The 288,358-nt window shown below is 45.4% G+C and overlaps 2 protein-coding genes and 2 long non-coding RNA genes across 5 annotated transcripts in view; 1 reads left to right on the top strand and 3 right to left on the bottom strand.

The window, feature by feature from the left end:
• Positions 1 to 49,630: 49,630 nt before the first annotated feature.
• Positions 49,631 to 67,190, top strand: P3H2 (prolyl 3-hydroxylase 2). Its single transcript, XM_018074843.3, has 14 exons — positions 49,631 to 49,772; positions 50,720 to 50,909; positions 53,624 to 53,755; positions 54,927 to 55,069; positions 56,510 to 56,599; positions 57,089 to 57,129; positions 57,623 to 57,717; positions 60,535 to 60,662; positions 61,248 to 61,343; positions 61,436 to 61,586; positions 62,111 to 62,228; positions 62,705 to 62,780; positions 63,706 to 63,846; positions 64,891 to 67,190. The coding sequence occupies exons 1-14, from the start codon at positions 49,671 to 49,673 to the stop codon at positions 64,981 to 64,983; spliced, it is 1,596 nt and encodes a 531-aa protein (XP_017930332.1). The 5' UTR covers positions 49,631 to 49,670; the 3' UTR covers positions 64,984 to 67,190.
• A 14,512-nt stretch (positions 67,191 to 81,702) lies between these two features.
• On the bottom strand, positions 81,703 to 185,226 carry TP63 (tumor protein p63). Of its 2 annotated transcripts, XM_029960778.1 has the most exons (14): positions 185,077 to 185,226; positions 164,390 to 164,518; positions 163,551 to 163,683; positions 130,734 to 130,988; positions 103,134 to 103,320; positions 101,367 to 101,482; positions 100,937 to 101,046; positions 100,520 to 100,656; positions 99,445 to 99,527; positions 98,993 to 99,129; positions 87,949 to 88,106; positions 86,887 to 87,031; positions 85,953 to 86,046; positions 81,703 to 84,688 (listed from the first exon to the last, which is right to left on the bottom strand). In XM_029960778.1, the coding sequence occupies exons 1-14, from the start codon at positions 185,136 to 185,138 to the stop codon at positions 84,392 to 84,394; spliced, it is 2,043 nt and encodes a 680-aa protein (XP_029816638.1). In that variant the 5' UTR covers positions 185,139 to 185,226; the 3' UTR covers positions 81,703 to 84,391. The 2 variants fall into 2 exon arrangements, with proteins under 2 accessions (XP_029816638.1, XP_029816639.1); XM_029960779.1 differs by lacking the exons at positions 81,703 to 84,688; positions 85,953 to 86,046; positions 86,887 to 87,031; positions 87,949 to 88,106 and adding an exon at positions 93,912 to 94,812 and having other exon boundaries at positions 185,077 to 185,177.
• Positions 185,227 to 185,281: 55 nt separating this feature from the next.
• Positions 185,282 to 189,226, bottom strand: LOC108640105. The gene is made up of 3 exons (XR_001920932.1): positions 189,137 to 189,226; positions 187,336 to 187,556; positions 185,282 to 185,737 (listed from the first exon to the last, which is right to left on the bottom strand). It is a non-coding gene; the product is annotated as an uncharacterized LOC108640105 (long non-coding RNA).
• Positions 189,227 to 285,840: 96,614 nt separating this feature from the next.
• LOC108640101 overlaps positions 285,841 to 288,358 on the bottom strand; it is an 11,278-nt gene continuing 8,760 nt past the window's right edge. Inside the window, exon 3 of the long non-coding RNA XR_001920929.2 lies at positions 285,841 to 285,966. This is a non-coding gene — a long non-coding RNA (uncharacterized LOC108640101). The remainder of the gene's footprint in view (positions 285,967 to 288,358) is intronic.

Here is a 288,358-nt window from a genome sequence, read left to right as displayed (position 1 = left end):
CTCCCAAACGTCCCACGTGTGCCCCCTCTTGCATCTCTCTCAAGCCACCCAGGTATGGTCCCCCCCGCAGCGTTCTCACTGGTGTGCGCGGTCAGTGATCACGGCCAGTTCCCGAGACACAGCATCCTGGATGACAACGTGGACTCTGTCCAGCTTTGGCTTTCTTGTACTTTTCCTGTTTTGTGTTTGTTTGTTTGTTTTGGGCTGGTTTGTTTGTTTTTGGGAAGGATGTTTTTGTTTGTCTTTTAGTGTAACATAGTGTATTCTGAAAATGATCTGCCTTCAGTTTGCAGAGAAGAGCTCCCAGAAACCCCTTAGTAACCCTCCAATGCCCTCTGCCCCAGAGGTGCTTCCCTTTCAGGCATATTGAACTGGTGCTGTGTTTGAGGAGCTGGGACTGTACCTGAGGCTGGGAGGTGTATAACCTCCTGGAATCTGATGTTCATTATCCTCGATGTGATGTGAAATACTTTGTGTAACACTATGCAGTCAGTAGTTAGTAGCCACTGACATCCTGAGTATCATCCTCTTATCCCAGTAACTTCTGCCTTATAGCTGCTACTTTCCCTGAGAAAGATGATGTTATTCTTTAACCTTCTTTGCCAAAAAGAAGGAAAAAAATAAATAATTAAAAAAAAAAAGCAAACCCCCACCAACCCACACTAGGATAGTTAATGGTATTTTTATTATTCATTCAAGATTTGTGCTTTGTCAAGCCAGCTACCTATACTAAGTCTTCCTGTTCATGACTAGCAAGGACAGAAATTGTGGGAATTTTGTTTCATGCCAAGCTGAATGTTTAAAGCATTTCTGGAACATCTCCCTCTGAATTTCTGCTTTATTTGAGTACATCCATAACCTTTTAGTTGCTATAGGCAATCTAATACATGAAGACCTGCACAGTGGAGCACAGGAGGGGTGATTCTGCTGAAATCCATTTCCATTTGGAGAGGCAAACATCTGTCCTAGTCAGTGCAAGTGCTTGTGGTGCAGTGCCTACACAGCAACACATCAAGGAGGCAAATCATCAGCTATTGCATTTTGAAACCTTTTGGAAATTCATAGCTACATTGCTTTTTCTGTACTTCCTTTTCTGACATTGTCTTAATGTCAATTTTACAACTCAAAGACTAGAACTGCATTAAACTCTAGTGTCCACGTGCTGCATAGAGTTCCTGAAAGAAATCCTAGGAGTGAACTGGAACTGTATCTTGGCTTGTGTGCAATGCCAGTGAAGCTGACAGAATTCTCCTGCAGTCCTTATCATGAAAGATGCTCTATGTAATGTCAGCATCTGTGGGAAGTGACACTGAATTTGTCATGCTAAAAAATTAAGTGATTTCTGATCTTGATTTCAAAACCTTTTCCAGACTCACTGATGTCAAACTCATTGAAAAACTTTCCCCTGAATTAGGGAATAGGGTTTTTGTCTCCCACTTCAGTGAGATTGATTTACCAAACCCCAGTGGATTTTGGGGTGTGAGGTGTTCTTGCATTAGAGTTTATGCATTTATGCTCTTATGCTGAGAGTATTTTCCTCAATAACTGAGGTTATTTTCCTCGTTTAAGATTGCATTCTAGGCTTATCAAAGCAATGTGTTGAAAGCAGCCCTTTAAAAATTTATTTTATGTGTGACTCATCTTAATTTGCTTTTGCAACATCTGGAGACTTCATGTGTATGCTAACACTGATTTTGCTGCTCTCTGATGGAGTAGTGGATGTTCCTGTTCTCTTCATGGCTGTCCAGGTGTCAAGCACTGTAGCCAAGGGAAGGTAATTTTTGACTAGACCTTTTCACGTTTTTAGTACCTTTTTCTTTAACCCTTTCTGATGCTCTTGGGTTTTCTAAGCAGCACTCCAATCAGCTTTGTCCACATCCTCACCTTGCTGCTGCCTGTACCTGAGCTTTGCTCCCAGGATTGCGCTTTTGCTCTGGCTCAGCAAGTCTGTGCACAGAAGAAAATGCCCCACATGGGATTTGCCTGCACTTGCACAAAACACGAGGTCTAACGTCTAGCCCTTACATACACTCGGATGTGAACCATACCCTCATGCCAAGGCTGAGTGCCAAGGCTTTGGCATGTTCCCTGAGGGTTGGGATGCACCGGCTCCACACCCTCTGGGTAGACCTTGGCTGCAGCATCTGCTTGGCATTTTGTCTGAGAAGGGGAGCCACAAAGCGAGGCTTGTGCACAATCCCCCTGCCTTGCTGTGGGTGTGTTGGCAGGCTGCACAGCTCCACGGGTGGCCATTTGACCCTCGTGTTTTGCTCCTTAAAACCAAAAAGAAAATGGGATGAGGTTAAACACTCTGCTGCATGTCCTGTCCGACTCCTCCCCGGGCTTCATGGGGAGGCCGGGATGCCAGGCACTTGCGCAAGGTGCTGGACGGATGGCAGGGTTTGGTGCCATTTGTGGTTTGAGAGAAGAGGAGCAGCCTGGAATGTGCTTCCCACCTCCCACTCCCGCAGACCTCATGCTTGTTTGTTTCTCAGGAGGGGAGAAACACATCCCTTCAGGAGGGAGTGACAGAGCAAGGAAAAGATGAAAAAAATTGAAGGGTTTGGCTCTTTTGCAGTGCTTTGAAAAACTGTGCTGAATATACATGAACTAATCCTTGCAACACTCCTGTGGGGTAGGAAAAGCAAAGGCTTTGAGTCCTGCTGGACAGATGCACAGGCCAAACAATAGCCATCACTGCGTGTGCCTCAGCTGTTTTGGGAGCAGGCTTGGGGCTCCCACTGCCTCTGGTCTCTCACTGCAGAGCAAGCACCAGTACAGTCTTGCCCAATTGTGATGATGTGAATGAGACTCTGCAGTGAATTGGTGGAAAACTGGTGCTAAAATTGGAAGGTTTTGACTCTTTTTGCCACTTTTTGGGGATTTTTTTTACTGGACTGTGGCAGCTGTGCTGGGCTGCACTGCTTCTGCTGCTGAGAAGATGCTCAAGATACTCCTGCACAGAGCACTGTAAAGGGGCAGGGAGGTGATGATGTCTTTAGGTGAAATACCTGTGGTATCCCTCTGTAAGAACATGTTCCATCAACGTCTAAATCCATGTCATCCTATCAGTTCCCTAAATTTATCTTTTTCTCTGTACTTTTCTGAAATAGAAACAGTGGTCTTCTGAAGACGACTTTTCTGTTTCACAGATGTGATCTGTGTGTTTTTGGTGACTCTAGCATGATGTGAGGGGAGACTGTGGTGGACTGCAGGAATGGGACAGTTTGAGGATTCAGCTGGAGGTTTCTGTAAGCTTCAGGCTCAGGCCTCTGAGGTTGACTGCAGACTCTACAGAGACTGTGGACAAATTGCATTGAACAAGCAGCCCAAGTCCAAATATGCTTGCAGATCTTCTTTGCAGCTTCTGAATGTGCATTGTAAGTAGGAAGACTCCTCCTTTTCCTTGGATGGCTGATGCTTTCAGGTAATTGAGAAATTTACTGGGTACAGTTAACTGAGGCAGTTAGGGTGGAATGGGTTTGAGAAGGTGTGGAAACAGAGAAGGAAGTGAGAACATGGGATTTAACTCTTGTAAAGTGTGTAGTGGGCTCTTGATCCCACAGAGGAAAGGTCCTTCAGTGGGTTTTTGCTGTCATGTCCGACAGGCAGGACAATTTGCCGTATGCTGGTGGCTCTGCTGTGTGCTGGCTGCTTGGTCTTTGTCAGTGAAATACCCTCTAGGCTTGGCAGGTGGGTGTGGGGGGATCTCTTTGCCCTCATAAACATTTTTATTAATCACATCCTTCTTGCTTTGCTGCTTTAGTCATCTTGTTTCTGTTAAAACCTAGCCTGAAGGCCATGATGTTCCTAACCTTCCTTTCTGGAGTTTTTCTAGCTCTGAGAGTGAGTGGAGGGTGGAAGAAATGTACGCAGTGTACACTATGACAGCATTTGCTGCTGTGAGCTTCTGACTCAGTAGCCGTGTTGGAGCTTGCTGTGGATGGTCTGCCATGAACCCTGTGACAGAGCATTACTTCCAGTCCCTGGTCTAACTCCTGCAAGTCAGCTTGGTCCAAAAATAACAAGCAACTTGGAAAAGTTGATCACTGTATCAACTGCAAACGCGTGTCTTGTGTCTCTTCTACCCTACTAGCCCTTTCCTCGAGGTCTCTTTCCTTTGTCTCATCCTATTCCCAGCCACAGAATTCCCTGACCTCTTTGCTGGGTTGATCGCTATAGTCCATTTTAATTTTCTTCTTTGTATATTGATGTGCTGTTACTGAGCACTTCCTCCCTTTTTGTAAATACTGACTTGCAATGGTCTTGTCTTCCCACTTGCCTGCATGCCCCGTTGCACATCAGTGAAGCATGGCAGGAATTGTATGTATGTAGGCTGTAACCACCAGCCTTGGATCTAGATGAGAAAAAGCCTTTTAGTCTGTGCTTGGGTTTAAAACAATAAATAAAACAAGTCCCCAGCATGTCAGACATTGCTCCTCTCTTAGTAATGTCAGATTGTAGGTGGAGCAAAAGGGGCAAGAGTGTGACTATATCTGGCTTATTCAGTCTTTGGCTTGAATTCCCCCCCTTGTTGTATCTGAGATGTTCTTCAGTTCTGTTATCATCATGATTTCATGCGTTACAAGAATAAAACAATGATGTTTAGGTTTTCCATGTTGTACAAGAGGCGGTTTATTTGTTCTTTAAAGCTGCTTCTTTTCTAAAAAAAGGTCTTGTTTGGGGAGAACTTCCACTTTTATCTTCTCTGCGGGGTCTTTCACACTGCAGCTGATGGGGCACTGCTGGGAGCATGTCCTTGGGTCACACTGTGCTGTCCTGCCACCCACACCGCCAAGATTTCTGAAATGCAACACAGACACAATAACGGCTTGATAAAAGACCATAGGAGAGAAATGAAAGAAATGGAGTGGGAGCCCAAACTTCAGAAACCCCTGTGGTATAGATCATTGCCTGACTCCAGTTCTGTCTTTGAAAACTCCCTATTTATGAGAATCCAAGCCCAAGGGAGGAGACTTCTGTATGTAAACCTGGGCCTTTAACCATTCCAGACTGATCCTTCTGTCCTCTGCCAGTGCTCACAGAAGTCTCACCACCATCCACGCTTCGGTGTCTGAGCAGCTGTAGCAACCCTTGGGACGGTTGTTAAGACACCTCCACCAAATTCTTTCCACCTCAAGTAACTACTCACTGCTGCCCATCTCTGTGCTGTTTCACAGGGCCAGAGTCCTTTATCTCCATGACACATGTCTGAATAGCCTGCCTAATGATTGTGGAGGAACTCTGGATTCACACCAATGTAGTTGCTTAGGGAATTTGGTTTGTTTCACTCAAGGACTGATATTTTCCATTAATGTTTTGTTCAGTTTTCCTTCATGCCATAATAATACATGGACTTAAGCAGATAATAGGATTCTGTCCTGGGGTGAGCCACAGCCTTTGGGGGAAATGTGGTGGTTTCACTTGCAGCATCTCATCGGTAGTGACACAGGATAATGTGTAAAACCTCTTATTTTTTAAAGTCTTTCTTAAAGTCTCTAAAAGAGGAGCAGCCTACTGGGGCTGTTTCTCACCAAAGCCACATCACACCACCTGTCCTGCAAGGTCTGCCCAGGAGTTGGTCTTGTTTTCATAGGCCTTATAGGACACATCCCAGACAAAGACCTATAGTAAAACAGTCAGACAATCATTATTATTTGTATTATTATCATTAGCGGTGTTTATTTATCTTCAATCTTGAGAAGTTGTATTACTCAGATACTGGATAAATACATAGATCCCAGAATTAATCTCTTGGAACGTCTCTTTATTTAGGTATTCTGAGAGAGCATTCTTAGTCCTCAGCAGAGGGTAAATGTTAGTGCTCAGAAAGTTAAAATTATGTAGACAAAAATAAACTCAGTTTATGGGAGGAAAACTGAGTCTTGATGGTTGGGTCAGTGTCCTGGTTTTAGAACAGGATAATTAGTCTTGCCCTAAACCCAGGATAGTGACCCTGTTCCTGTTGTTGCTGACCACTTCAAATGAAATGTTTCTAAAATGTTTTGGGTTGAAAGTATTATCAGAGAAGGAAAGAGGTGACCCAGTGGTTCAGTACTGCCATTAGCAAATTCAGACTAGCCACATGTTTTTGTGGTGAGGGGTGTCACTGTCTTCATGGGAGACTTAGACTTGACTTTTTGGACTTGACTCTGGGCTGGTGCTGTACTAAAAGTTAGATGGCTGTAGTGACTTTCTGATGGTTTTTTGTTTTGTTTTTCTGGTGGATTTTTCCTTCCTTTTTTTTTTTTTTTTTGATAGAGCAAATCCAAAGCAAAACTAAGGTGTTTGCAGTTTGCCACATCATTTCAACTGATAGCAAATTAACACAGCTCTGCTCAATAAATCAGGACACAGTCAGTTAGTACAAACTTGTCCTAGGCCCACTAAGCTCATTTCATACAGCCTAGTAATCAGACATTTGATAGCCAGGGCTACTTCCCGTGTCTTGCTGAATTCCTCTTTCTCACCTCATAGCTATGCAGTCATGCCAGGGCTTCCAAACACACTTGCAGCAGGTCCCAGACTGCAATAATTCTCAGTCTTTTGGAGAAAATAAGGTAGGCCTGGATTCCTCCTTATTTCTTGGCAATCCCTGATGACGTGGCTTGGATGATGGACGAGACAGGTGTGACTCACATGGTTTCAGTGGATCTTTTGAGACCTTAATCTAAAGGCCTCCCAGTGCATGAGCTAAGTTATATCTCAACTGGAACAAAACTGGGCAGCAATAGTGCAGGAGAGCCCAGACTCCTGCTGCTGGGCTGTAACCTGGGAACCTGCCCCTTCCCTGTTCTTTTATCTCCTTAGTTTCTTGTGGTTTTTGCACCATCTTCTGCTGGCTGCTCCTTGATGTGCTGGGATGAGTTAAATGACTTTTTGTGCTGCCTGTTAAATCTCATCCATACGTCCTAGAGAGCTCTGCTCTGGCTTCTGTGGAGTCCTTTTGTTGTCCTTGGCCTCAGGAATAACTAACGGCAGCCGATAATGAACTGCATGTGAATGAGCAATGCGATTTAGGCCTGCTAAGCAAACTTATGCCCAGTACTCTCTAGTTGTGCCTGAGGTTTCAACAAGGATTATTCCAATTTCCCTGTACAACTGGTGATTTCATCGTGGATGGCGTGGGCAGTAATGAGACACCATCATGTCAGTAGCTGAGCCGACTCCTGCCAACCTCCTGAGCATTGCTGGAGCCTTGCTAGCAGGACTCTGGGCTCAAAGCAGTGCTGGATGTCTGGAGCAAGGAATTGAGGGGTTATTTATCTTATTTTTTTTTTTCCTTTGGAGGTGGTATGAATTAGTCATTGTGATTGGGTTCGTTCCCAAGGAGTAGGAACCCCTGTACTCTGCACATGGCATGTTTCCATGTGTGTAGTCTGGACTGAGGCCAGGCTGAGTTTGGATAAATCGATGTGAACCCGGAGTGACCCAGCTGAAGGCTGTGGAGTTTCTCTGCCTTAACACTGGGGAAACTGAGATCAGGACTTGGCCTATGCTTTTTAACAGTAATGGATGGCAGGAAGGAGGGTGCAAAGTTCCCTGGATGCTTTTGTTTCCAACCAATGTATCAGCAATAAGGTACTGACATTTTTATTTCTTGGCCATGAGCTGGTGATTACTAATGAAGGCAGGGGGTCTGCCTGTGGGTGGGTTCAGGCAGCAAAGAGCTGTTCCTCATCAGTCTGTACCTCCCAACCAGTCCTTCTTTCCATGACAACTGGTCAGTTAAACAGACCCTCCAGGGCTGACGTCAAGGGTCAGGGATTTGGCCACCAAATAATTATAGCAACAAAAATAGCATCTCTTCCCCACCCCTTCCTTCCCACATGCTCCTGCTGAATCCCGACTCATAAATGTCCTTTTTTTTTCGTTTTTGGATGGAAAGCAAAGCCCACATGTATTAGCTGGAACATATGGCAGGGTTTGGCTGCAGCCCATCAGTTGTGAAGGCCAAATACTCACTTGTAGCTTCTTGTTCACTAAAAAAAAAAAAAAAAAGGAGGAGAAAAACACGTTCTTTCAGGGTTGGATGAAAGGCTGGGTCTGTGCTAGTTCTGAGATGGGAAGCAGATAGGGTGTGGGACAGCGTGCTGAGGAACATGTCCCCTCGCAGTGCGGAGGTGACAGGCTGGCCACTGAGAGGTGGCCTGGTGGCAGTGGCCACCTCCCCCTGCTATAATGCTGGTTCTCAGGTCAGGCAGAGTTTGCAGACAGACTGCTCAGGAGACCATCAGCACCACGGGCACAGAGAAGCCAGGAGGTTTTAAATGTGGGTTATCCAAGGGCACGAAAAAATTCTGTCTTTGTAGCATTAAAGGTTTTATTAAGGGTTGGGGGAACATTTGGGAGGTGGCAGAAAACTTCTGAAGGAGAAGAAAATGAAGGAACTTTGTCAGAAGAGGACTGTCTGCCCTACCAGAATGTACCTCTGTCCCAGGAGGTTCACACCAAGGCACTGACATCAGATCTGTGCAGTGATGGTTTCCCTGAACAAGCTGAATGACAGGGACTCCTGTGGGAGATGTGTTCAGTGCCTGAAAATTGGGAATTAGGTCCAAAGCTAAGCTCATGCTTTTGCCTTTAAAAAAATCTTGTTTCCACTATATAAGGTATGGAGTGGTGGCCTTGATCTCACATCATGTCTCTGCAGAAGGATGAGCCTGAGACTATGCTGTGTCCAGTCAAAGTTAGAGGTAGGAGCACTTGAATCCAGAGAGCTTTCTGCCTGGAAAAAAAAAAAAAGGTAGGTAAATCCTGCCTCAGAGTACTGCAGGTAGGGCACTGCCTAACCCACAGCTCTTTGAGGTCAGGGCTGAACTCCCAAGGGTGTGATGGGGAGATGTGTTGAAGTTCATAGCCCAGGGCTTTGGGTGCAACTTCCTTTGAAGATGGAGCCAGCAATATCCCTTCCCAAGAAAGATCAGTGTGGTACAGAGAGAAAGAGCTTGGAAAATATCTTTCAAAATATTTGCCGAAGGTGTTGCTGTGACTGCCCAAGGACTGAAGCAGAGTCTGTTGGTTCTCTTGCTTAGAAAGCTGTTTTCAAAGTAGTTTTTGCCAAGGCACTGCCAGTTCTAAGGCATATATATATTCTGGGGCATCTGTGACCTGAGTTACTCTGTCTCTTTGGAAGCAGATGAGAAACTGCAAAGTTTCATTGAAATAGTCTGAAAGGAAGAGCACTGACTTGTGGTATGTTGCACTGTTCTGCTGCTGGAAAACTCTTCCCCATCCAGGGCTGCCAGCCTCATCCAAAGGATCTGTGATTGAGCAAAATATTTTAGTGACAGGGAGGAAAATGTGTTGTGTCTTATCCCTATTTTCCTTACTTATGGAGCTGTGTAATAGGTGGACTTTTTTATGGATTGGTATTCTGAGATGATTCACTGAACAAAAAATTTCATTTTGTTCTTGAGAGTCTTTCTAGAGATAATCTTGGAGACATAGATAAGTGATAAGGGATTGATCTTTTTAAAGGATTTTATTAAATCTCATTCTATTTTAAGGAAATTAGAATTAGTTAAAACTCACTATTTTCAGAGATTTCACTTCACCTATGTCCCTTTCAGGTGTGTAGCAAAGCATCCTGTCTGCTGGGACTGCTGATCTTTCTGTGTCACGGGGGCTGAGAACAGACAGGAGTTTTCTCACCTGTGGGCAGCACTGATCCTGGGGATGTGTTTGCAGGCTGTTAACCAAGAGTTGTGAGATGCACTGAGCTCCAGAGGTGGGTGAGGAAAGGCTGTTTGTTTAGAGGGACTCGTGCTGCTTTGGGAAAGACTTTTATTGCATGGTGGTACAGAGTCCTGATCTCTGCTGCTGAGAGAGGGATTTGGGACAGGGTTTGCTGTAGCCTGAGTGCTCTTAATTACCCCGATGCATTCAGCACACCGTGCCTAGGCACCTCAGGGCGCTGCACTGACTGCAGATTCCTACTGGGGACTGTTGGGGAAGCTGGTCACTACTATTCCCTTTACTTTAAGCATTAATGTCTTTTGGCAGGGGGTGGTTCCCTACATCCCTTGATTGGCAGTGTCGCTCCATTTTCTGTAATGTAAGTATTGCATCTTGGTGTCCAGATGCTGGTGGCTCTGCAGCTCCTCTGGAGTTGGCACTCCGGGGTCAGTCACAGACCTGCTGTCTCTGACTGCCCCTTTGGGTTTGCCTCTTCCTCCAGCCAGCTACCTTGGCTCACTAGGGTGCTGCTAATAAAACTTGGTTTCAGACTGAATCGTGCTACAAGGCAGGCAAATAGCAAACAAAACAGCAATGTGGCACTTTAGGAAGCAGCTTGTCCATTGCATGTACCTTCTCTACAGCCCAGGCTCTGCTGCAAGGGTCTGGTAGCTCACTGCGAACATGTTCTGTGTTCTGTGAGGATTGAAAGGACATCCTCAGGCTCCCACCCCTCTTTTTGTCACAGAGCTCCTTCCCCAGGTAATGCCCATGTCTGGGCTGTAATCTCCAGCTGAGTTACAGCTGAAGCCTGGCTCGGACAGGCTTCATGCAGCACTTTGGCCTGTGTGGGGGAGCTGAAGCTGTTGCACCCCTGTCTCCCATCAGCATGATCCTCACCCAGCCACCCTTCCTGCTGTTCGGGTTTGCTCTCCACCACCCAAACTGCCTGAATCTTTCTCACTGTAACCTGAGCATCCCTAGACCAGACTCACGACTGTATAAAGGGGCAGTTACTATACGCAGTGATGAATTAGAGTCTCATTTCTGTAGCCTCAGTGACTTGGGTGTAAGTAAAGCACAACATAAGACATGAGTGCCTGGTTGGTCCCCAGTGCCCGGGCAGGTAGTTCAAGCCTGGATGATGGGAAGGCTGCAGTAACAGTGTGACAGGAGGCAGGCCTGCAAGGCAGTGGTTTGTAGAGGACAAGGCTTGTAGCTCCCTGATTGCCTGGGATGTGCAGGGCAGTTTCAGTTTTGGCAGCTGGACTCTCCAGTGTGGCAGCTGAAGGACTGGGAGTTGAACTATTCTGTGATATTTGAATGTTCCCGAACTCGGATCTGAGCTTAACAAAAGGGATTTTCCCATCTTGGGAGACTGATTGCAGCCTGATTACTGTTTGGGTTGTTCAACAAAACAGTCCACGGAAAATGACTTTTGCACTGTAGCAGAAGGCTTCCCACAGTGGTGTTTTTAACTCCAAATCACTGTTATTTTAATCACTGTGCTTCTGTTTTCCAAATTTATTTTTGGATTCTTGCTGTGAAATCTGGCTAGATTATAGACTCCTATATAAACCATTTTTAGCCTCTAATGTTTTTTGAATCCAACCAGATAGAGAGACCTGAATAACCATTTGTCTGGACTTTTTCTTCGAAAGTTACAGCACTTAAAGCTGTCACTGAGTTGCCAGCAGTCAGTGTGCTCAGTTTTCTTGCAAAACACAGTGTAGAAACCATACTGTCCTTCATAATGCTTTTGAGAAGTATTGGATAGGCAAGGTTTGCATGGTTCAGGCTTATTGTTTGCATTCCTGTTCCTTTGCTGTTATTTTACATGGTGGATGTTACAGTTCAGCTCCTAAGTGGTGGAGCCGCGCTCAGGAAGGGTTCCAGGTCCCTGGGGATCTTCTGTGCTGGCTTTGGGGTGGCTTCGGTCCTGCAGCCAGCCTGTGCTGAATAACAAAGTCCTGTTAAGTAGGATTGACAGTTGAGCTTTTGCATGCTTTAGATGTGTGACACAGGCTCTTCTCAGGTGCAGATATGTATGGAGCTGGGGTGATGAATAAGAAAACCCTCCTGGTGTTTGCCTGTGCTGCACACCTGAGATGGGAGGGAGTGCTTAGGTGCCAGCAAAGCTTAGCCTCCTGAGTGAGGGATTATTTCACTGGGGTAAGAATGTACTTAAGGTAAGAAGGACTGTCTTTGGGAAGTGATCAGGATTACTGTGCCGAGTGAAGCAGAGTGCTTGTGTAGCTATCAGTGCTTTGAAGTGCTGGGTCAATAGCGCATTATATGAACTACTTTACTGTCCATCTTATTTAAGCTACTTAATGCCAACTTTGGATGTTATTTTCTGCTATGGAGGGAGAAGAGCTAAGCTCAGACAGCTGAGAGCTCAACCATGTTTAATTTTGCAAAACTGCAGTAGATTTAGGCTATACTCTCTCCTTTATGTGTCTGCAGGCTTTGCCCTCTGCTCTTATCTACAGTTAGTGATTTAGTAGTCCTGAGCACGGAGAACTAGATCTGCATTTGCTTAGCATTAGGAGTCATAGAGCAGCACTCAGCTATCTCTTGGTTCAGAGTCAGGATGCCGCTCATGCAAGCAGAGGCTTTGTCCCAGCAGGGGCTGGTGACAGCAGAAGGATGTCAGACAGGAATTTCAGATAGAGATAAGTACCAAAGGCTGTTGAAAATAGCAGGGTTCGAAGCCTCCTGAGTTGCTCACTTTGTTCTTGGTCCATGCCGAGGACAACTGCTCTGACTGCTGGACTGTAAGTTGGTGATGGATTTAACAGTGTCCTCACAGGTGTCTGGATTTGAGATCTGGTGATATTAGCAATAAAACTTGCAGTTTTATGCTGTGTAATGGCACAGCAGTATCTGTTCTTTAATCTGAAAGCACTGAGGTGGAGGTTATTGGATAAATGGAGGAGAGCATAACACAACTTATGCAGAAAGAAAAAGAGCTGAATTGGTACCTGTACTTCCAGTGGACTGACTTACATCTGTTCTAATGACTCAGCTTGATGCCTGATGACTTACTAAAGCACAATTGCATTGTGCATTGAACCATGTATGTTGAATCCAGCGTGCTGGGTTTGCCTTCTGCACAGTGCTCAGATGTGACCTGGCAGACCTCATGGTTATGCCCAGCAACTGCCTGATAGTCCCAACTGTGTTTTATTTGGGAGCGTGTGACCCAGACACCAGGAACACTCCATAAGGCAGGACTGGAATAGCTGGGTTTGCTCCAGCCCAGCAGTCCATTCCCTGATTTGCCCATCTGTGGAATGAGTTTGATGTGCAGTAATTACATACCAGGCACTCGGCGTTGTAAGACATAACCGACATCACATGTTTGGGGAATGTCAGATGCGCTGCATGATGTCTGTGCACTGTGAGTGAGCTCCAAGGGGAACAGCACACATAAACAGTAGCAGATTAATTAAAGATGTCCTGTGTTGCAAAAGGCCAATTATGGAGCAGTTTGCTCAGAGTCAGTAGTGCTGCCTGGCTTATTAGCAGAGCATGAGCTAGCTGTCCTCTCAGTGGAGATGGTCATCCAGCAGTGTGAACTCTCACAGCTGTCCTGTGTATGTATGAAAGAGAAGATGTGTCAGCCATGCAGGTCCAGGACAGGTCAGCTTCCGACATGACCCTCTGTTAAAGCTCCTTTGCAGGCAGCAGTGCAGTGTCTGTGTTCCAGCAGTGCAGGACTCCATACAGCAGATGTTTGCAGTCAGGTGTTCCTTACTACCTTTGTAGAGATTGTTTTGACTTTGGGACCTTCAGTATATTTTATTCCAGACGTTCTTCCCAGAGCTACTGCTACTGCTGTTTAAAGGGCCCTCAAAACCTGATGATATTCCTGGAATCTGGTGAAAATTGAACATTTCACATGAGTGGGAGTCCTAAGTCATTACCAGGCTGCAGTATAATGGTTTTCCTTGTTTTGGGCCTTAAAACCCTGATAGGATCACTGTAGGAAATGTGACTCAAGGATTTTCTTTGGAGTGCTTCCTGAGTTACAAACATTTTCTGGTTGGGACCTGGCCTGAATCTGGAAAGCCAGCTGCCTTGTCCAGAGGCAACAGCTTTCATTTCACAGAAGGATGAAGGGTCAAGTGGGGATCTTCAATGTCCTAAACACAATCCCATCCCTCTGTCACATCACCACCCCATGCCATAAATCCCATTCTATAGCACACCATAAATTTCCCTGGCAATCTGCTCTGCTCACCTCCTTATTTCTTTCTGCTGAACCTCATCAGCAAAACCCCTGCAATCAAAACAAGCTACTTACTGCAGGGAAAGTCAGACCCATCCTTACAGCCTAGCCAGCAACAGGGCTGGGCATTGCTGACAGCTCATCCTGTTTCAGCTGTGCTGCTTGAGGAGAGTCTCTGAGAGGGACTCTCCCTTTGCATCAAGATTTATCTATTTTTCATATTGCTTTGCTTTAAGAGAAAAAAATCAGTCCTGGGAAAATAATTATTTCATCATCCGCTGAGATTTTTTTTTTTTTTTGGAAGTTGATATTCTGCCTAATTCCAAATCCATGAGGTGAACTGAAATTTCAGCTCTGGAGCATGTTTCAGTTTGTCTTCCAGCCTTGGGAGAGTCAAAAGAGAAGTGTAAGTGAGAGAAGAGTGGGGCAGGGAACAGAAACAGCAGAGGGATCAGGGGAAGCGAGTCACAGCATCAAATGTATTTGTTAGACTCCTGTGCCAAACTGGAGGAGGTCATGGGGATGCTGTCATGCTGCAGGGCACTTGCCTGTAGCAAGTTTTGAGGAGGATGAGTAGTAAAGGATTTGGTTTGTTTTGAAAGGGGGAACTTGCCAAAAGGAAGGTTTTGAACTTCTTTCTGCAGAAAACTGAAGGAGGAGTTCGTGCTGGGACTGAAGCAGCCAGGCAGGCTCCACTGAGGCTGAGAAAGAGGGAGCTGATGGTAATATCTTGGAGGGTGTCGACCCTGCACACAGCAAACAGCTGTTTATGTTTATGTCTCTCAACTTGTCAGGTATCTTGTCTGTGTATAGCTTTGCTTCCACCCCTAAAGTCTGTGTTCCACTGTCTGGCAAAGCCAGCACTGTCACACAGGGGATTTGTTCTTTCCTTAGGAGGGACTCCTCCTCCAGGCCACATGATCAGAGAGCTCTCAGGTAGTGTGTGTCAGGTTTTCACGTCACTGAAACGTCCAAAATTTGCCTTTTTTTTTTTTCTAGATCCCACTAGAAGATTTCATATTTATAATATAATTGGTCTACAGCAGCAAGCATAGACACATTTCTGAACTACAGTGACATAGATTGTTACAGAAGAAAATTCCCAATGGAGCTGATTGGTCTTTTGATGGGCCCCAGGTTAGCAATTGGGAGTGTCTTAGCCTGTCCATAAACACCTTTTCTACTACAAAGTAAGGATTTCCAGGAGCTTTTGGCTTTTGCTTTAGCAAAAGGGATACACTTACCTGGCACAGGATGCAGTACCCCACACTGTACTTTATCTGAGACATACATCTTTGTATCCAATTACACAACTGTTAGTGCATTAAACTGCTGTGTGGTATCTTCCACAGAGCTGTGCAGGGAGGCTTGTAAATTTGGAAGATCTTGGAGCTTGCTTGTGCCTACACACCCGTGTGCACTCATGGGTGCAGAGCTTTAGGAATGAGTATAACAGTTGTATTCTTTGAATCCTTCATAGTTCCCAATATAAGTAAACTTGGCAAAAATATGGCACCCTGAATTTGTAACTGTTTGCCTCTTTGTTCACATTTGCTCATATTCCCAGAGGAATGAAGTCATTTATTTGATTTGCCTTGCTGCTTCACACTCCTGCTTATGAATGGCTGGGACAAGACTGGGAGTATGAATAGCCTGGCCACATGTGGTTTTGAAAGACGTGTTCACTTGCACATTAGTGTCCGAATAGAGTAGCTGGCTCTGAAATCCTATCAGTAAGGCTTTTGAGTAACTTAAAACCCTTCTCGCAGATGCTTAGAATTTCTTCCACTCTGACATTGTGCAAACCCCTGTGGAAGTTTCATTACCTCAGTAACCACAGAAAAGCAGCCAGCCTTTTCACTAAAACCTTCCCCACAAACGTCTGGATTCATTCCCCCACCCCCCTTTTTCCTTGAATGCAGAGCACAGCTTATTGTAGTTTAAATACAGGGTAGAAGGCCAAGAACACATATGGATCTGGGTGGCATCGTGCTAAAGATGGAGCAGGAATGTGTCCTGTCCCCTGGCTATCCCTGTGCCACTCTGCACTAAATATGGAAGGTGACCTGTATAATTTTCAACATAAGTAGGATATTCAGTGCTTTCTTTAGAGTAGCTTATAAAAAAACAGTCCCAAACAGCTGCTGTTTCATAGGCTGTTCTTGGTATTTTCTGTTCTTCAAATAACTCCAGAGCTGCTTCTTGTGCTCTGGAGAGACATTTTCCCACTTTCTCTCTAGAAGTTGTTACAGAGCCTTTTATATTGATTCAGTGATTGGGTTAGAGGGGCATCGTGGTGTGGGCAGTCACAAGATTTCTCTGTTGCTTCTTCTCTTGGGTGCAGTATTCCTGTCGGAGGAATTTCAGCCCTCCCCACATGTCCTCCTCAGCACAAGCATCCCCTGCCACATTCACTACCAAGATGTGTCAAGGTTGCTTCTGACCTTGACTTCTCCTGCTACTGGTAGCATAGATCAGAAGAGTTACCCAGGAACAAAATATGTATTTTTTTCCAATTTTTCGTCTCCTTTGGTTTCACCTCAGGAGACAATGACAGTGCGTGCCACTGCTATGTAGAGAGTCTGAAATCTCTTGTTAAAAATTTCAGGTAAACCTCTGCCAGCAGCCACTACATGAAGCTACTGAGGATGCTAGGATTTTTTTTTTTCGAGTGGCCTGACCCCAAACAACTGAAATCAATGGCAAACTGAACATCAAGTGAAAAGTTTTTTGATTTGAATCCCCCAAGCTCCAATCAAGTCAAGTTCTACTTGCTGACACTTGGAGAGGCAAAGGAAAGAACTTTTTAGACACTACGGAATGCATTATATGTGTCTCCCCAGACACTCTCATTTCCAGGTTTCTTTTATAATCAGACACCTATAAAATTAAGGGATTATTTTCTTTGGCACAAGATCGTGCCTATTTTCAGAAGCATCCAGAGCTGTTCCAAATGCTGCAGTTACTACTGCTGGGGGGATTGGTGCCAGGCAGCTGCTCTTCATTTTTAGGGAATTTAAGGAAAGTTCACAGTGCTTAGCTGATTTTTTAATGTTTAGTAAAGCCTCTGTTGTCTCCCTCAGAGGTTCATTAATCACATTATTTGTTGCTTAAGTAGCAAGGTAGCAATCAGGAAGAAATGATTGACGTTATTTGCTTATATCAAATACAAAATTGTTGGAGCATGAAAAAAAGATGAGAAGGTTTCTCGGTCCTGAGGAAGAAAAGCTGTTACTCCTGGCTGTGCTGTGGGCAGTCCAAGGCAAGCATCTTATCTTAGCTGAGCAAATAAGCACACAAAGCTCATCTAACAGCTTTCCTCTTTCATCATGGTTATGGCTCTTTCCCCCCCCCACATGATTTTTTCGTGTGTAATCTGCTCAGAGCCAGTGTGCAGTTCTGCTCTGTGCTAGTGGATGGGATGCTCAGAGCCAGTAACAGGTGTACAAACTTCTGGAGTTGATGGACTTTCATGTCAAAGAGCCTGCAGTGCTTGCACTGATGTGGTAAATGAATTACTGAGAGTAATAAGTACAAGCTCAGCAAGGTGAAAGGAGGAATGAGAGTTCTGTGCTCTTGGTTTGTGACTGTGGTCTGGATCTGTTGGGCATCAGACACTCACCACCCTGATAAGATGAAAAGATATGAAGGCACTAGAAGTTTGTTCGTGTGCTTTGCCACAGATCACACCATATCTTGTTAGACTGATTCAGTTCAGAAGGCTAAAAGACCCCAGTAAATTGCCTTCCATTAAAAAAACAAACCCAAAAGCAATGTATAGCAGAAGGGTGGCAGTGGAAAATGGACTGGCACAGCTTCTCTCTGCCCTGCTACAGACATCATGAGTCTCTACAATGACATGAAATCTATGCCTCTTTCTTAATTTTTAAATGAATTTCAATGGTGTAGGTACAACTGTTCAAACTCCTGTGCAGGTGGGTTTGCTCTGTGCATTTTCATTGCAGGTAACTGCAGCAGGAAGGAGGCTTTACCACACACAGGGAAGGGGCTGAGCTGTGGGTGTTGGCAGGAGGGCCAGAATTATCTCTTCATTAGTGAGCTATGATGTTTGATCTACACTTGTCAGGGGGCAGCAGGTGTGAATTGACACCTGCAATTCGTGTCCCTCCCACACCAGATCCTGTCAGGTTCACCGCCTGACAGTTTGCCACCCTGTGATTCTGCTTAGACCTAACCAAACCCCCAAGTGGGGTGTAAGGGGAAAACAACTCTTGATGCATAAGCACTCATGTATGAGACCAAGAGGCACACTCTTGGTCTGTCCTTAATGTTTCCAAGACAGAGGTTTGCCATGGATGCTGATGTTGCCACTGAGTTGTTTCAGGTGTGATGTGTGGTAAACCCAGCAATGAAGCTATTTTACCATAAAAGCTGTGGTGCTAGAGCTGCTCCCCTGAGACAGTTGAGATTTCACACTCACTCCTGAGAAGGCCTTGTTGTAATCTGCTAGATAAGGAAAGTATTTTTTTTTTTTGCACCTCCCTTTCACTTCTGAATTCACTGCTTGCTCAGAGTCTGGCTATGCCACAACTGCACATTTTTGCAAAGAGAGGAGGAGGCTCTTGGTTACCACAGATGCTGATCTTATCCCCTCACAGCTTGCTGAGTCAAGCAGATGCAGCCCAGACATGATGTAGGTCACATCTCAGACTTCCCAGGTTTTTCCACCCTTGCAGACCTTGCAGTTGGTTTCAGCAAAAAATAGAATTAAGGGACTTGATTATCCTTCAGGGAAGGAGCAGAGGAAGGACCTGGATTTTCATGTCTTTCAAGCAGGAAGCATGGAAAAGATATTCAGGAGCTCATCACCTGACGCCCTGGGATTTATGGAATCTGAAAATTGCTCCAAGCTCCTAGCCCCTCACTGGGATATGGAGATTGCTGTACTGGCCCTGTCAACAGAAATGACATGAAATAGATCAGAGAAGAAATACCAGCATGGCTTTATTTGCAAAGTCATGGAATGGAACAAGCTCTACCTGAGAGCCATTTGATCACAACATTTCAAAAACAGGAGATTGCAATTTGGCATCTTGTTCTATAGGAGAGCAACCAAATAAGTTTTCAGAAGCTCTGAGTACTGACAGCTGCCATGACTGAAGTTTCAAAGGCAAATGTTGGTATTGACACTTTCTGACTGTCATGTTTTGAGCTGTTGCTATACTTCTTTCACAACTTCAGTTATAAGAAACCAGCCTGGAGCAAAGCCTGGAAAATGTAGAGAGTCATGGGCTTTTTCATTCTTGGTTGTACACAGCCTCTTCATCTCAGCCTTTGAGAAGGAACAGAGCTCTGGTTTATTCTTTTCCAGCTCACAGCCAGGGCAGACTGGTGTCATGGAAACTGGACGCAAGGAAAATTTGGAGACTGTTGGTTTGTTTTCTTTGCCATTTATCTCACCGGAGAAGAGGAGGTGAAGGACTGGAAATGAGATAGGTATATCATCCCCTGATTAATGTGAATTGTCTAGTGTGTTTTGGGATGAATCCCAGTTTCCTTTGGTTATTTTTATCATAAAAGGTGTCAAGTGCTAATCTGAATTTCATCAAGTGACTTCTTGATGCTTTTCATGCAGCAGATGCTTCAGCTGAAATATCCCAGCATGAGGAAACAGAGTCTCTATGGGTGCTCAGGGTGGGGAGTGGTAAATTAGGCTGAAGGTGGAGGTACCAGCTGAGGACAAAATGGTGAAGGCAGTGGTGCGTGAGTGGCTGCCTGCCTGCACCTGGCACACTGATCTTGCCCTGCAGATTGATTTTCTACTCCTCTGTTTTCAAAGATACTCATGATATCAGTCAAGCAGCTTTTTTTCATCTTCCCTTTTCCCATGTCTATACCATTGAGTTCAACAAGGTGCCAAGGAGCAGCATGAAATCAGAGGTGATGCACTGCCTGGCCAACACAGGGCCCCTTTGACTTCTGGTTTCAGGAGGAGGCAGAGTTGGATGAGAACCAGTTTCCTACCTGGAATTTCCTGTTTGGGTGCTGGGAAGGTTGTTAGGGATTCCAGGCTTAATTAGGAATTTTCTGTTTCAATTAAGATCCCTTCCAGATAAACTCGAGCGCAATACCAGATGTGTCATAAACTATTCCCTGCAATTGTGCTCCTTTGAATCTCCTTGCAATAACAAAATATGGACATCCAGTGCAGAAACCACATTTGGATTTTCTGGTGGGAAAACCTGTTTGTCCCAGGCTTTTTGTTACTGCTGTTGTTACTCTTAGTAACATTTGTGTGTACTAGAAAACAGACGATTAATGGTATTGTGGGAGGGGGCTGTTTGTTTTTGGGCAACTGGCACAAGAGCAGCTGTATCCAGTTGGAATAAAGGTCCCCAAGAATGGCCATGACTGGGCACTCAAGGAAAGATGGAAGAACATGTTCAGAGCACAAATAGGATGCTTGTTTTCAGTATAAAAGGCAGTTAACAATTGCAGTGATTCATTAAGAACTCGGGCAAATACAGACTCCTGGGAAATTTTCTGAATTAAAAGTACTCAAGATCTTTCAGAAATTGTAATTAATTCTCAAAGGTCATAGATTCGTGCAAATGTGGTACTGGGAGGCACTTAAAAAACTTACCTAGTCCAACCACCTGCTACGAGATAGGTACATGCCAGATACTTATCATATGTGTTTTTAAAATCCTCCTGAGGAGAATCCTGAATTCCCAGAGGAAAATGTCCTTGAAGTTGGGAATTCTTTTTCCTGATACCTAGATAAACATTTTTACATGCTACAAACTAAGCCAGTGGCTGTACTCTGGCTCCTCATCACCTTTCCTTTTATATATCAGCCCGTTATGCATTTGAAGGCTGTTTTCAATTCTAGCTTGAGAAAGCCAACTGTTTTCAGTCCTCCCTCCTGGACCAGACCTTCCAGGGTCACTTTACCTCTTGCCTCCTGCCCCTACCCCATCTCTGCTGGATATGTGTTTAACTTGCTTCCACTTTCCCCAAAGCATAGACTTTGCATTTCTTGCTGCTGGTGTCCTGCAGTGGGAATGCTAAGACATATTATTGTGAGAGATGCTGTTTGCAAGAGCAACCCAGATTCTTCAAGTTGTTCTAGCCCTTATAGTTTTGCAGAAATCAGATCATTTTCTTTGCAGGTGTGTCCTTCGTGTTTGTAAGTTCAAGGCTGAGTTAACACTATGCAGGGTTAAAGAGGTAATTGTTCCTGGAGGAGAGTGCTTGTGAAAGGGCTCTTCCTACTGAGGGAGACCAAGGGGAAATGCTGCCTACCTGAGAACGCTGACAGCATGTGCAGATGTTTCAGAGACAATAGGATGGACAAAGGCAGCATTTCCTCTTAGAGGTGGTTAATTTGCTGAGGAAGTGGGTTTCAGGGCCAAAAGAGCAAGCGCAGAAGAGTCCCGTGGGTGGTTTCTTGTGGTATTTTTCCAGAGGAGAAGCTGATTTAATACTTCCTGTTGTTCAGTGGGATTCTCCAGTTCCAGAGGCAGGAGAGTTCATGGTGCTGAGCCCTTGCATAATGGTGTGCAGTGCAATGGCCACACGTGCTCGACACGACAGCAGACGTGGGAGATGCCGGATGCTGCTACCTGTCAGTCGGGTTGGAAAACACTGCCAAATTCATGAGGAGAGGTCTAGAGAGCAGGAACAGAGCTGCAGGGTATTGCTCTGGAAGGAGATGGCATTCAGGGAGTCTCTTGCCTTGCTGGGAGCTGATTAACGGGATCATAGCAGGGGGTCTGAGCCAGCTCCATAGCACCCTGAAGCTGCAGCTAGTGCCAAAGTCAATGAGTTTTACTGAGTTGCCTGTGATCACACTTATAAGCAAATTTCCCTGCACTGGATAATGAATTATCAGATCCAGACAAAGGAAGTCTCTCATAATTCTCTTCCTCTGAGGTAACTCAGATTCTTTGTGAATTAACTTGTTTTACAAACTAGAAGCACAGGATATAAAAACAGTGGTTAAGAATCTCCTCCAAGTAGTACTCCAGTGGATGGAAACTTAATATAGGTCAGATAGTTGTGCCAAATCCCAACTATTCAAACTGGGTAGCAGACTTTCTGTTCTTCTATATCTCTTCTCGGATGCAAACATCAATAAGCAGCTCAACACATGTGTGTCTATTGCAATCATGTCAATGAATACAGCCACACAGAATGTGTGTTCTTTAGAGGTAAAGCTCTCTTTAGAAAGTTTTTGACCTTTACCCCTCACTCTCCAGAGCTGATAATCTGTCTTCCCTCATCCTGGCTTCATATTTAATATAAACTGCTGATAGACAATAGCAAACCAGTCTGTAAGTGAGTTGTCACTCTGCAGCAGGGTCATCATTCCTCACCATTGCAAAAGTGGCAGGTGTCTGATACTGTTTGCTCTTAATACATCTACCACTTTACAATATTGATTTCAAACAGCTTTACATACACCCTTTTTACTCTGCTGCATTTGGTTTTACTGAAGAGTTCTAGTTGAAAGTAAAGAATTTTAACTTCCCTTTTCCATTATACTCTATTCCCTTTTTCCTATTTCCTTTTCCCTTTTCTGTCCTGTAGTAAAGTGAAAGTTCATTTGTTTATGGCTGATCACATTTTGTCAGCCTTCCCAGCAGCAAGTAGTGCTTGGCAGGGTAATGCTGAGGCTGAGTGGGCCAAAAATTATACATACCTTGAAATTTAGGTCGTATGCTCCCAATTTCAATTTTTATAGGGGAAAAAGTATTGCTTCATGTTACAGAAGGGAAGTGGAAGAAGTGGAGAAAATCAAATACTTCAAGCAAGGTTTTGTCCAAGAACAGAATCCAAACAAATGCTGTCAGCTTGTGGCCTCTACAGACAGAGGCAATTTGGGAAGAGGACGTGAGCTCTGCAGTGTAGTCCTGTGTCCGGGGACTTGGCTTTGCTGCTGGTGGAGGACGGGGAGAAGGGGCCAGTGATAACTTGAAGATGCTGTTTCCAAAATGAGAAAGCCTTCCTAAAATGAGGAATTAGATGACACGGGTCCTTCACACTGATTAGGTAAAGATTTGGGGAGGGTATGGATAGGAATGGGTGTCCTCCACAGGTGACCTCTGCAAGTGGTGATAAGTTATGGAGAGGAGTGTGCATGCAGCAATGCCAGTCTGGAAAGCGTTTTTTCTGTAAATTCTGGATTGCAGTGAAACCTAGGTGGGAGAGAGGCATGTGTGTGTGACATTTATCCTGCAGAGTTTTGTGACACTCCAAGGTTATTCTGGAGCGTTGTCTGCCTGGATTTATCCCTTCAGTGTAAACCACGAAAGTTCCCACCAAGTATGAGCCTGTGCTCCTCAGTGTCTCAGTGCCTCACCTGTGAAATGAGGCTTGTAGCCATGGATAAATTCGTTATAATTGGAAATTTTCATAATGCATACATATTAACAAAGGCCTACATAAAATTCTGGGTGAGAATTATTGGAAAGAAATTTTAGTAGGAGATGAGCAGTGATTTAGGGGAGAGGTGATAGTAGGAATTGTGTAAGAGTTGAACTGATACATTCCTAGTTTGTGAATTGAAAAAATATCCTGGGGAAAAAAACCCCACACTGTAAATTTCTATGAGGAACTGGACGCCAACGTTTAAATACCAGCTTTGGTTTTGCCTTGTGGTGTGAGAGAGTAACCCCATTCAACAATATATTCTGATTAATGTGTCAGTTCCCTCCTCTGGAACACAGAGATCAAAGGTTTTTAGAAAATGCTTCCTTCTCACACAGAGGGCTATTCCTAGTATTATTTTTGGAACTGGGGTTACCAGAAGTTTTCCACAAAGAAAATTGCAAATCTCAGTGCTCCATGGGCCATCTGCTTAATTTCTTTCTTTTTTTTTTCTTTCTTTTTTTTTTCTTATGCATGAGACATTTTGGAGCCTGTGCGTAATCAGACAGTCACGTTGACAGATTCTGGTGTGTTGCAGAATGAGCACCTTGTAGCCTGGACCAGATGTGGGGAGGCTAATGAGGTGTCTGTAACCAGAGTGTGAAAACCTACAGTGAAAGTTTGGAATTTGATACCTCTTGGGGTAATGGAAATTAGTGCTTTAGGCAGAAGAGAAAGTGCAGATTTGGGTGAAAGTGCTATTAAAGGCAATGAAACCGTACATGAATTAGAAATCAGGGATGTTACTTCAAGAGTTGAATATGGCTAAAAAGTGAGGTCCCTGGAAAAGCTTTCATGATACTTCTTTGAATTTGATTATTTTTAACTGCTGAGAAAACACAGCTTGCAAACATGGAATTTAAATCCATAGTCCACTTGCACCCGGAACATGTTTTCGTGTCTTTCATGGAAAACCTGAGCAGTACTTGTGGGGATTGTGACTTGAGTCTCTGCACAGGATCTGGGTTGTGGACCCGCACTCATGAGGGATGACACAGGCACTTCTCCCTGCTGGTCACATGTAGGTGGAAATGGGGGGCATTATAAAAAGAGACTTTTTTGGAGTCTACCATGGGATGATGGATTTTCTTCTGCCATGGCAGGAGCAAGAAAACTCATCTTTACATCTGTGTGTTGTCACTGTCACTCATTTTGACATGCTTGGACCTCCAGCCCCATAGCTCAGAACTGCTAGTGACTCTATTTTTCTCTTCTTTTGACATCTACCTTGGAGTGTGACAGCCTGTTGGGTAGCACAAGAAAGAGGGGCAGAACCAGATAGTCCTGTAGCTGGAGATTCAACTTTGCCATCACCTTGCTGGTTCCGGATCCTTGCAGTGCAGATTGTGGGGCACATCCCACACATCCTTGCATAGCTGGGAGTCTGCATGCTGTGTTTGCAGAGCTAAGGCAGGTCCCCTGTGTTCCCAGTGCCCATTGCCTCCTTGAGAACGGAACCCAAGAAATGGTATTGGATGGGGCAGCCCATGGAGTGCAGGACATGCAATGCACACTGGTGCCCATGTTGATGAAATCAGGGCTGTCCCAAGGTGAGCTTTAATCTGGAACTTGCTATTTAGTGTTTCCAGTGATTTCAGACTGTAAAGATCTCCCTGTTCTCTGGGGTGGGATTCCTGCATACTCGCAGCATAATACGGGTGTTGTGGGCTGGAGTGTGGAAAAGCCTCTTGGGGCTGTCCTGGGGCTGCCGAACTCCCCTCAGATCTCCAAAACTGCACTTAAATTTAAATGCAAAATGTTTGTGGTGGCATTGTCATAAATAGCAAGGAATGTTTTATCATCCCTTGGAAATACAGGGAAAACACACATAGCTTGGAGCGTTGGGCATTGCATATGTTACAACTATATAAACAGATAGGAATAACTATTGTAAATCATCCTTCTTAGTTTAGAGCTTTTGCTTTCCTTTGGGAGAGGGCTCTTCACTTATATTCCTTTGGGAAACTCCGCATGTTTGTTTTCCTCTTGTCTATTTGGCATGTTGAAGCTAAATGATGCGATTGACCTTTAGGGTTACAGATGAAGCCTGGTTTCCTATCCTTGTTAATTTAGGATAGCTGCAGGAAAATCTCAGAAGCACAGAGATAGATATTACAGATAAAAGCAAAAGCTGAACAGCTTGAAGAGGTTCAACTTTGGAAATTTGTAAATATTCAGCTGAGAGAAGTGGAGCAGGTGTGTGTGATTTATTGGCTGTCCTTGGCACCCTTTGTCCATTTACTGAAGCAGAGCAGGAATAGCCATTACTTTAAAAAAACCAAAATAAAACAGGAAATCTTTTAAAATTTTGCTTGAGGCTTCCCTGAACACATAGATTAGATGGCATCCCAGTGAAGGCCAAAGGAACGGAGAGGAGGCAGAGGAGGCATGGAGTGCAGCCCTGTGCCAGCACTGCTGTTGCATGCGGCTCACATGCTTCCCGGTGGATCACAGCCGGAGCCGTGGCGCCTCAGACACGCCAACCTCCAAGCATTGCTCACTTTGCAGCTGCTGAGTGCTGTCTGTGGGAGAGTCGCTCAGCATTTTTCTCAGGGATTTCGTAACATGTTTTCAGCACCACATGGATCACACGGAGTCCCTGGTTCTTACTGGAGCGAAGAGAAAAGCTGGGTCCGATTCCCTGCCCGTGTGATGGAAACCTCACATTCCCTGTGATCTGCTGGACCCCTCCCAAGGAGTTTCTGAGGAGGGAGCAGCAATCTCTGAATTCAGCTCCAAAGGACTAGGGAAAACCAGCCTTTCTCCTGTGCAATCTGCTGTAATAAGTGCCAGCCCAGAGCCTGTGGGACAGACAGGTAAATCCTGCAAGAGCATGCTGAGAGGGACCACTCCATGTCACTGACTTTGCATGGCTTTGTTAGTACAACACTGAATATTCAGTGAGGCTATTCCTGTTATGTCTCTCAGGCTCTGGTTTAACCATCAGACAAACAAACCCCTGCTTCATGCAGCATCCCTGCCTGCAGCTCTGCCCCTGAGGAAGTCGAAGCTCTAATGGAGCGAAGCCACAGCAATTCACTGGAAGGCATGGGGTAATTAGTGACAAGGCTGTTTACATATCAAGTTCCCCCTTTCTGATGCACTGATTTGGCACTTTGAACACAGCTGCTGGTTTAATGCTGAAGCCGGCCTTTTCCCAAGGAACAGCAAGCTTGGCTGTGAGAGAACCGCTTAAAAATGTGTTGTCTAATTGCTGTTGCTTAATTAATGGTGAGAGCATGCCAGCTCTGCATCCTGTCTGTGTTAGAGAAGGGAGGCAAGCAAAGCTGGGAGGGGGAAGCTCAGAGAAAGCTTGGAGCATAGTGTGTTTGTGCAGGTCTTAATAGTTTGCCAAATGCTGCTGAACTTTTTCACTGGGCTGCAAAATGCTGTTACAATTTTTTTTTTTTCCAGTCTCTCTTCCCCATGTTAGAGCCAACTCTGAGAAGCAGCATCTTGGTATGGTATAAATTGGAAAGGAAGGTGTTAGGCTTAACAAATCCCAGAATCACAGAATATTCTGAGTTGGAAGGGACCCCTAAGGATCATCGAATCCAACTCTTAAGTGAATGGCTCGTCCTGGAGGTTTGTTTCTGGCTATCCCCATATTTGCCTTGAGCATGTGGAGAGTATGTGTCCTTGGTAGCCAGCATCTAGGGCAGCAAGTCAGCATGGAGCAGTGTAGCACCAGCAGAGTTACCGGCGTGGGACTGGAAGCAAAATGGTTCTATTTGTTGAGAACCTCTCCAGGCACAACTTGTTTCATCACAGCATCCTGGAAATGGGCTTATTTGGTCCCAGCTGCATTGCCCAGATGTCTGGACTGAGCAACCCCACTGCTTCCATCTCTGGTTAGTGTGTGCTACATATGGTCAGGGGTCTCTGCACCCATGGGGTGGACGTGCCTGGTGCTTCACCATTCTGCCTCTTCGGCTCTAATTTCACAGGATTTGTTTGTGTGTGTTTGTGTGTGTGTAGTATTTTACTACCTTGCAGTACTGAACTTTGATGTCTCGAGGTAGGAAAGGCTTGTGTAGTCTTGGTCTCTTCACCGACTGTGAAGGGGTCCTCTCCTGGGAAGCTGGAGGCTGAGCAGCATTGGCCTGGCTACCCTGACTGGTGGGAAGTGCAAATGGGAAGGTGTTGATGTTCAAACTCAGTCACCAGCTCCCAGCCAGCTCATTTTTAACATTAACTGTCTGCTGCAATGGAAAGGCCACGTTCAAGCAGAATATCCATACGTGGGTCTTCAATGACAGGGGCCTGGGTGAAGGTATGAATGAGTGGGTGTTCTCTTTTGCTGCCTGGAGATGAATATGCAGCTCCTGCCCTTGGAGTTCAGAGAGTTCCATCTGCAGAAACGCGCTGAGCCTCTGCAGTGGATAAATGAATGTTCAGACTTGGAAGGAAAGACTGGAACATAAGATCAAAGGTAGATCGATGAGGCTGTGGGTCTCAGACATCTGCTAAGTGCATCACAACTGGCTGTGCTGCAACATTAAATTCCCAATGCCTCTTGCAGAGGAGAATTCCCATTGCCTGCATTACATCGCAGCCCAAATACGCAGGTTCTGCTGCGCTGCAGTAGGGTTTAATTTTTTTTCCAGACCAGCTTTTAATCCACTTATTTTTCAGTAGGCCTGTTTGAACATAAATGAATGCAATTAAATGTGTGTTTTCCAGTTGGACGAAGGCAAGGTAGAGGAAGGCAGCTGGCCTGGAAGAACACAAAGACTTCGAAACAAGCTGCTGTGAGGTGCTCTTATGTGCTTTTTGGAGTTAGTGAACATCCAGTGAAGAAGATGCCAGGGAAAACGTGCCTTATACCCAGGTGAATTGCCTTGGTCAGAATCCTCCTGTTTGTTGCAGAAGTGCGTGGGACTCAGTAGGGGAAGCAGTGAGGAAATTACTGTCTTTGGGATCTCGGTTATTGCTATTACATGTATGTAGGAGTGTGAACATGTTGTGCTATTGCTGTAGATCTGTTGCAGCTGTATCATCTGGTGAGGTGCTGAGCAAAGAGCTTTTAGGGTCAAGGAGTATTAGTGTTATTCAGTGTTTTGCAGGATTTGATGCAGATGAGTCAGCTAACAAGATACCTCGGAGTGTGTGTGTTATCACTCCAGGACACCGATTGCTTATGGAAGATGGTCATCAAATTCCTAAGGGACACTGCCAGGACACAAAGACACAATGAGATGAAAAAGACCAAGTCAGAAGTCTATATTTCTTCCCAATTATTTCTTCACCCCCTTCCTTTTTTTTTCAATTTCAGTTCAACACCACTTGAGCTTTCAAATTAAGAGGGTTATAGTAAAGTTGTGTTCCCTGGTGAATGCAAGAATGGATCTGCACCAGCATCTGAGCACAAGGAACAGGCATAGTTTCACCCTGTTCTTTTCCAAGAAACCAGCAATTAGCGGATTTACAGGACAGAGAAAAATCTGCCATGGCCAAAAATAATTCCTCCTCTGTGACCAGCCAGGATTAGGTGTTTGATTGGCTGCCATATCATCACTCACACCACTGTTTGGCTTGAGACCTGGAAAGTAGATGTGCTGTCATGAGTTTTAAGGATACCTTTTGAAACATGAGGGTACTTGCTGCATCCTACCGATGGGTTCAGCCTAAGCTGAACATCCCTTTACCTGTTGTCTCCTTTAGGATGTGCTGGGAAATATGTTTTTGATGATGCAGAAGTGGCATACAGTGCAAGGTCCTCCTTTGCACTTTCATGTCTCAGTCTGCAGAGGACCAGCTCTGTTTCAGCTGGAAGGTCCTAGAGTCTCTAGCGACTCCTATCAGTGGAACTGGGAGAAGGGGCAGGAGCAATGTTTCTGAGGTTTTGGTGATGTGGGGTGTAGCTGGCTTGGTCCTTCCCCCCAGTGGCAGCTGAGAGGGGACAGAAGCTGTGCTCGAAGCAGTTTGCTCACCCCTGTGGTGACAGCAGCAGCATCAGTGCTGCGTGTGGAGATGGAGCACAGCTGCTCAGAGCGGGTGAAAGATGAGAGAGCTCCTGCCACGGCCTCTTCAGGCCTCTCGGCACAAATCCCAGAGCTGCTGCCTCAAAGCAGCAAGGGGGGATGAGGTCAGGGGATGGGGGTGCAGGGAAGCCAAGAACCCACAAGCTGGGGTGGAGTGACCTCCTGTTCCTGTGATGGGGCAACAGGGCAGAGAGGGGAGTCAATATTTCCAGTCTTGGCTTTTACACTTTATTGCTGCTGCTTTCAGCAAACTGGTTTGGCCGGAGGAGCTATAGGGGGGCTGCAGACAATGACTGCTCACATTTTCCAGCTGTCAGATACTTAATGATATTAACTCCCCAGCCTCCTTTTTTTTTTTTTTCTCTCTGGCACAGCCAGCTGAAGTGCTGCCAGCAGCCAGCTAGATCCAAATCCTGGCCCCCACCATGGCTCTTCCGCTCCCAGGGGCCCTGCTCTGCCAGGCTGCCCTCCAACAACAAAGGGGTTTCTTGCTCATCAGAAGCAAAGTGCCTAGCAGCCGAGGTGCAATGGGTCCCTGGTCTTTCCCTCTCCTCGAGGAGTTGTAAATGTACATTAGCCTGGTGGATGTGTGGGAGGGAAGTGTCTCCTCCTCGAGAGCAAGGAAACAATTTGTTTTGTGTATGGAAAAGGCATCTGTTCTTTGCACAGACCATTGAAAGGAGCAAAAGCCACCCAGTCTTAGCATCCCAGAGGAGGGGAGGGTGCAGGGGTTTGCCAGCTATTGCCCTGCTCACCCACAGCCACCAGTGACCGTACCTTTAACCCTTTGTGGTCCCTTCCTGCAAAGGTTGGCAGGTTCACATCACTCTTTGTCACTTCCATGACCTGTCAGTCACTGGCCTGCAGGGTCAGTGGAGCCCTGGGCAGGGTGAGGTTTGGGACTCACACCCTAGGTGTTTCCAGTCACTTTCTTGAGCTCTTCTGGTGCTAATTTTAGGTTGAAGGACAGCTGAGCTGGGGAGTGTACTAAGTCCTGCTGCAGCCCAGTTTGTTCAGTTATTCTTGTGAATTGACAGACAATTTACATTCAGCCTTTCCTGGGGGTAAGGGTGATGGGGGAGGAGACATTCAACACAGAGAGGAAAAAGGATAAATACCATTGGACTCTATCCAACAATTTGAATTCCAGAGCTGAGGTGCATTGCACAACTTCTAAACTGATCCTTTCCACCCAGCTTTGACTCCAGACATACAGTTTGCCCTTGTTATAATGCATGCATTATATACAAGTGCATGTAGATCTGTAGAGAGTTTGCATGCTGCCACAGCATGCTGCTGCTGTGTATGGGCATGCTTGTGTGTTTAGATGATAAGAGCTATAATGCTTGAGGTAGCTTTGCCTGGGAACATCCTGAAGATTTATGGTGCCCTTATGCCCCACTGCAGGGTACCTGCTAGGTATGTGCTCTCATATGCATGCTGCTTCCCTCCCATCGTGCGCTCTGGATTTTGCACAGGATCTGCAGTAAAAAAAAACCACCAAAACTCATTAGCTCATTTAAGAACACTCTAGAGAATTTCAATAACTGGCTTCAATTATTCTTTGATATTCCTGCTTTTATTTTTTTCTTTTTTTTATGCCATGGCAGTAGGTAGTCACAAAAAGTCAGTGCTTTAGTTTGTTAATCAGTGTACAGGCATGTTAGCAAACCCTCCCTGCCCCAGAGAGCCCAGGCTCTGTCTGGCCTGTGGGGTGCTGGAGTGTGATAGACCCAGAGTGGGAGAGCCATGGCATCAAAGTCTGGCAAAGTCTAAGCTGTCATTCTGTGTATCAGCAGGGACGTGTCCTCTGTGGGTCCTAATTTAAGAGCTGAGAGCCTATGGGTGAGACTCTGGAGCCAAAATTCATTATTAGGGTTAAATGCCAGCAAAAGCATCTTTGCTGCCCTTTGCACTGAAGAAAGTGCACTTTAATGGTTCACAGAGGTAGCAAGGGAGGATGGTTTTCCCCCAGCCATTAGAGTGGGCAGTAGGACCATCCGGCTCCTGTTTCCCAGGGGCTTGCTTTAGCTTGTAGACACTTGTCAGTTTACCAGCAATGCAAAGACAGGAGCGTGGGAGGATTCCCATGGGGTGGTGAGTAGGAGTTGATAGCTTGTACCTCACAGACCTCCCGATGTGCAAGAGGAAAACTCGAGTATTAAGGCACTTGAGGGCTGTCGTTCCTGCAGACCCCACATTATTCCAGTCCACTTCACCTGAGGCTTCTCCTTTTTGCACCATTTCATTTTCTGGTTGACTGCCAATGAAAGCAATACGTTATTTTGATATTATTAGTGGTAGAAGGGCCTAATCAGCCCTTTTCTTTCTCTGACAGTATCTGCCTTGCCTGCTGGCGAGCTGATCCACCCTGCCTGGCCAGTCACACAACAGGATTTCCCAGGGTCTGTGGCATAGCATCCTCCTCCCTTTCCTTATGTTTGTCCCATTTACGAGGCTCAGAGGGCTGTGGGAAAAAGTCAGCCTGACTTTGTCATCCTCCTTGCTCTGAACTGACACATCCTGAAGTTATTAACTTGGCTATCAAATCTCAGCTGTGGGCTGAAACTCAGCAAAGAAGGTTTTGGGGCCAAGTGTGTGTGTGTGTGGGACAGAATATAATGGATTTTCCTGTAGGATGCATCCTGGATCAGGGACATAAGCACATCAAGAGAGTTCATCATCACCATGCCTCCAGATTTCTTCACAGTAATGTGATTTATGGGCAGCGCACTGGTCCTAGTTCAGATTTCTTTCACCAGTATTTGTGGGCTGTGGTTCACACTGATCTGCTGTGCCTCTGACCCCTTCTTGCCAGCTAAACACATGGTTGAGTCTTGTTAGGGTAATTCATTACAGTGGTCAAAGTACAGTAGGAGAAATATGGATTTCTCCCTGGGAAACTTCAAAAGTCCCCCTCTCCCCCTCTGCAGATTTGATATTACAATCCAAGTAAGCTGTGGAGTTAACCCTCAGGAGCAGCTTTGAAGAAGCAGGCAAACCTGGAGCAGCTGCTTTTTGGGCCAGCTTACCTGGGATTGTATTTTGAGCTCCTGTTAGCATTAGGAGATTTGCCATTGACTGTCATGGTTCTAAGTTTTGATGCTTTCCTGCACCTGTATGTGAGGCAAGAACCATCCAGCCTTATATGTAGTTGCTGGGGAAGTACTTGAGGCATGTGTTACTTCTCCTAATGTTCTACAGCAGAGGGGAGAGAGGGAAACCCACCCAGCACCAGTGTGGTTGGCAGCATCCTACTGAGCACGATGACTTGCCCATACAGTGCATTGGCTTGCATGCTGTGGTGCTGAATGGCAACCTGGACATGGTCATGGCTCCACTGGAGCAGGTGGTGAAAGGCTGGAAGGGCTGTTTCACTTGGGTAGAAGAAAAGGTCACTTGGCCAGAGCCCGTCTGTGTGTCGGTTCAGCACCATGTCATGCTCTGACACCCCTCATGCTTTGCATACTCTTTCTCCTGTTTCCGTGTTGTGTACAAGCCAGGAGAGCTGAGGAGGATTTTCTTTCATTTTGTTTTACCAGCTTTCTAATTTAAGTCTCCCTGTCACTTCCTTGCTTCAAAACTACTTCTTTGGCAGGGTCAGGAGGGTGAGTCACGGCCGTGGCCCAGGATCCTGCCTCCCGCTTTGGCCAGCGGTGCTGCAGCTGGATCAGAGCAGATCTGCTGGTGATGCTCGTGTTTGCCTGCTTGCTGCAGGGGATGGAGGCACTGACCTAGAGCAGGGGAGGCTTTGCTGGGGAGAGTCAATTAATAGGTTGATGAGCAAAACCACTTATTCTGATGTATAAGCCCAGACCATTTCCTGATGTGTTGTTTTCCAAGGAGAGAGTTGTGTGCAGTCACTTGGTAACTCCAGTAAACTTCTCCCAAAGGCAGCATCACTTTGAAAAGCAAAACTTTGTGGGAAATGCATCTATACAGAGACTGTCTCTAACATCATGGGCTAGAAAATGAAACCGGATTGTAAATGAAGATGTTCCATAGAGATTGAATGGATTTTGCAGAATTTAGGGGTAGCCTTTCCATCAAGCTCACAGGAAACATGAGTTTTGTTCTTTTTGCTGGTATCTGAGTATGTGTGTTGTGCTGAACTCGGTGCTGGAAGAAGAAACATAGTTCCAGTTGGCAGCACAGTGAAATACAAGATTTCCTGGAGATATCCCTCCTGGTTCCCATCGTGACAGGACCCTGTGGGCCAGTCCTCAAGGATTTGGCTCTTGCACCCCACTGCTGAGAAAAAACAGAGAAAGTAAATATGCAGACCCTTAGAAAAACAGCCTAGCAGTTTTGTCAGTTAAAATGCCAGTGTCTGCTTCCAATAAGAAAGAGAGGGAGAGAAACAGGGGGGAGGAATATTTTGTTTAAAGAAAACAAAAGGCCCCTCTTAGGGATAAAGGAGACTCTCAGAAGTGCTGTAGCCTGCTTGAGACATGCAGAACTTAGTCCACAACCTTGAGGATTTCCAGGCTAGCTTCAAGCATCGTGTGTGTTGGCCAGACAACAATGAACCCTTTGAACACATTTTGGGTCAGAGCACTGTTTTCTTTGAGGGGGAAAGGGAAGGGAGGCTGGTGCTTTGGTCTTGTATCAGCAGCTGCCTGTGGTGAACCCCAAATGCCTTTAGTGGATGGCAGGGCTGGCTGTGGCTTCTCTATGCAGGCTGGTTCCTGAGGCACTGAACCCACAGTAGCGGGTTTGCTGCAGAACCATTGCCCTGCAAGTCTTGAAGTGCCTCTGTTGTTTGCGGTTTCAGAGGGAGCTTTTAAAGTAACGTGGGAGTCCATGAAATTGTCCTGCTGCGATGTGTCAGCTGTTGACACAGCAACATGACAGTATGTCATCACTTATTTCCTGCTTGAGAGATCATAAAGCCTTTTTGCGTGATTGGGGCCCATCTGTTTTCCAAAAGCTAAGTGTTATTGTATCCCTCTCATCCTCACTGTCCTCCCTTTCCAGACTCGATCTTTGGTGCCTTTCTGGAACCTTGTTCATGAGCTCTCTGGAGTGAGGGCATCTCAAAGCCCCCAGTTGACTTGGGCATGGGAGGAGTTTCTCACATTCTCGTAGATGTTTGGGGCTGCACTGGCCAGCTGGCACAGAGGGCCCTGCTCTGAGCCATCTCTTTGGACCTCTGTCATCAGATATTGAAGTAACAACTGTTTGGTGGTAGGGATAGCAAAGAAAACTATTCTGTGCAGTTAATGGGCACCTAAGTCTGACTTCTTTGTCTGCACAACGTGGGACCAGAAGTACCAGCACTCCAGCTGACCTCTTGGGCATGAGACAAAAACGTGATACAGCACGTGAGATAGCATTGCCTTGCAGCCCTGGTTTGAGGCATCCAGGCATGGTGGGAAGCCCTCAGCCCAGACCTGAAGGGGAGTTTGAATCTGCTGTAGTGAGAAGCCCACCCTGTCCTGCCTGCATGCCTGGGCAAACTGAGGGGCACAGCTGTTGAGCAGCCCTGCTGGGACTCTGGCTTTCCCTTGTGCTTCATTCAAAGCCACTCTGTTTTTTCCAGAAGTCGAAATCCGCTACTGCTGTTGTTGCTTTGGTGTAAAATCCAGCCCAGGGTTGATGGAAAATTGAAGGCCGGTGCTGTCTCTCCTGCCCCATCACAAGACAGAGCTTTTGCTGCCACTAGTGTCCTGTAGTGCAGAGCTTTTTCACCTTGCCAGTGCAGGGACAGGTCTGTGTGCAGCCAGGAATCAGACATATGGTAAACCCTTTGGAGAGCTGCTGAGGGAGCTTGGCTCAGGTCTTGTGTCAAGTAGGATGAGGGAGGGAAACATCTCCAGTTTGTTTGTGGTCTGGCAGCCAGAGAATTTTCTGCTGCTGTCACTGGAAACCAGAGTTCTTTTTTACATTTACGTCATTCCTGGGATGTTTCTGCTGCATGTGCCTGTGCCACAGCCTGGCAGTGTGACTGCTCCAGAGCATCTTGCACCGGGGAATCGCTCCCGAAGAACAGGAGGGGAGGGATGCTGTCGTCATAGGAAGCATCTGTAAATAATCACCAGGAGAGCTGAATGCAGCACTGAAAGTTTGCCCAGGCCTCCATTTGCCAGCCAAGTCACCATTTAAGTCATGCAGATTTTATTCTGTGCCACAGATTTATTTTGCATGGAAAGCCACGTGTTTCCAGTGAAGTTACACCTGCAGTGATTTATGTTTTGAATTAGCCTCAACAATGACCAAAACACATTTGTCAAAAGTTCTTCATATTTATACTTTTTAAAGTTTGAGGTTTTTTAATGTTATAAGGATGCTCTGCTTTTTTAACAATGGTCTGATCTGAGAGCATATGAATACTTTTCCAACAGCTTCTTGAAATGAACAGCTGTTGTGCACTAAATCAAACAGAAGGACTTTGTGGAAACTAAGTCCAAAGTGATTCTTTTTAAAAACAAACCCAAAATTAGATGTGATATTATGGTTAGGTGCACATGCCAAAAGCTGAGTAAATGTGACAATAGCCTTGTGACTTAGTCTTCCCCCTCATATTTAATCCTCAGTAGCTGGCTGTAAATCTATTTTTAGAACAGAAATGTTGGAAAATGGTAGAGCTCCAGCAGTCTGCAGCCTGGGATGCTCTGAGCTGTTGTCAGTGGGTGGTGGTGTGCGGGGCCTGGGAAGCCCCCATTCACTGCTTGGTCTGTGGGTGCCACTGCCTGCTGCAATTAGAACATAGGTCTGTTTTTTTGGGGGGAAATACCTACTGGTTAGGCTCTACGTTTTGTGGATGACTCAGGCTGAGCAAGTGTGCTTTGGATCTTATGAGAGTTGAAGTTATAGATTATATTCTAGGTGATGTCTTTTAATGGTAATAGTGAAATAACCCTTGAGCTGTTTCTAAGGGGCTATCTTTGGATTGAAATGCAAAATGCAGATCCTTCTCACTGGTTGTGATGGGTCAGGGCAGCAAAGTCGTAGTTAGCCTGACCCTATTTGACTTCTTTCTAGATCTCAGTCTCTATAAACAGCCTTTTATGGTATTTGCCTTTCAAAGAGGAACCAGGGTGTGGATGGGAATGGGGACAAAGAGCCACTTATAAGGATTGAGTGAGCTCTTACAGGAGTCCAGTGCATAATTTTCAGATCAACAGAAAAATCTTGCAATGTCTTAATCCCTGAAATGTCATCTGAGGTATTTAAATGTTGTCATTCAGCCTTCCAGCAGTTAGGGCAAAAAGGTTTGTGCTGCTGTTTGACAGGGAAACTGAGTCGTGGGAGTGCTTAGCGACTAGTAGAAAAATTCCCAATAAGTCAGAACCAGAGCCAGGAATTAAAAGCAGAAATCCAGTGCTTGGAAAAACACTGGCTTCTGGCAGGAGCATGACTTCAACTGTGTCCTCAGCAAGGGCAGACAGATTCTCATTTTTTGCATACTAAGCACAGTTTTGCCCCAGACAGCGGGTACTGTCTCTCAGGGTGATGTCACTGGTGGGGCGGCAGCCGGCAGCTGGGACACAGAATGTGCCAATGCCATGGGTGATAACAGCTGTGCTCAGGGGGGGTCCCCACCAGCATCCCTGTGGGAGACAGCACCCCTGAGTGTGCTGCTGTGTGGTGTTCCTGTCCGGCTCCCCCTGGGCTCCGGGCTGCTGTTCATCCCACAGTGGCTGGCACGGCTCCCTCTCCCGAGGGCTGCTGTCCTTCGTTGGAGCCACACCAAGCATCTGCTTTCTCCATCGCAGGCAGACAGAGCAAAGCAAGCAGTGATGGAATAAACACCTGTGTTGTGCCTACAGGTGATACAGGCATCCTTTGGGATGTTACTTCCTGGTGCTGGCGAGAGCAGAGAAACTGAGGAGCCAGTGCTTGGGTAGGAGACCAGTGAAGGTCATTCACCATTGCAGATGCTTTTAAGCCCCTAATGTGAAGAAGGTTGTGGAGGAGTGTGTCTGTACAGGGTTTCCAGCAAGCAGGGCCACAAGGGATCAACAGAAAAATCTTGCAATGTCTTAATCCCTGAAATGTCATCTGAGGTATTTAAATGTTGTCATTCAGCCTTCCAGCAGTTAGGGCAAAAAGGTTTGTGCTGCTGTTTGACAGGGAAACTGAGTCGTGGGAGTGCTTAGCGACTAGTAGAAAAATTCCCAATAAGTCAGAACCAGAGCCAGGAATTAAAAGCAGAAACCCAGTGCTTGGAAAAACACTGGCTTCTGGCAGGAGCATGACTTCAACTGTGTCCTCAGCAAGGGCAGACAGATTCTCATTTTTTGCATACTAAGCACAGTTTTGCCCCAGACAGCGGGTACTGTCTCTCAGGGTGATGTCACTGGTGGGGCGGCAGCCGGCAGCTGGGACACAGAATGTGCCAATGCCACGAGTGATAACAGCTGTGCTCAGGGGGGGTCCCCACCAGCATCCCTGTGGGAGACAGCACCCCTGAGTGTGCTGCTGTGTGGTGTTCCTGTCCGGCTCCCCCTGGGCTCCGGGCTGCTGTTCATCCCACAGTGGCTGGCACGGCTCCCTCTCCCGAGGGCTGCTGTCCTTCGTTGGAGCCACACCAAGCATCTGCTTTCTCCATCGCAGGCAGACAGAGCAAAGCAAGCAGTGATGGAATAAACACCTGTGTTGTGCCTACAGGTGATACAGGCATCCTTTGGGATGTTACTTCCTGGTGCTGGCGAGAGCAGAGAAACTGAGGAGCCAGTGCTTGGGTAGGAGACCAGTGAAGGTCATTCACCATTGCAGATGCTTTTAAGCCCCTAATGTGAAGAAGGTTGTGGAGGAGTGTGTCTGTACAGGGTTTCCAGCAAGCAGGGCCACAAGGGTGACAGAAGTTGCAGCTGAACATTGTAAGTTTGTCTAGATTGTGGCTGGCATCCGGCCTGAATCTGCTCCAGTACAGGAATCTGTGCAGACCAAGAGTCCAGTCTTTGGACTGCTCTTGCACAGGGTAATGGTCTTATTTCCAGCTTCTGGCTGTAAGAAAAGGATGAAGGTACATATCTGTAGGAGAGCACTCAGAGTCAGAAATGTGGGATGTGCCACTGATCAGCCCTTTGCAGAGGGGGCAAAGGAGAGTGTCATTCTACTAACTGTTGTGAAGGGAAAACTGCACCACTGGGTGGACCCACAGCTCTGCTCTGCCTTTCTGTAGGTTCTTTCCTAAGCCAGGATAACAGGATTAGTGAGAATGCCTGGAAGCCTCAGTAAGAGGAAGCACAGCCTTAGCTCAAGTCTTCCTCGCCTCTCTTCTCCGAGCAGGTTTGCCACAGGTTGCTCCTGTTAGATGTGGCACCTGCAGTTTGGCTGCCTGCCGGGATGGGCAGCAGCTCCTGGGCAGCTCACAGGGTAGAGCTGACACCACTGCAGCAGCAGATTTTGTGATTTGGTTCTAATGGCTCTATAACTCCATTACTGTGCATTTGCAGGGTTTTTTGGATACACTAATTAACCAACAGTTTGATTTGGTGGTGATATCTGAGCTCTATTACAAGCAGGCAATTGTAGCTCAACATCCCAGTGGGCCCCATGACACAAAGGAGGGGTTTGAAAGCGCTGCTCTGTGTGCAGCACATTTGGCAAAGGCTCCTTCATCCCACTGCTGGATTGAATGTCCTGATAAAGAAACGGAGCTGCGGGGGCTTGTTTCACTCCGAGGAATGGCGTGAGGAGCCTGAGGTCTGGTTCTGATTTGCTGTGAGACATCGGACTCCTTACCTGCAAGCCAGGAAAAATGATACCTCTTTGCAGGGGCCTCACAGGGCTCAGCTAAGATTAATAAGGGAAGGAGGGGAGATGAAATAGCTGTGGCATTTTATTGTTGTTAATGATGTAGAGTAAGCCACGGCATCTCTGTGCATGATCACCGTGTTTGCCTTTTGAGATTTGGCTGGTTTTTCCCTTCTCCATCTTCTACTAATGAGAGCAAAGTTAGACCTACTCCTTGTAGAAGGCTCATAAACCAGCATTTCTCAGTGTCTGAAGAAAAAGTGGCGTGTTTCCTGGTATAATTAGGTCCAGGCTCTCAGGAAATGAAGGCTGTCTAGTTGATAAGTGTTTAGTAATGATTACCAAGCTAAGGCTGGGGAAAGCAAGCAAAGTGTTTTCATTTCAGAAGCAGCAAATCCAGCTGAGGCTTGTGGTGTGTGTCATGTATGGAGGCAATTGTCCAAGTGTTATGTGGCCTTGCTCGCTGAAGAACAAGCTAAATTCACTCTGTGTAACTCCAGAGGAGATGCTGGAGCTGCACCAAGAGCCTGAGCAGGAGCGTGCACTCCTCCATACTGTGCCCCTGGGCTGTTGGAGGTGTCATTCTGGAGACTGATGTTACTCTTCTCTCAAAGCCAGCAATTCCTCTCTCAAATTAGTAACAGTGCTCATCAAAGCTGGGAGAGCCGGAGTAGGGTAAGAGTCACATATGCAAGGGTAGAATTACATCCTCTCCAAATGAAATACATGTTTCTTCAGTAGTGCTGCGTAGACTGAATGTGGAAGTGCATAAAGGTGGGTTCTTCAGCGTGCTTTTCCACGTTTTCTCTTTCTTAAGAAAGAGAACCCCTCCTCCAGAATTGTCAGGATCAGATTTTGCTGAGAACACGTCTGGCAGTTGCTGTGCTGTGAAATCAACACAGTCCCTCCAATACCAGCAAACTCATCCTCTCCATCAAAAGAGCCCCCTTGAGACTTGATGTGCTCTCAGTGTTCTGGATGAGAGGGTGGGTTGTGGACTCCTTCTCCTGCCCTGTTTCATCTGTCTTCATTACAGAAGATGTATTTTGGTGGGAAATCCCGTCCCTATTTTACTCAGATGAGTTTGAGTTTTAGTGCAGTGAACACTGGAGGAACCTGAGCAGTTTTGCAGTGCTTCTGCGGTGCCTTTTGCCTTCCAGGCATGCAAATGTGTGTGCAGGCATATTTTACAGCAACTCCCATGTCTTCTGAAAGTCTCTAACAGTGGTAGGTCTTTCTCAGCCGCTCATGTACTCTGGTGAAAATAATGCAATGACGTCTTAAAATCTCCCAAATCCCTTATTTATTGCAGCTTGTATAAATGAGTTCCTGAAAGGATTACACAGCTTCCTGGAGGACAGGTCCATCAGTGGCTTTTAAGCACAGTGGTCCAGAGGCAAATCCTGAATCAGGAAGCCTGTAAGCAGCTGCTTTTGCTGACAGTACCCTATGTGTGAGGGTCACTGTGTACCTGCCATGTCCTTATGTTTTGCCCACACCTGTCCACCTCTGGCCACTGCTGGGGGGAGGTCCCTGAGATACATGAATCTTTGGACTGGACTTGGCAGCCCACACAGGTAGGGCCCCTGTCAAGACCTTTCCTTTGCTTTCCAGACTAAACGAGATTATGTTGCAGAACTGTGAATATGTTTTCACTTCCTTCCTTGTACTCTCTCCCTTTCTCTGCAAACTTTGATTCCAGTGCAGTGCCTTGATGCTGGTCCAGTAGAGATGAATCAGTACAGAAATTTCTTTCCAAAGATGACAGTTTTCTCCATAGTCACCTGAGGCATAAGCTCAGTTTGCTTCCCCGTGGTGTCAGTCAGCTCCTCTCATGGTGAGCAGAGCCCACTCTGATTTGTAGATCTTCTTTATTCTTTGCAAAATGCTTGTTGAACTGGGCTGGTGATCTGATCATTTATTTAATCAGGGCATCTTCAGTGCCGTAATGTCCATTACTATCATGATGATTTCCATGAATTCAGCAACTGTGAGTCATGGTCCTTTGGTTTGTGACTTGAGCCCTCGAAAAGGTACTCCAGAAACATTGTGTCTGGAAAAAACATGGTAATTAAAACAATTTCCTTGAAGACTGTAAAGGGTTTTGGGTGAGGGGTTGATGAACAGAAATGCTATGAGTCTGTTTTCTCCTTGAAATGTATGGTTTGTGTGCTTCTCCCTTTGCTGCCCCGTCATGGCTCAGGACAGGGGGAGACAACCTCTTCCTCAGACAACGCAGTCCTGTTTGCAGCCCACCTTCAGGGCTATGCACTCTGCTTTTCCAGCTGAACCTCTGGTGTTAATAAATTAAACTGACCATAGTCATTGTCTGAGTCAGTCAGTCAGTACTTTCTTCAACCTTCAAGAACCTTTCTGTTGCTCAAGGGACAGGCAGGGAGGCAGCCTTCTGTCTTGCACAGGGCTTAAGCAAAATTCTATTTACATCATAAAAGGGCTGCAAAAAAGGAGCATCATTTATCACCAGGTCACTGTGGCTTTCTGTCTCCGGGATGGTCATGGAAAACCATGTGTCTTCTCAGAAGGGCGTATTCTAGGGACACACGTAGCTGTTTGGATGTTGTTGAGTAGCAGCAGACAAGCATATGCATATTCACAGGAAACTTTGGCTCCCAAAGGGCATTCAGCAGCTCATCATGACTGACTCTTCCAAGAGGTGCTGAGCCATTGCTAAACCATAGAAAGTGAGGAAAGTTTCCGATTTTTTCTGCTTGTCTTGGATTTTTCTGTCGTGTTTTTGTTAAGTGTTTTAGTAATTATTTCTGTAGAGATACCAGTGTAGAGAGAGCTTGATTAGGAGTCTGACCCAGTTATCAATCAGTACAGTTCGACCAGCTGCAATGTCCAAGTAGGCAGGATGCTAGAGAAAATTCACATCTAAACTGCAAAGCTGCAGCTTTAAGGGTCTCAGGGAGGAAAGATACATAAAAGCAGGAAAAATGCAGAATGTGAAAACCAGAATGTGTAGCAGTTCTGCTCATTTTGGATCTAGTCTGACTTGCATTACTGCATTCTTGCAATCATTCTGGAGAAGTGGCATCGATCCTTTCCAGGGACATATACTGATATCCAGAAGTTTGCCATAATAAGCTGCTTTGACTTACTCTTGTAGGCACATGGATGAGATCAGCCTGTCATGCACAGCCCTCAGGCGATCCACCATTGCTTATGTAGCACTTGTTAATCTATTTCAGTCACAAGAGTGTAACTCTCACCCGATTACTGGGAGAGGAAGTTGTGTGTTGCGGTTTTAATGAAATTCTTTGCTGATAGTAAGTCTTTTGATAGACACATGCTGCAGCATGCTTTGGCCTTCATCCTCTTTAGAATAAACACTGTTAAGTTTGTTACTGTGCTGATGACTCGGTGTAGTGGATTGCGCTTGTGTTCGAATCTTAGATGCTGTAAGACTCTCTGCAAAAGCACCTGTGATCCTTTCCCCATTCCATCTTTGTGCCATCACTTTGCTTCAGTTCTGTCATCACAGGTGAGTTTGTTTTGTTTCTGGCCCAAATCAAATATCTTTGGATTCCTAAGGTTGGGAGATTTGTGGAGATGTAGAATATTGTTATGTTCCTGTGGCTTGTCTGCTGCTGGTCAGTGCCCTGTCTGCTTCCTCCTGTGAGACACACTTAAGTGATGCACCCCCCAGCCCTTTTAACTGCCTGCCAAGTTTGTTTTGTTCTGGTTTTCCCCTCAAAGCATTCAATCAGTTTTAGCCTTGATCAGATTGAAGCATTCTAGCCTTGATCTTCCTTCTTCATGGGCAAGGGGCTCCCTCACGCCTTGCCAGTGAGTTCAGAAAGAGTCACCTTTCTACTCCCAGGTATTTCCACAATTCTATGCAGAGACCACCTGACTCTCTGTCTATTATCAGTCAGTATATCAGATGAAAGCTCATTATTTACCTAACAGGGAGTGCCCATGGGACTCTTACTAGTGGTCCCTGAGGAGGGGATAGCCACATCCTGCTTGTTCTCAGCTGCTCGATTTCATTAGCTTAAAATACCTGGGCTAATCTTTGATACTTTCCCAGGTGAGCGATGACTTGGGCTGCCACAGGGATGCTGTAACAACAGGAGGAAGGACAAGCATGAGAAAACTTCCTCTCTGGAAAGCCTGGCTGGTTTTATACCCTCCACCTTTTAGTATCAAGACTGCATGTTGCCATTAGCCTGTAAGTGTATTGCTTCTCCCATTCTACTCATCTCCAAGGGCCAACAGTTAATTACCTGACCAAGGAAAACTCTTGGTGTAGGAGCCTCATGGGTAACCATCTGCACAGATTCCTGAGGGCTGAATACATCCTACCTTTTCAAGTGAAAATTATAAGGGAAGCTCTTACTTAGCTTTAAAATTATGCTGGCATCCTTAAAAATAGAGAGGAGGAGCTGCTCAGAGCCCATAATCCGAGGTGTTTTGCAACACTGACTGTGGCGTGGCCATCGTGTGTTGGCAGCATGGTGGTGTGTTTGAAGCTGGAGGGAAGGGGGCAACTGTCGCTGCGAGCTGATAGGAGTGACTTTTTTTTGTACAGGGTGGTGTGCTGCAATATGTGTATTGCCAACTCCTGTCTGTGATCTCAGCTGTTATCTACAGGAATGAAGGGAAGAATCTCATCTACGAGGGGTTTCTTGTCTAAGCTTTAAAACCCCTGTTGTAGGGGTTTTTGTTTTTGCCAGGAGAGCCCACACTGCATATTATAGGGATTTTTTTCCTTGTTGAAAATACTGTTTCACATACAACTTAGCTACTGAGTATGTTAGAACTGAGTGTAGACACAGGACAAAATCTGACTCACAGTGTTTTTCACAGTCAGATCGAAGGTTCAGTAAACACAAACATGTTTCCCACTGCTTGTTCTTCAGATAAATTCTGCAATTCTTCAGTGTATTTGAGATTTATATGGGAAGGTCCCTCCCACTGTGAAGTGATTTTGCTGTGAGTAATGGCCTGCTCCTTGTGCAGGATTTGTTACACAAGTGTACACTGAAGCATATAATTCACAGCCAGAAACGTGTGGAACTCTTCATTCTTATGTGCCTGGGAACAGTTTAAGAGGAGCATGTCAGAAGGAAGGAAGGGAGGATGTAAGGGTCAGTCTAATTTGCTTTCTCGATGCAAAATGTCTCTTTCAGACGGGATTATCCAGTCAGTCTGCTCTGCACGGACACATGTACACTTATGTAAAATACTGCCAGCATGGCTCAAGTGAGAGATTTGTTAGGAAATACAATTTCTGTCTTGATTAATTGAAATAATTTTTTCTATGAAGAATGTTGAAGTGGTTTGTTCAGTTTGGTCTTAAATGTCTAAGTATCTCCTACTTTCTGGAGGCTAATTCAATATCTAGTCAGCTCTTTTGACCATGTACTTACCAATCCACACATGATTTTGGACTCAAAATTGCATGTTGGAATACCAAAAAGCCCCAAACCCATCCTAAATTTCCTTTCTCATGAGAAATATTCCCTGTGCCAATTCTCCAAATTTGTTCTGTTTTGGATTTGGGTCTACCGGAATGATTGGTAGGCAGTGGCACACAGTGAGCTGGGGTGGTCCAAAGGAACTGTCCAAAGCACACTGTAGGTTGTATTCATTTTGAAAATGAAAAAGACCTCTGCAAAGGTGCATATGGAGCCTCTAGGAATGCATCATTACTGCCCCTCATCACAGCAGTGTCAGGGATAAGAGTCAACCCAGTTTATCTGGAGTTGGAAGGAAAGAAACTAGAAAAGATTTTGGACAGCAGGGGATGGTGTGTTACTGAACTGCTTCACATCTTTGTCTCTTGGCACCTATTCCCTACACTTGACTAAGGTGCTTTCCTGTCACGTGTTTGCCTTGCTCTCTGATTTTAGTGCTTCTGTGTGGTCAGTGGTTGCTGTGGTGGGCTGCAGGCAGCTCAAGTGTCATTCTGTGAAGATGTGAGCCCATCAGCAGAGGGAAAATTTCTTGATTAACTTCTCTGGAGAATTTTTCCTTCTTATTTGCAATAATAGAACAGTTGAGACAAGGTCACATGCTATTTATAGCCATCTCACTGCTGCTTGCTTCTACTCACCCAGGCAGTAAGCTCTGCACAGACACAATGAGATTAATCCTTCACGGCACTGAACCTTTTATTTCCCTTGTTGTTTGTGATTGCAGACTCCAGAGCCTCCCTCCTCTGCAGAGCCCAGGGCACTAAGCCTTCAGTACAACACAGCAGCAGTGGAGCTATGGAAAAGTTTAGAAAAACATTATCTGTTCAGCAAACCAGGAGTTGTCTGGGAGGGTTGAGACTTTTTTTTCTAGGTCAACTGAATGGTTTGAAATTTTTCCTCACAAGCTCCATGCCAAGCTCATGCACTTAGCAATTAACTGAGGTTATGTGCAGGTAGGTCCAGTCCTGGTATGGCAAGAAATGCTGGGTATTTGAGGGATCTGACATATTTCACAGTGTACAAAACTTACTTCTCTTCCCCTCTAAAAAAAATAAATTAATTCAAGCCATGTTTTATGTGCTAAAGATACCTTAATATAGAAGCAGGTTGGATTATGACAGTCTGATACAGAATACATGACATCTGCAAATATCTGATATTATGTTCAATGCAATGGGAACTCATTATGAAAAATAGTCTGAGGTCTTGGTTATATCATACCTGTGACCCCTTGTCTCAGGCAGTCAGAATCGATATTGCTTTGGCTACATTCTCTCTTAAATCTTCTGACTTTTGTATCTCTTTTGTCCTTGGTTTTGCCATGAAAACCTCGGGGTGAGCTGGGAGCAGCTGAATACTTGTACTTGTTCTGGCTACAGCTGCTTCCCTCCATAAGTTGCAGCATGTCAGTGTTCAGTGTAAGCAAAGTGGTTGTAGTAGGGCAACCCGTGCCCTGGCTGTACAAGCAGACTGTAAAGCTGTGTGATGCTCATCTCACAGACCTGGCATGCTGCCTGTTCCACTTTGTTATTCCCAATGCCAAGCACCAGAGAGCAAACTTTAAGGACTGCAAGTTTCGGGTCACTGTAGCTAAAGCCACGGTGCTGTTGTGTGTCCTGTCTCCTGGGGAAGGGGCCAGGGTTTTATGGAAGCTTGCTGAGCATCTGGCATGAGAGGGGCTTTGGTCAGGATTCATCATCTGCAAATAGTGAGGGCAGGTGTGAATTCAGAGCAGGTCCCTCCACGTTTAGCTGAGCCAGTCTGAGTTGTTTCAGGTGGGCTTTAGGGATGAGGTGAATTCTCTGTGTTTCTTTTTGAGGGACACAGCAGACAAAGTGATGGTAAAATCAAAAGCAAGTTATACGTGTTCCAATGAGACAGTTTATTTTTTAAGCATGGCAGGTTGGTGACAGTGGCATTACAGGTACAAATTAGACTGCTCAGGGTGGAGTTTACTGGCTTAAACATAACTTGACAGGTACTAGAACTGTTAAGGGTCTGTTAACATTGTGTTATGTGTTTCATCATGCAGCCCAAGAAGGCTCCATAAGGGATTTTCTCAATGGTTATCAGTGAGAATTGGGATCAATTGTCTAATAATGCTCAAGATGTTCACTCAATGTCCTTTCTCCAGCCTGTGTTTGTTCCTGTATAATGCTCTGGTTAAAGCAGCCTTCCTAATCCAAGCCACCTCTGCAGGCTGGAAGTCACAGTCCCACTGAAGTCCAGGCCAGCACTGTCCCAGATGGGAATGAAACTGAGCATTTGCAATTTGCTAAAATTCTTTCATTCAAAACTCTGCTGCTTAAAATATTTTTCCTATTTTCCTGTGAAATGAGCCACTCCTAGCATCTCAGTGAGGAAAATAAATGTTTTCCAGCATCAGAACCCAGAAGCACTTACATGTGTTTTCCCCTTCTCAGTTCTAGCTGTTGGCATGTTAAGATCAAAATGGACAGGGCAGGGTGGTCCTGGGGCTCTCTCAGTGCTGATGTTCTGATTTCATGTGTCTTCTCTGGCTGAAATACACAGGGTTTGGTGCAAAGCTGCAGTGATAGTCCAGTAATCTCATTCCAGTGGGGTGAGCAAGCAGACCTTAGAACACATACTGAGGCTGTGAGTCTACAGTGTCATTTTTAACTTGTGATTTTCATTGAGCAATGGTTTGTACAAAGATCAAAATCGCCTTGCATTACGTGCTTGCACAAGATTATGGCCCCCAAGTTACTTGCCATCCAAATAAACAAAATCAGTACTCTGTGGGGGAAATGCTATTGTTTTTATTGTTACTCATTTAAATGGAAAATCAGGCACAAAAAAACCAAAAATGTTTTTTTCCAATGGCTGCACAGTGAGATTGTGACAGGGCCAGGAACTGAGTCCAGGTGTCCTGAGTCCCAGCCCAGACCTTTAAACACCAAAATATCCTGCTCCTTTTGAATTCAGAGTGCTTTGGCAAAAGTTTCCCCAGAGTGTTTCATTACTAATGTCAGTGCTAGCCTCTGAATGTGTCTTACCAGTTAGGAATTTGCCTTTATATACAGTCAACCACTTAAAAACTCCCCCAAACTTAGCAGCTGTTGGCTTCTTTGTGTTACTTGAGTGTTTCTAAGGCAAATATGGGACATGATAAATTGAAAAGCGTTGAGTTGAAATGTTCTACTTTGAGTCCACTTAGCAAATGCCAAAGGTCATCTCTGCTGTGCAGAGCCAGCAGGACTAGACACAGTGTGAGCCTTGTTTGAAAGGGATTTTCTGTTGTCTAGAAATCAGGCTCTTCCTCTCTCACAGGGGTAGATGTTATCCAGAACAACTAAGCTCATCTTGGAATCTGTGGCAGTTTTTGACAGCTTCCTGAAAAGGAGATGGAAGGAAAGGGAAAAAGAACATCCCACAACAGACTATTGCAGGTTGTCTCTCAAGGGACCACTTCCCTTGCTGAGGTGCATTTGGTCCCTTTAAAGTCTGCACAGACAGGGTGTTGTTTGTGAATAGAAATTTGTGGTGTGTTGTGGAGGAATGCAGTTCTACTGAGCAGCTCAAACAGTGGCTTCTTTAGAGGCCTCTGGAACAGGTCAGCAGCTCACATGTCTCCAACCAACTTCTTGCTCCATCTCAACTCTCTTTAGTTACCAGCTGCAGAGGCAGTCTCACATACACTCAACAGGACCTGAAAATTCCCATTGTGAGATGCTCTGGTCAGTCCTTTATCCTACATCCAATGATGTCCAGCTTCAGTGAACTTTTCCAGAGTGGAGTTGTGTTGAGATGAACTTTTTCGGGATGGGGTGCATGTTTCTGAGTGGCAATGCCTCTTTTTAAAAAAAAAAAATAATTCTATACTTGAAGAGGTTTTGATTTTTTTTGTGCTGTCTTGAATAAAAATTTCTTACAGTCATTTTTTTCGCCTGCTGGAAAGCCAAGGGGTTATTATGGAGAGTGATGTCCTTTGGAAAAGTCCAACTGGGAGTGGAATAGATGTTGTTTTTGCAGTAAAAGCTGGCTTCCCTGCATATGCTGTCAGCACAGAGATAATCCTTAAAAACTTCTGAAGTTTACACAAGGCAAATATTTTGCATTTCTGTGGGCACTGCAGCACAGCTGTGCTTTGGTGTGCAGAGGGCAGGTCTGGAGAGCGGGCTGGGGTGCCATCTGACCAGGGCTTTCATCTTCCTTTTGGAGATACTCGTGTGCTTCTTTGGCCAGCTCTGCCCTGGAGCTTCTCTGCCCTGCTCCAGGCCCAGGATAACAGGGTGTGAAGCTCAAGATCTTCACTGAAGGTCTCTGTTCAAGAAGAACACTTGGACACAGCCTAGCTAGGGCCAGCATTAGCCTGGTCCTGGCTGACAAGCTTGGATGAGCCTGGTCAGACTGCAGACATATCCAGGGGACCTGACTGCAGGTTGCTGGCTCTCAGGGGTGTTGGCTTTCTTTCAGGAACAAGTGCATTAGTGACTATTTTCTTGCTAGGTCGTACAGATGTTTCACCTGAACATCTATTCTGCTCCCCATGCTCCCAGCAGCTGCTGCGGATGTGAGTAGCACTAGCATTTCTATTTGTTTATGAGGCTTTCTCCAGGGTGAAACTAGTGTCTGGTCTCAGTTCTGAATGTCTAAATCCGAAGTAACTTGATTTACCAAAATAAGCTCCTCTTTATACCCCTGCCTCTATCAGCAGAGTCTGGCCTTTTGCAGCTATAGACAGTTGAGCTTAATAAATGGTCCCAAGTCCCCGTTTCCAAGCAGAAGCCTTTAGCCTTAGGACATAGCTCAGTCTCCAAGGCTTGTAGAGAGAATCGTCTCAGCATCTGCTTTCCCCTCCTCTGTTTCATATGTCATGAGAGCATCTTTCTATCTGGGGCTGTGGAGGGGGTTGGAGTAGCTGAGTTAAGAGGATGTGCTGCTGGAATATGGGTTGGATCCCAACACCAGCAGACCATGTTGCAGTGACCTGTATGGCTCTCAAGAGCTCCAGCTCTTCCCATTTCACTTGCACTGGGCTTTCCTCTCACTTCAGCTGTTTTCTTTAGCCTCTGTGTTCGTGTTTTCCTTGGTTACCTCATCATTGCCCAATCCAGTGGTGACAAAAGGGTGTCAGAGATACAAGTGTCAGAGGATGCAGCATAAACTGCTGTGTTCACTTTCCTACATCATCAACCTCACTTGGTCTTTCTTACCTTGTTACAGCTGAACAAGCTGGAGGAGGCAGCAAATGCAGCTCACACCTTCTTCATGGCAAACCCCGAGCACATGGAGATACAACAGGACATCGAGAACTACAAGACCACAGCAGGGAAGGTCAGCTTGGTTGACCGGGAGGCCAGGCAGCACATGGTGAGTCTGAGCTAAAGAGGTGCACAAGTTAAGTATCAGGCAGTCTGGAGAGCAGAGATTTAGGAGGCCAAGAGAGGATCATCTAGATTTTTGCTGAGGTCTGCATTAATGGACAAACAATACAGCAAAACAAACTCTCCCTTACAGCGTTTTCCTAAGCAGACAAACCAGCTCCTGCCTTTTCAAGGCACTCTTCTCTTTGTTTGATCATCCCCAGCCTGGTCCCTCTCTTCAGTCAACTCTGGGGTCGCTCATGGCTGTGAACATGCACCAGCAGACAGCTCTGATGGATGCCTCCATGGGCATGGATAGACAGATCTTGGATCCTGTGTGTTTGTTTTGACCTGGGTTCTGCCACCTGGGCAGGGTACATGCACGTGAGTGGTTGTGCTGGTGAGGGTATAGGGTGACAGGCAGGAGAGTGCCAGCTTTTTCCATCTCTCCAAAGCAAAAGCCCAAGACAAATGCCAGTGCCACCCCCAACTTCCTGATTTCACAAGACTCAAGGAAGCAGGAGTAGCTGGCTGGTGTAATTAATAGAGGTGCTCATTAGGAGCCATTCTAAGAAAGATCTTCCTAGGTCAGGACCCATCTTTTCCCTTGGCATTCAGTGTTGTTGTTTGGTAGGAGGGTAAAAACAAAGAAAATTAATGTTTTTTTCATATAATGTACAATCTAGCAGTGACATTGATGATTCCCTAAGTGTGGAGGAGTTCGGAAGACCATTTAGGCAGGTTTTTGAGGTTCCAGTGGTCCAAGAGTCCACTGATGGCTTAGAAATGGTTTGGTACATCCAGTTGCATCTGGTAAATCTCTGGGGAGATTGTTCTGTCCCTGCCCACTTGTACCTTCTTTTGAGAAGCATCTGCAGTTGGCAAGGGCAGGGTGCTGTGGCCCAGGCAGCATAGCCAGCTCATGGTCTTGTGTTCTGCCTCCCTACTCTGCAGGAGGACTACAGTGCTGGAGTGAGGCACTACGACAGGGAGGAGTACGAGCTGGCCATTGAGTTTCTGGAGCGCGCGTTGAAAGGGTACTACACCGAGGATGAAGATTGCCAGATCATGTGCGAGGGGCCACAGAGATTTGAGGAGCATGAGTACCTGGATTATAAGGGTGGTCTCTATGAAGCTATTGCAGGTGAGATCTTTTTGCATTTTTAGCGTTCTCGCCCTTGGCCCTGAAATGTTTTTAATTACCGAGTTTGGACCTTTGGCTGGATTCGGTGAAGCGTCTTCCCTTTCATCACTGCTGCGTGTGAGTAACACTGCAGGAGGCACTTAGAAGTCCAGAAAGTGCAAACTCAGAGAGCAGGGAACTAGGACATCTAGTTTCGGTCCTGAATAGAAGCTCAGTTAGAACAATTGCATTTCCAGATGTGTGGAGCATTTGCAGCTTTCTGTAAGAGCTGGAAATGTAGGTGCTTTATCCTAAACTGCTTCCATTTCCCCCTGTACACTGGCTCACACACCTCCCTGGAATCTAGACATTGCTGGCCTCTGTTTATGTTTTCTGTTTTTGAGAGAGCGTATGAAGAGAGTAGCAGAGTTCTCTTGGCCATGCTCCAGATGGCCAGGAAAGTTGCCAAAAAGGCTCGTAACATAGATTTTCTCCCCATCCAAAAGGATGGATTTGTCATTAGTGGAGGCCCACCTAATTATGATCTTGACTGAAATCTCCGGAAAGAATTGAATGTTGCTATGTAATCTTCATATTTGCATGTGTGGCTCTGAGCCAGAGGGAATTAAAACAGTTCATTCTCAGTAGAAATGAGATTACATTTAATTAGTCATAAGGGAAGGAAGAGCAATAAATTAAGGTTTGTTTGGTGACAGAAATCGTATTTATCTGCTTATGGTCTTGGAGTTGCATCAAGCTCTGGAGTCTCACTTCTTGTATGGAAAGTACTTCACTCAGATGCAGGCTGTTTTTTGGGTTTACATAATTCTGTTTGTGTCGAGACAGGAAATTTAATTGAAACAACCAAGATGAGAAACCACTAGCATACCGGATGGGGAGCTGCCTTTGTTGGGTTTGTTTATCCAAGGAAAAAATAGAAGAAGTGTTGTAAGGGCTGACTTGGTACTAACGTAACTGTCAGCTGATCATGCCAGCTTTTAGAGCATGACCAGGGCAACAGAGGCCACATCAAGAAAGCAACCTTCACTGGCAAAGAAAACCCACCTTCCTTCTCACTGAAAGTTGCTGCTCTTCAGACAAGTTTTGGTCTCTGATAAATTGTTCCTGTGCAAGTTGAGTGCAACCCCAGTGAGCAGAGATGTTTCTGTGCTGCCCCCCCTGAAGCACAGACATGGTCATGATGTGGTGGTCCTTAACCCAGAACATCACTGGGGAGAGAGAAGAAACCAGATGATCCTTGCAAGTACTGTATCTTTAGCAGATATGCCTGGGTAAACAAACTCCAGGACCATTCAGGTACCCAAAGAAACAGGGAATTCAGGGCACACAGAGGGAAATAAGATTTGTAATGTGACTGCTTTTCTGTAAGGAACTAAGTGGTTCCTTACAGGATAGCATAATGCAGAGTTCACTTCTGGGTGCCAGGCACTCAGGCCCAGATGTTTCCACTGGGAGTGGGAACACTATGCACCAAAAAAAGAGTTGAGGTTTCTTCAAAAGTCGTTTCTCTTTTCAATCCCAAACTGATTTGCTGTGCTGCTGCTTGAGGTTGAAACACTCTCACTTCTCCCCCCACCCAGGGGCAGATACATTTCAGAGAATTGATTCCAGTCTATATAGCCTGCACTTTGACAGTACCAAGAAAAAGCAGTGCTTCTCAGTGATAGTTTGATTATTTCAGGTTTAAATTACAACAGTATTATTTATGTCCTTTCCCTTCTTGCTTTTCTTAATGTAATACTCTGAATGTGTATGCTAAGTCAGATACTACTCAGACTACCTGTCCAGAGCAAATGGGGACTGTTTCCACTTGATTTCATTGCAAATTCCTCAGGCTGTTTTTTTGGCAGCCCTGAGAAATGCTTTGGTAGCTGAGCACATGGTTGTTTTCAAGCCTGTGTTTGTTCCTTAAGGTTTTTAATGGTGCGTGGAGACAGAGCAAGCAAAGTAGATTTGTAAGTACATTGCAGCAAAGACTCCAAACTGGAATCAGATGTCAGTGTTTGCTTTGAAATTGTACAGCTGGTACAATGCCTATATTGTGAATTCCCACCAATTAAGAAACTTTGCTAATGGCAGATATTTACCATGTGCTTGTGATTCCCTGGGAGATAGCTCATCTTTGAGAAGCAGCAAACATGGGGATTTCTGCTGCTCGTACTTGCACCTCAGACCATTCAGACTGGAGGTGCAGGTGCCTTGAGAATCTGCAGCAACCCCTCCTAGCTAAACCTCCCCATGCCCTCAGGAGCTTTCTTGCTGCTGAAAGGAGAGGATTAAAGATGAGCTGAAGGAAAGGAGTCTGGAGATGGATTTCATTTGGCAGCACGTATGGCCACCTTGTCTTCACACTTCCACTTGCTTTATGGGTGTCCTCACCTTTTGTTTGGCTCTTGGGGTTGAAGAGGTACTTGCCACCTGCACGTCTGCACCCTGCAGCAGCTCCCAGCACACAAAAGAGGTGCTCAGGCTCCCTCTAGAGTTGACAGAAGGAGGTAGGCGTTTCTAAAGAGTGGCAAAATTGTGACTGCAGCTCTCCACTGTCTTTGGGAAGAAGCCTAAGCTCTTTCTCTAGGTGCACAACCACCTGCTGGACCAGAGCAGCATGAGTTGCATGTCCTTCAGTGGGGGAGTTTTAACTTCTGTCTGTCCTTGTCTCAGCACCATCACCATCTCTCTCAGCTCAGACCATCTTCCCCCTCTTTTCTTGGCAGATCACTACATGCAAGTCCTGGCCTGCAAGCACGACTGTGTCCGAGAACTTGCCACGCGTTCGGGCCGGATCTCACCCATCGAAAATTTCCTTCCCCTCCATTACGACTACTTGCAGTTTGCCTATTATAGAGGTAAAGGCTGTTGTATTGTTCCTCATAGTACTCGTTTTGTTCATTTTGTACAAGTTTGAATTATTTCATATGTAAATAAGGCTATTTCCCCCAGATGTCTGTGCTACAGTGATGCAGTGGCATGGTCTGAAAGAGTTGGGAAGCAAAGGACATTGGACATTGTCTCTTCAAAAGTCAGGTTGACTGAAATGCAATCAATTTATAAAGGTGTTTTAGATCATCAGTCAAGTTTCAAAAGCTCAGACTTTAGATTCAACATTTCTAATTTTTAAATAAATCATGCTTTTTTAGGGTCCTTTCATTTGCCTTTTGACATTAAAGTTTTAGGGATTTATGTTTCACATTTTCTGAAATGAACTGATAGGGGTTTTTTTTTTCTAAGTTAATATGTAACAGATATATGAGTTACCCCAAGCTTATCCCAAGATGCCAATTTTTGCCAATTGCCAAATATTTTAAGATTCCTAGTAAAGTTGCAGGAGTTGGCAGCATGGCAAAACGTCGGGAGTTGGCAGTGCTATAAAATACTGCCAGCTGTGTGGTTCTGTGTGCTATTTTATTGTGTTCTGTTGCATAAAAGAAAATGTAGGCAGACTTCTGCTCTCTCAGGCTTGCGCTAAGAGCCTCTTTCCTGAAAAGGGAAGAATGTGTGAGGGTCAGAATTGCTACTCAAACATAAAAGGTTCTTCATTCATCAACACAGTGGGAAGAAAGCAGAAGTCAGCAGTGTTTCGTGTATGGTGTACAGGCTTTTTAATTCCTCTGCCCAGTTAGAGGTTTAATGTGGTGGATAAAACCCCCCATAGGAGGCAGTTTGATGCCAGACAGCATCCACATCCTGCCCATCCAGTTGGATCCAATTTGGATACCATCTGATCTGTGCATGAGGGCAGAGAAGTCTTGTTTTTGTGCCTCACTTTCCTGGCTGGTGAAATGGAGTGGTTAAGACAAGGTTGCATCAAAAGAGTCCTGTAGAGTGCTGGGCTGCCCCTTAAGAGTCCTGTAAAGTGCTGGGCTGCCCCTTCAGCTGGTGGGGAGCTCAGGCTGTGCCCTCCCTCCCTGCAGACTGCCCTCCTCGGCTCTGCCCCGCTGTGCTCTGTGAGCCCCTGGCAGTGCCAGTAGGGCTGTGCCCCTCTCTGCCCCCCCTGACTACTGTTGTATTGCCCCACAGTTGGTGACTATGTAAAAGCCCTGGAGTGTGCCAAATCCTACCTCCTCTTCCACCCTGATGATGAAGATGTCTTGGAGAACGCAGGTTATTATGAGGGTCTCTTGGAGGGTGCAGTGGATCCAGACACCATCAAACCCAGAAAGGTGAGAGTGAGTGACACCTAAGAGCTCTTCATGGGAGGCTTTAACAAAAGCATCAGTTGAAAATAAAAGCAGCTTGGCAGCTTAACCACAGTGGGACCACTTTGAAAACAGAAGTGGAAGTGCTGGGCTTGCTGCTTATGCTAATTGCCAGGGTGCAAGTCCAGAGTAACTGGTGCAGGAGAGGAGCTGGTGGGCAGGATCTTCTTTAAATGGGGACTTCAGCTTAGCAAAGGCCAAGCAAGAGCAGGGAGAGTGATGAGCCAGTACCTCAACAATGTAAATCTTCATCTTGTCCAGTGCTCCAGAGGAGACATGGAGGAGGAATGCAGGGAAGCACTAAGCAAAGGGCAACCTCTGTTAAGAGGGGACTGAGAAATATTTTCCCAGGGGGAGGCTGGGATGCCAGTGTTACTCTCAAGTCCTTCAGCTTGGAGTTCAGGGCTCAGCCTGTTCTGTGGGGAGTAGCTTTGCTGTCACAGGATTAGGCTGGGGTCAAAAAACCAAACAGTGTGTGTTGTTACCCAGCAGGACAGGCTTCCTCTCCGGTCCAGGCAGCCTTTATCTGTGGCCATGCGGCTGCCTTTCTCACGATGCAGAAGTTCTTCCCATACCATCACAGCCCTTCTGAGGCTCATTTCCCTTGCACCATAAGTAGAGGGTAGGCAGGAATTATTTTTTCCATTCTCTCGGGTATTCTTTGATTTCCAGGCAAATCAAGGTTAATTCGGTAAAATGCTAAAAAAGAAAAGGGAAATGACAAAAAGGAAAACAAGAATAATTATTGTTTTTCCTCACAAAATAAATCTAGAAAAAAAACATTGACAAAAACATTTAGTTATTTCCAGTAATTTGAATTTTTCTGTTAAAAAAAATGTGATTTTTGCTTTGCAAAGTCATTTTCTAGGAGAAACCCCAGTGTTTTATTTACAAATTTTTCATTCAAAATAAAGCCCTCTGATAGACAATTTCCAGCTGACTGTGCTTTGTGGTCCTCATCCAAGCGCCCTGAGTGTATTCCAGGCTGTGCTGCTGTAACCCACCCACAGCCAGGCCCTGAGCTCTGAATTGCACATGGGGACCCGAGGCACCGTCCAACCGTGGTCCCTGCCCCACCAGCCTGAACCTGACCCTCTTCTGCAGCTGGGGCTTCTCTGGCCAGCCTTTTGCCCAGATATTTGGATGTTCTCCAAGGTGCTCAGCACTCTCTGCCAGCTATGGGCATGTATTTTGGGGATTCAGACTTCTCAAATGAGTTGCTGAATATCCCTCTGTAATGTACTGAGCAGCTCAGCCCCATGCCCGGGGTTACTCCAAGCGTCCCTTACCCCACAGGAGTCTGCAGTGTGGCATGAAAACCAAACCCCTCTAAAGCAGAGGTGCATTGTCTGTGTCTTGTGAAAGCTGCATGTGCAACTACTCCCCTTTTCCTTTTCTTTTCAGGAAGCAAAAACACTCCTGCAGCGCCATAAGCTGGAGTCACACCTCTTGCAGGTGGCTGCGGCCGGCCTTGGATACGCCTACACAGAGCCGGTAATGCCTGGGTGTTCTGTGCCCAGGACCTTTAGGAGTTCATAGCTACAGGACCAGCTTCCCCTCTCCTCTCTCCTAGAAAGCCAGTCCTGTGTAGTGACTCAGAAGCTGGGTCTTGGCTTGGTTTGTTCCCTGTGGGAAAATGGTGATGGCAAAGCAAGGGTGGCAGCTGTTCTGGGGTGAAAGAGATGCAGATGCAGCTTAGTCCAGCTGTCCTGCCATGATGCCTGGCTGAGTTTGTCACTGCCATGGTGATGGGTTGAGACAGAGAAAGCTGGGCAAGTTGAACTCCCTGTGAACTCATCTTACTGTGTCAGTTTGGTTTGGGGTTACATTTTCAATCTGATTACCTCAATCAATTGCCCAAAGTTATGTGGGATGGATCCACAGAGGCTGGCTGATGTTCCTGGGTGCAGGGTAGAGCAGGTAGCTCCCTGGCTTTAGCTGGAGCATTAAATTAAGAAGCTCAACCTCTCTCTTTTCCCACAGAACTACTGGAACAGGTATGGAGCCCGCCAGGATGAGCACAGGTGAGCCACCAGCTGCCCCAGCTGAGCCCATGGCTTCACCATTCCACACAGTGGGGTGAAAGGGAAGTGCCTGTGGATGGGGTACTAGCCTGCCACTCGGGGGGTCCTGCCCATCCACCCCAGCACACCATCATGGTTGAATTAGGGCCTTTTGCCCCTTACCATGGCAAAGATTCCCACAAGGACCTTATTTTTAGCTGAGTGCCTCAAAACTAGCAATGGTCTAGAGGCAACTTGATTGTTGAGGCAAGTGGTGCTGTTCAGGTTTGTTGGTGTCTGTGCTTTGCTGGTGGAAACTGTTCCCATTACCAGAAAAGCAGTTTGCCACAGGACAGAGTGAGGGCTTCAACTTGTATAGTTGTGACATTTGTACAAAGCACTGATTTGCCTGTTTTTTTCATATGTTAGTTTGCAAAGGGTGCAGAAGCGTAAGTCCAAGAACTGGAAACCTGTGGCCAAAGTCATGATGTTCCTCTTTTCTCTTACTCCTCAGTGTCCCATCAAGTATCAGCAGTGAACCAGAGGATGGGCCTCGGCTGTCCCTGGCAAAGAAACCCATGCCAAAGCCAGATCGAGAGTTGAAGGAGGGTAAGTCTGATGAACAAAATCAGGAGATTTTTTCCTATTGCTGCAGACTGCAGACTGCAAAGGCTGGCTGCTGAGCAACGAGGGCCACTCCTCTTTAAGGGGATTGAAGTTTTCTTTGAGAGACAGAGAAGTCTTCAATGCTGCCACAGCATTTCTGGGTTTGTGGATCCCACTAGCACTGCTCTGCCCTTGGACTTGCTTTTCCCACCTGCTGAGCTGTTCAGTACAGAGCCCTGAGATGTGAAGGTGGGAGGCTGGGTCTTCCTCATCATGGGGAAAGTGGCAAGTAGTCTTGCCTCAAGATGCTTATAAGATAAACATCTTCCCTATTGTCAAGGTTGCAGAAGGATGGATTCTGGAAGTAACAGTCCTGATGCTGTGCAAAATGTGCTGGATCACACCATGTTAGCAACCATTTCTCTTTGCAGACTGGTTTATGATTTCATGTCTTAGCTTACATCAAGTCACTTGTTTTTAAGCCTGTTGGCAGACATTCAACTGATTTCAGCACATTTTCAGCAACCACAGAAAATACCATAACATCTTCTACTAAAGACAAGATTTTTCCTCATAACAATTTTGAATAACAATATTGTAGCCAAGCACCAAAGCAGGCTTCTTGCTGCAAAACAGTGGGGTCTCAAGCCAAGAAGTGTCTTGTGTCTCCAGTGAGCCAGCTACACAGCAGCAGGCAATTACACCTCCCTGTAATGCAATAGATGGTTTTGCTTTTTTGGGAATTTCACAGCTTTCCCCAGCCCAAGTTGTCTCCAGCTGCTCAGTGTTGTGTTCAGAGTATGGTTATCCCTTCTCTAGCCGTACATAAAGTAGGCGAATACCACAGGAAGATCCCAAACAGCTTACATAAGCCAAGAGCTGGTTGAATTATATTTGTTGGCCTGGTTGCCCTCTATAACCAAGTAATTTCAGAGTGCTTCTTTCTGTTTTTTCTTCTCTGTTTTTATTCTGGTTTACTTGCAGAATGTGTTTGTTTACAAAGAGAACTGAAACCGTTTTCAAAAAGAAAATGGGATTTTTGTCCATCCAGCTGCTGCCTTTCTCTGTTGTCTCTTTTTCTTTCTCTCTTTTCACTTGAAAAAAGAATAGGCCAAAAGAGAAAAGTCCATTTTAATTTTGTACTCTTCTGTACTTCTTCCCTTCCCCCCTTCTTCCTTTCTGCCAATTCCTTCACTCCCAAAAATCAAAAAAAATTCCCCAGTTTCTTTGGGGTGTTTTTCACAGAGCACAGGCACAGGAAAGAGGTCTCTGTTAGTCCTTAGAGGGCGTGGGGGCAGTGAAGGCAGGCAGGAGCGTGCTGCTGGTATGGGACAAGGTGCTCACGGCACAGGGCCACCTCTGCTAGTTTCCTGTGATAAACAGAAGACATGGTGGAAGTGGTCAGTGATGCCTTCCATCCCTCATGTGCCTATGGCTGGGGAAGAGCAACATCTGGGCTGGAAAACTCAGGCCTGAGTTGGAGTGTGTGTGCCAGGAGTTTGGATTTGAGAGTCCTGTTTCTGATCCAGCTGCATTTGCAATAAATGTTATTATCAAGCAACAAGATCATCACAGTGAACATCAGAAACGTCCCATCTTCTCCATTTCCAAGAAACCTAACTCTTCAGAAATAAACTGGGATAGTGGCAGGGTCTGTGGGGGTTATGTGTCCTCCATAGACTGAGGAGACCTTCCAAAAACACAGTGTGCCTCAATAGACAGGAAAAGTAGAGATTATAAAAGCAGTGTCAGAGAGAAGTTTCTTTGTCCAAGTGGTGAGAGAGGAGCTCCTTGGCTCTGTTTCCTCTATTTCATTGCCTCTCTGTGACTGCATAATTTTCCTCACAGCTTAGGTGCATTTCACCTTCTTCCTGGAGAAAAATCTGGTTTAGGCTTTTATTGTTACCATTTATTTCATTTTCTCTCTTCGAACAGATGCAGGGACGAAGCTTCAGAAAATTTAGAGGTGATTTAGAGGCTTTGCCCTGGTTTTTTGATCAGAAAAATTTGATGGGGATTGAGCAAAACCTCTGGTAAAAAGCTAATCTCTGTCTTCTCCTTGCCCGTTTGCTCAGCATGTGGCAAGGCTTAGTTGCCCTGTACCACGTGGGAGCTCAGCAGTGTGAAAGCCCAGCCACTGCTATATTCCCATTCCAGGGATGTTACCTGGACTCCCAAAAAGCAGCCAAGCCATTGGCTACTGGCAGGCAGAAGGAGGCACCTCGGAGGCAGGATGTGAGGGATGGCAGGGACAACCAGGGCAGCTCCTTTCCCTCAGTGGAGGATTGTCCTCAGACTCCTCTGGCTCACCCACTGCCAGCCCCCTTCTTGGAGGAGAGCAAGCTCAGCACTCATGAGGCTTTCTGTGTGTGAAAATGACAAAAAACCCACTGATGACAATTGCAGAGATTGGCTTTGCATGCCAAGCCAGCAAGATCCGCACAGCTCGAGTCCAATGGAAACTTATGGCCTCTGATGATGTTGGCAACTGGGCAGGAGGGCCAAGTTAGCCACTGTCCAGGTCTCTCCTTGTGTCCCATCAGGTTCTGGCGGTTTCAGGCTGTGGTCCCTGTGTTTGCAAGGCAGCTGATGAGGAGGTGGAAAATGCTGATGTTCTTGCAGCAAATTGATTTCATCTCTGAGTGTTCCCATTGCTTCTGTTTCTTTTGTTGCTGATGGGATGCCAGACTCTTGCTGTGAAGCTGTGAAGCTCTTTCCCTGGCTGCACACCTGGGTCATTTCAGCTGGCCCTCAGTCGCAGTACAAGATGTCAACAAGGCCAGGGCATGTTCAGCAGGGTTGTTTTGTGTCTCTCATCAGGGGGCCCACTTCTCTACAACGATGTGAAGTTTGTCTACAACTCACAGCAGCTGAATGGCACCCAGCGAGTGCTCCTGGACAATGTCATCTCGGAGGAGCAGTGCCGGGAGCTGCACAGGGTGGCCAGTGTGAGTTGGCAATGCCCCTGGGGGGACATGGCTGCCACCTGGGCTGAGTGCCTGATGCTCTCCCCAGCATCAGGTTTGTGATAGCTGAACGTGTGACCAGCCCTTGGAGAGGTTCTGGGTTCATACCTCGCTCTTGAGTGTTGCAACTGATGCCAGGATGCCTGTGAAGAGCAGGCAGATACTTATCCCCATAGCACACCCATAACTGCAGCACAGGAGCTGCTGCTCCATCTGAGGCTGTTCCTAGAAACATGCTGCAAGATGGAGCCTGTGTAGAAAGAGCTCATTGCCCCATGTTTCACACAATCCCAGAGGATGCTCATCCACAAGTCTGGTTGAGCCTTCTCATTCACAATTAACTGAGTCTGGGAAGGGACTGAGGGTACCTGAACATCTCCAGTCAGGAGTGGGTGGCTGATATCCATCATCCGTGTTCATAGAGAGCTGCAGCACCTTCCCACCAGACTCATCTGTCCCTGTGAATGCAGCCCTGGGGAATTTGGGGAAGAGGGTGCCAGGTGCTTCTACTGCAGCTCCCCCTCTCCTGATGAACCAGTTGACCAGTTGTGTATTCATGTCTTTCAGGGGATCATGTTGGCTGGAGATGGTTACAGGGGCAAAACCTCCCCCCACACCCCAAATGAGAGATTTGAAGGAGCCACTGTACTCAAAGCCCTCAAGGTAGAGCTCCCTCCTCCTCCTCTTCCTCTCCCGTGTCGTCCCTCCCGGTGGGCACATGACACTGACCTCTGTTGCCCCTTCTCCTTGCCCAGTATGGCTACGAGGGCCGCGTCCCGCTGAAGAGTGCCCGGCTTTTCTACGACATCAGCGAGAAGGCTCGCAGGATCGTCGAGTCCTACTTCATGCTGAACTCCACGCTCTACTTCTCCTACACACACCTGGTGTGCCGCACCGCCCTCTCCGGTGAGGGCTCGAGGGGCCAGAGGCAGGGCAGGGCTGGGGGAAGGGAGGGGTTTAGCCCTGGTTTATGAGTGGAAATGCCAGGCCTGAGATTAACTGTGCTTTGCATGATGCTTGAACTGGTGGCCAAGGGTTGGGCAAAGTCACCATCCCCACAGCAGCAAAGGGTGGGCACTGCTCTCCCAAAGACGCTAATTTCTGGGATGTCTCTTGGTTTTCATGTCTGCAGCTCTTCTTATTTTCTCCTCCCTCTTCTCTTGCCTCCTCTTGCTGTCCCTTCTCCTTTCCACCCCACGCACAGTTCTCCATTTTGCTTCCCTGCAGTAAGGAACAAGCAGAGCTGTGCAGATCTGAGTCCTCAGATGTTGCCTTTTCTCCCCAGCCTTTGCTTTTCTCCTCTCATCTGTGAACACCACCCGGAGTGGGGATGGGGCAGGCTCCCACCCCATGATGGACCTCACAGAGCATGGCATTTCCATCTCATCCACCCTTTCCCCTTCCCCCTTCCTCCACATGGTCCTGCCTAGGCCAGCAGGAGAGGAGGAATGACCTGAGCCACCCCATCCATGCTGACAACTGCCTTTTGGACCCTGAAGCCAATGAGTGCTGGAAGGAGCCTCCTGCCTACACCTTTCGGGATTACAGGTAAGAAGGAAGGAAGGGAGATCTGCACCCAGGAACCCTCCCCAAGTCATGGCATCTTACTTCACAAGATTAAAGCTGGTACATCCCAGCCATGGGAGAAGTGAGATCCAACAGGTAGTTTATGGTGCCAGAAAGCATTGTGGCTAAGCTTGATGCCATGGTTTACTTATAACAGCTCTGTGATATTTTAGGGTTGGGAGATCCCAGCTGTGGCCCACATGACTGTGTGTCTGTCAGATGTTTTTGGTGCAAAACAGGAGGGTGAGAGCTGGTGGGATCCAGGGGATGTTTTGAGAATTGCTCCCTACCCAAGGAGAGTTCTGCTGGTTCTCAGCTGTGTCCCTGAAATCAGAGCAGCTTGGGTGACCCCCCCACATGTCTTGATGGAGTAATGTGGGATCTGTCCTGGAGGTGGGGGTCAGCCTTGAGCCCTCCCCACTGCTCCTGTCACAGGGGTTTCCTGCTTCCTCCCCCAGTGCCCTCTTGTACATGAACGCAGACTTTGAAGGCGGCGAGTTCATTTTCACCGAGATGGATGCCAAAACCGTGACGGTAAGGGGGTGCTGTGGACCAAATGCTGCTCTGAGGCAGCCCGTGCTCAGGGGCTCTGGGCTTCCCCAGGCAGCCTGTGGCTCCTACCTTGCAAACAGCCCATAAAAAATCATGTTGGCAGGAGTGCACAGATCTTCTGTTCACTTTCTAGGGGTTTTCTGTGCCAAGCAGGAAACCTACAGATCAGGGGTTCTCAGCATCCCAGTGCAGGGCAGAGGGATGGCTGATAGTCATCCTTACCTGGAGGACTGCTGAGCTTCCACCCCATCTCATGGCCAAATATGAAGTGGTGCTTCCATATAGATGCAGTGCCTGGCTCGGGTCTCTTGTGCTAGAGTGGGTCACAATGGTGGACATAAAACCCTAAGAGAGATGTGGCTCAGGCACAAGCACTCACCTCTGTGTGGACTCATTGGGAAGCTGGGCACCCCCTCTGTGCTTGGACAGAGGTCTGGGCACCACGCTGGTGCTCTGGAGTCTGGTGGGTGCTAGAGAGTAGACTGTGTTTACCTGAGTGCCTGAGGGTTGATTTGATTGGCACTTCTGCCCCTGAGGTTCTGCAGGATACCTCCTGCAGAGAGAAGAAAGAGGCGTTGCACAGCTGTGCCAGGCTTAGCCTGAACCCCCCTGGAGTTATGCCATGGCCCCATTCTCCTCTAGGTGGTCACCTGTAGGCTTTGAAAGGACTCCATGTCCTTTCTGCTTGATGCCTGCACAGCGTGACCAAGCTTGACACCTCCCTATTTACCCCACGCATTTTTTTCAACCATGCCCAGAGCTCCACATGTCCTCCAGAGCAGCTCACCAGGTCCTGGGGCGACACAGAGAGATGCCCAGTAAGGTCCCAGGCCCTGGACCATGGTGAGCCCAGCCACAGCCAATGTGTGCTGCTCCTTGCTACCCTGGTTTTGCCTGTTTCCCACAGGCCTCCATCAAACCCAAGTGCGGGCGAATGATCAGCTTCTCGTCGGGCGGCGAGAACCCCCACGGGGTGAAGGCAGTCACCAAAGGCCAGAGATGCGCTGTGGCTCTCTGGTTCACCTTGGACCCTCTCTACAGAGAGCTGGTGAGTCCTTCCATCATGATTTGAGGGGAGTAGGGGGGTACCCACCATCCCACAGGAACCAGGGCCATCTTATTCTCCAGTCCCAGCACATCTGTTTTCCCCCCATTACACCCCCACAGCAGCATTCCCACCATATGAACTGCTATCCCCGGGACTGTTTTTTCCTGCCAGTCATGCTCCTGGGCACCCATTGCCCTGTGCAGTGCTGGCTGGGGTGCTGAGTGAGGTGTGGAAGGGCTCCGTGCAGGGCTGGGCTGACCATTTCTGACACCTAGTGGTTATAGCCTGATGGTTGGGGAACTCCTCCAGAGCCATCCACAGCTCAGTGGTGTTTTGCTGCTGCTAAGTCCGCAAAGACATTTTGTCAACCTGAAGTCTGTGGGTCTGAGTACCCAAGATGCCTTGGAAAATCTGGGCTGTGATGCCTTTCACCAGGCACCCTCCAGATTCTGTTTTAAAAGGCTGATGTACCAGCCCCTACCTCCCTTTGGTATCAATTCTGGTCTACAAGAATAAAAGACACAAGACCAAGCAAAACTAAATGCAGGGAGAGTGCAAACCCCTGGTGCCTTTGCCTTGTGATGCAGGTGGGCTGTGAGGTTTTGGGAAAAGCTTATTTTCAATCATGTACTTTAATGTCTCTCAACTTTTTTTGTGCTAGTGGTAAATCTGCTGTGCTTGTTGCCTGTATGGTAGGAGATCAGCCCTGCCCAGGGGGCTTGAAATCATGCTGAGGGGACAGGAGGGAGGGTATGCTGTGGCAGTGGCTGCCAGTGGAGTGTGATGGGAAACTGCAGTACATCAGCTCTGCCCCAGCTACTGCAGTCCTGAAGGGAGGAGGGAATTAGGTATGGAGGTGGAAAGGGATTTGATTAATTTTGCCCAGCAAATTCCCAGCTCAGGTTCCCCATCCTCTCAATATGCTGCTGGTTCTGGAGTGAAATCCTTGCTGTGTGTCCTCCCAGCAGGCTGAGCCACACTGAATTAGCTGAGAGCAGGCACTGAAGCTCTGCTGTTACCATTTCTCCCCTTCCACTCTTGCAGGAGCGAATCCAGGCAGACGAAGTGATCGCGATGTTGGACCAGGAACATCTAGGACCCAGTGAAATGAACATAAACCCAAAGGATGAGCTATGAACTAGGCCAAAGACTTTTTCTATTAAATATTTATTTAATATTGTTAATCTTATTAGAACCCTTCTATTTTTGTACAGAGACACTGTATAAATTAACAGGTTAATATGATTGTGGAGTTTCAAGAGTGCCTCTTCTGTGTTTAGCACAGCTTTTGCTGGGACCCTCATCCTTGTGCCAGCACGTCCTGGTGGGGCTGACTCTGCCTTCAACCTTTCCTGTTCTTCTCTAGCACTTCTCAGGACTCATTCAGGCCCAGTGTACCCCCTTGGAGGACCTTTTTTTTTTTCTCCTTCAACCAAAAATAGCTGCTTCTCTTTAGCATCTGCTAGAGAAATGTCTCAGGTGTGCTAATGGACCAGTCTTCCTGCTCCTGCTAAGTGCTGGCTGAAGACTTGGGCAGTGCTGCTTTGTGAAAACTGGAGCACAAATCAGTAAGGGCTGTTCTTCACCATTTGAAATATGCTTTTTAGGGGGGAAAAACAAAGGAAGGCCCAAGTCCTAACAAAATGCATATACCTTGGTAGCCATGCAAAGCTAGTGTTTGGGCATTAATTCTGAGCAGACCTTCCAGAAATCAGCTGCTGAGCAGGAGCATGAGCTGTGCACAGGCATGAAGGGATGTGATTTGCAGTTGATTCTGGTGAAACAGGGTCTGGCACTTGTGTTCAGTCCCTTCTCTTGGGAAGGCTAATGGCCTGGGAAGCATGAAGGAAGCTGCTTCACACTGCATCCTTTGAGCTGCCAGCCCAGTCTGCTGCTGGTAGACCCCTAAGTTCATAGTAAACCCCATAATTTCCAGGTCCATGTTGGAAAGAAGCTGAAAGGCTTAGGAAGTTACGGTGCCATGATGTTGTTTGATCACGATGCAGCTCTGTACTCTGGATGTCCTGCCTGCATCCTCCCATCCTGACGGTGCAGAAGCAGCAGATGTCCATGGTGTGGTAGCATCTATTTGCTCAGAGTAGTTCTGAGAGGGTGTTGCAATGAAAGCACTTGTCACCTATCACAGGAGATTTACTAGGCAAGTAACTGCTGCTAAGCCAGTAAATCATCCCTCTCCAACCATTACATTTACTCCTGTGTGTGGGATCAGAGCGGCCTCTATCTCAATCAGAACAAGCACTGAGTCACAGAATTGCCCATGTCCCAGACATAGGGACAGCTTTTATTTTGATCCAACAGCTGCTTCTGGTGCTTCTTCCTAAAAGGAAGGTTGCAGCAATCTTTACTGCTGAATTTACTGCAAGAATTCAATGTCTCCAGAAAACACTGCAGGGATCTTTGCTGGAGTTCTCATCCTTGAGCAGCTTTGCTCAGCTCCCTGCTGCATTGGCACTTTCTCAGTCCTTTTCTGCTTCCCTCTGCCAGCTTTGACATTCCAGGACTTAAAATCTGCAATAGAGAATTGTCTTTTCTCTTTGCTCCTGCAGCTTTTGCCTATCCAAACCTTCCAGGCTCAGAAGCACCCTCTTCCCATCCGTTCTCAGGCTGCAAGGCTGTAGACAAGATGGTCCTTCTGTAGAGACCTCCTTAAAAGCTGGTCCTGGGCAAGGCAGAGGGGAGCTCAGTGCATCTGGAAAAACAAATGCCCAGACTATGAAGAGGACACCATTACCACCTAGAAAATGCTGGAAGAGTCATTTGCTGCACCTCCTCCAATGCTGAATCTGCACAGGACAAAGCTCTGGGTGTTTCTGAGTCACCAGCATGGTTTGTTTCTTTGAGATTATCCCCCTTCATCATAGACTGTTGAAAAGATTGATCATGCTGGCTCCTCAAAGAACTGCCCACAGATCTCTGCCTTCAGAGACCCTTCCCTGCTAAAGATCCTCTTAACCCCTTTTCAAAATAGCCAGAGGAGAAGCTGGGGGGAGGAAGGAGAGGGCAGCTGTCAGTTTGGAGAGCTGACACCCGTTTTGTTGTCCCTCCATCTGCACTACGCTATTGCATCCAAGGCTTGACTCCTATGTGCTGCACCTTCTGTGTGGGTCTGTGCTGCCATCCCCCAACAACCACGTCTGCCCAAGTGCATCCTGCAGAGCTGCCCCCTCAGTGCAGCCCCACCCGTCCCAGGGCTTCAGGGATCACACCAGCTGGTCCTCCTGTGAGGAGGTGGTGGGGCTGGCACTGGTCGTGGTTGGTTTGCTGCTGTGGTGGTTAGCCAGAGCTGTGTCTAAGTCCAGAGGAAATAAACTAAACACATCTGGGCCTGTCTTTGTCTTTCTTTGGTCAATTATTAGGAGAGACTGGGGAATTTGGGGTCTGCCTCATGATGATACCTGTCCCTTTGGGGTTTCCTGCCCCAGACCTTAGGGCACCCCCCACCCCTCCCATGCTGGAGGAGTGTCAGAGACACCAGTGGGGACAGGATTAAATGTGTATGTGCTTTTGGCTACCTGTCCATCTCCATTGCTCTGTATCCAGCTGTGCAGTAACTTTCATACCACTGACATGCTTCAGGCCATTTGGTGAGCGGGAAGAGGGAGTTGCAGCCCCTGTGTTCTGCTGGGGTGTACAGGGCATGACAGACACTTTGGGTGAAACGCCCTTGGTGCAGAAGTGTGGAGCAGCCTCAGAAGGCTGCAACATTTTGGGACTCAATTGCAAACAATTTCCCAAGAAGGGAGAAGCTACCTGGGCCCTGCTGCTCACCACACTGCTCTGCTGATGGGACCTGCTGGTGGCCTGTGCCAAGCTGAAGCCAAAAAACAGGAATGTGGTGAGTCAAAGGCACTTTTACAGTTTGTTTTTTTTCAGCTCTCTGCTCTGGCAAAGTCTAGCTCAGAAGTGAATTTGTATTTCTGCTGCAACAGCAGAGGTGGGTGCCAGGTTTGTTGGCACACTGTTTATCGGCTCACAGGAGCAAGTCTCAGAACTCTTTGAGACACACACCAAAATACAATGTAGGTTTTGGGGTCTCTTTTGTATCCAAATGGGAGGTTGTCACCAAGGTGGCTTGGCCTCGGAGAAATGAATTTCAAATTTGAGATTTGATGTAGGGGCCTGGCATGTGCTAGAGCTGTCAAGGTCACATTCAGGGTGCCTTCAGGGCACCTGTATCCTTCGAAAAAGAAAGCTGACAACAATACTGAATGTATAACACTCCTCCTTGGTCAAATATGCCCCAGGGACAACCTGATGCACTTACATTTTTGCTTCCTGCTACATTGGTTCACATTGTTATTCCTCTCTTGCCCTGCCAGTCTGATAACTGCTGCTTCCCAAAGCACCAGCATTAAGCAGCTCCCCAGGGAGGCAGTGTCTGTAGTCACACCACTGAGCACAAAACTGATGTGCATTTCAGAGCACACTTCAGGGCTCCCAGGCCAGCTCTGAGCTCCTCTGGCCAAGGCCACCAGAGAGAGGCACAACCCACTTAGGTGTTGGCCATTTGTTATACATTTCCCAGTTCTATCACCAGCAATAGGAGCTGTTTGGAGAAGGAGATGGTTGAACCATGCCTTAGTTCCTTGTTCACTCTGCCATGCCCTTCCTAATAGTAATATCTGTAGAGTGGGATTAGCAGGGTTGATTTATGACAGTCAATGAGAAAAAAAAAAAAAGAAAACAACTCATGAAGGAAACATAATGGAATTTAAAAGTATTTAAAACAACAACTGACACAGTTTTGTGTGTTTGTGCGTGTTTGGGTGCGGACGTGATTTTGAGTGCAAAGCCCTGCATGGTGTTACTCAATGCCAGGGGATCTTTACTAGCAAGGAGCTTTGCTTTTGTTTTGATGTTCAAGTGGGCTCAAGCCAAGTTTAGTTGCCCCTCGCACAAGGCTGCTGCTGTGGATTGTGGGGGCACTGGAGGAGCCTGCTCTGTACCACAGGCATGTCTCAGCACAGGGAAGTCAGTAATATTTCAGGACAATAAAGATGAAATGATGCCTTCATTAAGGAGAAGATGAATCATTGCACTTTGCAGTCAGGGATGCAGCAACAGACTGTGAAGAGCCAGTGGCAGTGAAGGCACCAAGGTACGGGCAGCAATGTCTAGCAGGGGTCATGATAGCCCAGCAAGGCACCTGATGCCTCATGCAGAGGGTAGGTGCATGGAAAACACCTTGTACGAGAAAAAAAACCTCCAATAGAGGCCAACAGAAAGTATGAGGCTGGGCTGCTTTGGGCTTTAAATACCTTACTGCAAGTGGCTGCTGAAAGCTTCCCTCCAGCCAAAAGCTCACCCCTGAAACCTCACCTGAGAATAAAACTTGTGGGTATTTACAAATTCCTGAATCTATAATCAAGACTGAAATACCTAAAGCTTTTTATGTCCGGTGGTTACAATCTAATCAAACCTGGACATTCCATAGGCATTAGCCTAAGAGACTTTCTAAGGCATTAATTTTAAGCCACTGAACCTCACCAATATTGTGGAGGCTTTGGGCTATGTGGACAAGGCAGTCTCCAACAACTTCACTGGATGATGACTAATCTCTGTTATTTCCAAGGTGGAACATGATAAATTATAAAACATCGTGCAATTGGACCCCTTTGTGTGTCAACTTTATTTCCCAGCCTCTAGACTGACATAGCAAAATACAGCAGCTTTGATCACCCTTGGAGCCCCAACCACAAGCCCTGCAAGCAATCAGCCTGACTGAAAACCTCTTCTGCTGCCACTCCATCCCACCCGGCAGCTGCATCCCTCCTGCTGTGACCCCACCCTGCTGCTTGTTCTCTGACCTGGTGGTGGACTATTTGGGTGGCACCATCCCCACCGACTTCTCTATGTAAGGTTGGCCAGCCCCTGTGCAAGGATGTCCCCACCACGGAGGCACTGTGGTCATGGGTGGGAGCAAAGCCTGCACTGGTCTGTCAGCTTTGCATTACAGCTGCTGGCTGCCTACAAGCTGCAGCAACTCGGCCAGGGAGAAGATGTGGGCAAAGGAAGGAGATGGAGTTTGCACTGAGCACTGCTCATCTCTCTTGCTTAAACCTGGGCAGAGCCAAACTGAGCACTCACAGGCGGCGGAACATCTTCCCATTAAAAAACTGTCATTAAAAAAAAAAAAAAAAAGAGTTGTTTCCTCCTGTCCACACCCTTGCCCAGCCTGGGGGAAAAAAAGAACAAAACAGCTGGCAGTGAGATAAAAATGGGCTAGTCCTGCTTTGGGGAAGAACTATATTAAAAAAGGAAAGAAGTATGTATGTCTTTTGTTTCCACAACTGCTCCTCTGCCCACACCCCGCTATAAGAGCCACCTTTTCCTGTGGGAAATGTTCCTGCTTGTCTGTGCATTGGGGTATGGCTCTGGCCAGGTCCCACAACACTGTGCTCTTTGCCAGGTGTGGATGGGCACATATATGTGTGTGCTTCTCCTCCCATCACTCCATTTCCACAGCAGGCACCCAGGTCCTATGTATCAGATGCCTTGGTGCTGGGCGACAGCACCAGAACCAGTGGAGCGTAGCCATGCACAGGGCCAGATTCCATGTTGTTCACTCCAAGCACAGCCCTGTCTTCACTTTGAGCCTCAGGATCCACATGGACAGGTGCAATAGATGCCATTGAAAGCAACAGGGCCTCCCAATATCTTTCTGGAACACAGTGTAGTGTGCATGGGTCACCTGTCTGTTTTTCCCCAGTGGAAATTGCCGTCTCCACAGGTCTAGTGGATACCATGGCCCGCCCAGGATTACTTTTATCTTGTTTTAAACACATGGTGAAAGCTGGCACTGAGTTTGTTTCCTTCTCATTTAACAAAACTTTGTTATGCACACAAAAAAAAAAAAAAAAAAGTCATAAAGGTCAACATATTACAACCTCCTGGCCACCATCCAACCCCACCAAAAATAAGTCCAGCACGCTACAGGAACTTGACAAAGCAAAACAGGGTAACTCGGAGAGCTGCCTGGCCACCCTCACCTTGTTTCTGGGTGAGAGCACTGGTGAACTTCAGGGGAAGGGGTTCGGCAGTGGTCATGTGGGAGGGTGCAGGTGGCTGCAGTGCATGCCTTGGCACGAGCAGGCACCGTGGGGGCCCTGTGGGCAAGACGGAGCCAGGATGGCGAGGGGACGCGCTTGGCAAAGGAGCAAGGCAGCTAATGATCGTTTCCAGGGATGGTTTGGATAACGAGATTGGCAATTCTAGTAGGTATTTCCTGAAGCTGAGCAGGGCAGGGCACAGGGAATTAATATATGAGCTCAGTTTAGCTTTTACCCCTCCTTTATTTGTAATGAGATTAAGAGCAGAGATGGGCAGCGGCACCGTCAGTGCGCTGCCGTGATGGGCTGAGCCGATAAGCAGCTCCCGCACGGCCTCGCATGCGAGCCCAACAGCTGAGGCACACGGGGAAAAACACTGGGGAAAAAATACCCTTTTATCACACATGGCTTTTTTGCAATGGTCTTGGGGTGCTTTTGGCCCCAAGTTCAGGGGTAACACATTGCATCGGACCCACCCGTCTGCTCCCAGCAGCGCCGGGAGTGTGGCTGATATCTCAGTGCAGCCCTCACCATCCCCTCCTTACAGTGCTTCTGTGCCCCTTGTTGGCTGAAAGCACCAGGTTAAAGGCTGGTCCCTGGTTTTTTTTTAGTGAGATATGAGGCCATCACTTTCCATCAATGTGCCTTGGGCAGCCCCAGTGCAAGCAACGAAGTGGTTAATTTGACTGGATTGAGGCAGAAGCTGTGAAGAAGTTTGTGAATGCCCTGCAAAGCATCTCCCAATTGCTCACGGTGCTGTAACTGGACCACAGCAAAGGTGAAGAAGAAGCTGTGTTATGATCTAAGTAGGGGAGTTTTGACTGGAAAACCACTGAACAGTCCCTCCCCTCCCTTCAATCCCCCCCACCTTATATTCTAAAGACTCATTAGTCACAGTAATCAAACATGCCTGGGCCAAGAGTGCCTATCCAGGGCAGAGGCTCCAGCTGCAGTGGGGCACCTTGGCACCAGGCTTATCCTTGCAAGGCTCTCTGAAACTGCTGGGCATATCTGAGGTGATAGCTGAGCCTGATGTCCCCTTCAGCATGTTGTTAGTCACTGGCTGCATTTTCCCATGCCAGGATTCCCATAAAAATCATCTGTGGTGACATTCTTTTCTGCATGAAGACCTTCTCACGGAGCCAAATCAACATGTGCCCATGTCCCAGGGGTAGCCAAGTGCTATGGGGGCCACTTATCCGGTGATGGGGTGGTTGTGGGGGTCTGCTCCCACCACCACACAAGAAAAACAACCCATAAGCATCTTAAAACCAGTTTGCAGCCCCCAGGCACCTGGGGGTTGTTTGTTCACCTCCTTTTATTTCGACACCTCGTGAGAGGCTGGGAGCTGGCATTCACTGCTCCTGTGGTGCCAGCTCCGAGATTGTTTTATTTGATTTACTGGCCAAAATGGGTGGAAGGGTGGAGACTGTATTTTCCCCTTTATTTTTGTTTTCAAAAAACCCTTCTGGCTCTGGGTGAGGCAGAAGGAACTGGGTAGTTTCATGTCTATCTACTCTGTGACAGTTACCTGCCTACAGCATCAGGGCACAGCCCAACTCCACCAAGCAGAAGAGCTGGGTGTGGGGGGACAGACTCACTGTCTAAGCCACCTCACACAGCAGGCTTTTTCCCCCCTCAGTTACACTGGAAAAACTCTAGTGTGAGCCCCTCCTTCCTTGCTCTGCCCAACGGGTTAAAGGGAAAATGAAGTCTTTTATATGGGCAGCCCGTTTGGCACTGGGAAAGGATGAGGCGGGCTGTGAACTCCTCATCAGCAGTGTGGTGATCACTGGACTCATTTTGCACAGCTGCAGGGAAGGGGTTTGTCACCAAAGGTCCCTGGGAAAGCCCTGAGCCATGTGTGGTTGACACTTTGAGGTGGTCTGAGCAAATACTTTCAGAATAACCATCCCCACACCAAAATGTGGCCCCAACAGTAACTCTTAGGGGTGGGACAAAGTACACAGGGACTTTCTCTGAACCTGGCTGTGCCCTCTGCTTCTCCAGGTGACTCACACAGCCCTCTCAGCATCTCTGCAGGCAGAGCAGCCCAGGGGGGTTTTGCTCATCTCACTCATAGCTATGAAGAGAATGATGTTCACATGCATCTTCCAAAAGTTCAGCCGTGAGCAAATGATGTGCTGGTCTCCTGTGCCCAGCAAACTGCCAAGTTCACCCTGCCAGCCACAAGCCCACAGTGCTGCCACTAGGCTTCCCTGGCAGCCTGGGCTTGCCCACCCTTCTGGAGCCTCCTGAGAGGCTGCAGGGAAAGTAAACGTGCTTCCACCAAACCCAGGTGCTGCAGGGAGTGAGAAATCTTGGCCGATGAGCACACACCCTGCCCTGCTCAGCTGGCATCATGCACGTTCCTCCCTGTTTGCTTGAACATCTGCACCGGGAGCTGTGGTACTGCCCCTGCAGCTGTGACCTGCATTCTGCCAGGGCCCTGAACACAGCCTGGCTGCCTGGCTACCTGCCTACCCTCAGCTGGGAGGGCCAATGGCACCGGCTGGAGCTGCCAGCATTGCTGCTGTGGGGGAATCAGGGCAAATCTACTAATTGCGTTTGCTCCGGGAGCATAATGAATCTTCAGCTGTTCCCTTTGAGGTGGAAGATGCTACATCCTTTCTCTCCTTTCAGACCAATTACACTGAAACAAAAGGTGAGATATACCATACCAGGAATGCTACCGAGCTTGCAAGTCCCTCACCCAGTGGGATAAGTTGGGAGCTCTGAATGGCACGAACACAGAAGCCAGCAATCGGCCTCCCACTCCTCTTGCTCAACTGCTGGCGCCACCAGACAGAAGATAACAAACACCTCTCCATTCTTGTGCTGGGCCTAGCAGCAAAAGAAAACTTCCAGGTCAGAAGCTCCTGATGGGTAGCCCATGCTCCAGGCTATGGGGAAGAGCTGCTCTCCCTCAGCACCAATTTGTTCCCACTGTGAACACTGCATGGTATCAGCATGTAGGGGAGACCAAAGTGCTGCACACCCCAGGCACTACCTTGGGTTCTCCCCTGCTGCCCTCAAACTGCATCTCACTTTCAGCACTTCCACCCTTTCCAAGGAAAGGCATGGCTGCTGCTAATTCCTCCTAAATATCTGACTTTTTGAGAAAACCCAGCAGGACTCTCTGTTTTCTCCTCTTTCAGTTGCTCTGCAAGCCATTAATCGTCATGCTAGCAGGCCATGGTAGCCTTAAGGCAGCTCTGCCTTGCAGGCACACTTGGTATAAAAAGGGATAAATGCACCAGGGATAAATGCACCAGAGAGAGATCATCCTGTTCTAACCTAGGAAGGGAAAAAGGGCAGAGTGCTGCCTGGAAACACTCCCTGTCATGCCTGCCCACTCCAGTTAGTATTGTTCTGTGTTCTCTCACTTGCAGTGGGGATGGTCACAACCAGCTAATACAGCATGAATGGGAAGAAAATCAGATTTAGGATTGCCTGCATCAGTATAGATGTCTTTCTTAGGCACCCTTTTCTGCAGACTTGCTGGGTTTGACTTGCCTATCTCAGCTAGCTGAGAACATTGTCAAAGCTACTCCAGATGCCCTGGACTATCCAGGCATGCAAGGGTTAACTTTTGTGAACTTTGGGCCCAGCATGACCTTGAATGGAACAGAAGGAAGGCTCTACTCAATGCTGTTGAAGATGTGAAAGAGCCAAGAGCTACAGTTTGTGCTCCATGTCTTCCCAGCTAGACTTTCTTGCTGGGCTTTATCTCCTGTGAGACATCTCAGCATCTCTGTTCTGTTTCCTGGCCATGGGGACACCACTACAAAAACAACAGGAAAAAACCTCAAAACAAAACAAAAAACCTCAAAACAAACAAACAAACCAAACCCAAACCAAAACAAAAAAACCCCACCAAAAATCAAAATTTCAATCAGCTCTCACTCATTCTTGGGTCCTCTTCAGCAGCTGGCCACAGCCTATGTGGGATGCAGGGTGACTTCTTCTCACCTGCCCATCTTCATCTGGCTGCTGGCATCCCTGGCAGGGCTTTCAGTCCTGCTTGATTTCCTCACCTCCAAGGCAAGGCTGAAATAATCTGAGACAGCTGCTGCCTGTGGCCTGACTGTAATGTTCTTGCCTTAATATTTTACCCTTGGGTGAAGGTTCTGGGCCAGGTGGAACACGTTCAGCCATCTCTTCTTTGGGGCAAGCTGAGTCACTGCTGTTAGAGTTGTGCAAAATCAAGTTTGTGTGTGGTTTTGGTGCATGTGTTTTTACTGTGAGCCCTTAACCTACAATGCACAGCACAGTCCTGCCCGCTGATAGCTCCTAAACACTGACTTCCTTCTGTTCAAGTCACTAATTAAGCAGCAAGAAAGGCTAGAATATAAACCATAATAGAAGTAAATGTATTGCTACCCAATCACTTTAAGCTGGAATTAAACTTTTCTCTGAGGAGAGCAAACAGTGAGTTCTCCAGCTCTCACCCTCAGTGGCAGGCAGGAACCTCCACAGGTTGCTCTCCTAGCTGATGGAAGCCCTGTTCAGGATTTTCAGAGGATGTTGTGGCTTTGAGGATCAGGCCAGAGCCTGAATGCCAGAAGGGGGGAGACTCCCACACACCGATGCTCAGAGCTGGGTGTTTGCTCAGTGTGCAAGGAGCTCTGCATCAGCCTTCAGAGGGCCAAACACTGCCCTGGCAGAAGGGTGCTGGGCACTGCTCTGGGGCCAGGCTTCCTGCACACAGCTATTGCAGCACCTTCTGGGCACAGCGTGGTGAGGTGACCCATTACCTCCTGTTTCTGTGAAAAACATCTCCATGAAAATACTCTTGTTCACCTTCAGGCCAGCAACTCTCTGCGGGCTCAGCATGGGCTCCTCGACCGTGTCCTTGGAATAAGAAATCGATGCCTTTATCTTGCATTTCGCCATGGCGCGTGGATAATTGGATGCAATTGTGTAGCCACCCACGCCTTTAATTAATCAAAGAGTTTTTCACGCGGCACTGTGCAATATTTTATTTCCTAACACCCCTGCTACAGAGTGCTAGGATCTGTTGAAACATTTCTTACCCAATTCCAGCACTGAGGGCTATACAACCAAGAAGAAGATGGATCACATGTGTAGAAATCTTGAGCGTTGTCTCCAGAGGCGATTGCCAAGGAATCAGAAGCTGAATTAATCAGAGGCTCATAAAGAGATCTGGGAGAACAAAACAAAAATAAAAAAGAACCAGCCAAGAGACGAAAACAACATCAGGAAGAAAACAGGGAGAAGTCAGCAGATTTCCTGGGGTTTCATTTAGGAAGCTCAGGAAAATTTGGAGGACATCAGAGGTTCTCCTAGAAAACCAGGAAACACATTGCTAGAGTTTACAGTTCTAGGACAGAGATGAAAATACCTTCCAAAGGGCTACGCCAACACCTTTCCCTTCAGACCTACTCTTGCCCTGATGGGGGAAGGAAAGTGTAGGTAAAGCCTGGAGATGGTTGAGCTGAATGTTAAATGACTGCACAAAAGTGCCTGACAAATGCCTGTCCACACCGGAGAGCTCACACCTTTGAGTGCAAATGGGCACTTTGGGCTCTCCTCTCTGGGCTTCTTGCAGACTATGGCAACCCCAGCCAGGAAAACTGGGCTGGGACCTGGAGCCCAAGGCATGGGTGAGCACTGGGGACACCTTGCTGCCAAGCAGAGAGCCTGAGTGGGCAGAGCATGGCCCTGGAGCTCAAATCCCACACAAGCACTGCCTATGCCTGCCAGCACAGCACACCGTTCCCCACCTGCCAGCCAAGGTGGGTGCCATCCTCTCCAGCTCCCCAGCTTCTCCTTGGGAGCTGCAGACTGTTTGCACAGCACAGCCCAGAACTGCAGCGGGCGCCTGCCCAGTGCTGGGGGCTGTTCTCACATTTGGCCTCCCCAGGGCAGGACCCATGTGTGCCAGGGTGAGCTTTTAAAGCAAGCACCAGCAAACTGAGCCAGAGCCAGCACACAGCCTGTGAGCCAGCAGCCCCCGGGGAGCCCCAGGGGGAGCCCCCTCCGCACACAGCACCCTGTGGAGCTGCACAGGTGCACACGGGGTGCCGGGAGCCGCGGGCGGGTCGGCCCTGGCGGGGTGCCGGGCTCCCCACCCAGACTGGCTGAGCTGGCTGCCGTGGTGGCGTGGGAGCCCTGTGCCGGCCCGCCGGTGCTCCAGCCAGGTGCTGCCGTGGGAGTTCCTGGCTGTGGCGTGTGCTCTCTGCAAAATACCCGGTGGTATTTTCTCAGCTGGAAAAAGTGATGCGTATCGCTTTGGCAGGGAAGAGTTCTGCAGCCAAGGCTCTGTGTGTGTGTGCATGAAGGGAAGGTGGAGCACCTCTCATGCCCTTGGGCAGGACACGCGTGGTGCCGGGAGCCTGGGGTGCTGGTGCACGCTGCTTTGGGCTGTGGGGTGTTGCAGTATGGAGTACCCATTCAGGGCTGCTGCCTTCAGTGTGCCTCCAACCAACCTCCTGGAGTGGTAGGCTCTGGCTCTGAAGGCATCTCTGGGTAGAGGTTCACCAGTGGAAGGCCCAGGTTCAGGCTTTTTGCACCCAAGAGCTGCCTGAGTTGAGAGCAGTCATTTCTCCTGGTTTGGCAGGTGATGGTGTTTGAATTTCTCATTTGCTCTGGTGTGGGTTGGCATGGGCACAACACTGGAGATCCCCTGGGTGCACAGCGAAGGGCAGGACACCAGCAGCTTTCCTAAGAGGCAGCTGCAGTAAGAGTTGTTCTGTAACACCAACAGGTCACTTGGTTATTCCACCCATGCAAAATAAACAAACAAGAGTTGCCGCTGCTGCTCTTGCACGTGGGATGCGAGGGGTGAGAAAAAAGGCGTTTTATAAAACTCGTGCCCACTCTCAGGAGGCGGCTGAGGGGCCGCGGGGGGACGCGCGGGCTCCCCGGGGCTGCTGCAGAGCCGCACCGCCGATCTCCCGGCGCCGGTGCCGCGATCCCGGGCGGAGCCGCGAGGGGGCGGTGGGTGCCCGGCACCGCCCGGCCCGGAGCGCGGCTTGGGCACTTGGCTCTTTTTTGGGAACCAGGGTTTGCAAATCCCCCTCGACGAGGAACCAATGTGGGTGGGAGATGATGTACTTGGGAGAGTCCTGGTTTCTGTGCAGCCAGATCTCCCGTTGCCTCAATTGCTATTCTTTTTTTTAATGCAAGCTTGGATTTGTACTCTTCTCTTCCTCTCTCTCTCTTTTTTTTTTTTTTTAAGATTGTTTGTAGACACTCATTTTGAGAGTGGTGGCAGTTAAACAGAAGAGGAAAACTACGATCTCTTCCCCAGTTGTGCTGATTTATTTTGTTTCATTTTTTCCCTTTTTCACCTCAGACTCTGCACAAGTTTCTTTGCTACAAATGGCTGTGCCAGGGCAGTGTCTCTCTCACAGTGCAGCCACAAGCCTTAGGATTTCAGTAAAGTTGATTGCATGGACAGAGCCATCCTGCTTAATGTTTACAAATGAGCTTAGTCTTCCCTTGGCCTTGATGCAGGCAATAATGAGACCACATCTTCCAGGGCATGATTCAGAGTGGGAATCTAATATGCTCTGAATGGTTCCCCAGGGACTTCCTTGCCACTGATGATGCAGGGAGCCTAATCTCCTACCCTAGGCTGTTGGGAGAGACAATATAAGCATCTCCCTTGCATGCTGTAATGGTTGGTATCAGCCCAGCTGCCTGTGAGTAATTGCTGAGCATGCCAGAAGGCACCCACCTCCTGTTGGAACATGTATCCCCATCGTCCAGGGAAGTGGCACAGCCAAGAAGCCACTGGCTGCTGATCTTACATTACCACAAAGGCAAAGGGCAGTGCACTGCAATGGCAGTGAGGAAATCAGCTGAATGGTGCATGGAAACCCTCACCAAACAATCTTAGAGCTCTCAAACTGAGATCCAGTTGTCCATGGGCCTGTGTTGGATATTGCTGTGGAGCAGGGTGAGCCATGGTACTGCAGTGACTGCAGTCACCAAGACAGAAACACACTGGGTACAGTCAATGTCTTCAGGTGTAGCTGAGACTCTTCAGCCCTTGGCTTCAATGCTGCAGTCACTGTATACCACCCCCAGGGATGCCCATGTCCTGGGGCTGTACCTGCAGCCCCCTCATCCTGCCCCAAATCTTGCATCTCCTGCCTCTAATCCCACAAAGCCTTTCCTTCACTCACCTGTGGCCCCGGGCACCTCGCTCATTTCAGGAAGGCAGAGCTAATGTTTCCTAAGAAAAAAAACATATGACACTAGGAGTGTTTGCAAGGAAGTCAAAGCATTTTAACAAAGCTGATAGATCCCTCCACCACCCTAAAAAGGACTTTGACCAGTTTGAGCCATGGAAGCCCATAGCCATGCTCACCCAGCAGCAGGGCATGGCTGCAATGGGCAGCCCTGCAACAAGCACAGGCAGATAGACGGGGTACAGAGGGGCTCCAACTCCTCACTGAATGAAAGGCACCTACTAATAAAAATGCACACACATAAACAACTAAAACTACATGGTTCCACAGCGCTGATATTAAGACCTTGTGGGAAGGAATGGCATATACAATTGGTGAGGCCGGGCATACAAGGAAAAGATCAGTCCATGGGGCCCAGATGAGGAGAGCAAAGCTGTAGTAATTGGCAACTGCCATATACCTCTGAGTAAAATTTTGGCTCCTTAATCTTAGGGAAGCAAGCTGGGAGAAAGCCACAGCCAGTCCTTGCCAACAGAGCATAAAGATTAGCTTCCTTCCAGTTTGTTTGACCTTCATGGCCAGCATACCCCAATACCAATAAGGCTCCAAAACTCCAGCCTCCACCCTTTGCTACCTACTCAAGAGAACAAATCCCTGCTGCCATGGGTCGCAGAGAGGCAAAACAACTCGGGACCCAGAAACCACCAGCTCGAGCCTGGCAGCCAGACGAGGCTGTTTGCCAAACCTTCCTGGCAAAGGCTCAGCACTGGCACAGCCCATGGGGGAGCTCTGCAGGGCCTGCCACAGCTCTTCACTAACCTCCACACAGCAAATGATGTTAGTTATGCACTTTATAACTCAATAAATCAGAAGGCCAAATAGCCCGAGCTCTGACTTGGTGCTAGGGCTGGGCTACCCACATGGTTTTCCCACAGAGAAACAACTTGCAAAGAGGCAGAGCAGGAGGCCGGGTCCCACAATCCTCCCCCACAGCACAGGCAGCCACTTCGCCATCAGAAAGGAAGGGGTTTCTGCTAAGGCATACAGGACAGGAAGAACATGATGAGCAAGACACTCTTCACAGGCTCCACCTGGATATTTGCCAGGTTTTGTTGTGTCCGGGTAAGTTTCATTCCAGAGGACTGCTAGCTTCAGCACACTTAGAACTAACAGCATAGAAGGGCATGCACGTCTTCAGAGGTCCACCCAGGCTTGCAAAACACAGCTGGAAGCTTGTAATGGATCCCTGCTCTAACAACTTCATGCCTGCATATGAAGCATCCCAATATCCAAAGACAAAATTCCAATGAGTATGGGTGGAGGGCAAAAGGGAGAGCACCAGCTTGGGATTCCTCAGCACTGAAACCTTTGCCGTAACCTCAGCAAAGTAGAGGTTCCCTGCTTCAGCAGTGGATCACAGCAGACAGAAACTGCAACCATATTTCAAGCCTGCCTGCTTAATGGAAACGGAAATCTTACTTTATCTGGTCCAATTTGCTCATCTAGAGGCAAAGAGTCAATTAGCTGAAACAACAAGTTCTCACAGCTAGTTCTTGTAGCAGTTCTTTGAGAGCAACATACTAGTTAACACCACATACTTTTTAACACCACATTTGGGCAATTTCTACCTGCCAGTGCAAACAGGGTACTGATGCCTCTGGATACTGGCATCTGGAGACAACTACTTCTCTAAACATTTGGCAGAAGGGAAAAGAAACAGTGATCAGAACCAAAGAAATCAGGCAGGCATTCCCTACCCAAACAAAACTATCCCCCAAGGGAAGCTACGGACACCTCTTCTTCTAGGATCTTTGTGGGGTTTTTTGACTCTCCCCATTCCTGAACATCCTCCCCCACCTATAACCCAGGAAACTGCAAGAGACAGACATGGGGTCCCAAACAGAAAACACTGATGAAGCTAGGCTGTTAATGTGGTGGTCTATGGACAGGATGATGCCCCTGGCTGATGGAGGCCACTCCATCACTTTGAGGACAGCTGCTCCACTGGCTCTGAGCTATTCTTATTTCAAATCCTTGGAAGAAGAATTGAGATGGAGAGGGAAATGGCTTTGTTAGGGGAGAGGATGCATAGAGTGATGCACAAAGCCTTTGGTGTAGTTAAATAAAGATGTTAACCCCCCACCCAAGCTCCAAGGGAGATGATGGAGATGGCCGTGGAAGGCTATTTCCCAAGCACAGAGGAAGAACAGGGCAGCACTGACCCTACTTGCTTAAAGCACGTGCTCTCTGCCCCCAGACAGGGCACACAGCAGTCACAGCTCCACTGACTTTGAGCAGGATGTGGAACACAGGGCACTACCTGGTGCATTGCTCAGAAACAGAATAAAGAAACCCAATGAAAGGGTAAAAAAGAGCCATGCAAAAGGCAGAACACAGTTCAGCAAGAGGCTTACGGGGCTGACCCATTCCATCTGTGTGTGATGGCACCCTATAACACACCCTCGTGACATGGATGCTGTGGGGATGAGAAAACTGCACCCATGGGCAAATGTGACACTAAACCTCAGCTGCTCAGAGGAGGACACAGCAGCAAACGTTCCTGCTCATTTCCAAAAAGGCGCACAGGCAAAAAAAGAAGTCGTTTGGCAATTCAACGTCATTTTCAGTTTGGCTTTTATTTTCAGTTACTTCAACAACAAGGCTTTCCAAAACACATACTGATCTTGGTGCAGACAGGACTGTCATTGCTACAAGCATTGGCAGATTCTCAGCTCATAATGCTTCGAGGCATCAAAACAACAACAACAACAAAATCACAGCTCTACAGGGGAGGGTAAAAGCTACAGTAGTTCAAACTCACTTGTATGTTCCAGATATACCCAAGTGGGCTGCATAGTACTATCCCGTGGAAATAAGGTTTTCACAGCATATATTTTTATTGTTCATGATGCATCAGAAAAGCTCCATCTCACTGCTGAGTTGAAAAGCAGACATTGAAGTTCTTGTACCCAGACTCTGGGCACAGCACTAACTGCATTAACCTTTATAGTCAGAAGCTTCCTAGTTCCTAAAAATGATTTGGGTCTTTAGCGTCAATATTAGTACAATACTGTAACAGCTTAGAAAGATGCAAAACCCTGGATGTGAGAAGGGCACAGCCTAATTCACCTCCAAGAATTTGTGAAGTATTCACACCAACACTTTCCCTGCACTGCCCCACTGAATTAATTATTGTATCAAGAGCAGAATGACTTTCTCCCTTTGTACCATATAGAAAAAAAAATTAATAGACACAGTAAGTTCTCACACTGAGCATGTTAAATACTTTGAAATCTAGGACACTGCTCTTTGAAGTGTTACAAAATAAAATGATAAAACAGACTTTCAGTACCTGCCCCCTCCCTCCTCAACTGCAAAGTAACAGGAATCTCAGTATGAAAAATACAAATATATTCTTCCAGTCACTAGTTATTTGTCACAAGGTATAGTGTAAGCGTTCTGCATAAAAATAATAATTAAAAAAAAAAACAGAAAAACAAACAACATTTTATTGTGGTTCTGTGTGACCCAGTAGCCCAAGAAGAAATAAAAATTCCCGTCTTCTGCTGTAGGAAAACAAAAATTACACATACAAAAAACATTTATATACACATTTTACAGTAACCATCTGGCATTACCATTTATAGCTAACCCAGCTTGCACAGTTACCAAAAGGCAGTTTTTGAACACAACGCAGACCCGGCACAGCAGACAGATGGAGGGTGCTAACCATACTGGACTTAAATGAAATACATGGCACACAGCAGGGCCCAGGAAACAGCCACTGCATTGAAACGAGATTGTTCGGCTGTAGCAAGGTAGGATGACAAGTCATTTAAGCTGCTTTTTTCATCTTTTCCCAGCCAAAAAAGGTCAGACTTACTGTTAAAAAGAGTAAGCCAACTTCAAAGCAGCTGTGCTGAGCCTTGCTCCTCAGCTTAGGTATATTTTGCATTCATGACAGTTCCACGACCTTGGCCTATAAAAATGTGAAAACACACTGCTCAGTTACTTGTCCACAGGACCACTGGCAGTCAGAGGAAATGCCTCAGAGCACATCTGTGGTAGAGCACATAAAGAAAAAAACAGAGATAAATCAAGTTCTCATGTAAACATTACTTATTGTAGTAACAACACCCATATTACCAGGTCCTCGATTTAAGGCAGTTAGCAATTATTTCTTTTTTTATTATCCACTTCTAGCTTTTTGTCACTCAGCCTATAGTTAATAGCAACAAAACACAACAGGTTTCAGCCTATCACAGATATATCTAAAGACAGTTCTACTTTACATGGGAGGAAACCAATCTAGCCTGGTCTAAATAAAAGATTGTCTGAGTTTAGGATAGCTGAAGCCCTACAGATCAGTGTGCAGCTCTTGGTTCTCCATTCAACTGGAGGTTAGGTGGGCAAATCCCTATGCTAAACTAGCCAGGCTGCATATTTGGCAAAGCCTAATTCTCTAACTTAAATGTCAGTAGTGGTACATCATGGTTAAAGGCTGGTTAGGGGCAGAATTCAAGTGATGATAGCTTTATTTACACTCATAGCCTGAAAGAAGCAAACCAGGACATACATAAGAATGTCAATCCAAAACAAGAAGAGACAGCAGGTTTGGTTTTTCCCAGAGAAGGTGAGGGAAGAGGGAAAAGGGAGAAGTAGGATGGAGGTGCCGTAAGTGCTGGCCTGCCCAGCAAAGTGCATGTGCTGTCTCCGCTGGAGAATATCATACATGAACAGAGCACTCAGCTCCATGGGAAGAGGCTGTTTAAGAGTAACGTTTAAGAGCAAGATGGTCAGTTCAGGGTTGGGTTGCTTTAGGTTTTTTGCATTTGCTGTTAGCATGAGTTTGGTTGTTTGGTTTTGGTTTTTTGTTTTGTGGGTTTTTTTTTTTTGCCTTTAAAAAATTTTATTTTAACCTTTCTGCTTTTCAAAGTGGGATCACTGGATGACAGAAACAAGTTTGCATGTCAGGACGCCCACAATGTGTGCGAGGATTCAAAAGTCAAGAAAAGAAGCCCTATCCCCAAAGGAAAACATGAAACAAGAACAACACCTTCTCAAGAAGGTCAACGGTTTTCAAGGAAACACCACCCGCCTTCCCCCTTCGCTCAGCTCTTCCCCTTGCAAGAGCCGGGGTGGAGGTCGCAGTCCAGGAGTATGACCTAGACAGCATCAAGGGCATAACCAGGCACGAGTGAGCAAGAAGGTTCCCTCTGCCCTTCGTCCAGGGGTGCAGTACCAAGCAGAAGGAAGACAAATGAAGGGCTGAGCAGTTTGTGGTCGAGGCGGGGTGGGGGGAGTCCGGGGGTCTCACTCCCCTTCCTCCTTGATGCGTTGCTGTTTGTTGCGCCGGGCATCCATGTCGAAGTTGAAGTCGTTCCACTCGTCGCGGGGCGGGAAGGAGATGGTCTGCCGGAGCGTGAAGCGCACGGCGTCGATGACGCGCTCCCCCCGCGTCTCACTGGAGCCCACGCTGACGGTGGAGGCGCCGCTGGGGGTGCGCAGGAGGTGGGGAGGGGAGGAGAAGTCATGGAGCTGCCGGTGGTCCAGGATGCCCTTCCAGATGGCATGGCGGAACTGCTCCGGGATCTTGAGGCTCACCAGATCCTGCAAGGCAAGGCGCAGGGCTTAGCAGGGCAATTAATCCCTGGGCAAGATGGGCTCCAGGAGTAAAAGAAGCCACTGGGCCACCCTGCAAATGCCTATGAAGCACCAAAGCTGCTAAAATCCAGGTGGCCACAATACACTGCAGAAGACAAACCACTGATCATGAAAGTGGTTCTGAACTGATCACTTCTGAACAGGCTTGTGGGGCCATGAGACAGTAATGATCTGGTTTTAAGGCATGAGGACTATTTTTAAGTTACACAAAACACATGTTCATGCATAAGACATGATGATCTAAAGCTAGATGCTTAACTGGACTGCAAGGCCTCCAAGGCAACCTCAGAGATCTGTTGGTTGTCAGTGGTGGGGTATGCTGGGCTGCTGAAGGTCAGTGGCTTTGAAAACTTCCATGTTTATTTCAAAGGTTGCAAAAGGATTTTAGAATCCAAGTTAAGCTCCAGTATTCAAAGTTCTGGGTCTGACTCTGTAGGAACTGTCTTATTTACTTGAACATAACTAAAACCTAATAACAGACACAATCTTTGAAAACTTGTACTTTGAGGCCCCATCATTTCTGGTGCAAAACCTGAGGGTTGCATTACCTAAACTCTGGGATACATGGTATCAGCTTCTGAAAAAATTAGCAATCAATTTTGGTTAATTTGGGTCAGCTTTTCTAATTAGAGCAGCAACAGAAGGAAGGCAGCCTATGCTAGGGAGCAAAAGCACCACAGCCTTCCGAAGTCTCAGGGGAAAAAAAATGGGACAGCCAGCTCGGAGAAGAGCAATGGCTCAGGAGAGGAAGCAGCAACCCTGCAGCAAAAGCCATGCAAGAGAAAAAAAACAACAACAGGGCTGAGATGCCAGTGGCAAGGGAAGATGATTAAGGTAAGGCCAGAAAACAGAAGCAGGGAGGGAAAAATGCAGACCACTTCTGGACAGCCTACTTGTCTGCAGGCGAGCGAGGTGTAAACTGAAACCAAGCCTTGCAGAATTAACAGGCGTGTGGGCTGGGGCCACTTCGGGGGCTAAAACAGAGAGTGGTGGGGAAGGGGAGACACACTTTCTCTGTGCCAGGCAAGGCAGTTACAATGCTGGTCCTGAGTCCAGCCTCTCTTCACCTCACAACATGTCTTCTCTGTGTGCTACAGCCTTAAATCAAACTAATCATGTAAAAATAAAAGTATACTAAGTCTAGATTTCTGACCTCTTTCTAAAGCGGGGCCAAGAATGCAAACAAAGGAAATGGTGAGGAGTTACTTACATCCATGGAGTAATGCTCAATCTGATAGATGGTGGTCAGCCCCTGGGTCGTGAAATAATCCACACAGGATGAGCAGCCCAACCTCGCTAAGAAGCTGCAGAGGAGGAAGGAAGGAAGGAGAGAGAAAATAGGATCACCCTGGCTGCAACAGCCCAAACCACAGAAAAACCAAACACTCAGCCAATCTGCAGCAATAGGAAACAAAGCTTTCACCCTTGGCTTGACCTCCTCCAAGACATCCCAGGTCAGCAAGCCACATCACTGCCACATCAAACAAGGGAGTCCTTCAGCTAGCCTACCAGACAGCCCTCATGGCAGCACCTTGCCTTAGTCAAGAGCTAGTGCTGCACAGTCTGGGTCTTGGGGCAGGAAGGCTCACACAGACCCTCCTGCCAGGTCCTGTCACCCAGAAGGTGGCTGAGCCCATGGCAGCCTGTTGCATGCACAGAGGGCTTCAGCAAAGGCATGAGGTCTGAGGCTCAGACACACCATGCACTTCTAATCAGCATATTCCTCTCTAAGTGTAAGGGATTCCTCCTTTATGGGCAGCATCTTTCAACTTTTCTGACCTCATGAAGGACAGAGGGGCTTCTGACCCCAGCCATAGCTTGTCAAGTGTCCAAAGGGGAAAAAAGAAAAATAAGAAATGTTTGCAAGACTGCCTGGCACCCTCAAGCTCCACCAGTCCAACAGATGCTGCATCCCTCAGCTTTCCTGCAGTCCTAACGTCCCTGTTTCTCTCAGCTGCTCAGAGGTGGGAATTTGAGGCTCGGTACCCAGAGGGTGCCAGCCTCACGACTGCCAAGGGCCCAGGGGGATCCAGTGCTCCAGTAGAATGGGACAAGTAACCTGGCAGGACCCTTCAGGCTCCTGAGACAAGGCCTGTGCTCACTGCGGGTGGGAAACATGCCCCGGGCAGCCTGCTCCCGCTCACCTGACGATGCTGCAGTCTGAGGGGTATGGAGGAGGGGGGGTGCAGTGGGACGTTGAAGGCATGGAGAGGGGAGGAGGCAGCGCCTGCGTGGGGCTGAGGCCATTCATGTCACCGGTCATGGCCATGTGGGTGCCCATCATGGGAACTGGAGGAGAGAAGGAGGAGCACATTGTTACCCAGGCATCCCCAGACCCCTGCTTCGCCCCCAGCACAGCACAGAAGGACAGCACCCACAGCCCAAGCAGCCTTAATTCCCCTGCAATGCCCTGCACGAGAAGCTTCAGGCAGGGACAAGGACCAGATGACAGACAGTCCTTCAGTAGCCCTCTCCTCACAGGAGCAACTGTCAGCAGTGCCTCTGTCGTGTCACCTTCCCTCACAGATAGGCTTGGTAGAAACCTAAGCAAGAAACCTCGTCTTGGCTTGCCCTGCCATGGGAGAGGAGCAGGACAGAGCCAGCAGAGTAACCCAATACAGAAGCCAAACAGCTTTGTTTTCAGAGACAGCAAGAGCACCCGAAGGGGATCAGCAACAGGTGTGGGCAAGAGTCCAGTGCTTTCGAAATAAATAAATAAATAAATGAAAAACGACCAAAAAAACCCCAACAAAACTCAGCCCCCAGAACCATGTCTGTCATCCTGGATTTACAGGCCTGCTGGGCACTCTTCAGCAGCCAGGAGGAACAGAGCTGTGAGATGCAGATATTTCCTTTGAAATTAAGAAGTGTCTTAATTGAACTGAGGGAAAAAAGTCTTGCTAACATTTGCATCTCCTGTGCTGGGAAAAGATGAAGAAACGAATCTTGAAAGCCAGAGGACAGTGCAGCCAGCTAGAACTGCAGCAAGAAGCAGCTCTGTTCACCCCTGTGAGGCTTTGAGCAGGATGCTGAAGCCTTGCCCCATGGCACATAAGTGAGCAATATTTATTTGGCTCTGCAGGTTCACAGCAAAGGACTCCAGGCTCTCCAGCTTAACACTAGCCACTTGGAGATGCCAAGTCTCCTTGCCCAGACTAGCAGGGAGCGCACAGGGAACAGGAGAAGAAAGAATAAGTGTTTCTTACTGTTGGTTCCCATGCTGTCGGGGATGGTGGTTGGGGTCAGGGCATTGCGCTGCTGGGGGTTGATGAGCTGGCTGACCGAGGGCAGCTTGTTCATGCTGTTCATTTTGCTGAGTGGTGGAGAGTTAGAGCCGTAGGATGACTGCGACTGCATGGAGGTCCTGCAAACCGAGGAGAAGTTAGGACAGGGATCACAACCGTTGGTTGTTAAGAATGTGCATCCAAGGGGCTACATGACCTACTACAGTGAAATCACTGACACCATGGGATCATCGCAGATAAAGATCACTGGAGAGCGAGTCAACAGGACAAGAAGTTTCCCAGGTATTCTTGTCACTTATTTAAAAAAAAAAAAAGTGAATACCAAATAGGTAAAGTTTTTACTTAAATAAAAAGTTTGAACTAAAAGTAGAGTGTCTATGGAAGTTCTTCAGTTGAAAAGAATATATGCAAAGCCAGCAACCAGCTACCAAAATTCAAAGTGTATTTTTAAGTTAAGCTCTCTTTGTGTTCAAAAACTTTTTTCATAAGAAAAAGAACTGAGGAAGCCATCTCAAACCATTCGAACTACCCCTGACACCTGACTGCAGAAGCAATTCTCAGATCAGGTGGCACTTATCACCTTGGTTTCTCCAAAATTCACAGTTATTCATATGGTCGGGTTGTTATCAGGTGCATATTTAACAGCCAGAAGCTCTTTGCTCAAGACAGATTCCATACACCTTAGGGCCCACTGCTGAGATGGACAGAGCTGCCTGGGATGCCAACAAACAGCTTTTGCTGGTGTTAAGGAAAACTTGGTATCCAAACCCTGCAGGCTGCTTACAAAGAGTATCAGGTTCCTACTACCACTCAACAACAGCATTACCCTCCCTCAAGTCCATCCAGCCCCAAACTCCATCCACCATACTCATGAACTGGGCCAGAGAGGTTTGCTGGCAAGCTCCCACTGCCCAGCCCTGAGGGTCCCAGCTGCAATCCTGCTGTGTAAGTGATCCAGACTGTGAAGACCAGACTGCTTCTGAACAGCAGCCCAGTTCCCAGATCGAGTTACGGCTGTGGCATCCCATTTGGAGTGGGGTCTTATGTGGGATATGCAGAAAATTATCATTAAAGCTGGTCCAACAGCAGAACTGGCAGAGCACTGCCATGCCACAAGGGAGCAGGTTTTTCTCTCTCTCACCAGGGGCATTTGCAGGACTGGGCAAAGGCTTGGGAAATGTTCCTGCTTCCCGAGCACAAACACCCTCACAAGCTGTGGTGTTCCTGCAGAGCAGAGGTTGCCCAGCTCGCCACAGAGCCTGGCACTCATATCACAGTGACCCCATGGTGAATGGGGAAGGGCACATTCCCATCTTATTTCCCATTGGGAAACTTGTTCATCTGGGTATAACTGGTTACACCAATTCCTGGGAACTGGCTTTTCTTCTATGCAAATAGAATAGTTATTACTTCAAATAAGGAGAGAAAAGGCTTATTCCTAGATAATTTATTAAAACCTTCAGCACTCAAGGTCAAGTTCCATACAATTACATTGTCTCCAGCTTCTGTACTTTCAAGACTTGGAGTGTTGGGTGGAGAAAACATCTATGCTAACAGGCTGGAGTATCTAAGGCCCTGAAGAAATGTTACCTAATTACACAATTACAGGAGGTACAGAAGGGTGTGAACTGTCCTTTGGCAGTGAAGATGCAGGACAAGATCCAGCAAACTTCATAGACTCAAGGAAGTGGAAAGCACAAGAAGCTTCACAAATTAATATTAACAATGGCAGCAACTCCCAAGGGGAAGTGAAACTGAGCCATGAAGTTCAGACCCAACTTTTCAGAGTGAAGGGAATGATTCAGATCTGAGGTTTCAATTCCCTAATTATGAAGTTGAGGCCAGCCATGAAATTCAAGTCAGGCTGACACCACCCTTAGCCTAAAAGCCTTCTGGATTTAGGACCAGTGAGTATTTCCACTTTACAGGTTCAGGCACCCATCTTAACTGAGCTTCAGCTGAAATTAATACACATCTGAAAAGTCTCTTACGGCAAAATCTGCATGATATGCAAGTGAGGAGGTCACCACGTACACAGTGAAATTCCAAAGCAAATCAACAAAGAATTTCACACAGAGATTGGGTTGCATTGTTTGAGGTCAGTAGTGGCCCTATATCTGCCCTCTCCACCACCAACAGTAATCTCAGCAAAGCTAGTTAGGAGGCTACAAAATACTCTGGGGATAAAAGAAAAAAGAAAAGCAAACCAACCCAAAGCTTTAGAAAACAATTTAGAAAACAAATGCATACTTCAACATATAGCTTAGGGACTCCATTCTTATCTCATTCATACTCATAAGAGTCAAGTTGAAGACAATCAAGCTCAAGAGAATAAAATACAGGAAACAAAAGCATTTTTCTTTGTACCCATACTAGTTTCAACTAAGCTATTCCATCACATAAGCAGATGTTTAAAAGGCCTAGAGAAAGCCATCTAGCCAAAGAAAAGTTGCAAGATAAACCAAGATGCAAAATTTTATTGAAAATTAATGTCACACATCAATATAGCAACAGCCTTAGAAACACAAGAAAATGTTTTTGGTATTAAGCACAAGGACTACATGGTGTTTGAGGATTCATTTAAAATATATTGCTTTTTTTCTCATTTTCTTTTTGAAACAGATATAAGAATGTCATGCACAGTGATTTTCATTAAAATTGTACTTACTATGTCTCAAGAAAGATTAGAAGTAGAAGCATTAACATTTCTTTGATATCAATGCCAACGAAATGCATTTTAATATCAAGGTATAAAGACTTCAATTAAGAGGCTATTATACTTCTTGGAACAGTCTGATACAAAAGGCACTGAGTCACATTCTGCAACTGATTTTTCTCTCTTCAAGAGGCTATGTAATTATTTAGCAAATAACATTTGTAGTTATGCAAGCTCATATGAGGGCAATTGTCTCTCATGCTTCAAGGCATATACTGATCATCTCAAAAAGTCAGGAAGGAACTTCCTTCTTCTCCCATATATGAACTAAGTTCAGTTCACAGGTTACCTTGTATAACTCTACACTTTCCCAACTCACTGGATACCAGCCCTTCACCAGAGGTAGTTAACTGTTTGGGTAGACCAATTACCTGATTGAGTAGGTGAGTCCCAGAGTCCTTACTGACTAGAGAAGCACACTGCCCTGTAAGCAGCCTTAATGCAAATGACATCAAAGGTTCATTAGCTACAAGAATAGGGTAGCTCAGGCTTAGAGTTTAAGATTTCACCCAATCCTCTGTGCCTACAGTTTGCTGCCCCTGAAGACCCAGAGCCAGCCACGATGCAGAAACACACAAGTAGAATCAAATCTGTCCAGGTCTGTGTCTGCCTTCCCTTACAGGAGCCACTGCAAGGTCACATCCCAAGTTCACATAAGGTCAACGTGCCCATTGGCAATGTTTTTTAAAAGCAAGTTTTCCCACTGGGCTGCATAACACGGGGGTGTCACTGATGTAGTCTAGTAACAGCACACAAGTGACACAGATGATGCTCAGTTGCACTCATGTGCTTTGAAAGCCCATGAAGCAGGACACTAAAAAGCAGAGAGATGCCCTTGCTCCCCACATCCCAAAGAGCAATGAACAGTGCATCTTTTTAACCACACCACTGGTTTGTAGGCTTGGTAACTAACTGGAAGCATGGAAAGGAGGAGCTCCTGCAGGCAGACAGCACCTAAAGGGACAGGGGTGGTGATAATAACTCCCCTTGGATTTCAGGTATGGGAATTTCCCAAGGCAGGCAGTGGATGCAATCTGCTCTCCAGGGAATAGAGCTGTAATACAGGGAGTGGATATACATCAACTAGTTGACACAGACTGATATGACCTGACTGACTGATAAGGCCCATTTAGTCCACTTAGTTATTCCTTGAAAGGAAAAAGCTTACTTTCCTGAAGCCTCAGAGATGGTAAAGAAGCAATGAAAAGACAACTAGGAAAAAGTTTTCATTTTATCTGCAGAGGACAGACTACAAAGCAACTAAAATTGCTTTCAGCTCCAGGTATTTCATTAAAAAAAAAAATAGCACCTTCTAAGCACCTTGTAGCTGGAGAGCAAATCAAGTCACCATTAAGATTAGTTTCACAATCATCATCCCCTTATAGCTAAAGTAGGACAAATTGGAAAGCCTTTACAGAGAACAACAGGATCCAAATAATTTATATTCTTGTTTACTGGAAGTCCGAGACGCTGTATTGCCCATCACGGTACAAGAGATTTCCTAGAGGTCAGATCAAATGATGAACTGGAGCCCAAACTGGAATTTCCCAGGGCAGGCTGTGGATGCCTTGTATCTTCTGGTGGGTTGCCTCCTCAAACTTCCTGGTGGACAGGCCCTGGAGCAGAGCTCTAGATACAGATCAGTGTTTCCCTGTCACAGTGTTTTCATATTGCCATCCACAAGCAGACAAGGACAAGATCCAGGAATAAACCTTCATTGGAAGGACAGACAACAGTGCCAAGCATGATTGTACAACTGGGTTGCATTTAGAGTTCAGATCCCATCTCTCATAGGGAAAGGAATTACTGCCCTTCTTCTCCCATATAAAAAGGCACAGAACAATAGTTACCTGCTTTGTGATCTTAAAGAATTTCCTGGAATTTACAGGAAAAGTAAAGAGGCACTTGATTTTGATTATCTTTACACAAGGAATGATGGTAGAGCTGCACTTATATGAAATAGTCACTGCTGGGGTTTAATTAGTTATTATTTATATGTTAATCACAATTTTGGGGGCTTTTTTCCATCAGCCCTCCTCCACACTCCTATGGTAGAACAAGTCTTGCTAAGACAATGAAGGAGATATCCAGAGATGGGATATGGCTCTCAAAGGAGATGTTAGTACAAGTCATCACCTGCTCAGATCACAGCTCTGCTGCCTGGAAGCAGATGATATGATGTTCAGAGATAAGAGTCTTCTCCCAGTGTATCAGGCTTTCTTTCGTTAGTGGGTGGGCCAGGAGGCCCACTCTGCATTTGGGAGGCACTTTCTCTTCAGGCTGTGCTGACAAGTTTGTCAGGGCTGGGTATGCACCTGCCCCAAATAAATCCAGCACAGACAGCACTGCAGGGCACACAGGTCCCCACCAGTATTGATACAGCCTCCTGTGTTTCTCAGGAGCTGTTCATCACTGGCATTTGCAACTGAGCTCTGCTCCCCAGCCACTGCTGATCTGGTGAGACAGCACCCTCAGGAACTTCTTCACATTTCTGTTTCTTGCTGCTGTGAACATTGGAGGGTTCCTCAGAAGCAATGCCACTGCCTGAAAGTGTGGTTTGATGGACACTTCCTTACCAGCATTAGGGGTTGTTCTTCATGTAAAGATATCTGAGCACCTCTCAGAGAGAAGAGCCATAGCAGGCAAAATGCTCACTCTCAACTAGCTCCTCCCTCGTTGCCAGTATCCACACCTGGTGCCATGCTCAGCATTGACAGGTTAATTCCATGACACATTATTTGCCTGTTGATTGTTCCTCTATTGTGATAGTCTGGGCTTGATACTTAGAAAAGAAATTTCCAAATGACTCAAAACCCTCCTTGTCAAGCCCCGTACAACTGGCTTTCAGAGATAAGAGTTTGACAGAAGCAGTGAGAATTTACAAGTCCTTGCTGAGAAACAGTCCTCTGTGCAGGAATTGCTAAACCCAGATGCACTTCATGGACACAATTTGCAAAATCCTCTGGCTGCAGGATTAATGGACAAGGTGGGCATGGCCTGAGGCCACTTGGCTGAGTCAAACTGCAACATATGCTGGCACTGCTTTCCTTTGAACTATGAGATTTGGAGAGAAAGGATAAAAGATAGCAGGGTTGATGAAAACACTATGGTGACATCTAATAACTGCTGAACATCTGTAAGGAAAGGGGCTAAACCCTGACCCCTTTTCACAGGTAGGGCAGTGAGCAGTTTTGGACACTGCCCTTTACACCCTCAGTTGCAAAGAGACAGGGACATTGAGCATACATGGATGTCATTACACTTCAACCTCACATTCAACTTGTGCAGCTCAGTCCACCACTTGGACCGAGCCCACAGACTCAGAAGGGACCTTCCTAAGTTCAGTAAAGCTGGATCAAGGCCAGCAGGGCTGGTGCAAAGTCAAAGTCACCCAGTCCTCCTTACAATTTTGATGTATTTTAGATCAGACCCTTCTTAAGGCTGAAAACAAGGGGAAAAATTCATGATGCTAAATCAGTGGAAAAAAAAGTGATTTCTTAGCAGTGTCAATTCATATAATTATTACCTCTCCCTGTCCAGCAGTACAAATACGTCAGCTGCTTGCACCATTAGTGCATGACCAGCATTAAACAGGCCAAATTGACTATCACAGACCATTTAAACACACATCCCCCACTTCTGTCCCCCCAGGCCATGAACACGATTTTTAACTTAAACAAGACAAAAGGCGTTTTAAAATTGAGACCTGCTCAGAGAAACCCTGCTGAGTTTCACAAATACAGAAGTAAGAAGAAAGAGTATCGACACATTACAAAAACAGGAAAAAAGTTACACCAAGACAGACAACATGGTTCCTGACCTCCCAATGCTATGGGCTACAGCTAAGAGGTCTGTAGATGTGTCTGTTGTTTTTGCAAAGTTTGAGTCCCTTCAGAAGATTACTCTCACTATTCACTCTGCTGCTATCAGGCTGTGTATTTGCCCCACTGTTCCTAGTCCCACCAGCTGGGCAAAGTGACTCTGCCAGCTTGGTTTATGGATATACTGATGGGTTTGGGGGGCTGGAATGTTTTAGGATGGCATCAGTCTGTTTGGGAGGGTCTCTCCTTGAGTCCGTGAGTTCATTCCTGAAGCAGGCCGAAAGGAGACTGTAAAGAAGAAATCAGAGAAAGAAAAAGATGAATGTACAGGACCCTTCACCAGCCACCAAGAGAGAAACAGTCACTTTCCACCTTCATGATCACAGTATGGGCTTTGAAGGAGGGGAAAAGCAGATGTCTTAGCACCTACAGTGAGGGTATGTGACAGGGAGATTTAGGAAGCTGGAAAGCCACAGGCACAAGCAAGTGCTTGGCAAGGAAGGGAAAACAACTAGTTGATATGGAAATCCGATTCTGTGTCCTAGTCTCATGGATACAAATAATGCCCTGATAATGTTCCCACCGACAAAAGAGGAACAAAAGCATTCAGCCAAAAGGGAAAAGGAGCAACAGCTTCCACTGACTCCACATCTAACTACAAATCACTTCAAAACCAGAGGCTGCTGCTAGGGAGAGAGGATGGTGCCTACTGCCCATACTGATTACAGCTCAACTACCCCCCTGGGGCCATGAGCTGATGCAGAGGGCGCTGTATCTTTGGAGCCCACAAAGCGCTTTTACTTGGCTACTTTCATCTTGGCAATTCTCTAGTTAGAACACTATCCAAGTGCCTGGAGTTCACATGCAAGCACAGCACTACAAAACCAAAACAAAACATGCAAAAATCCATTATTAGGTTTCACTCCAAAAATGAGATTAACCAGGTGGAGGTATGAAGAACACCTTCCCCATCAGCCCCCTCCCCGAGACAGCAAGCACCGGGATCCTTGCAGCTCCCAGCTCAGGTGGAGCACTCCAGGCACTGGATAACTAAGCTCTGTCACACCTCACTTATGAGGTTAATTCCTCCTCATTTGCATAATGAGCTGTGCTACTCACTAAGGCAGCCAGTGGGCTGGTAGCTGCAGCTCTGCTGATATGAAAGAAATGCTTGCTGGGACACAAGATCCCACTTGGACATAAGAGCCCTCTTCTCAGTAGCCATTGGAAGACTTTGTGAAAACCCTCCAATCACAGGAGTTGGACTCAGTGATCCTTATGGACCTTATGGGTCCCTTCCAACTTGAGGCATTCTATGATTCTATGCTGCAGTAAATGGAAATACAGACTGTTCTGAAAACAGCGCTCAGAGTGAAATCTAGCACAGGAAATTTTGCTGAATATGGAAAAGTGTTTTCCAGTGAAACCCTTAAAGACTGTGCAGATAACTCCCTGGGAATATTGATCATAAATGTATTTCACATCAGGATATCAAAGAAACATTCTCTCTCCAACAAAGCACTCGCCACTTCTGATATCTCTTGCAGCAGTGATTATCTGGAAAATCTGTGTTTTACACAAATGGTGGCAGACCACAAAAAGGACATCTTCTAAATAAGTATGTGTGCTGTGGTTCAAACATGGGCCCCAAGATTAGACAGTGAAAAAGGAAGAATAGAAACTGCAGGAAAAAAAGCCCAACAACTTCCCACCGATGATCATGAAGGTATTTGGCATAACAGTAAATAAGAGAAAACCATGCACAAAGGAGCAAGCAGAGAGAGGAGATGAGACAGAGAAATATTGTAGCTTGGCACAACCCGGAACATTGCAGTATTTTGGTCATCTTGTGGGACACGAGATTTCTGATTGTCACCAGATTTATCCTTTTTATTCCAGAACATTCCAGCTACATCTGCTAGCCTGTCATATGCAATACTGGTCTGTATGTGTATGAGGGCAATTATACAGTTGTTTTCCAAAATGACAGATTTATCATTTTAAAACTACCTTTCACCATTATAACCTCAACCTTGCTTTTCCTACTCGTCAAAAAAGATGACATTTTCCATGTTGTAGGAATGAAAGGGACAACTCTTCCCACACACCTCGATAGCTTCTCTATGTTAATCATTGCCCTGAAAAATAAACTGAAAAAAAATCAAGCAATTCCTCCATCAAGGTTTGACTGTACAGCAGTCAAGGCAACTTGCAAACATTCCAGTCCCACAGAGCCCTGCTGAGACCTACAGCTTCCAACACACTCAAACTTGGTCATGGCATATGCACTTTCCTAGCTTCCACTTTTCACACAGGCATTGAACTAAGGTGAACCAAGCCTGAATTTTGGAAGTACATCCCTACTTACAAAATGAAAGGCCAGAACAGACTCGATTCTTTTTTGGGGTGCAATTGCATCTAGGAGTCTTTTCAGCCTAAAAATCCCTTTGCCCTGAACAAATTCCTTCAGATATTAAGCCACACCCTGGATTATTGAGGAAAAAGCATCAAAACCCAACTGCACCTAAGAAACTATTGCCTGAATACGAATTTCAGCACAGAAGATTCTGCTTGATGGCAGGCTATTGGCAGAGACAACTGCAGCAGCTCTGGACAAGCACTGAAAAGTTATTTTTCTCCCCACTCCTGGCATCCTTAAAAGCTCTTAATCTTTCTCCCTTGTATTTGAGCACACTCAGCAACTGAGAAAAATGAGTTTATAATGGGACGAGTGCCAGGAGACACGCTGAAAGATATCTCATTAAATTAAATGACTGGACTTCTACATGCTGGTCTTAAAGGTAACACAAATACCAACCTCCGTTGCCAGAAACCCATCCTCCTGATACAGGAAGAATGAAAACAGTAATTATGGTAAAGCCAACTGTCAGCACCAAGCGAAAGCTGTCATCTGCTGCTGTCCATTTCTGCTTACAAAACCATTTCTCAGATGAAATGGCTGTGGTTCAGGTGGAGCTTTGAAAACGAGCAGCAGAACACACGAAGGCCGCAATGCCTAGAAGCTAGTAAATACAAGCTATAGTATATACAAACAGTGTAGATGACTGATAAAAGTAACTAATGATAATGAGATTTTTAAGTGCCCCCCCAAAAAAGAGTCCAGAGGCCCTGGATGCTCCAGCCATTTTGGCACAAGGCTTTTTTCACACCTCCGCGAGACTCCAGCTGACACTAAAAACACACAGGCCGAAATGCGAACACACGCGGAGAGCTGGCTGAAAGCTGCGGTATTGCAGAAGTCCTGAGACAAGGCCAAGGCACTGAAATAAATCCCTACAGGCTCAAGTGGGACTTATGTGGTGCCTTGGCCTCGTGCTAACCTCTGCAGGGGAATGAGTTATACCCACAGCCTCTTGACGCGAGAGCTCTCCGGCAGGAACGCGTGAGTTCCGAAGCACTACCGCTGGCAGCCACCTACAGTCTGGGCAGCTATTCTGTGTCACCCGAGACAGCAGGTGAAGCAATGCTCATGAACAACACTGCTGGGAAGTCTGGGAAGTCATTCTCTGACCCGGCCTCTGTAACTGCAAAGCTCTGGGAACTGAGAGGAATATGGAAACCAGACACTTATTTGGCCCTTCTTCTCCCCCGACCTCCTGGCACTTACACCACCCAAAGCAATGCCAGTGCAGCCCCGTCAGCTGAGTTCAGAAAGGGCCTATACCTGCCCAGATGGGAAATTTCTCATAAGCAACATGGAGAGTCAGTTGGCAAAGTATAGTTTTTGACAACAGTTTAAAAGTGTACGTGTAGAGTCTTTCTTTGAAGTGTCCACAGGTCACAAAGGAAATCTCACATGTTTCAACCTCGTTCTCGACTTTCAGCTCCCTGTTTTATAGCTGAGCAATCTAAAGTATTGCTGTCCCATCGAGACATCAGCCCTCCAACACACCAGAGATGCATAGCAGTCAGGTCCAAGCACTCAGCTGAGTCAGTGCTCACAGTCCCAGCTCTACACACTGTGGTAAGATGCTCAGTGGAAATGCTGGAAGTGGATCAGTGGATGCTTCTCTGGAGAAGAAAGGGAGATGGCTCCATGTTTGTTGCCATTCCCCTGGAGCAGACGAGAGCAGTGCACCCAGCCTGTGCTCCCCAGCTGGGGCAGGCACATGCAGCAGGTTTCTCACCCCAGGCTGTCAATGGCTCTGCCTTTCTGTGCTGCCCCTCAGGTTCTAGCTGGAAGTCAGAAACAAGGAACTAAGTCTGTCCTCTTTCACCCTGTGAGGCCAAAAGGTGAAATGTGTGGGACAAGAGACTAAAGAGGGACCTTTCAAGCAGTCAGGACATGTGCTTGGGGAAGGAGGACTCCTTTGCCCCATTGCTTGGCCCTCATTTGAGCACCATCTCCTTATGAAAAGCAGTGCAGAAGCCTTCTGTGTCTCTCTCCTCTCTCCCCCTTCCTCACTGTCCCCACTGCACTGACCACTGCAAGCACTCTCATACTCACTGCTTCTGGAGCAAGTGCTGGTGCTGCTGCTGCTGCTGCTGCCGGTAGGTCTCAATCGTGTGCTGGGGAAGGTACTGCATCAGCTCCAGGGACTCTTTGATCTTTAGTAGCATTTCATACGTCTCCCGTCCCCTCACCTGCATCATGGGAAAAGCAAAGGTGGTGGGGGAAAAAAAGCTTTAAAGGACTGCATCTATACTCCTTAGTGACAGCCCTTGGGATATTCTCGTATGTCTCACACAAGCCACTCTTAGTCATCAGCTAAAGAGACTTTTAATATTTTTTAATTTGCAATATGTACTTAAAATAGGTAGCTCTTGGGATTAGAAAAACCCAGAAACTATTCTTCTAGCCCCAGCCCCATCATCAGTCCTCTCTGAAGTCTAGCTGAGCCTCAAGTCACCAAGAAAGATATTAAACACAGGGTAAACGCAAAGATAGAGAGAACTCACTGGCAAGTATAAGAGCTCATCATCTGGGGAACGTCTCTTTTTGATAGATGTCATCTGTATGCCGTGAGTTCCTTGTCGAAACGCTGGAAGAGAAACCCCAAAATCATCCCATTAAAAAAAAAAGAAAAAAAAGAGGAGGGGAAGGAGGGTATGACAAAGAAGGCAAAAAGAGATACAAAAGAGACATGGAGTGCATGGTCAGCTTAGATTTGTAGTGCTCTGAAAGGATCTCTGCCTGAGCCAGTCCAGAACTGTGCTTGCAAGCTCTCCTGGATCAATAAGGCAGATGTTGGCTGACCATACCATTTGGAGAAACACATCAGCCAAAGAGTGCTGGATATATGACAAACCCCCAGCAAGCCATGTTTAGAACTTTCCTCTAAAGGCTGTGAGTTTTGGTATTACAGTGCTCATGAGCTGTTGGTGAATCACTGATCCGCAAAGGCAAGATAACAGACAGGGAACATTCAATATTCACTGAGAAAAGAAAGCCATACTCCAATATGCCTCCTATTAAAACATGCTGCCTTGCTGTTCAGCCTTGTGCCATCACTGGGTGTACATGGGAAACCAAAGCTGAATTTCCACGTCCTGCATGTCTGATGAGTACTTTGCACTCTTTAGAGCACAGAGAGGTTGCTCACCCGAGCACCTCTGATGCACAGCAGGGTTTATGTGCAGCCTTAATCTAGATCCCTGTGGCTGGAAGGCATGCCACAGCACAAGCCTCTGGCTGGATGAAGCAGAGAATAACAGCACAGCCTCAAACAAGAAGTAAAGGTTCAAAAAGCTGTTTGAGTTCCAGGCATGTAATTGGAAAGTGACAAATAAACAGCCCCACAGCCACCACCGGCAGTGCTGTAAGAGACCTCACAAACCCAGTTTGTCAAACACTGTATTGCGAACACCAGCTCCTTTTTTAGGCTGATTCACCCCGGGAGAACAGACATTTGACGTCCTCCTGCCCCCAAGCCCATGCACAGCACCACCCTGTCCCTGCAGCACAAGCACTGGGGACGCACCGCACCCAGTGACAGCACAATTTGCCATCTGCCCAGCTCTGCCAGCTACTTACGGCGCTTCGTACCATCACCATTCTTTGTGCTGTCAGAGACTTGCTGCTTGCGGATGCTGTCCTCGTCTGCTTTGCGGTCTCTGCCTGGGCAAGCGCAAATACGGGCTTCGAAACACCGGCGGCCCAAGACTTGCCCACTGGGAAGAGAGGTGAGAAGAAACATCAGCTGGCATCTTGGATGCAGGCCAGTAGCACCCCTCAGCTTCATACCAGACTATGCAGACGGACCCAAACCTCCCATTTCCCAGTCAGGATTTCCAAGGAGTTGGGCAACTCCCACCTGCAAAAATCTAAAAAAATATCCCACAGCCCCTTGAATCAAACTGTTCCTAAGAATATGGAATGTTGCCCTGAGTGGAAGACGAGCCAGAAGGCCACCTTTCCAGCAAAGGTTTACCCACAGGATACACTACTTACTCTCTTGTTTCCAGAGTCACAATGATAAGGATTGGGCGACGGTTCATCCCTCCAACGCAGCTACTGTTACACATGAAGTTGTACAAGACTGTGGTGAACTCAGTACCAACCTGGATGAGACAAAGGGGATGAGCACAAGAGATGGTGGATGGAAAGCTCTGCTTTTTCCAAGCTGTCCTCTTTTATTTCCCAAGCTGCAATCGTACTAGCATGAAAAAGGCCCCCACTACAAGGCTTCCTTAAAGGAAATGAAGAATTCCTGCCCTCAAGGGATAAAGAGGGTGTTTAATAGCTCATTTCTGACAAAGAGGAAGAAGGGATTCATTGAAATGAGAATGGGGAAAGCACAAGATCCCAACTCCTCTGACTAGGGTTGCAATCCCCACCCCTTCATGTACCAGGACACCACCACCCTGAGCTCACAACGTACCTGGGGTGGCTCATAGGGGACCAGCACACTCTGCCTGCCGGTGATGGGGTCTTCTACATACTGGGCATGGCTGTTCCCTTCCACCCTGATCAGGTGGCTGGGAGGTGCAATCTGCCCTGCAAGGGTAAGGAGGAAAAAAAAACCAAGAGACACTGTTCAGTGAAGCAAGGTCACGTGCAGGGAGTTCCCTAAAGGGAACTCCTGGCCCCAGAGGTCTATCGGAGCATGCACGTGCCTCCCAGCCCTTAAAGCATCCCTTCCCAAGATCCCTTATGCCAGACATCAGAGGCAACATGGACTTTCTCAAGCTTACTCTGGGCACCAGTGACTAAACTTGAACAAGTGCCTCCCAAGATCCCAGACTAAGTGAGCCCAAATGTCAACAGCAGCTCTTCCAGCACAGAATTTGTATGGATTTTCACATCAGCTGAAAGCCTTTCTCTTCCTCCCTCTAGTGCATACACAAAGCAAAATCCTTCAAGTTTCAATTTCTACTCTTTCCCCCATCAATTGCTAGCCCTCTTCTGCTCCCTCTCATCAGTCATGATCCTAAGGAGCTAAAAAGGATTCAAGCAGCAAGAGAAATATGCATTTAATTAACAGTCAGCTTGAAAAATCTTGCTTGCCTACAGCAGCAGAAGGCAACATGATCTTCTTGGTTCCTAGGCCACTTTCCAATAATTAAAAGTTTCCTTTCTAGAAGTTTTCTTCAGTGTTTCTACAACAGACAACTAAATTCTGAGGAAAGAAGCCTGCTATGGGTTCATCTCAAGAATTTTTTTTGTGTATTAACTACTTGTTTCTTACTCAAAATACAGCCTATTTCTAGACAATAACTATTTCAGAATAAGAATTTATAGTTTTAATATTTTCTTTCTTAAAACTCCATTATTGAAAGGTATCAACACTCAAAAAATCCAGTTCTGTTAGAAAAGCACTTTCTAATATGAAAAATTGTCTTGAAGAACTGTCTCATTGATTTTACACTCACAAGTCCTTGCTTATTTTTGGGGCTCATCTAGCTGACTGCTCTGTAACCAGCAACGGGATCCAGGCTCCTAAGACATCCTGATAACTGACACCAACTGGGTTTTTTTACAGTAGGAGATAAATTATGCACGTAGAATAAAACAGATGCTCATCTGAACTTATGTGAACTTAAGTGGCCAAGGCAAAATGGAACCCAGCCCATGAGTTTGCAGAAAACCCCAGGGCATTTTAAAAGCAGCTGCTACTTCACTAACATGAGGAGAAGTAACTAAAAGATTATAACATTAATACTGACCCAATAGTGGTGAGTGTACAGGAAGGTTACCTACAGTTGATGCTGGCACTTTGTGTTGTCCTGCTAGAGATAAACAGCCCCTCTGTCTTTGAGGCACGGATTAAGGACTGGAGATGATATTGCATCCTGTTACTAGATCCCTGTCCCAGCGACATGGAAGCTCATTCCTGAGCACAAGAACAGCTGCTTCTCATTGCAGGGGCAAAAGCAGAGCAGGGAAAGGCTGCCAGAGGGACACTGCCTGCCATGGGGACAGACATCCATCCAACCTGGGCAGGCGTGGGGTTTATTTCAGTACTTTCTTCCCAAGGACATGCTTGCACAGGGACAGCTAAAGTATTGTATGACGCTTCCTGCTAAGCATGGGAAATAAAAAGCTGCACAAGAGGGACAGAGGTCTGCTTCCAGAAGGTTTGCTCTGAAGCTGCTGTCAAATCCCTGCCCTGGCCAGTCAGCAGCCAGCAAAGCACTGCCCTCCTTACCCTCGTTGAACTCCCGGCTCAGCTCGTGGTTCGGGCAGCGTTTGACCACTTCAGTGACATGTTCAGCTTTCTTGTAGACTGGCATAGCCCTGATGACAGCTCCCTGAGGTGGTGGGGTCATCACTTTGATCTGGATGGGACATGTCTTGGCAATCTGGCAGTACAGCTTTTTCAGTTCGGTGGAATACTGAAAGGTGAAAAGACCAAGAGAGTCAGGAAGGTCAGCTAGAGATGGAGGCACACCAGAAGGATGGAGATGGGTTTGCACATGTAACTGAAAGCACCAATGCATTGCATTGCACTTGTTTGCACAACAGCCACACTTCCAGACAAGTGACAAAACCCCTAAACCTTTACCTGTTTTAAAGCAGCAGAGCATAAATCTACATCCTAGTTTTCCCAAAGGCAAAAACTTCAGATAAAGAGCACTTCCTTTACACAAACACATACAGTCTTTATTTCTCTTGGGCACACCTCTTCTCTTCCAAGGGACATCCATTACCTACCTAACAAAACAGATGCTACTCTTTTCACAGGACCCTGTAATCCTGGAAGCACTGGAAACCACACACGTAAAGCGTTTCACCCTGCTTTCTAAGAAACGCTTCTACTTTTGCAGAGAGATGAAATAAAAACATGAACCTTGGGACTGAAGAGTACTTGAAAGCAAGACTGACCGATTTGAGAGTTGTATCAAATCTGACATTACAGTTATCTTTTAAAAGCATTTCATACATCTACTGAGCACCTCTGTAGCAATCTCCTCACTTCTAAACTCAAAGCATTACATTCAAAAAACAGGTTTGGTTTTTTTTTTCAAATATTCAAAGACCAGAAGAGTTGAACAATCCAGAAACCAGGTCAATAGTGAGACCTAGAGCAAAACTCTGCATCTGGCTCCATAAGGGAGGCTGTGTCCATGCAATGAACATCTGAAACACTGTTCACTGTGCTCTTTTGGATCATATTAGGTTTCTCTTAAGATGTTCTCCACTAAAACAGTAACACCGATGCAGCATTTTCCTGAAGTGTGTTCACATCTGGAAACCTTTACTCAGCAACACATCAAGGCTGAGGTTGTTGGTTTCTTTTCAAAACCCCTCAATGAAATAAAGGCACATGCTTTACCAGGGAGAATTGCAAGGGAGCTCTTAATTGGTTCAGTACTGCATAACCTGAACCCATTTTCCTGGATGTCTCCCATGAAGGAGACACTCCGGTCTTCCCTGCTGTACAAGGTTGTTCCAAAGTATGGCATTTTTTTTCAGTACCCCACTCCAGAGGTATTCCATTTTCTCCTGGTGCTCAGACACTGAGGAGTGCAGAGCTTTCCCAGTAACTCTAACAATGTAACTCACAGGAATTGCTGGCATTTCCCCATTTCCATGTCTTCAATTCTTGCAGAGAAAGAAAAGTGAAAGCCCCAGGGTGGTTTTGGGGTTTTTTTCCCCAAAAAAACGTGTCTAGCAGCCATGGGCCAATACAGCCCCTTTCCCAACTGTCCAAACAGAGCAGCAACAGGTTCATACTGGTCAAGAGCACGACTGGGCCATCCACCCCACTGGGATGGGAAGAGCCAGCGTGTGCATGGGTGGGTGGCGGATGACGTGGCAGCAAAAGGATTAGTTAGCTATATTCAGGGATTATTTGCATTTCAAAGTGGTGTACACATGGCTAACACAGGAAAAACCAAACTTGGGAGAGACACTGGGTAGGAGAGGGGGATTAAATATAAGCCAGTCTCTTCCCTCCTCACTCAACACCATCCTGCCATGTGGCAGAGAAGATGCTACATGTATTTAAGCTACAAAAAAAGATTTCTTTAAAATGCAAAGGCCAAATTGTGCAATGTATTATATGTGCCTGCAGGCTAGAGATTAAACCCACAAAGGATTTACCCAGCCCGCGGAAACAGGGAACATGCCAAACAATTACAAAAAAAAGTTGCGAAACAGATCTAGATGGTGATTTATATCATACATCTTTTAAACCTGAAATTCCTTATTGTTTTTTAATTAAAAAGCAATTCCTTACTGAAGGTAAGAGTGAGCTCACCATCTTGTCTTTTCATCTCAAGAGGTAGAAGAAGAATCACTTATATGTGAAAGAGGAAGAAAATATGTAGAGAATTGTTTCCTTCAATACATCAGTTTGCTCATAGCATTGTGAAGGCTTCAAGGACAGAAAGCCTCAAAAATCTCAAAAAGGCAACTAATCACTTGGATGCCTTAACATCACTGAAGTGTAAAGAAATTGGGCACCCAAAGGTGATGGGCTGAAATGAAAGCACAAATATGGAACAGCAGTGGTGCATGGAGGGCACAGCACACGCCAGGAGCCAACGTGTCCAGTGTCTGCAGGCATCCAGAGAATTGAACAAATGGAAGGAGATACACACCCCTCAGTCACCGGGTAGGACTAGTGGTGTTGACTGTAATTTTATGTATAATATCTTCAAAGACAGAAAGCTGGGGTTACAAGAAAGGGGGGGGAGGGGGGGAAATCACTGCTTTCAGAAGGACAGTGAGGTACCCCACACCAGCATGAATACTGAAGCTCCTGATGAAACAGCATGGCCCCTCTGTCAGCAGAGAAAGGGATCTGCTCCTCATCTACCCCTTGGCACCCCTACTGTCAGGTCCCTTTGGCTACAAACACCAAGGGAGGCATTAGACCTGCAGTTTAATTTCACAGAAAGCAAACAGCCAAGAGCTAATGAACAAGCCTGTCGAACAAAGAAATATATATACATGTATATATGCTCCCAAAACACAGGGTAAACTAAAGAGCTGTAGGTTCTGGCCAACACCTTGAATTTGGCATGTCAGAAAAGGAGGCTAAGCAGGAGCCTCACCTCTGCTTCAGGACATGGTCAGGGCATGGGGATGCAAGCAGCAGTACCCAGCAGAGGCAAACAAGACAGTAGGAGGGCTGAGCCACTTCTGTCACCCGACTGCAAGGAGTTCAAGCCTCACAGGCACTGCACAGGGCTTGAAGACATGGCATAGAGCCATGATTTCACAACTACCCCAGGCACAGCCACCTGCAAGCGTGTAATCACTGAACGGACGGTCATTTAACACTGGTGTAAATCTGTCCACGAGGTACCTGCTGTCAGACAGTAAGGGGCTCGAGTTTCCCACCCTGCCAACTTTGCTGCAACCATGGGTAACCTGATGCACACAGCCACTTACTGGCACAAATAGATGCAAACAACTAGGTCATGATGACTTCGTACTGGATCAGTGATAATCGCTATATCCACAGAGCAAGACAGGATATTGTAGATAGATTTCAAAGCAAATGCGCTTCAGAAAAAAATCCCAAGGCAGAAGCTGTCTGTGCATTCAGATAGTGCCTGCAAGCAAGGATCAGCCCATCTTGCTGCTCCTCAGTGGTCCCAAACCACCCCACCTTGCAGGAGGTGTCCCCCTGCCACTGTTTTCATGTGTGAGGGGTAAGATCATGAGACGAGTAATTCCCAGAAATCCAAAGCATGATTATTAATCAACACACCTAAGTAGGAAAACTAAATTAATTCGGAGTGCAAATATAAAAAATGAGCTTGATCCAACAAACAAGCCTATCAGTTAACAAGACAACAATAGTCATTATCTAGCAGCAGGAACAGAAGTTGTGCCAACAGCCTGAGGAGTGCAAACACCACTTCCACCAGACAGAGACCTGAAAGTCCTTTAAAACAAAAGAGTTGACTCTGGCAACGTGTCCTCTGTTCAAGAGGGAGAGGAAAGAGCTTTTAGCTCAGACTTTTCTTTGGGGTTCAAGTGCTGCCTGTTGTGAATTTAGCTTTTTGCTTAAGATTATGTTTTAAAAGGAAAGATGAAAACATTCCAGCGCCTGCAGCTCTGCTCTCCCCACCTGCCTGTGCAGACATACTGTATTACCCACTTTTGGCACCCTGACTGGTAATTCAGTATCACAATATACACAAGCCAGCTACCATCAGGCAACACCTGTCTGATTTCTCAGTAAGCCCCTTCTCCGGAAGGTGTGTCAACAGAGGGTTTAAAGGAGAAAACAAAACACTTTTCGACTCTCAAATGGAGAATATTTGCTAGAAAGGACTGAATGCTCAGTGCAATACAAGCAATGGCTTTTCACTGAGCATTCAACTCCCCTGCAAAACTCTGATGCAGTGAAATCCCCCAAACACTCATTTAAAAATCTACCTCTAATATCTGCTTTACCATCTGATCTAGCCGGGGGATTATGGCTCCTAAATCTTTAAAAGGAGCAGGGTTCAGTCAGCACTACAAATGCTGATGGATGTCAACTTGAAGGTGATCCCAGAGGTTGGCTTACAGCATTACAGCTCCCTGAGTCCCTTCTGCTCAGATCAACAGGTCTTTAAAATCTTTTTCAAACTTCTTTCAAGCAGTCAAGTTCAACTCAGTTAACTAGATTTGTTTTACTTGATGTTTTCAAAGCTATATCAGTCAGCTATGCTTTCTCCCCTATCAGACTAACTCCAAGAAGGGAAAAATAAATGAAAAGAACAGACTAGAAGAATGGGAAAGCAACAGTTACCTCCACCAAAGTATTCACCGGTGAAAACAAGGAGAGTCACAAAAAATAGAAAATAATCTGCATATGTTTTAATTATTTAGGAGAAAAGAGGTAATGGAAAGAAAGGAAGCCATCTACTAAGAATAAAACTTGAGATTTACTCAAGCACCTTAAACATTTTCGCTTTGATAATGATTTATCTTTTCATTTACAAAAAACTGTTGGGAGCATGTGTGGGCACATTAGAAATACATGTGTGCACACACAGACACACACACTTAAAAACCAACTTGTATCCAGAGGACACTCAGCAAAGAAGAGCTCCAACAGGAGCACTGCAGACATGGATTTAACCTTCAACTCAGCATAACCTTAACCCCACCACTTGCTAGCTGACTTGTAGCTTCAGTTTAAAGTCGTCTATCTCACTAGGCTTCAGAGAAAAGTGGACAGCTTGTTGCTACTGGACGTAGCAGATATTCAAACCATGGGCACAGCTGACAGGTCCGGCAATCATCAGCCCCTCGGGTGCCTACGGATCCACCATGTGTGGCAACAACCCCCAGCCTCACAGTCCATTGTACCAGTGAGCATCCCCCATCTGCAAGGGAAGCCATCCTGCGATGATCGGGAGGATGGCAGCCGGAGAGGATGCTGATGCAGCCCTGCTAGTGCTTTGCAGACATTTACCAAATTTCTCCACCCCGGGGCAAAGGAAAAACTCTTGTCACACTCTCTTCCCTCTTGAGGAAGGGCAGTGAATCACCCAAGGGCGTCCGCCTTTGCAAAGACTTAAACTTCATTTCCCCCTCGGGCTCCTCTGCCCCCTCCCCGTCCCCGCCGCCTCTGCCAGGCGCGCACGAACGGTGCTGACGAGCTATTAAAATCCTTCCTCCGAGCGCTTTTCCCCGGGAGCCGCAGCCAAAGGCCGCCTGTTGCCACCTGTCAGTCGCGGGGATTAATTACCTGCGCCGGGCGGGGAGCGGCACATTCCTGCCGGCCTCGCCCGCCGGGATGTTGACATCAGGCAGGTGGGCCCGCGTCCCCGGCGCGCCCGCCCGGCCCAGGGACCGACCCACGGGGCGTGGGGACCGGCAGCGCCGCGGAAAACCGCAAAGGAGCGGGAGACGCGGGGAGGGAGAGCGTGTCCGGGGCTTGCCCCGGGGCTGGCGGCCACATCCCAGCGCCAGCACTGCTGCTGAATAGCGCGCCTTGGAAACCTAGGCGCAAAAAAAATAAATATATATGTGCGTGCGTGTGTCGTGTGGTGTGTGTGTTGACCCTGGCTTAGGTAAACGGGGAAGGGGAGGGGTGGCGGGGAGGAGAGCGGAGAAACATAGCCTGCGGACAGGGATTCAGGGGCCGCTGCCCGCCGCGCCCCGCCCGCTCCCCCGGGGACCGCGGGCCACTGGGGCTCCACTGTGCCACCGCAGGGTGCAAAAAGGGGGAGAAAAGCAGCTCTTCCCCTCCGACACAGGCACTACCACCCCCCTGCCTTGGCAGACGGAGACAGCTCTGCGTTCCCCCTCCACGCACGATGCGATTCCCTCTGCGCCACGCTCCCGCCCCGTCCCCTTCCACCGCCCCGCAAACACCCCGACTCAGAAGGCAGGCTGAGATGGGGATATTCACAAGTGGTCACGCTACCCCCTGAAATTACCCAAAATATCAAATTCAGAGCATCTGCTAGTGTCTCCCATCTTTAGGATAATGAGATCGCTCCTTCATATGACAATACTTAGCGTCTCGCTTGAGGCTTCCCAGGGGTTTTAATTCAAAACTACCTTGATCAGGATGTATCATCTGCTTTAGGAATATCTCTACAGAACATTGTCAGCAAAGCCACAATGATAGCAGAAATGATACTGATAATTTCCCATATTGCTTCTGCACAGTGAAACAGTTGTAAATTTGAAAACTTCACATTTCAGTTTCATATCTACAGACTTGCTTTATCAACAATTGAAGACCTCTTCAAGTTCAGCTTGAAAACACTTTAAAAATTAACAACAACAAAAAATAATTAACTGAAAAGTATCCTGTTTCAAGAGGAAAAAGTCTCCGATGGAAAACTTCAGAGGCAAGCTTTACACGTATTTTTGATACAAAGTGATGGGTGTAAAGGAAGGCTTTATGATTTGATTTTGTGAGTTTGCTAGTCTATTATTTGAAACCTTTTTGAAATTAATTTCTTTAAAAACCAAAATCATACGACTCTTGCAGTCAAATGGCCTTAGCTAGTGTAGCCAGCTCACGTGCTGCTTGTGTATTGTGTCCAGTTTCTCTGCTATTTTCTAAACTGAAACTGCAGCAGTACCGAACAAGTTTCAGATGCTAACAATGTCTAGTAATTTGCATTTCTGATAGATTACTTTGACCAGAAATGTTGTGAGGTGAAGGTATGAAATGAGAACGAACCTGCTGAATGGCAAAGCTGACCCAATGCTGAACATCATCTTCCCTGATATCTCGGTCTCCCAGTGGCTTCTGTATTACAATTGCACAACAAACAAGCAACCTGTTTGCCTGCCTGCCACAGGAGATATAACATAAAGAAATATATACTGTAGGAAGTCCACTCTCATGCTACCCAAACTCACCTAAAGGCTATGACGTGTTAAATTTCAGCAGAATAATGAGGAGTGATTAAAGTTAGGCTTAAAGTCACTTAAAATTGGATTTCAAAAACATCCACTTCAATAATTGAGCATTAATTAGCAAACCAGCAAAGTTCAAGGGCAAAATTTTTAACCATTAAAGTGAATGCAGAAGCAGCTCTGTGAATAACTCCACTGAATTTCTTCTCTCCATGATTCTCAATGACACGTGGCTACTTCACATCTTCCTAGCAAGAGTGTAACCCACTGCAAACAAAGGGCTATACTGAAGCTACAAGTATTTGCATCTATATATAAATACACACTCCTGCTTGCAGGTAATGTGAGTGGACAGTACACATATGACTACGGGTTTGCTTACATGAAACTAATTTGACTGTGCAACCTCAAGCATCACACCAACTAGACACTGCGACAATGACATAACCAGCAACAGTCCTTCCAGGCAATTCTACTCATTACACCAAAGCTGCAGGTAAAAACCTCCAGGACTTGATTTAGCAAAAAAATCTTCAGCATAAGCGTAACTTTTGGCAGCACTGTTAATCACACCTGCTTAAGTCAGTATGCCTCTGCAGAAGGGCTTTTGTGAAGCCAGTCCTGAACTTAAGATCTGATTTAACTTGTATTTTAAAGGAAATCAGATTTTTGTTACAAAGGACTCCAGAAATTAACTAAAAAGAACACATTCAGGCTCCCAACAGCAAACCCTCCCCACCACATACTGCTGCTGACTCACGTACCTTGGCCTCTGATACTGAGCACCAGAACCTGTTCCGCTCATGGACTGCTTTAAGTAAAGCCCAGACTGGCCATTTCAAACCTCCTCCTAGATTAGTGTGGGGGATTAAACTTTTTTACAGTCATCTGTCTCAGGTTCAGCCTAAGAGGAAAGCTGCTGTGTGTTTCCTATTAGCTTCCTTTAGATCTCACTTGTTTCAAAGTCCACGTGTTATGGCATGCTCCATCCTACCAGCCAAACTCCAAACACTCTAATCAGCTAGAGGAAACATTGTCTGGAGTAATCACACACTAATTTTCAGTGCATCTCCCTGTCACTTTTGTCCCCTGCTGAAAGTCAAAGGGTGATGAACTCACCTGTAAGGAGGGAAGCAGCACAGTAGTACATGAAGGTTACTCAATTAAGATAAACTAAACAGCGAAGCAAAAATCCTAAAGCTCTCCAAAATATGTCTGCTCCCACCAAATCTAACATGGTTTCAAAAATGTGAGTCAGCTGTAAAAGTCCCAGATAAGCAGGTCAAGATCTTGCAGCCCCCTCCCAGAGTAGATAGAGGCTTTGGGTCCTCAGAAATTTGGAATATAGCCACAGGTTCAGATAGCTCCACACCAGCTAACAATCAAGGGGAAGGAGCAGGGTACAAGAAAATCCCAATTAAAGGCTTAAGTCCAAAATTCTTTTTAGTTCCTGCATCTGCAAATAAGGGGATTTCATTAATAACTCAGAGGAAAGTGTGTGAGTCACTAGTACAGTATCTGTTACAGCAGAGGGAAGCCAAGCTGGATGATAGAACACATTAAAAAAAAAAAAAAAAAAAAAGAAAAAGAACACAACAAGGTTGGTCTGGCAACATAGTCTTTTCAATCAGAAACATCCCAAGCCTGCAACTCAGAGGCAGAGTCAGACTCAGAGGTATCAGGCACTCTGCCACAGACTGGACAAGCCACTCAACACCCTGGAAAGAGGACACTTTGCTAGATGGTGACAGATTTCCACCCAAATTCTGGCTCATGCCAAAGGACTGTCCTACTTGGAAAATGCCACAGGGTCAGCACGTTGCAAGGGTAAGAGTATGTGTGTCAAATACTGGTCCATCTTCCTAGCTGGGTCACTGACAGGAGATGCAAACCAGTTGTCTTTGCATGCTCATTCATCATTAAAGCGATTCAAAACTAAAACCAGATTTAATGTCTTCTGACCTCTCATGCTAAATACCTTTGCCCAGATACATTTTCTATCCCGTTTGTTCTTTCTTGACTTAGGGTTTAGATCCATGGACACTACAAAAAGGCCAAATAATCCTTGAAGAAGTTCACATACAGATCATTTGGTTTGTTTTCCTTGCCTTCCTACAGTGCTGTATCTCTTATGCTGTCACCAAGTGCAGGACTGCTCCCTGACTGTTTCTGGCGTGGGGAACTGGTCAATGCACCCCATGGAGCAGGGCCAGCAGCTAACTGTGAGGCCAGTAGGCTCAGCTGTGAACTGGAATGCTCTGATAAAACAAGGGGCCACCAGCCAAGTCAGTCAGCGAGCGCTACTCTGTATGGGCGCTCTCGACAAAGACCAAATGGCTCAGATGGAAAAAGGTGATCCCCTTTCTCTCCTACTCACTTTGCTTTCCCCCATTTATTCCCCCTGAAGGAAAGTACAGATACCTCTCCACTTCATCCTTGTAATAAAATATTAATCACACCTATGGGAGGTGATGGAAGGAAAGACAGAAAGCATTAAATCTGACAGTCTCTCAAAGTGGCAGTGCCAGTGAAATGCATCATTAAGGTGAGTAATTTTCCTGTTTACTTCATGAGCTCCAAGCCCCCCCCTTCCTCCCTGCCTAGATGTGGGCAGGGCCCATCAAGGCAAAGCTTTGGAAGCAAGCAGCAGCGTCCCCAATTTCTACATAAATGCTGCAGGCCAAAGAGCAAAGGCAAGTTCCAACTGAGCCCTTGACAGTAATCAAGCACTGCGGCGCCTCTGGTCTTGTCTTGTGCATACCTTGCAAGTAGCATCATGTCTTCCCGGTGAGATTTCACTGGCAGCGCACACAAGCGCCTTGTTCCTTGGCTTCTGTCTCAGAAAAAGAAAGTCCTGAAAGCAGACACACACACACGCCCCTGCTTTTCTGCTCCAAGGGAGACCATTTCCCTCTAAATCTTAAGTGTACTGTTAGCAGCCCTTTCAGAACAGATTTATGAATTTGCCAGAAAACTCTTTTGTTCCTGTGCAGAAAGGTTAGCACCAGTCCCTTGCCAAAATGGCATTGAGTCTTCTCTGTTAACGTCCAGGAAACTATACTGAGTCAGATCTTATTACATTTGAAACAAGGTGCAGGTACCAGCAAGTCTCTTCCATGATAACAGCCAGGGCCTGTCCCATTTCCTGATCACATTACACTCAATTTCCAGAATTACATCTATGCAAATATTGTTCTCCTGCTTGCAGAGCATTTCATTGACAATTAAAGTGAAAAGCCAACAAAGCTTTTCTGGCCAGGATGGTGAGCGAGGCAACAAGCTAACGTGCAGACACCAACCAGGGACAGATGTTCTTCCTCTGTATGAAGACCATCAGATAAGGGCTCTCTCCTCCTCCTAGAAGACAGAGGATCCAAACTGAACCAAATCATTTCTGCAAACATCCCTGTTTTCTGCAATTACCGACCCAATGAGGCCATACTCTAGTTCTGAGTCACAGAGAAAACTTAAGGATTAGTAAGGCAAGACAAAAATTACACCTAACTGAGCAAGCCATAGTTTTACTGAGAACATAAAGATGCAGTAACTCAGGTCTAAGCTAGATCAATAAAGCATGACAGCAGCTCCAGCATACTTAGGATGAATGGTGACTAAGTCAAACCTTTAAACCTTTTATTCATACAATTAAGCTTTGGGGATGAATGTCGAGAAAGTCAAACGAGAACACAGTCACTAGGTATTACCAGCATTTCCAGGGTTCTGGGATCTGTATTTTACCCAGATCCTCCCCCTTCTCAGCCCTCTCCTTCCATCCTCAATGACCTAGCTAAGCACAGTCCTCAAGTCAACTCATGTGGTTTCTCCTGAGCCTACTTGAAAAGTCAAGACATGATTCAGCAAGGTGTTTAAGCAGATGCCTACCTTCAAGGTTGGGAGCAGCCTTGCTGACTCCAACAGAACCCAAGAGATTTCACTGGGAATATTCACGTGCTAGAGGTTATGCACTCACTCGAGTGCCTTACTGAACTGAGACCTTGATTTTCCTACACACCGTGGGAAACAATTCATACAGTTCCATGCCAGGGAGCGTAGCAGTGTGGCTGCTGCAGCCATCAGGCCATGGAGACATCCCCTCCAAAACACAGCACCTCACCCCCAGGCAGCTAGTGAGGTCAATGCTGTGGCATCTTCTTGGCTAGGAAGAGCAACAAGCCTACCCCAGGCTTGGGGTATTCTCCCCTTTTCTCATGCTCTCCAGCAGCCCTGAAGCTATGCAACTGCAACAGCTAAGGGAAGAAAGCTGTTCTGTAGAGCAGCATTGAGAAAGGGATTGCAATGAGTTTGGAAAATGTTAGCAGCAGTCCTTCCTATCCCTCATAGAAATAACAATCTTCAGCTTGGCATTTCCTGCCCTCTAAGACTAAAAGAAAAACCACACCCCAGTGGACATGCAAGCCAAAAGGAAATTGTGCAGTAAAATATCACATAAGAAATGGAAGGCTTGAACACAGCACAGTCCATATCTCTGATTTTTAGTTTGCTTTGAAAGTTCAGCAAGAAAGCACAAGTGCATAAAGCAAGCTTGCATGGACCTGGATGCACTTTACAGGCCTGATAGGTAAACTCATCAGGAATGACTGCCAAAATACTTCATGACATACTAACAGATCTATAAATTATTGCAAATAGATTACATCAAGTCTCTCAATACTTAGTAATTGATTTATTTGACTTGGTAACAAAGATAATTATGTCCTCTGGATGATCTAACTGGAAACATAACAGGAATGAATGTGGATTTAGATGCAAATCCTTGCAACCACAGCCTGAAGATGGTTTTCCAAGGAAAACACCAAATAGCTCTTTGTCCCTGCAGACCTTACTACCTGTACACTGCTTCATTTGCAAACTGCAAGCTCTGAAGACCCCAAGCAACAGATGCTTTGTGAGAAGACCTAGCCCATTCAAAGTAAGACTGCTTTCCCAAACAAAAAGCAGTCTTTGTTACTGGATAACAATGAGAACAGGAATAGTTCCCTGGGAAACATAATTTTAAAGTCAGATTTCCCAACTAACCACACCCAATTAGTAAGTAATGCCATATTTTTGAGTGATTATGGAATCCCAGCAGATTTTTCACCAGTTTCAATTCTGTGATTTTCTCCATCTTCCCAACAACAACAACAAAAAAGAAACAAAACTCCCTCGTGATCTTATATGGGTGGCAGGTAATGAAAGGTAAGACCCTTCCTCCCTAAAAAAAAAAATAAAACAAAGTGGAACAAAACAAGACAGTTGCAACATCAGAAGTTATTGGCTCACACTGTCTGGCACTCCCATTTTCCTTACAGCTCATACGTGATGCATTAGAGAAAGGTGCAAAGTCTCCATGGACAGAACATGCTGTTGCCTTGCATGATGCTGTACAGATGTCCTTGCAGAAAGCGAGGTTTGTTCTGAGATAGCTACCATGAAGCTCATGAGACTCACCACTGCAAGAGCTATCAAGGGTAACACTTAAAAACATCCCCTTAGCAGCTCTGAATTTAATGCTATCCAAATGAAAAGGCAGGAGAAGGGCTGGGACTAACACTGGCAAGCCATTGGCAAGCGTAGACCACTGAAGACAATCAATTGACATCAAAGAAAGCAAGGACTTTGAACCTACAGAAGCCAACTACATCTCCAGACTTTTAATCAGCCACCACTAAGAGGAAGACACCAGTAAACAACTGGCATAACCCAAAAGACTCTTTCCATCCACCAGCTTCACAAATGAACAACAGAAAAGAGTCCATAGAGAAATATTTAGCTCTCCAGTTGCAGATAACAAAGCACCAGGATGCAGAAAAACCCTAAATAGGATCAGAGATATTACAAAAAACACCACAAGGATGTGACCATGCTACTACTATGATGGGCAGCAGATCATTATTGTGTAAGATAGAGTGCAAGGCTCCTCTGCACAAAGCACTGGGTTAGAAAAAAAAAGCCCATTTTACAAAGCATGGAGGCAACAGATTGAAGCAATCCAGGGGGAGACACCTGGGAAGAAGCAAGCTGGTAAGGGAAAAGAAGCCCTAGCCACAGCACACCAGCTACCTGACCCTGGAGGACAGCAAACGATAGAGGCCCAGCTAGACTGTAACTGTTGCCACATATTTCTTATTTAAATGCAATTTGTTTAATCTCAAGTCGGATTCAACCATCAAAGGCTCTCTTCTGTAGCACTCTGACAGTTCACTCTAAATCTCTGCACCTTTAATCCTTTAATTAGCCAAGAAAAATGTGATCTCAACTCTTCCACCAACATAAGCTAATTTTCTGCATGGAGCTTCCAACTCCTGTAGGTTACAGGTTTTAGCTGCTTGTGTAGCCAAGGGGAAATAAACAAAACAAAACACCATTCCCACACAGGCTGATGTGTGCTTCTCCGTGTGCTGACTTTCCAAAGAGTAAGATCCTTGAAAAGTCCTTGCAAAAGCAAGAGGAACCCATTTTCACATGGGCTGGAAGGCATAATTATATCACCCAACTCAGAGAAAGAGCAAAGAGAGGTTTTGGGGGACAAGACAATGTTTGCACAGATGAGGGACAAAACTGGAGCATTAAGCCAATGCTTGAGTAAGAAGGTATCATTAGTGGCTTCAGCCACCTTCCTCAGTGATTTTGGGATGGAAGCTCCTAAGCAAGGAAACAAAACCTCAGTCAGTCAACCATTTTGGAAACTCTCTCCAAAAGAAAAGTTCTCCAGAGATGAGCTCTGCTATTTCTCAGAAGTGTCACAGCAACCCAGATCTGAAGGAAGAAGACTGCATGAGACACCAGTGCATCAGGACAAAGACCCATTTTGGCAGCTTGAAATACACATTAGGCTCTTCATGCAATACAGCAAAATAAACTTAAGGAAGGACAAGAGAGCCACCTAAATTCCTTGTCTGAAGCCCTAAGCATGGGGGAGTGAGGTATAACCTGCACCTGAACACAGCCCTGACTGCCTCTCCAAGTCAGGATACTTCTTGCAGAGCAAGGCAAAAGCAAACAGTGCTCCTGCTGAAGGCAGGGCCATAGTGCAGCTGCAGGGAGTGCTGGCTGGCCACATGCTAACCCAGTGTCTGACATGCAGGAAAAAGGAGTTCAGGCATGGCCAAGCCATTTCTGCCCAGCTCCAAAACCATCACATTCCGGCCGCAATGTGCCAGAGACAATGAACCCTGCCCATTGCTGCAGCACCACACAGACACAGCAGATCTCTTTCTAGGCACAGCCTGCAAGTCCACACAACATTGCACAGAGCCTAAGGCCATCCCTAGCATGTGTGTCTACCTGCCAAGTGTGGACAAGCCGTAGGAGGCCGTCCTGGTAGCCAGCCAGGGAACACAGGTGAACAGCAGCACCAGGAGTCACCAGGGACTTGACAAAGGCATGAAGACACAGCAGTAAGATGAACATCCCTCTGATGAGCAAATGTAGAGTGGAAGAGCCCTGTCTACATCAAAGGCAGAGGACAGGCATTTGTGCACCTTGTAGTTCTTTAATTTGCTTCCCTGTTGAGGACTTGATGAAGATCAGCACATGACCAGGACTGCCTCGCTTGCACAAGCACTTTTGGCAAAGTCACAGCAGGATTTGGTTTGAGAAAAGGGGAGGAACAAAAAAAGCAGTCTGCTGGTTTTAAGCGCTACTCAGGTAGTATTACTACCCCTTCTCTACACAGGACAGAGCATTTGGAATACATGCCCCTTTCCTCTGGTAGGATTTTAGAGCTACTGTGTTCACACTGTCCACCTTACTCAACCCAAATCAGTTCCCCTCAGCTCCCCAGGAAGGAATCCAGCCCACAAGACAATGAAAAAGATCCAAGTAACAGTTGCTACACTCCAGTGACAACAGATCCCAGTCATACACAGTCTGCACCTTCAAAATTCACATTAGTTACATATGCAAACCAATATGTGCATCTCAGGGGTCGTCTTACAAAAAAACTAAAGCCAGAGGTCAGTATAAGAAACATCAGTGGGATAATACGAGAACCTCAGCAGGATAACCTCTATTGCCAACCTCACCACTTCAGCTGCTCCTGAGTCATGTAACTGTTCTGTGCTGCCACAGGCCTTGAGAAAGAGGCATTTCAAGTGTGCAATTAAAGGCAGGCGAAGGAGCTCTGCAAGCTGCCGTTGCAAGATGTTCATGCTACCTTCAGTTCCTACAGAAAAACGAGGATGGGAGTAGCTGGCAAGGGGCATTTGACTGGGAAGCTGCATTCTGGGGTCCAGGTAGCCAGCCTGGTAACTGAGTCTCTGCACTGTCTTTGATCAATGAATTACAGAACATCCTTCCACCGGCAGTCCTCAGGGAGGGTACAAAGAAGTAGCAAACAGCAGATTTGCTCCAGGCCAGAAAGCAAGCTCATTTCACAGCACCAAGATGAGTAGAGTTTTTTCTGTTTTAAGAAAGAAAAAAAAATGTAATAAAAAAAAAATCTACAGTGCTCTGAAAGCAGCTAATCAAATTATTAAAGTGCTTAAAAGTTTAATGAAGAAATCAAAGCTATTAAGCAAACATTCAGCTTGATGTCTCTTTCCCTTCTTACCCACCCTTCCTCAATGCATTCAAAACCTCTTTTTTGCTGTGCTATAACATGTTTGAACAGGTACTGAGATACAAACAAGTCTTGGCCCCATCTCATACAGAATGGATTGGTTGCAGATGTTCTCCTGCAAGCTACATCTTGCCTCCTGCAAGAGCATTCATCTCCAAAACACATCATTTCACCTACTTTGCCTGAAGCCAAAACTCAAAGGTTATTTAATTTTTAATATTTTTTCTTTATTAACTCTAACATACCTACAGCTGTGCAAGCAAAACCCCGTCTGGTTTTTCAAGGCACAAAGAGGCAAGCGACTAAGTTTAGATAAAAGTAACCAAGCTAGGGCAGTCATCTTTCTGTTCACCTCTGCAGGAGCCAACAGCAATGTCAGGGATGCAATAAAACAAAAAACTGCTATATTTCAGAGAAGCCTGACATATTTCACTATCTTCCTAGGACAAGTCAGACATGAGCTCATACAGTGGCAGGTGAGTCAGTGACGAGTCAGACAAGAGTTCCTTAATTAAGCTTTAGGGGCAGATGATCCCTCGAAGGTGTAATCAGATTGGTATGGCCAGTGGAAAAAGGAAAAAAAACCCAAACAACAAACCAACATTAAAAAAAGCCGAGTGAACTGCTACACTCTTGCTCGGCCATGCCAGGCAGGCTGGAGGCAGCAAGCTGCCCAGAGCCAGAGAGCCCCCAGCACACAGAAATGCCTGGCTATCCTGCACCATCTACTCTCTGGCAGTCAGCACCTGCCTGCATGCTCAGCTCTGCTCCTCCCGGGAGCGGAGAAATGCTGACTTCCCCAGCGAGCAGGTTACACTGGGGTCACACTGCAGACACAGTGCGACCCAGGGAGGTCCAGGGTAAGGTGCACCCCAGGAGATGGACTTTCAGAGGCAAGGGGGTGGCTGGCAAAAGCTCAGACCTGTGTGGTGAAGAGGGAAGCAGTTGCAAGTGAGTCATTCCCAATCACTAACCAACAGAGTCGATCCTGGACAGGTGATTTATCAACACTTAAAATGCTACCAAGCCATCTCACTTCAGAGGAAGACCTCATAAGTTTATGTTTTGGAAGCTTCCCTGAAATAAGCTGCAAAACACGCATCAGAATATCAGTGCATTGAAACAAAATAGCCTCATTAAATAGATTGGGATCAGCAGAGTGACTAACAGCATCAGAGAGGTTTTGTGCTCTCGACATCAAGACATGCAGCATGGAAATGGTTTTCTTCCAGCACGTGTCCCTGCAAAATCATCCTGGAACTCGTCTTGCCCATGTAGCTGTTCTTCCTGTCGGCCAGGGACCATGCTGCAGTGCTCCCTCTGAACGCCAGCAGCACCAGAGCAACCCAGATCTCCCCATCTTTATCTCGCACAGATCAGTCTGTTGAAAAAAGCCCAGAAAGACAGACTCCAACCTCTGCAGCCCTTTTGAGAGGCATGGCAAAGGAAATGGGCAAAAATGACTCATCAGAGAAGTCAGCACACAAAGGGAATGCCAAATAAAGGTCAAATTTATGAATTCCTTACAGAAACTGATTGCAAAGCAATCAGTCCACATGCTTTGTCTTTGTCAAACCTTACAGAACTAATGGTAACTCTTCTGAAGATTTTCCTAGGGGCCTCACCACTTCCTTTTGAGTGCCAATACTGTAAGAGGTTTTAGTACGATATTTAGAAATGCACAGGCTCTTTTCTGTTAAGTCCACTTTGCTCATACATCTACAAGAGCTCACCAAGGATGGGTCAAAAAAAAAAAATGACTAAGAATGAGTTGTATGAGAGGTTTGCAGGAGAAGAGATGGGAGACAAGGAACTCATTGCAAAACCAGCCACCACCCTGCTGATTAATGAAGAAGGATCATTCAGTGCTCAGACACTGGACAAACATCTCATGGGAAGACTTTTTCTCTCCCACCCATGGCAGTGCTGATGCTCAAATGCAGACAGAGCGGGTGCTCTGCCTGCCCCGCTGCCGGCTCTGCAAACACCCTTCAGGCTGGGCACCAAGCCCAGTGGCACCGTTCCCATCCCTTCCCCATGGGAACCTCTTCTAGCCCTGCATTTTAAGGGGGGGTCCAAGGAGCTCTGGGTGCAGGTTTAATAGCAAGCCTGGGCTCACTCTGCTCCCATTGCAAGGTCAGGAGCCAGTCAGGTCCCTGCCACAGCTCACACACTTGAGCTAATAAGACCCGACAAGTGGCAGGGTGAGTTCATCGAGGCTTGGCACCACAGCTAATACAGCAGCTGGTACAGCACTGTGCTCTGTCTATGTAACAGGAAGAGGCTTTCCTTATTCCCATAGCCCCCAAATGGCTGCTGGGTCAGTAATTTTCACACCTGGTAGGACCAATGCTAGTAAAGCTCGAGATCTCAAACAGGGGAAGCAATAACCCAAGAGGCACTTAGGCTTCAAGTTTTAGCCTGGAGATACATTTTGGTTGCTTCAAAAGTTAGTTTGTAGAAACACTCTAATGTCCTGTAACTAAGTCAAAATGAGAGGCCTGAAAGCTAAGGCTACTGACAGGGTACACACAGCAAGCAGCAGTGTCCAGCTGTCCCCCTCAGGCATTTCACATCAGGGGTCCAAGCATTTTACAACACAGGATCATCCTGACACAGTCCCAGATTTGAGGGTAAGTATGTAGAAAGGGGGAAGAGAGGGAGCAGAGGCAGAGGGAATAACTTGCACAATGTTACCCAGATTACATCTAAATCACAGTGCAGGAGCAGCTCCGAGGCTGGGCTGGGAGCCAAATCTGCTGCTCCCGAGCAGGGCATCTCCTGGCAGGGTGGCTTCTCTCCCCAGGGGGAGAGTGTGGTGCACCCCACGGGACAAAACATGCAGGGAGGAAAACCCCAAGGCAGCATAGCCATCTTGGCTAATGGGGAAAACAATAGAGCCAGAAAATTTAGACCCAAGTCCTGTCTCATGCATTTAGGAAAGCCAGGTCAGCCTTTGAGTGCTGTTTTCCTGTGTTTCCTGTAGCACATTTTTCAACTTTTCATAAAGCTGAATTTAGATGAATTTCAGCAGCTAATGTGTATCAGCAGATCATAAAACACTCCTTATCAAACAAGTAATATTTTGCTCTCCTCAGAAAAACCCCACTCTCATAGAATACATCTAAAAAAATCCCCCAAAAATGAGGAAGAAGTAGTACTCTCCTTCTGCGGCTCCACCAACTTTTGTTCCAATGTTTAAGTGTTATCTTTACCAACTGGAAACGGTAAAGTTTGTATCAATACTCAGGTCTATTTGCAAGAGGATCTAAGCTCTTACTAGGGTAGCTATCCTGCTGTGTTTACAATAACAAATCTGACACACCTGCACACAGCAAAACCTCATGAAAAGACTTCCATTGCATAATAAAGTTCATGCTCTTTCTATACAGAAGGCATCCCTACCCAGGACACCTCTTTTTAAAACAAAGTAGGAATTTCTTCACAGTACATGGTCTGCCAAGCACTGGAGCTAAGCCCTCAGCACACGGAGCACCACCAATGCAACACACAGAATTATGCTGCCTCAGCACACTGCCAAAGCACTGTGTGCTCTGTATTGAGTTGGCAGGGATATAATATCTATGACAAATGTGATATTTCAGCTGACCTAAAGAAAGGAACGATCATCTCCAAGGGCAGTCTTTGTCTACAAAGTGAGCAATAGCTCTTGCACCAGCCCACCTGAAATACTTTACCCAAAAATAACACACTAAAGCAGCCACTCGAACAGTTTTTGCACGGCCTTTTTTTGTTGTAGGGTTGAAATAGCTTGTAACAGTGCTCAGTTGATGCATTTTAACTTAAACAGATCAATGCTACGGGGGAAATCGGCAGCTATTAGGAAACCCTTCTTGCCCTGGAGCCGCTGCCTCCCTTCTGGGATAGTGTGCCATGACCTTTGGAAAGGTAAGGAGGCAACTCTGCTGATGCCTCTTTGAGCTCTGAGGGTTGCTTTACATGCTTTAGTACTTGTGAAATCCAGGAGAGCTCAGCAGCTTTTACAAGCCAGCCCAGAGGCAGTCCCCATGCTGAATGCTACAAAAAAACTGAAGCATCGAAAAAGAAAAAAAAAAAAAAAGAAATATAAAGGGGGGGAAAAAAAAATCCACTCCAAAAAACTACTGTTTCAGAAACTTTGGCACTTCAGGCGCCTTGGTTTCCCTTCTCTAAAATGGCGACTCCACTCCTGATTTGCCTACCAAGCAAAGGTGTTTGCTGATTAGGGAAGTAATGTTTGTGCAGCACTTTGAAGATTTAAAGTACTACATTAATCCTACATGCTGTTCTTAGTAGAAGCCAATTTTCAGCTAAGAGGAGGGGGAAAAAAAAAAAAAGCTGATTTAAATAGTGACCCTCCCCTACTTAAAGATGTTCACTCATCTCCCAACATCAGCTATTCTTATCTGTAAATGTTTTTTTAACCCTTCCTTCTCATAGTTCTCAGAAACCACAAGTCTCATTCAGCTTTTATTTGAAAAATGGCTTCTTTCCAGGCTGTGGCTGTTTCTTGTAAAGTTAATTCCTTTGGTAATACTGCTGGAGGCACATTGGTATGTTTGGTGTGTGTATGTACACATATATATTTTCCCCCTTTTCACACGGTGTTGTTTTTATATATGTGTAGTGAAAGATACCTAATCCAGGATTATGATTCTCTTTATTCCTTTCTCATGAAAGTAGGTGGGGCTTTTTTTGTGCAAGTTGCATTGATGAAAATTATGTTTAATTAACACTTTTCCCTCTCCATATAGGCAAAAAAAAAAATCTCTTTAAGAACCAAAAAAATTTTTTTGCACTTACTTTTTTCCCTCTGAATTTTCCTTTAAAATTAGCTAAAACCTTATAATAAATTTTCTGGGAAAAAAATTGTGATACCAATACACCTAGAAACCGCTTGTACAAATCAGCAGAGGGATTTTCTGCCCCTGTGGGGGACACAACCCCTCCTCATCGTTTCTCCATTCTCCTATGTTCTAATGTCTCATGGTTTTTCGCTTTCAGATCCAGGGACACTTGTAATGAGCTCTAACTCATCTCCTGTTACAGTGGGAGAGAATCAGCCACAAACATTGCAACTAAGAGGCTAAATCCTAGCTGAGAGAAAAGGACATTCGTGACATCTGATGCCTCCTTTCTCTCAGCAGGTCAGGCATGCTGGGTGCCCCACACCGACTATGCTGTTTGAGAGAACATACTCAAAGTAGGAAACCCAAATTTTCAGTTCCCAGTGCTGCTCGATACCAATTCATAGAGTAATTAAATAACTTCCCTTCTCATCCTTCCTGGGCATCATCAGATGTGTGGGGTACAGACTGTCCCTCACAGAGCAGTCTTGCACCACAGTGCAGCTCTGTCATCACAGAGGGCACTGGTGTATTAGAGAGCATATTGCAAAACTGCAGTTCATACAGGGAGGCAATACTGCCTTGGTAGGACTTACAAAACAACCAGGGCCACAAAAACGAAAAAGAAGAAAAGCAAGACAGCTCACATCACAAGACATTTTCCAGAAACTACTACACAGATCTGTACAGCTGCTTGTAAGGAATAACAGAAGAAGGTAACTAGTAATAACACCAAAATATACATGACAAAGATATTATGGGGAAAAAGTACAATTACATTCTAAAGGAAACCTAATGCACTCAGATCTCATTTCACTCAAGCATAAAAACCCAAACAGAAGCCAGCAGGCCCCTCCTGGCTGGTTCTCACAGCTGAACTGGTTCTTCTCAGCTTTGTGAGCTTGAAAACACCTCCCTGCCGTGAGAAAGACACCTCCTTCAAAGACAACAAGCCCGGCTCCTCTCTTTCCAGGTAGATGACCTAGGACAAGTTACATATGCCTCAACAGCCTTGCTGTAAGGCCCTGTAATGTCACACTGAGGGAAACACACCTCAGAAGCTCTTCAAGGAGGAAAACAGGATCACCACCTCTTCCTGCACAAGAGCGACGGTGGCAATTGAGATCTGCCCTGCCTCCCCACCTGCCCTGTGCCAAGAGCCCACACACGCTGGAAACAGCCCCTTCAGACAGGCACAGCTGCTGAGAGCTAAAGGAAGCCAAATCTGAACCACTTCTCACTGGAGACAAATGCCCAAATACAGCAGCGCTCCTGCTCTTGATTCACCAGGATGGGTGAGGAGCCAAGCCCTCAGCTCACACCATTGCATCAGTGCCTGTGTCTAAAGGCTGCAACCCCATCTCCTCCTCCACTGCCTTCTCCTTGAAGATTGCTTCTCTCCCTTTGGGTTACAGCATCTTTTCCCTTCCTCACTCCTGCTGTAACAAGGGGGGTTTATCACCAGTGAAATTAACTTTGCTGGACAACCAGCTGGGCTGAAGAGAAAGCCTACATTTCTTATCAGAGTGGCCAGCAGGTGACCAATTTGAGGATCATGGAGGTCTGTAAACCCACTGCACAAATGAGGTTTTTACAAAGACCCTTCTCACCTGCCCTGTACAAACAGCCAAATCCTATATTTTTGCTGACTAAGAGCCTCTGAGGACAAGAAAATCCAAAAGCCTATATAACAAGGCCACTTCCACTCCCTTTCTCCTGACAGCTTTAAATGCAATGTTAAAGTGTGAAACTGAAAAGCTCAAATTGCACTGACCAACACACCACTAAGGAATCACAAGGCTAAGATTTCACAGGAACACTTGGCACAGCCCCACCTGTATGTTCATCAGGAGAGTCACCAGCCTTTAGAAAAAGTCTTCATGGTGAGATACTGAGAGATTATCAGTAGTCAGGACATATTGGACATTACCAGTGTTACTGAAATGATGCACTATTTGAACAGATTATTTAAGAGAACACTCAACACATAATTAGGAACTGCTGAGTCAAGGCAATGTACACATCTAATTGCCCCTTCACCGCTTCACTGTGCTTGTGCACAGTCCTCTAATTCATTTTATAGAGACTGGCAAAAAATTTCCCAATTTTACTAGGTGGATAAGGACACAGAATGTATTTAAAATAAAAATGGAATGAACCAACCTGAAATAAAAATACTGAGATAGACCAGCCAAGGAATCTGTCCTCTCAACCACAGAAACCTGTTATTGCTCGTGTGGACTAATTTAAGTGCATTCCTTTCAGCTTCCTTAAAATGCAGCTTTTCCAAATCCACCAAGCCCAATTGGCACAATCCATTTACTTGCTTTCATGCATGCAGCAGAGATTATTATCCAGCTTTGCTAGCAAAGAAGAGTCTGGAATCTGAGCATTTTCTGATGGTTGTAGGTACAGCTGAGTTTACAGAGAACAGGAAAACCAGTGAGCCTGCCTGGAACGCGGATTGCAGCTTTGGAGAGCTCCGCGTTTCATAATAAACCCTGCAAGGACCAACCCAGCTCAGCTCCAACCTACTGCAGGCCATGAGAATAAACTGCTAAACTCAGGTATTGCCAACACCTGAATTATGCAAGTCTTGCAGGGTTGGGTGTCTTTCTTCAGCTGAATCAAAAATTTGCAAATAAATTTCAGTTTTCATTTAAAAACTTAAAGCAATTTCTGCCTTCTCGTGACTACCAAGAAAAGTTTTAAAATATTTAGTAGATGCACCCTAAAGGCTCAGAAACCTGGGGAAGAGTAAGAAGAACCTGTTTGTCTTTTAAAAAGAGTCTCATGACTTATAAGGTGGTATCTTGCTTTTGGGGATGGGCAGATCAGATTCATTTTTTGATAGCTTGCATTTGGCAGTAATGTTAACTTTTACTTACCCTGACATACAATTTTAATTTTTACTTTCCTACTGCAATCATGTTTTTCCCTGTGTAGCAGGTTCTGCTAGTGACAGGTGATTGCCAAATATTTTTTTTAGAGGGAAAAGGGAGTGCGGTTGTTTATTTATTTATTTGTGCTCAGAGTGGGTGGGGAAGGTCTGCACACGACTTCCACAAACAAAAAAATGTGAGGTGGCAAACTTTTGAAACGCCTTGCTTTCTTCTGCTGCAGAAACAGGAGACACTGCAATGTATGGGCATATGGGAATTCTCCTACAAAAAATGACATACTATTCTGCTTAAGTTTTTACTTAACCCAGTTCAGAGGGCTTCTCACTTAATCTCAACAACCTACTCTTCATCTCAGCATTACAAACAATAACTGCTTTTTCCTTTGCAGCATGGTTTTCAAAAAGGTTTTATTGTATGAGTATGCACAAGAGAAACTTTGTCCAATTTAGACTATAAAGGTTTTTGTTTTTAAACACTTCAGTAGAGTTTCAATTGTTAAAGATTTTCCTTCTGAAAAGACTGATCAACTTGCTTATATTCTTACTTGCATTCTGAGGTCATTAATTAAAAAAAATAATCAAGGATGCTTATAAAGTCCTCTGCAATCCAATCTCAATTTGTCATCATTAATTAGATCAACATTGCATACAAATGAAGAGCTAACATGATTAGACAGCACGTTTTACTGGAATTCCTACTTAAGGTCATGAAGGGCTTCAGAGAGAAAATTTGTAATATTTTCAAAGTGAACTGCTCATATGTACAGAATCACCTTCTCACCTAGCATCAGCAAGTGCTTCTCTTTGTAATTTTGGTCTATTTTTTTTTCCCTTTAATTAGGAACCCATCACAAACCTGAGCAGAGAAGCTGTTACACTCATCTCCCTTCCAGCCTACACTGTACAAATACTGCTGATTTTGTAACGAGTGTCCACTGTCTAGGGACAATAAACCTCACCCACAGAAAGAGTTCGCAGAATTTGGAGGGGAAAAAACAAAACAAAAAAGTTTTAGGAGAAAAAGTTATTCCAGACCAGGGATATTTTAAGACACATGGCATTTAGGTACTAAGCAAGTACCCTCTCTCCTTTCCCCCACCTCCAACAAAAGTAACCTTGGGATCCACACGTGATTCCAGATATTGCATCCAAAGCACACAGATTGGGATCTAAATGCACCAAGTGGCTTAGAAATCTGAAGCATCTTCACAGGTCTCTAATCATTCCATGAAAGCAGCTCTTGCTTTTTGGAGAACTAACCCATTCCTCTTACCAAGCCCACAACCTTTGTCCCCATGACCTGATCTGACATGACTCAGCCCAGAAGCTCAGAGGAGCCCTGGTGAGGTGAAGTGAGCTGTCCCACAGGACAGCAGATCCCCTGCCAGTCACCACTGAGCCTTCCCAGCAGGGCAAGGTGGGTCAGTCTGGCTCATCCACTCCCAAACAGGGGAAAGTGTGGTACAATGGATTTCCTTACAATACTGTTACCCTGGGGAACTGCAAGAGGGGAGTAAAAAAAAAAAAAAAACAACTCAGAAACGAGGCTTTCAAGTTTTGGACTCTTAGTAAGGGTGGGGCCATCAAGTAATTAAACTTTTAATAGGTCACTTCAGTGGAAGAAACTCTTCCAGTTGGGTAAGTTCCTAATCCATCATTAAAAAAAAAGATGACAGGCATTAATCAAAGTGTATGAAGTCACATGGGGGGGGGGGGGGATGAGCAACTCCAAGAACTTGCTCCTGCTGGGAGGATGGGGCAATCACTCCTCCTTTCATCAACATTTCATGCATGTTTCCACACTTCTCAGGACGACAGTGGGAAGGAGAGCCTTCACGTCCTTCCCCACCCACCCCACTGATAAAGCTGTCGAACACATATTACCGACTGCTCAAGAGCTCATGTGAAACGAGTTGGTGGATTAATTAGCAGAAGGGCAGAGCTCTGAAGATGGAAAGATGCTCTGCTGTGAAAGGCATATTGATTGAAGGTCCCCAGCCACCACCACAGGACTTTCATAATTCACTGCCAACATACAGCACAGTGCCTGCTCCTGCACGAGCAGCTAAATCTGGGTCACTTGGCTCAGAGCAGGGACATCTGGACCACACTCACTCCTTCCTGATCAGAGAGCTGTTCAGGAGCCCATTCCTTTAGTAAAATACATAGATTTATACCCAGACAGACTGCAACATATATAGGAAACACACCTTCATCTGTTGGGAGTGTGATCCACATCAAGGCAAAGGTAAAGGAGGGGAGGCTAAATGTGCCTTGCCTCAGGCTGCACACATTTGATGACTGTAGTCACCAAATACTAATTTTATTTATTTTTAAAGTCAGCATGTACTCTGATCTTTGACCACTACCCACATCCACACTAAAACTCAGCCTTCACTTCTATCCCAGAAATCCACTACCACTAAGGTGAAATATCTCAAGTGCTTGCTTAACTTTAAGCTTCCTAGTAGCTCTCTCTCCTTCATCTCTGCTGGAACAGTCTACTACATACGTTCAAGTCTCATTTCAAAAGACTGCTTTTTGTAGTTGAAAGGGCAGCATCAAACACTCTGGTTCCTTGTAGCTGCATTAGATAATTCTTTGTACCATATGTATCAAAAGAGAATGTCTTTTCATAGCTCCTTCAAAGGACCCTCTCCAGAGCAGCTTGCAAAAATCCAAGCCGGCACTTCTTTGCCCTGAGAAATGCAAAACAGAACTGACCCACAGTTTCCTCACCTAAAGGGAAGTGAAAATAAATATTGTTTATAGTGCCATAGGAGAAACATGGATGCAGCAGGGCATCACTCCTCATGCAGATGAGTAAAAAATGCAATTTCAACCTCAACCTTAAAAATACCTCACCATTTATACATAAACAAATGAAAAATTCAGTTGTGACTAGACCTATCACATTTTAACCTAATTTAACACAATTTTCTGAACTAAGTTCTTAATATCAGTTCTAGACAAATTTTACCAGAAAAGGCTTTTAAAACATATAGGATGCAAAGTTAGTGATCTATTGTTATGTGGCATCTTTTTCCAAAGTGGTGTGCAAGGGCTCTGCAGCTTTGCTGGCAGCAGTGGCTGGGAGTTTCTTTTTTAGTTGCATTTGCAGCTAGACTGTATTTAAATCTGAGATCAAAGTAGTTCCTCCAATTAAAAAGGAAAATAGAAAAAAAAAAAGCACATGTTATTTTAACGTTCTTAGCTTTTGGTAAAAAGTTGATCTTTTTGCTTAAAAAAATAAAATAAAATAAAGTCCTTGCTTTTTTTTGGGTAGCATGGGGTAGGACATTATTTGCTGCACCTACTCTAAGTGCCTGCAGGAGATGAAGGCAAATATTGAACATCTTGAAGGCAGCGATACTCTCCACTGTAAACATCTCTGCTCTTAGAGCCCTAAATCACAACAGCTGGACTTACAGCTCCTGCAGTGCTGTGTCCTGGGCTACGAAGTGTCTACAGCTTGAACAATCAAGCCAGCACCACCAAAAAATCAAGAGCTGGGCTTCAGGTTTCAAGCTTCCACATTTTTTTTTATAAGAAAGGTAGTATTCTGACAGCAAGAGCAAAGTGTTGAATAAAACAAACCAAAACAACAAACCAACAACAAAAACCCCACAATGAAACAACCCCTCCCTCTTAAAAGAAACCCAACACAGGGTTGAGCCAAGCTGGTGGCAGTGGGGTTCCCACACCAGCTGCAAGAGGAAGACACAGAAAAAGAGAAAGCCTCACACTGCATGGGTCTGAGCAAGGAGCACCACCTCCATCCTGCTGGCATGGCCCCACATGCTAAACCTCACACAAACCCATGGATGCTGAAGAAAGCCAAGGGAAGTATTGAAGCAATGCTAATTCCTATCCCAGGTTTTACTCCAGCATACCTGCTAGACCCAAAAGGTCTTTAGGCAACCAGGTTTTTTGCAAGGCATTTTATTCACCTGGGATTTAATGATATTATTGAGGGTTAAATTCCCACCACACCCTCCCAGAGCAACCAAGATAAATCTCTCCCTTCTGTGTGACACATCATACTCTGTAGAGGACTTGGGTCACTTTGTTCTTGCATAAGCCTTGATATGTATCATATGAATAGTGTCACTAAGGGCATGGGGACTGAAGCCAGTGAGGAGCAAAGTGCTGCTGTGTCCTTACCGTCCATGTTGCTGACTTTGCTGTGCTGGACTGTTGAAATGATACATCAAAGCTGTGAGGTCCTGGGTAGTCTGTGTTGGAAGGGATGGCTGGGGAGGGCGAGAGAGCGTCAAAAGTCGAGCTGGGCTGGGCATAAGGCGAGGGGGCCGTGACGCTGTTCTGCGCGTGCTCCGTGTTGTAAGGGCTGGTGGAGGAAGAGCCATTCTGGATCTGCTGGTCCATGCTGTTCAGGAGCCCCAGGTTCGTGTACTGCGGCTGGAGGGGAAGAGATGCACAGGAGTGTTAGAGAAGCAGCATTAGGACAGGCTGGCTAGGCAAGGCATTGCCTTCACAAGACAGGGTACACAGCATAATCTCAGCACCACCGTACATGTGTCACACTAGGACAAAGACTTGCAAGGGATATCCCCCTCTTTACATCGGTGACTGAAACAGAAAGAAGTAAAGCTGCTCACAGTCACACAGTGGATCAACAGCAGAGCTGGGAAAAGAGCCTGCACACAACCAGAAGGTGATTCGCACGGCAGCAAGCCATCACAAGGAGACAGGCTTGCTATGTCTAGCAACACCCAGACAGACCTTTTCGGACGTACTGCTATAACCTGATAAAAATCAGCAGCTTCATTACAGAGCAACTGGCTCTAACTTGTACAAGGCTATATCGTCTCCAACAGTCTCGTGTTCTACATAAAGACTGTTCCTCTTCCTGTGGATCTGATTCCGCTACACACAGTGACAATGAGGAGAAAGGCAGAACTCAGTATGACAGACGGGGATAAATTCCTAGGCGACGTGGAAAAAAGCAAATGCAAAATTTTCACATTCATTTAGTAGAGGAGTTGGGAAACATGCAAACATCTGGAGCAAAACTTTGGTTTAAACACACAGAGAGTGATTCTTCACAAAGTCCACAAATAAACATGGAATTTTTTGCCACAAAATGTCGCAATACTAAAAGACTACCGATATTCAAAAAAGCAGGAGACAAGTTCTGCTAGAGAAAAATCCATCAATACAAGTGTATCTACACTACAGAATTCTAAAATTCTGAACTACAAACAGTTGGAAGCTGGAAAAGTATCACGGAGAAAGTTACACAACTACCACGCATTTTTAATCCTCCAGAGGACATGGCACTGGCCACAGTGACAGGGCACCAGGCAAGCGGTACATGGGGTTCAGTCAGGTACACAGTCTCATCCTTGTTGTGTCCAAAGGGTACTAACTGCACCCAGCTTAGGGCAAGCAGCATCCGAAAGGTTTGTGGTACCCATTCCCAACAGCTCTGGGTTCAACCAGGAACACACACCAATAAAGGCACCTGGTTCTGTTTGCTGCTGACACAGCAGAAGGGACTCGGGCTCCTCCGCTTGTCCAAGGGTCCAAGCAGCTCATGTCCCTCAACATCTTATAGCTTCAATCCCACCCAGAACCATCAAGCTCACCTATTTTCGAGTATTTCAGCCAGTCTGCTCATAACTTCCCTATCTTTCCAACAGTTGCTCCTTTTCCAGACAACTTCTTATCAGCCAAAAAGCAAAGGTTCACTGAATCAGCACCAACCACAAGGCCCATAACGAAAAGCTTTCCCAATACTAGGAATCCCAGCAGCCCTACTGAAGCTTTGAGCAGCACACCACTCCTCTGAGGACCTGAAGGGGAATGGCACAAGCTATATGCTGAGCTCTCCTAGGACTTTAGACAAGCCATTTAACATCCAGATTTACCAGTCATTTCAGCCACAGAGGAAAACAGGGTGGTCCCTGTGCAGGGATGAAGGGTCCTCCCTGTGCCCAAAGACTCTACACTCTCAGTTGTTCTTCCAGAAGGGGAGGAATTACAGAAATTTAAACCTCCTATTGCAGCTCTTCCTTAGGTTTCTGTTTCACTGGAAGAGGCTGGTATTTTCTGGGGTTTTTATTAAACACTGAAGGTGAGGCTGATGGTCTGGGATCTTCAGTGAGGTACTTGGGACCTTCCAGAGATGGATCAGCTTGCGACTAAGAGCTGGGCTGTGAAGGGGAAGGCCCGGTGGGGAACAGCACAGGGGACTTCATTTTGGAAGCTGGGATGGGCTGCAGAGAGAAGGGAGGGCTGGCTCCCTCCCTTGCTCTGTCAGCAACACACTGTGTCCTTGGGCAAGGCACCTCACCTCCCCCTCCACCCTCAGCCTACTGCAGGCAGCAAGGTCTGCAGGGCAGGGATTGCTCCTCACCATGTAAAAGCACTGCACTTAATGGGCCTCTGCTTTGTCTGAGGCCTGTAGGCAGCAGAGTAATAAAAGCAATTACACATTGAGTCCTAATCCTGGGTGAACCAGTGACTCTCCGTGTTGCCTCAGGTTACTCATTTGCCCTCCCTGCCTCAGTTTCTCCCTCTGTGTCAGTGTGGATGTTACAGATGCACAGCACCCCTGTCAGATAGGAAAGCTAGTATCTGCGATTGGACTCATTGCATGCTAGAGAGCTGACAAGGGAATGAGTGATCCAGACTTGTTCTCCTTCTCCAAAAGGAGATTGCAGCTTTGGCAACGCAGATGACAGTTATGTCTCATCTCCTGCAGGCTATTCAGTCAACCAAGACCTATTTAACGGACTTTTGGTACATGTTTCCCCTTGAGGCTAGTTCTGTACAGAAAGAGCCAAAATGCTGATGTACTGTACCAGGAACAGTTTTTTACCTGCTCAGTAATTCTGCATTTAATCAAAAAACAACCCTCTCTGCCCTCCTACCCCAGAATACCTTAGTAAGACCTGAAGACTTCTCAAAAAGGTAGAAGCATCACTCAGTTGTTTCATTTCTCATGGAGATTACCATCAGACACACTCCCTAACCAGCAAATGATGAAAAGACAGCTGTGATGAAAACAGTCTCCTAAACCAGCTCAGACATACAGACAGCAAAACAATAGTGTTTCAGCTTTCACTTAAAAACTATTCCCTCTAATCCAGGCAACTTAAGCTGATGGAGAAAGATGACCAAACAGGCAGTCAGCATTAACAAGACAGCACAGTCTGGAAATGCTGAAGGTGCTGCCTGGACATCAATTAAACAAAAATAATAAAATAAGTGCTCTATTAAAACGTAAGATATCCTTAGGAGAATCAAAGATCCTTTTCATTCCTTTCAGTCCAGAGACCATCTGTCTAAATGTTATCAGCAGAGCAGCCATTCCACTGCATTTATACACTGACATGCCACAGTCAAATGCCGTGTCCCCATTTGCTCCTTAAATAACTATTAATCTCCTTGCACTTATCCTCACGCTGACACAAGCAGCTGTTGGACTCCCCTTCTCTTGCTTCGTGTCCTACCAGCCTTTCACCTTCTCTAGCCCCTTGTTCCCCTCCCCAGGCAGGTGCTCCATCCCGGTGACAAAGCCAGCCACTGGTCTGCACACACACAGCACTAAACCCCGTCTCGCAGCTATGCCCCAAGGCAGGTGGGAGAGTTGTTTGTGCTCAAGGGGTCAACATCTGAACTGCTTGCAAGGTTTTGGAGGAATCAGATAAGACTTTGGGAGGCACACGCCTTCTGACAACAGGACAATTAGAGGGGCAAAAGGCCCGGGAAAGGCACACGCAGGAATTCACCCACCAACACAAGGAGGTCCCTTGGCCCCAGCAATGCTGGGGATGGCAAGAACAAAGAGAGGCTGCAAATTCAGTCTGAAAGGTATTGCCCCCCCAAGAGGGGTCTGCAGAGCGTGTGTTTGCACACACATAGCTTCCTTTCACCATTTACAGAAAGAAACACAACAGTATTTAATCCAGAAATTAATTCATGGCAAGTTTGTAGCCCAGAATTTAACACAAGCTCATGTTTTGCTGTGAGGTTGTTTTAAACAACTGTAGAATGTAGCCTCACCACCAAATCCTGATAGAAAGAGAAAGCTATTTGCTGGAAAGAAGAGAATTGCACGCAAAGATGAAAGAACAGATTATCTAATTTTCAGTGCCTTTTTCACTATTTTGTTCCCTCCATTCAAGTTTCTGAAACTATTAATATCACTAAAGCATTACAAAAACCTTCAGGCAAGTTTAACTGCAAATAGACCACGCACTTCTGAACATCATTTCAATAATGTATCTTGAACTATCAGTTTCGCTTCCTATATCCCATCAGCTTCACTTTTAGGTTTTTGTGCTAACTCATGCTTCTAGATTAGGAGAAATGCGATTGCACTGGAGAGGCTGCTGAATGAAAACCCAGACTGACAACTGCAGAGCTGTTTAAGCACAGTTCTGCTGCTGGGAGGCTGGGTCTCCCCAGGGAACACGGTGGTCAAGGTAAAGCAGAGCCTCTCCTCTGACCCCAGCAGCTCCGGGGCACTTGCCACCAGAGGGCAATGCAAATGCTCCATCACACGGCAGAGCTGGTGTGTGCGAGGGAAGATGCCCCAACCCACTCAAACTGGGGCTCTTCTCATACTGCCTTGCAGCAAGAATCCACCTCCAGTTCTCTGGCCACAGCCCGCTTTAAGCCCATTGTGTTAATTAATAAGGTTATGAGACAGATGTGCAAAGAGACCTCCGTATGAAGGCATGAGGGAAGCAACTAATGCAAGTTAAGAAAAGTTCTCAAGGGGACTTCCACAGCAAAAATCCCCTAAAATATACAGCACCAGCTATTAACTACCCAGTTACCAACATTTCAGAGAGAGTTCTGAAATCTCCTTCGCTTGAGAAAATAAAGGAAAAGTTCTCATCTTCAGGTGTAGAACACCTGGATGCCTCCACCCCTACCAAAACCCTTCTCCCCAACACCAAAAGAACAAGCATCTATATCGTGCACACCTACCAATTGCATTTTAAATTTTCACCACTGGATCTGTGCAGCTCAAGAAAGATATGAGATGATGAAACTAATAAACTATCACGGTTATTAGCAACAAAAAGACTTGCACAGCACTTTGCAAATTTGGTGATTTGTCCTTAACCGCACCACAGTGACACACTAGGGCTAACAATTGCAGGAGTTAGTAGGAAGCAACTTACAGCAACATTTCAGTGCTGGACCAGGGAAATAATCAGAATCCTGTTGGAGAACAGCTATCTTAAAAGCAGCAGAATAAATGTTTTCCACAGTGCTTGATGCCTATCCAAATCAGATGACACACACCTCAAATATACCCAGAAAGAGAAATCCACCTAGGTTTTCAAACCTTCCTGGTAAAGGATTTTAGTAGGTGGAAATAAGTCACATAAGCTAAACAGAAAGCTAAACAGAAGTGCTTCTATCACAATTATTAACCAAGGTACTGCTGACTCTCAGTTGCTCAGAAGGCAGCTGATACAATACCCAATGTAGGTGCTCTGCTTGTGCCACTATAGAGCAGTGCCAAGAAATAAAGGGCTCCACCCATGGCCCTCAGCTAAGATCAGGGCTGAAGCCAAGACAGCTCACTCATCACAATGAAAGCTGTGATTTCGTTTTCCTTGCTACCCTGTTTTCTCATTAAAAAAAAAAAAAAAAAAAGAAAAAAAAAAAGAAGAAAAGAAAAGAGAGAGAGAGGGACTAAAATATTTCTTTATGAGGAACAAACTCAGTTTGGATGTTGCTCTGGTCCCCTGTCCCCTACAAGCCACGAGGGGAAGATGTGTACAGTCATTTCAACACCAGCTTGGCAGCACTCCCTCCAGCTCCACTTCTAAAATGAACACAAATCCTGTGGGTCTATTTTGAAGAGGTTTTTCCCCAGAGCTACTGTTCATCTGAATACACTAAGGACTCGGAAACCCTCAGATAAAATGATAATGTGCACCATATACTGAATGTGAAGAGCGAGGGAGCAGATAACTTTGGTTGAATTGAAGATATCAACAGTTACCAAGATAGGTTCCCAGGCACTATAACAGAACAAAATCTGATTTGAATAATCCTACTGTTGGGACACTACATTTCCAGGAAGAGAGAAGGCTATTTCCCATCCTAGTGGTGTAACAGGTTCCCAGTGTTATGGAGTGCACGGAAAGCCCTGGAGTCAGTCACTCCCATCATGGCTATGAGACCTGCTGCAGCATAACCAAACAGCACCTCCTCAGCTCAGTCCCATCCTTAAGCAGGGAGAACAAATATTTCTGCATACTCCTGTATTATTTAGAAGGGAATCTATTTTAGATTTACAGAGCTGTGCAATATGTACAACCACAGTAATTTTAAGAAACTAAATTCAAGACTAATAAAGAAAAAAACATACTTCTTCCAAGAGGAATAAAACCCAAAACTCCATGAGTGACACACAATTTTCCTGCACAGGTATTTCACATTAAGTAGTAAGATAACCCCAGCAGTTGCCTGGACAGCTTCCAACACCACACCAACACATAAGGAAAGCCTAAGGAAAACAGTCCTTCATTTCAACCACCTGGGGAGGAGAAAAAAAACAAAACCAAACCAACCCAAACAACTACCCTCTCCCCACCAAAAAGCCCTCAACATTAAGTGACCAACTGAAATCACACTACTGTGTTTAAAGTTCAGATACACAAGCTTAAAAACTTCACTGCTCTGCCCACTTAAAGAGCACCCTTTCTCTCCCAGCAGTCACCAAACAGCCCTATGGCCCTACGGACAACACACTACATACATCAAACAGGAGAGTTCAGTGCACATCAGTAATTTGCAAACACTATGGCTTGTATACTGGGAGGAGGAAGGAAAGCCTGAGTGCTTTTCACTGGGATGAGCCATTCCAGTATGCACGTCATGCCACATCTACACCCTTCAGGTTTACAAAAGCAGCACAGTTTTAGGAGTCATACCCAGTAAGGCTGTAGACCATGTGTCTCACTAAGACACAGTTCTGCTGAACTCAGCTAAACTTCATGTTCAAGTTTAAGCCTACAAATACCTACCTGCATACGTGGAGTTTGAGAATGAGACAAATTAATGAAAAGCAATGCAAGGGTAAGTTTCTGTCCACCCATAAGGGCTGTAAGCTTTGGAGTCATCTTGTTCCCCCAGCCGTAATTGTATTCCTTTTTAGCTAAACTCTGAGTTTTGCCCCTTGGTTAATTCATTTAACTCAGTAAGAAGTGTTTTTCAGCCAGAAGCAGGGTGCCTTTTAAAACAAGCTCGGCCCAAAGCAGGAATGCCTGTAATTCCTGACTTCTACCACCTGCCACACGTTCAAGTAAAAGACCTTGTCTAATTCAAGGATTATCAGAATGACAGTGCGTCCCACTTTACACAAATATTAAGGCTGGACATCCTACATTGTGTACATACTTCTAAATATTTTCCAATGTATATGAAAATAATATCACTGACTTCCCTAGAGCAGCATTTCTGGCTCTTAAAAAAAAAAAAAACCAACAGATTCTGAATTAGGCTTTCAAAAAAAGTTCTACTTGCATAGAAAACAACTTGGTTTCTGAAAGTCGGATCATTTTACGGTATTTAGACCATAAGGTCTTCCTAAAACATAAAAAACCCCTCTTTCACGAACATAAACCACTTTCATTAGAGTATCTAGGCTATGCTTAGTTATTTTGAAAATTCAGACAGTTTAGAACAGGAAAAGTCCAAGATCCACCCCCCCTGCAACACAGTCATTTCTTGATCCTGAGCTTGTGCTCAGCAATTTAATATGAAAACACATAAACAAGAAAGAGAAGAGGAAAGAAAACCAAGGAAATCATATTATATCATCTCTACGAAATGCATGAAATCATGAGACATTAGAACTCCATGATCTTAAAGGAAATTGATAACCCAAACAACTCAGCTTCCTAAAAAAGTGAAAGAGAGGCCAAGAGTTTCCTACATTCTCCTATGACCAGCTGGAGAACACAATGCCAACAAAGATCTGAAGAACCATAAACTACAGACGAACTGCAAAAGCACCCCACCATGCTCCCAAGAGATGCAAACATAATGAAGACAAAGACCAGCATCAGAAAAACTAGAAAAAGACTGCAAGATCTCAGCAAGGCTTTTTTTGCCTGATTTCAGTGGCTGAGAACAACTGTAGGGACACAGCTCGGCCAGGTGCCCAGAAATCCTGTGTTCTGAGTTTGTACTACAATGTTGAAAAGTTGGATTAAAAAAATAAAACTTTAAACATAAGAGGAACCAATTAAAATACAAATGGGGAAGTGGGGAGGAGAAGCAGGGGCTGGAGAGGAAAACTCCAGTAGTTGATTAAAGCTGCCTTGTTTCTTGAACTCTTTACTGGACGGTAACCATTGATGTTATCAGTCATCTCAGACATGCAGCATTTTATTGTGTTGAGAGGGCAGTGTTAGGCTGGACAGGATATCTGTGTGTCATCCACAGTGAAAGGCTGCAGACACGGTAACCACCAAAGTATGGCCAAAGGGCACAAGGACAATGAATAACCAGGGTCAGAATAACACCAGGAGTTGAAGTTAGCTCCCAAATTCATCACTATGCTCAATAAAATCAGAATGCATCATCTTTCAGACACCAAGCTAAAATACTCCAGCTAGGTAGCATTTTAGTCAGAACAAGAAACTAAGATCATCTGCAATTTAAATAAGCCAAGCAGTTAAACACATACCAAAAAGAAAAAAAAAAAAAAGAAAAGAAGAAGCCACACACATAAACCCCCCACGCCCACTCTTTGAAGCGTGGTGCAACTACAGAATATAAGAATTCATAAGAAGAGTTATAGGAGGGCAAAGGGCAAATTAAAACATGTTAGAGCAAGCAAAGGAAAAGGGTTACACGGCACCATCAGTCCTTATAGACTAAAATGAAGATCTACTGGATTTTCTATTGTATTTGGCCATTTCAACTGTCCAAATCAGGCAAGAAAACTTCTGGATGATACTCTCAGAAGCCTGGGACACCAAATAGCAGACTGAAAAGCTTTCAAGATTGAGTCAGGGAGTCAAGAGGACTGGATGCCAAATTCTGATTATATCCCAATTGCAGAGAACAAAAGAAGGCAAGGCTTTGCCTTCCAACACTACTTTTTATATTAAAGCAGCTCCTGACCCACACCAAGCTGGCATTGCCTGCACCCAAGGGATCTGCTGGGGTTCAGTACAGCAGCGCACACACACACAGGTAGGAGACTCCCCTAAACACCCAGCCTCTGTGGTATATGTCAGAAACAGCTTCATATCGCTGCTGCAACCCACTCAGAGGTGAGCAGGAGTTTTATATGGTGTTTTCCAAAGATGCCAGGCTGTGCATACAACAAACCCAAAAGCTGCTCTTTGAGAGGGGGTGTGTGTGAGAGTATACAGACACAACATGCATGCAAAGGCAGGGCTTCTTCCACAGCAACTTTACTGCATCAGCTTTACAAACTTCAAGAATATTTTCCCCAATTTAAATATTGAGGAATATTTAATATTTATTTTTACATTTTTATTTAAATATAAATGAAATATTTTTAATTTTAATATTTAATATCCAATATTTTCAACATTTAAATCACTTTGCCACATATTCTGCACACACAGGATTTCCAATAGGCTCTCTGGTATGGGACCTAATGTCCTAACAGCACAACTAAACCCAGTTTTCAGTACTTCCCTCCTGTCCAATACTACTGATTTCAGCAAACACCAGGACACATGGTGCTATGGTCACTTATACAAGGCACAGCTTCAGAGATTAACATCTGAGGTACTCAGCTGGACAGACCTTTCCCTATGCAAAGTGAGAAGCTGACAGGTTCATTGTTCATTATGGAATCACTCACATTAACAGAAAGACGGAAACATGCTCTGCTAAAACAGACCTGCCATAATTTTATTGGTTGTTTCTTGCAATAAGCAAGTTAGCTAAGCTAACTGCAAGGAATTTCTCATTATTCCCCTCCCCCAGTTACCCTGATTCATGTGATTTCAGTGGCCAAGAGACAGAAAGGGGTTCTTCCAGATTTTTGGAGTAGCAACATACCTACTCATTTCCATTCAATACCACATTAAACTCCCTACCCCTCCAACTTGAACATTCACGGTTCCTTTCAGACACACAACACAGCAGACTGACCAAGGCTCCTCTCAACAGCTTTCCCACCCTACTATTCAAGTAGTAGTTTCCTGTTTGCGAAGTATTAGATCACACCTAGCCAATGTATGTTCTAGTTTCCTTTTTAAGAACTTCTTGCACACTTTTCTGCTGCTAAAAGAGGGTGGAGGGAAATTTACTCGTCTATTTCCTTACAGTCACCACTAGTGCTCCTGATGTAACCGATTCCTAGGACATGGATGAAATGCACAGTAAAACTGCAGCAGTGAGAAATCACAGTAGAGGCTTGCAGAGGTTACTGAGTCTCCAAGACAAACCTGCAGAATCCAAGTTTTACAGAGCAACCAGTCAGAATTTTATTATGTTCTTTGAGCAATCACACCCCAAAAAGAGACTTTTGTGACACCCAAAGACATCATGACATTACCTAAAACATCCAAAACAACTAAGCAAAATGATTAAACACTTTGAAGCCATTTCCCATACAGCAGAGATCCACTTGCTGACTCAACACTTTTTTTGGCATCCACCTATTCCTATTGTTCTGTTCACCTCCGCTCCTGAGGCACTGTGCTCCAGCTCTGTGCATCATCCCCTTATGCAGCTGGACTGCAGCTCTGCAGCACAGGGATTTCTGCCTCAGCAGCACAGCTGAAAAGCCCAGCACTGCACCTCCTCCCTCTCCCCATTCCCAGAAGTCAGCAAGATTCTTTGTATTTACTTCCTAGATGTGGATTAAAACTGAAAGATTCATATCTGCCAAGACACAATCCATCTCTTTCATTCCCAGACACTACCCCACCATAAAATATTTCCCCTTCCCTCCCTAAACTGGGCGTTTCCTCCCACTCTCTTGCCCTTGGTAAAAACACTCATCTTCTTGCCATCTTGAGGAAGTTGGACTCATCTCAAATTTCACCAGGTCCCCTTGTATACCACTTCCCAAAGTCCTTGGGGGGAAGTTTAATCCGGATCCAAACTCTGGAATCGATCCCAAGAGGCTGCTGGGCTCCAATCAATGCATTAATTTTCAAACATGCTCAGCCTTGCCACTTGGGTCCACTTCCAAACAGAGCGGACAACTGAGCACAAGCCCAGAAATATATCACACCTCGAGCCATCTATTCTAGATACTCTCACACACATCCTGGCTAAAACACTACTCCTTTAGCTGTACCACTAAGACTCCAGGTGAAACAGCAGTGACAGGGGATTTGCAGAAATACGAGATATCATTGCGCGTTCTTGGATCAACTCCACAATCGCTCAAACCTAGTACAAATCAAAAAATAAAATTCAAAAGGAACAACAACAAAAAAGAAACCACCAAACCCCCCATCTCCCACATTTTGCTGATAACAATGGTCAGTAATGTTAAATACAATCAAGTTTAGATTAAAGTTCCCAAAGAGGATACAAGTTTACTTTGCCAAGGCCAAGGAACTGAAGCTTTCATGTGTCTTATCTACAACTTCCTGAAAAGTAATTTCTCACTGAGTTTGCTCCTTATATTAGAAGCCTAATCACCTTAAAAGCTCAATCACCTTAAATGTCATCCTGCTCTATTTGCTCCTTGCTCAAGGTAGCTGCAAGCAGCTAAGCTAACCCTGGAAAGCCTCTGATAGGCTCTTCTTCAGAAGAGACCTGGGATTTGCCCCTAGGAGCCAGTGTGTTTATAAGAAATAGTGCAGAGAAATGTAGGGGTGAGCCTTTCTTCTCAGCAGCTCACAGCTAAATCATCACTTGCAAAGTCTTGTTCTGGGCTGCTCTGCCAAGGCTTTATGCCACGGTCTGCTCCTACTGGGAAGCAGCTCTTTAATCCATGTGAAAGTTACAGGTTCTCCTCCCAGCACAGCAAAGCTCTGATGGGAAGTTCTGTTTGGGAGACTAAAGACTGGAGTATTTTCCTCAGAAATCATTTACTACTATAAGTAAAGAAATCAAAACAAAACAGGAAGTTTTTGAAGAACAGCAAATTTATTCACCTGGAGAGACCCACCCACATGCCTAACCATGGCTGGGCTCACGTTAACACTCTAAAGATCAGGGCCTTGGACAGTTGACAAGGGACTGCAAGGCGATCGTGGCACTGAGATACAAAGAATCTAGAAAACGCATCCAGGGGAAAAAAAGTTGAACCTTAACACCCTTGGAGAGAAATTGTTTTCCTCTTAATTCCACTTGATACCAAAAGTGACTTAACACTAATCCAGGCCAAGTGGCACAAAGAGCTTGAGCTCACTTCCCTGCTGGAGAGGATGGAGTGAGTGTTGCTGTTAGTGTATGAGAAGCTCCTTTCCTTTCTGATGATTTATGCAACCTTGCTTTAAAAGAGTTGCATTCATTTTATTGCCTACTCTGCACATTCTCAAGACGCGTTGGAGGCAGTGCCAGAAAAATAACAGGGTTTAACAATGTCTAGCTCAAATCCATCGGTGCAAGAGCTCCTTTCTGAAGCGTTTCCAGATTTTTTTTTCAGTGGGAACATTTTGTAAATAGAATTTAAAATTTGCCTTGAGCCAGGCAACACCCACTTTTATTCAGCCCTTCACGATAATGAAATAAGTAGTTTCTCCACTAGTTATAACCGTCTTCCAGAGGAAAGAAAGTGCAAAGCAAATGGTTTACACCCTCTCACAGCCCACATCCACAGCTTTCCTGTTGCAGAAGCCATGTCTTCTTCATAGAACTAGTGATGCTTCTGTCTCACGGTAAAGAGAGCCACAACTGGGAATAAACCCTTCCACTAAGCATAACTGGACAAACACAAGTCAAAAGGCTGCCACCAGATGGGCTGAAACACACAAGGCAGAAAAAGTTCCTTTCTGTTGTTTCTCTGTGCCCGGGGGGAGGGGGGGGGGGAGAGAAGACAAAATTTCACTCCACTTTAGCCCATTAGTTCATTATTAAAAAAAACATGGAAAAAGAAAAGAAAAATAGCTCCTGAGAAGGTAGGCAATGACATAACTCGGCTCATGTTGGAAGAAATCAGAAATTTAGCGTTGGCGACATTGTCAAAGAGTCAAACCATCAGACTAATAAAAATAATCAGTCAAAACAACAGTTCTATTCCCCAAGTAAAAATCATGAACAAAATACGGGGAGATATATATGGATACTTTCATCCTGTCTCAACCAAGGCCAACTTACAGAAAACAATTTGGATCATCAGTTGCAACCAGTTCAAGATGTAAAACGTCCTGACTGCGCTGCAATGGCAACTCTTTTTCATCTCTCACACTGAAAAACTTTTCATTCTAGAAAATACCTAGTATTAGTTTCTTGCCAAATGAAGCAAGTAACTGAGATCAGCTGCTCCTAATTTCATACTGCTTACTAATGCTTCTTTTGAGCATGGAAAATTGTAAAATGGAGATGCAATTTCCAATCTGATGTCTAGCGTAATTGCACGACTGTGCAAACCCCAAAGCATGACTGTTACTGAGCAGTACCAACACTTGACACACAGCCAAACTATCCTGATTTCTGCATAAGTACTGCATGTCATACGCAGTTAAATCTGTGCAGATGGTCGAATGTCATCAGGTTTCATTTTTGTGTAATAAAGCACACATTTCATTCTTTCCACCCACATGCAGGTTACAATCACTTACTTCTGGGCAACACCCACAGCCTTAGACTGCTGAGGTCCCATCCCTCCACCTTAAAAGCAATGAGAGGATTTCTCCAGGTAAAATCCTCAATTCACTGCTCAATATGGAGGTCACATTACCTCTACTATCACAAAAAATTTTTGGTACCCTGTGATAGAACAAAAAGCCATCTATTGCATGACAAACCAGCTCCAATGAGGGGTTGGACCTTTATTGGAAACATACCCAACTCTTACCCTTCCCTGTGCTTCTCCCCCAGTGTGATCCCCTTGTTCCAGCTGAGAGGGAGATGGGAGCACATGGGAAGAGGCAGGTCAGGTCTTGGCTTCCTATTACCCGTCTCTCTAGACTACTTCACCTTCTTCATTGGCAAACACGGCATTAGCATCCACTTAGTCTCTCCAAACAAAAGATACATGCATATCTGACCTTAGCCTTTTCTACCTCAGGTCAAACCTTTGCAACGGGAATGAAGTTTTAAAACCTCTCAAAGGAAAAGGAACCTGGTTATACAGGGCCTGTGCATCCTTGCAGAAGACCTTTGCAGCCCAAGGATAAGACACATGCCTCACAAGCCTGCACAGATGTCATCACATGACAAAAACTTGAATCCCGTAAGTGCAATTACAGCAAAACCAAAGGATGAACACAAAAGAAGCATAGCTGGAATTCCAGCTGGACACCATCAGGGAACACAATCTCCAATACATCTCCCTATTCCTTGCTCCTAATGAAAGACTGCGCCCAAACACGTGGGGTATTGATAATATTTAAATAATGAGAGGCCACTGGAAGTCACGGCACTTGTACCTGAATCCTGCACAGCTCAGGGAGAGGTTTTCTCTCACAGGAACCAAGAGCTGTCTGCCTGCTCAGAGCCAGCAGAACTCAGAGACATCATCACAAATAGGAGGGGGAAGGACCAAGAGAGAAGGTCGGGTTTAGCCAAGACCTTCTTCCTTGAGAAACACATTAGGTTTTATATAGCATCTATCCAAGTGCTTTCACTGAGATGTGGGGTACAGAGGTACTGCACAGATAAGCCTTTCTTTCTGGTACCTCCAGACTGCAGGAAGGGAGCAGGTGGTTTGCTCTCCTGGGCAGTGACCAGGCAACATCCCTCAGAGATTGCTTCCTTTACCCAGGTCTGGCTGAGGGCCACAGAGAAGGGGCAGTGGTAGAGGACGAGCCTTTGCCAAATGCAGTTGGGGTGACTAGTGCCATGTGGCAAAAACAGCCAAGGAAAGCCATAGCTTCATCCTCTGGTAGTTCTGAGCCAAATCCAGGCTGACAGCAAGGATAAGCTCCAGTCATACTTCTACTGCGCACCAATGAAGCTGATGCTCAAAAAAACCCCCTACATCTCAATCCCCAGATTCCTTAACCTTAAGCTAATGTTTGCTAAACCAATATCCCAGGACAGGTGCAAGAAACATTTTTCTCACTGAGGAGGTCCAGCTCCCTCAGGACATCCGCCCAGGCTACCATGGAGTCCCACATGCCTGCTTCTGCTAAAAGAAAGGACTCACATCCAGGGCACTACAGCCCAAACACAGGCATCTGAATTTGTATTTTAAAAGCTAAGATGGAAAGGAAGAACAAAACCAAAAATGCACCCTTCTGAACAGACCATCCTAACCCTCAAACTTATTTGCAGCCATCTATATTTAGTTTTTCTTAATTTCCAGTGTGAAGGAATGCTGCCAAAAAGCCAATAAAGCAGTGCACAAGTTCTCTTAGTATAAAAGTAGTTTCCCCCCTCCTCTCCCAAAACTACGATAAAAATCTTAACGGAAAGAGATTCTTTAATTTGTCTCCCACAAAGAGCAGGAAGATCTTCGGGAAGGATGACGGATATAATCAAAAGTCATGGCACATATTTCTTATCAGTGTTTGAACAAGATGTGTTTATTCTTTTGGCAGTGATTTAATTTGATTTTAGCAAACACTCCAAACTCTGCGTCATCATCTCAGTCAAACTGCAGAAGAATCCAGAATTCCTAAAGGGAATCTTCTCTTGTTCTCATCCTCCCCTCCCAGCACCCAGGAAACCTGGACAAGACCGGACAAACTTGCAGATACTCTCCTTCACACCCAATTCTGTGCATGCTTCCCCACAAACGTTTGAATACAACACAAAATTCCAGATGTGGAGATGAGGCAGGAAGACACAAGGAGATTCAAAGGGTTCCTGTTCATCAGCACCTCATCACCCTATTGTAAACACCCTAGTGTCTAAACACACAAGAAGAGATCTCCAGGGTCATCGAGTCCAGTGCTCTGCCAGCAAAGAGCTTCATCGTTCTTATAGCTGACCCAGATCAAATGCTGAGTTAGATTAAGCTGGAAAAGTGGTTGAGGCAGGTTCCACCTCCAGCCTCTCAGGGCTGTGATTCACTTCAGCACCCTTGTTCCCTCTCTCAGCTTTTCTCAGGGAGATTTTACCCATTTGGAAGGAACACCTCATCTCACTGTGGCATTCAGCACCACGCTTGCGGGCACAGGCGCCGAAGGGCTGTGGGCGATAGTGTGAGCTCACCACCCTGACCACGCAGCCCGACGTGGGGCTTGTGCAAGGGCCAGTTCCCAGGCTGCAGGGCGGAACGCACCGCACAGCCCGCGGGTGAGGAGGGCACAGCTCAGCATCTGCAAGCAAGCAGCGAGTAACCTGGGGCGGGTTGGGCAGAGCACCCCAAAAAAAGGGGGCTTTGGGTGAGAAGAGACTCCCTGCTCTCCATTTTAAAACTTAGTTTTAGTAGGGGAAAAAAGAAAAAAAATTAGATAAGTTTTTGTCTGTTTTTAAACTCAAAATATAGTCTACACTAAGTTTTTCATGAGGTGGTATGGCTGCCTTGTGACCAACCCAGCAACAGCTCTAAAATCTGAACTACAGCAAGCACCAATGACAACAAAGTGCTGCTTCTATTTGCACAGCGAGAGCTTTTTATTTTTACTTTTTTAAGGAAACCATGCCAAAGCCTACTTCTTGTTTGCAAGCTTAGGATGGGCGAGGTTCATCATCACCAATATATTTTTTAATTGAGCATTAACAAGTCTCCCTCTCTTTTGAGACGAGTCATTAGCAAGGCTGCTCTTCTTCAGAAATGAAGCCAAGTCAATGCTAATCGAGTTTTCCCTCCCCAGCGTACAACGCTTCGCTGGATGAACAAAGTCGGTGCACCTTGCTCAAACACAAGGAGGGAAAAGCGAGGGTGGGAGGAAAAAAAGAAAAAAAAAAAAATCCAGAGCTAAAGCCTTTTAAAAACTTCCCCTGACAGCAACAGTGATGAGCGGCATTTAAGCGGAGCGAGAACGCTCCTGAGCGCATCGCTTCTGACAGATGAGCCCAGCAAGTCAACCATAGGGACTCCACAGCCCCACCGCTGCTATTCAGCGAAAGTTGATCAGATAGCAGCAGACAAATAACACCAAGCAAACACTCCAAGAAGTGCTCTCTCCACATTTAAGAGTTTATAATTAACCTAGGAAGAGAGAAAAAAAAAAAAAGAGTCGCCCGTTTGGGTCTCCTGCACGGCGGCAGCAGCAGCACCCACTCGCACTCCCTGCGGAGGGGGACAGGGAGAGCACACTGGTTTCAGTTTAGCCCCTGCTCTCCCCGAGTCGCAAACCCGCCACCCCAGGCGTGCAAGCCCCAAGTGTGTACTTTTAACACGCTTTCCTCGCTAGCTATCGCATCTCCTAGCCACGTTCTTGGCCTTTCAATTTCTATTTTGTTTCCTCTTCCAAGAGGCTGAGCTCCTGTCTGCTTTGGGGCTCGTACCCCATGCCCTGCACTTGAAGCCTTTTCACCAGGAATACGCGGGTGCACACTCGCGCACACACAGAGGAGCTGTGGCTGCTTTGCCATTCTGGCAAGTGTCAACACAGCTGCTGTCTCCGCTGGAATGTAAACCAATATTGTCGTTAGATCTCCCTCAACCCCTGGTAACTTCCTGAAAGATTTGCACAGCGTGTGGCAATTCTCCCCACTGCCACCTTTACAAAGCATCGACCCAGCTGGTTAAAAGCCATTAAATAAATAATTAAAAAAAATTAAACCAAAGCTGCATCTGAAGTTTGCGTTCCACTCACACCCATGAGGTGGAAAGGGCTGTAGAAAGCAAAATGCATCCACTCTACACACGTTCATCCGCATATAATATGCTTATACAAACACCCCGTAGAAAATACCTTGCTGCTGCAAGTTACAAGGCAAGGTATTAACAACACTGAGTAAAAGAGTTACTGGTGTGGACGCAGCATTTGCAGCACAAAACCTTTCTCTGCATATTATTTTACTTAAAAAGTAATCTAAGAAGGGATTTATAACACATTTTTGTTATTTCCTAGATACCATCCACTTTTAACCACAAGCAGCAATTTTGGCAATAAAAGACTCGTAAAAGAGTTATAATGCAGTCAACATAGATAGTGTTCAGACTGCTACAGGAATGCAACCTGTGTGCATTGCCCACCATAAACGACTGCCTTGCCTTGCTTCCCCAACAAAAGAAAATTATGTTTGGCTGATCAAGGTTCCCAAAACAAATTTGCTGTCCCAAATATAAAGACTTGAAGTTCACTCTCATTCAAATATTTAGCCCAAACTCTTCCCATTGTAAAATGCAAAAGTTTCAAATAACAAGTGTATATTCTACACCTAACTTCAGGGGTGAAGAAATTGCACACATTCACTAAAAATAAAAATAATTAGCGATATCATAGCTCAAACCTAGAATCCTTACCTCGCTATACTGGGACTGGGCATTGTTTTCCAGGTACAACATGTTAGCAGTCAAATTGATCAATGCTGCTGTTCTTTCTTCTGGCTCCAGGATTTTGACAAACACCTCCCACCCCCTAGAAGACCCTAAAAATATGTGATGCTACTTGGAAGATAACAGGACTCAGAGTGTGCCTCTCTGCATAATTGAAGTTTCCCTTATATACCTAACCATAGGCAAGGAGGAGGAGGTGGGGCTCTCCTGCCTTACCTGTCCAATCTGTCAAAGTGCCACCTGGAGTCCTCCACTCCAGTGGAGAGAGGCCTCTCCCAGCTCATTAAGTAGTTAGAATTCCTTATCACCAATCTCTAAAAAGCAAAGGGAAGGGGGGGAAATGGACAGAAAAAAAAGAGAAAAAGAAAAAAAAGATAAAGACAGACAAGGAAAAGAAAGGAAACAATAACTTTCCCCTGTCACTTTTCTACAAGTTTGGGAACTCAAAAAATAGCCATGAAGCTGCTCCAAAGGAGCCCCTCTGAGAAACTTCCCCTATTTATTTTCTGAGAAGTCTCCAGGATTGTTTTTTTCAGGTGCAGGCTTTGCTGCTACCAAAGCCCAAAACGTTAGGGAAGGGATTGAGATGCAATGCTCGACACCGGCGGTGCAGTAACGCAGCCAAGTACCTGGCTGCTGCAGTGTGCAGGTTTGGGATAAAAATCCCAAGGAGCTGAGAATCAATCACTGGCTTCATGCACCATAATCCAGCTACATTCTCCATCATCTGTGTGCTCTCATACATGCTTACAGCCAACAGGTCCTGTGTTCACAGGGCATCACTCCAGCTACGTTTTTTCCCCTCCTTTGCAGTTGCTTCTAACTCACGCCAAGGAAATGTTAAAAAAAAGTAAAAAATGCAATTCATCCAAAGGGACTCACGATTTTGAATTAATATATGGGAAAAGTTTTTAGGTACTGCTCAGTAAAAAACAGCTGGATACTGTGCCCATAGCAAACTTTTCAAAAGTAAGAGCACTTAGCTGAGACTCAATCTGTGCGAGAGCAGAGCGCGCAGACGGGCAGATCGCAACGGCCCCATTGTGATTTTACTCTGAACAAGCAGACAAAATCCCCCCGTCCTGTCCTAGTGTCCCAAGCGGAGACATCCGGAGCGTGCCGGCGGTGCGAGGTCCGCCCGGAGCGGAGCTGGATCACCCCGATCCACCCCAAAACACCCCCGTGCGAGGGTTCGCCGAGCGAGCAGGATGCACGGCGAGAACAAAAGGCAGCTGCTCCCAAAGAGCAGGGTAAGCAAGGAGAAACAAAACACCTTTTTAAAGAGGTGGGGAGGGGGGGAAGAGAGGAAACCAAACATCCAGATCAGAGCGCGGCCGCCTGCCCGCCCAGCCTAATGACAGCGCTCCCTGGTTTTATTTGAGGACCTGTCGTCAAGCAGACCCGTGCCGGACTGCCGAGCACGGACTGCGAGCGCTCGCAGAAAACACCAAACCTCCCACCGCGAGTGCTGAGCGACCGACCCACAGGTGCTCTGCAGGGAGGGAGAGGGGACCCTGGCAGGGCTGAAACCCACACACGGCCTCAACACCTCCCTGAAGCTCAGCTTCTGCCCAGGAGCTGCTGCTGCTCCCTGCCACGCCTCGCCTCTGGGCATCACTTAACCCCAGCTCTCTGAGCACACAGGGAGGGGACTCGGGCTCACAGGGAGATGGAAGCAAGCGGGCTGTGCTTCTCACAGGGCCAACAGCTTTCTGGGCTGCCTTCTTCACCACACGGCAGCCTCTGTGAATTAAAGGACATTGCAAGCTCACACGAGCCTTTCTCCAGGCTAGAGACAGGCAGCACAATCCTAAGACTGCCACTAATAAAATGGAGCAAAACCATCTTCAGGCAGGAAGCGAAACAAGAACAAACACAGGGCAGAGGATCGCAGTACCCTCCTTCCCTCATAGCAGCTTCTTGCCACACGAAGCACAACACGGGTCTGATTTAGCTCCCACCCTGTGAGCACAGTTCAACAGGGGGCTGCTGGGCACAAGAGCAAAAGGTTTCAAGTGTTTCCAGTGCACTTTACCAATTCCTCCTCACCAAGCACAACGCAAGGAGGCACTTCCAAGAACAGGCTGCAGAGAGGAGCACTGAGCCCTCTCCAGAGAAGGCAGAGCCCTGCCTATCACCACCAGCAACATCCCAGCTCAGGCTGGGGCCATGCACAGCGTCAGTGCTCCTGAGCTACCAGGCAGCAAGAGCCTGCTGAGCACACAGATTTCCTACATCACAGGAAGAACTCAACAGAGCACTGCCATAGCCCCTTCCCCTCCTCTCCACCTTCCCCAGCACCATTTAACACCAGGGGCTATGCTTGATGTACTTACCTGACCTCATCCGAGATGGGCACAAGCCAAAAAGCCACACAAATGCTAATCTGGAGATATAGGCAAGGTTTCCAGGGAGCAGCCACAGCACCCTTACCAACTAGATCTTTGTAGCAGCACTGCAAAGCTTACACAGAGCTGGACATCAAACCAGAAGTCACCTCTGGATATCTGTTGTCCAATAGTGAGGAAAAGTTATGCTGCGCTCAGAGGACTATGATCTCTAAATACTGTCAAGTTTTTGATATTGCCCCACGAGTTCAAAATCTATGAACAGGATGGAGAGAGGACGAGAAGATAGACAGATAAATCTCCCAACTTCAGCAAGTCATTGCAAAAACCGCTTTCATAGCTATGCTATCAGAAGATCCTCCTTTTCCAGGTCATTAATGCAGCATTGTTGTGCTATGTATCTGCCATCTTCTGTCCCACAGGTGGTTGGAGGTGGCTGTGGGTGAAGCAACACCCAGATAGAAAGAGATATGTGGAAGTTTATCCAAAGAGATCTGCATGTCAAACACGAGGAGAAGTGTATATAGCATGAATAAATTGACATGTCAGCACAAATCCCTTCCCTCTGTACACACTGCCCTGACCTGGCTCAGTATTTCAGAGGCATTAGCCTGTGTGGTCACCTTGAAGTGGATGCTGGACAAGTGGCTTTTTGCAAATCAGTCATCCACAAGGGACACCAGGAAGGCCACCACCACTCCAACAGGGGTGGCAGGAGGTAACAGAGCATACAGCAGACACTGCACCCACCAGTGCTGCTGCAGCCCAGGCACAAGCATACCCCTCTCATCAGTCCAGGGATCCAAACTTTGTTTCACTGGCTCCAGACCTAAAGATGTTCATAAGATGCTTTCCCTTGTCCCATGGGCTGGTGTCATGCCTTGAATATTCGTACCGGCACTAATGGACAAGGGAAAAGCAAAGGCTTGAGCTTTTCTACCTTACCACCAGAAAGAAAAGCTCTCAGGCTCTCATTCTCTCCTTTTGTAGATGCAAAAAATTTCACATAGATGAGCCTCCAACAACCTAACAGCAGCCAGGCAGCCTATCTTAGAGGTTCTCAGAGGAAAACTTGACTCCCTGAAACACCGTATGTTTAAGTGGCTGAGTCATAAAAGCAGAATGACATCCCCCACCTCCTCAGACTGAACACTCACTTTTCAGCCATGGGGCAGTGATAGTTACAATTTGTTTGAGCCTTCTGGACAGGTCTCCAAGGGAAACACCAACTGTAATGGTCTGTAGTCATGGCAAGACAATCTTTGTAAATAGATATGTATGCCTCATCACAGCAATCAGAAAAAGCAAACAGATTCAGGCAAAGGCCCTCCTTTCACATGTTAAAAAGAATTACTTCATATTGAGGCCAGATGAACAAGGTTTAACTCTATTCTTCTAGTCCAATAAACTCTCTTCCACCCTGAACAGAAAAAGAACAAAGTAGAAAATAAAGAAATCAAGCCAAAGCAGCAAGAGAAAAGCCTGGCACTTCATGCTTTGGATACTTAGTTGGATTGAATTTTTTTAAAAAAAAGTAGCTTAGCCTCAGGAAAGGAAGTCTCCTTAAAGCAATTTACCTCCAATACTGTAGGAAACTAAAAATAATAATTGCTAGTTAGATTTGAAAGTTTCAGCTGCAACTCTCCCAGGTCTGACTCAGATATTCTAGAAAGCTTCTGGCAATGCTTTGTGGCTCCTGCTGGTATGTTGAAGAACAAAGTAATACGCAAACAAGACCCCTAAGTTTCCAAAATGAGCTGTCGGCCAAGCCAAACTGCTGATTCAGGCTCTTTGTTTGAATGCTCTTTCTCTGTGCTGTTATATGGTTCATCCCAGTCTCTCGCACCAGTACCACGTGCAAGTTCTCAACCTTCCTGGTCGCAAGGTAAGCGCGCAAAATCGTGACGATTAAAAATGTCATGACCACAATTGCAGTGTTAATTGGAGATTGCGTAATTTCTCGTAGAAGGGGGGGTGTGCACACACACCTGCCTGCATGTTAGGCGGTTCATGCAGAATTTTCTGCAGATCAAAGAAAAAAAATAATCTGCTCAGACCTCTCTGCTCCTACAAAAATAGCATCTGGATCAACCGCGTCACCATGGACTGTGACATTCACTGAACTCAGAAATGTTTACAAATTAGGACTGAGATAACAGAAGGAGGAGGGGGAAAAATAGAACAGTTTTTTGGTGCTGTTTTGTTGTGGTTTTTTTTCGTTACATCTGAATAACTGCTGAATGCTCAAAAAGCAAGCCTCCACCAATTGGCTTTGAGAGTCTTTCCAGTGAAGACTTCACAGGGACAGACATGATACTCTGCGACAGAAGACAGCCAGGTTAAAGAGTTAAAGGAAAATACTTTCGAGAAAATGTAAAAGTCAACCTGCCCTCTCGAAAACTCATGCAGAGTAAACTTCACTGCTAAAACCACAGGGAATGGAGGGAAAAACATCCCAGTCCCTGAAACAGGGACTTTCCTTTTTTTGTGTGTGTTTTTAATCCAAACATCTATAGCAAGATAGAACAAATAAAAAAAGAGAGATGATGCATAAAAGGCATCATCCTGCCTGCTGCTGACTGGCTACAGCCCTGTGTGCATCCTGGGCAGGCTGCTCTGGAGCAATGCGTGGAGCTGCAGTTCATCCCTGTGCAAGAGAGAGACCAGGCAGCCCCTGCTCTCAGAGCTAACCTGTCTGCTGCACCCGGGAGTACAAATTCAGTTCCCTCCTGGTTTCCTTACCACTGACCCAGGGACAGGTCGGAAGCCCAGAAATTCCTTTGGAATGCGCTCAAATGTATGAGCCTTCAAGCTACAAACATGCCCTGTCTGCAAGTGTTTAGTACTGAGGATCAATCCTTTCTTCCAAGGACTCCCATTGGCATTTTTTCCCCCCATTTTGAAAGTGCAGGGTAAATAGGTGGACTTGCCAAAAACAGGAGTAGAGCCCAGCTCCAGCCTTGCCCACAGTGCAGGACCCTTTCTCCTTCCCCAAGGAACAGGCCCTCCCCAAGGCAATCGCCTGTCACAACAGCCCTGCCCTCCGACCCTGGGTAAACATCTGCGCACGCTGCTTATTTGAGCTCCTACAGTCTCGTTATCTCCCCCAGAACACCCCCAGGGCTAATTAGAGAGTTAATGGCATCATGTCAGGAGATAACACTACATGGAGGGGAGCAGGGAGAGGGAAGGTGGAAAGGAATTGTGAAACAAAACCAGTTCCCTTCACAACTACTGTGCAATATTGGTTTAGGAAGGGTGCACACAGCCCTCGGGCACTCTGCCCTCTGGCTGCTGAGCTCCATTTAATGAGAGAGCAAAACACTCCTCCGGAGAGATTCAGCTCTCCAGCCAAGGTGATGCAAGGCTCCCACACCTGCCCTATGTCTGCACAACCAAAAACCCTCCAATACCATCAAGGGTCATTCCCATCAAAGTGCCAGCAAGGACTCACAGTTGGTGTATGACATAGGTTGGTCAAAGAGCATACAGATGATTTATTAAAAAGTGTTTCTGCTTATTCCTGGTGCTCCTTTTATCTAATTTTCTAACTTTTTCTGTACCCTACTGATTCTCTTTAAAGAACAGTTGCTTTCACTAAAAAAGCTGAGAGATAACACTGTATGAACACAGAGCTCTTGGCAAGGCAACACATAAGCCCACAAAACCACTGGCCAGCAGACACTTGAGCAGACACTTTTGCACTGACACTCATGCAGACACTCATGCATGGAAATATGACCAGGGGATTTTGGGGGTTCAAGCCTCTGCAGCTCTTTTGTTGGAGTAACAAGCCTCAACACTCAAACAGCATTTTTGCCTCATGAGGATCTTTGGATGCTCAAAACAGTATGATTGACCCTCTCCTTCCCTGCCCCCTCCCATATCTGTGAAATATTTTTTGAAAGTTAATAGAGGGTTACGCAAGAAAATTCATGAAAATTGCTGCTGATTGGCATAAACAGTCCCATCCCTCCAGCTGGAGGTGGGACAGGGTCATGGCACAAACCTGCATCCCAGAGACCAAGCGCTCTGGCCAGGGAAAGGGAAAAGGAGATAGCGACAGATTACAGAGCCTTTGTTTTCAGTTAGAGAAAGGAGCAAGTGTTGATAGACCAGGGCTGCTCTTGCACAAGCAGCAGAGGGGAAAGCGTTGTTCTTCCCTTATCTTGTGTAAACTACAGATTGCTCTCATGAAATGCACAACTGTTTATAAACGCACAATCATAGCAAGCTCTTTCCAACTAGACTCTGCTACACTGCCAACTCCCTCCCACCCAAACCCTTTCAAAATAATCCAGTATTGAAAAGAAGGTTACCACTTTGCAATAATTCGAGAACAGTCTTCCAAACCTCTGGTTAAACCCTGACCCTTCAACCAATGGCCATTCCCACTTCTCATGTTAACACGTCACTGTTATCCTACCTTGTGCCAGAGTGCTGGGGTACCACACACCTCCTGAGGCAGCCAGGAAGCTGGGTTATGCCTTGTTTCCTATGCAGAAATGTTGTACTTTGCAGTGCTGGTCTGTGGATGACCCTTGCCTGTTCTCACATGCCATGTCCAACACCAGTATGGCAATGGCCATGGGGTTCAGTTGTTGGGTTAGAGATCTTTCCCAGAAGACTGATCACTTTTGTTTCACACTTGTTTAATTTTAACCCAGTCTGGACATCCCCATGAGGTCCACCACACCCATCCATGTTCTCAAAGAGAAATAAGAGTACTTCAGGGTACCTTTTCCTTCTGTTTAAGCAAGCTGGAGATAAAAATCCATTCTTTTAGAGTGGCAGTTACATTCATTACTGAAAATTCCTTTGATCTTTTATTAATCTCTGCAAATTCAGATGTTGATTAGTGAAGAGTTCAGTTACCAGTGATTAAACGAACTCACCCCACAAACCACTCCTTAATCTATGCTTCACAGAGACTGATTTAATTTTTGACTGCCTGACAATTCACTCCCTCATTAATTTTAATGCTATCAAATCAATGACAGTGAGGTGGAAAGCAGATGGTACAGACATTCAGAAGAAAATATTACCTAGTCCAAAAGTCTCCCCATGAAATACTGGAGGAAAAAATAATAGTCATTAACAGGACTGTGGGCAGGATGTGCAGAACCACAAAGCAACATATACAGTGAGACTTTGGATGCATAAGACTCTCTTCAAAGCAAGAATCCCAATTAATGCAAGAAATGACTTTTAAAACAAAAGCTACACCCCACAGCTCTCTGCAGCACAGACACTTTGGCTGTGGTTGGACCAGGAAGGCGAGCAGGACACTCCCAGGGCTGTGCTCCAGGTCTGTCTTAGCCTGAAAGGAGCAACCTCTCCCTGGCACAGTCAGCTCTGCAGCTTGCAACAGCACTGAGAGGTGCTCTCCATCTTCCATCCATCTCAACCTACAAAGAGGGACACCACAAAGCTCCATGAAGTTTTCACTTGGCTGGATATAGGCAGTTCAATTCATCACCCTACTTCCAGCTAACAAGAGAAAAGGATCTTACATTCCTTCTTCCAGCAGCTCGGTTTAAAAACAACCAAAAATAACAATGCAAAACAAACACAAAAAGTCTAAAGGAAGGCAAACTCTGGGGATGGCCACTCCACTTCTACTGGTGTTCATGCTGCACTTCATGGCTTGCTGAAACGCCAGCCACCCAAGGGGTTTACCACTTACAGGCTATAACCCAATCAAAGTGCTCCCAAAAAATATGGAAATTATGGCTATAATTGGGGGGAGGGGGAAGGATAGAGGATCCTAAGAGGATCCTATCAACCAGGTAGAAACAGAGCAAAGTTCCCATCAAAACAGCATAAACCTTAAAACTTGCTCCACAGGCAAAAGTTCCTACAATCTATTGCTTCAAGATCAATTCAGTGTTTGTGCAGACCTTTTAAAGATGTAAAATAAGCACTATGCATTATTGCTCCATACTTGCTCAAGGAGCACGTGCAGCACCATGGAAACCTTTGGAGGCAGGCCTAGCTGCTTGGGGAAGATGTTTTCTGAAGTGACTGCTTCGCTTGTTCTGAGGTATTTGTATGTGGGCAGACGACAGGACTCCAATTGCTACACTCTTCCACTTCAGGTGCTCATAGCAATATGAATCGTGGAGTTAAAGCCACCCCTCCAGAGGAGAACAAACACCTCATCTCACATGTGGCTACCTTCCAGTAGTTTTGTGCTTTTTAGCTTAAAATTAGTTTATTCCTTCCCAAGATGGATGCAAAGCAAGATGCTCAAAGGGAAGAAATATTTAAAGGAATCTTAAATATGCTTCCAAAATGATCTATAGCACAGCAGACATATCACCCATTAGTTTTCTTCAATACCTTTGAGAATCCTGGGAGTTTACATCAAAATAAAACACTTGGTGTAAGGATATTCATCAACTGGTTGCATTCCTACAGGAAGAAATGAAGCCAGTCCTGGTCTGCAGCCAGAACCAGGGCCAAGTAGCACAGGAAAGGGAGCTAGGGAAAAATTATTTTAAAGAAACATGAATACGTCTTTAGACTCCTGATACACACAAGATGAGAGAAGTCTTCAAGCTCTGACCAAACTGAATGTACAAATGCATTCTTTACATTCATTCTTATCTGAAAGAATTGACCATTTCTAGATTTGGATCTGCAGCTCTAAATGTGATGATTAGATCATTTGGAGGGACCTACACTGCAGAAGATTAAACATTGAGTAAGATTACATAGCCAAGCCTAAATTAGGAGAGCTTCTGAGTTTAACTGCAAACAAGAGAGGTGCTGGAGGGAAGCTTCCAACAGAGTAATGCATTTGCTCATTATGGAAATGCCTGTGCATAATCTCAACTTTCTTTGCACGGCTATGGAACGAATAAATACCCACAAAGAAGAGAAACTTGGCAAGCCTCAAACTCTCTCAAGCACAAACCAGACAGTAATAAAAGCTTTGATCACATCCCTGTGCTGTACAAAGTCCTTCCTTCCTTTCTATGGTCAATCCAGGAATACTTAGGCATGGAAACAGATGGCCACACAACCCACTTTGCTGCATCTATTTATCAAATCAGCCTTATCCTCCAGGTGCAAAACCATTTCCCAACAAAATGCAGGACTGCAACACCTGCTAGAGCCTGTGGAAATACACACCATGTATTAGTCAGTCCCTGCACCAAGGCACTCTCCCTGCCCTGCTGTGGATACACAGGGACGTCCAGCCTGTCCCACAGTCTCGCCGCCCCTTAACCAGCATTCATCTGCTTCTTCAGCCATTACCGTGCAGCAAGTGGAGTCCTCCTGAACCACACAAACACTTTTAAGGAAGCAATTAAAAGCTAACACAGTTTAGAGCCTGTGCTTTAATATTAAAGTCTTGGATAGGACACCACAGACATCCTTCTGGGCAGTAAGTTGGATTTTTTTGTGTCTGCCCTTCGTAATGTTGCACATCTGATCCTGACCACAGCTCCCAGGTGATGGGGACCCAGGAATTCAGTGCATAGCTGCCAAGTATGAATTACTGAACTGATTTACACAGTACCAAGGCTGAGAGCATGCAGAAGAGAGCCAGCAGCTACCTTGGGTCAGAGTAGCTCCTCTACAGCCCACTGGGCTGCAGCAGGGGAGGGGATCTTGTACAAAGTGGCTTGGGTGGCTCCTTCATGCGCCTACAGCAAGCTAAATATGGGAAAGGTTTCTTGTTTCCACTGGGAATCATCAAACACCAGCTCTGAGATGTGTCATTGGTAAGAGGGCTGAGGCTGAGAACCTTGACACCTCCATGTCCTCCATGGGATGCATCCTGTCTATCCTAGAGCCAACAGTTATCTTCACCTCTATGTATAGAGGAGAACAGCAGTCACAGAGCTTCAGCTCTCACTTATAAAACTATGAAATGCATGTTGCACCTCAAAAATTTCTGTAGCTACCAGGCTTGGGACACCCACAGCCCATGAAGCTGAGCACCCAAACTCAAAAGGACAACCTCCTGTACTACACCACCATCTCCAAGGCAAAAACCCACCCCACAGGGAGCTCAGCGGTGCCTAATCAAGCCACACACAGCAAATCCCCACAGTTATTTGCAGAAGACGAGGAAGAACAAATAAATATCGAAAAGTAAAAAAAAAAAAGGACAAGGAATTCTCTCTGCCTTTTATGGGGAGGGATGGATCCAGGTTAAGAAAACTCTGACCACGGCGACTGTCTGGGCAAAAGGCATTCCACTGAACTGGTTAGGCAAGGGGCTGCGGGAGGACGGCTCGGCTCGCTCAGGGGCATGAAAGGAAGGTATGTACAGGGGGAGGGGGACAAGCTGCTCCATCACTGGGGACAGCACTGCAGCTCCTGCCAGCAAGCTCCCTGGAATCCTGGACATACTGCTGGGATGGTGGTGGCAGACGACTTACAGACTCTGCAAACCCCACAAATAACACTTTTATCAGGATGCTGCTCGCTGAAGTCCTTAGCCCAAAGCAGCTTTGTTTGGGTCCAGACTAGCATCTCTAAGCATTGCTGAACAGTTTACAGGACCTCTGAGGGATTGTGAAGGAAAGCAATTCTGCACCTGGTAGGTCAGACTGACAGCACTAAGAGGGCTCCAGGGCAATACAGGGTTATTGCACTGCCACACACTCATTCCTAGAGAGAGGTCTCCAGACCTCTCCTCCCTGTTGCTCCAGGGCATTTAGTCAGTCAGACAAAAATATAAAATTGCTATAACATTGCCTAATTTCTAGCACTGCAGGTTATAGGTTTTGTAAGCAGTGTTCCTCCTGAACGCAGGGAGCTAGACACCACCCCACCACAGACCCTGTGGTTGCTGGCTGCATCCTTGATCAGAGTAGAGGCTGAGGAACCCCTCTTTGGTGGGCTTAATGAATGGCAGGAGGCCCACAAAGACACACATTCAACTTACCTCCCTGGACATCCGCAGCTCCTTCCCACACTAGGGCCATGGCAGAAGCTAAACGTTCTCCACACCCACAGGGACCACCAGCCATTCACTCTGGTCATGCAAAAAGGCAGATCTTTGCTGGGATTTTCCAGTCTGCCTGTGGTTCACACCAGAGGAAAGGAAGGGGCACAGCCGACACCCTCACGGAGGGGCCACCCAGGACATTGTGAAAGAGCTGGTCACAAGGCACAGAGCCAGGGAAGGCTGCTGACTGTCTGGTGTTACACCAGACCCACAAACCCTCTTCCTGGCCCCTCCAGCTCTTTTCATCCCAAGACAGTGCAGATCACCAGTTTCTCTTACCCCTTTCTTAAATGGACACAGGAAGAATGTTTCTTCCTTAAAAAGAAGTGTGTGAGAACTGCAAGGGCTCAGATAAGAGGGATCTCTGTGTCACACAACCCTCTTCTCCAGCTCTCTCTCCACACAGTTGCATTTTCAAGGCAATGAACACAACTAATGGGTGTTCAGGAGGGCAGAACTTATGCTCACTTTCCAGCCCACTGGTAGGACAGTTTCTTCAGGCACTGTTCTGAATACTATAGCTCCTTCCCCACTGCCAACTCTATTGTGAACAAACAACTGTACCCCCAAAAGTTAAATAATACAAATAAAATTAAAAAAAATAATAAAAAAAATCACAGGTCTTACCAATACAACTGTTGGGATCAAAGGTGGACATCTTTTAAGACTGAAAGTTTCATTTTTCAGAAGTAAGTTGAAAGAAGGTGCAGAACTTATTTTAAAGGCTGATTGGGATTGCCTCAAAGTCTACACAAGGACAACTGCTTCAAAAACACCAGTCTTAATTGCTTTGCACCCATTTAAATCTCACATGGTGATACATTTTGGAGAAAAGCTGGCCTTGCTCTTTTCTTAAGACAAATGTAATACTATAAAGCCCTCTGCCTTGATCTCAGTGCTCATCTCCCAGGGCCCCTCTGTTTCTGCTGCATTCCTTTGTGTTTATCTGCCCTCTTCAACCCTTTGCTGCAATCAGCTGCGTGCAGCACCTCGTGTCTAGAAGTGACATGGCTGAGGTTACAGGAGAGACAGGTGCAAGGAAAGCTCGTGCCCTGAAGCTATCCAAAGGAAAAGAGAAGCTGGAGGGGAAGAGGGTTGTAAGGTATTTCAGATTAAAGCAAACACCTTGCCTCGGGCTACACATTCTCTGCTAACGCAAGCTGCAGCCGCTTTGAGCCCCAGAAACAGCAAAGCAAACACAGACTTCTCTGCAAGGGGAGTTGTCACCTGTCAGGGATGTTTGCAAATTTATAGGGAGGTGGTGGTGGTGGTAAGGGGAGTAAAAAGAGCTTTCCTCATTTTAAAAGACAGGCTGTTTGCACAGGTTTGCGATGCATATTTTGCTTTGTGAAGGCTTTTGTCCAGCATTCAACTGAGCAAAGGTGCTGTCTTCCACTGGAGACAAACTGGAACATTTGTTAATGTACATACATTAATGTACTCTAAGCTGGTGCCTTACAGTAAGGGTGAGGATAGGATGGAATTTCCCTGCTCCCCCTTCAGCTTGTCACGTCAGTGAAAAACACTTCTCAAAAAGAAGTCACCGTACAGCTTGGCCTCTCCAGAAATGCCTCCAACAAGGCTGGGATCAAGCCCATCATAAGCAAGAGGTTATTGCATAGAGAAAGCTGCTTGTGCCCTTCCCTAGCATCAGTGCTCACTTCAGCAAGGTTCAGAGAGGACAGGGGAAAGGGTCTTTTCATTCATGTTTCTCTGCTCCACAGACGGGAGAGGGAGACTCTGAACAGGCCTTCAGTGAGCCCGTCAGCCACCACTGTGCTCTGCAGACAGCTCAGAGGAGCTGGAGATGGGGAGGCTTTACTAGTGCTCAGTGCCACAAGTCCAGATTTGAGCGTGGAAGGAGCAAAGTTTCTGCTGATGACCCTTAAACTGGTGGGTATTGTTTTTTAAGAGGACATAGTTCAAGCAGACTATAACTATGCACTTTGAAAGTCAGAAGTCCCTGTAAACGTGGAGAATCTTTGGCCCATTGAAGAGATAACATTTCACTGGAGCTTTGCTATAGTGGTGGAAAAAGCTGAGATCCACATGCTGATGGAAGGCTTGTACCCCACCCCTCTGTGCCCCCAAAAATGCAGAATCAAAAGATAACCAGACTTAATTTCAGTCACCTCTCCTTGTGCACTTGGATTAGCTTCACCACATTAGCTGAGCACATACCCAACCTCAAATTGTCCTTTTAACCCTTTGTAACCTCCATGGAAAAAGAAGAGCACTGCAGTCTCCCCAGCAGTCACACCAAAGTAGCACTAACAGATCAAACTGTCTGTCATTGGGGACTGCAGTCAGCATGACCCAGGAGTTCTTTGCTTGCAGACACAATCCACCAGGTTACAAACACTGCCAGGATTCAAATTGCCAACATACCATTTTTGGGCACATTAAAAATTGTGGTTGATTAGCCAGGAAATCATATGGCACCACTTTCTCAGGATGGAAACAGTGGAACAAGAAAATTTACAGACACCAAAACAAATTCCAAACTACACATTATTTTTATCCTAAAGTATACAAAACCCAGGAAGAACAGAAACAGGACATGAACAACTCAAACTTCAAAATAGCTCCTGCTCCAGCCTGCAAGAACAGCACCTGGCTTCTTCAGTAGGGCTATTGCTAAGAAAGAGTCAGTCTGTTTGTGCCAAAAGCAATGAACCAACAACCACCAGTGCCTCATCTGCATTCCAGTCTTGAGCCATACTGATGAGACACCCATGGCCAAGACTCAATATAAACACTCTCTAGTCTGGAGAAACAGGAGGAAAAAAACCCAACTGTGGTCTGAAAAAAAATTTTCACTCCTATATGACCCTCAAGAGAACAAAAACCAGTGAAGAACCTCTGGCCTTGGTCAGCAAAATTGTGACTGCGCCCAGAACCCAAACAAGGCCACATAAAACTACCTCTAAGCAGGGAGAGTGCAGGGATGGTTGAGTAGTGTGTGAAAGAGACTCCCCAGCTCTCCTGCCAAGCTTAGCTGCCTCATCCCTCTCTCCTGCCATTGCTGTGGCAGGAGAAGGAGAGCAGGTCAGGAGTCAGCCAAGGGAGGAAGATGGACCTGGGGCAACACAGCTGGAATAGCTCCTGCAAAAATTCTCCATGTTTCCCCAAAGGTCAAGGAAGCTCTCACTACTCACCCACATTGGGTCATTGAGCTCCGTGTCCTGCACCCGGACGCAGTCCATGCTAATCTCAATTTTGTTTGTAGAGCCATTTTCAGATGGGCCATCGATGAAGTTTAAATCAATTGGTTGAACTGAGCATATTGGCCTGAAAAGAACACAGTACTAGAGTTAAAACTGGCCAAATTCCATTTTCCACCACCCCACCTTCCCTTCCCATGCCTCCTGCTAGGGTGTCATCCAGTACTTCGGCATAACCACGAACCAGTCTCATGACAAAGTAAGTTATTACTAACGAACAACTATCTCCTCACCCGCTGTACTACAGCAGCCCCAAACCAGGACAGGGCCTGGAGGGACATTTCACTTGCCTGACCAGAAAGATGAGATAAGAGTGCAAGAGTTAAATCACTGAAAGACAGAACTCATGGAGGATTTATAGCAGTAACTGTTTTAGCATTAGTCATGGCAAGTCAGGAATGGGAACAGAGTCAGTTTTATTTCCTTCATTGGACCTGGGAGGGTGAACTCTGCACCATCTTCACCTCCTTCCATTTCCTTAGGGGAAAATGCCAACCATGTGCCTTAGGTGATCACTTCCTAGAAAGCAGTCAGCTCAGCCAGAGGTCTTGAAGAGAGTCAGTGTCACTGCTGATCACTGCATTTGGTCCCCATAGGCTGGATGTGGAACCTCTTGAGAGTTCAAGAGCTGTAAGTCACCACAGACTGACACATCTAATCATCACATCCATATCTAATCAACAGGTACATAAGGCTCCAAAACCCCCAGCATCAATCCCTGGAGCATCCTGTCCTAAAACACCTTTCACAAATTCCACATAAGGGCTACTTACTGTTCCAGGAAGTCCCAGAGATGCTGGATTACCTCTGGGCTGAGGAATTCCCTCGGCTGTGAGCCCTGGGACATGGCTGATCGGTAGTAACTCTCCTTCCAGGAGAAGGGGCTCGGAGTTTCTACAAACCTTAAAAAACAAAAGCAAAAAAAAAAAAAAAAAAAAAAAAAAGGAGAAAGGAAAAAAAGAAAAACACACACACAAAGACAAGTTGAATGCATGAGTACAACTTGATGAAAACCCATAAATAGAAGCTATTGTGTGAAAAAGGAGACATGCTGAATGCCTGGAACATTCACAGCTGTACAACACACATTCCACACTGCTGCAGATGCTGTATTTAGATGGGAGAGAATTTGGCCAACCTTCCCAATAAGTTAAATATCCCTCAGAATCCACTGGGATGCTGCATCATAAGAATCCCAGAGAGAAAAAAAAAATCCACTTTCCATTTTACCCCAAAATAATCAACTCCCCATATAAAGCAGGTAGTCTTTGCAGCAGGTGAAGCAACTAAGCAGGGTGTGATTTCACTGTCCCTGGCTGGTTACCTCTCTAAATGGCATGCCCTTGGATGATTAGGCAACTTCTCCTACACCCAGCCACTGCAGCTGAGGTCTCAAACCCAGTATTTTTTTTTTTAAATTTAAATAATAATAAATAATATTTTTGTTCTATTTTCCATGGAAATAAGTTCCATCACATAAAAATTTTTCTACTTGTCTTCTGCCTTCTCCCCTCCAACGATTTCAGAGCCTGACCCACTGATTTCCACCAGATCTCCTAATTACCTTGGCCATTTTTATCCCCTTAACCTCCCACAAGCCTCACAGAAATAGGTGGACCCAAGAGAAGCAGTGACAGAGCTGGAGCACTCATGCTTTCCACAGCTGCACATTCTCATCCCACTGGCCAATTTCTAAATTCAAACACAGCAGCTTTTACACCCATGTCAAAATACTTGACGGCTGCAGGAATATAAGGAGAGCGGGAGGAATTTCTCGAGTATATTTGCAGTTGACAAAAACTCTCAGTTCAACTTTAATTAGAGTATGAGGCAGGTGACCACCTTTCCTGCTACAGGGTTGGGGGCATCCTGCAAAATTTTCATATGAAAGAGTTATTTCAGCACAATGCAAGCAAATGGCCATGTTCCTTGCCAGGGAAACAGCAGTGGCGAGAGCCACGGTTATAACTCGATTCCAAAGAGAACTGGACTGATATTTTATTTGGCACATATTCGTCCTGTTTAACACAATGGTCTAAACAAATTGCCTGGAAGACCCTAATTTATTAAACTGCCAAAATTAAGAAAGAGTGTTTCAGAGGGAAGATCATACTACAGTTCTTTTCCTGAAGTATCTACTTCTGGCTGCTGTTAGAGAGGGATCTAGCTCTCTTTACTTAATTTGTGTGACCTCTTATGTTTTGAGGATGACTCCGGTCTGCAAAAAGTGGGGCTTTCCTCACCTCTGCTGTCCACAGAACTTCCTGCTCTTAGAAAAGAGCAGACCATTGTTCTAAGCTAATGGAAATCAAAGTGTCTTAAGCTCCCAGAGCCAAAGCTGGGCATGCCTCAAAATAGGTGAAAGTATCATTTCAGTTGCTTATCCTTTTTGTAATGAAAAAAAACCAAAACCAACATCATTTAAAATCTCATGAACAGCCAGAGACAAATAAAATGCAGAAGTGTCACAGCTAATAGCTCTGCCTCACAGATGTGAGCACATATCCACACTACATGTGAATAATCACAAATTCTCTGAGAACAGCAGTTATCCCACAAAGTACCAGAAATTACTCCTTTCAGGCTTTCAGTCTGGTAAGACACTTTCAAGAATGCCACACTGAAACCCAGAAGATCACATCTAGCCTAAAACCTTCCACATAAGCTGCAACTCAATGCCACCACAAGCTTTGAAGGATCACAGTGGGGGAGCATATGCTCTGCAACCTGCTCTGCCGCTAAACCCACAGACCTCAGGCATTGCTCAATACCCTGCACTCAGTCCTGACCTCGTAGGAGTGGGCAGAGAAACCCCACAGTAGGTTCTCCCAAGCCACCAAAGTGGTCACTTCTAACAATTATTTTCCACTTATCATAACTGCTCATGACTTGTACACTTCTTGTTACTGCATAAACAGGAACTACCTTCAACAGATAAATAGTTATAACAAAACAGACCTTCCTCAGAGACCTTTCCTTTGAAAAGTCTCGGTGCAACTTGATTCCCGCATGCCATGGTATGCCCCAGCTTTGGTTCACTGCTGGACAAAGATCTTGGTCTCAAAAAGGCAAAGCAACCCAGTTCACCCTGCCTGCTCTGGCCCTGGTGGTCTCATTCAGCAGCGATACCATAAACCTCCCCCAAAACAAGCAGTGCCCACAGCCTGCAGTGCAGGAGAGGCAGGAGGTATTAGCTGCACACACTGATAACACCAGTTAAGGACACAGATGGTACTTCCCTCTACCAAACACAACTCCAAATTTCTCCATAGAAGTATTTTCCAGCTGTTTCACTTTTATCCCTGCACCCAGCCAAGCTCCTAGCTTACTGTTTTCTAAGAAAAGCATTATCAGATTCTACCTGATAGCCAAAAAGGCATGTTTCCCTATACCATGCACAAGAAGTCTCCTGGTTAATGCTTTCACAGAAGCAAAATTTGAGAGACTCCTTCAACACTCTCTGCAACCTTTACTACCTGTACAAGTCTATTTCCAAAGCAGGCAGCAGGATTAGGCAGCCAGCTTTGGCAAGGCAGCTGTGATAATACTGTGGGCATTAGACAGGTAGTGAGCATTGCTTTTTACTCAGTTTGGAGCATCCTGCTCTCAGGTGGGAAAGGGCTGTTAAGCTGCATGAAAACCAACGTCAGCACAAAGCTGCATACAAGATAAACTGTCTTCTTTCCTGTGATTTTAATAAAACCTAAACCTAGTGCCATTTCCTTCTATCAGCCTTCAACACAAAGGAGCAGCCTCTGTCTACTAAACATATACCTAAGGGCCTGAATTTCCACAGGAAAATAACAGCTAAAGCCTAAGCAAAATCTATCCATAAATGTCACTACTCTAGTTAATTGTCCTTTCCCACATCAGCAAATGCTCTACTTACAGTAAAATAATCAGTGTGCCTAAAGTTAAACTCAAGATTTCAAGCATTTGCATTGCTCAAATTGGTTCTACCAACCAGCTACTTTTTTATCAACAGACATTTAAGCAACATCCCTTTTAGCCACATCCACTCTCCCAAAGGGCATCACAGGAAATGGCACTACTGAACACTGGCTCTTATACCAAACTGCTGATTACAACAGAACAATGCATAGTAGTAAGTCTTGTCTAGTGTGTCTCTGTTTAAGGTAAGGCCCTGCATCAGCTGTTGAACTAGCTAGCAGGCTGCTTTTCACAAGCAGAGAACACTGGCTACACCAGACTGGAACTACAGGGGGATTTACAGCCCCCATCAAACTGCAAGCTGAATAGGACATTGCATCCACAAGTCCCTCCTTCAAAAACCACTAGGGGATTATTAATAGCAAGTTAAATCTTTTCCGAGAAGCGGGACCTCACCAAGAGCACAGTGTTTCCTCACGCAGTGCTGGGACGCTGCTCCTGAGCCACTGACTCCCAGGTCTCAGGCAGCAATGCACTCCCACTAAGATCTAGCTCAGCTCCATCCTATTTATTTTGATGGAGCAAGAGCAGCCCAGACTCCAGGTGAAAGCAGTTTTCCAGATTAACTAGGTGGGCTGAAGCCTCAAGACACACTGATTATTCTGCTGCCTCCTGACCACTCCCCCAGAAGAGCTGCCTTACAGCCCCCTCACTGGGGATGTGTCCCAGCTGATCCCCTTTGCCATCTCACTGATGAGCGAGATCTCTGCAAAATACAGCAATGAGAGACACATGCCCCCGTAGCCGTGTCCACACAGCACTCACTTTCAGAGTCTTCCAGAAGGCTGTGAATATTAAACTGAACCAAAAAAAAAATCCAAACCAACAAAAAACCAATCAACCAAACAAAAGAAAGCAACCCACCCTTCCAAAAACCAACAGCCAAACCAAATAATCCTGGCAAGCACAGAATTTGATTCTCATAAGCTTTAACCTATCTGCACTACAATTGACTTTCTCTGGAAGCGAAGGTCCCAACACTGGAGGAAATGAAGCCCCGACTGCTTGGCCCAGCATGACCACAAACTGGTGGCAAACTAGAGAGAAAACAAGACATTTCTGCTCCCACTACTCAGTCTAAGCACATGCTTCCAGTCTTCACCACATTTACCCCCTTTCCACCTTCACATCAAAGGCATTAAAGGAACAAAACAAAACAAAACAACCCCTAACTACTTTCCACAGCAGGAAAAAAATTACAGAAAACTATTAAACTCAACTATTGCAATACAGCAACACTTCTCACCCAAAATGCCACCTTTTAGTGCAAATAATCTTTCTTAGAAAGGGCTAAAGCCAAAACACCCAGGTTTGACTTACCACTGGGGAAAAAACGGGAGCTCCTGAGGAAAACAAGACCTAGGTTTGATACTGAGCATGCACAGCCCCTCCCCTATAGCTTTAACCTTAAAGGAGGATGCCACCTGCTTTCGCTGATAGAGGGTCAAATCTGACACAGGGTGCAGCTCAAGCACCACTGGGGCGCATGTGTGAGTCCAGCAGCCTCCTTCCAAAAATAAAGACTGTCGCAACCAAGAGATAGCTGGTTTCCTTTGTTTTTTCATCCAAAATGGGCTTGGTGCTTCAACACTCTGAGCCACTCCTGGGTTAATAGTACAGTTTATGAGGAAACCAGAAACGAATATGGTATCTCAGTGAAGCTGCTGTGTTGGGTTTCAAGAGATCCAAGCACTTTCTGTTCTCCTTAGCTTCCCTTGAAAGCTGGAGCTCTGGGGTCGTTTGCGTTCCTCCTGCATTGGGCGAATTCTCAGAAATTATCATATAGTTTGAAGATGCAGAACTTCATGGCTTGATATTGGTGTATAACCACAGTGTAAAATTTTGTGACATGAAAACTTTCACAATAGGGACGAGTAAAATGATCTGGAGATTTTTTTTCTTCTTCTTGCCAAAATTACGGAATGTTGTTTTCTGCTTGTCCCCACGAGATGTCTTATCAATGGTGTGCACTTTTCTATCACTGAGTCTGTAGTTCTCAGCCAATGGACATGTAGATGGGGCCAGAGAAGTCTTTCTCTGTAAGCTACAGATTTTGCTCTTTTTTCACAAGATATATTCCCCTAAAGGACCTGCTAGTGGAGTACTCAGGAAACCCTGATTCAGAGAGAAGAACATCTGGTCTTATGAAGAAAGCACTTCCACATTATGCAAATGTACCAAAAAATAATTAATAATGTCTAAATAATGATATCTAATATGGCTCATTTTATTCATAATTCTCAAAGTGCTCTACAAAGGAAGACAAGGTAATTACTCCCATTTTACCTGTGGGAAAACTAAGACACTGGGAGGTCATAGGATTACTCATCGTTACTCAGCAAGCCAGAAATACAACCTTGGTCACCCGAGTCCGAGTCTAGTGCTTGCTTTAAAAGGAACTAATGATTTTGGGTGTTTAGATAGCGAAATTAAAAAAGGCCTTAATTTCTTCAGGTGGAGTATGCACTGTACTTCCTAGAACAAGAAACTCCCAAATTTCACTTATCTATCTTCAGGCACCAAAATGCTGATGCCCAGGAATGAAAATCAAAGCTGCAGAAATGCTGTGACTAGATTTAAACCATACTCACATTTCAGAGTGGAAGTGTAATTCCAATTTATATGCCCAGACTAAACTCTAATCTTTCTTCCTGAATGCTTAAAGCAGTTAACCCCTTAAAAACCCTTAATTCATGCACAGATTAATAGATTAGTGCTCAACCATCACAGGGCACGAGCTGGGTAGAGAATTAAGTCACAGAGAAGTCGGCAATCAGCAATCCAAATCCACATGCTCATCCCTGTCTTCTGCAGTTACACCTTGAAGTGTATCAAAAGCAATGGTAAACAAACAATTTAAAGTTCACAAGCATTACGCCTAAATGCCTAAATCTTGGTGTCAGTTGTATTTTTAGGTTTTGAGTGGGGAGGGGGCTCCTTTTCAGATCACACCATTAAAACTCGAGGAACTTGGCAGCCCTCGTCCTGCTGGAATTCCCCCTGCTCTGCGTTGTAACACTGCAGTGATTTGTAGACATCGGTACCTAATGAGGCTCACAGCTGTGCAAGAGGAGAAGGATGCGGGGTCTGGCAGCACGGGACAAGCTGCGCCTGGCAGGCAGTGTCATCTGGAATTCCCCGAAGTGCAGAGTGCTCTTGTCCCCCATGACCGCAGTGGCCACCCTCGACCAGCAGAGCATACCCTGGAAGCACCCCTTAGAGACCTTAGGAAATCAGCCTGGCTCATTCCTGCAAACAGGGGTGCCAAAATGAAAGCCAAATGGTAGACAGGCAGGCTCTCAACTGCCTCGGAGAAGATTGTGGCTGAATTTCATTGAACTCTAGTGCACTTTTTCTGTGTCTACTTCATCAACAAGCAACCTCCCTTCCTAGCATGAATTGTACTGTAAAATGCATTGTCTTCTTTTTTTTCTCTGCCTGATGCCATATTCCAAGGTCTTGGCTCACATGATCCCAAAACAGATTGACTCCCATCCTGGCAGAGGCAGGTCCTGCTGAACTGTGCTCACAGGTATTTATTCTCCTTTCAATTTTGAGCCCAGCTTTCAGATTTAGCATTTTAAAATCTAGACTTCTAGCAACTTCTTTAAACCCTTCAGATTGTCTTTCCATATAACACTGCTTCTATGTGTCAGTCCAAAAGAAAACTGATGGTTGCATGGGTTAGAAAGGACAAATGTAAGGAATAACAAACACCAGCTCAGGATTCCTTTGAGACAGAATAGAACTTTCACCTATGGTTCAATTGCCTGTTCTTTTTTTCCACTTCTCACTTTTTTCAGATGTTTCCCAGATCTGATATCTCATTAAAAAATCATGTGGACAGCAGCATGGGTTATGGGGAGGGGCAGCTGAGAGAAGAGTGGTCAAGTGGCACAGAGATGTGCATTAGAAAATGTGAAAGAAGCTGACTGCCAAAAGGGTGAACCCTGATCTCAGAAGTAGCCGATAGGCAAGGAGATATGGGGAACACAAGAAGGAACTGGGAGTGACAGTGGCAAAGGGCTTCGTGACACTGACAATGTCCTACAGCATCCAAGGACAGACTAGGGAGGGAAAGCTGAATATGAGCCAGTAGTGTCCTGGCTGCCCTGAGGGCCAACCATGTCCCGGGAGGCATCAGGCAAACCATCACCAGCTGGTCGAGGGAGGTGATTGTCCCACTCTGCTCTGCACTGATATGGCCTCATCTGTAATACTGGGGCAGTTTTAGACTCCACAATATAAGAAAGACACTAGGCTATTAGAAAGTGTCCTAAGGAGGGCTGTGAAGATGGTGAGGGGCCTTGAGGGGAAGCCGTATGAGGAGAGCCTGAGGTCGCTTGGTCTGTTCAGCCTGGAGAAGAGAAAACTGAGGGGAGACTTCATTGCAGTTACAACCTCCTTGTGAAGAGAAGAGTAGGGACAGACACTGATCTCCTCTCTGTGGTGACCAGTGACAGGACCCGAGGGAATGGCCTGAAGTTGTGTCAGGGGAGGTTTAGGTGGGATATTAGAAAAAGGTTCTTCACCCACAGAGTGGGTGAGCACTGGAACAGGCTCCCCAGGGAATTGGTCACAGCACCAAGGCTGCCAGAGCTCAAGGAGCGTTTGGATGATACTGTCAGGCACATGGTGTGAGTCAGCCTGTGCAAGGCTAAGAGTTGGATTCAATGATCCTTGTGGGTCGCTTCCAGCTCAGCATTTTCTGTGATTCTGTGACTGTTACCTTTCACAGTCACTAGGCAAATGGCACTTGTATTGCACACAACCTGTTTCAACTGTGAACTATATATTTAGAGGAGATAAAGCAATTCTGTCTCAGAGGAATGCTCAGTGTTCTGCTAGGGTCTACTGTAATAGTGCATCCTGATCTCCCTGTGACTTAGATTTGTCTTTTGGAAGCGTATGTGTGTGAACTGAATGCAAAGGGGTAGGAAGGGATTGTTCTGCTTCCTAATTGCTCTTTGCTTCAGTCTTCAGTTCGCAGAAAAGACTGACCTATATCAGAGAAAGTGAAACTGGCTGCACAGTGATCCTCCTAATTCACCATGCTGCAAAACACAAGGGGGATTTTTTTCCATTCATCATCTCCTTTCAGTTATAGTCATTTTGAGTAAGACTGCCTGCAGTGAATGCTACATTTGCAGCTTTGTGGCCACCACTCAAAGCACATTATATCACTGCAGCCATGTGCCCCGTGCCAGCACCCTGCTCCAGCACAGACTGCAGAGCTCCTCTGGGAGAAAAAGACTCCCTCTGCATTCCCATTACTACCATGACGAGGGTTTCCAGCATGAGCACTGCATGGCCTGCTCCCTGCAAACTGCTGGGAATGGCTTCTGGAAGCAGAACGATTTCAGTGTGCTATCAGTAACCCCTGCAGCCTAGGAACCCACTGCATCTCCTATCAATGTCTCATCACATCAGCTATCTACATGTCATCATTATCAGCCTGACAACAGTCACCACTTCCATATAACAGAGGTATTTCTTTGTGTCCTCAGGGCTTCAGGCAGCCCATCACTCCACCAGCACTACTGTCCCCTAATTGTTAGAGAAAGTCACTCCTAATTTTTTTTTTCCTTCAAGGTTTCCTTCAGCATCTTGTGAACTTTCCGAGACCTCTCATATCTCCCACTCAATTTTGGACACCCCCTTCTCACCCATCCTTGGAAACTCAGCCATGGACATCCCCTCCCCTTCAGCTCAGCCCCGACACCCACTCCCTTTCCCAGCAGGGGCTGAAGGGTGGAGCTCTGGCCAAGGTGAAGCACTGCCACAGCAATTCCACTGCAATTGGTGCATTTTAGTCTGGAGTACAGAGTCCTCATAATGTCCAGAAGACCACCTAGGAACCTGAGCAATCTCTGTGGAGAAGCTCAGAATTAGAGTGCAAGCCTGGAGCTCGGGACACCCAGCCCATGGGTGTCCTGTCCATCTTTGTCCTTCCATTCCTGAGGTATAGGAGTATCCCCAGATTTGTAAAGCACATAGCGACCTGTTGACAATCAGTACCTCTGCAGCGTAAGGTGGTCTCAAGACTTTTCAATTTAAATAATAAAAGGACATGTAAATAATCAATTTTAAGGAAGCACTGAACCGAAAACCAATTAAAAAGCAGTTGCATTATTTTGTAACTCATTTTTCCAGTCAATCCCTTCCCCAAACCTATTGCAGTGGTCGTTAAAAGCAGTGCCCACCTGCAGAGGGAAGAGTCAGAGCGGCTGGGCAGAGGTGAAAGCTTTTACACAGTGAGATAGTCTTCTTAAAGCAGCACAAGCAGAAAAATCCAGGTCCAGCCCTTAAAATTCTGAGGTATTTTTGAGCCAAGTCCAAAAATGAGTGCTAGAGAAACTTTTCAGGCAAACTGTTCAAAACCCACAAAACATTTTCAAGTCCATAAAAAAAAAATCCCTTTGGTCTAAGTAAAAGACATCATTTGCTCAGTTTCACATACACAGCTGAGAACACATATTTGGGTCTACCTTTCGGAGTTTGCTCAACACGATTTGCAGCCAGCCAGCCCTGATGGTTTTACAGCAGGACAAAGAGAGTGATGCTTTCTCTGCTCGGTGAAGGAGAGGACAAGTACAGGTTTCTGCTGAGGTCTCCTGCTGGGTCAGTGCCGCCTCCAGCCCTGCTGTCACATGCCAACCTCTGCTGCCCAGCTGCAGCTACAATTAAAGACAACAGAGACCATCTTTTGTCTCTCCGGGGGCAATGCCTAACCCAAAATCACTCCATGGTCCCCTCATCCACCATCAGTAGTGGTTTGCAGCCTGGAAGCATCTAGGGAAGTAGGAGACTCAGACACCTCTGCTGTTGCATTCTGCTGCACAGTATGGGGAGACCCCTCATTTTTCTGGAGGAGGAGTGGGAGAAAGGCAGTTGTTAAATGCCCAAAGCAGCCTAAACCAGTTAACCACATCCTTTCCAGTTACCCAGGTCTCCACAGCATCAGGGAATACTAAAAGAAAAGAAAGCAACAGCTCCAAAAATGAAATTGGGCAAGGTTATTTTCAAGAGATGGCAGTCATGAGAAAAATACAGATATTACAGGCCTTCATCACTACTCTTTTTTTAGTGATTTTAGGTATTTAATAGGAAAATTGAAGTTCTGGAGAGGCAGTGGTCAGAAATCTGACCTTCCTGAGGCTTGCCCTATCAATTTCCCCTCTTTTGAGATTTGGTCATCAGTATTTTCCCTGCATTTACCCCAAACCAGTATCTACCTCAATTTGTTGCTGTCTCTTTTTTATAAGGAGCTTGCTTTCAGTATTTCCCACAGGAAATGTGACTCTTAACTATTGTCTATTGAATTTTTGCAGTGTTGAGTGCAACCAGCATCTCTCAAATTTCACTGGTCTATCTTCATCACACCAATACAGAGACCACAACACAGAATGAAAATTACTTTATTTATTACAGATAGTAAAATAATTCATCCAAACACATCAGAGCTTCAGAAAGGCAATCAGGGTGTGAGGAACTGGTTCTTATTAGATACTGCAAGGCTCTGAAAGAAGCCAGAGCCAAGGGAAAAAAATACCCAAACTAACAGAAGAGTTTAACTTGAAGCCAGGGTAGAGCAGCAAGGAAAGGCCTCAGCTACATCCACACTGCTGGTCTGGCTGGAATTCAAGGTCTAATTTGTGTATTATTCCTTATCTGCATGCAAGCACGTTTTTGAGACATGGCCCTGACCCAAGCACAGGGCTACCTGGAAAGGAAATGACCGTGAGCACTGTTCAGCCCAACCTCTCATTTTATATAGCAGGGAAAAGTTAGGTCTGGTCTCAGATGAGGTTTCTCCAAGCCAGTGTACCACCAAATGGCCTGAGCTCATCCCTTCCTAAGGACTGTTCACTATCAGAGCAAGTGCCAGCTGCAGGCAGTGTATCACCAAGAGAACCTGAGAGAAACCCTCAGATCAAGGGTTTGTCATGGGGGCCATCCCCCAAACCAGGGACCTGCACTGTGCTGGGTAGCTGCCAGGGAGATCTCCTTGGGTTCCTGACTGGTTTTTTTGTTAACACAATAAATGGAGATTATGTGGTGCAAAGAGTAACAGCTTAGAGACTACAACTAGGGCAGTAATTCTCCCGAAGTGCAACAGGGTTAAACCAGAAAAACAAACAAACAAACAAACCCACATCAATTTGTGTATCTTAAAAGATACAGTCAGGACCCAACAACGTTTCACATGTAATGCTCCTGCCTGCAGAGATGAAATCATGCTCAGTGCTTCTCCCAGGGAGTGCAAGGATGAAACATCATCCAAGGAACTCTCACACCACTCATTTACATGCTCTGGACCAAAGTATACAGATAGCACCCAGGTGAGCAGATAATAGCTCATTTCAAGCACAGCATGCTCCATTTAGTGGCAGATAAACACAGAAGTATGGTGTATGGGAACTGATGGAGTGACTGCTATTAGATATGGTGCATTTATGCGAGTCCTTCCAAGACAACTCCCCAGAAGCTGTGAACACTCAGTGCTGCATGAAGCAGCTCTTCACCATGACATGTGTGTGCCTTATCCAGCCTGCTTGCGGTGAGGATTAGTGGAAAAAGAGGGGATTTCTTCAGCATGTGCCTATGAGCTTTGGAAAACTAAGTAAAACCAGCTCAAATCTTCATGTGGCTGACTGTCCTCCATGTCCCTGGGTTAATGATGGTGAGTGTATATTTGTGGGTCAGGTCCGAGGTGTTAGGGGGCTGTGCTCTGGGATCTGGTCTTGGCAGTGAGCTAAACTGAGCACCTCTCCTCACACTCCTGCATGGAACACCAGGTGTTTCCAGCCAGCAGGAGAGAGAGTAATCTCTCCTGGTAAGGAAGTTTCAGCCCCCTCCAAACCTTTCCTGAGCTCTGGTGCCATCTGAACCCTTTAGAAAAACAAAATGAGAAATGCAGTAATCGGCTCCCTCCCACCTCTGCCAAACTGCATGCATGGAACTGAATGCTCTTTTCTGGACCAAACCTAAGGGGTATTCCATACCCAGACTCCACAGCATGGCAGAGACACATGCAGCATGGGCTTTTCTGACTATGCCTGCAGCCCTGATGGCTCATGATGGGGTTGTAGTCCTCCAACATGCTCTGAGCTCCATTTAGAGCCTGACATGTCTCCTGCAAACAGCCTCTTCCCTGCTTGCACCACACCACTATCAGTAGTATTAAGGGGATATAAGCCCCAAGACACCAAAATGCTTTGCCAAGAATGGAGCTTCTTTTAAATTTGCTGAGATTTGAACTTTTTTGACATCTTAAGGAGCCAGATTCTTTTTCTGCCAGGATTACCCCAACAGCTCCTAGGATTTGTTTGCCCAGGTGCTTGGTGTGCTGCAGCTACAACCTCCAGGAAGGCACTGGACATCCCTGCCCACCCAACAGCAGGTGCGGAGCTGCTGTTGTCCCGGTCCATGTAGGACAGGCGTTCCTCAAATTTGGCCACTGTGAGGAGGTGGCAGTGAGAAGCTGGGGAGAAGACATCCCACATAGGCCTCAACATGGCCCCCCCACCAAGAAGAAGCAAAGCAAGATAAATCATGCAGCCAACACTGATTTTCAGCCTTGTAAAACTATGCATAGCAGGGCATTTAGTCATATAAATATAGTCAGAGAGCAGAGAGACAGCTATGCCAGACAGGGAACATGAAATACATGATTCCTTTTTAGAACAGGAGGGTTCTGAGACTGTCTACTGCAAAAGACTCATCACATTTTGTAAGCCAGGTAAGACACTTGGCTGCCTAAATTACCTACTCTTACAAAAGCCTCTTCTGTCTTTAGTTAAACAAACTCTTTACTCTATGAACTGCTCAGAGGACTTACAAAGTCCCTCTCTCAAACTTTCTCTCAAAGGCTGAATTTTACAAAAATATAAAAACAGAAAGTCCCCAGAACTCTTTAAAAGCAGGAAACTGTAAACAGCAACATCCTGTGTTTCAGTAAATAATTAAAATGCAAAACAGAAACGCCAGCAAAGCAGATGTTAGGTGCAGATTCTTGTAATATGAATTCGGTTGAAGCTCTCACTTTTTACCCCCCCAGCCAACTTGTGAAATCTGATGTGGTTTGGATATTAAACAATAACTCCCATTCCTCACCCCTTCCACCAGTGATAGTCTTCTGCTAAATACCATGCAAGCTGCATTTTTCAGCACGTAGCAACTCTGTGGCAGGGCAGCTATTGCTAAGCCCAAGGGCAGAGAATCCTTCTCTCAAAAATTACAGCACTTGCAGAAACCTTTCTCTGTGTCACAAAATAGCTCCAAGACAGGGCAGATGAAGAACAAAGAATTAAGAGCAGATTATAGTCCTGGAAGACAAGAACAAATGAACTGTTTATCTGGAACACTGCTGGTGTGTAAGGGAACGCTACCTGGAGCACTCACAGGATCTTTGCTTTTGTAACTACGATGGGTGCTAAGAAATTACAGGGTTGGCTCCCTATAATTTTATCAATACATTGCCACACCTAATGTGATTTATGATTTTTGCTTGTAATTATTTTAAAGCTGTAGCTCCTGGAGTGCTATGAAGACATAGAGTCTCCCTTTCCATCAAAACCAGTAATGACGTTTCCAATCTGTATATTTGAAGAGGAAAATTCACAAATATGAACAACAAAACTTGGAAGACAGTGTAAAGAAATTTTGTTGTCTAATATTGAGATTTTTAATCCTGTTATATTTGATCATCTAATGCCCACGTTAACTCTCAGAGCCAACTGAACTTCTATTTCACACCTGTCACAGCCCCCTCACAGACCCCACTGACAGCAAGCACAGCAATCCCACTGTTGTGCCTCACCAGCTCCTGCTTCGAGGTGTAGAGGCAGACACTGCTGGTGATACGCAGCTGAGCCACTGCTGTTTGCAGCATCCAGCTCACCAGCACACTTCAAGCTTCCTTCCATGCATTTGTTCAGCATACAGTGACTTTGGTGCATATCAACATCACTAAACCAGACAGGCATTGAACCTCCCAGGGTAAGGTTTTGTAAGCAGACTTATTTTTATGTTGCAAAGAACCTACTGAACCCCCGATCACTTACTGCAGGGTTTCCCCCTTCTCAGTCTTGGAGGTGGCTGTTCTCTTTATAGCTCCGTGCACTAACCGAATTCCCCTGGCTTATGTGCATCGGTATTGGTCACATCAGGCCACCTGTGGCATTCAAACACCTGACTGGAAATGACTCAGCAGCAAAATCCTGTGGGGAGATGATCTGCTACACAGTAGTAAGTGATTATAAACAGGCACCAAAAACTCCCAAGTAAGCCCTATGAACAGATACAGATATTTCCATGAAGCTGTCTAAGCAGATGTTATCTATTATCAGCAGAGCTAGACAAACAAACCCCAGAAATCTACTACAGCAAAACATTTTCCTTCTGGTTATTTCAGTTTGATCATGGCTACAAAATTTTGAGGTAAACAGAAGTCAAAATTTGTATGGCATCGTAAGCATTGGCTCCCACCACAATGTCCATGTTCCCATGAAGGTTTTCACGTAAGTGTAAAACTAACACAGAGCCAGGCACCAAATTGAAAGCTAAGTTTCCTTGATTTCTTCCTCATCCAAGACCCTCCTTCCTCCCCCATACCTTATGACCCCTATTGACATTTTTTTATAAAGGTTCATTACTCATTTGGACTCTTGTTGAATGTCAGAAGGTTTTATTTTTCCCAAAATCAAAGCTGAACCCTTTTGCTTTTTATCGGGCCAGAAATCCTTGTGTTTGTTGATGGGAGCTACTGCAAATTAGTTTGTAGCAGAAGGTGCAATGTAAATCAGCATAGAATTATAACTTTTAACATGTACCATGAACACCCTAAACACCTCTGAACAGATGAACTATTAAGAACTTGCTTCTTTAATTCCTTCAGAATTTTTGGAAGCTGAGCAAGGCACTATGAACTAGGTGTTCTCTCCTTTCAGTAAAAAGGACCACATGAAAGAATTCACATATTCTCCTTACAATCCTTTGAGATCTGAGAAAACACAGAAAATGGTTGATTTGGTTCCACTTTAATCCTTTAAGCAGCTTTAAAAGTATCTCCAAGCAGATTTTTTTTTTTTTTTGAGAAGCCTATACTGTTTTGAAGAGGAAAAAGTGCTGTCCTTGACACTGACTGTGGAGGGGTTGCAACATCCTCAGCTCAATGAAGTCTGTGACATAGAGCAGGGACAGACTGGAGGAGGGCAGCAGGGATCAGCAGACTGCAGGGGCTCTGCCAGGAAGAACGAACTGAAGAGGGTTTAATGTGCATCTCTTGAGCACCGTTTTGCAAAGATTCTATCTTCTAGACCCATCTTCTGATGAGATTGCAGGGCAAGAACAGGACAGTGACCTAAGAACAGATCTCAAGGAAGAAATAAATACCCTCCCCTCCTCACCACCAACAGTGCCCCTCCCTGGCAAGGTGCTGAAGGCAGCTATGCCCGTGTTGGCAGCATGTCCACTGCAGAGGAGTCTGCAAAGCTCTCCTGCCAAGGAGGCCACCCTATGAGAGTTGTTTTGGCACATGGCATGCTGTCCCCTCGTGTGCATCTGGCTCCAGCTGGTGTCCTTCCCCCACGGAATTTCTACCAGGGGTGGCAGCACAGCCATGAAGGTGACACCACCTCACAGGAGAGCTCTCCAAGGCCGATAGCAAAAGGACCTCCCCAGCTCCCCTCCACCTTTCCTTCCTGCACGGAGCCAATTCTGCTCCTCCAGAAGGCACCAGCTGCTCTGAGCACACCACAAGCTGCTCAGAAAAATTTCTGGCCCCTCTCTGAGTCTTTGGAAAGTACCTGCTCTATCACTGGCTGTTTCTGCAAATAGATCTATACCAAGTCATGTGTCTTTTCTTACTTGACTTCAAGTCCTTCTGCCAACACAGCAAATTTGGTCTCCCATCTCAAAGGTGAAGGCAGCAGAGATTTGTCCACCCTGTCAGAGCAGCAGTTCAGTTATCCCTCAGCAAAGCATAGCATGAGGAAAGAGAAAAAGCATGCAAGCTGCCCAAATGCAAGGATTCTGCAGAGCCTGCAGGTGGGATGACATGATCCTGTAGAATATGACCCTATGACAACTGAAGCAAATCTTTGTCACAATACTAACACCCAAGAGAAAGGAGAGCTGCTGGATTCACAACCATGAAGGGACACAGCACACTGCTGCCTGCAGCCAGGAGGGGTAGCCAGCCCCAAAGAGGAGAAGCCTGATGTTTCATTAGTGCTTATTAGCAAAGATGAGCATTGAGTACAGTGAGCTTTCACCTTTGTGCTGCATTGCAAGCATTAACCTTGGAGAGACTCCTATCTGATAAATGCAGTCCGTTTACCAGCCCTGTTTGATACGTGTGGGAACCAATGAAGGAAGGTGAAGTGACACATGCAGTGCTCCTGATGAAAGATCTCTTTGAACCCAGGAGTTCTGGCTGGCTGGAACCAGACCCTGCTCACCAAAATCTGTCTGGATACAGCATCCAATATGTGATGCTTCCATGGCCCATCCCTCCCCTCCTTTCCATGCCCCAACTAATTTCTGACAGTTTCCCTCATTCTCTTCTAAAAATAGATTTTTTTTCTACATACTTGGTTGGAGGGGGGGCAGGGAGAAGTTGTGTGATTTTTTAGTTTTGGCAACCCACCCAAAACCCAGGACCATGTCTGAAAAATCAGCTTTTGAGCATAGATGCTGCAGAGACCAGAGGATTCAGAGTTTTCCTCTGTTATTAGTGAGAATTGGGAGGCTGGACCATATCACACTGAGCTGAGAAAACAAAACCAGAAATGAAAGAAGAGGGAGCAGCTTGTGTAAGAGGCCTTTCATCCAAAAGGGAGGAGTGAGCCACAGTGAACACCTTCAACACACTAAGGATGCCAGATCCTGAGGCCACCAATTAGCCTGGTCATAGGGAGAGGGGGGAAGCAGAGCAGGCAGGACCATAGTCCAGTGCACCAGCAGGTGCATTCCCAACAGCCCCAAAAGAAGAGACCTCCTGGTTTAAACACAGCCTAATGACCACTATTTCCAAGAACACAAGTAACTTATCTGTAAACATCACTCCCCCAACCAGGTATTAGCTGGAAGAAAAAGAGCTTTGGAGAGAGATACTAATTACATAGCTCTCAACAGCTGGACTTTGATCATAATTACAGTGCCTTCTTCATCTTACATTAGTGGCTTTCAGCTGCAGCTAGGTGGGCACTTCTTGGAAGGTGGAAATCCCGCCTGTTTCAGATAGTCAGCTCTTTTTATGACTCAGAGCTGACCTGGGTTTTCTGCAGCACAGGATGAGCTCCCACGGTACCATCCAAGCAAGTAACTCAGGGGGGTCAGTGACTTAGCACTTCAATGCAGATGCTTCTTTCATTACAGCAGCACTTTCCAAGTCCCAGGAGCCAGAGCACTGAGTGGGCTATATTCCTGATTTCAAGCATTTCCTTTTATAAGGGAAGCAGACTGAGAAAGATTTTGAGGTTTTTGCTGAATTTAAGCATCTCTTAGCTCATTCCGTTTAAGAAGATGAGCACACTCAGGATATACCTTTCCAACCTACCTCACTTCAGACAGTCACATGCTACATTTGCACCCTTCACTTCTGCCCCAGGATGTACATCCCCATCAGCACCCAGTGTCCCTCTGCCCCTCTCTCAGCTGGGCTGCAGCTCCAGCACTGAACTCCAGCACCCACAGCAAGAGTGGGGTTGTGAAGGAGGAGGCTTCTGCTCTGTGGCCCAGCTGAGTTCTCTATGCTTTTTTTGTGATGCTTTGCTTTGATACCCACATTTACAAAGAAATTAATAGCCCAAGTGAGGGAGCTGGGCTGTTGAGACAGAAGCTGGAGTGGCCTAAACAATCACAGATAGCACAGATTCGGGCCACCCAGCTATTTTTCCTCATCTGTGGCACTGAATTATTGTGTTGTTTGGATATGCCATTTCTCAGTGGCCTGTGAAATGATAGGCATTAAGCATATGAGCATCATAATGGCACATTAGCTAACGCTGCTCGGTGTGATCTGTGTTCACCTCTTGAGAGAGGAAATCTTTTATCTGTGTCCCACATTGCCTGCCTGCCAGACACCCCCAAACTGAAGAGATTAATAGATGAAGCAACAGCAGAGGGTAAATTCGAAGCCAGAAATCTTTGAGCTAACTGGGATTTATAACTGCTTCCCCCTCCACACCGAACTACAGGGTGACACTCTCCCCGCAATTTGACAGGTTCCACACACTTTTCACTATTGGGTTTTTTTGCCAGCGTGCCTCAGCTCAACGTTATCTGTTTGCTGGTTAGATAATTACTAGATGTAATTTTGAAGTTGCAGAGAAGCACACTGGTATTAGCTAAATAAAGCACTTTGACCACATCAAAGCAGAAGTGTTTCAAACTCTGTAAAATAAATGCAGTTATGAAACTATTGAATTTTGTTAAAGCAGTCAGAGAAATGTCACCCAGCACATCATGAATAAGCAAGCAATGGAGCTTAAAGCTGAAGACTGTTTATGTCTTCAAACTGAGGAAAGTATCTCTGGGACCAGCTTTCAGCTGATTTTGACCTGTGGCAGAGCACAGTCACTTATAATTGGACAAATGCCACTCTTGGCTCATGTAAACAGACATGCATAACAGCTGAGACATGTTGTTACTCTAAGCTATATCTTGAACAGGTTTTATGACTGAGGGGTGTCACAAACTCTATCTGTCCCGAGGCTTCCCACACTGCACTGTTCTCTTAAAAACTCATCATGCTGCTAAGGCATGTGGCGAGGAGCAGTAGAAAGGCCTGACTTGCTGAACGAGGCAGATTTGAAGGGGTGAAAGACCCATTAAAAAAATTCTACAGAATACAGTCAAGGGATTTTTTTTTTCCCCCCTTTAATTCCTGTTCCTCCTGAATGTTTTTGCCTGAGCTGCAGCACCAATTTTCTGAACCTGTTAGATGGGATGTGACTGTCAGGAGGGGCTAGTACTTTGCATTGCATCTTCATGCTTTCTAATTTAATTTTTTCCCCCTTTTTTCTTTTTCTTCATTTTCTGTTTTGGAATTTGCCTGGCTGTGGTTTCCAGCCAAGGAAATTTATTAATCTGCTAAAGATTCCGCTGCTGCCAGCCTGAATCCACCTTCCCGGATGGGCACCGCTTTTGTACTGCTCTTCTCCTGTCTGCAGGCACATCCCCATCGGGATCAGCAGGGCTGAGTGGATTTGCAGGAGATCAGAGCGTGGCTGCATGTGCCTGGCCAGCCCTGGGGCTCATGTTGTGGAAGGTCTCGCCAGGGAATCCAATACCCCGCCGGCTTCGTTCCATCTTCCTCTGCCACGGCAGCACGGCCAAGGACCGTGCGCTATTTCCCAGCTCCGCTCCTTCCCCTCTGCTGGCCCCCAAACGCGTCCCCTCCTCGCTGCCAGGTCTCCACACTCCTCCCCGGGACCTTCGCGCAGCGGTGGCACCAGGCACCCAGCGGATTAAGCGGGGGATAAAAGCCCCCACAAACCTTGTAACAAGTCACAATAGTGGGGGAAAAAAATAAAGATCACAAAGCTGCCTGCGATGCCAAGGGCTGGGTGATGGTGGCCAAGCCCTTTCTTCAACAGAGAGCTATACATCGTGAGTAGCCTTCCCCAGCACCCTGCAGAGGATGCAGAGTTAATAGTTAACTCTTCCAGGGATTGAATGTCTTCGTGAGACACCAGCCGGGGCTTTTACAAAACACAGACAGAAACTAGTCTTAAAACAGCTCAACAAGTGACTGCGCTCAGAGGATTTCACCTCTCCGAACTTTATGACTGGAAAAATACCATCTACATGTCATTTACATGCTTAAATATAGTATCTTCTGCTGGGGGAAACAAACAAACCGACAATGTGATACTGTGACACCTCGTGCGGACATGCTCTTTTATCTGCTGGAAAGTTATAAAACTCCGCGTAACAACAAAGCTAAAATAAGAGTGGTTGGCAGGCTCTGAGGCTGGCTGTTAGACAGAAGGAAAAAATATTCCTGGAAAATTACTTGCTCTTAGAAGGCAGTTTTTTATTTCTCTGAATATTTTAAATTTTTTATTTATCCTTTAAATACCAAAATCTCAGAGCTTGATAGTTAAGCTCATATTATCTCCAGGAGCTTTTTCATTTAAAGAAACAAATAAACACACTATAGAAAGCTAAAGCAATTCCTGTACTACCCAGAGCACAGAGTAACCTTCTGCTCCAAAACACAAGGGAAGATACTATCAGCCTTCATGTTATTTATCATATTTTTTTCCCCTCTAATGCCAAAGAGGAAAAGGGGATATCTTAAACGGATGCCTATAATTAAACAGTAACCTGTTAGAAAGCCAAAAATAATAATAAGCTCCATTGAGCATGAAGAGAGCGGCACATTTTTTCCGCATGCAGCCCAGCTGCCACCGGACGATAGCAGAAAAGTTAACAATTACACAAGACACTCCGATCAAACCTGCGATAGGAGAGAGTTACGTCACGCTCAGAGACTCACCGCTGGATGCAGGGATCAGGGTAGTACTGCAAGGTGGTGAAAGGTGCTGGTTCGAAATTCATTTCCTTTTGAGCCCCTCTTTGGGGACAAACCAAAATAAAATAAATAAATAGTTATAAAGCCAGCAGGCTAAAAGCAATAAGGTCAAGTGGTACACGAGGTACAACTTTAGAGATTTATTTTACACTTGCGAATGGGTGGGATCTCCTGGGGACTTGGCCAATGGGATTCATCAAGTGACATGAGCATCACCACCACTCCCTCCTCGCCAGCTGGGCATCTTCTGCACGGATATTTTCCCCTCCTCTCAACATCCTTAATAAACTTTGGTGTGCGCTGGCCACACTTGTTGTTGGGAGCTCATCTGGGGCTTCTCTGAACTTCTGATCTCACCGGTCATTGGTTGCCTTCCCGCCTGACTTCACAGTTTAATTTTGGCAGCCCTTGCAATTTTTCAAACTGCTGTGGCTGCTGGTCATCCTCGTCTCCAGATGGCCGGAGTTTCCTCTGCTGGGTGCAGCGCCCGTGCTGAATTTCATCGTGCTTTAAAAGCTCTCCTTGTCAACTCTGTGGCTAGTACCTGCATATAGTAGCCTGGGGAATTTTTCAGACTCTCTCACACCACAGTTCAAACAGCCTGTTGTGGTCACAGTTTCAAAAGCTGAATGACAAAATATGGGGAAATTCCTCAATTAAAATTAACTCTGAACTTTTGCTCTTCTCCCTCCCCTTCCTGCTCTCCTCCCCACAAGAAAACTATCAAACATAATTGTTAATGTTTCCCTCTATAGATTTCTACCATTTTTTTCTGAAAAAGTTGAGATGACATAGAAATCTGTCATTGCTCTGGTGTTCTGTAAATAGTATATACATTTCCATAATTAAAATAACCACAATATTTTCTTGAGGAGAAAATAAAAGAAAGTAGAAATCACATCTTTTTTCAGCCACTAAAGCCTAAAGAAATGAGAGCAAAGTGAAGTCCACCAAAACAAAGTACCAAAGAGGAAAAGCAGATCTGATTTTCCTGAAGGAACATGAAAGCAAGAAGGGATAGCTTTAATTCTCTCCCCACTACCTCCTTTTCTTTTTTTTCTCTGTCCTTTGAGTCATACAGAAAATCATTCAGAAAAGCAACCTGTTTTGTCCCCTGTTTTTTGCCCCACCGTGATTTATCCAAATAGTACAGGCTGTAAACCTATCCTGGTTTTGTGGGTTTGGAGAATGAATGAAATATGAATCAGGAGCTAAATTAAAATGGATTCCAGTAGGAAAAAAATAGCATCCACATATCTGTGCACCAGTGGGATTGCATCTTGAAGCAGACCTATACGTTTGTGTACATGAAGAGAAGGGTAAGGGGCTGCCCTATAACTCACCTATATTTTGTGCCAATGTCAGCACAAATGCCAGCCTCCCAAGCAAAAACCAGGAACCCTCTGAGACAGCAGCGATGGCCTCTTATTTTTTTTCCCTCTGTGTTTTCCTTGTAGGAAATTTTTGTTAGAAGAATGTCACGTGGAAACATTTTCTTTGCTGCCTGTGCCAGGATGGCAGGGGAGCTATTTCAGTCTTGACATTCTCCACCCACACTCAGCCTGATAGTTCCTAACATCTGTGAATTGTGAATCCTGTAAACTTGCAGGGCTGATCCCCGGCCAAGCCTAAGCAGCTTTCGCTAAGTGGCATTCGCCAAGGAAGAGAGGCTGGAAGTGAAGGATGTGTTTATTAACTGAAGTTAATAAACCCTCACTGCTGGTCACTGACTCCTCTGCCTTGCCTGTGGAAGATCAGTAATATGAAACACCTTCCCTCTCTTAGGCTGAACCCCAGAATAAACACCAAATCTTGTAGCCTGTGTCATTGGGGAAGAAGTGTGGGAATCTCCAAACCAGAACCTACAAGGAAGGGGAGAGGAGGAATCACACCAGGGCTTGCACACACACAAAACAGCCCAGGGAGCATGGCTACAGAGGGCTGCATCCCCTTCCACTGCTGAAACCAGTGCTGTGCTGACCCCTGAGCAGCTGCCTCTCCTGATGCAGCAAATACTCCAGGGAATGGGCAAGGAGGGCCAGACAAACTCATGGTCCACACTCCTAGCCTGGCTCTGGTCTAGGCTTTAAGCATGCACCCTTAACCAAAGATATGGCAGGCAAATCCTCTCCATGCACAAACCATTTTATCAAGAGCTTGAGTTCATGTTCTCTTGCGTCAGGACTTGGTTTCAATAGGCACCCGTGGATATGGATAACCAACCTGTTGGGAGGAGCATCAATCAGCAGGCTGGGCTCTGGATACACTGCTGAGACCCCATACTTGCTCCTGGAGAAACACCAGAACCTTTTTGGATTTCTTCTACCATGCCTGTGGTGGGATTAGCTGTTACATCTCCAAGCTTGGCTTCATGGAAAGGTGGTCATGCATTGTGTGCTCTTCCAACAGCCTGGAAAAGTTTGTCTTTTCTGACAGATTTCAGCCTAAAAGACAAAAGAAGTGCTATGAGATAGATGCTGTTCTTGTGAAATCCTGCTCTACCTACTTCTCCACAGGAGCTGGAGAAGAGTCTTCTCCAGCATGGCCTGAGTGCCAGGGTCAACACACTGGGAGCAGGGAAAGGCTCGACCATTCCCACTTGGAGATAGACCCACTTCTGGTTTTGGCCAGTCTTCTCACCTGGCACATGCCCAGATCACACATGCCAAGAGCTTTGTGAAGTACAACTGGCAGCTCCTGAAATTGATGCTGCTGGGCTGGCCTCTGTGTCCAAGGGTGAAGTTGGCCTCTGGTTTTACACTACCTTAGCTCTGCACAGCAGAGTACCCCTTGGTACCCCAGACAGTAAATATAGGTCTGTTACAGCCCAAACTATCAATCCTGTGATTCTTGGTTTTAATGCTGAACACGTCTAGCAGCACCACAGTCAAAAAGAGGTAGTTAGCCTCCATCTAGCAATTCACACCGAAAGAATAACTTTTCAAAAAAAAAAAAAACACTTTATTTTAAAAAGCAGCACCACATAATTTTGATGAGAAATAGTTGCTTGGAGCAGGGCTCTCTTCTCACTCACAAGGCACTGACAAGAGCGGTTTACAGCAAGGACATTTCCATAAAAACTTCTAAAGGGTCCACCAACTGCCCAAGACCTGTACCAGTCCTCGTGCCTGGGACTGGGCACGTGCAAATTCCTCATAGATTGGTTTGTTTTGGCAGTGCACACAGCACCTGGCTGCTTTTCCCAGAGAACTGGACATTTTCAGCCTCCCACAGAGATCTGGATGTGTTCTGAGGTAGCTCAGAAGGTCTATCTTTGGCTTATTCCAACTGGAAAATAGAACCATGGAAACCCACTGGCAGCAGTGCACAAAAGCCCCCTGCAAAAGCCAGCAAGTCTTCCGATTTCTCTTTTCCAATCCAAACTTCCTTCCTCCCTCCTGCTCACAGCCAACATTTAGCTGTGGGTTGATTGACCATGAATTTAGGCAGAGATATTCACCCCTGCAGTTAGGTTGCACCCAGCTCCTCTCAGCTGCAAGGCACTCCTTTGCATAGCACAGTCCACAGTGGGAACACAAGCCACAGGGTGTGTGTGTGTTTGTGTGTGAGCTGACAATACCCCATGCGTAGCTGGAAGGCTCTCAGTGGTATTTGGCCAACTTCATTTGCATTGCCTTAAAGAAAATCTACAGGAAGATGGAGGCCAAAATGTTCAAGAGCTGGAGATTTCAGAGAGGGTTTGAGTGGCTACATGAGGACTAGAAAATTTCTTAATTTAGGAAAAAATTCTTTAAGAAGAAATTCTTTAAGAAGAAATTCTTTACTGTGAGGGTGGTGAGGCACTGGAACAGGCTGCCCAGAGAAGCTGTGGACACCCCAGCCCTGGAAGTGTTCAAGGCCAGGCTGGATGGAGCTCTGAACAACCTGGTCTAGTGGAAGGTATCCCTGCCCACAGCAGAGTGGTTGGAACTAGATGATCTTTAAGGTCACTTCCACCCAAACCTTTCTATGATCAAAGCAGCCTGGGAGTGTAGGCAAGGGGGAGTTTCTTGCAGTAGCAGACCTCAAAGGTAGTCAGCTGGCAAGGGGACTGCTTGTGACATCCTCAGTGTTCACTGCCCTTCCATGGAGGCTTCTGTGCTGGTAGTGAGTGTGATGCTGATCTCACAGCTACAGGCACGTGTCCTGCAGAAGCAGGGCGGAAGCCAGGGTGTCAGGGATCTGTCTGGACAGTGGATTTACAGCCAAGCCCCTAGTGCTTGTGGTGAGCAGGCAGCACAGGGCTATGCGGAGGAAGCATGTGTGTAGGTGGGCAGGAATGCGGGGCATCGCTCCGCCGCTGCTGCTTCCACGTCTGGGAGAGAAAAACAGACAGGGAAACAGCTGTGGACTACTCTCCCATTACCCCTCCATGCACCCTCTCTCTGGCTTCGATTTGAGCTGTCACTGAAATGACCACGAGATTATCTTTTAGCAGAGGCAAACATTTATATCCTTGGGAGGAGACTGCTGGGGATTTCTAATGGTCTCCCCACCACCACCCAGGTCAGTGCCAGGATGCCTTTGTGCAGCTTCCCTCCTGAAAAGGGAGAAAGGGAGAGGCATAGTTTCTTGACATCTCTGTGGCTCCAGTACTGGTCTATGGGTCCAAGGACCTTTGAACAACTTGGAGCCAAGGAAGACAGAGAGATGCCAACTTTCCTCTGAGCCACCTTTTCAACTGCTGGTTTCAGGATTTGCCTGAAATCAGCCCCACCCTTTACATCAGGGGATGAAACATTTCATTCACAGCTCGGGGTTTCCAGGGGAGTGGTTGTGGTTGTTTTAATTTTTTTTTTAAGTTAAAATGAATTTCTTTTAAGAGCAAGAAGTCTGTGGGATATTTGGGGATTTTTTGTTAGAAAAAGTTGAAGAGAAGGAAATAATTCCCTCCTACCAGCAATAAAATGTTTTTAGCTTCGCTGTCCAAGGGAACAGAAACACACGTCAGTGTACCTTTTGAGCACACTTTCCAATTTCAACTAAATATTATGGATGTTTAAAGGTCTCAAAGGAATTAAGGTTTTAGGAGTTTCATAAACATAAGCAAGCAGAGGAAAGACAATTCTTCAGTAACTCCAGTGAAGGGAAAGAGGTAACAGGAGTATGACCCTCACAGGCTTTGGAGAATCTACACGAATGCTCGATGGTGGGAAAAGCTTCCTTAAGAATTCAGATTTTGCCTCCAGCCAATCTCTGATCTTACTGCTCCAGGAGTGTCAGATTTCTGGCTTTTGGCTCATACAAGCCTTCCCCCTGCCTTCTATACTGAGAGACAAGGGACAGGGAGAACAGTAAACTTAAAAAATAAATTAATATATAAAAATACCACAATTTTACACACAATCCTGCCCATCCAGCCAGCATCTTTTGTCCCTAGTGCAAACAAAAAGCAGTAAAAAAGGGTACTCATTCCCCAGCCCCTCCATGCTGGCACTGACCTGCCTGTGGAGCATAGACCTGCTGGGGGGGGCCTGAGGGGCTGAGCCCAGGCAGCAGCTCCAGGACAACACTGTGCAACATCTGTGATCAAGGTCATGCTTGGTCACTGATGGCCAAGTCTGGGCCCAGGACTGGTGACAACTCAGTGAACAAGCAGTCCAGCAAAACCCTATAGGCACATCTAAAGAGAAGATGACAAAGGTGTGTTAATGTACTGCTCTCCATATCTTTCTCCTCAAGCTAATTCTGAACATCTCAGCGCTAACAACTGTGGACTTTAAAATACACACCGGCTTCAAACTGCCATCTGCATCTGAGTACCACACACCTGGGGCTCTGCACTACCCTCATGCTGGCCATCAACTTTTTATGTGGAGTTAGGAAGAAACAAAGGAGGTGACACTGTTCCAGCCCTGCCCAACAGCACAAGGTAAACTGCTCTCAGAGCTGTCTGGTTGCCTTTGGTGTCTCCTCTGTCAGAGCATAATCCACTCACAGTAAAGGACAGTATAGTTTGGGGATTTCCTCTGCAGGGATAAGGAATGGTTTCATGAGACACAAACCACTTCTTGAGTATTTGTCCCCAGAATCTTGTCTCAGCAGGAACTCAGATGACGGGGATTGTAGGACTGACTACCTCACAACAGACAAGTTGAAGTCTTCCATGTTCTCACCCCTCACCATCACCTACTTTGTATTCTTTGTCAGGACATGCTGTAGTTCTGTGCTTGAGAAACCCTGAAACTATTAATACTTTCAAGTCACCCAGAACAGCTACAACAGGAGTTTCCCACTGCTTCCCTTTCTACTCCAACCTCACAGCTTACAGCAAAACACTTTTTACTCTTCTCCAGTTCTCCCACATGTTTATGGAGACTTCCAGCTCCCACAGGACACTTAGTGGCATCCCTTGTTTTCTCCAGGCTTTCCCATCTTCCAGGTCCCAGGGCAGAGACTGGTGCTAGGAGGAAGCCCAGAACATCCATCTCAGCAGGTTAATTGGGTTGTGCTCTGGGCTTCCCACTAGTGCCAACTCTGTGTGTTTCCGTGGGATCACTCCAAGCCAAAAAGCCTGCCTGAGGTTGCCTTCCCTTCTAATTCTCCAGCCTCTTTATCTCACTGACCCCCCACCAAGATCCTCAGTTATAGTTTTCTACATCACAGTCTGATGGTAAAGCCTCAGTACAGCTATGGATGTCCTCTCTTCTGGAGACATTCCCACCACTGAGGGCCACGCTGGGTCTTTTTTCTCCAGAAATGGGGAGCAGTGGGAGGTGTTGCCCCTTGTTTTCACCTGGTGGGAAGGAGATGATAAAAGAGCAGACTTGAAGCTGAACATGCATTTTAGAAGCTGCAGTCTCCATTTCCTCATGATTGAGAAGTCATAAAAAAAAATTAACTGTAAGGATAATACCATCATCAAAGAGCAGATGTGAACACTGGAGAGGTTTCTTTTCACTGTTACTAAAAAACAGGGCTCTTCTGTGCGTGAAGAGGGAGCAAAAGGAACCAGGTCTGAGAGGCCAAAACTGGAATTTTGCTCCATCTCCCTGGACAAGCCTGATGGTTATTCATGCACATGTGAAGAAGGTAAAACACAGAGAGCAGTGATTATAGTGATAAACCAGAAACAAAGCCAAAAGGAGACTCTCTCCCAGCAATGCCCTGACCCCAAGAGAGCTTGCCCTATCCTCAAGAGCTGGTAGGACACTGTGCAACTCCCACAGGAAACTCCCGCCACCTGAGGTGGGGAGGGAGTGACAGACCTGTGGGGCAGAGGGAAATTCCCTCCCTGATGCCAGTGCAGCTGCATCACCGTCTCCAGGCGTTCCCGAGACATAGAGGGGCCACAGCCTGGGCTAAAGTGGGGCTGGAAGCCTGAGCACTCCAGGACAGGTGGCAACACCCTGCTGTGGGGTCAGGATTGCATATCAAAGGGTTGTCAGGAGCTGTGTAGGTGGAAGGCTTGGCCTTCTCGTACAGCTGCCACACAACATGTCTGGCATTCTGGGAGAACCTTGTCGCAAATACACAGAGTATCATCACACCCAGTGGGGTCAAGCCCAGGTTGGGGACAGAAACCTCAGTGACCACATCCCTGTGGGTGAAAGCCTTCCCCAGCTCTGCTGTGCAGTGTGGTGGGTGGCAGAGGAGGGCAGGACCAGGAGCTCTCTGCAATTTCTCTTCAGTTTTTAGCACAGGCTCTCGCTCATCATCTCACCACAGTCCCATCCCAGAGTTTTCCCACGCTCTGCTCTTATCTCCAGGTGTTCACATCAGAAGCCATAGAGATTGGTGCATGGACTTCAAGGATATCAGCTTCTGAAGTGCTGGTGACAGGCAGCAGCACCAGCCCAGCAGCAAATGAAAGAAGAGGTTTGCTCTACGTGAAGCAAGGCAAAAGCTTTTCTGAATCAAGTTGTCTGTAGAGAGATTCACTCAGAGACAAAGTTCCTTGCAAGGATGGCATATCCTGTCAGCCTCAATGGAAGACGCAGAAAATGCAGTAGACTGAGATTATTGCTGTGTCACTCATCTTTCACTCCCTCTAACTTTTCCTTGTGAGTCAGAGCTGAGTTGCATGTCATGTTGCTGCTATCAACCCTGCTGTTCCTGCTGTTTCCCATCTGTGTATTCCACACAAGCAGAAACCTCTCTGTCCTTTTGGCAGCTTCAGAAAATAAATCATCAATGCAAAAGCATCGGTCTCAAAAGAATTTATTCTTTCCAAACAGGATACAACAAAAACTAGCTACTTGGCTGGCAGAGCTCTAGTTCCCAGCATTAAGGCTATGTCTCTCCTGCAATCCAAGGTGCAAGCACAGCTCCTGCAGGCACACCTGAACTAATGGGATTAAAGCCAGTTCAAGAACAGTAGCAATTAAAACAAAAATCCCTAAAGCATTAACCACTAGCAATGGAAGCCCTGGTTGCAAACCTGCACATCCTCTGCTAAAGCCTGCACTTCCACACCTCCCCAGCCAGCAGTACCCAGCTCACCATTAACATGGGTGTGTTCACATAGCTGATAATTTCCCTTCTGACTATGCTGGAGATACAGCCCAAGAATGCCTGCATTTAGGGGCACAGAGGTTCTTATCCCACCTTATAGCTTGAAAAACAGTAAGGACAGGACATTCTCAGCTCTGCTAGTCAGTCTATCCTCCTCAGGATGGAGCACAAAATCCACTTAATCAGTGACCTTACAGTACATGGGCATGAAATAAGGGTTTGGTGTCACTTAAGTTAATAAAAGCTCTTTTCCCCTCAGAGCAAAGCTCAGGAAAGCTGAAGAGTCAGTGTTTCATGTCTTTGTGGAGAAGATAATGACTTAAGAAGAGTCTCTTGCATTACCCCCATCCTTGTGCTTTGATGTTAATAGCTCATGTATGTATCCTTGAAAAAAAACAAAGCTTCACTTCTGATACGATCAAATCTTTGCACCTCACTTTTTCCAAAGTGAAACAATTTCTGCTGTGACTCAGACTAAGCACGTCATACATTGCACCCTTGAAGTAGGCAAAAGATTAACCCTCTGTCCCAAGCTCTCAGCTCAGACTTCAGCTTTTCAAACGAGGGTAATTTTCCCACGGCCACGGGATGGCAGAAGCCAGTACTGCTCTTTGTTAGGAAGTGAAGCTGCAGAAGTGACACGCCATCGGGGTAACACCAGCTAAACGAGAGCTAAACACAGGTGATCCTACATTTTTAGAAACCTAGTCCCTCCTGAGGGGATCAAACCTCCCCCGGGCAGCAACACTGGTTCGAGGACAGCACACAGCGGGCAGACTGAGAGCCAAAGGCTGATTTTCAAGAATCAGCCTCTTAAAAACCTCAGCAACACAGCGTGTTCTGAGGCAGCGCACATCTGCCGTGCAGGAAAGGGAGTTATTGCGAGTGCGCGTAACAGTGCCATCTGGTGATCCCTGCCATCTGGTGATCCCTGCCATCTGGTGATCCCTGCCACCGGGGATCCCGGCCACCGGGGAACCCGGCCATGGCATTATTGGCGGCCGGGCAGTGGCGGCAGCCACCCAAAACTCCCAGTACTTGTGGGACTGGCTCCGAGGTGCTCCACAGACCCTTGCTGAGCACTGCTGCTGTTGTCTCATGGGGTGACAGGTCAGAAACACTCGATTTCGGAGTAGGGATAAGGGTGAAGGAGGATGCTTTTTATTCTCTCTGCATATTGGCTTCCCTGAAGGCATGAGTTTTAGTGAAGCTGAGCTGACCTCCATTCCCCATTCTATTTTCATCCATCAAAAGGCCCAATCCTGCCTTTCTTGGGTGGCCACTGACTTTCCATACTTTTTCCCAGGAGCTTTTCCAGATTCACTTGGAGACTAGGGTCTGTGTGGGTGTGAAAGCAGAGGTCAGCTCTATCTTGCAGGGGTGCACTAGCCTTGAAGAGCAAGGGTATTTTAGCCCTTAGGCCCACATTTGAGACAAATTTAGAGATGAGAAGCATTCCTACCTTTTTTGTTGGTGGTTCTGTTTGAGTTTTTTTTCCAAGTCACCCTTCTTAAGAGCAGGGCTTCAAAGCATGGTGCAAGCTGCTCAAATAGCATCACTTCGGAACCCTTAACACTACCTGCCTCCTGCTCCAGGATTCCCAGGCAGCATCCACAGTCTGCATTAGCTCTGCTAAATGTAGTAGCTTTTCACGTCCTGTGGAGCCCATATAGCATACATACAACTCCTGCACCCAAATCCACTGCAGCTTAAGACAGCACTAGAGGGACAACCAAAATGTATGGGATGCTGATTGGGCACCGAGCAGTTATGAGCTGTCTGCATGCCTATAATCCACAATAAACACCAGGTAACTGGCTTTCCCTTCATGCTCACTACAAAAGAGGTGCCCCTCAAGTCCTCCAGGGACAGGTCCAGGAAGAGCAGTGGCCATTCAAGGCTGATCACAGCTTTGAGAAAAACCTGTCACTTAACAGCTCCTTCCAACCTGCTGAAAGGGGAGGAGGGGACACCTTTAAAACCTCTCAGGCAGCTGTAGCCCCAGCAAGTGCATCACTAGTGTACCAATGACTGCCCCAATATCCCAGGTAGATACAGGTAAATCTTTTCAATAAGTCATCTAAGATGAAGAAGGAGAACGCTCATAATAACATTTACTCTGGTGTTTTCTCAGTCTCCAGGAATGGTCCAGAACTGTTCATGTTCTCCTTTTGGGAGAGCTGGCATTACATACATTTGGCAGGATGTATTACCTACCTCCCTCTGCTTTAAATAAGAGTATGGGAAAAAAAACCCAACCTCAAACATAAAAACCATTTCCACAGTCTGCAAAGCTCACAGTAACTCCTCTTCATGTTTCTTTGCTGATGCTAACTCCTTATCTGGTCTCCTACCTCCCAGGAAATGAGAAGCTTATTCAATTGCTTCCAGTTCTCATGGCATGAGGTCTCTAACGATCCACACTTGGAAGTGGTGTTAAATGTGCATTAAATGATGTTTCTGAAAGCTCCATTTAAAACAGATTTATAACGAAAATGTGTTCCTAAGAGCACCTAGTTAATGCCTCTTTCCAAATACCTTATCCTGAAGCATTAGCAATCAATTACTAGGCAGACAGGTTTTAAGAAAGTCTCTTCTAAAACGGATTGCAACATGCAGATTCTGTGCTGTTAAAACAATTCACATGCCTTTTTCACACATGATTTCAAGCTACTAAGGTAAGCAAGACCACACAATATAACTTAATACATAGCAATCAAAAATTTCCACACAATCCTTTAATATAGAGCCATGTCCCTATGTAATAAGTGATGCAACAGATTTTCCCTGAAGTCCCAATTCCTGCAATTGAAGCTTAAGCCCAGCAAAGAAGGAATTAAAATTCTTTGGTTGCTGCTGAATCACTGGCTGCATTGGGTTATTTTACCGTGCATTAGACTTTAATTATAACTAAGCTTTAGCCATCTGTTCTACTCCCTAATTATAGATGCAACAAATATTTCACAATTCCAACCGTTAAAGAGATCTGAGAGAGCTCTGTCTACAGTGTGCAAGGTTGGCTTCACTAGTACCCTCTGCAGTCCTGTTTAAAGCAGTGGGGAAGAGGGAAGAATCCTCTGCACACAAAGCCCTATCCTGTTATTAATCTCAGGAGGCCTTTGCTGTGTCAGCTTTCACACCTCTTGGAAGGACTGCAGACTTCCCCCTGACAGGGCACAGAGGGCCACACCACTGTTACCTGCTGATGGCCTCTAACCTGAATATTCCTGGTGTCATAAGAATTTGAGGGAAGGAGAAGCAATTCAGAACACTAAATGCATTAGCACTTATAGCATTTGGAAAGGACTCTGAGAGATTAATTCTGGGCTTTTTTCATGGGGAGGCTAAAGATGTTTCCACCCCTCCTGTCCTCCTGGCAGTGGTTGTCACCACACCACACACATCCTACTAGGATGAGTCCCTGCAAGTGCTTCAACTGTATCACTTCATGGACCAGCGTCTCATCAACATGAAGAGAGGTGAGACTCTTTAGACATCATATTGTGGTCAGCAGCATCTGCAAACAAAGCCCCCATTGTGTTCCATTCATGCCTAATGCAACAATAATCATCTTGGCATGATGGCCAGGTAGAGAGAAGGGTTGCATGAAGACATGGCAGTGCCCCAACCAGCCAGAGCAGCACATCTGGCTTAGCTGTGAGCACTGTTAGCAAATCTCCCTGCATTAGCCATAGAGTAGTGGATAGCCTAGGAGGAGAAACTTGCTACCCACTTTGGAGCCTCTTAGTCACCCTCCCAACAGCTCTGCTCACTGTCAGCTACAGTTGCCTGAGCTGCCACCACCACACTCCCCTGTCCTCAATACTGCCCAGTCCAGAGCCTCAAATGCACTCATAGCTACAGGGTGTGCTTGTGCCTCCACCAACCACCTGGACAACTGCCCAGTGTTTTGTAATTGCACATGCTGCCACTGACCTCAGCAATCCCTTGACCAGTAATAGTCAGATGCCTGGTGAGCTCCAGAGCTTTTATTCATCACAAAAAGATTTTATTTCACGGCAGCTGCCTGTAACTGCATTCATACCCAGGTGTGGAGAGGAGGGCATATCATTTTCAGGTAGATGCCATGGGCTACTTTTTGTTTGTGTGTGCGTCTGGGGAAAGCATGGACAAAGGGGGCAGGAGAAGAAAATGTTAAATTCACAGAGCTGAAGTTTGAATATTTTTATTTGTTAGTATATTAGGAAAAATAAAGCTTTTGAAATGAAATAGAAAGCTAAGAAAGGGCAGAGTAACCCAGAAGCACATACAGTTTTCATGGTGGGATTTCACAAAGTTAGATTTGAATTATGTAATGTCCTGCATCCACACTAAGTTTTCAAATTATATCAGTGGTTTCTCACCACAATCATATGTAAGACCCTCTTTACATTTCTAATATTTAGGTATACGCCCAGACTTTCACTCTGAATGTAAAAATGAATTTTAAAAAAGTAATCAACCAACGCTCTTCTGCTGTGCTTTGACAAGGACCCAAAACCACCACGTTTCTTGTGGTTTTCTTCTAAAATCATTATGACAGGGTTGAGTGGAATCACGAGGCAGGTTTGCTGAGTGGTTTGGTTCTGAGAATATTTATAATAGAGTCCAGAGTCAAAGCATTTATCTCTGGCATCAGGGCAAGGGATCACAGTGTTTCTGTGGGTATTCACAACCATGTGCTTGCATGTCCTAGCCTCTGGGTGATTATATATCACACAAGGTGATAACATGCACACTGAGAATAACCCTGCAGGAGACACCGTGCATGAAAAGAAACGACTCTCTATGATTTGCTTGAAGTTAGTCCCAGACCTTAAGCCAGAAAATCCTGCCCTGTCATTCTAGTTCAACTGTAAGCCATAAGGAAAGCAACAACAGAATAATATCAGTTACCGGAACCTCAAGGAAAAAGCAGACCCAAGTCCAGTATTTTCAAAAGACCTCCTATAGATAACGATGTTGCATTCAGTAACCATCTGAGAAGTGACCAGAGCCAAGGGCAGCCCATGAATGAGACTGCAGTATGAAGTTCAAAACCCAAATATAAGCAGCACAGGTTTAAATGGCCCAAAAGCCACATAAACAGACTCGTGGATCCAGATCTGGGCTGAAACTGTCCTTATTCAAGTCACAAAAGAATTCTCACTGACTTCAGTAAGTTTTTTTGCCACCGGGATCTTGTCTTCAGTTTAATTAACAGGCTACAGCTGTATCTTTGCCTTTTTGGTATTTTCCCATTTTTCATGCCCTGAGGAGTGCTCAGCAAGCAAGCAGCTTGGGGAACAGGTATGCAGAAATCCCTCTTAGCACAGAAGTCAGAATGGGGAGCAACTTTCCCTGTGCTAAGAGGCTGACATAGATACTGTGAGCAAATGCCTGTGAGGAAGCTAGATTGGGGGATCTGCTTAAGGAGATTAAATAATTCACGGTGGCGTTCTCCAAGAGCTAAGTTAAAAGGGAAATGATGTCTTCATTTGAACGATCCCCCCTTCCCCTTACATAAAAGGATAAAAACCTGCTAGCTTTTCTTCTCACAAATCAATTTTATTTAATACAGTTTCTGTTCTTGATCTCCCTTCTTGCCACCCAGAACCAGCCAAAGAAAGGAGGAAAGCAGCACAGTGAAAGACTGCAGCCCAAATGGAAGCTGTTTGCTTTGAGTCAGATGTGTGTTTTTACTCACAGATATAGCACAAATTCTTAATCAAACCCCAGGATTTCCCCCACCCATCGCTCTATATTCACTGAACATCACCAAGCAATAAATTCAACACGTCGCGCTGCGAGATTAGGTTATGCTCCCTGCATAGCAAGGACAGCTGCACTGCACTGAGGATACACTAACAATGCAGAATTTTGTTGATTTTGGCTGATCTCAACGCTGTTGGCCTCAAGAGGTGTGACTCTAGATGAAGATTAATGGTGACAAATCTGGATGGGATTGACTACTCATTTCTGTAGACACATTTGGCACGTCTGTGGGATAAGCGTGTTGAGTTGTTCTGATGAGCTCTTCTGAGCAGACCCATAGCGAGCTCTGCCCTAACCAGTAAAGATTCAGCTCAGGACCCAAAGCTATGCAGTTATGTGAGCCTGGCTGAGAGCCCAGACCAGTATACCCAGCACCAACATAACCACAGCCACATGCCTCAATCCAGAGCTGGCTTTTGTCCAGACTAGACAGGAACTCACATCTGTCTGCAAACCCTGCACTGCCATTCTCTCCTTCCAGCAAGGTCTGATTCTGCAATGCTCTGTGCTCAGAGAATGCCTCATCCCTCGTGATGCATCCAACATCATCTCAGGTCAGGACATCTGTAAACTGTAGGAGAACCTCTTGCATTTCACAGTGGTCAAGAACTGTGCAAACCAGGCTGGGGAAGCCATTCAGCAGATTCAGGCTGTCCTCAGATGATGCAGCTGACCAAAAGCAAGTTATTTGCAGGTGACTGGATAGCAGAAAACAAGTCATCCTGCCTGCAGCGGCAGAAAGCATCAGAAATATGCAACTTACAGTAACTTTCCAGAAAAAGAGAAGGAGGAATAGGTGGAGACCTGCTCCAAGATGATTAACTGGGTAGAGTCATATGCCCTAACCACAGTGCACCTGCTCTCAGGCTCTCTTGCTCCAGCCCTCAGCACCCTCACCTCTCCTTCCCCACGCTGCCACATCAATGAAAGCATGACACACCTCTCGTGCCCGAGGCAGCTCGAGAGTTCCCAGCAGGGCAGGAACATGAGCAGGGAGAGGGACAGAGCTGGAACTGGGAGCTGGGAAGGGTAAGAGAAAGGGCAAAGAGCCCTGTGCTCACTGCTTCTGTTTGCCACATGGAAAGGATCAAAGGGAACAGCAGCCTTTTTCTGGAAACATCCCCTGTCCAGCAAGGGCCATGTGGGCCAAGGCTTCCCACAGCAAGCACACAAATGGTGCAGCCACCAGCATGACTTTCTTGGGCTCCAGTCTCAATGAAATGGAGAACAGACCTTACCAGGACTGCCTTGCCATTTTGGCAACCAGCTGACATAGCACACGGCCTGTGGTTAGAGAGTGCCCTACAGGCGAGAGAGAGCACCAGATACCTCTTGCTAGGAGTTTCTGAAGGAAATACAAGGGGTTTGGAGCATCTAAAAGTGTAGAAAGAGGTGCATAAGAGTATGAAAACATTAATGATTCTGTCAGGGAATAGGGAAGCAGTCCTTAAGCAATGAAAGATAGGAAAGGATGATTATAGCAGATTGCATTCAGCACAGACAGACCCTAGGAGAGAGAATAAGCTGGAGTTCCACAGTTAAGATGTAGGGATTCTCTGAAGACATGTTTCAGCATCGGTCTCCTCCAAAGTTGAATAGGTAGGTGTAAAAGCTGGAGTTGGCAGAAATGGATCAACAGTGCATTCCCTGTTTGGGCAACAGGTCTGAAATATGCACTGTTCTGTAGCAGTCCTCTGAAAGAGGTTTTGCTATTCTCCTAGAGAGACACTGAAAGATGAGAATGGATCTCCAAAGACATGGATGGGAGGAAAAAATGAGAAATCAATCTAGGGATGTGGCAGGGAAGTATCCTGACAGGGACACACTATCATTGCCCTATTTTCTATCTATTGTCAGTATAAACTATCCCTTTTCTTTCGGATAAGGTTGGGTCACCAAGAAGTTACAAGTTTCATTCTTTTGGATCAATGGGCCAAGCTGAGGTAGGGCAAGTACTGTTGTATCAGAAGTACATATGCTATTTCAATGGCTTTAAACTGGTCATGATCTTGTACCAACCCACAACCTTCAAAGAATGGGCTTTTGCAACAGAAAGCATGTGCACATGGATGAAAGTCTTGTGAATGTCACCTGGTTTCCTTACAGACTCATACAGATGCACCCTCCAGGTCCATGTGATGTACATAAGTGTGCAGTGAGGTAGCAAAGAGAAACCACAAAACAGTCAAGACAGGGATGGTCCTCAGATAAATCAAAGCTGTTCTCAGTTGTGTGCTAACTCAGGTGCCAGAAACCATGAAGCTGTCCTTATTAAGCAGCACAAATTAAAAAGATTCATCAAGACCATACTAAGAAATGCTGGGCTCAAACACCGTTTGCTTTCTAATGGAAATGACCTGCTAGATATTGAACACTGTGGGTTAATTGCTGTTGCCAATGGGGAACGAGTCACAGAAGACTACTCCATAGACATTGGAAATCAAAATATTAATCCTCAGCTTGCAAATAAATGTCACTTCAATTAGTGAGATGCTGCCTTCTGTTTCCAAACATTGGAGCCCCTGCAGCTTTTATGGGAGTGAGGAACAAAACAGCCAAGCTGTTCTGATCCAGTGATGTGGTGCACACAGGGTCACTACAAATGAAAAAAAAAGGACCAAAAAAATCTCCTTCTGCTGAAGCCAGGCAGCTTAGCATTGTGGTGACACCATACTGCTCTGGCAGAACCAGGGGAGGATAAGCCACATGAAAGACAACTTGTCTACACTGGAAAAACAACTGGAGCTGGGATTATGAAACGCTGTCACCTGCCACTCTGCAGTGGCTCCCACTTGGACAGTCTGTTCCTGAGCAGTAGTTTTAGCTCAGAGCAGTTCAAAGACAACTCATCATCCTGGGCAGCTTGTCATCTGTTCTGTAGCCATGACCATGGCAGAGCAATTCTGGTCTGGTCAGTGTCCTCTGGAAGACAAAGCCCTGGTACTTGCACAAAGTCTGCCATTCTAAAGCAAGATATTTATACCCAACATCACCAGCAACAAAACAATTAATTCCTAATTCCAAAGTGCTTATACAAATAAGATGAAGATAAGAAAGAGAACAAATCCTTTGCAAATGCAGCAGAGCATAGACTGTCTGCGTACGCCTCACTTAATTACTTATTCAAAAGGAACAAAGCGTCTTTAGTACTGTGACTCCAAAAATTAATTAGTCTCAGTTCTCATTAAATAAAGATCCAGTTCAGCTCTAATTAAATTAGGCTGTCTTTGACAATCAGCTGCAGTCTAGCTATTGAAGGTAGCGAGCTCCTCTTCTCTGCATCTCTCCTAGGTGTCTGCAGAGGCAGGGATGCTGGCAGCTTCCTGCTGCCCTGACCCTGCCACCAAGCATGAAGCATGACCAGGATGCCCACAGGCCTTGAGAATAGCTGGCACCCAGGAAACCTCTTGGACGTCAGGTCTCCTGTTGCAAGAATTAATGCCTGAGGGAGAACCAACCTCCCTGCAGCAAGATGACATGCATTTGGTGTTGTGTTTCAGCATGTTCTGCTTTTTGTCACTGCTGTGTTCAGCCCCAGGTGTTCCACATACCCCTGCAAACCCCCTTTCCCTGACTGCTGGAGGAGCCCTCAGCCTGGCTCAGCATTTGTTCTCTTCAAGGTTTCCCAAGGACAAACACAAGCTCATGCTCTGGGCTTCAGCTAGAGGATGAAGAACAAGGAGGTTCTGCCAAGTGAGATAGAGTTTCTTAAAAAAATGAAGGATGAAGTTTATTACATGACACTATCACCATTAATGCTGGCCCAGAAAATCTGCCCTATGAGGGCTCAACCCAGCTTTCAACACAGTCTCCCTTCTGCATGGCCACTTGAGGATAGTGGGATCTCAATCACAGCAATCTCTCTTGCTGAGCTGGTGCCTTACAAGTCTCATTATCACAGGACAATTCACCTCTCCCATTTTCTGCTGCTCTGTCTGGCTCTGAAGAGAAGCTTAAGGGAGAGGGACCAAGCACACCCTTGGGTTAAGGGGATGGGTTACAGAACACCAGACTCACCAGGTCTCCATGACCAGGTCTCACCAGACTCACCTGCAGCACTTCATCAGGCTTTAATGTTTTCCACCTTTGGCAGACTCCAAGCCAGAGATGTTACTGTTGCGTTGTTGCGTTTAGTAAGCCAATCACATATCTCTCATTAGTTACCAGTTTAAACTGAAAGAAGCTTTTTGTACCCACAGCTTCCTCTGGTATCAAAGTGCACTGTGTAATAGTTCAGTGTGACAAGAAGAGCAACTCCCCTGAGGGAGAATAAGAATATGCACGTCTGCAAGTTTCAGTCACTCTTCTTTGGGTTGTTCTACACTTGGCAGCCACCAGTCCAGTTCTGTGCTTCAGCTCCTGGGAGTAAGTGACCATAAAACATCTAGATAATCTCTTCATGCCACTCACTAGTTAGTTGACTCCTAACATGCTCCCCCTCTCCCTCACTTTTTTTGCTTAGCTGTGTCTTTTATGGAAACTGCTTCATGTCTTTGCTTATAAATTGATTCTTTTGAAGTTTGACCAAAATACCAGAGACCTAAATGTTTCCCCCAAAAAACACTGGGAAATATAATAAGTAAGGAACTCAGGGTGAGGAACTACCACACCAAAAGAGCTTTTACTTCTGTAACATTTTATCCCAAGAGAAGGAAAAGATATAGGGACAGGGAGATTATAACTGTGAATAGATCAACAGTGTCAAACTACAGATAAGCATTTCTGAGAATTTGCATAATAATCTGTGTGTCAATGTGCTGCCAATAAAACATGACTGAATAGTAACCTTGTAAAATGGAGTCCACCTGTTTGGCAAATAACTACATCAGCTTTCACAGACAGCATCACTATCCACTTCAAGCTAAAATGTCACCTCTGCAAATGAGCACATGCAGATTTCCTCGCACCTTAGTTACTCCAAGGTGGATTTTAGGTGCCAACCTGTGTCCTTATTCATTCAGTAAATGCCTGCTCTAACAGAAAGGCAAATGGACCTGCTGACTCCTCCACCACTCATTTCCCAGGCAAGTACTGCAGCTCCTAACCCCACCAAACCTCCACGCTCAGATCTGTGGAAACTTGTAGTGTTCCAACAAGTTAAAATTACCCTGAACTCTCTGCAATCCGAGAGCTCCCAAAGTGCCCCCACATTAAGGAGATTACACAAAAATGTGAAATGCTCAAGTCATTTGAAATCGCCATGTGATCAGCACAGAGTAGAGGGACATTATTAGACTGCTTTGGATGGTTCTGTAAAGCCTTGTAGCTTGGGATTCAAGCAGCACTAGAAGATGTACACACACCCCTTAAGAGGTATCAGACAGAGACAGAAAGGGGCAAAGAACAGCTCTTAGCAGGGGGAGAACGCCCTGGCTCAGGTAAGGTCTGTATGCCAATCACATCCAGATGCTGCAACTGTTTTTACTTGATAAGAGTCAGTTTGGGAATCAGTGAATGAAAAGCATTCCGTGTAGGAGAGATAGGGGGTAGTGCTGGGGAACAGGATGGGAAATGTAGGCCACTAAAGAGAGACAGACCTGCAGTAACTGAGCCATTTTCTCAAACATAGGTAAAAAGAAGTGTGTGTTCCCACTTGCATCCCTATAGCACATGTACAGAAACCTCCAGAGAGCTCTTAAGATGTCTTTCTTCAGGGTCTGGTGTACTGTAACAGTGTCTGAATGCTTTCTTTCCATTTCTCCTTACAAAGGTTTCAGCAGAAGGTAGTACTGTCTTTGCAAGAAAGCTTTTAAGAGGACTGCAATAGCATGCTTTTCCTCCTCTCCCTCTACGACATTCCTACTTTCATTTTGGAGCTGGCCAGTTCCCACCACTGCTAACGGATGCTCAGGAAAATACTTAGTTCTTACAAATTTTATGCTGTCTGATGACCAGATAGATAGAAACCACAAGTGCCCTGTGCTCTCTGAAAGGAAGGATGCAAGAAATGGTCCAGCCTTTACCAGATTAAAAGAATCTTAATGAGACCATTTATAAAACTAGGATCTAGGGTTAGGGTTAGGAGAAGTACCCACGGGGGAGACTATTTTATTAAACAGCAGAGAATCCCTTCGTCTATCAGGGGATCTCTCTGCTGTGCATATATAACGCTTATTATTACATTTGAGTCTTAATATGATGCAGTAGGGGAAAGAAAGTTCTGGGGAAAAAAAACCCAAACAAACCTAAACAAACCCAACAAACCAGCCCTTCATTAACCACCAGACAAAGCCCTAGGAAATCTGACTTCATTGTCTGCCAATCACAGAACCCACTTGCCTGTTGTTAAAATTGAAACAGTTCATGGTCTGTCTCAGCAGGGAAGGAAGAGAGCCTGCAAATGCACCATTTTACAAGCTTTGCTTTCCCACTTGCATTAGAGGGAACTGATGCTGGTGGGTTTGCTGCTGAACAAAGCAACTCTGGGCTCATGTCCCAGGGCCCTTGCTGCAGGGACAGAACTGGTGAAACACAAAGCAGATGGAGGAAAGGAAAGCCTTTCAGAACCCAAGTGACACGAGGTGGATTTTAGTTGGTCTGCAGCTCTGATTGTGCATCACTGTGATGAAACTATTTACCAGAACTGGGCTTTTGGAGGGACACACATCTGAATAGGAGCCCAAAATGGCACTGTGCCCCAGGGAATGGCCACAAAGATGTACACACAGACACCCACCCTGCCACTGAAAAAAGTCATCAGTGGGCGTAGGATTAGTTGCTTTGGAGATGTAAATTTGGACAAGCTACAGTATGGGTGTGTTACTTTGGATGCCAAATATCCTTTAAAGGTGATATAATTTTTAGTGTTGCATTAAGGGAAGAGGAAGCAGGGGAAAGAGGAGACCAAGTTCCCTGGCCGAAGCAAAAATACATCTCAAGCTGCAAAATGACAGAGTGTGCAAGCAGATCTGCAAGCAGATCCCAAATTCAGAGTGGGCTGGGGGGAGCATTGCTCCACACTGAATACTCCTATTTGAGTGGAGTGGGAGATGCACAATGTATTTCTATCTTGGACCATGAGAGAAAGACCATGTTATCAAGTAAACTGGCACACAGCAGAAGCCTTTTTCCCCAAGAGCAGCTCTTGGATCCAAAGCGTTTTCAAAGCCAGTGAAGGAGGTACCAAGAGCTCACATTTACACAGCAATGACAAGTTACAAGAGAAGGATTCCACTTCTTGCACTGTACATATGAGGATTTCAAGGGCTTTTGACTTTGTCTAATCAAAACCCATTTTCACTACAACAATCAAAGACGTTGAACAAAATCAAGTTCCCTTGCCAAATTTTCTCTGAGTAAACTATTGCTCCTCACGTGCCAAGTTGAATAAAAAGGAAGAGTAACAAGTTTTAACATTTTTCTCTGCTATTAGTCAGAGAGGAGAGTTAAACTACTGAGCCTTAAGCTTTCCACCAAAAAAAAAAAATTACTCTAATTAAACAGAAAAAAATGCATAGGAAATTTTACCAAGACTCCTGAAAGCAGGAACAGAGGATAGAAAAGCTAAGACAACTGAAGCCAAATCAGGGTCCTCTCATCTCCTAGAATAAGTTATGTCTCCACAACTGAGGTCTGGATTTTGCAGTTCAGTCTGAGCTGCAGACTTCACAGAGTTCCCACAAAGTAGAAACAAAAGCAAGAATCTCTCACGCTTCTTGTGAACATTTCTGCAAGGCAAGGCCTCACCCAGTTCTTAACAGGAAGCTTCCCATTAACAATAAGAGAAGAATGACGAATGAATGCTTACACACTCTCCAAACCCATTCGCTTCTAATTGTTTTATGATATAAACCATGCTAGTCACACAAGTGTTGCAGGGAACTTGTATTCTCTATGTTCAAAATGAACTAAAATGGTTCTGTGGCACATCTTGTCATGCTGCACAAACTTATTTGCAGGCAATCTTGAGAGGACGCTCCGGCTCCCTGTTGCAAACAGCCTACACGTGCACTGGAAAACTCAAGGGCAGATCTGCATCCCGTAGCCCCCCTTTTCACATAGTTTGTGTCAAGTATTGATGGGGGGGGGGATGTAATCAGTCTTCTGTTTTGTAGAGATGCGTGCTAAGTCAGATCTGATACACTGTGACTCCCCCCCCAAGAGCAGCCCTACACAGAGGAGCTTGTAGGAATTTCCCACTGACCACCTGCTCTTGAAACTGCAGGGGGAAATCCCACATGCTCTGGGATGAAGGGAGTTCAGTTAAAAACAGCCCTCAACAATTACAGCTGCAGGTTATTTTTAATTGAATTCAGATGATGAATGTGAAATAGATGATTTCAAGTGAGATAAGCAGGGAGATACTTGCTTTTGTCAAGAAGGTAAGGAGCAAACAGTTTCCCCAACCAGCCTAGAGAGGAACATTTTAATCACTGAATGAGAAATTATGGGGCCAAACTATCAAGATTTGTTTTAATTCAAATTAGGGATTTGATTTAAAGTGGCTCAAAATCCAGTTCTATTGGATTATTTTGCAACTGCAGGTGAATCTGTAAATTCAAGGATTTCAGTGTTCAAAATAGCTGTAAGGTGAGTCAGGAGGTGCAGGTTCATGTGTCTAGGCAGACCTAGAGGGCCCTGAGAAGCTTCACTCTTCAAGGGACGAGCACAGAACTGATGCACAGCTCTCCCTGTCACATCACCACCATGGCTGTCCCAGCTTTGGAGAGAGGAGAGGCGTGACTTTCTCACACTTATTCCACTGCAGTTCAGAGCTTCCTACAGACTCCTTGCACCACCTCAGATGCTTTGCTGAAATTGGCCAGGCAATAGTTTCTCCACCATAAAAACAGGAACAATGTTTCCTTTCTCCCATTCTTTGTCTTGTCCATCTATATGATAAGTCCTTTTACATGTGAAAGATGCTGTGAAACAGCAAGGCAACCAGAATTTTTCATAATGCACAGGTACCTGTAACTAAACTATGGCTTTGGTCCTGCACTACTGCCAGCTGCTTTTCATGTGACTGTGCATTTGGATGGGTAATTGGATGCTGAAATGGAAGATTTGTAGGTACCTCCCCAGCACTGACAGTGAAAGTTTGATAAGTTTGGGATATTTTCCACAGAAGCTGACAAAAACATTCAGTAAAACTAGAGACACTGTTTGGCAGACTGAATATCAACAGAGCAATGTTGGACATGTGCACAAACTGCTGAGATGGACATCTCCCACCACCACAATATCTTTAGATTCTGAGCTCATTTTATCCACACACATGGTAGTACTGTAAATAAAGACAGAAAGTCTTTTTCTAGGCTATTGTTACATGGAAATACAAGTAAATTTACTCCAGTGGAACTTGATCAACACTCGTTTCTAATGTAATGAAAAGAGCACACAGGCAGCTCCTCTCTTTCCCTCAACCTCAGACCTTTGTGGGACATTATTTCCACTAGAAAAAATGAACTGTAAAAACTGTAAATGCATGTGTGCAAAAGAAAGGGATGAGCAGAGCTGGGGAAAAAAAAAATCATGCCTGAAAGCATACACAGTGTTTCACAAGATAATTGCAGAACAAATAGAAAGCAGAGCAGAACCAGATAAACACAGCCAGCCTGCACTACGTTCTCATGGCCACTTCAATAGCATTTTAAGACAACGGGAAATGGAATAGAAGCCATTTCATGGTATCTCAGAGATCACTAAAAATAAAAATTAGAGTAGAAGCACTGCTGAGTAGGCACAGGTCTTGCATGTTCAGTGTCAGTGCCTGTACACTTGGAGGAAGGTATAGCTCAGCACAAGATGGAACCAACCTATTTCTAAAATGTGCTCCACAGCTGCCACATGGCAAAAAGTACCCTGTTATGACCCAGGTAGGTGGGATTTGGGCTGGCAAGCTCCATGCAAACTTTTCACCAACCTTTACTACAGCCTGCCCTTCCATTCTCTCTGTGAAAGATCCAGGCTAGATGGATAAATTTTATAAAATTTCACTAGGAGGAGGAAAGAAAATCCAACATTTACCTACCACATGCAAAGTAAATTTCTGGAAGCTACCATCCAAAGAACTGGAGGAAGAGACATCCTGAAACAGCGCATCCCATGGAGCACCATACCTGCCCCACCCAGGTTATTTCTTGGCCAGGTGAACCACCTCCCAAAGGGAACATCATCACACTCCACCCTGGCTTAGCCCTGGGCTCCAAGCAACTGATCACTCAGCTTCCCAGGGCTCTTTCAGAAGTGGCAGGAACTTACCTTCTACCTGGAGTGTGGGCTGATTTGTTAACTAGCTATTGAAATTAGTAATCCTCAGTTGAGTCAACAGTTAGGCAGTTGCTCATATCACCTTACAAGGGAAAAAATATTGACACTCTTATACTGTCAACAGATCAGAAGTAGGCAAATACAGACAGAGATAGAGTATTCAGATAACCTGCCAACCTCTGCCAATTGCAAGCAAAAATATAAACAGAAGGCTCTCCACTTTATGAAGATTCGCAACAGGGAAGCAGCTACATGAGGAGCCCAGGAAGCACTTCTGAGCTGAGTCTCAGGCCAGAGGAGCATTATTTTGCTAACTCAAGGACTTTTTTTCTGCTCAGAAGAGCTGCTGGTGTTATAGGCTTGAAGAACTGGAAATCTGTCCCTCTATCCCCTTTGGCAGAGGCATCAAGATTTACAGATTCAGCTGCAGTTGCAAAATAATACAATAGAACTGGAGCAGTCTGGATCTTGAGCCACTTTAAACCAAAATCCCTAATTTAATTTAAAACAAATCTTGGTGTTGTCCTGCTCATTATGGCTTACTGACAAAATGGACACAGGCATCCTCAGCCTAGAGCCCATCCCAGATTTCAGGGATACAGTACATATCCCTACTATTCATCACTCACCATTTTCACCCAAGGCTGATAAATGTCAGAAGGTGCTGAGCCAGCAAATGTCTCTGAGTACCCTGTCGGAAGCTTCTTCCCTTTTCTGTGGCTTCTTCCATTGCTCTGTCTCCTGCAGCCCTTTCTTCCATCTTTGTTGTGCAAGACCTACTCTTTATGGAGGTATAATCGCCAAGATTGCCTTAAGGGCAAAAAGAAACCTCTCCATTTCTACTCCTAGCCCCTTGCTCTGTGTTTTCTGAGTCACTCAGAGGAAGACTATTCAATCCCTTTCCTCCCAAAAACCACACAGACTCTTCAACAATGACAAGTGGCTGCTTAGGCTAACCACATGCATCGCCACAGCCCCTGCTTTCTAACACACTCTTGGCAAAGCCAAAGGGACACATTGGTTTGTGGTCCTGTGGGGAGTAAATCTCTGCTAAGGGCCTGAAGCCCACAGCAGTCTGGGATTAGCATATATGGAGTAAACGCTGGTTGATGTTCAAATAATTAACCTCAAGGTAGGGCAGAGGGGCAGACATGCAGGAGAAAAATTTTAAAATACCAACCATACTTCTCTCAATGTCTATGGAAGGTTCAGCTCTGAGAAGAGACATGCTACGGGTTTAGGTTTCTGAGTTGGAGGAAGACAAAATTTAGGTTCAGCCCATCAAGAAATGGGCAAAGGTTCAGTCTGAGATGCAATTTCTTTTACCTGAACCAGTTTGCCCAACCCTGGAGATGCTACTCAAGATATTAGCTTTGCTGAGGTTCCCACCTGACATCTTTCAAGGAGGGCAGAAGGGCTCAGAGAACTCCAACTCCACCTTGGCTTATAAACTTGACAAACATGTTTCCTGGCAAGGTAGAAGAGTCATTTCCCCAAAGGCATGGTGGTTTTGCTTTGTCTTTTACCGGGTTCTATCCCTGTGGTGCTAGCAGTTGTCATTGGGTGACAATCATAAACCAAGAAAGCAAAGCAGGAAAAAAGTAAATAAATAAAAAACAACAACAAAAAAATCAAGACCACAACTACATACAGAAATGACACATTGTTGAGCAGACAAAAGCCAAGATGGATGAAGAAAAATGACTCATTTCTTTTCGTAAGTTTTTTGCTTGCTCCAAAGTAAAAACAAATGGTGGAATAAGTAATTTCCATTGTGTTTAGCTACTCTCTGTGGTTTCTACCAGTAGCCACAATTGTCTACTTTGACTTAAGTATTATTTATAAGGTACAAGGAATGAGCTGTGGAAAAGTCACCCGGGGATTTGACAAACTGCAAGAAAGAGCTTGGAAGTTTTCCTGGTCTTCACTGTGCCTGGCATTCACCAGCAGTGGCCTCTTTCTGTCTCTTTCCCTTTTCTGCCCTTGATAAGAGAGTTTTGCCATTTCATCCTCTTATGTATTACAGGCTGAGAATACCTCAACATCAGCAGTGACATACACTCTTTCAGCAACAAAAAGGAAAATGCTGGCATCTCATTTGAGAAAACATTGGAAATGGAAAAAAAGATTCATTGATTCTCTAGGAGGAGATCCACAACCATCCAGGCCACAATGGGACTATCACCCCTCCCAAAACAAAATAGATACAGATGTGCCAGTGCAATAGGTGCAGAGATGCCCAGGCAGGCTCTATACCTGACATCCTTGGACTGACAGAATCAATGAAGGCAGTGCACACAAATAACTTTAGTCTGGAAATGACCTGGTCACATTTCCAGGAATGTAAAAACCCAGTCGCTTTGTTTCTGGACAGGAGTGACATGCTGAAATGGCACTTTTCTAGCCTGCACATTCTGTCTCATGTGTCCAGTTGACCATTTTTTGCTCTACCATGGCAAAACCACCCGGTCCCCATCTCTTCTCTCTTTTTCTTGCCTGTCTTGGCTCAAGTGTAATTTGAGTTGAAATTTCTAAGCAAGAAATAATTTCCTTTTTAAACCAAGTTTTGAGAACTGCTCAATGTTGAATCCTCAATACTTGCAGATCCAAAAAAAAAAGTTTCATTTAAATCAAATATATTACAAAAGTTTTGTTCCATATATCCAAATCAATGTACTGTGTTTAGTTGCAAGAATCCCTTCTTTATTTCCTGAAAGTGTTGACACTATTTCACTCTTAGGATGAATGCAAACACATCTTTGGGTTTCCCACAAGGCAAAAAGCTCCTTTTCTCTCCAGTTCTGATCAGTTAGCCACCTGAATATGTTGGCTTCATATTGGGATCTGAAGTTGACTACTGGAAGAGTAGACACCTTTGTGAAAAGGTGCTTCTCATTTAAAATAGAAACAAGGCAATCTGAGATGAGAACAGAGAAATCCAGTCAATGCACCATATTATCAAATCCTCTGAACCTGTCTATTAGAACACTTCAGGCTTGCAGAGTTTATATGAACTTTTTCTGGTTCTGATCAGCACAAAGTGCCCCATCTGCTTCTCTTGACTCACCTCCTAACCTATCAATTTTAGTCTCAAATTGGGGCAGAAGCCAAATTACAGGCAGCATGATTCATGTGCCTCTCACTTAAATCCAACTTTTTCTTCTTGGAAAATTAATTACTATTTATTTTGAAGTAATATTTCCCTTAACTTTTATAGGATTTACAGCCTGCTTGCTGATTTGGTTTGGCATCGTATGTTCTATTTACTTTGGTGATCTCACTGCAGAATGCAGCAGGGTTGTGACAAGAAGAGCTTTCCTGCAGCAGGGCCATGTGATCCTTGTGCATTTGCCCTAGATTTGTTTTATACACACCACAGCAACTCTACTGGAACATCACAGAATCAGGTCACAATTAGGTTGGAAAAAACCTCTGAGATTGAATCCAACCTATGACCAGACACCAGCATGACAACTAGACCATGGCACTAAGTGCCCTGTCCAGGCTTTCCTTAAACACCTCCAGGGATGGTGATTCCACCACCTCCCTGGGCAGTCCATTCCAATGTATAATCACCCTTTCTGTGAAGGAATTCTACCTAATGTCCAACCTGAACCTCCCCTGGCACAGCTTAAGACTATGTCCTCTCGTCCTGTCACTAGTTGCCTGAGATAAGAGCCTGACCCCCACCTGGCTACAACCTTCTCTCAGAGAGTTGTAGAGAGCAGTAAGGTCACCTCTGAGCTTCCTGTTCTCCAGGATAAACACCACCAGCTGTCTCAACTGCTCATCATAGGATCTGTGCTCCAGACCCTTCACCAGCTTTGTTGCCCTTCTCTGGACTTGCTTCAGCACCTCAATTTCCTTCCTAAATTAAGGGGTCCAGAACCAGAATGGGACCCCAAACTGTGGTGAGCTTTTGACCTATACAGCCTTATCTCCTGCAGAAAGATTGACTCTGCATGTATTAAGACAAGACTAAAGGCTCTGCAAACTTGAATAACCTCAGAGTGATCCTTACTGCATATAAAAACTATAGTTAATCTTGTCTATTGTCGATTAAAACAAATAAGAGAAAAAGAGGTCCAAGTCCAAAGCCAAGGAAATCTGGAGAAGTTAAACAAGCAACTTAATTTTCTTTGAATCTTTCTTTTTCCATACTGATCCTCTCCACAGTCATCTTGACAAGACTTCTCCTAGGCCAATTTTAAGTATGTCCTTCATTATTCTCTCTTTCTAAAGGAAGATACCCTGCCCCAGGCTACCAGCCTCTTTGATTTGCACTGGTCCCTCATCAGAATGTAGTGAACTGTCATCAAATTCCCTGGCTTTCTCAAGCCAGCCCTTGGTAATATAGATCTTGGACTTTTTGAAATTGCATTTAAAATCTTCATTGGCTCAGCCATTCTTAAGCCATGATTAATAATCAAAATAATAAAATGTAAAAAGAAAAGTTAATTACACCCATGCTGGTAACTAAAGTGAATAGATCTCTTGCATACAAAACAAATCCCTGTACATTGACTTCCTCTGAGTCACGCCCCAATACACCCACGCCTCGCCTCACTAAGGTATTTCTCATGTCATCGTAGCCTAAAGCAAACACCTACACTCTCTCAGAGCCTGCAGAAGAGAGAACCCAACCTTGCAGCACTGGGATCAAAGGTGTAAACGCCACCATCTTCCCCAGGATGTCCTGCAATTAGCAGGAGATAACCTGGAGGTGGTGGCTTGGCCTGAGGTCGTTTTTCTCAAGGGAGAGGGTTCGTGATGGCTTCTGATGCAGCAATAAGCTCCAGACATTGGGCCAGGGGCAACAAAGGAACACCCAGGTCCTCTGGCCTCATTCAGTGTGGCCCTGCTGAGGACCATAGTGTGGATGGAGTGAAATGAGGCTCTTACAGTCCAGTTTCAGACTGGGGCTTGCAGAGATGCTTGGACAAATGGGCACAACTCTGCACTCAAAAAGCAGGGAGAGAGAGAGATTGAGAAATGGAAGAGAGGAAAGACTCAGTGATAAGTGGGGAACAACAGGGGGGAAAAAATGAACAAAAACCATGAAGACTGAAGTGTTGCAGATGCTTTCAAGAACACACAGATTCTTGCTCCTCTCTCGTTTCTTTTCTTAGGTTTGCATCTGTGAACACAGCCCCATCTGACAGCTCCAGTTTCTGCTACAAAGCAACCCTGGGCTAATAGTTTTGCAGGGCCCCACTGCATGGGGAGGGGGTTTTATGGAAGAATACTCTTTGTATACCCTTCCACAAAGCATCCTTGCATCAGCTCTAGCTCCTGAAAAGTGGTGTTTCCCACCAGGCATAGAAAATTTGATAAGTGTTCATGCTCTTTGAGTTAAAAAGAAGGGTAGGTCATGTTACGGTCATGCAGTGCCCTTAGCTTGCTATGAACCAGCCTAGTTTGAAAGCCTCAGTAAATCTCAGCTGCCACAGAGTGACCTCAGGTGCCTCTGGGCTGCAGGTGGTTCTCCTCACTGCTGTGTCATGCAGTCTCAGCTCCCTGGTGAGCCTTCTGCCTGCCCTGGTTGTCTTCCTGGGAATGCTGCAACATGGCTGGGCATCAGTTCCTAAAGCCGACAACAGGAGACATGGTTTGGCCTGCCACCACTGCTCTGCTGTCCCCCAGCACACCCCATGCTTGTCCATGCTGGCTGCAGCTTCACCAGAAAGGTCTATACATCCCAATAACAAGTTCCCATGCTGGTCATATGTTCCAAATACCTGCTGGAGACAGAGCAGAGCTGTGACTGTGCCCTCCCTGGGGCCGCCAGGCTTGTTGAGGAGGGATTTACTGGGTCAATTACCCAGCACCACCTTTGAGCAGCTGTAAACCCCTCAGCTGAGGCTGGAGCTACCCTCAGTTCTGACTTATACATCAGCTGTGGGTTGAATGCTGCCTGTCCTGGGCTATTTTGGGCAGCTCAACCATTACTTACGTACGGCAAAACTCTTGAAACATCCAAGCCTGAGTTTTCCAACCAGCAGGGTTAGCAGTATAATCAACTCCAAAACAGGGGCATTAGCTACAGAAAGGACACTGAATGATCAGTCTTCATGGCCAGTGTATTGTCTGCAAGGCTTTCCAGCCTCAGAAGTTAGAAGCAGAAGTCAAAACTGAGGTCAACAAAGTGGGTGAAGCAGCACTTCCTTGTCATGCACTGCCTCCTTACAGATGTGACCATCAAAACAAAGGCTGTAGCCAGTGAACTGGCTTTTCAGAATTGTGCCCTTGAGGCAGAATAGGCCTTGGGAGGACCCTTACCTCCCTCCTAGCTCACGTAGACATCTACTGCATCACTGAATTTACAACAGCTGAAAATCCCAGGGGACTGAGAGAGGTGATGTGGGGAGCAATTACACCAATGTCAGTAACTGTTCCATGCCAGCCATGCCCCTACCTTTCCTAACAATATAGAAAAGGAACATAGTTAGCAGCATGCAGCACGCTGATGTGTTTCAAAATCTTTGCTGGAATACCAACACCCAGGCAAGCAAACAGAGCAGAGCATGCTGCAACGAATATCTGCCTCATCTACAAACAAGAGCTCTCCCGATTTCAGTAACCTGCAGTGAAGAATTCAGCCTATGGATCTGCCAGGTCTATGCCAGGCAGACACACATCAAGGCTTCTCTGCAGCAACCAAACAGACAGAGACCCATGAAAAGCTGATAGTGATGGCACAGTTGGATAGTCCCGAAATACCAGTTTCCCCATAAATAGGCAAATCAATTAAAGGTTACGAAATGCAGTAATTTTCTATGGGTGTAGCTACATGCTTCTGAGTTTAATGAGCAAGTAAATGAAGCTGGGAGAGAGAAAGCAAAAACACACTTTGTGCTTCTACTGTTTTGTTCCTCAAAACCTACAAAACATCACAAGCCTTAGATCGCATCTGGTGACCCTTACAAGACCTTCCAGTTCATGCCATCCTCCAAGCAGTCAATCCTGCCTGCCATCCCCTTGGGCCTGATGATTCTTGGGAGAAGGGGGAAGTAGAATTGCCTGTTGGGCAGAGAAAGTCAGGCACACAGATGGGATATAGTGCAACCAATTTTACAGATGGGGTGGGGAAAAGAAAAGGGATAAAAAAAAAAGGTCAAAAAGCAAAGACCTGCAGGGAGCATTAGGACTGGAAATGGACTAAGTCCAATATTGTCCCATTTTCTGTCCTTTGAAAAAAATTTTAGCACCTTTCCTCTTCCAAAGCCAGATAAGGACCTCAAGCATTGAGAGAGGTTTTATATCTCCTTCAGGAGGATGACCCTTTCCCTACAAAGGACAGACACCTGTGTATGATCCTCTCTCTCAAAAAGCAGAAGAGTTTTCCAGATGAACTTCAGAAGAACCCTTCATAACGCCCCAACTTTGCCTCAGCTTATGATCTGATCTCCCTGGTATCCTTCCTTTAAACCTAAGTAATTCTTTGTTACTTTAGGGGCAAATGTTCACATATGCCTATGAGCCTTTAGGCCTGTGTGCCTTGCTTCCCTTACACCATGAAAATTTCTGTTAATTCAGAGCCATGACTGAGACCTTTGCCCTAACTTTATTCTCTGATGTACTTTTTTGGGGTTCATCCCTTGCAGCAGCCCAATTTTTATAAAGGGGTGATATGGTGAATCATTACCTGACTTCCCAAGACTGGGGGAACAATTGGGGACTAGCCCATGCACAGGCAGTAATAGGCTTTCTGAATCATTCTGCAACAATTTCTTGGCATTGCACTTCGGGGATGAGATACACCTCCAGATTTCTCCACTCCCCAAAATAGAAGATACTGCCACTTGGGCACATTTAGTAGTAGAAAAAGTAAGAATAGAGTTGCTGGCTATCAGAGCTGGCCATAGAATTTCCTTATCTTAGTTTTTGGTGCACAGACCCATTTTGCTGCTTGAAAAGTCACATCTGGGACCACCTCTCTTGGGCCACGTGCCCTAGTCCTAAAAATGCTGCAGCCATGGTCAAGGGCTCAGTCCCAGATTTAAGAACTGATGCTCCTAGGTGTGACGAGAGATCTGGCATTCCTTCCAGGAGAGGGCAGCAGCCCAAGGCCCAGAACTAGTAAAATCAGTGCTTTCCTGTCACAGGCAGTTTCGATAGTCCAAATGAGAGAATTCTGCTATCCTGAGGTGCAGATAGAAGCACGCTGCTTTTATTTCACAGTAGGTGTGGAAAGCAAGAACTTTGCTTCTGATTAAAATATTTTGGCTAACCATAAGATGTTGCTTAAAAGAATGCAAAAGCTCAAACTCCACAATGTAAACTAAAGTGAGAAGAAAATTGTTAGATGAAAAGTTCTTCTAACCAACCCCACCAACTACAGACTCCTTTTTTATATCTACTGTAACCTTATTAAATTTACAGAATTAAAAGTAAACAAACAAAAGAATTCAGTAGGATTGAATATCACGAACCAAAGAATTTATAATTTTCTATTAAAAAACAGGGATAAGCATTTTTCCTGGCTTCACAACCATTAAAAAAAAATTCTGACTTCCAGCACTATAATATCTGAACAGGGTATTTAACTAACAGATGCATCAGTAGGATCAATATGACAGTATTTATGTCCTTGAATAATTTCAGTTTCACTTCAGTTACTGAAAGGAGATTTTGAGTGTAACTGTCAACCTGTCCTTGCTAACACTGTGCTCTCCTAAACCACATCTCAGCTTTATACATTGGACTCCTCACGAGGTCCTCTTACTGCTGCACAACCATTCCATTGTAATGGGACAAGAGGAATTCATTTTACTTGTAATAAAGAACCACTCCACAGCCCTTATTTTAAATTTGCATTACATAGAAGCCTTTAAAAAGAAGGTGTCGTTAGGCCAGAGGAGCTGGCTCTGCAACATGCTTCTTTGGTAATAATATCTTTCACATTCTGTAACTTCTGAAATATAGGTATGACATAAACCCTATGGGGGCTCATATCACCAAGATACTGCTAACCCGAGTCCTGCAGCCCTTCTCATTGGGCACAGAGGGAAGACACTGCAGCCAACCACCTTCCCTCACTAAGCAAAGATGCTTGGATACTGTGCTCTGGAGTAATGTCCTGCCTGCAGTGGTAACCCTAGAAAGACTATCTTTTCATTTCGGTCATTAGATAATTTACAAAAATATCCCATGCTGTGATCCCGGCACAAAGGGCACACAAGAGCACAGGTGGAGATCTGCCTCGCCTCAGGAGGATGCTAAATGGAAACCAAAGAGCAGGTTGGTGATGCCAAGGGCAGTACAACAATATTTGTCTTTCTGAATTGGGGTCCTGGTGTTTGGAGAACATTTATTGTCTCTCTGGGAGACCTGAGCTCAGCTCCCAGCTTTGAGACATGCTTTTTTTCAAACCAGGGCTCTGTACTTTGGTTTTGGGCTAGAGTGAAGTTTTGAAGAAAAATACCTTCGAGATAGATTTTCAGCTACTGTGATGACACAACCACTCAAGGATGTCAGGAAATTTGATGGTCTACTTCCTGTCCTCCTCCCACACTGGTCAGGATGTGAGGCTCTGGTGTGTGATGAAGTTGCTATTGCCTAATGAGCTCTTGCACATCACCTGACACAGTGCAAGGAATTATGTCCTGGGCTTTGCCTGCAGCAAATGAAGCTTGCCTCTCTTTCCTCACGTTAAATGTAATTTGCTGCAAAGTAGGTGCCCGTGTGTGTGCTGTTATCATGTGACAATGGATATTGTTGAGCTCCTGTAATATGAACAGTGCCTTTGTCCTTCCTGGCACAAAGAAAGGTAGGCTTGACTTCACAGAGCATGTAAGCACAACACTGGCTGACATATAAGCTGGCCCAATGAAGTCAATAAAACTGCTTTTGTGGCCACATGCTTAGCTGAAGCTGGGTCTCTGTGTTAAGGTGCTGGCACCTGAATCTCAGTGGACCAGGTAAGCTTTATGAGAAATACTACCTGGTGATCAAGTCACTGTAAGGCACAAACCTTATGTACTGTGTAGATGGTAAATAACTTCAAATTCTGGAGGCAGCATAGCTTATTCTTATGTTTCTCTTTTCTTTCTCTTCCTATTTATGTTAGGTAAAGAGGTGAATTCAATGAACAATATTTCATGTTTTCCTAAGGAGCTGCATTTGACACAGTAAGCCAGAACTCAATCTCCTGAATGAAGATTCCGTAAAATGGTGTGGCTTGTAAAACAGGATAAATTTGGGCTAAAAAAAATAGGGAAGGAAAGGTGCTGAAAATCTTAACAGCAACCAGATAGGGATCTCCTGACAACTGCTTGTGTATTGAGAATCTTTTTAAGTGAAGCACCTCCATGTCTCTGCAACTCAGTCAGGGAGTTGTGTGCCTAGTTGTGTGTCTAAAACTCAGCAATGGGAGGCGGGCTCATGGGTCCCTCTTAATCTCAGCAGAACCAATCTTTCATGATTTTGATCAAAGAAATGCAATCCTGCAAAGCACAGGCAAGAAAACCAGATGCATAAAGCAGAGCAGAGGTCAAACTGCAATTCCCCAGAGGCATTAAACTCCCAAATTATTAGCTTTTTGTTTGTAAGATACTCTAGCTACAGAGAACAATATGTCTCAGACTTGGGCTGTCTTCCAGACTCCATGTCACCTCTCCTGAGAGTGTCTGAAAAAAAACCTGGTACTGCAGAACCAGAAATGTTTGAAGCTTGCCACCTCTGGGTGCTCCTATGTAGCCTTAGGTGCTTAAATACCTGCATCTGTGATCTTGAATAAATACTAAATTTCATGGAAAAATCTTGCTTCAAGTGCATTTACTTGTTGTACAATGGAGAACATTTTTCCTTTAAAAAAAAAAAAAAGAAAAAAAGGAGGGCTTTTCCTTGGAGAAAGACGAGGTTCACAAACTCTTTCTTGGGACACATTCACCCCGGAAGTGTTTGTGTGGGAATCATTGAAAATGCTGTGGGCTTCAGCTCGCTGGGGAGCAAGAGCTGTACTCCTGAGGCAGGTGACCGATGAGACACCCCTGGCAGCAGCTGATGACTAGTGCACAGTCAGAACAATCACAGCAGAGAAGAACATCTGAATAACCAGCAGGGTGGATACACAGCCAACAAACTCGGGGTGAATAATTTCATGCAAACAAATTTGTAAAGCTGTCTGTTTGCACAACATGAGCTCATACTTCAGGACAAAATTTTTGCAATGAATTTTGTCTGTTGAAGTGAGAAGTGATGGTTCCGCTGGATTTTGGAGACAAAAGGAGACGTTTTGTAAGAGTCAGCTTTCTATTTGAGGGCCTGCTTTTCCTCTGCCAGGTCCTGTGACCTGACATACCTCAACCTCAGCAATGTTCTGACAGCTGTTGGGATGGGAAAGGCCATGGTCTGCCAGGTAAGAACCATATTCCAGGGTCACACTGACTGCAGCAGATCCTGAGGTGTGGCTACTGTGGGGGACTACCTGAGTGTCACAGCACACAAAGCACGCTTTAAATAGCCCTAGGAGTACATCTCATCTCCAGAAGAGCAGGTAGGTAGCAGCAGCTTTGAATTCTGTGCTTGGGGCATCTGATCTCCAGTGATGCCTATTCTCCATCTGAGTGACTGGGGGACCACATAGGAATGTACCATTTATTCCCTCCTTGTCACTTACTTTGTGAACTCCTGAGAGGAAGATGTTACCTCTTTCTCGTGTTAGGATAAAAACTGCAGATTTTTTAAAAACTGACTGCCAAGAAGTTTTTAGCTTGATTTCTTCCCCAGTATCAAAAGAATTCAACATCACCTTGGAAAAAACCTCAACATTCTTCTTTTTCAAAATAAAGAAAAAATAGACTTTGAGAAAAAAGAAAAAAGTAAATGTACGGAAATACAAGAAAGCTCATTTAAAACTTCTCCTCTGGTGCATGTCAAAGGAGATACAAATATAGGTTGTCACTTGCTCAAAAGTGCAAGCAACAAGGAGGGAAAGCACATTGTATCTCTAGCATGAGGATGTGAATGCATTTCCATTTGTCAGCCATAGCATCAGGTTGCCTTCCAGAAAAACTGGCTACTACATGAGAGGAAAGGAGATCCACAGACTCTCTAACTGCACACAGACCTGCAGAGCAAAGGTAGTGGGATGCATCAGGGACATCATGGCTCTGTGTCACAGTGAAGGCTCCAACACTACAAACCACCACGCTTTTGATGAGGTAACCTGGAAGCCTTGCAGAGGAGCTCTCCTTGTGGCTTCACAGAAGCACAGATGATGACAAGTTGCAAATTCACATGCAGGGAAAGCTTGCTAATCCTACCACCCACCCACAGGAAAACATTGCCACTGAAGGGCAGCTGGGAGAGCATTGCAGCAGGGCACAGGAGCTGTGCACAAGCAGCTTTGTACCAACCACATCAGTGCACTTTCCTGCTGATCCATTTCCCAGACCCTTCCTTTACTGAGCTTGTAAAATAACCCAAACCCACAAACAAGGAGGAGTTGATAGGGTGACAGGCTTCTGAGGGCCAGTGAGCCCGTTAACACCCTGACAGACAGTAAGTACCTTCATTAGCTTTTTATGACAAGGCTACTTCTGCCAAGGGTCATCCAGGGAGCAGAGGGAAATACAGCATGGTGTGAAAGATGAGAGAGAAGGAAAGGAGGGTAAATGGAGGTGTTTGGGCAACACTGCCATCCATCAGTCAAGGCAAGCAGCTGTTGGACCCCCAAATGTAAAGGGGAAGGGACTAGGGTTGCCTATTTGTTTTGCTTTTGCAACATTCCCTGCACAGGCCATCACGGTCCTGTATTGCCATGTCCCCTCCTCCACAATGAGCTTATCCAGCACCCATTCCTGCAGGACACAGCCATGTCCCTCTGTGCTCTTGACTGATGACTTAAGGCACAGATGATGACTGATTTAAGGCACTTAATGTGGCAATGCAGCTACAGTAAAGAGCCTCTGAACCTGAGTGGCAGGGTCTGAGGGCACAGGAGTTGGCATGGCCAGGAGGAGAAAATCGTTTCACCCTGCAGAGGCCCTGACCTGTGCTAAAAGCTGACCCATTCCCATCAGACTCCAAGGCTCCCAATTCACCCTCAAAACATGGGTTCAGTCCTGACACCTCAGATGTCTAGGAGAGTTCGGTGCAGAAAACAGCACATATCTGTGCCTTACACTCAGAACTGTCAGGGTGAGGCTCACAGCCAGCCTGGACAGGTTCACCAAACACTTATTCGTCCTGAAAGCTCACACAGCTTTACAATCCCCCATCACATATGAGGACCTCCTCCTCTGTTACACAGACACATATATAAACCCTTAACATACATAGCAGCCTGAATTTACCCCATCTTATTCACATAAAAGCACTGGCTTCCCCATTTTCATGCTTTAAGTGGTGATGGGTCCATAGCATTGGGCATGGCTCTATTCGCCCATCTCTGGCTTCTACCATGAAACAGCAACCAGAAACTCAGCGGGGCACTGGGGCACCTTGCTGGGGACAGAACAGAACAGGATTTTTCTGTAAGATTTTCTATTTTTCAGAATATTAGTGTTCTTCACCAAATGTAACACACAATTAAAATCCAGCTTTTTACAAAGCTTTCCTTGGATTGGGCGAATTTCTAACATTCAAGGTAGGATTTCTGATAACTAAGGGAGGCAGAACATAAGGAAAAAACAAGCAAGATTCTGCCAACACAACAGCAGCGTGATGTACAGCATTAGAAACTGAGGACCGGGGCCAGCTCAAGGAAAGAGAAGCTAGGTCACTAAAAGCTTATATGAGTGGAAGAGGTGACCAAACACATTCATGGAATTTGCAGCTATTAAGTATCAAGAAAGTATCAGGATGATCTGGGAAAGCACCTGGTTGCAAGCACGACTACGTGTCCTGTTTTCAGACTTATTCCAAGCCATAAATGGGTACAGAGACAACACTTGGGTTACTCAAATGCTTAGCCTTTAGTGGCCCTGTGGGCTCATGGAGTTCTCCTCTTGGAGCTAATTCACTTCCATATAAATGTTTAAATGTCTATTATATTAAAGTATATACATTAGCTGTTATAGTTCACTGGTCAGGGCTGGCAGATGGTATGGAAAGCTTAAACACAAGTTCCCTAATTCTCTCGTGAGTTTCAGCACAGGAAAGTTTCAGCTGTCATTGCAGTGAGAGACAAATCACGCAATCTTGAGATTCCGCAAAATCTGATTCCCCCCCCCAGCAGCTACAATTCTATGAAAAGCTGAATTAGCAAAAGGTGCTATAATATTATAAGCCAAGATATCACCCAAGACACTGGCAAATAGCTCAAAGGTCCCAAGCCCTATTTGCTGGTAACCATGGCACTGCAAATTCTGTTTGCTAAATACTGGCCCTGAAGGGAAGGCAAAGGTGAGAAGCTTGCAGGAGGCAGGCTATGGTGCATGTTGCTAAGCCACTGAGCAATAACATGTTGTGTGTTTCATGGGTGTGATGGCATCAGTCAGAACAGGCATGTGACTCAGCCCTACCAACATTTAATCAAACCTCCTAAAGTGCAAGGCTAGATTCTCTTCACATCTGTAGGAGATACCAGAAGAAGAAAATAAAATCCCATCAAGAACACCCTTTCAATTTAATTTTGTTCATAGAAACATCAAAGACGAAGCTGCCAAGCAGGCTAATTTTTCAAATGCTGGTTACTTCCTTGATGCAGGATAGCCAGGCCTTTTTAAGTTCATCCATCAATACTCAGTAAGTAGGAGAACAATTAAGTTCCAAGTCACCAGGAATAAGTCCTCTCAACCATCCCAAGCTTTGGAGATGAGGCTGGTGTCAGACAGCAGAGCAGGCAATGAGCTGATCCCTGAACTCCTGGGGCCTTAGGAGCCCAACTTCCATTAATATCCCACTGAGAAGCAAAGAGCTTTGATGCTATTTAATAAAATTCAGCAGAGATCTTTGTGTTCATGAAATAACCAATGGGAAGTGGCCTGGCCATGCTCTGACAGCACTGCAGCTGGAGCCCAACAGTGTGGTAACTGGTTCAGCCTCCCTAAAACTCTACACTGCTTCATGAGGAGTGTCCTTTGGCCAAAAAAAGCCCCTTATGTCCCTATTGTGACTTTGAAAATGTTATCTGTCTACTCTACAGCCTAAACACCATCCAGGGACAGAGAAGAAGGAAAGCAAACAGCCACCAAGTGTTGCAGAGTAGATGCTGTCAGCAGCCACTCTACTGAGTCATTCCCATTCTCTCCAGCACACCTGGGTTTTAGGGCAGGATAAGGCTCTCTCCATTCACCTTTCCTGGTCACTCTATGCAGGTGTTTCTTGCAAATATGAGTGTCGAAGGGCCTCAAGTGCTTCTACAAGACACTAAACTGCATGTTGTTATTCAAAACCATAATTTACCAATACCAGCTGGCTCTTGGGATGAGCAGAAACATGCTGGGGTCAAGATGTGTAAATTAACCCTATTAAATTATTCTTCACTGGCTGCCTGTGCTGGTGAATGCAGTTTGCACATAAGTCATGAAGGGAGCTGCGGCGAGAGCAGGTGAAGGAGAGGATGAAGCTCCTGCTCCCCATGATTGCAGCGTGGTTAGTCTAGGAGGCACCAGGGCAAGACCTTTGCTGGGGAGCAGCTCCCACACTGATGCTCAGAGTGGAAGAGCAAACTCACTCCAGGAGTTTCACTTCTGCCTTACAGCTGACAGCTGTTCAAAAGAGATGAGATCAAGGTTTGGTGAGTGGATTAGGATGGAATCAAAGCAACTCTTTTCGATCCCTTCCCCCAGCAGCACGCAAAACTGTGCTAAGTTCACACTCTCTAAATCTCTTGATTCCTACATGCATCAGCTCTCTCCTTTTCCAGCACTGTAGCATAACCTCCAGAGACCTAGCTGGGTTTTTGTTTGGTTTTTTTTGTTGTTGTTGTTTTTTTTTTCAGAAACTTTGCTCTCATAGCATTTTCAACTCAATTTAGGGCACCAACAAAACCGGCTCCTCTTCTTGCACCAAAACTATTAACAGCAAGCTTTCCACCCCACATCTGTGACAGTTTCTGGGATAGGTCAGCACCAAACCTCTGGTTTGGAAATTGGCTATTTTTCATAATATATGGCTCAGACTCAAAGGCCTGCATAGAGGATCAAAGTGAAGTTTGGCCCCATTATGTCAGTGGCAGTATTCTCATGCTTCATAAAGGTTCCCTGAGTCCTAAACCTTCAAATGTACCACCCACTGCAGAAAACCCATATCAAGGCTCAATACCACTGTTACACACCAAATGTCCAAGGTGAACTCACTACACCTTCCACTGGGAAATGCTAATTATGTGGGAGAGCACATGTATTGCTGCACGTATGGGTGCTATCCACAGCTTTCCAACTCCCCTTTTTCATTTCTATTTCTGTCTCAGAAGAGAAGTGGTCTTTACCATCAATGAGTGATGCCCACAGATCTCTGTAACTTATAGATAATGCAAGTACTAAGCATAGTCTGGGTGCCTTGAAGTTCCTATGGGCTAGAAATGCTTTTTCAGAAGATGCTGTACTGAAATTTAGATATAGCAAGAACATGCCATGAACATTAAAGAGACGGCAGATAGCTCTTCTCAGTGTCTGAAAGAGGGATCTTTGGATCCTTCACCTCACCACCACACCAGCAGCATTTTCTGTGGCCACTGGTTGGTCACCTTCTTGCACAAATCCACCTGGTGCATCCAGTGTTTACAGAGGAAAGGGTACTGCAAAAGGAAAGTCCACACTCTTCCCTCCTAATTAAGTTTCAGGACCCAGTTCAACCATAGCACTTCTTACTTTGGACTTTAGGGAGAGAACTGTACTTGGCACAAATTCTGCATGTTTTTTGGTCTATCTTCTCCACTCCTTATCAGATTGCATCCAACATCTGGATCTGTGTGCTCTTTGGAGCGGGGACTCATTGCTCACATACATATGGCAACTAGCAGACACCATCTCTGTAGTACTACACTGTCAGTAACAAAATACAGCAATGATTTTAAACAAAGACCCCTTACAAACCTGCTTAGTTTTCTGGTGAGAGTTCACCGAGTTAGGACCGCCGTGTCTTTTACTAACCACATTAAGCTCTTTTAAAAAAACAGTTTCTATATGACAAAAAGCCATAATTAAACACACAGCAGCCAAGGCAAGTTCATTGTATTACCTTGTTGAAGGCGCACTCAGTTAATCCTTGTGGAAAGTCCCCTCCAGTCCCCTGAAGTCATTGTAACATACACGCAAGTGTGTGTGCATGGGTATAAATAAAAAAATGCATCATGGACCTCAGTCACCAAATCTGGCCTTATTTGTAAGTGCTCCCCTTGCCACAGCCTTTTCTAGCCTTGACGTGATGGGGAGGAGGAAGGTGTCACCTGTTGGTGTCCTTGACAGATGTAAGTGTGGGCATGTGAGGAGAGACATTTTAGAAACAGGGAAGGAGGAAAAACTGCTCTAGGCAGCAATAAAGGGTCCAGCAGAGCCCCCTGATGAACGGTTCAACCCTGGACAGAAATGAAAGCTACCTGTGGTGAAAGGGAATGAGAGGCTGGAGAAAACACAAAGCAGTGCATCTCTGCTCTGGGAGCGCTAGAAAGTGACATTAAAGACAAAGCATATTCACCCTCAAACCTGCCTCTACATAGCCTGCTCAGATTAGTGATGATCAGAGCTTGTTAAAAAGTTTCTAAGAAAACATAAGGGAAATATGGCTTTTGCACCACATTCATCACACTAACACCGCAAGATCGTGAGATACATGGAACGTACCTCTCACGTAAGCTGCAAGGTCTGAGCTATTTTCTGGTGAAATTTTAAGATTTTATGGCAGGTTTGTATTTTGTTTATAATTGTTTGTGGTTTCCAAGAAAAAAAAACAAACAAACAAAAAGCCAGCTGTTCGGATGTAGCATTTTCCCTGAAAATTTGAAACAGACAGAAGAATTTGTTTCCTTGCTATGTTTCTTTATGTGCCTGAAATTACTGAAAGGAAGAACTTTTTCACATCACTTTACAAATGCTTGTCTCATCCTTCACCCATTTCATCATCTTATGCTCTCAGGGTTACACACATGGATAAACTTCACTATACATAGTGATGAGCATGATCAGAGCATCTGGAGTTCTGGGCAGTGCTGTAACGCAGCCACTAACAAGATAATGCACAGTTCAGCATCTGGTGTCACAACATTAGAGCAAAGGAATGGCTCCATGAGTCAATATATTAGTTGCTTATCTCTGGCTTTGGCTGCTTTAACCAGAAGTAATTGTATCCTTGAAGGTAAAAGAACATTGATTTAAAGTGTGCCTTTGTGCACTCATATACACACACGTGTGCCTGTGTACAGAGCCTCAAACAGACCTGCAGTGAGGGTGCACACAAAGCCCATTCTCCCATGAGTTAGCAGTGCCAGAAGGCCACAGGGAATGAAAAGCATTCCATACTTAGCTGAGTGCTGGGAACCTGTATTTCAAGTCATTTCTGTTTGCAGAACTAAGCTGAACTCCCCTGCAACCCAGGTGGGAGGCAGAGCAGTCCTGGCTCCCGGCAGGAACACCAGCTGCAGAGCTCCCTGTAGACCCTGCTCTCACAGAGAGTGGTTGCAGCACAGCCAGCCCTAAGAGGAAAACCTCCACATCAGGCAAGGGCAGAGCAAGTGCCACTGCCCCAAAGACCTGATTCTCAAAACATCAGAGACTGCAGCTCTGCTAACCCTTGATGAGCTGAAGGTCAGGGAAAGAAGAGTTTGGGAAGCTGCCTCTTAGTTTTCAGGGAGCAGGGATGGGTCCTTCATCCTCTGATGCCCAGGGGCATAAAAAGTGCCCAATACCTTATTTGAGCAGTGTTTGGGCAGCCCAGGATGTTCCAGTGTGGAGCACGTTTGGACAGCAGATCGCAAGTGTTCCCAACATGAGAGATGCCCCACTTTCTACACAAGCACACAGCTGCCATACCAGAACTGGGCAGAACTGGAAAATTATACCATATATTAATGTGGCATGTGAGAGGGTTATGGCTTACCTTTTGTTCTTATTTAATGAGAGGGCGAGAGAGGAGGGGGTTAAGGGAGGGGTGAGATCATGGTAGATGAAGAGAACTGGCTTGGCTAACTCTCCGTAGCCTGTAGCTACTGCAATATTTATGAAAGGGAAGGTGCACCTTGGCAAGCTAACCTGCCTGAAATTGGAAGGTTTCAGATGAAAGGGAAACCCTGTAAAGTAAAACTGAGTTGTGCTTGAGAGGAGCACGGTGGACGGGAAAGAAATCTATCTTCTCACCAAGAGTTTCCATTTCTTCCAATGCTTCTTTTTGCCCAAGAAAAACCCACAAAGGAAAGCAACCTGGCCAGGCCTGCCTGCTCCCAGAGCACAGGAACCAAAGTGCCAACAGGCATCAACCTCCCTTCTCACAGTTGGGCAGAAGTCCTCTGGTATGTGCTAACACTGCACATTGCCATGCCTGTGAAGTTGGAAGGGTCCCATCCTGACAGTGGCTGATTTCTACTGCATTTTTCTGAATTTTGAGGTTATTTGAACAGATGGGGCAGGGCCCTTGGGTGTCCATTACAGGTCTGCTTTTTCAAGAGGAAAAGCTTGAAGATGCTATCGTGAATGGCATTTCCTGCTTCTCCTACAGTTCTTATTGACTTATTAAAAAAAAAAAAAAGAATTTTCTGTCAATGTTTCTTATTTACCAAACACTTCATTGGCACAGGGCTTGGATCTTCTTAGAAGAAAAAAAGCATTTAGATGATAAAAGTGTGAATGTCAGGATCCTGCAAAATATTCCCTTGATTTCTTTTTAGCACAAGACATGGAAACAACTTTGAAAAATTTCAGAAAAATATTTGATATAACATAGATAATTTTTAATTAAGATTTTGCCCTTGGGCAGACCCACAGCCCTGGCATCTTGTCTCTTATCTAGCAGCACAAGGCACTCCCAGTATCCTGTGCTCCCATGGAAGGAGCAAGCTCTGTGTGTGCAGGGATGGGTTTTTTTTAGTTGCTTAACTGTTTCCTCCAGAAAGGCAGCTCCAAAGTGAAGTGACAAATCACTGCTGGAACTGGAGGAGGGTTTATTTTCAAATTGGATGAAGAATCCAGATCTTTCTTATTCTCTCCTCCCACCAAAAAGAAGGGTTTCAACCAAACTGGATGAGTGGCTGCACTTTCTATTGCTTTAATTTTTTAAATTATAATTTCCCTAATTTGGATCTCAATCTATCAGTAAAAACAAAAGAGCGGTCTGAAATCTTCAAACAAGAATGGTATGATTTTTCCAGCAGTTTTTCTTATTGTCCCTCGCTTCCCACGCCAGCCCTGGCGCACAGGGGAAGGGGAGGAGAGTGCTTGGCACTCTGGAGGTTCTCACACCCCTCTCCTGTCTAGACCAGGGCTATGTCTGATTTTCTATCACCCCAAGGCTACAATTTCCAGCAAAGAAAGTATTAAATTCAAAATCATCTGCCCATCTCGGCTCCTTCCGAAAAGTCAAAACGCGTCAGAGGCCAAATTCCCACGTCTGGCATCAGAAACCCTCCCGTCCAATTTGCAGCTTTAACATCATCGTTGCTCAACCCATGACGTTAAACGCTCTCACAACGTGTTTGGGGCAGGGACAGACATTTATGTAAAGCTAGGATTTCATGGGGGCACTGAGAGAAGAGCGGGTATGCCATGGACCCAGTGGTGCTGGGAGTTGGGGAGGATTTAACCCAGTTAAATTTATTCCTTGTCTGACTCGCACGGCTGTCCTCTGACTTTTCTCTGCAGAGGCCTTTGGCTCAAGCTTGCCTGCTGCCAGGGTTTCATTTGCAGCATTAATCACGGGCATCTCTCCCTGCGGCTCGGTGGCAAGCCGGGGTCAACGCTGGTGTGCTGAGAAGGGAGGAGGAACAAGGAGAGTCAGTCAATCTGCTGCCTGGTGTCATGAGTGATTTATGGCCCGCTTCAAACACAGCCATTGATCTGTTCTGCTTTCCCCAGCACACTTGTCAGCATGTAATAAAGCCAATGGGAATTCCTGTGTGTTGAGTCAAAGAACTTAAGTGTGCTCAGATTTGCTTATTTAGAAAAACACACCTGAAGTCTCCCCATTTGGGAAGCAGCTCAAGATTTACAATCCTGCAGAAATTTGCAAGGGTAAGAACAAGAAATACAACCCCAACCAGCCCTTCAGGCAGCTGGCCAATTAATCTTTCCTTTGCTGTCTGCTGCTTCTTTGCCTTTCTGCCTTCAGCAGTTTTGGAAGATCTAAGCCAGGCAGCAGCGGTGACTTCCTCCTGCCTGGCCTGCAGTGAACCCCCAAGAGCCGTCCCGGACATGAACCCAGCCATTCCCTGGGCTGCATCTCCCATAAAGGCTGCTCTGGAAATCAACTGCTCCTCTCAGTGCCAGCTGACCCCTAGGCCAGGCCAAATGTCATGTGCTCCCCAGCAAGGCAAGGGGCTGTGTAGCCACCTGAGCTCACCAGCACATCTCCATGTTGGCTAGAACTCACAGGACCACCGACCTCAGCAGCTCTGGGACTTGGGGACCTTTCTAAGTGTGGTTCTCTCATCACCTGGCATTGCTGCAAGGAGGGAGGAGGTACGGGGGCAGACAAAATGTGACTGTGCCATTGGCACTGCAGGATGGTGCATGCTAAGGGACAGCATGAGGCACTGATTTCTCTTCCCACTGCTCCCAGAAGGTCACCTGAAGCCAGAGCCCACATGTGGGTTTGCATCCATGCCACGTAGGTTGAAGGAGTGCATGGACTGAAGGGCAAGAGAGGCACCTTGCCCAGAAGACAGCACACATGATGTCAGCAGGCAGTTAATCTGTTCTGCCCTTGCAGGATCTGTCCCTTATTGCAGCATCAGTGGCTTCTCATTTACACTCACCATCAAGAAGGAAACATTGCTCTGTCGCGTAGCATGGGTTTTACATTTAAAATACTGAAAGGGTAACACTTTTGTTCAGTGAAATGAGGGAAGACATCTTATTCACTTTCTTTGCTCTTGATTAAAAAAGAAATAATACCCCTACACACACAAAACAAATCCACATTTTCTCATGCAACATTTTAAAACAAAAAGTTTGCATCTTGCATCAGAAATATGATGCCAGCAAAATTCCAAAATTCTACTTGTCGAGAGTACTTTTCCTAAATGTAGCATATCCAATACATTCTTCCTTTTCTAATCAGAAAACATGGACTGATGAACCTAACCAGAAAGAAGATGACAAGCCCCAGCAATTTTTGTTCTGACAAAATACTTGCTTCCTCTGCAAAGAAAATTCCCATTAACAATTATTAGGCAGTAGAATAAATGAGATTGCATGACAGAGCTGTTCCACAGATCTCATTAAAAGTGCTAACCTAGGAGCATGTAATGATCTATTTCAGAGCACTCACAAATCTCAGCTCCTCTGGAAAGGCAGGGATGAACCACTCACAACAGGTATCTAAAAAGTCACAGAATTCCCAATTAGTGGCCATTGAGAAAATATTGGCCCCAGTTCAATGGATTTTAAATTTCAGCTACTGTACATGTCATAACAATCAAACTGCATGAAACAAGACACAGAGAGAGGCAGGTTCCTAAGAAATATTAACGCCAAGTCTGATTGAGTAATGAAGGAAAATGCACACCTATGGGACTTTCCGCAATTCTTATCAGTACTCAAAAACCCCCAAGAGACATACATCTTCCAGTCTCTCTTTTGTTTCTGGGATGAACTTCCCAGCACTCTGGGGAGGGGGGAGAGAAGTAGGAGGAGCAGAAAATCCTTCTTGAACAAAACATTGAATTAGATGCCAATAAAATGTTATTTAAAACACCCACTCACATATGGACAGCCTGAAAAGGTCAGTTCGCAGTGGTGTTGGATTCCCCAGTCCAGTACATAGAACAGCTTCTAGTTTGGCCGATCTGAGCACTATTTCCAATAAAGTCTGTCCTTATTATTGTATCTTCACATTTGAAGACAACCAGTAACACCCAAAGAGACAGGGAGAGTTGGTAGGAGGTGATCTTCTAGGAAAAGAGACCCTTTTATGGCCAAAATCATAATTGCTAGGACAGAAAGAGGGATTTCTTGCTTTCTGTACTTGCTTTCTTGCTTTCAGTTTTCACTTTCCCTCCCAAGTCACAATGGAACTGTCACTGCAAGTGCAGCAGAGACATCGAATAGTCAGCACTGGGATTCCCAGCATCTCTTGTGTAGATTAACACTACTAACTCCTTTGCCTTTCTGGGGCAGATTTTGTGGCTTTTCTTGTCCAGAACTCAAGTCTCAGGGTGATAAAACCAGCCAGCTTCTCCTGCTAGCAACACAGACACTGCCCCATCTCTGTAACAGAGGGAAGCTTTTTCCCAACAGATCCTGCCAGGCTAAATCCTACTCTAGCAACCAGCTGGAGTCTGCATGTAAACAGCACACACATCCAAAAGCAGCTGGGCAGCTTGTGTAAATGCTGGCATTCACAGCCAAGCCTTTGGAGTACAAAAATTGTCTGCAGCACAATCCTTGCAGTAGGGAGCTCTCAGATCTGCGATCAAGCCCAGGAGTGGTTTCTCTGAAGAATCCTGAATTAAATTGGTTGCAAGGGAAAGACTCTGTTGCCACACATTAGACCCTGACTTCAGTGTCAACATCCTCCCAACTGAGCAGGAATATGTCAAGAAATATATGGCATTGCTTCAGTGGGGAAAGGACAGATTTATGAGGATCTAAGGACATTGGTTTATACTGGCTGAAAACCTGGCCCTAAATATCTTACAAAATTTGGTAGAAAAGTGCACGGACTGCTTCCGAGAGCGATGCTCCATTCCAGGGCTTTAGAGGAAAGACAGAGGCAAATTTGAACCTGTGACTTCCCCAGAATCGCAGTAGAGAACCAGCAAGAGGGGGTGCTGCATTTGAAACAGTGCCAAACACTCCCTCACACTCTCCCAGATAAAGGGAGAGGAGTTGTTCTTCCACCTCCCAGATCAGACCTTGAACAAGGCAATTAATTTGAAGAGGGCAATTTGATTAGACTCAATTTTGCCTGGGGTAGAAAACACCCATTAACAAACATCAGCTAATGAGAAGGTGCTCCCTTGGCTTTCTGGCTTTGTCAGTTGGGAGCATACATGGAAGTGGATTCATTAGGGCTAAAGGTGACAAGCTGGGATTTAACACGAGACACTGTAAACTTGGTCTTTTTCAGACTACACATAGGAAACTACCCCAAGATGCTCAGCTCTTCATAATTCTGACAACAAGAAGTTGCATGGGCAAATAACAGACACCTGCCTGTGTCCCAGCAACCTTGGACGCTGCATCCCAGTGCAGCAGCTGCTGCACCAGCAAAAACAGTGTTAGTCACCTCCAACAAACAAGCATAAAACCATCAGTGGAAGTTGGGGGATACTGCCACTGTGGGGGATAATCTGATCAGGCCACAGCCAGCTTGTCTCCCTGGCTCAAATATCCATAAATCTCACATCTCTACACTAAGGAATGACCTTATAGCCACTACTTTCTTTTACCAGTTTAAATGTGGTTTGTTAAATTTATCCGAATGTCAGATGACAACCCTTCCTGGAGGACCACATAGGCAGAGTTACAGCAGCACTGAGTGCAGATGCAGAGACATTGGTGCTCAGTGCTGGGTGTGCTCTCCATCGAGGATTCTGGAAAGGGATCTGTACAACTGTGTAATGTTCTTGCTCAGTGACTGTGTGCGTGTCCACCCACTCACGTGGGCTCCCTCACCACTCTGCAGTATTTCCTAGGCACAATCTGATAGTGATCAGCCCACATTGTCACAGCCCAGGGTACACTGCCACCAAGCACATGCTTACACATTTAATCTGGCAGCAGAAGCAGCAGTGCCTCTCAGGACACCCAATACAGAGCCACTAAGGGGAAAACCGGCTGCCCCAATCACAAGGATGCCTTTGGGAGCATTTGTCAGTATTGTCATAACATGGTATCTGCTGGTTCACACACCAGAAGAGTCATTTAGCACTAAATGGGTAACATTTTGACTAACTCTAGCTGTTTGAGCCAAGCTCGCAGAGGACCATGGTACACATCACTATTGCACACCCCTATTGGGCTCGAGTTCACAGCACCCCTTTGAAAAAACCTGGAATATCTGCTTATTGTGCAAATTGTAACAATAGCCTTTGTGCCCTGCCTGTGTAGTAATGGAGTGTGTTTAAGCCATTGACTATGCTGGGTTCCTTGAAGTTGCTAATGGGTTAAAGCTGGGACATCTGGTGAAACACTAGCCTCAGCTGTTCCTCAAATGACATCTTCTTGGGTCAAATTTATCTCTTCTCGCCAGTCCATCTGCTCACAGCCTGTCAATGATAAACACTTGAGAGCCACAGAGCAAGCAAGGCAGCAGACAGCAGTGAAGGACAGCATCTTGGAGTCTAACTAGATAGTGATATGGGAACAAAAATAGCCCCCATGCGTTCCCCCTCCCAATCATCTTCCTCCCATTGCACTCCAGGGTCAGGGTCAGGCCAGGGAAGCACTTTGCCACCCGGAATACAGAGCCCACACCAGGCCACCTGAGGGCTAATAAGAGACTTCTTTGTTCCCTAAGGCAACAAAGAAAAGGCCAACACACTCAACTTCAACACACTACTGTACTTGCTCATGCTTCAAATATCCAGAGGGAATGGTTCACACCCATGCTGCCAGCTGGTGAATGTTCATTTCCTTCAGTAAGGCACTCCAGAGCCTCCTGACCTTTACTGGCCACCCCTGGCCAGTTCTGCCCATATAGTACCAGGCCAAAGCAATGCAGAAAGAGGCACAGGGGAGCTGGAAGCTACCAGAGAAGGCACAGGACAAATGTGCTCCTTAGTTCCTGAGGAGTTTGTGCATTCAAGGTCCATTTCCTCCTGGCCCATGTCTCTAGGACAGACATCTTTCTTCCAAAAGGCAATGACCCTCACTGTAGACATGACTATAACCTTGCAGAAACTCCTCTCCAAAGCACAAACTCAAGAGCCCCAGATCACCTGGCAGCCTGTAAAACAAGGTGGGTGTCAAACACGGCCTCCCCCACTGCTCCGAGGGGATTATGTGTCTGAGAAGGGAATAGTATAAAACACAATACTGTAAGGATTCCTGGAGCTTAACTGGTGTGTATGAGAGTAGGCAGAGAGTCACTTCACATTTAGGGTACTCTGGGAAAAGCAGATTAAGCTTTCCTTGGTGACAGCTGACCAGCAATGACCTTTGAAGATATATTAACCTGAGGGGTCTCAGTCTGGTGAATAAATCTTTTGGTTTAAAATGGGCAGACACAGTGCAAAGACCATAGTTTGTCCCACGAGTTACGAGGGCATATTCACAGTTAAACAAGCACTCTGTGCTCTTCTGTCTTGCTACCACAGTGATATCCTGCAACTAGTGAGGATCAGTATCAAGTTGGTGCTTTTCTACGCAATCAGAAATTTCTACCTTAAGTCACTTGGATTCTTTCACAGCAGTGTCATAACTGCACTGTGCTATTGCAGTGCACCTGCTTGTGGCCCAATGCTGCCCAAAACACAGCAAGGAAACATCATCATAACCTCCATGAAGCAACAAGGCTTCTTGGCATGCTACGAATACCCTTGAAGAGAAAAAGCTCTTTCACCCTGCCAGTGCTATGCAATTGCTCTAATGAGCCACACGACTATAAGAAAAGCATTTGCCTTCTCCTTCACAGGCTTCTCCACATCCCCAATTAACTACATTAACATTGTAGCTAGCCCCCTGTCCCTGGCGCGTGCTGGCAGCTGGCAGAGCCCACGTTTCAAGACGTGCTTGATGCATTGCTGCACAGCGGATCAGGAGACAGACATTTTAGTGTGCGTCAGACACCACATTTCTCCATCCTTGAAACTGATCCTGCCCGAGTGTGCTCTCTGCACAGCCAGGACTTTAACCCGAGAGCGCAGCTGCATTTTTAAGTATCATGTTAATACAGTGTTGTGGTGGGGATTTTGTTCAAGGGAGGATGGCTCTACTCTGACCTTTGGCTCCAGAGGCATGCTTTAAAATTAAAATCTTGGTTCCTCCGTGACCCACCACTTATTTCTCTTCATTCATACAGTAGTGTGATTTTAAAAACCTTTTACATTCTCATCTACTAGTGTGCATAGCACTTCGTACATGCCCACAAAGGCCACGAGAAGAACAGTATGTACTCTAGTATTTTTAACCCAATAAGTCTTTTATAGATGCATTAACTCAAAAAACAGAGAAAGACTTTGTTATTGTCCATCCATCATAGTGGTATCCCAGCTCTGAGCTTGGGGTCAGAGCCACGGATCAAGAAATTACATTAAGCCAACAGCAGAGCCAAACCAAAATGCTCCTTTAGGACCCTGGACTCTGGTGAGGAGGGAGCAAAGAGGATGGTGGCCAGGAAGAGCAGGAGCGGTAGGAATCCTGCTCTTCTTCTGCTGCCATGTGCTTCTGCTTCACTGTGGCAAGTCCTCTCCTCACCATGAGCTTGCTTCTGCTCCTGCACTGCCCCATCCACTGGGCAGCAGGTAGCCTGGAGGCATGGCCATCCCTGCTGTGCATCCCCCAGCACAGCCGCCCGACTTCGAGAAATTAGACTTCCTTATGCTTTTAATTGTGCTACCCTCTAGTGGCCAATCCCATCCCCTTGGAGCTCAGATCACTCCTGGCCGAAGAGAAACATTGGACCACAAAGCTTCAAGATTAGAAGCAAGCTGGTGCTGTGCAAGAATGACTTGCACATCTGAAAGGAGACAGAGACCTGGCAAGGTCAAACACTAGCCCAGAGGGAGTATGATCCACTACCCCATATCTGCTTTGATCTCGGGAAGAGGGAAGATCCCACTGCTCAGGCTGAGAGGTCTTGACTTGAGCAGGGTGAAGCCAGCTCAATACCAGGTGCTTGCAACACAAAAAGCACCACCAAATTTTGGCTCTTGGCAGGCTCTCCCAGAGAACACACTTCCTTCCTCCTCCCTGCTCGCTTCCCCGCTGTCTCACACCAGGCACTCCAGCAGCTTAGATGTGAGCAGAAACACTCAACACGTCAATAAAATGGGTTAGAATTCAAGGAACGTCCTTGCAATTACCGAGATAATTGCTACATTTCAGAACCAAACATTACTTAATGGCGCACAATTATCCTGTGGCAGGGCCTGCAATGGCAGCAACTAATTGCTTAACTAAAGACTTTCTTCTTTCCACCCTGTGTCAACATGTATGCATGCAATTAGGCCACTGGTGCAGGAGAGCAGATACCTGTTGTGAAAAGAGGGGTTAAGTGCCAGCCACAGCCATATTCCAAAGCTCAGACGACAGGTGTCTTGCCTCAGACTTTATGAGGATGTGAAATAGAACCTGAAAAGCCCAGGAGGGAACAAGGATACAGATTTTTGCTTTCTGTCTCTGAATAAAGAACTAAAATGATGGCACAATGTGACTAGTGCCCCTCTTATAATCTGATACACCCCTCCAGGCTCAGCTGCATGTCAGTAGCCTTTTCATAGTTTATCTGTATTCAGAGTTCACAGATACTGGCAGAAAGAAAGAAAAAAAATCACCTGCCTAGCAAGCTAATAGAAGACTTTTCTTTGGTTACTTTCAAGCTTGCTGTTAACTTCTTCACTGAGCATCTCTCTCATGTGAAAGAGAAGCAAAGGGAAAATAGGTGTACTTTCCTTGTTATTTGCCATTTTATCACTTCTTCACAATTCTCTTTACTATCTCAATAACTTCCATGAGCAGAATCTTTCACTTTGCTTTGACACAGAACTACTCCCTGTCCTCCGAGCTCCTATCCTCCTCCCTGTCTTTTCAGCCCCTCCTCAATCTGAGGTAGAAATACAAGACCCCAGATCAGGCCTTTGTGAAAACATCAGGTCTTGGTTTCTACCCCTCACTGCTCTTCTTTGTTTTGTTCCCCTGACCAGAAAGGGTTCACCACAGAGCAAGCCCTAGGCCTTGTCTCCTGAACACTGGCTACCCTGGATCCAAGGGTTCTTGGATCCAGAGCCTGTTCAGCTCTGCTCATCCTTTTGCAGCCACGAATTCCCAAGGCTGTTTTGTTGTTCAATTACCAGCTCAACTCCCTCCCTCTTCAGGGACTCTTCACTACTCTTCAGGACATTTTTTTTCTACAGTTCCTCATAGTTTCCACAGCAGTGGTAAATAAACTAGGGTTGACTGCCCAGCTCAGAGACCTCCTTGGATTCCTTCAGTTTTATGGAAAACTGTCCATTCTCCCTCTGTTTTTTTAAGTTTGACCATTTCAAATTATAGTCACAGTTTACTCTCGTCCTTCAAATTACTGAACAACTCTGTGAAGATTTGAGACAAAGGCTTCAAAACCCCAGAGTTATAACTTTCAAACCTCTGTTTTCCTCTTTGCCACATGAACAGCTCTCACAGACTAAAGAACATAGACTCCTCTCCAGAACACTACACTGGTTTGTGCTCATTTCTCCCCGTCATTTAAGTCCTGTGTGTGCTCTTTGCACTCATATTTCACTTATAAGCCAAGAAAGGGAACAGGAGCCGTTGGGGCACAAAGATTTTGTGACTCAAACTGGTCACTTAGAAAAAACACAACTCAGAAAGGGAATAGTTAACATCCCCTAAAATTAAGGCAGTTTTATTGCACATGCCTCAGTTTGCTAGCAACGCACCTTCTCCATTTTCACACGCGCACACACGGGCTAATTGTTTCACAGGAGTAACCTCACCTGCAATTAGCCACTGCTTCAAGTCTTTGATCTTTACAACTCTCCAGAGGACAGCAAGATTCCCACAAAAAAGCCCTTTATTATTTTATTCCACATCTGGGAGTGACCCTCTGCTCCTATAGTTATTAAAAAAAGTCCTTACCTGTTCTCAGAGATTTCCACTGAGCTGAGCGAGGCTGTAGCAAGGGGAAAACTCACTTTGGGGGATGGTTCTCACAGGTGCTAAGGATAAGCGAGTACAGCCCCAGTCTGATGGCCTTCACCTGCTCTCTGAGCAGACTACTGCTTTGCTGGCATCCTGAGCACCAAACCCATCCTGGAGATGGACTTTTTGGGGACATGCCTTGTCTTGCTGATTTGTTTCATAGGGTCATTTTTATTTGTTTGAGCTATTTGTCTAATTCACAATTAAGGAATTGTTCCTTTCCAGGGAGCTTACCTTAGCCAATAGAGCTCAACTACATACCGTGGAGAAGAAGACATCAACATCTGATCCCATAGCACACACTGAGGCCAGGGGGTGCACACAGCTCCAGAAGAGCCAGTTCCCAGATTTTGCCTGGCTGTTTTTACAGGGAAAGGGTTGGGGCACAGCAGGTAGCTCAGAGGCCTAAGCCAAAGGTCTGGTCCCAAAGAAAACAAAACATCAGAGCCTCTAGGCTCTTAATTAACTCTATTAGAGTGATAATCGTGGCCTGCCCAACCCCAGGGGAATGGAAAAAACCCTCCAGTGTGAGATGTACATAAAGGTACTGGACTGAAACATGAATATTTTTACCCACTGTCAGTGGTTAGAAGGCAGTGTGGGGTGGGGTGAAGGTGAGAAGAAAAGATCCTAAGCTGAAGGAGGTTCTGGTTTAGCACCAACACATAGGAAACAACCTAGAAAGCAAAGAGATTTGTGTGAAGTGTTTTTGCTTTTAGTGGGACTGCTTTCAAAATACCTGAAAAATCTAGACTATATCCTTTATAGTTCATTAGTGCACAGTAAAATATGCCCTTAAACACTTCCTTTTTATATATATATATTTTAGTTAGATGTTGCTTAAAAATAAATCTCTGAATTATGGTTTGCCCCAGTTATAAAAAAAAATTAAATCCAACAATCACAAACAATGTGTACTCAAAATGGTCAGTTAAAGGTTTTTTTTGCTTTCTGATTTCTTCACTTTTGGGTTACACACTCTTCACCCTTTCAAACTTTTCTTTGCTAATCTCAAATTTCACTTTATTCTTAATTAACACTGAGATGAGGGCAGAGAACTGCAAGTTGCTGGCCCTGGCATAACCATTGTTCAGCTGAATCACAGCCTCACCACCCTCCCACCCCGACTGTGACAGCTCAGTTCAGCTGATGGTGCAGCTACTCTGCAGCAGGAGAAGCATGTCGCTGTCACATACGACCCTCTGTCATGCTTCTAGAGCTGGTATGCTATGGGGGGAAAGAGGGAAAGGGCAAGTAACATGAATTTCCCAATTAAAGATTACTGCATGATGACACTGGAACTCAAACTCAGACTTTATTTTCAGTTTTAAGCCCAAAAAGCCACTGGGATGTGAGTCCTTCTGCATTGGTGTTATCACACTTCACCGAGGGCAGACCTTGTGAGCCATTTCATTGTCTTCTTTCATCTCACAGGCCCCTTACTTTCACACATGACTGGAAAAAGACTGTATCAGCCAGCAATCCTGGTCTGTGCTGCCCTGGTACCTGCTGGTAGCATTCAATAACAGGTGTTGCAAGCACAGGGCTGCTCCTGCCCTGACCCCCGTGCCAGAAGCCTGTCAGGCAGCTGCTCAGTCTAAACTGTACCCTGCTTAACAGAGGACAGTGCTTGCCTTTTTTTCCTCTTCTACTCCACTGGGAGCACTTATTTCTCACCTCCCACTGCAACACTTATTGGAAAGTATATCCTTCACCTCTAGCCTTGGCATCCCCTTCCTCAGACTGGGAAGTCACTGACGACAGGGGTGGAGGGTGGCAGCTTGTTCTCAGCTCATCAATCTATCACAAACCTCTGCAGCAGGCTAGCTGCCTCCAAGCCTCATTTATTTTCAAGCACAGAGTATGTTTGTGTTTGATTGGATACGCTGGATAAATTATTCCAAGCCATGGATTTCATTCCATCACTAAGCACAGACATGGGTTGAAATCCTGTGCATGAAGTCAACGACTAAACTTCCATTGACCTCCATGGCAAGGTGGGACACTGATCACCCTGAAATAAATAATAATGTAAATTAAATCAAAGGGGTCCAGAGGAAGGGAATGTGCGAGAAGACACCACACACATCATCCTTATCTTTACTCCTGGTTTGTGGATTCACATAACAAAGGGATATTTGCTTTCCTTCATTACTAGTAGCTGTGAAACAGAAGCACACCATTAAGGAGTCTCACAATCCCAGCTAAGATAAACCTCAGAAACTTCTAAACCAGCCCCAAGATGCTCTTACAACAACAGTCAGACCCTTCAGCTTAGCTAGTAGCTTTGATATCACTATGGATAAGGGATCTGCCTACCTCCTGCAGAAAGCCTTTCCATGAGGCTCATACTATCCGTGGAAGCGTCACTGCAGGGCTCAGGGCTGGTGGCACAGCTTTGTACCTTCAGCATTGTTCACTTTCCAGCAAAGGAGATGACCTGGACTCCCTTTTGAAGGACATAAAGGGTCCCCTCTCCAAACTGATAAATCATTCAGGTACTCAACATGGAGCTCCTCCCAGGAATCAGGAGAAGCAACAAAACCATTTAATTTCTTACTCTTTTTTTCTTAAATGCTACTAATTGTGCAGTAGGAGGTCTATATATGTGTTCCGCTTTTTTTTTCACAGAGACCCCAAACCTCAATGTCAGACCAGGAAAATCAGTTATGAAAGCATCTCTTGGCACCTCTGCTGTGCCCAAGCAGGTTGGACTGACAGGTGATCAGTCCTGCAGGAAATAAGATGGTGAGTTCTCCAACCAGACCTGGAGTATATCATCCTCTTTGAATAAAGCCCCTACATCACATATAACACCAAAAAGGAGAGCCAGAGGGGAGAAAGAAAAGGGAGGCAAATGGGTGACAGAAGGAGTAGAGAAGACAGCATGACACACAGTCATGACCTCTGCTTGTTACTAGTGCAGCAATACACATCTGCATTTCACAGCTTGTAGTCTGTGCCCTGGAGCTGCTAAAGGTCTAATGCCTTCTCCCACTGCTGTGCCATGATGTGACATGTCCTTCCCTGTGCACAAGGGAGCCAGGAGGGAACTTTTAGGGAGAAGCTGCTCAGCATTAATTGTAATGTCTGTTCTCAGCAGGGCACTGTGGGCATCCCCTCCCTGACTGAATGATGAACGGCCTCAGCACTGCAACCTCCACAAAATGCACTTGCCTGAATCTCTCCATGGCACCTCACTGGCCTCCAGAGCCTAATTCCTGAAATTAGGTACTAGGGCAGAGGTTTTTGGTTTCCAAAACAGACAATGTGCTGGAGAGTGGCCAGAGACTGTGGGTACACCGAGGGTGGGGTAATTTGAGGGGAAGCTTTCTGCCTACAGGGAGAGCAGGATGCGTGAGAGCAGGTCTACAGCACTCAGCTGGAGCAAAAATTACCGGTAGATTATCATCTTGATAGCAAGATCTAGTACAAGGAGAGCCAGGCCAGGTGAGTCACGCTGCTGCTGCTGCCAGTCGCTGGGGCTGCTGATGGCTGTGATATCCCAATGAACACAAAGTGAGGACCAGCAGGGAGATTGCCAGGTTAGTTATGGAGCTGGGCACTCTGGAATGTCAGCAGCTGCTGCCTGTGCCCCTTCACAGAACCAGATACTGGAGGGGGACAGAGCAGAGTGGCTGAAACATGCCAGCTTTTGCCACTTGTTACTCGGTTGGGCTGCACCCTGATCATGGTGCAGCTATTACTATCCCAGGAATTGGGTGAGGAAGCAGACTTTGCTCCACCACAAGCTCCTTCTCTGGGGTGCACATGAGGAGCTGAACAGCTCCCAACCCCAACACAGCAACAACTGAACTTGGATCACTGAGCAAGGGGGACCCAAACCTGTGGCCAAGCTTCTGGGCCTAGACCAAAGATCTAAAAGAACTAAAGCAGAGGGGAATAAACTCCCCCAAATAAGAAGCAGTTTCTCTGGTTATCTTCAAGAACACCTGGTAAGATAGGCAGGTCTGTGCTCTGCTGTCTTCAGTTCAATCATTTGCCACAGCAGACAAATGAGCTCAGTTACTTGCTTGTTACTTCAGTTCTTGCGTACCCAGCACCTCACTCACCCCAGCAGCTATCATTTTTAAACAGTGGTATCTTACCCTTTCTCCGTGCAAGTCTAAATAGCTTTGGGATGGGGTCCCAAAATCAAGCTTAATCTATTAGCCAGGGATCACATCACACCAGGGGGTGTGGAGAGGCCCTTGACACCAAAATGTTTTGGCAATCAAACATTCCCAATTGACTCTAGGCATCAAGCACAGCTGACGCACGGTAGCCAAAGCAGCTTTGAACTGTCTGGCCATACAGCCACACAACAGAGAGCTCAGCAAATCCTTCCTGAGAAGCTGAATGAACTCGGGTTACTGCTACACATGAAGCCAGCTGTCCTGTCTGCTTCCCCCCCGCCGGTGCTACCTGTGCTGGCCAGTCTGATGGGAGCTCCAGCCTATGGGAGCTGAAACCCTGGTGCATGCTGGGGCTGCAGAATGCTTGGTTTTAAGGAACTGCATATACCCTACAGAGCACAGTAAAGCCATGTCCTTCCACATGGCCAGCAAGGCACCCACCAGCCCCTCCCACAGCAAAGAGAAACACACCTTGCAGATACTTGCTGCTGAACAGTATCTGCGAGCATGAGGCTCCATAGACTCACCACTGTAACCAGCAAGGGATGGAGAGTTCAGGCTCTCTGGTTAACACTACTGGAACTCCTGTTTAAGAGCAGAGATAGTGACTGCCCCTGCTTTGCAATCCGGGTCTGTCCCCCACGGATGCAAACTAATCCCAAACACATCATCCACCTCTTGCTGGGGCTCTCCCCCTCCCTTTGCTCCAGATGGAGGTGGTGACTAGATGTGATGAGGTGCTACTTGGCCTGAAAAATCTTTAGATGTTGCAATTTAGTACTCAGGGGCTGCAGCTGGACTAGATTAGGTTACATTGGGCTAACCAGAGAGATTTTTGCTGGGTTTCTCCAGCACCGTGCTAACCACAAATCATGAAGAAGCAAGAAGACCTCAGGAAATGTTCACATCTGAAATGCTTTCTCACAGAGCAGGTCCAAAAAATAAAAACTCCCATGAGGTCAAAAGAGAAATGAAAAGTAATCATTGGGGTCTGAGGTTGTACAGTGCACCAAGTATTGAAATGACTCACCCTGCTACAGTCGAGCTACAAGATTTCCTGTTTGCTTTGCCTCAATTTTTGGGTGTTTTACAGTGATTGGAACTATGAATTGAACTCCTACACTAGAAAACAGTGGGTGGCAATGGAGGTGGGGTAATTTCATGAGATAGCTATGACAGACCAATGTGAGAAGGGTTATGATCCAGTTTTAGTTTAAATTTGGAGACAAAAGTTCACCTCGGTCCTTAATTTGTCCAAATGGCTTATTCAGCTCAAGAACATATTTTGCATCCCTATTTCCCCTGCTGAACGATGGAATATGATGCCATGCACTCTGCTTGTCATAGCTCAGATCCTGTCTTACATTTCTGTAATGCCTTGCATGCTGGAGAGTCTTGACATGTTTCACAAACTGCTTTATACGTAGCCAGAATGAGACATGCGGCCACTTCTGGGGTGGAAGAGAGCAATAACTGCTTGTGCTGCACTAAGAGGAATAAGATTCTGTCCCGGAAGAAATACTTTTGCATGACATGTCATTAATGTCAGTCTCTGAACATCCAGCAAGCTGCTAGCTGCAAGGTTAATTGCATCTGAAGGACTAGAAATATTACTGCTGGGATGTGAAACTGAAGTTCCAGGCAATCTATTTCTGCCCAACCTGCTAGGCTGTCAATAGCTGTTTGCATCACTTAGATACACTATAGACCAATAACAGATAAATATCAAAGTAGACCTTAACCTTCTGTGTCTTTTAGAAGGGGTTATGTCTTCTCAAAGGATGCCTTTGAGAAAGGAACCAACATCAGGTGAGAAAGGAGTCAAATTGCCAGAAAATTTTCATCTTCTCTCTTCTACATGTCATCATCTGCAAGTTTCTCTTCTCCTCAGTGCCCCACAATGTAGGGCTGCAGCTGGCAGAAGAGGGGGCAATGCAAGAAGTAGTCATGAAGGTTGGGAGGGCAAAGGCAGAGAAAAAGGGAGGACATGGTTTGGCTGTGATTCTCAGTGAGCTGCATAAGCTGCAGAGATTGAAGACTGCATGGCAGGAAGGATGTGACACAGGTTCTGTCCTCCCAGTGCCTTCTGCAGCCCTCAGGATCCTGCACATCCCTCCCCTGGTTGAAGAGAGAGCAGTGTGACAATTCCTTTGACTATCACAATGCAAGTTCAGAGCTGGCACGTCCCCATTGAACACAATCTTTAATTCAGGCTCCCAATCCTATTCCCACATCAAATGCCAGACTCCGGGCATCCTGCAGCTTCTATAACACCTACCTGGAGCCATTTTCCAGACTTTCCCTGCTCATCTTCATCCCCTTTCCCAAAAGCCTGGGTGCCAAAAGCATGTCCTGGCAGTCTGAGTAAGAGGCTCCAGCAAGGTTCTTGTTGAGGTACCTGCTGATTGCCTTGCAGAGCTTGGGAAGGTACCAGTGAAAAGGCAGATGATGCTTAGAAGATAGCAAGTTGACCAAGGGCACCTGTGACCTGGACATATTGCTGCTACAAGGTCCTTCCTCAATTGTGTTTTTGTTTACTTGTCGTTCTGATTTGTAACAGGTCTACAAACTGGCTTTTCTTAGAGAAGGAGAAAGTAGGAGAAAAAAAATCCTTTTTTTCATTCCAGCCTTTCTTAACATCATCCTGGAGCTAAAAAGGGGAGAGCAATGCCCCTTTCTTCCCCTACCCTGAGGAGGTACAGAGGAAAGAGCAGTTCCGGTGGCCCTGAGCACTGCCTGAGGCACTGGCTGGCAGCCAAAGAGGACCTGGTTTCCAGCTGCACATGCAGCTGCTGTGGTGTGCATCCTACCTCAGCCTGAATCACAGCTGCCAGCGGGAGTGAACACCCAGGTTTGCAGGGGAACACTGCCTTCAGCTGCACACAGCTCCTGGTGTTCAGGAAACCAAAGCCCTGGTTAGTGGTGTAGCTGTAACATGGGTGAGTGTCTTTAAGCAGTGGGCAGAATACAGGTATTTTTTAGAAGGCATTTGCCTTTTGGTGAGGTAGAGGATATGAAGTGTTTGCTTACAAAACAGGGTCTAACATACTGAAAAAATTGATTGCTGCTTACACACAGTAGCCCTGAGCCAGTCAATCCATCCCTAGTTCCAAATGGCCATGCAGGCACAACAGCCTCCTAAAGCAATCAACTAAGTATTCTGCATGCAGTGCCGCAGAGTGTTGGGTACCCCAACATCTGGAGTATGCTGGAATGTTAACTTAGCTTCCTAAACACTGGTGTAGGAATGAGAGGTCCCCTGCTAATCCCACATACCAACCTGCCTTTATTAGATGCTGTGGCTGAACAGGGCTGAGACATTTACAGTGTTTCCTGTCATCTTAAAAAGCAGCATGTGGGGCATAGAGACAGCAAAGCTCTGATATCTCAGAGCCACATCCCTGGCCTTGTGCATTTCTGTGCAGTGCCAAAAAACATCAGGGTGGCAGCCCGGGGATAGCTGCTCTCTTCAGCCCTGCCTTTTCTCCCTGACCACAGCCAAACACAGTTCTGGTTTGGGCCAGGATGCCTGTACCAGCCTCCAGCAACGTCATTTGTTCCATCACCTGGACCTGTTGTTTTCAAATGTGTAAAGAGCCAAAGGATATATTTGTTGATGGTGTGTATGTTGGTTACTACCAGGATTGGCAGTTTTAAGGATTTTCCACGTATCGCATGTCCCGTGTCCATCCACGTTGCGGTGCAGTGACCCAGACACAACACTGACAGCTGCAGGGTAAATAAATAAAAACAGAGTATTTTGATCTTGGAAGGGGAGGTGGCTTGGATGGGAAAGGGGGGCCAGGGTGTCAGCCAGCCAGAACAGGGTGGCCACAGCTGTGATGGGAACAGATGCGGCACAGGGAGCGGGAGCAGGGAATAAAGTTCTGCAAATGCAAGCAATGCTGGAAAGTCTTGGAGAATGGCACGCATATTTGGGACAGGTGGGAAGTGTTTACATTGAAATAAGAAGGATGATGGCTTGACAGAATGGTGGTCATGTTACCTGTGACCCAAACTGACCGACCACAGCTCTCAAGGGCCCAGAACGCCTGAGACCACCGTTTCTTTGTCACAGCAGGGCCCACTGAATGTATGCAGTCCTGCACAGTGCCAGGGCTGTTGGTGCTTGTAGGTGTTTTGTCCCTCTCACAAGCAAGCTGACGTTGGCTTTAAGCCAGCCTTCATCCCTGTCTAGCTGGTAGTGGGTCTCTGTAGTCCCCCTGTGCAAGCCTTGGACCAGGCAGGCACAAGGCAGTATTGAGCCACAAAACCTGACAGTGTGGTCTCCAGCACAGCTGGAGCACAGCTGGCAACACCCAAGGACACCTATCTGACTGACCCAAAACAGCAGCTCTGACATGGCTGGGCCCCAAGCTGGTTACAGTGGTTCATTGGCTTTGGTGTTTGGTTTTGTTTTGGTTGTGTTTTTTTTCTTGGTTGATTTTTTATAATTCCAGCAGAAGCTATTTCTCAACTGATGTTTAAATGATGAAACAATGAGAGCTGCACACCTTTTAAATTCTCAGAAGTGGCTCAGCTGCCAGGTGGAGCTTGTCAAGGCTCTTGCAAGGCAAGGATCCTGCTGCTGGCCACTGCCTGACTGAACTGGTATTTTTGTATGAAACAATTGAGCTGTGTGCTCTCCCTGCTGATGGTCTTTAAAAATAAGAGGCTGTGGGGCTTGTTGCAGGGAATCTTTGCAATGCTTCACAGAACTGCCTCCATCCTAAGGACTCATGACAACAAATGATGTGAACAAAATCCTTCTTTTCTCCTGGCCCTTTATACCCTTTCCATAAAACATTAAGGTCTGGATTTTTCAAGAACCCTGGAGGCAGATTTGTCCCCACTTAAAATTAATGGAGGGCTAGGAACCCACCTCCCTAAGCTGCTATTGAGACCTCAACTAAACGAGCTGAGCTGAGCCCAGCAAAGGCAGACAGCATGATTCTGGCATAGCTGTGGGATGAACGCCTACATCACACCTATGTTATCCAAGAGTGGCAAGGAGATTTGTCCAAGGTCATTTTATGTGGCAGTGGTGCAAAGAAGAATAGAGACCAGGGGATCCATCTCCCGAGCCTTCGTTCTGCCTCTAAGCTTTTCTTTTGCTCCTGACTGGTTGCCGACTTGTGTGACCCATGGGAGAAGAAATCCTTCTGACTGCAGCTATTTCACTGGAGGATGCTCAAAGGCAGCTTGCAAGAAAGTTTGAGCATTTATAATCAAGTTGAAGAAAGGCTCACAAAGTCATGCTGAGAGACATTCCATGCATTTATTCACACCCTAACCCCTAGATAAAAATAGCTTTATATGTTAAGTTTAGGACCACAGAAAGCCCAGTGGATAGCAAGGGATTATCACAAAAGGGCAGCAAGGCAGTCAAAAAGAGCCTGAGGGACATTTTGTACGATTTCCATGAAGGGAATAATTAATTCAAACTGTATACAGACAGCTCTGGGAGTGTCCACTCTGGAGATGTTCAAAGAGTCTTTTGCTGCTTTGGGCTCACTTTAAATTGAGTGTCCTAAAAAAACACTTCAACTATGCATTTCATTTCAGTTATACAGAGTGTTTGAATGCCAAGGGATCAGGGAAAAACTTTGTTATTAAAGAGCTGCAAGACTTTAACAAGGTACACAGTCATTAGAAAGTTGTTGAGTCATGAAAATACTCTCAATAATTTGAAATTAATGTTTAGTGTATGCTGTACCATAAAATGCTTAGATGTTGTGGCCATGGATACTAAGGAAAAGCCTTAAGGCCATGACTACACGAGCAAGTTACCGCAAGGTGAGCTAGGGTGTAATTTTAGAGCACACCACTTACAATAAGGTAACTTCCCTTTTGCCTGCTCTTGTCCTGGGACCAGTGGAGGAAGCCAAGTCCTTGCTGAACATGGCACAGGCTGCCTTTTGAAGGCTGGTGGCTGAGGGCATGCGTGTGGCTGGGTACAGCAGAACAGACAAGGTGCAGTAAATCTGTGGAATAACTGATCTTTTAGTAACTTTGCTCTCCAGCATAGATGGAAGGATGGATGGACTACATGTAGCAGCCAATGCCATAGAAATGGACACAATTTGATGATCAAGAAGGTAAACAGAAAGGGCTGGAACCTAATGTGGAGATTCTGTTTCATGATAAGAACAAATACATACATTAATAAATGCTTACAAATAACAAACAGTGCTCTAGTTTCCTTATACCAATGGCCCTACTGATGAGGTAGGGAAAAATGATGAACTAACAAGGGTATCCCTCTCTCCTTTCTCTTCCAGAAAAACACAACTATCTGAATTCAGGTGATCTGCTTCTGGTGATCTGTCCTCCCTTTTTCATCTTTGGATCCTGCCAAGCAAAGTTCATCAAGTTTCACTTCTGACTTGTGAAACTTGTTGTGGACTGTGTTCCTGAAAAATTATTTAAAACCAGAACAACAGGGCTCCTATCCCAAATCAAGGATTCATCCAAGAGCCTGGCCTGAGTCTGTCCAACGCTAAGTGGAAAATCATTGTCTTTCTAACTCAAATCCATGGCATCCTGGAACGTGAAGATTTTTCTTTTCAACTCAGTAATGATCATTGCAGGACTTTTTTTTCATTCTTCCCTCCCACTAGTTATTTTAATGAGGGAAGAGCTGTAAGTGTATTTCTTCTCCAGATTTTGGAAACTGCTATCGTAAAAATGTGAATGGAGCTTCACTAAGAGAGTCCTGCTACTGCTCAGGTGAGTGGGAGGAAGATCTTGAGTCCTCCAGACCAGTCCTCCAGGGCAGGTCAGTGATCCTGATGTTCAGACCATCTCTACAGTCTCTCCTTCCATCAGGATAGTTGTTATACACATTTGGGAAGTAAGAGAAAGAGACTACAAAGGAAGCCACGAGCCTGGTGAATATGGCAATCACCTTTCACTGCCTCCTCACAAGGTTAAGACTTCATCAGATGAGAGTGCAGCTTCCTTTGGAAGGGTGCATTATACTCAGAAATAACACCTCTTCATCCTGAACAACCCTCTTCTTTCAGGTTAGAGAACTAACAATCCCATAATCCAGGCTTGCCTCCTTGCCTTGTGGGCTAGCTTGTAGATCAGGGCTGTAGGACTCTCACTGGTTCATGAGCACCTTACCCAAAGCCAAACCATAAATATAACCTGTTTATATCCCCAAAACCAAGACAGAACTAAAGTACCTTTGCAAGGCCTGGCCTATGCTCTGTAAATTTTGCAGGCATTGTACAACTTTGTGTTTTCTAGGTGTGTAAGGTGGGAAATAGGAAGAGTGGGAATACTATGAATGCCCTTTCTGACCAAGAGCAGAGGGATGTATCTTGGAGCTGTTGAATAGCAGCATGTTGTGGTGGGCGCTGCTCAGCATTCCTCATACTCCTCGTGGAAGCAGAGGCAGGATGCAGATCCCAGCCAGCACATTGCCTGAAATTACACAGAAATTGAACAGAAATTATGGTTCCCTTACTAGTAAAGAGTGACTCACATTTCTACTGTTGCCCAGCTCCACAATTAAGAAATATTGTTCTGATGAAGCACAAAATACTCTGATTGTCCACCTGTCCTGTGGTTGTCCGTAAGCATCTGTTTTCGTTAGGTACTCACTATATCAGTGTCTCAAGAGTTAAACTACCTGGAAGAAGGGGATTTTAGTAGAAGATCCGGAGTGGTGAACATTATCAGCAGTGTTAATCTGTCACATCTTTCCTGCACTGTACATACCACGCTCCATCACTCTGGCATGTCATGGCCTGCATTATTACAAGATGTACTGAAGCTGTAGCCAGCCATAGTTTGGCGTCTCAGTGAACCTTCTGATCCAAGAAAATACGGGAAGGAAAAAATAATAGTGCCATTTTCAAATACAAAAACCCTACTCAAACCAACCCATCTCTATAAAAATCAACCAAACCGACTCCAAAACTTCTAAGCAAGCACTAAAATAGAATTCTTCAAACACAACCGTAGAACAAAACTGTTGGAATTAAAGGTGATCTAGCATTAAAGGTGATCTAGCCCCTTGATTGCACACCACTCACTAAGGGATGCCAGATGGCTCAAAACCTAGAGTTTTTCTTTGATATTTTCCCCTCATATTCAAATACATACAAAGAAAAGAAAAATATTTGTTTTCCTGGTTCCCATTTCCCAGTTCTGTCAAGAGCCCAGCCAGCAGCCAGGCTGGCCTGAAAACTTCCCATGTTATCTGAGCTTGGAAATGCAGCAGACTCAAGCTGGATCAGTCTTTGGAGTTGACACCACTGGAGTGCCCAGAGTCCACACCCCAGAGCAGACACTGGACTGCAGACACCAGATGAGAGGGAGGGCTCTTGGCCCTATTGTTGTTGTTGAGCTCCTGGAAAGGAGCTAGTTAGAGGAAAAATGTTCTGGATAGGATAAAAAAGTCTCACAGGCATGGATGATCTCACTTGTCCACACACACACACCCAGATGTACAAATATATATAATTAACTGGAAAATACTGTGTGGTACAAAGGTTTCTTCAGCTTGGGATCATCACAGTTGGGCTAGTTAAGGTTAGCAAAGCCATAACAAAGAGTACTTCCCACACATCCCCTGCTAAGAGCCCTTCTACCACATCATAGCATTTTAGTAGGCATTTATATCTGTTGATAAGTACCTCTTTGCTTTTCACACAGAGAAAACTAGACATGTGATACAATTAATAAACGTATATGTAATAGCCTATATAGTCATCAGTAGAATAGATGGGCTCTATGCACACACATGCCCTTATATAGACAGATTTTGGACCCCTTTAAACTGTCACAAGGGTATAAAAGGGACAGGAGATGAAAAGACAATCCCATTCAAATACCATAAAGAAGAAAACCCAAAAGAATGAATAAAACCAAAAGCTACTGAAGGCAGTCTCCATCTGCTTTTGCTCCTGTGCAGCACATCTGTGGCAGAACAGAGGGAGAGCCATTGCAGTAGGTGGTATTATGGGATTTTGGGGTTTCTTAAGCAGCCCCATGATGACTTGGACAAAGTTGCAAAAAGCAGCACAACTTACAGCCATAAATCGCCAGTTTCAAAGGTGTCGCAAAACATCTTCTGCATCCCTTTCCCTATTTCCTAGGCAGTGCTTCCTAAAGGACACAGCAAAGTGCTCCTTGGAGCACAACTGAGGCCTCACCAGCTCACCAAAGCAGCGAAGTCATTGCCATGCATTGCTGGGGTGCCACATTGCATAACAAACCAGTCCTTGCTCTATTCTGTTTCAAAAAGATATACTGGGTTTTTTTAATCTGGGTTTGTTTGTTTTAAATGAAGTACATATGCCTCTCTTTGTTTTGTTGTTTGGTTGGTTTTTGGTTGGGGTTTTTGAGTTGTTGCTTTGTTTTTTGGGGGTTTTTTTGAGGTGGGGGGGAAAGGGAGGGCAATTTTTTTAGGTCTTTGTTTTGTTTTAGGAAATGCTATTAAGTATTCCCACATACTTTCCACTCACCCTGAAGATGAAGTTGTGTCCTTGAATAAAGCTGGTGGTACCCATGGTTTCCACCTTGGAGGTGTATATGGGCATCCTCATCTCTGACCAGGACATTCTTAATCCTCAGGAGCTACAGTGTAAGAGAAATATCAAACTTTTTCCTTGCAAGAAGCCCCCACATCGCCTCTTTGAATTTTGCAAAAACCAAAACTGTCTTAATATAACAAAGGAATGAAAGGGAGAGCAAGAAAGGAGCTGTGCTATCTCTGCTTAAATAACTCCAGAAGCCACTACATGCTTGTAGCATTAAATGGAAAAAGTTCACTACTTCCACTGTCCTGCTAGTGCAGGACCTGGTCTGTTGTTTGTCTTGCACTGAAGAAATAGGCCAGTGTTTCTCAACAGGAAGGCTTGTCTGGATCCCAGACAAAGAGGGCTCAGGAACACCAGCCCTCAAATAACCTAACCACTCACTCATCCCAATGCTTTACACATTCAAGAAAACTCACCACCACAGCTGCAGATTTCATCCAGCTTCCCCACAAAACAGTTAACATAATCCCTAATACTAATGTGAGAAGCCAAGAATGGTTATTTTTTAGGTAGCAGGAATGCCCCAAACTTTACTGGTGTTACATAACTTCTGGCTTCTTGTTCCAAGTTCCAAGCTACTGAAAAGCTTGTCTGTTTTTTAAGATTCCAGGTCATTCCTTTCTCTGTGTCCAAGCTGCTCTTCCAATATCTTTTTAAACTGTGTGCTTGTTTCCAGCAAGTGGACTCCAAGTGACAGGAAAAACTCTGTAAGAGAGACTGTCTTCTTGCATATAAATCTTACTTTGAAAGGAGACAGTATTTTTAAAACTCAAGGTCTGGATTTTTTTTTCTACAGTATTTTTGTTCTGCCACTTACAGAAACACTTTGTCTCTAGAAGGAAGATGCTTGTTGAACTCTAACCTGGAACAAGAGGCATAAGATAAAAATTCCCTTTCCTGCACATTTTCTGTATGATTGAGGAATTTTCTTTTAGTCTGTTTAGAACTTTATTATTTGTCTACATCCACGTCCTCAGGATTTCTGGTAGGGAATGTTACATCCCCCTCAATACAATACAGCACAAATTTTTGGTTTTTTTGGTCTCACTCAAAGATATCCTAAGATGCCTTCACCATGCTTCACTCAATCCTAAATCAGGAGCACTGGTACTCATCGTGCAGACAACTCAGAGACACTTTGAGGTTCAGCTACACATTGCAAGAGTCTTGACCAAAACATTATTTATTACTGGTTACTCAACAACAACAACAACAAATATATGTTTGCAAGAATGAGTTGGGAGTGTCAAAGGCAGAAAAGTTCTACCCCAAAGGCTTATGCTTTATACAAACACAATGGAGAAAGAGCACAAAGCAATAATGAGAAGCTCAGAAAATGACTTAATATCTCAGACAGTGGACAGGTTTCAGATGGGTGCAAACATACTGTCTAAAGTCAGCTCCTCATCCTTGATGAATTCTTGCATCCATGCCCTGCTCTGATGGACTGGCTGGTAGAGCTTCTACTGAATGCCGTGTCTATCACCAGGATCTGGAAGCAGAACAGAGCTGGAGAACATCTAGCAGGCCCCTGGCCACATACTTAAAAGTCACTTAAAAATTCCCCTCTGTGAAGCCTGGTTCTGTGGGCTTTTCTTTGTTAAGGGACCCAACTTACCCCCAGCTCAATACATTGTATTATGGAGACACCAAGATATTTGGGGACTTTGTGTGTAACTGATGGTAGCTCTTAGTAGGGTCTGACATCCTAGACAGAGGAGATACAGCTTTTGCTCAGCACTGTGCCCAGCTGGTTGCACTGACCATTGAGACACATCTCCAGGTGTATAGTTCATTATAAGACAAAGAAGGAGATACAAAAATTCAAAGTGGGGCACCGCCTTGATAGCTGGCTGTTCCTTTCTCAAGCAGAAGACCTGTAAGACATGGAGACAAGTACAGAACAAATCAGCTTTCTCATCTGTTGATGCTTACATGACCACAGCCAACACAAAAACAGGGAGAAGGATTCAGTTTGCCTTATAGTGCAGGTATCTCCATCCAGCCTGAGCACTTTGGGCTCATGTCATAGCTGGTGAAAAAAACCAGGCATATTTTTAGGGGAGATTAGCCAGGCTTGTTTGGGCTGTCAGGTTAAAGTGACTCAGGCCCTAGGCACACCTCTTACTTGTTAGAAGGGGTGTCTAGACGGCTTAGGTGTAGGCGTTGCCATGCCCACATTCGGTGGGATGAATCCCCATTGGAGAACCATATGCTGTACCAAGGCAGCCCTCTGATACCACCTTGGTAAGCAGGGTAGGGGGCTACAAAGGGGCAAAAGAAATCTAGATTCCTATGGGAATTTAGTGACCTCACTCCTGGATGTCTTGCACAGCCACATGTGGCTGCTTGCAAAAACCAGTGCCCAAACCGCAGCTCTCCTCTGCTCTTGGTGTGTTTTGGTAACTGCTGTTCCCCTCTTGGAGCTCTGCAGAGACAGCAAGGAGCCACACAGCACAGAGGGCTGGTGCTCTCAATTAACCAGCCTGATGGATGGGCTTCTCCAAGCAACTCTCAGCATCTGGATGAACACAGGCACACTGCCCTTGCTGTTGCATGGTCTCCAGGGCAACATCCACAGTGTGTACACAACAGGACCATCAGGTAGCTGCTTGTGTGACACTGAACATCATCACAACCTTTTGTTCCTGGCACAGGGCACAGAGAGATGAATGAGGCTGATATGATAAATGCCACCACCCTGCTATAATGGATCTAATTCTCCAGTGTCATTCTCCAAAGCTGACTATGTGTCTACATACACATATACACAGACATATACACCTCACTGCCCTTTGTCTCAATATCGCTCAGTTGTACCAGCACTGCTCAACTTAAAAGGAGTTAAGAAAGCCTCAAATCTGTATCTAACACATTCCAAGACACCATAGTCTCTTTTACTTTTTTTTTTTTAAATTATTTTTCACTACTAATGGTCCAATCCTAGTGATGTCCACCCGTAGCAAAGGGCATCAATCATCATGTTTATATATGGGAGTGGACAGAAATAGTTTGGGATTAAATAATAGCCAGTGAATAGTTTTCATAAGGATGTCTAAATGCAAACAGAAATTTGGAGTCCAGTCCTATGTCTCTTTGTAGTCAATTCCTTGAACAGCCAGGTTGCAGTAGTAACTCTGAAGATATTTCCAGTGAGAGAACAAGTGAGGTCTGGAAGATCCTGCAGACAAGTTGCCTGTCCTAAATGCAAAAAGGACTCCGAAGAGAGGATTTAATGAATGAGATTTAGTGTCTCACACAGTCAGCATTCATGTGAAGAACTCTACCCTCTATGAACCAGGTACAGTGATTTCACCGAGCGCCCTGGTGCTCTTGTCTAATGCCCAGTAGGTTCCCAGTTGTCTGGATCATGGGAAGCACTGTTAAACAGCTTATTTTAGTCTTGCCACATATATCAAAGTTCAAACACCTGGACCCCTTTTGGTACCTGAGCCTATTCTGATGACTATGAACTTAATCAATCAAAGGAATTTTCAGCCACTGGGAACCTTCCCAGAGGCATGAAGAAAGAGCAGCCCTGAAGTCAAGGGACAAGGAATGCACTGACAAGTAGGTATACAGGGACTTGCACAGAAATATCTGCATGTGCATGCGAGGGGAAAAGACAAGATGAACTAATCCCTTTCCTCGAGGCTACGTCTTTACTCTTTGAGACTGGCACGTGTCTTCTTTGTTTTCGATAATAGAGGTAATTATATCTGAAATGTTAAACTGTAAAGCCATCATGCAATTAAGGGAATTCAAACTGCACAGAGCTATGGGAACATTTAAGGATGGATTATGGACAGAGATTCTGAAAATCACACTCCTTGTTTTCCATCCCTTGACTCAAAGACTCAGACAGTTTACTGCTTTCCCCAGGGACTGTCTATCTTCCGACCACAAGATAAGAGAACCACACACTGATTCCAGTGAGAATCACTAGTGTACTGTGGTGGAACAAAATACTGTTCAGAGAGAGGTTTATGGTTTGGGTTTCCTTTAATTTTTTTTGACCCTTCTTATCACTAAACAAAAGCTTGTGGTCTTTCCTAGATAATCACATTTAAGCTCTTATAAAACCACATGCCTGGATAAAGCTAGTCTTATGCAACTTGGATAAAGCTTTTTTTTCCCACTTTAATTATTATTGAAGAAATCTATCATATTTTACAGGGAAGCCTAAAATACAAAGCACTTAGTTAAAAATACAGACGAAGCAGCGCATTTCCCAGTCCTCCCACACTCTACTACTTATATTTGCAAACAAAAGAAGGAAGAAAAAAGGAGTCCTAGAAAAGAAGACTCATTCTTTCCTCATAGGATCGTCAGTGATGCTCACCTTCCATGGGCAGTGAAGGAGGGAGTGCCTGGGCTTACCTTGCAGTATTGTCTCCATGGGAGCCTCTCCAGTTCAATGCTGGAGCTATGGTGCTGGTGAAATCAGGGATCCAAGCCATGGAGGCCTTAAGTACAGGATCTGATGCCCTTCGCAGCTCTCTGTATTGGTGGCTGCTGGCCAGGCTCAGGCCCAAGGCATCAGTCCTTGCTTAGAAAGAGTGAGCTTGGACTTGCTGCGGCTGGGATGATGCATATCTGTGCACAGCTGGCCTGGGCTGCCGGGTCAAAAGAGGGAAAGGCACCATGTACTTCCTTATAGGAGGGGGACGAGAGGGTGGTTTAAACACAGTCTCAGACATGGGCTTCACCAGAAAAAGAGGTTAGACATCAGGAACTAGAGATTGCTTGGATCCTGCTAGGTCTATCTGGTTCTTGGTGTCCAGGTGAACTGTATCTGACATTAAGAGCAGAGGAAAGAATCATTTGCACCTTTCTTCCCAACAGCATTTTCCAAACAAGAACAGAAAGTGATTTTTTGGGGGTGATCTTTGGGCAAAGAATGCCATTACTTACACCCCAGTCACTTGGGGAAATATTTATTACCAATAGGCTTTTGTGGGGCAAGCCCAGGCAAGGAAGATCAAATCGTTGCTTCAAGGCATCCCTTGACTTATAACTGTAGAAATGCCAGCAACAAAAAAGTCAAATGCAGAATGGAATATGAGTGTACTCAGGAACCATAAGGTTTGGTGAGGTATGTTTGTTTTACTTTGGGGTCATATTCCACAACAGAATAAAGGCTAGAAACACAGGGTTGTTTGGGGTTTTTTGTTTGATTGGTTGTTTTTTATGAGAACTAAATTTCTTAGATAATAACATTTTTCTGAAATAACACCACTGCAAAATGCAGGATAAAGTTATGAGAACTGGCTACACAGTAACTGCTACTCCCACTTCTACATTGCAAAAATGTTGATTAAAACTACACAACTTTCCTCCATTCGCCACATTTGGATCATTAAACAAACCAAATATCTTCATATTTAGAGTATCATCCAATCTTAGTTGAAACCTTTTGACTGTCCTGGGTTTGTTCCCTTGCTGGAATAAGTGGAACAAGTACTCCACCCCTCCTTTTAAATAGACTTAAGCTGTATCATTTAAGTTACTTGGAACAGGGTGCAGGGACCATCAGGAAAGGATTAACTGTAACAGAATCTTTCTGAGGTTAAAAACTGGGCAAGCTGGCCATTTAAACTCTGTGATGAGCCATCTGCCTGTAGCAAACCAACTTTCCAAAAAACCAGCCTAATTACATATGTCTACCTTCAAGGTGATGCATGAGGGTTTCTGTTGTTACTGGAAGGTGCCCCAATGGAAATGCCTCCATAAAGCTTTTAAGAAGCCACCAACTCGGACGGAGCTGATGGGTGGACTGCAGACTAGGATTTATTTAGTGAGAGGCGTGAAAAGCCAGCAATCCGGCCCAGCATTCCCTGGATTTCATCTCTGGCACAAGAAGGGTTTGCATGCTTCCTGCTTGTGGCTTCTATTTTAGCCTGTATTCATTGCTGGGATGCTTTGACACAGCTGTGCTGGTTCATTAACTGCCCAGCATGTCACTCAGCCCAAGCAAATGGCTTTGGGGCAGTGTTTTCCAACAACTCAAGGGAAGGGTGGACCACTCTGCAAGGAACAGAAGGTGGTGGTCTAGGAGATGTTTGAGAATCTCATGAGATACATTTAAAATTAAGGACATAGAAGAAGACTCAAGCAGGAGCAAGGCAGCTTCCCACAGCAAAAGGGCTGGGACTGATATGAACATTTCAGGAATAACCCTCAGCCACTGGGAAACTCTACTGAGACACAAGGCAAGATCATTAAGTGATCAATGAAGCAAGATCTCCCTTTGTGTTACAGCTAATATCTCTAGTAGAGAGCTCACTGCTCCTGTGGCTTTCCCTGTAGGCTCAGAAGCCAACAGTTTGAGGACACCAAGAACAAGGGAAATGAATCCACAGTATCTCCACCCTCTTCTGGTCATCACATCCCATTGTCAGCCAAGACCATTTACAAAATTAGAGCATGCTCAAGCCTTGCCCTTGGATGCTTCGGTTCAGAAGGTGCCCTGCCCTACTCCAGAAGCTGCGTCAGAGCTGTGCTGAGCTGTGCAGCTGCTAGCTGGGTGCTGTTTCCAAAGAAACGGGGTCCGTATTCTGCTGCAAGTGACTCATGTTGAGATCATCCCACTCAGGAAGAGACAGAAGGAGCTATCCCACCTCTTCCTCCAGGGAGGGCTTGTGGCGTGGAAGAGCAAAGCAGGTGCTGCAAGTGGGGACATTTGGGGATTCCTGTTGCCTTGCTCTTTGGATGCCTGTTTTGTGCAGAGGAAAAGGGAGACAGCCCATAAAGAAGACACTGACTATCAGCCCACGCTATGGCATCCGTAGCAAGTGACAGCCCTTGGACAGGGGCAGTCTGGGAGAAGCATTCCCAGCACGCAGCCCCAGCAGGCTGGTGCATCTCTGCTCCTCTCTCCAGCCTTGCTGTAACCCCTGAACTGCCTCACCACAGCACAGTCTCCTTGCTCTTGCCTTCCCATGTGCATTAATACAACGGCCTGTAACTGCTCACTTCACCCTTCTCAGGGGTAGTTTCTGGAAGACCACTATGGGCCCAGGTAGAATCAGGGGCTGTGGATACTTGGCTTTAAAGGCAGGAGATTAGGAAATCCACACTCCACAACAAGCACAAAGTCTCCATGACTAAAAGTTTCCATGACTATTGCTGTGCTGGTACTAACCCTATAACCAGCCGGGGGAGGGGGGAGGTCACTCATCCCAAACATTTCCCAAGGAATCCAAAACTAGTGTTAGGTTAAAAATCAGGCTCAGACAGAAAGAAGTGAGCCCAGCAGCTCTAGAGTGCAGTCCCCTATTGTGACACAGCGTTGCTCAGCATGAACCATTGAGAGGTCTATCCTCAGATCTAAATCTCTAGAAACACAGCTGCTGAAGAAAATAAGGACTTTGTAGTGTTCCTTCCCAATCCATCCTGGTCTGCTTGTCACTGGGTTGTTCTAGCCTTTGACCTGTGCCATTACAGTTCTTCTCAAATAGGATCCCTGGTAGTCCCCTCCCTTGCTCATGCACTCACACATGCCTGCACCACGCAGGCTGCTCATGCCTGCTGTTCCAGGCAGTCACTGCTGTTCCAACTGCCCATTAGAAACCCAGCTTGGCCCAAAAACTAAAGAGATTGACAAAAACACATTTTACTGCTCTTCCTGCAAAACTCTTGAACTCCTGAAAGTTGAACACATGAAAGCAATCTGAGGTTAGTGCATAATACACAAACCACATGAAAGACATAATTTAGCATTAGACACATGTTACCAGAAGCAGGTTGAAACTAATGCAGGTTTTGCATTCAGGTCATAAAAAACAGCCCTTACATTGACTTGTGAGGCGTCCCTATTTAGTGTACCTTGATGAGAGACTAACTGTAAGTGCTTCAATGCTGATACAAGTTAAATACAAAAAACCACCCTTCTCCTTCACTCTTTCTCCCCACTTTGTGAAAAAGATACATCTGCAGGACAGCCTCTGAAGGGTGACAGAGAATCCAGGATAAATATGGATCAAAACCATCTTCTGTTCCCATTCCAAACCTACTAAAAGGCCACACCAACAAGCTGAATCCAAGCACTCTGGTAATCCTATAACACTATTTTTTAGCACTGCCATAATATACCTCAAAAAGCTGATGCAAGTGATCCAGTTGGAGCACTAGAAGGAAGACTATGTGGTGCCCAGTGTTGCCCACTGACTGTAACTCTGGCATGGAGGGAGGAGGGTAGAGATCAGCCTCCAAGCAGCATTAAGGAGCCTGAGTTCTCTCTTCTGATCCTGGAGGAAGCCACACACAACATGTTAGAAACTTCTGTCCTCCTACAGGAGTCAACCATGTTAGCACTATTTTTACAGATCCCAAAGCCCAGCCTCTCACTTTAAGCCAGAAAAAAACCAACAAATTCAACATATTTCAAACAAGATGAAATTCTGAAAATAGAGCTGTGTTGCACCTTTAAAAAGTGTGTTGGCAGAGGAACTGGATTTACTTTGAAAGTTAGTTTGGTACGAAAGAGCTACACAGCAAAATGCTAAATCCCTTTAGAGAACAGAATGAAATAAAAGCAGATATTTCTTCTCTTAACACCTTGTCAGCAAAATTCCCCTTCTTGGGCAAGACTTTTTTTCTTTTGCAAAATTATTGTGCTAGTTTGCCAGTGAAGCTTTTCTAAGAACAACTAACTAAGCAACATAGCTGCTTTCTCACCCTGCCTCTCCCAACACTTGAACACTCCCTCCTGTAGGCCAAGTAGAAAATTCTTTCCCTTGGGGCCTGCAATGAAACTTATACGAGTTATCGGGAGAAAATGCTGCACTGATGTGGAACCCAGTTCCCTCTTTCCTCTCTCTTTTAAGTTCCTGACCCTGACTTTCAACTGCTGTTCTAGTTGGAGTCTGAGAAATGGATTTGATTTATTTCTACTGATGTGCTTGAAACACAAACCTACTAAAAATATGAGGATTGATCAACTCAGAGTTAGGCTGAAAAAAATTCCAGTGTGACCGAAGGTCTAACTTCCCAATGATGAACTGGACAAACACAATTCAATTGATTTTGCAGTCTGCATTCAACTTAGCCTTTAAAAGAAAAAAGTCTGGATAGATATGTGAATATTAATCAAAACACACTGTCACTGAGAATGTTTATAGAACCTTTCTGTAAACTGGGCTATCAGTAAAAAGTACAGAAGAGGACAGTCTATATCCTATTTTTAACTCTTTATTCACCAGCTGAGAATAGCTGGAAGAATAACAGAGGTATCACACACTGACCTTAATTAAGACAATGATTCACCCTTTTCTCTCTGAACACAAACATAATAGCTTAGAGCTGGAAGGCTCACATGCAAAGAGACTTTGGGTGAAGAGGTAACATCTACCATGCAGGGCCTCTTTTGAGGGAGAATATAGGGGTCCTGACAGACACATTATCCCAGAGAACACATGCAGTCTCATTCATCTGTTTTTTTTCAGGAAACCTAGAGAAATACAAGTATGAAAGGTATTGGGTTTTGGAAAATCTGGAAATCCCAAGGTAACATATCACTTTATTCTGACATTTATAAAATCAGGACCTTCATCAGTCAATATATTTATTTTACAAAAAAACCAAACCTTGTAATGTCAAGAAAACAGAAACATTTTTTTTTATTCTTCATCACCTAATCTTCTTGTTCCTGCTGAAATGCCCTTCAGAATAGCTCCAGAAAGAATGCTGTCTTGTAAGAATTAACATGATGTATTTCAGTATTACTTTTGCTTTGATTGTATCTTCACAAAGTTATTTTCAACAGCAAACTTTTGCTTGACTAAGGAGACCCAATATTGACAGTATACTGAAGAAGGGAAAATATCTTTCCAGTTTTATCTTTAAGTTGTTCCAGAGGTCTCCAACTGATCCAAACTAAAGTCACTTCTTTAAAAAACAGGATATATCTTAAAAGGTATTATTAATGATATTTCTACCGTTGTTCCACAAATATATCAAATGTAATCATCGCACAACCTATTTTGAATGCCTATAAACTGCTGATAACTAAAATATTCATATCACTTCACAGTCACGATAGTAAATACCTTCAGATGAACTACATCTCTATCTACCACATTCATACGCACCTTAGGTTGGTAAAAAACATTTCCTTACTGCACTGCAAAGCTCCTGGATTTGGACTTTAAAAGGTGGTGAAAACAAGAGTAGAGAGTCAGCTTCAATCATAGCTGAGTCTGTGTCTTACAAAGGTGCTTCTGGAGAAAGCATATAGACATGAAAGTAAGCAAAAACTCCTTGAAATAAAACATTTCAGATAAAGGCTTCAGCAAAATTTCCTTGTTTTAGATCATCCTAGTGACAATACTTTCCTGTAGAAGGAAGTAAAGTGGCCTCTACTTGGTAAGCTCAAGGCTCAGAAATCAAAGCAGCCCAGAAGTGAAGTGGGAAAAGCCACAGATTTGGTTTGATTTGAAGGGGTTTGAGTGCTCCTAGAGAAGTAGGCTAGAAAGCAGTATTTCTAAAATGTCAAGAACCCAGATCCAAGGCTCAGACATCCTCCAGACTTGAGGTTTGATTGCATTCAAAGAATATTTGGATTCTATCTCAATTCAGTGAACACCGAAATGTGCCATGTCCATTTCTGTTTTTAAGAGGAAGATTTCAGGCAGGCTTCTTTGACACAGGCCATAGTGTGGGAAGCAGAAAGGCAGAATTTCTCACTGTGCCATTGCAACTATGTTTTTTTGCTGCCCAGGAAAAAAATCTCTCTTTAGAGAGGTAGGCAGAATAGTGGCCAAGGCCACAGGGCACCACACAAACTGACTGGTAGTCAAAACTGCAAGGTCAGGCTTTGTTAGAGGGAACATCAGGGGTAGGACCTGGCACCCACCAGAGAGATGGTTCTTCTCTTCCCTCCTCTTCCTTGTCCATTTCACAAGTGTTGGTGGATCCTTCTGCCAGACTATGACTTCGAGCCTTTGAGAAAAGGAGCCCGACTCTAATTGTTCATTCAAAACCTCCTGTCCTGTCCCCTGCCAATGGCTGTGTGCTGATATGGGAACTGTAAACATGGAGAAATGGTTCTAAAATTAACATCCAGTCCCTAAGCTTTTCACAGGATCAATCGAAATCTCATACAATTTTTTCCACAAATTCTTGCTTTTCCTATCCAATCCCACAGTGAAACTGCAGAATGAAGTTTAGGATCAGACAGCAGAATTTGTATCTGAAGGATGTTATGTTTCTAGATCATGAACAACTCGGAATGAGAACCCTGATCTATAAATTAGCAGAGTCAGAGGACAGCCATGGTCAGATAGGTTAATAGGTTTGATTTCTGAAAGGATGCCAGCAACAAGGCTGCTTTGAATGAATATCCTGTATGAACCAGAGTGCAACTGATGGGAAAAGCATCTAATCTCTACTGCAGATGATGGAATAAACCATAGCCCTGACTTTTGCTCCAAGAATGGTTTCCGCTGTTAAATGTTGAAGACTTATATGCAGTATGAACTTGTCCAACTTCTAACTACCAGTTCTTACTGTACTATTGCCCAGAGAAGCTTCTGTTTCTGAATTTCTATTCCTTATATAGCATACTTGAAAACCAAACTTTTCTTGACTTGTTGTTTGGTAAACTAAGGAGATGGACTGCACTGTAAGGCATGTTTGCCAATCCTTCAGTCATTCTTGTGGCTCCTTTCTGAAAGACAGCCAGGTTTTCAACATCCTTCTTTAATTGTGGGTACCACAGCTGGATGGAGTGTTCCCAAAGCAGTTGCACCAATGCCAAACACAGCAGTAAAGTGATCCCTGGGTATATAGACAGGGAATATCAAGTAGGCGTTAGAAAGGATCCAAGGATTGTTTTAGACCCTTTGGCCACAGCACTAGAGTGAGAGATGACAGCCAATTATGCATTCAAACCTTCAATCCTTTTCCAGATTCCTGTTTCTCAGCTCAGTCTATTCCATCTGGTACACAGATCTCAGATTTTTAATTTCCTTTACCTGTAACATCCTGAAGAGAAAAATTATTTGCTATTTCCATTCTATCAAGAGATCCAATGAATGAACTAGAACAGATCCAATATGCTGAACTAGTCTTTCTGTCATCTGCTGACATCAGCAGTGTGGAGTTCACCCCTTCTCACAGTCACTGCCACACCATTAAGCAATTCAATGTAACAAATGGATGCCACTAGTAACTTAGCTATTTGATGTGTTTACGCTTTAAATCTATTTACAAATGCCACTTTGAAACCTGTAACTGAAACAGTTGGAATCCATCTGCTATTTCTTATTTGGTACTGTATCATTTAAGTTTATGAAAGAATATATATGGGAGCAAGTTAAAGACCTATAGGAACTTCTTACATCAATATTAGTATAATAATCAGGCAGATAGATCTTTTTTTTTTAAATCTCACTGATGTTGACCAAAGTTAGTTTCCAAAAATCAATATTAGATGCCTCTTCATGTGATACATTTCTTTAGTATGTCATTCCGTATGTATTCCTTGTATATCCTTGAATTTCCTTGAATTAATATTAATGTTAATTATTAATTATCATAGCAATCTATTTAATATATTGATCTAAACTTAGATTTATTTAGCCTCTAGAACTTCCACTGTGTTTCTTATTAGAGACAAAAATAAAGATCTAGGGAGCTCTTCAGCTTTGTACTTCTAGGATTTGGAGTTAGAAAACCTCAGTGATTTGCATATGTAACTTTAGAACCTGATTGTTAACATACCCCCAAGTTCCAATGAAGTGAAAATTAGTCCACTATCCAGAGAAAACATTAATCTTCTGTTTATTCACAAGATACAAAGAAGACTCTTTTTGTGCCACTGTTGTCAATTCTATCACAACCAGTCAACCAACTGAACTCCTATGGATTATCTAGTTTAAACTCTATTATTTTCTTTATTTATCTGATTTTCCAAGTGACAATGTACTAATCAGACCTTCCGTGGGGCACCAGCATCGAACTCTAATTGGACATTTGTGGACAAAGGAGCAGAAGCAGTTTTCATGCTTATGAAAACAAGGAATCCAAGCATCCTGAAAAGATCTGGTGCACAGTGCTTTTTTTCAGGCCACAATTCTACTGTGAGTATTCCCATATTTCCTTACTCTCTAAAAAGCTGTGGGTTACCTTCTGCCTCACTGAGGGCAGACCTGCTCTGCACCGCTTTGAGTGCTGCCCCTGGAAAACATGGACTTCAGATCACCAGGAGCCAGCTGCCAAGGGAGATGCTGTTTCAGAATTGTTAAGTTTGTGATTCTACTGAAGGTCATTTTCTCCCCATCTGCAGGCGAGCACGGCCCGACTGGCTGCTGCATTAGAATAAGCAGATGCTATCAGCACCAGCAACAAATTATCTTCTGAGGCTTTGTGATTTTGGGAGAGTAGCAGGTTGTGGCAAGTCAATTTACATTGAGAAAGGAGAGGGAGTGAAAAGGAGGTTATATCAGCATTAGCAGGCAATCCGGTACAAGGGAAAAGGAACAGTAAATTGAAGCTGGACAACTAGTGTGAAAGAAGCCATTACCTCTGCACCCATATCACTCCCAGTGAGGTACATAGAAAACCAGACGTGGCCATAGGGAGGTTTCACACCTGAAAAGGATTCATGTGTTACGGTCAAGTGGTAAAAACCCAGAGAAAGCATGTGTATATGCATGTAAACATTTTGGGAGATGTAACTGTTCACATGAAACAGTTCCTTGCACCAGGACTTGGGGGTGTGCTGCAGCAGGAGGGGCCAACCCACTGTTTGTTTGCTGTTTCCAGGAGAGCACTGTTCTATGGCTGAGATCCCAGTCCCAGAACCAGAGTGGTGGCATAACTGCTTCTCTGCAATAATGGGAGAGCACACCTCCTTATATATTTTCAGACGTGCAAATATTTTACCCTATAGTATTATGCACGTAAACCAGCAGAACTTGCTGAAAGACATGGAAGAACTTTATAACAAAACAAGGAATAGAGCTCCATGTTCCTAAAACCCAACTTGGGGTTCCAGTGAACAAGACTTTCTCTACCTCTGTGACTCAGGCTGGCCTCTGCTACTTTCAGACACAGAGCACACCCTTATTTGTGCACAGAACTTCAAGGTAAGCCTTGAAGACTATGTAATATATTCAGGAAAGGTATCCATTAAAGGCAAGTCCTACACCTCTGTTTTTAACCATTGTATCTCTACATCCATTTCACACTGGCATGCAGAGTCTGCACTGCTTTTTTCCTAACATTTCCTTCAGTGTTTTAAGAACAATCCATATTTCTGATTGGGACTGGGGAGCAATGAAACCATCTGCTGCAATATTATTTGCAGAAGATATCGGACACCAATTTCAAAACCAGTCTGGCTTTATTACCACAGTGAAATACACTATTTCAGCATTCTTCTGTCAGAATGGAAAGACAAAGCTTCCATACATCTCCATGCAGGTGACTCTTCCTACCTCTGGACTCAACACATCCTGTGATCTACCTCCCTTCCTCTATGGGCTCGCAAAAACATTTATCCCAGCACCCTAGGACGTTAGCCATGTTGTTTTCTGCTGTCAAGCAAATATCTGCAGATATTGATGAGTTTTGATGTTTCACTCATATCAATCCAGAGATTCCTACACAATCTGGCATTAGTTTTCATTTGCCCAGCCCAAAAAGGAAACTAACCTTACCAGTCCTGAAAGACTTCTGTACAAATGTGAGTGGGTAAGCCACTGGTACAACTCAAAGTTATAGAAATTCTTTTAATTTTTCTATAAGATCACATTTATATTTTTAGACTAGAGGAATACACAAGATTTAGTCATCATTAACCTTTGAGGGCTACATTAGAGCTAGAGGTAAAAAACTAAAAAACCCACCCACTTGCATAGCATCACAAATATTACTCTACATCACAAATATTACTCAGTTTGTCTTCTTTTTTTCTGACATGACTTTTGATCATTGTCATATGACTGTGAGGTTTAAAATGAAGCTGTCTCAGTTAGTCTTTCTAAACACAAGAATTTTTAGACATGAGGCAGTTCAGCAACTCACATTCAAAACAGGACATCAGCCTTTAGGTACCTTTGTTTCCACTTGCTGCCAAGATACATCAGTTCCCTTACCTGCAGAGTGCAATGAAACTTCTACTGCAATTCTTCCCCTAATGTTCACTAAAGGTCTCATAGGAGTCACAGACCACAGGTTTCACTGGAGCAGAACCAATTCTTCCTTCAAATGATTTGAGGGATTTCTCATGCCTTCTCCTTTCCCTATTAAAAAACCAATTCAGAACAACAACAAAAAAATATATTCAATAACACCACTGTAAGAGTTCTCAACAATTTTAAGTCAGTAGCCTTTCAAATTCTAGGGCACTTATGAACGTACAGTTGGAAGCAATCAGCACAAATCTAGATTATTCTTTGAAGAGTCTGTTTGATGTCTCTTTTTCAAACTGCTAGGTGAACCATAATACAAACAAAATCAGGCTGCTGAATCTCTGATTTAAGAGCATTCACCATTAGAAATTAAAGAATCCAGTCTCCTGACTCATTCACATGCCTTTGGACTGCTATCAAACCTGGAGTGGGTGCAGCATCTCATCTTTCTAGCATAATGTTTACAAAATTCTGCTCTTCCTCTCTCAAACACTGCTGAGGTTCCTTGATTTTTCAATTCAGTTCAAAACAGGAGCAGTACTTTTTCTTTCTCTTTTCTAATATCTGTTTATATTTTAGGGAAATCCAGGTGAAATGGCCCATGATTAGCTTTTCAGGGGCAGATATATAGATTATACTATAGGAAAATCACTACATTGCTCAACATTTTAAATCATGCTGAAAAAAAAATCTCAGCAGAGGAAGAAGTCCAAATATTCTTGCCAGAAAATTGGGCTAGCACATTTAAAGCACAAAAGTTTCCATAGCCAAGACATTCACATCTGGATGCTTTTAACTTTGTCAGCATGGCCAGACACCCACTTGTATCTGGGTGTTGTGCAATTCCAGGATGAAACTCAAACTCCTACCATGAATCCAGAAGAAGCAGCCTAACACTGCCATCACACCCTTTCTTGTAAATCTTTGGTCCTAGAGAACTTCTTCCAGCTCTAGGGTTTGGAATAACTTGTTTTCAGACCAAAGCTGTCTTCTCCAAACCAAGTCCTGTATCCTGGCTGAGTTAGCTGGAGTTAAATCAGCATAAAACTAAAATAGCACAATGGAAAGTCAGGCTTACTGTTAAATCATGCTTCTATTTTTATCTGGCAAAGCACTTAAGCATGTGATTGAGATCCACAGAACTTAAGCATATGCTTAAAGTTAGTCCTCTGTTTACATGCATTGTTAACTCAGGGCTTATAAATCAATTGATTTTGTGAATCTGGCTAAAATACTGTGATTTTTAAAAGGAAACACAATGCTAATCTCCAAATATGAAAAGGGATCCATAGGCTGAGGATGCAGAAACTTGCACATCAAGCAGGGAAAACTGAGTACTAGCAGTTGGGCCAAAAGCTCACACAAACCTAGACAAAGGAAAAGGAATATTTCCAAGTGAACTGCTGGATGCCACAAAGCAGGAAACAAATTTTGGAGTTAAGTAAGTTCAACCTTAGTAGAAAAGAGATACAAACATGGTGGCACAGGTAAAGCCAAGCTTTATCTAGCCCAGCAGTTGACCTGCAACACTGCAAAAGCAGATATTTAACAGACACATGACACAGTCCATGCACAGAATGGTCACAGTCTTCCAGTTTCCAGCCATAGCAATTTAGGGACTTGAAGCAACTTCTAAACCCACAGAGGCCACTGTGTTTAGTAGCTTCTGATTAATGGATTCTACAAGATTTTGGCTGATCCTATCTTATATTTATTTCATTTTGCTTTTTCCAGTATTCATCATCATTTCCACAATAAAATATTAAAAAGTACTCCTTTGATTCAGTGCTACTACGCGTTGTTTCTTTAGCTCCCTTAGTTCTTGTGTTACAGGAAGGAGGAAATGATCAGTTCCCATTCACCTCTTCCATATCACTCATGATTTTATGAGCCTCTGTCAAATGCTTCCTCATTTTCTAGACTGAAAAGCAATGCTTTGTTTAGACTTCGTAAAAAAAGTCATATTTCACACTTCTAGCTACTCTTATTGTTCTTTGCAATGCCTTTTCTACTTCTAACACATCTTTTTTGAAATTGAGTGAACAGTCCTTCATGCAGGAACGCTACAGGAAGATCATTATCTCCATCTCTCTCCTATACATACTGCAGTGGTGTAAGCCTTTTGTTTTGTTGTCAATTATTCCAAAAAACTCAAAAAATTTATCTTTGTATTTTATAGGACTTCTAGTACTTGTCTGATATTTCTGGAAAATGAGCACCAGTGACTTTATTAAGCATTTTCCTGAACAGAAAAAACACAGAAAACAGCTACCTAGAGGCATGAATGGTCAAGATTATTTTCCCCTGTAAGATTTATGTGTATTGACACTGACTTTTATCTGCCACTGTACTGCCCAGTTTCTCAAGATCCTTCTGCAAAGGACCAAAAAGCTTTATTTATCACTGTGACAGTGATTTTTTGGCATGACTGAATTCACTGCCCTCCCTACTAATTCTTTCTTCCAGGCAGGGCTGTTGAAGAACGCAGTTGCCCTGCCCCAGAAACTCTACAAGGACTGCCCTCCCCCTCCTGCCCCCAAGGGATCACTATAAGGAACATAAAAATTTTCTAGTGTGAAAATTGGCTACTTACAGCTATCTTTTTTTTCATACCTTGGTGAGACCCTTTCAAAATTCATTCAAAACCCCAAGCACACTATATTAAGTGTCACATGCTTTTCCAGATGCTTATTCATTCCTTTGAAGATCTCCAGGGTTTGCAATGCACGCCTTTAATTTACAAAGGTCATGTTAACACACCCGCAGTATATCGTATTTTCGTGTGCTGCCACTAAATCTGTTGTAACTTCCTTTTAATTTTTCCTGGTAGAGAAGCCAGACTTCAGTCGCCTGCAGTTTTTTTAATCCCTGCTGGAACTCTTCTTGAGATTAGTGTCAAATTAGTTACCTCCTCTGGGATCAGGGCTGACTGAACCCAAAAGTTTCATACCGGAGTAATTTAGAACATTTGAGTGAATATTATCCGTTCTGGTGATTTGCTATTGTTAATTTCATTCATATCTGTTTTAAAAGCTCTTCTGTTAACAATTCAATTAGAGGCCATTCCTTGGGCTCAAACCTTGGAGGACTTCCCGTTTGCTGTCCAGACAGTGCCTCTGCTTGCTGACCTCGACTGCTCCTTTCACACCTTGGTCACTTGCTGAACCCACCATTTGCAAGCAGACTGCCAGCTCCTGTTGTATTTGGAGGAACTTTTGTTATTAGTTTCCATGTCTTTTATGAGTCACTCCTCAAAATATTTTGGTTTGTATTGTTACAGGTTTACATTTAACTTGTAAGAAATTATATTCCTCTGCTTTCTTTGCTTAGGCATGTTTTCCACTTTTTAAAGGACACCTTTTTATTTCTAATAGACCCCCTTCCTCCACTCTTTAACACTAGTAACTTCTTCAGGGGGTAAGGTGAATTTTGGGAACTGATGAGATATGTTTTCTCCACTTTACAGGCATGGTACTTACATTCTTAATTTTTACTCATTAATGCTATTAAAATAAATTAAATTTCTTAAATATTAAAATGTTTTTGAAAGAAAAATACTGTCATGGTCTTTGGGTTTTTCCTAATGTTATTATTACTAGTGAAGTATGGAAATCGACCATGCAGTGGTCACTACTGCCAAGCAATTCTTCAGTGCAACAGCTACAGTTTAAATGGCACTTAGTCAAAAGTGTCTTTTCCCTTTTATTGGTCTGTTTAAAAGTGTAAATTAAAATTTGCCCTTTATATCCTAAGTAGGATAAATCTTCTCCAGCCTATTTTCTTGGATACTCTCTTTCCATTGCCTTTGATCTTTCTTAAGTATTTCACGGATATTTTCACTGCCTTGGTCAGATGTTTGAAAGGGTACGTTTGTGATAATGTTTTTCTTGATTTGGCATGGCAATGTTCAACCCATAGAGAGTGGGTGGTAAACGATGATACAGATAACTGATTTATCTTATTGGACTCTGATTTCCAACCGCCTGTGAGTCACTCCTCCAACGGCAAAATCTACTCTTGTTATTTCCACATAATAATTATCCTGGTAGCACAGCATTGTACTGATTAGCTTCATTCAGTAGGATTTCTGTGAGGCCAGTACATTGAAGTTCACCCATCCTAACTTTATATACATTTAATATTTATAGAAAAGCACAGATACTTTTGGTCTTGGTTCAGCTGCCCATCTGCACGTGCCTGGTTTAACTGTGGGTTTGCTTAGACTGTTGCATTATCTGAACATTATTGATGGCTGTTCTATCCTGCCATGAAGGCACAGAGGGAAACCTGTCACCAGGATGAGTGTATTCTTCTCCAGGACCTCATCTCAAATAATTTTAAAGACTTGTTTTCATTCCCAGTGCCATCAGCCTGGCTACCCCTGTTTCGGAAGAGACCATCCCTCCCATCCATTCCTGAGCATCTCTCCTGTCTTCTTCCCACACCACTTCCTTAGACACACATTGTGTCTCTCATTGTCTGGGGCAAGTATTTCTTGAATGCTGTAATGGAGTTCCTGTTTTTTACCACCCCTCCTATCAAAATGTTATGTTTTGCCTCCTGGACCTCTCCCTTGTATTTCCTTGGTGCTCACAACAATGACCAGCTATGACACACGAGGAAGGTCACCAGCTCCCCTCCAGTATCCTCTCAGAGGTTGCTCAGACACCACAAGATACAAAGCCCCCAGAGCATAGCCAAATCACTACATGCTCCCTCCTGGCCTTGTATTCCCAGTTATTAGTCCCATGCAGCTCCACAGCCTGGCTCTTCCTACCCAGCGGGACTGCGGTTCTTCCAGCATGTGTTTTGCTTAAGCGGATACACAAAGTTGCCTTCTGGCAAGAGAGAGGGGTCACATGGACAGTATCTTCTGCACACATTTACTCATTCAGTCTGAAACACAATTTTATGATTTGTCTTATTGTCTTCTAATTCAAGCACCAACAACAAGACAAGCCAATTCTCCCAACCAAATCTCTTCTAAAAGTCCACTGTACATTCATCACCCAGAAAACAGAAAGCTTCTTTTATTGCACACCTAAAACCAGCAAAAAAACAGGTGAACATGTGTTTTCCAGAGAGAAACTTTGTGCTCATACTTCCTATCGCCACAGCCCTCACTTTCCTGTGCTTAGGGAAGTTTTCATCTGTTTAGAAGCCAGCCTTCTGGGGAACACAATTGCGGTTTTCGCATTTTTATTTTTATTATTTTCTAAAGACTGACCCTGTGTTTAATTTGCAGAGAGCACATGGTACAGAACAGATCAAGGGGTTTGGCACAGAGACAGAAGGTACCTTCAACCCTCAGTCAATTAAACATGAAATGTAAAACCTGGCAAGTCTTGCATTTAATCCTCTTTGCACCCCTTAACACCCTGCCAAAGATCAGAAATACTTCTCTTCTTAAAAAGAATAAAAGATTTCAGAACACATCATCAACTCCTCCCTTCAGTCCTCAATACTGACAGTGTTATCTCTACACACAAAGCTTCTCCCCCTTTCTCCAGCTTGGCAACAAAACCCAAGCTCAATGAATATTTTATATGTGTGTGGTTAATGGAGCATTCTGGCTCCAGTCCATTAGGAACCTTACACAACGGTGTATTAACTGCTTCTCAGTGTAACATTTTGAGTCTGTCCAAAAGGGATGTGTGTTTGCCAGTTGAGCCAACACACTATTATTGTCCTGTCAGCCTAGTTCCTGTCTTCGGTTGAAGAGCAGGGTCCCCTGCCACAGCAATTTGCCACCATTGTGCTCCCAGCAGCAACCCAAGAAGATTAGCCCAGATCTAAAGTCTATTTTCCCCTCTATATTTTGAGGTCCGTATTTCACGCGGGATGGGGAATGCCTGCAGTCTTTGCCTTCAAAGATATACACAGGGATAAGCAATGGCATCACAGATTAACATAAGGGCAAATATAAAGCAGTTGAGATCTTTAGTTTTGATGGAAACCAGGTCCCCATATTCTTTTATCAGCTCTGAAATTGGTAGCCTTAAAATCCACCTGATTGATTGAAAAATTGATAGCAGAATGACAACATTTGACAAAGTATTTATAACCTTCTCACTTTAAAAACCTCCTCTGTTCCTCTGGGCCATCACAGGCAGAAGACCATCTCCATCAAAATCAGCACAGACATCTCAGCAGTTAGATGGGCACAGGTCACTCCCCTTAAAACAAGGGACAGTATAATTCTATCCTGCACATAAACAATACCCCTGGTAAATCATCAAAATAAGACAGCTGCTGGATTTCTCAGATGAAGAGCCCTGTGAGAGTTAGGGGTCCAGATCTGAATGCTCACCTATGCCTCCCTGACAGTTTGTGGAGTGCACAGGAGCTTCCAAAGTATGAATCATCCCAAACTAAGGCAGATGTCTAAGATGGGTAAGGTGAATGGCATGGGTTGTTTATCACTCCTCACTGAGCAAAGAGAGAGTCTAGATGACAATCTTAAACTTTATGTCTAAGCTTTAGATAACCAAAATCAGGTGAGATGATTCCCAGCCCCGAGGTTTGCAGACTTATTACCAGGCAAGCCACAGACCCTGACAGACTTGGGGCAAAAAATAACAAGATAAAGAAAAGTGCTGATGTGGAAGGACTGATCTCATTCCTTCCCTGCCTGAAAGCAGAAAGAGCTGATGTTTCCAAAGGCAAAGCCCATCCTTTGCTCTCATATCATTGTTGAAGTACAGTGGAAGAAAGGGAACACTGTTGCTGGATTTCACAGGACTCTGTAGTGCTTTCTACAACACCTACACGAGGTTAGTTACCACCCACGAGGGTCTTGGGAATTACAGGCCAGTAAACAAGGCCTAGAGGAGCCAGAGAGAGACTGTTGGTCAAAAGATAGATGAGGTGAAGGCTTTTGATAGGTAGGGATCACCTCTAGACAAGTAGTTCCTCCTTAACCAGTAGTGCCTGCACACCCAAAGACTTACCCAAAAGAGGCAGAAATGGAAAGGTCTGGAGTTGAAGGATGTGGGAAGGGGTCTCAAAGACACATAATGAAGGGAAGATCCATGCAAATTTTGAAAGGATTTCTTATTGCAAAGATTTGGAAGAAAAAGCAATAGTTTCCCCAAGGGCACTGACAAGATCACTGTGTCTCATGTCACACTTAAGAAAGGACAGGCACTGCACAAATGTAATCGAAAGCCATAAATCTGACTGACCAGAAGCTCAGCTGCTCCTAATACAGCTCTGAAGTCAGGTTGTTTCTCTCTCCCGAGGCACAGGCAGCAAATCAGTCATTCTACCAGCAGATAATTCAGTTTCCAGCCCTCCCTCATCTCCCTCCCAGATCCCTCAGCATTCCCTCCCACACCCCTTAGCGCTATCATCAATGGAAAGTTTTGAGAATTAGCTGAAAACAACCAAAGCGCCTAATTGACTGAAGAAGGGAAATGGCAACTTCCATCATCTCAAAAAGCTGCACCTCTCTCCTACTCATCTCAAAGCTGAATAAAGGAATTAAAAACACAGCCTGGGGCAGCCAGCAGAGATTTACAAGAAGCAGACATTAGTTCTAACTCTAAAGGCTGGGCGTGTGTGTGAGCCAAGAGGAGCAAACAGAGAAAGAGAGCAGAAACATACAGTCTTTGGATTTAAAGAGGAGGAAGGAGAAAGAAAAAAAAATGAAAAAAATAATCAGCAAACTCTAAACCCTTCCTAATAAAACAAAGATCATCCTGGCAACATGAAATGCTACCCTACCTTGTTTATTTATCGACACAAAGAAAGAAGCAAGTTGGCACCTCAGAGGGTATTAAATGCTGGTTTTTTGCTGACTGAATGACCTCAGCTGAAATATTTTCCATGACAAGAACCCAGAAGATGCTGGCACAGTGTCAGACAATAAGATTTTCAGAGTGTATTTACATTCTATCCATGGCCCCAGGCTGTTCCAAACCCATAGGCAGGTGTTGCCTTTATCTGTTCTTTGCTCACCTGGCTCCCTAGCAAAATGTTCTGAGACCTGTGGCTCAGCTGCCTTAACTGTTTGCTGCCTGGTGCTTAGAAAGCTTCAGAGACATCTGGAATCCTGGCAAATAGAGATGGAGACTCCATTTGCCCCTCAAAGCTGATCAGTGAGTGGTGTGTAAGGAGTTTTTGCCAACAAGCAGAAGGAAAACAGTGGTGATGCAATGGTAGAAGACAGCTAAAACCCAGACAAATTCATGCGGAGAAAAAAGATACTTTTTAAAAGAGGATGGGAAAAGGTGGTTCTTTCAAGGATGCACTGCATTTTCCATCACTTGGTATCTTAAAGCTAGGTATGAATAGCTCTCTGAGAAGCAACACTCAAGATCCTGCAGAAGACCAGAGGAGAAGGTCACAATTACAGCTCCTAGCCTTGAAACCTGTGCAGGACAATATTCCATTGTCGAGCACAGGATGCTCACCAACCCACATCCCTACAGCAGTGGATAAAAGGGAGGGATCCAGGCTAAGCCACAAAGAACCACAGGATTCTGCCTTTCATCTCCATGGCACAAATTCACTACATCACAGGTTTCCAGCTTCCAGCTACATGTTCTCCCATAGCTAGCTCCTGACCTGGTCTTCAGAAAAACGATCTGTTCCATCCCTGCGGTGGAAACGGCCTCCTCTTTGCTCACTTTAATTTGGCTTCTAGTGCACAACTCCTCTCTCTTGAGTAATAAGCCTCTAGGAGATGCTGCGAGAGGATACGCCCTTCATGCCGCCCAACCAGGAAGAATGATAATTGCACTTTTAACAGCACTGTGTACAAGGCAGCCACCAAAGCAGAGGAAGCAAGAATTAAAGCAGGATAAAAAGGAGGGGCTTTACCATCTACCTAATAAGGTATTATTCATGCTTTTGGAAAGCTTCCTTTCAGAGAGATAAAAACAGACATAATAAGCAGCCATAAGCAACTGCCTCTAGAAAAGGAAAGGCCTGCCTGCAATCTCACAGCTCTATTGTCATGCTGGACTCACCTTCTACATTCCCAACCTTCAAGTCCCCCTCCCTTTCCTATCTTCTTGCCGTGTGTCCTTGTTTAACCTGTTTTGTACCCAACAAGTCAGCTCCCCCTTGCCCATGTGCATGGCTCAGGTCTGGCCCACTCACACACACCTTCACTGTGGTTCCCTCCAGTCCCACCACCTTTACCCATCTAAGGAAAATTTCTTTTTTCCTTTCTTCTTCCCTTTCTCTCACTCCTGTCTTCCCTGCAAAGTTCTTCAACTCAAATTCACTCCAGGCCTACTGTGTGCAAAGCATTTCCCCTTTCACATCCCTTCCCCAACCCACACCCATCAGCTCACTCATGCCACCCCACATCAGATAAGATGCAGTCATCTGCTAACTGTGCTTGTAACTGTATTTATGTATTCGTCTGGCCTCACTTTTCACCCAGGAAACAAAAATGTGACCTTACCCTCCAACCAATTTATCATAATAAACTTCCACTCATGAGCCCAAAACAACGCTGAGTTTTAAACATCTTCACAAAGTAAATTAACCACTGCTCACTTGCATAATGTGTCACTGTCCTTTTCAATCCTGTCCAACTGGTTATCATATTGTATAAGTACCTTGCAGCCTTTGCCATCTCTGAAGCTGTTCTGTGCACGCTGTGCAGGATTTGCCATGCTGGGAAGTGCACCTCCAGGAAGCCTTTCCTGCTAGGCAGAAAAACAAACAAACAAAAAATACACCCAGATTATACTTCATAAGGATTTTAGGTTCATGGCAAATGGAATCCTAGTGGAAATTTCCAAGGATTGCAATAAAGTTATAACATTCAGTCCCATCACATTTGGCATCCAACAGGCTAAGGACCTGTGAAAGCTCTGTAGGCATCTTCAGGTACTGAAATGCCTTTGGAAACAAGGCATGGAAACTGCAAAAGAGGCATTAAGTGTTTAATCAGGTGTATGGGCAGCTCTTTGGTTCCAATCCCTGGATAAGATCAGATGAACACATACACTAAGACCCCCACATATGTAGATGTGCAAAGAGCAACTTTTCAAAGCTGTCCCTTCCCTGGCTCTGGACTCCCAGCCATCATTACAGACTGGTTTAAAAACAAACCACGAAAAGATCCCACAAACAACCCCCCCCCAACAACCAATCAATCTGTAGTCCTCCTGGGATGAAATAAATAAGCTATGAAGAGCTCCTCTCAGCTCTAACAGTGAGGATAGAAATGGAGGAAAACACAAGACTAACCAGGTACTGCACATGATATCTGCCATCTTCCATTCCCAGCAGGAGCTCTGAGTAATTCTTGCATTCAGTGTTGCTGCCACTGTCCAACCCAAGGACATCTTTTATACAATGCCTCACTGATAATCCTGTAAGGATTTTCAGCTCTGTCTTGTACAGCATTTTAATTGCTCACACTGTTTCAGGAGCTCAATCATTCACAGAAGGTATTTTCATCCCACTAATTGTAGGTTTCCCAGAGGACTCAGTACTGTATTTCATGTCCTCAGTGCTATTAAATGCTCTAGGAAAGCATCCAGACTTCCAGAAGTCATTTTTTTTTTGTGTGTGTGTATACAGTTTTGGAGAGGAAGAGGGTAAATCGAGGAAAGGAAAATTTTTAGGCATTAAACACTTTCATGAAAAAAGAGTCAAAAAGACAATATTTTAGATAATGTTACAATAGCCTCATCAAAGTTAGGTCTGGAACCTACAATTTCTAATACTGACAGCACGCAGGCATACCCCTGCACTGGGAGAAGTAATTTCTTTAGTTAGTAGCTAAAGGTTATATCTATATCTCTAGTGGCATCCACCCTAGGGAATGATTTCCAGCCTCCCAGGACAGGTAGTACGGAACATCTCATGCCGACACCGCCCAGGGCTATCTTGGCTCTAGAGCAGAGCGACCATGCCCACAATGTGTGGCACTTGGCCTTGTGGCCATAAGACATAATACTTGCTTCTGTGTGTGCTTGAGGTCACTATGCCTAAAATAATTTGAGTCGTGTGGCAGCCCAGGAAGGCAATGATTTTACTGCCTGACACTCAGGGCTGTGCTGCATGTCCTGCAGAAGGAGGGGGTGGTGGCAGGGTACAGCCAAAGAGCACAAGGTCTGGGATGGCTTGGAAGGACTGGAAGGGGCAGATGGAAGCCAAATGTCACAGTGCTGTGCTGCCTTCTGGGAGCAGTCCTGCAGGTCTCCTTTTGGTGGGGTCTAGCTGGTTCACCTCAACACCAGACATAGAAATGGGCTTGGAGGCTGATATATCTGGCAGTGTAGGTACATTTACTGCAGGCTGTCACCCCTCCTGAGCAGGCAAACCATTAGAGAGTCAGAGAGCCACAGTCTCCAAATGCAACAGCTCAAGCCGTGTATTTTGAAGGAAGGAGAGAATGGAGGTTTCCAAGTGTATCTGTATAGCATATCTGAAAAGTAATAATTGTATGGTACTGCATTCCCTGGAGTGCTGGTAACGTCATACCTTCCCTCAGTGCCAAGGAAATTTAGACACAGCCCAAGGAGAAAACTGCAATTCTAGTGGAAAAAGGGCTGACATCTGCCAAGTCCCTGAAGCTCACCACACTGGGAGGGTATGGAGACAGCAGGTGGGAGATCTGTAGCCTAAAGGAAAGCCCCTGTTGCCAGCCCCTTCCTATTGGGTACCAAGTGCTCTAAAGTCAAGACAATGTTCAGCCTTGTTTTCCATGATCCTGTAATGGTGGAAAAGGCTCACAAGTGCTGTCCCACAGATGAAGGCACTTGTACATGAGATGGGCAGTGGCAACCCTTGGTATACAAGCTCTTAGTTATGTGAAAGGCAGTTTGGCACCTTGGCTCATAATGGGGCTGTGAGCTGATCAACAGTAAATTATTAGATTGCTGTACCTCAACTGTGACCTTGAGTCTTCAGGAAAAATAGTCTTCATAATTGTGATCTCTGGACTGTTGTGGTATGCAGATCCCAGAAGGCAAGTCTGGTTTACTCTGGCTCTTAGCAAATGAGAATCTGCGTCACAAAACCCATTATCACAGTTGGCATTAACCAGCAATCATCTTACCAATTATCTCTGCAAAAATACCCCGTTGAAATGGCACAGGCAAGCCAGAAGACCCCTTTACCTTAAATAGTGACTTGTGGGTCCTGTCCTGACAGCAATTTTATCCTGAGAGAATTCACTTTCACTACCCACAACCCTGCACCCTGGCACTCTCACCTGGCATATCTGACTGGGGTGGACCAAGGAGTATTCCAAAAATGGAACTTTTACATCCCCCGCAGGGGTACAAAGCACAGTGCAAACGGCATGACTCAGATGCTGCCTGGAACATGTAATGAGGATATTAAACTAGATCATCATTTTATAGGTTACTTTATTTTTAATTGAAAAAAAAAAAAAAAAAAAGAAAACACACAAGCCAACCAACCTACATACTTGGCCTTCAGATAAATTTTTTGTTTTACGTGACAGCTTTTTCCTCTACTTAAAAATTTGCATAAATACTGTCAAGACAGGACACGCATGGTAAAGAATATGCAAAAGCCCAAGCTAAGCCCAGCTGCCTGCCTCTCCCACTGTGCTCTGCCAGGACAGCAGAGATCAGTGGGGCTAGTACAGAGAGCAATCCCCCCTTCTGCATGTCACTAGGTCAGGGACTTGGTCCTGCTGGCACACAGCCTTCCCTTCAGTGAGCCCTTCAGTGACAGATCCCAAACGGAAAGCCTGGTTTCATTTCACTCAGCCCTTCCTGCAGTCACTGTGATGGTGGAGGGGGGAGTTGCTTATTTTCCTGTGGAAACTGAGAACAAGAAGCTTCAATGTGACCTCCCCTGCAAAGAGGGGAGAGCGGGGGCAACACAGCCAGGAAAGGATGCTGGAAGGAGGGTGTCAACATGAGGTTGTGTTTACCCACACAAGGGCACCCTGCATGATTTCACACAGATTTAATTCAGCTCGTGCAAACTCCTGTGCAGATACTTACTTGTGGTTCAGGGAGGTTTATCTCTGCTAACAGGATTAGGAAAGGTTTAAGCTAAACCAAAAGAGAAGAATGCACACAAGTGCACTCACAGCTTTGAAAACAAACAAATACTGAACAAATCTGCCTTAAGACATGGCCAAAGCAACCAGAGCTCCATTCCCAGCAGCCCTTCACACAGAGAGCATGCTGTCTAATGACATCCTTTTTGCTGCTTTTCCTGCTGCACCCCTACCTTACCACCCACTCAGTACAGAAAATTGCTGCACTTTACACCTACATGCTGCTTAATAACTTACATCACTCCAGAATTTGGCCCAAGTAGCCACACTGGCTTACGAAGAGGTGTGCAAAACAGCTAAGTAAATTTTTTTTGTCCCTTTAAGAGGGCAATGGGCAGCAGAGTGTGCCTGTGCTGTAAGAGCCTGGCATTGTGCTGCAGTAGAAAGAGCCAGAGGCAGAACAGTGGGAAGCTCCAGCTGCTACCCCGCATTGAGCACAGGGAAGCCATTGCTCAAACCAGGTACCACCAAGGCTTCCAAAAATCTCTACTAGTGGGAAAGCACCTATTTAAACACTCCTTTTATACTGATAACACTTGCACAGGTTAATTGAAAGGGCATTTGCTGCCTGTCCGAGTAATACTGCTGCCATCTGTACCGAGCTCTGCAGTGATTCAGCTGGAGGTACAATGTAACCCAGCAGGGAAAGCAAAGTTTACTGCATCCTCCTGGAAGGGCAGGGTGGATCTCCATCTGCAGGGCGTGGTTGCTTTGAGGTGGAATTTGGTTGGGACTTTGGTGTAATAGCAGGAGTCCCGTGATGTTCATTCTGGAAAGGTGAGGATGTTGGGTTTACATTTTTTCCAAAAGGTTAGGAGTTGTGGTGAGCATAATCATCCTGGCATGTCAGCCTGTGCTACCTAGGGGGAAGAGCACCACCTTCTGAATTACCAAGTCAAATTGACTGTAGCAATCAACTTCTCCTTCTAAGTCCCCTTCCAAAAACAAACAGGCCCAACCCTGCTTAATTTATGAGATCATAGCCCAAGGCAGTGGAGCTCTCTGGGACATCACTGCCTCACCCATCATCTACAAACATCAGTTGGGCAGGGATGGTATAGATCTCTCCCACATTTTACATACACAGAGATCTCTGACCAATGACATTATCCCACTAGAAAGTGCCTGCAGCAGCTCTCCAAGGTGGTAGGTAACCAGCAGAGCCATGGAAATAAGGACAAAGCAGTAGAGTCGCCAGGAAAATGTACTGTGCAGATCTCTAACCTCTCCTGGCTGGTTCAGAGTGAAAACCTCTTGCCCAAACTGGTGCTTGTCATTCAAAGATGCCTTTCGTGAACCTTGCCACAACCAAGGCTTTGCTGCTCAGCTCTACTCCAAGCAGCATCTTCATCTCCTCATCATCACTTCAGAACCCATTTGCATTGTTAAAAGAAATTGGTTTTCCCTTGATATCTTCAAATCAAAGCTGCCTGAGCTAGAGATCTTTCTTTCATTAAGGCATGTTACTATCCTTAATGAGTTTCTCAAATGCATAATCCATACCTTACACTTCATAAATCACAAAGTCTTACTGTCCTACAATTCAGGCCTGACCGAACACTGAAGCAAAAATTTCTCATTGAGTTTTTCTTGAATCTGCCCTTTTCATAGCATTGGTTCTCTGACATCAATGCAGAAACCTTCACCACTGCTTACAAAATTAACGTTATTGACCCTCACCTTACACGTGAGGTCTGACAATCTTCAGAGGTTCATAAAAGGTCAGACTGTGACTCTGCCTCTGAGTTGATAAATACCACTATCTACCGATTTCACTATCTACCTATTTGTTGCTTTGCAACACAAAGAACCATGAAACACAGAAAGACTAGGTGAAAAAAAACTGAAAAAAGTTCGTCTTATGTCATGATTTGACTTGTGCTGGATGAGAAGATCCAGAATTTTTGCTCACAATTTGGCAATGTTCACTTGCTTCCCTAAAGGGTTTTTGAATGGAACCAGCATTGTATCAACCATGTTACCTCCTCCCATTGTCTGTTTTCACTGACATGGGTATCTTGAGCCTGGTGCAGCTTTCCAAAGCACCCAGGTTGCACAGGGACATGGAGTCCCTCTCTATTATATTGCAACTTAGCACAAAACTCTTCCTTATCTTCTTATCTTTCTGCAGAACTTCAATCTGCAAAATTCAATCTGATGTGCTCTGCACTGACTTACATAGGTCTTGCAGTGCTCCGCACCTCTCAGATTTCATTCTCTGTGCCCTGCAAGCATCAACATCCAGACTAAGTTTTCCCTCCAGGTATGAGCTTGGCTTTCTCTCAGAGTAGTCTCATTTTCCTACCTAGATGCACACTTGCATTTCCTTAATCAAGAGCATGAACTTCCATTAAATAGGGGAGTCTGAATGACAAGTATTAGAATAATTTTTTTAACCTATCTCATTCAGTAGGCGCCTTACTTCCCTGCAGACCGGGCACCGCCTCCAGCCTACTCAAAAAGCTGTGCCCTTACTGACACCAGCATCTCATTTTTATCCTCATTTTCAGCTCCTTGTAGACAACAGAAAAAATAGCAACTTGTGCGGATCACATCTAAAACCACGTGCATAAGTTCAAAGATAATTAGCCTTTTAGTTGCTAAATGCTGTGCAAAGCACACATTTAACAGCTAAAACTGATTTTAATCTTTGCTTAATTCTTTTGCCAGAGAGTCCCATTCATAGTGAGGCAGCTGTCTAAATATCTTGGCCCCCTGGGGTGAGGAGACAGCGGAGCCTCTTGCAATTCTCGTGGGTGACCCCAGTTGGCTTCTTGAGAGCTGCTTCCAAATCAGTTGGGTCAGAGGATGCCTGTGTGGATAGACCTCCAAAGAGATGATTTATCTGTGAAGTGCAAAAATTCTCTCTTTCCTCAGTTCGGGTAGTCAGTCTTGAAGTTGTAACAGAAATTTGGGTAGTGAGAGTGGTCAGATTAATAAGTAATGGCCAGATTAGTGAGGAAGTACATGGATTTACGCCCCATTGCCTTGGTGCTGGCCAGGCATGAAACCACCAGTCACTGCATCCTTTGCCCCATGTAACAGTGTCCCCCTTGAGTCAAAAAGGCCCTGAACAGCCAGAGGGCAACTGCAAACAGTGGGACAGTCACAGAACTCTTGTACCCAAAATGCAAGACTGATATGTTTTCTTTCATAACACCTATGAGTGCCTGTTTGTAATTATACTCCTCAAAAAAAAGTAAATAGAATATTTTTTTTAATCATCTCAAATTTCCTTCTGCAGAATATGAGTAGACATTAGTGCTTCCTACAGCTAGGCAGCGTACACACATCCACACAAAGGGATGACACAAGGATCCAACAACAAAAAGTTAATGAATCTGCTCTCTGCAACGGGCAGTACCCTACACTAAGGTTTATTTACCTCACTGTCTTAATATTTTCCAGTATTTAGGGAACCAAGACAGTACTGTGTAATCAGATGATTACCCCTTCAAATGGCGTATGTAATGTACTGTGATGGGAAGGAGCTGAACAAAGGAATGTGCCTATGTGTGCTGTGTGATGAGAAAATATGATTTGTTCCTTTTAAAAAAAAGCTGGTGCACTCCTCAATGGCAGACCAGGGCTGATTATATTTTTAGTATTAAAATGCCCTTTTTTTCTATCTTTGTTTGACCAGTTTCTCTGTTATTGGCCCTCAGGTTCTAAAATATAGGGAGTGGCATAAAAAATTGCATTATTTTCAATACGTTCCTGACACCTAATCAGGCAAGGTTCTCCATTACAATCACTTTCCTCTGTCAGACCCTTGGAGACCAAGGTCTTGTGTGAGGAACAGAGATGAGAACTGTGAAGCGTAGCTGGGAGAGGAGACAGATTGCAAGAGACATTTGGAAAGCTAACAGTCACCACAAGAGAAGATTTTTCCTTCAGGCATATGGTCAGCCAGTCTAAATTGCCAGTCAGTCCCTCTGCCAAATATTTCCCAGTGGGTGGCTCTCAGTGGCCCCCTGCTCAGCACCATACTTTGGTCCCAGGTCTCCTCAGAGACATGGTGCCAACTGGGAAAACTAAGGGCTTAGGAGAAGTTCAAATGCCCTACAAATGGCAGGGAGTATTATTTAGCTATCACTTACCTAGGTTGTACAGTTAGCCTATAGACTGCACAACATGTTGAAGTGGGAAAGCTCTAGGCAGAGTCATGAAAATTATCATGAAGAAACAGCTTTTTTTATTTTCTACCAGGTTCCCTATAAGCCCAGTATATCCAGGTCTAAAAGAGTGTTAATTCACACAACAATGATAAAATATTGATCTTGAATAAACAGCCAACAGGACTCAGAAATCACACCTAAGAAATTACTGAAAGACTTGTCTAGAAACTGGGATATAAAAAATAACAACAAATCCATTTGGGATCCTTCAGGCTTGCCTGCAAGCCTTACAGTCACCTTCATGAGTTCACACCCACACTACGATTATACAAGCCCTCTTCTATTGCAAAATCAAACAAAACCCACAGTCTATCACAAAACAGGTAATAAAAACATGAGAGTGACTGCTATGCTCCCCAAATTGTGACTATTCCCAATTTGATATACCTTTTACCAGCTTGGTCATCCAGGAAATTCTACCCTTTCCTTCTGGAGTGAGGTTGATGGTTGCTGAAGGCCTCCTACAGCTCACCAATGGGTTCAGCATTTGCAGGATACAGCTTCAGATCAATGTTCTCGGCTGGATGGATAAAAATACAAATAAATCAAACCACAACCAAAAAAAAGCCTCTGGCAACCCAGAAGAAAGCTTATAGTCATTATATTCATCTGCAGGATGTGAACTTTCCATGTCCTTACTGATTTCTCTTATTAAGCAATCATCAAGCACTGATAGGAACTTTTTGCAGGAAATGGGAGTACAATGTGTTTGTAAGAAAAACACCAATAGAGCAGGCAGCCAGTATAAGCCACTTGACATTTCAGGAAATTAAGTTATACTGTGGTCCCAGCTTATAAGTTCAGCAAGACCCATGAGAGAACTCTTTGGAGACCTGCTGTGCTTTTCTTTCAATAGTGATGGGCACACTGGCTCACTGAGGGCAGTAGCCGCGTGTGCTCTGTCACAGCCGTCCTGCTGCCCTTCCTCTCTCCCGGCAGCTCCTACACTGCTCAGAGTCTGCATGCCCCAGCCAGCTTTGTCCTTTAGATGCTGAGCATGCTGTTCTGGGAGTGCAAAAAAAAAAAAAAAAAAAAAAAAAGAGGACTTGGAAGGTCAAAAAAATCCAGTGAAAACAATAATAGAGTTTCAGAGAAAGCCTCAGACCTCTGACAGACAGAGCTGAATGTATTTTTGAGATGCCAAGTTCAAAACCCAAAGCATCTCACCCCTAGATGACAGATCACTTGGGGGTTGCAGGTATTACAAGCACAAACTGGAGATCCAGGGTCAGGCACTGAAGCTCACAGGGAACAGATTTATAGGCTGTTTTTGTCTACATCATTGCCAAGAGGGCAGAAAATAGGAGGTTGAGCAACAGCAGTACATGGGCCAGCTGTGTGGGATGTGGAGAGACACTCATCCTGAAATGGAGGAAACAGCCACCAAGCTGGTGTTGTTCAGCCATATTCCTGGTGGAATTCCTGCTGATAGACATGAGGACAGAAGACAGTGAGCCGCCTTGTAGAGATATATGTTCTTTTCCTGAGACTAGCTTGAAGCTGGCTGGGGAAGCTGTGGGCTGCCAGCCATGGGCCTGTGTCCCAATAGCCTCTCACCTGCTAAGGTGGCAAGAGAAAGACAGCTATAGCAGACACACACATCCTTCCTTTGTGAGGAGGACAGAGAAGAGGGACATCTGGAAGCTGCTGGGGACTGTGTTCAGGCAGCCCCATTCTCAGGGGAGTGCCACATATGCTCTGCTGGTTGAAATTTGCCTTAAGAGACCAAGGGCTGCACAGGTGCAAACACAATTCCGGTCCCCAAGGCTCTTGGGGGCTCTCCACATTTTCACATCCAAAAAGCTTAGTTGGTCTTGGAAAGCTTGCAGGATTGCAGCCAGGACAACTACAATTCCCAGTCAAAGGTATCTCCAAGGTGTCACATAAGAAACTGCTTTCTCCTCCTGTTAATTTGGTGTGGGCTTAGGGTCTCTCAGCCCACTGAAGTGATCAGTGCTTGCAGTATGTGGCTTTGGACTGTCTTGGGAAGTGCAGCTGCCCCACTACTACCCTGTGTACACAGTTGGGCTAAGGGCAGCTTCCATATCCAGCTCAGCCTTTAGCTCTGCTGTGTGACCTCAGGCATGCAGATAAAATGGAGCCCTGAGGAGATGTAAAGATCTATTTGAAATCACCCAGCTGAGCAAGAGAGGATCAAGAAGTAATCAGTGCCTCCCAGTCCCCATCCTCCCCACACAGCCCTACTCCTAAAAGAGGAGCAGTCGGGGATTAATCAAACCCAGCACACTCTGCCCACTGAAGAGTTACAAGACTGTAAAACAACCCAGCTACAGACCAGCCTAATGAAGAAACAGAACCTTTTGTGGAAGAGCCATTGAAAATCCCATCATATTCTGACCCCAGTAGTGTCTACTCCATCATTTGCAATGGGATCATATAGGGAACTGAGATTAGCTAAGTTAGTTAGAGTACGGTGCTAATAACACCAAGGTTGTGTGTTCAATCCCCATATGGCCCATTCACTTAAGAGTTGGACTTGATGACCCTTGTGGGTCCCTTCCAATTCAAAATATTCTGCAATTCTATGAAAATCATGTGAAGGTAAAATACTTAATTAAAACACTAATGCTGCAAGTATTCACCTCCACATAGGTGTGGAAACCTTCAAGTTTCCTTTTCATTATACGGATGAGATCCTGCTTTTCACTGGCACAATAGAAAATAGCCACAAAAATTCCACACACACAGCATCAGACCCCACGACCAGCCTCAACACGCAGAGCGTCAGTAATAAAACACACCCCTGCAGGGATTTAGCACTTTGGCTTCTGCTCAGCTGGGGGACTTGGGCAGGACTTTCACTCTTCAGACTTAAAAAAATATTAATTATAATCAGCTCTGTCATTATTTCAACCCCCGCACTCCCCCTTCCCTGTTAGCAAATGGAAAAG

Source organism: Manacus vitellinus, unplaced genomic scaffold, assembly GCF_001715985.3.
Source record: "Manacus vitellinus isolate BGI_N305 unplaced genomic scaffold, ASM171598v3 scaffold_29_pilon, whole genome shotgun sequence".
NCBI classification, from domain to species: Eukaryota; Metazoa; Chordata; class Aves; order Passeriformes; family Pipridae; genus Manacus; species Manacus vitellinus.
The sequence above is the reverse complement of the archived record's forward strand: the minus strand, read 5'-3'. Positions and strand labels throughout refer to the sequence as shown.

What these genes read in the sequence shown, in the direction of transcription:
- TP63 (XM_029960778.1), bottom strand. Translation starts at nt 185,138, where the DNA reads ATGAATTTCGAACCAGCACCTTTCACCACCTTGCAGTACTACCCTGAT. An exon ending in ATGAGCTCTTATACTTGCCA is followed by an intron (nt 99,130 to 99,444) that starts GTGAGTTCTCTC and finishes CCCATGATGCAG; the next exon opens with GTGAGGGGACGGGAGACGTA. An exon ending in TCAGACTGCAGCATCGTCAG is followed by an intron (nt 86,047 to 86,886) that starts GTGAGCGGGAGC and finishes CCTCCTCTGCAG; the next exon opens with CTTCTTAGCGAGGTTGGGCT.
- P3H2 (XM_018074843.3), top strand. Translation starts at nt 49,671, where the DNA reads ATGGCAAACCCCGAGCACATGGAGATACAACAGGACATCGAGAACTAC. An exon ending in GCCCGCCAGGATGAGCACAG is followed by an intron (nt 57,130 to 57,622) that starts GTGAGCCACCAG and finishes CTTACTCCTCAG; the next exon opens with TGTCCCATCAAGTATCAGCA. An exon ending in TGGATGCCAAAACCGTGACG is followed by an intron (nt 62,781 to 63,705) that starts GTAAGGGGGTGC and finishes TGTTTCCCACAG; the next exon opens with GCCTCCATCAAACCCAAGTG.